Genomic DNA, 286,070 nt, shown 5'->3' on the forward strand with positions numbered 1-286,070 from the left:
GCTTTGCTCAGCGTCTCCCTGGTCTGCAGACCAGGGAGACGCTGAGCAAAGCTGCGGAGGACCCGGGCCGGACCCCGGCACTGATCTGGAAGTGCCGCGGTCCGGCCCGGGTCCTCCGCCGCTTTGCTCCACGTCTCCCTGGTCTGCTGGGGGGGGACGCAGCTAGTGCCCCCCCCCCCCCAGCAGACCAGGGAGACGTGGAGCAAAGCCCGGGGCCTGTGGTAGAGCAGGTGGGGCGCTGCCGGTTGGTCCCGCAGCACCGCTCCTTGGCGCTACTGGACCAACCCGGCAGCACCCCAGCTGCTGTGCGCCAGGCATCCTGATTCAGCCGCTGCTGATCAGTTTCAGCAGTGGCTGAATCAGGACGCCTGGGGCAGAGCAGCTGGGGTGCTGCTGGGTTGGTCCAGTAGCGCCGAGGAGCGGCCACGCTGCTGGACCAACCCAGCAGCACCCGAGCTGCTCTGCCCCAGGCGTGCCCAAGTTAGCCGCTGCTGAAACTGACCAGCGGCTGACTACAGGAAGCCGGAGGCAGAGTTGCTCTGCCCCGGGCTTCCTGGAATCAGCTGCTGATCAGTTTCAGCAGAAGCTGACTTGGGGACGCCTGGGGTTCTTAAGTTGAATCTGTATGTAAGTCAGAACTGGTGTCCAGATTCAGCCGCTGTTGAAACTGATCAGTTTCAGCAGCGGCTGAATCTGGACGCCAGTTCCGACTTACATACAGATTCAACTTAAGAACAAACCTACAGTCCCTATCTTGTACGTAACCCGGGGACTGCCTGTATTCCATGTGCGGAATAATTGTTTTGAGCACTATATGGAAGTGATGTATTGCATAACAAGTCATTCGGCACATGGACTGGGTATGTGTGTGTTGGCACTGAGAGGTTGGGGTGCAGAAAAGGGTTCATGGGCAAAGGATTGGGTGTAAGTTAGCTACCATTTTGGTCACAGATGCCATTTTGGATCATAAAACAACAACTAGGAATCCATCTTGGTGTCTCTTCTGCAAAAGCTTTGCGCAAAAGGACTTTTGCCTGAACGGGAGCCGCATAGTATTTCCGCAAGAAGCACTGATTTCTGACACGAGATCATCAGTGTTCTTGTGGAAATTCAAGCGGCCGGTGTAGACAGCTGGCAAGTTTTCCGCAAAAGCAGCTGCTTTTGTGGAAAAACTTGCCAGTCTAGACACAGCCTTAGAGTAAGCTATGAACAATCCGATGATAGATGCGGGTGTGGGGACTGGCCTGACCATTGAGATTCCTTGCAGCCAAGGTTTCTCGGTGAACAGGGGTGCAGGGAGAGGGCTCTGGGGTGGGATTGGGGATGAGGGGTTCAGGATGCAGGTAGCTCTGTACTGGGGCCAGTAGGGAGATGCATTGCTCTGTGCAGCCATCTTGAGCCCCCGTGTGGGGTTGCTATGCAGCTTAGAGGCGACATAAGTGAATATTCGCACCTCCAACCTGATTCTGCAAGTTCTCTCTCTCACTTCTCCTGTCAGGGAACAGAACATGCCAGCCGCATGTCCAATCAGAGCAAACCGATGTGCTTGAATGCTCGAAGCTTTGCAGCAAAGGAATACTAGGCCAGGAGTCAGTCACGGCAATCGTTTGCACAAATATTTTGAATGGCAAATACTAACACAGAGTGCCTTGAACAAACTCGGTGAAGCAGCGCAGGGACCCGGGGGAGACCAGAGAAAGGGGAGAAATTCTTCCCACCAACCTTCTGCTCTCAGTGGTTCACCAGGCTGTTTTCCCAGGGGACAGCGAGACAGGAGAGTGGCAAAATGGCCACTAGCCTTAGGTTTTACAGGAATTGGTGGATTTGGCGGAGGGTAAAAGCCAGCCCGGTCACTGAAGTCAATGTGCAGTTGTGGTGTAGCCCCTTGGGAGCAGGCTGTGGCTTCTCTTCTCTGCTTGATTCACAGAGGACACGAGTCTATTACAGACCCAGCTGGGATCCTTGGCTCTTCAACTCAACCTCTGGCAGCTGGCGCCTTCACCTCTGGGGGACCCTGGTGTTGAGCAGCGTGGTGGCAACAAGCAGTTTTCTTAAAGAGAATATGAGCCAGGCCAGACATAAGGGCTGACTCCTGTTCCTGTCAAAAGATGCAGTCTGCGGCCCCTATGCAGCCCTGACACAAGCTACTGCAGCAAAGTGCCGGCTGTGCCCCGAGGGTCCTGTGCTTCTCGGCGGTTAGTGTTTGCCTCGAAGCTTGTTGCTACCCTCCACACTTTACTAGAGGCCCAGGCCACAGCCTGCTGAGCCATCCTCATCGTAGGCAAGTCCAAGGATTGGGGTGAAGCCCCTCTGCAGTCCTGGTCTCCCCCCACCTTCTGAGGCAGACTCTGTAGAGGCATGGGGAGGGTTGGGGGAACCCAGGCCTGCTCACTACTCTGGCCAGGGACCCTAAGGCAGTGATAACTGGCCGTGTTTCCTCCACTCACAGTTTTGCAGCCACTTCCCCTAGAACAACACACTTCCCTCCTTGCAGGCCTCAGCTCTCCCGCAGTGCCCCTCTTACTCTCATACCTGGGCTTTTCTCCGCCCCCTGCCTTTCCTGAGGAGAAGCCTTTTAAGTTAGCCCCAGCCGGCCGGCCTTAATGGGCCTGATTAGCCTGCTGCTTCAGGCAAGCTCTTAACTAGCCCCAGGAGCCTGCCTGCCTTGATTACATGGCCAATTCACTCAGGCTATATCTGTACTGGCAGCTTCTTGCGCAAGAACAGCCATTCTTGCGCAAAAACTGTCTACACTGCACGCGCGTTCTTGCGCAAGTAAATTTACAGTATAGCGTGGTAAAACAGGGCTTCTTCCAGAAGAGTTATTCCTCTCCCCATGAGGAATAAGCCCTCTTGCGCAAGAGCTCTTCCAGAAGAGGGCAGTGTAGACAGGCAACATGAATTTCTTGCGCAAGAGGCCCCTATGGTTAAAATGGCCATCAGAGCTTTCTTGCGCAAGAGAGCTTCCACGCTGCCATGGATGCTCTTGCGCAAAAGCACATGCCAGTGTAGACGCGCTCTTGTGGGAGACTTTTTGCGCAAGAACTCCTCCGCAAAACAGTTCTTGCGCAAGAAGCTGCCCGTGTAGACGTAGCCTCAGGGAACAGAAAACGCTTTGCTAAGGTCCCTGTATATTTGCCCTCCACCAAAGTATTGTAGCCAGCTGCCCTAGATCTGTCACACTGCCTGCTGTGAGGGGGCTGCCAAGCCTTAGTCCCGTCCTAGGACTGTAACACAATGTTCCCATTGGCTCAGAGCAGCCCCCCGTGCTGAGGTGCTGATGCCTGTTGAGCAAGAGACTGCCCTGAAAATTCTCTGCCGTCGCCTCCAAGGGAGCTGGGCTGGCGTGGTTGGAGGACGGACAAGAGGCTGCTACCCTCAGTCAGGAGGCAGGCAGCACCACTGGGCAAAGCAAGGCGGGAAGCCGCACTGTGCTGGGAATCTTTCTTCTTGCGGCCAACAGGGAATCTTTATTTTTGGGGGGCAGCGGCTCAGCTGCACTGTGTCACCACCAGCTCCCCCTGGGTGCCTGCATGCTTTGCTTGCTTTGGGGCTGCCCTGGAGCCACACTGCGGTGCAGCCCCAGAGCAAGCTGCCTGCCGTGGCAGCCCCCATCAGCTTTCCCAGGGTTGGAGCTGGCATCAGTGGAAAGAAGGGAGGGGAGGCGGGCCCTGTGGACTAGTGGTGCAGCGCCGCTGAGGGCAAGTGGAACAGAGCCAACTGGCATCCGCTGAGCTTTGGCCCGCTGCGTAAAGGGACAGCCCGGCACAGCATGATGCCCAAGTGATGCGACTGGATTCAAAGCACGTCAGTGAAAGGACCATGTGTTCCTACCAGTGTGGGACCCCAAAACCGGAGAGCATCCTTATTGGGCATGCACTTATGCACACACTTACATCCCTTTTAATCATATGCGAGGGGCTCTCCTATAGTTGTGCAGCACCTTGCAAAATGCTCCAAATTTGGGGGTTTCCCGGATTTTGGACTCGATCACAATATCAATAAATAAAAGAAGTAAAGCATCAGAGGAGTAGCCGTATTAGTCTGGATCTGCAAAAGTGACAAGGAGTCCTGTAGCATCAGATGTATTGGACCATAAGCTTTTGTGGATACATGCATCTGACGAAGTGGGTCTTTGCTCACGAAAGCTTATGGTCCAATACATCTGTTAGTCTATAAGGTGCCGCAGAACTCCTTGTTGCTTTTGTAAAAGGAGTAAATGACTGTACCAGATGAGGACTCCAGATCCAGACGGGTTAGCGGCTCTGTTATTGACTCTTCAGTCCTCAATTAAGCCTCTAACTCTCCTGTAGCAACAGTAGCCCGGAAGCGGCTTCGTCTGGACATTCAGCTTCCCACAGTAGCACCGACAAGGACTCCCTTTGCCCCAGTTTCATTTTCTGCCATGTGTGTTGCTCGAGAGTAGAAACGAGAGCGGGCCAAGAGGAGCAGAGTTGAAGAACAAGCTCTGGGCATTCTCCCACTGCGAGACCCTCACAGGCTTCAGACAAAAGCAAATCAGCACTCTACAGAAGCAACGTGTGCCTGTGTGGGGCTTGGACACTACATTACTTATAAAGCCCAAACAGTGCAAAAGACAGAGGCAACACAGCCTAGTGGGTAGGGTAGCAGCATGGGACTTTGAAGAGCTACCGTCTAGCCCTGCCTCTGCTACTGAGCTGCGGCATGGCCTTAGCCACGTTACTTAACACCCGTTTCCCTTCCCTCCCCTCTGTCAATTTGGATTGTGCACTCTTTGGGGCCGGGACTGTCTCTTGCTATATTAGTGTATATCAGTTAGCACAGTGGAATCCTGGCATTACGTGGGACCCCGAGGTCCTATCGCAGTAGAAAGAATTATAGATGAGTAGCAGCTCTCTTTTGGTGAAGGCCAATTAATAGCAATCAAGGTTCCAGGCCTGAGATCAGTCTAAATAAAACCCACAAGCTCAAGAGTAGGATACACCAGAGCACAGATTGTGGATCAGCAAAATTTGCTGCATGGCTTGTCCCTACTATGGCTGTTGTGCAGGGTTTCGGGAGTTGTCACCTTGATGTGTATGCCTGGGAACAGGGCCCTAACAGAGGAATACTCACATAGGCCCAACGGCCGCTGGAACACAGATCAAAATGTGGTGCTTCAGGAAAAGCTAACTTTTAGGCCGTGAAACTCTTTGGAGCAGGGCCGTTCACCTATGCAGGCTGAGCACCTAGCACAACTGAGCCTGGATCCTCCCTGATGTCTCTAGATACTATCATGATCCAATTAATAAATAAAGGAATAAAGAGTTAAAATCACACACAGCTCAGTGAATTAAAGATAAAATAAATAATAAACGATTATATGGCAGGAAAGGGTTACAGATGTGTGTAGAGAAAGAGAGAGCGAGAGCGGATATTCACTGCAAGCTCATAAAGTTGCCCAAAACAAATCCTTTTGGCTCTATAAAATTGCTTCCTACACTCCCCCATGTAATAAAGTATTAAGCTCTACTGTTCACAAAGCAGTCTTTTCCCAGGACTTTTCTGTTAGGGGTAACTTGGCCCAGAGGGGTAGCTGCTTGGGGCAAATGTTGTTTTTAATGTGGAGGCCTTAGGAAGTTAACTCTACGGGGGTTTTAAACGCTGCTTTGAAAGGCAGGGGCTGCATCCAGATCTCCGCCTCACTGGATTTTATTGTATAAATGCAAAAGAAAAAAAAATCAAGACCTGGATTCTTAGCTGGTATAAACGAGTGCAATATGCACAAAAGTAACAGAAGTAACTGATTGTTTGCTCCCCTCCCGGCGCCTCCCCCGTCTCGATATTCTTGCTACCGTGTGTTCGTGCCCCTCTCAGGCCCGCAGCAGAAGTCATTTGAAAGCTATAGCCACAGCACCCGCAATTATTTTCCAGAGCTATTTGCAAACACGGCTCTTTCCCAGCCCTTCTGCAACCATCTCGCCTGCTGCATCTGAAAACAAACGGGGATTCCTGTAAACAGGAAAACAAGATGTAGGCAAGGGCACAGCGTGGCGGCTGTGTGGTATCTTCTGGGGGCCGTGACTCAGACCTCCTTTCACAGCCTTCGGGATCAAGCGCAGGAAGTTTGTCGAAAGCATTCGCCAAACTCCTGCCACTCTAGGAACAGAGATAGGAAAACACGCACGCTGTTTCTTGAGGGGACTGGCTGAGCATCGGGCTGCAGATAAAGCAGGGCGTCAGAGTCCACAACCCCGTGCTTGAGGCTTAAGAGGTTGGCACTGGATGATGCAACTCTCAGTGCCAGTGTCACACTCATGCTCTTTTTACGGGCACCACTGGCGGATGCTTTCCCTCTCTTCCAGACAGCAATCTTTCTGGGAGCGGCAGTAGGGTTGCCAGGTGTCCGGTACTGACATGGACAGTCTTGTATTTTCGCTTCCTGTCCAGTAAAAAAATCCAGAAAATACCGGACACCTAAAATTTTCTGATTTTTTTTTCCTGGCCAGGAGGCGAAAATACGAGGTGCTTCCCTAGTTCCGCAGGGGAGCTGTCTGGCCCGGAGCAGGAAGACAAGATGGCGGACGGCCGCTGGCAGCTTGTTAGAGCCAAAAAGCCTCATAAGCATTTCTTAAAGGGGCCACACTGGGTTTTTTTTAAATTTTTTACTTTTTTTGCTTAACTCTCGGGGTCTTTTTTTTTTTTTTTTGTTCAACACCTTTGGTCTCCCCCCCCCTTTTTTTTCCTCAACAGAATTTTTTCCCTGTTTTTTTTGGGGGGGGGGGCTGTTCGGTATTTTTGGTTAAACCATCTCCAAAAATGGGGGGAGCATCTCCAAAAAGGGGGGGGAACAAAGTTGTTGAGCAAAAAGGGAAAAAAAACCCCCAAGAACCTGTATCACTGCGAGGGGTTACCAGGCAGTCATTTAAAAAAACCAAACAAACCCAGACATGCTTCATGGCGGGGGAGCGGCTAGTATGAGCGGTGCTGGCTGGGAAGTAGGGTTGCCAGATGGTTGAAACAAAAATACCGAACCTTCCCTCCCCCCCCAATAAAAAACACCAGGAAAAATTCTGTTGAAGGAAAAAAAAGGGGGGAGAGACCAAAGTTGTTGAGAGAAAAAAAAAAAAAAAAAGGACTCCAAGAAATATTAACAAATAAAATAAAATAAAATAAAATAGCATTAAAACAGCATGTCCCCTTTAAGAGTGAGTGCAAGGATAGGAACAGCAGCCTTGCGGAACCAGGTAAGCATAGGGGTTCAGGGGCTGGGGGTTTTGGGGGCTGGGGGTGGATTTGGGGGGGAGAAGGTCGGGCACTGAGTGTTTGTAGGGTTGCCAGGTGCCCGGCATTTTCGCCTCCTGGCCGGGGAAAAAAATCAGAAAATACCGGACATCTTAGGTGTCCTGTATTCTCTGAATTTTTTTAACAGACAGGAGGCGAAAATACTGGACTGTCTGGGTGAATACCAGATATCTGGCAACCCTTTCATTTCTCCCACTTTGCCATAGAGAGTAGCCAGAGAACAAGTTTATCTTGCTGTCCCTTGTCCGAATTCCTGTCGCCTTCTCTCATTGACCCTTCCTCCAGACCAAAGTTGGGCAATTTTTTTTTTCAGATGAAACTTTTTTTTTTTGGCTGAAAAATGCAGCTGGGGATGGGCCAAACCACTCAGCAAAGTCAGGGTGAATTTGCCAAATTGCTTCAGTCTTAATTAAACCAAACACCTCCTCCCCAACAACACGAGGGGAACATTCTGATTTTACAACTTCTAAAAGAGTTTCCACGTTGAATTTCACTGCGCTTTTATTTAATTCAAGTTGTTAAACCAAAAACCCCACAGGTGGGTGAAAACATTTTGTTTCAGTTGAAGGTGAATGTTTTGTTCAACCCCGAAGCATTTTGTTTTTCTATTTTGTGGGGGGATCAGTGAAAAATGTTTCAAGTTCCGGGGTGTCAGCCGGAAACATTTCTTGTTTGCACAGCTCTCATCCTGACCTGCTTCCCTCCTCCCAAAGAGTGCTTCTCTTGATTTCTCACCCATATCCCTCCTGCCCTGCTTCATTATACCTCCCTGTTATCTAAGCTTCCTGTTATGGCACAGTGTCTGTTTGCAATCCTGGGATGGCACACTTGTTAGATGACTATACCCCCTACTGGGACCTGGATCAACGTCAGGAAACACTAAGGCTACGTCTAGACTACATCCCTTTTTCGTAAAAGGGATGTAAATTAGACGTATCGCAATTGCTAATGAAGCGGGGATTTAAATCTCCCCCGCTTCATTAGCATAAAAATGGCTGCTGCTTTTTTTCGGCACGGAGCTTTGCCAGAAAAAAGCGCTAGTCTAGACGCTGCTCTTGCGGAAAATAAAGCCTTTTCCGAAAGATCCGTTATCCCTTATTTCATAGAGGCTATGTCTAGATTGCAAGCTTCTTTCAGAAGAGATCTCCCAAAAAACTTCTTCCGAAAGAGAGTGTCTACACAGCAAAAACACATTGAAAAAGCGATCTGCTTTTTCAAAAGAGAGCGTCCATACTGAATGAATGCTATCTTGCATTTCAGCTGTGATTACTATGGACGGAGTGGCCACCAGGGCACCTGTGCTTTTTCCTCTTTCCTCTTCTTTTGAAAGAACTTTTTCTCCATCCACACGTGCCTTTTTCCGAAAGAGCTCTTTTGGAAAAAGGCTTCTTCCTCGTAGAAAGAGGCTTAGCAATGTCGGAAAAACCCTTCTGTTCTTTTAATTTTTTTTGAAAGAACGCAATTGCAGTGTGGATGTAAGTGAAGTTTTTTCGGAAAAACAGTTGTTTTTCTAAAAAAAAAACTGCAGTGCAGACATACCCTAAGGGCGTGGGCTGGTTTTGGAGCACACACCGAGATGGTCCTTCCAGACCAGGAGTATGGAGTACTCATGGGGGAATCTCATACTGCCACTACCCATGTAGGAACTGTCCCATGGATTACAGAGAGAGTCAATTTTCAGGGCTCTAAAATCTAGTCCTGATTTCACCCCCTTGCCACAAAGCCCTTCTGTGCAAAGGATTAATTTCCTCTCTTTGGCCCCTCCATCCTGAGATCATAACATTTGGTGTCAACTGGGTGACGAATGGGCTGGTTTTATTTAGCAGCTCAGACTGTTTAGCATGAGGATCAAGTAAGGCCAGAAGGGACTAGACTCTGCCTTAGTCATCTGAGACAAAGAGGATTTACCGTTCAGTCTCCATGGCCACCTGTGTGTACTGTGTCACCAAACCCCCACTGGAGCCAGAGCAAGGAAATGGTTTCACAGAACTGGGCACCCTGACCTCCCGAGAAGCAGCCGGGGGCAGGGTGGGTCTGGCGTAAAGCAACGGGAGCTGGATTTCAGAAGGAAGTCAGTGATTGTAACTTTCTGTCCTCCTGTGGCGGACTGTCTGTGGTGCCTCAGTAGCCCTTATCCAGCCCCCCATCTGAGCGCCTCACTGCCTTTCATGGGCTGACCACGCGTGGGCAGAAGGGAAGTGGTGCGGCTGTGGAAAAACTGGAAGGGGTTCAGAAAGAACAACCCGGATGGTTTGAGGTCCTGGCCAACCCATCTGCCAGGGAACAACGAAAGACACTCAGTGTAGGTGAAGCTGAAGAGGTGGCGTGATCGACGCTGGAAGTCCCGGCGTTGGGAGAGGACGGCTGGTAGGCGAGGGCTGTTTGATTTATCAGTCTGAGGCGGAACACAGCCCAGTAGCAGGAAGCCAAGGCAGGACAAATTCAGATTAGAAACCAAGAGCACGTTTTTCAAAGGGTGGGTAATTAGCCACTGGAACGGTGGGTGTCGGGAGAGGGGCAGCGCCAGTCTCTTCCCAGTGCGGATGCTAGAGAGACTATTTGGGGAGCTGTTCCCCCCACCCACCATGAAGCTCCACCCCCTGGATGGGGCTGTGGCTGCTCCTCCGTGCTCTGCCACCCTTCACCTGCCCCCAGCTGATAACAGCTGCCAGGATGGGGGGACCCAGCCCTGGGGCTGGCAGAGCCCTCCGGGAAGAGCAGCTGTTGGCAGAGCATGTCAGTGCAGATGCCTATGGGGAGCCCCAGACTCTTCCCCTGCCTTGGTGCCATGATGGGTGGGAACACAGGCCTGGAGCTGCTCTCGACTCCCCCTCCTCCACCGGCCCAAGATTACTCCTGGGCCCCTGGTGGCAGCAGTGCCGTTGCCTTCAGAGCTGGGCACCGCCCGGCCAGCCCTGCTTTGACTGCTCTACTTTCAGAGCTGGGTGGCCAGAGAGTGGCGGCAATGACAGCAGGGCTAAGACAAATTTTGAATTGACTATAGCCATGTTCTCTGTAAGCTGTGCACTTAGGCAACCATCCAGGGGAGAGTCAAGTACTGCCCAGCTGATTAGCAGAGCGCCCACAGCCGGCAGCGTGCGTTGCTACTAGTGGTGCACATCTGCACATGCCTCGGTGCACATCAAAAAATTTATTCTGCTCGTGGCTGGAAAAAATGAGAGGGACCACTGCCCCACAGAACCTCTCCTGCCTAGGGAGGAAATGGAGTCACTGTCATTTGATGTATCTAAATCAAGGTTGCACAGCTGTCTGAAACTTACGTTCTAGCTGGATGGGACATTGTGGGCTTGATGTGAGGACCACGAGATGAAATACCGTGGCCTGTGTCAGCCAGAGGTCAGACTGTCCCTTCCAGCCATACAATTAGTTACCCCCAATACACACATGGGGAGTTGAGTAGATTCAGTGACATACCTGGAGTCCTACAGAAACCTGTGGTACAGCCGGGAATTGAACCTGGAACACCCCCAGTGCACCATCTTACCCCCTTTCTGGCGTCATTCATCCTAGCAGCCCAGTGTCTACACAGCCGTTAATGAAATGAGCCTCCTAGCATTAATGCAGAGACAGGACTGTTCCATTTTACAGATTTGACAATGGTTAAGAGCAACTTGGCCGAGCTAGGGAGAGAATCCAGACTGCCCGATTCTCATCCCCTGGCAGAACCACTGTCTGCTGCTCCCATCATTATGCAAATAGCCCCGTTAGGGGAAGGCTACTGGCATAGAGGACTTTAAACCAGCAGCCACAGAAGGGAATTGTTCATGGATCTGGCTTTTTCTTGAGTGGATGTTTTATTTATTTTTTCACATTAGGCCGTTTTTGCCCTCTGGTACACTCATGCGCATACAAGTATTACTATATTCAGAGCAATTTTTCTGGATCCCTTCAGGAGAGAGAGTCATCTGATGACAAGGACTTTCCTCTCATTTCCATCCAGCTCTGGTAACCTCAGGCTCTGCAAGCCTTAAGTTCATAATCTCCTTTGAGGTGAATCATTAGTGATCGTACAATAACGCAATCCATCTCCAAGACCGTGAGGGAGCATGCCTTAAAATAGACCCGATGAGCCAGGAAAGAGGCAATATATGAACCTGCATGGAATTTATAGAGAGAAGCCGAGGTGGTGGGAGGGAAGAGTTTAGAGGAGATACCAAGAAGTCAGTCTGAGTACGCATGGCTGGCGTGCTGGTTGCAGTTGAAGCAGCTCTGTAAGTAGGTCTCCTAATAAAGAATCGGTTTAGTTTTACAAGCATGGAGACCTCTTCTGTGATTACTCAGCATGGAGCTTGCTGCTGGTGGTTTTGCTGAGTTCAGGGACAACAAACAAGATCGCCCTATGAATATACCTGACTTGCAGATTTCTCATCCTGATGGACATAACCCAGTGAAGCCCCACACTTTGGCTAACCACTGAGAGAAAAAAGGGTAACTTGTGACATCCTCACGTTGCCTAGTAACACTATAGATTTTAGGCTCTGCTTGGGAACAGTCAGGATACGTCTAGACTGCATCCCTCTGTCGGCAGAGGGATGCAGATTAGGCAGGTTGACATTGCAAATGAAGCGGGGATTTAAATATCCCGTGCCTAATTTGCATAAAAATGGCCGCCGTTTTTGCCGACTCAGCACTTTGTCTGCAAAAAGTGGCAGTCTAGAGGGGGATCTGTCAAAAAAAGCGTTCTTTCTCGACCGATCCCCCTCTAGACTGCCGCTTTTTGCCAACAAAGTGCTGAGTTGGCAAAAACGGTGGCCATTTTTATGCAAATTAGGCACGGGATATTTAAATCCCCGCTTCATTTGCAATGTCGACCTGCCTTATCTGCATCCCTCTGTTGACAGAGGGATGCAGTCTAGACATACCCTCAGAGTGCATCACATGGCAGATTACCTACACAAATCATCATAGAAAGGGCGGCAAGGAGAAGAGACCACTGGGGGAACTGGCCAAGCGGAAAGTGTCACCTTTAACAGTGCCTGAGAGCTAAGCCCTTGGGATGTAGTCTTTGATCTGGCTGTATGATGTTTGGCTAGTCTCCAAAAAAAAATGAAACAAAACACGTTTACTATATATTTTAGAAACTTTGTCTGTGTGTCTGTGCATCTGTAAGTATGTTTGTTCAAGAACTCCTAAACGATAGGAGCTAGGAGCAAATTCGGAATGCAGCTTCCTCTTATAATAATTTAAAACAAGGTCAGGGGTTGGTTGTGCCAGGTCAATGGGTTGTGCCTGGAATGTGATTGTTTCTCACACAATGAAAAGGGAGGGATCTGGAAGGAGGGACAGTTATACCATAGAATGACCACAGGGGGGCAGCAAGCCTTGGGATGTAGGCTTTAATCTGGCTGTATGATGTTTGGTTAGTCTCCCAAAAAACCGAAACAAAACATGTTTACTATATATTTTAGAAACTTTGTCTGTGTCTGTGCATCTGTAAGTATGTTTGTTCAAGAACTCCTAAACGATAGGAGCTATGAGCAAATTTGGTATGCAGCTTCCTCTTATAATAATTTAAAACAAAGTCAGGGTTTGGTTGTGCCAGGTCAATGGGTTGTGCCTGGAATGTGATTGTTTCTCACACAATGAAAAGGGAGGGGTCTGGAAGGAGGGACAGTTATACCATAGAATGACCACAGGGGGCAGCAAGCGGTCAGAGATAGGGACCGGGACAGTTATAACCCCATTGGGCCAGCAGGGAGCGAGGGTGGAGAAAGGGACAGCTATCAACCTTATTTCAGAGTGTTTGTCTGTTTGTGTGTCTGTCTGTCCCCCAGCTTGGGGACAGGCATCCCTCCCTCAGCTGTGCCTGCTGCAGCTGCAGTGGCCATGGATAGGTGTTTCTCACCTGGCCCCAAGTTGCTGGGTTGTCCTCTCTCCCCAGGGCAGCCTGCCTACTGAACCCCTCCTTCCCAGCCCCACCCCAGAGCAATGATTTAAACGAAGAAAAACAAAACTTATTTGAGTTAAGGACCTGAGCAATGCCAGGTCTTCGTGTGTGTGTGTGTGTGTGTGTGTGTGTGTGTGTGTGTACATACATGGATAGGCGCGCACACACACACACACACACACACACACACACACACACACACTTATCAGTGGTGCCAATCCCAAGCATTCACAAATCATGAGTTGGGGCTCCCAGATTATGATCTTGTCTAAAAAATCATGGAGATCATCATTTACCTTCTGGTTTTTGACATGCAAGTCCAAGCCATGTTTTTAAACTTCTCGCCAGTGATGAGGGCTGAAAACTCATTTTTTACAAGTTGAAAATGGTGTCTCCCACATTCACAAGACTTGGGCAGCTGGGGATTTAAGAAAGATTCTCAATCTTGTAGGACTCATGATAAATGGGACAGTTGACCACACTGACTCAGTCATTGTAAATAACTCACAGCTCTTGAAATGTCCTTCCTGTCCAAACCCTAAAGGCTCCTCTCTTTTTACAATTTACTGTAAACCTCTCTGCAAGGGCCTAAGTTGAAACCAGGTTCCTCTCAGGCTGCAAGAGTTGTACCAAAACTTCCTCTGTGTGCTGTCAGTGCAGCTCCTTAATCAGCCCCTGAGGACTGCAGGTAAGCCGTGCACAGTACTCCAGGAGCTGAGTGCACTGTTTGAATCCAGCTCACACCAGCCAGAGGAGAGAGAGACTAGATTTCCCACTTGGCATATAGATCACAAGCAGTGGGCTCTGAGATTGCATAGAATAATCTCCTCTGTTTCATTAGAGGGCTGAATCTGGCCTTTGGGAGTTTTAAATCCATGACAAATCCTTGCTCAGACTTTTGCAGAGACAAAAATCTTTGGCTGTCTCAGAGCAGGCATGCCACAAAGCCCCCTAAAATCAGCACTTTTCCTTTGGAAGGAAGAATGCTCCCTTTGGGACAGGCTGCAGCTTGGGCTGCAAAGGTCAAACCTAGGGTGGGGGAGGCAGAGCAAAATGTGCTGTGGTCAGAAAGGTGCTCATTAGTGAATTCCAAGGTTCATTCTTTTGTTGTTCTTTTGTGGAAACTATTGTGGGAATGGAGGCTAAAAGGGTTTGGAGGACTTAGCCCGGTTTTCTTTCTACTCAACTCCTGATTCAATAGATACAAATCCCAGCTACTTTTACCTGAATAAAGCAGCAAAGAGAGATCTATGAGGCTAATTCACCAGCTGTGAGCCGAAAGGATATTTTGTGCTGGCTCTGCCTGGCTTAGAATCCTACAGGGCCATGTGCCCATGGCCACAGCAACCGCGGGGTACCACGAGGAGCAGCCAGCATCGCTGAATAACAGTCGCTCATGTTTCAGGAGTTGCCATCCCCAGGGGGACCATGTAGAGCTTGACGGACGTGAGTGCAGTGAAACTGCCAAGCAGCCCAGGGTGAAATCAGTGAGGATGCAGACAAAACAGCACAGCTGACTCCTAGGGAGCATGAGCAGGGCTGATCATGATCAAAGCTGACACTTTACAAATGGTGTCAGAAAATCGCTGCATCGGACAGTCGCTTAAAAAGTCGTTTTAAAAATTCAGTGATGTCACCTGAGCAGGCAGCAGAGCTGGGACGATCGGGGGGTTGTTTAATATGTGCCCTGGGCATCCTGGAAAAGCCAGTGCGCCATTTGAAATGTCATTGTGAAAAGGAGGATCACTACGTGGTTATAGGCCCCGGGCACAATGGAGCCCAGAGGCCCACTTCCCCATTGGCTTAAGCCCTCTCTGGGCTGTGGCAGTGGGGTGAAGAGATCATAAAGGCCACAGATCTCCTCTTGCAGGGGTACACCTAAAGTCCAGGGCTCCCAGGGCCCATGAAAGGGCCCAATGCTGGTCCCACTCAAAGCCCCAGATGCACGGGAATGTGCGAGGGGTGGGACTAGCGGGCTGCCCCTTGATTTGTGTCCGAGGAAGAGCGGACAGTGATTTCACAACCAGTTTCACGTGCATTTCTGAGGCTGTCTACCTGCACAGCGCTGTAGCGGCGCAGATGTGCTGCCGCAGCATATCTGGTGGAAACTGTGCTGAGGGGAGAGAGCTCTTCCATCCGCATAATAAAACCATTTCCACGAATGACAGAAGCCTCTTCTGCCGCTATAGCTCTGTGCGCGCGAGTGCTTAGCTTGGGGTAACTTGTCTCGCTTGGGATGGTTTATTCACTTCTCTGAGCAATATACATTATGCTGATCTAAGCTGCAGTGTAGACACGGCCTCACCAGTGTAGCCTCCTGCACCGTCACAAACATGGGCCAGATCACTTAATAATGATTCCTATTAACTGTGTTCTCCTTAGTACTAGGTCTCAGATGGGTTCTCCTTGGTACTACTCATGTACAGCCCAGTCCTACTCCCCCAGGAGTCATTGGCAACCCCCCTATGACTTCGGTAGGGGCTGTGTCAATGCTCCTACATAAGAAATCAATTCAAATTCTCGCCATCAAGGAATCACTATTATGATGCACGTATTAAAATAGCTTCAGGGGGGTAGCCATGTTAGTCTGTAACTGAAAAAAACTTAAAAACCAGCGAGTAGTCCTGCAGCACCTTAGAAACTAAATGTAGATGGTATCATGGGCGTTCGTGCACTTCTTGGGTACGTCCAGACTACAGGCTTCTGTCGACAAAGAGCGACAAAAAGCAAGCCGCTTTGTCAACATCAGAGTGTAGATGCAATAACGCCTTCTGTCGACAGAACTCTGTCAACAAAAGGCGTTATTCCTCGTAGAATGAGGTTTACCGCCATCGACAAAACTGCCAAGTTCTGTCGATGTTATGTTGACAGAACTCGGCGGTAAACACAGGTATAGTTTTTTTTTGACAAAAGTCCACTTTGTCGACAAAACCCTGTGGTCTAGACACACCCCTACATTAGCCTCCCTAGTTCGAACTAGGGGGCTAGTGTAGACATACCCTAAGGTGCTGCAGGAGTACTTGCTGGTTTTTAAGTATTAAAATAGCATTATTAATGACTAAGGGGTGGATATTTCTCTCTGTGCAGGAGGGGCAGCATCCACTGTGTTCCCTGGCATATTTCTGTTTTCCCCTCTGATTAGCGCCTCCTCTTGTGAAGTTTCTTTTCACATCTATGCAGCCTTCCAAGAAGTCCTTCAGGATAGAGCTTCTAGTTGTTCTGTAATGCTGTTCCTTGAGTCACCAGTAGGGGGTGATCCTGAGCACTCCCCAGCATTGTCTGGTTTTGTGCCTGGAACCTGTCCCAGAATGGCAAAAACTCTTTTTTGAAGATCCTATAAACCTCGATTGCTGAGGAATAAGGGATCTTGTGAAAAAGGGTTTTTTTTCTGACAAATGGTCCCGTCTACATGGGGCTTTTTAACCGGCAAAACCTCTTCTGTGAAAAGAATCGGAAGAAGATATGCAAATGAATGCGCCATTTGCATATCCTCTTCCGCGAAAAAACTGCAGTGTAGATACAGCCTCAGTATCACAGACCCATTCTGAGACGGGTTCCAGGCACAAAACCAGACAATGCAGTGCTCAGGATCACCCCCAGCCTCTTGAGCACCGGGGGAGGGAGGAGACGGACCGGTAGGGCAGGCGCTAGGGGTAGCAACACTCTGACCTCTGAATGCCTACAGTAGGCTCTCTGGGGGCAGAGCATGGGCGGAGCTCTGCCTGGTGGTTTGGGAAGGCAATGCTTCCCCCCGCCTTACATACCCAATGCCATGTCTGCGGATATAAAGCAAAATGCCCATGGATTTGCAGGGCTCTAGCTGTACGTGGGAACAGAATCTCACGGATGCACTGTATGTTCCAAATTGGCAAGTACTATCCAGCTCGAAAGAATTGATAAGGGAGCATTGAAAACCTGGTAATTAATTGTTAATGATGTGTAATAGGGAAGCAGTGTACCAAATACCCTGGTAAATCATTCATTGTATAAACAGAGCTAACTTCTTCTAGAAATACTAGAGACCCCCCTCTATGACTGCAGGTCCCTGAGGTACTAACGACAGTAATTGTAGCTAATGGAGGGTGGGATAATGCAGATTTCAGATTAAGCCTCTGACTGGGTTCCCGCTCTATCTCGGAGGCAGTGCGGAGCGTGGTTCAGCTGTGCTCTGCTCACTCTGGGAGCACAGGCCCTTGCTAGCTTGTGAGGAACACTCCTGGTGCGGTGTTACCCCATTCAAGTTTGCCATGTGGGGTCAGGGCGTGCAGTCAGGGTGGGGAAGGAAATGGTCCCTAGGGAGCAGGTGGTGGCCCTGCTGCTGACTCTGGATTTGGGGCCTGATGCTAGAGTTCCATGAACGGGGCAGGTTGGAACTCCTCTTCCTCCCTCAGCCCTGTGGACAAAGCTGGCTCAGGGCAGTTCCTAGCTTGTCTGAGAGCCAGGAAAGTAGCCTTGCTGGGAAACAGAGTCCTGTTGTAGTCCTAGCCTGGGGCAAAGCGTGTTGGAAAGCCAGGGACGTATATAAACCCTGATCTGTGCTAGAAAGGACCTGAAAGGATGTCGCTTATGTGGATGGGGCTTAATTTATACCAGGACTTGCCAGGGCTGAACTACACAGCAGTCGGGACTGGCACGAGCAGGGTCTGCTTGAGTCCCCGCTTGCCCTGGGTTCCCCGCAACACCTTTGCCTTTCAAATGTAGTAAGAGCTGCGGGCAGAGGCAGAGGTGCAGCTGGGATAGTGAGGATAGCGAGTGCCCCCCACTGATTAATTGAGTAGCTAATTAATCAAAATGAAAGGAAATGTAACATCCCTATTGGAAACCTGCCTGGATTCTGGGGGATTTCCTTGAAATTGAGCCATCTGCGTGAAAAAGGCGTCGGCATCGGTGATTTGGCAAATTCTGATGAAACTGTCTCTTGTCAACAAAAATTCTAACCAGGATATTTTATTTTAAAGGAGAACATTTATTGAATACTCATTCATAAAGCGGGTTGCTCCATTGTACGGAGGCCCTGCCGCTCTCCCACCCCCAGGCCAATCAGGCCTCGGGGGTGGGAGGAAGCGTGCAAAGCCTCCTCCCGGCCTGCTCCAGCCCTGCAAGGCCTGGAGGCAGGGGGAGCATGCGAAGTCTCCTCCCACTGCCACGGGCACAAGCACCTAGAGGGTGTTCAGAACAGCTGGTGGTTCTCTCTGGGGGGGGGGGGTGGGCAAAGACTTCACGCACTCCCCCACTCACAGACCAGTCAGGGTCTGTGTGCAGGGAAGCACAGAAGTGTTCTAGGCCCGCCCCTTCTGCCTGAGGCTCCTCCCCTTCTGGAGTGGCATGGGGCCACTTCAAAAATTTCTGAAGTGGCCCCCTGTCAAAAATGATTGCCCACCCCTGAGTTAAAGGGTCCTGCCCTTGCACTGCCTCTCCCCTGGCTGTTCACTAGACTTTGGGTTGGGTCCAGCCAGCAAGGATGCTTTTGGCAGTCGAGTTGTTTAGTTCTGGCTGGCTGGGGGCCGTGATAGAGGCCTGGCCAAGTCCACCCGCACTTTTGATGAGCTTGTGCAGCTGTTAGCAACAGGCACCAACGAACCAACCAAAACAAAGAGAACAGCTTAGTTCTCTTGACACGACAGCAGCAAAACATCAGGCCGGGTTTGCTGGTTTCCCTTTGCCTGGCTAGCTCAGGAGGGCCATTAATGGCTGCATAGTTTCTCCAGCCGTGTGAACATCTGCAATTCCTTTCCATTCCATTCTCCTCCCTGACCTCTCAGGGGCTGTCATGGGAATTTAAATGGTGATTTGAGCATTCGAACTGTGAGTGGGAGCAGGGGGGATGGAGGGGGAAGGGGCTGAGATATCTGCCTTTTCTCTCTGGGAAGGAGAGTTACAAAGCAGAAGAAAACATGATGGGGAGTGGACAAGGAGGGATCAAGCTACAAAATCCCCCTTTGTTTTGTTACCAGCTGTCGGGAGATGTCAGAGAAGCGGCGGAAAGTCTACGCGGGCTGAGAGGGTAGGAGCTCAGCTATGGATAAAACATTCCCTTGTTATGTGGTAAGTGCTTTGCTAACAAAGGACTTCCCTAGAGAGTGCACTGGGAGTGCGGGAAATTCTGGAGAGTTCACTCCTGACATGTTTCCCTCACTCTGCTTCCCCCTAGTCCGGTCGGCCAGGTGAACATTTCAGCCAGTTCCAGTGCAGCTGAAGGTCATGCGGCTGCCTGTTTGGTTCCTAATCAAGGCTTTTGTGTTGTCCCTGTCATCATGTCACGTCCCTGCCTGGGGGGAAGGGGCCTTCCCATCAGACCAAGCGTTAGACTCTTCTGCACCGGCTGTTTGGTTGAGGAACCCCGGGGCTTCGTGACTGAGGTTTTGTGGTTGAAGCAGGGAGCCAGGGGCCACAGAGCATCCTGGCATGTCCCTCAGAGCCTGGCTTTCAAAGATGGTGACTCCCTGCAGCTCCCGTGGATTTCGTGGCCTTTTTGTGAACCAGGATATGGACCTGCTAGTGCTTCAGAGGGGTGACCAGGCAGAATTCGGTGGCCACTGAGAGCCTCGCATGGAAGGTGCGATGAAGGTGCTAAATTGTAGGACAGGAAAATGTAGCTGAGGTGACCAGACTGGACCTAGCCTGCGGACAGAGCCCCCGCCAATGGGCTTTGCCCTACGTTGCCCATCTGGCTACCTGCCTCGTGCTGCCTGCATCTGCCTCTGCCTCCCACAAAAAAACGGGAGCAGGTGGCTGGGTGGGGGAAGCATGCAAACCTGGGGCACTGCAGTCCAGGGGCAGGAGGGAGGATCAGTGAAGCGTCTCTCCCAGGCTCAGGTGCTTCTTGTCTCTACCTCCAGCCTGGCCCATAGCTTCCTATTACAGGGCCAGGGCCATCCCCAGGGGGTATGTGGCCTGAGACAAGCCCCCTCAGGCCACGCCCCCACCCCGCCTCTTCCCGCCCCTGCTCTGTCCTCACGCCTCCATTGTACCCCTCCCCCGAAGCTCCTCCCCCAAACGGCACGGCCTGAATGATTGCTGGGGGCAGCAGGGGTCGGACCCCTCCACACTCATCACAGTGGCGGGAGCCACGGGAAGCAGAGTGACCTAGGAGCCTGCTTCACTCTGCCATCTCCCAGCTGGGTCGTTCCATTTCACTGCGGGGGCGGGGAGAGGAGTGGAGTGACCCCGCCTTTGCCCACTGTGCCCGGCTCCCCGGAGCCCTGCGTGGCTGCCCGCCACCCTGGTGAAGCGGAGCGACCCAACCGGGAGATGGCGGCGGGGGGGGAAAGCAGGCTGCTGTGCCGCTCCACTTCCTGCGGCTCCCGCCGCTGTGGGGAATGCACGGGAAGGGGAGAGCCCTGCTGTCGGCCCCAGTCTGCCCTGGGTCCCGGGAACTCGCCTCAATAAAGAGAACCATCCGGTCCATAGGAGGGTTGGGGCGGCTGCCATGGGGCTCCCCAAAGTGCAGGGCCAGCGGCAGCCACCCTGAACCATCCTATGGCTCTTTATAGGGGTGCCCGTTTTGGTTGAACGTATTCCCGGAGATTTCATCACATGACATAATCGTTAATTAAAGATTAATCTTTAACTCCTGAGACTGCAGGCTAGTCCTGGAGAGTTGGTAACCCTACTTCCTAATTCTGTTCTCCTCCCCTGCCCCAGTCCCCGAGTCCTTTCCCTGTGATTCAGTCCCCTTCCCACTCCCCCATGCATACCTCCAATTCACCCACACTCTCCCTCACCCAGACTGTCCGCTCAACCCCGCCCCGCCAAGCACAGGCTCTGGATGGGGCGGGCACACATCTCCTGAACCAGCACTCATTTCCTGTTTGCCAGCCAGGCTGGCCAAGCCTGAAGGACATTCAGAGGACATGGCTTTCTGCCTTTGTTGCGAGGATTTCTCCTTGCTAACTCCATGCCAGCAAAGGAGGGAATGGGCTACAACCTGCCTCTCCCCTAGTCCTGTTGACTCTCTAGCCTCTGGGGCTTCCTTGGCTCTCATTTCATTCCCCCTCCCACCCTTAATCATAAGGACCCAGGTGCTGGGACTGAAAAATAAACAACGTCCTCTCGTCTGCTCTCGTATCTCTGCTTTGGAAATTACAGGGATGATAATTATACAGTCTGCACAAGCATCACTGCCGCTTGCCAGGGGCATTATCCAACCAGAGGAATTAAAGGACTGACCTGCTGGAGCTCATCCATTGGGATGGATATCTATCCTAGCCTCGCCTCTCTCCAACAGCCTGCCCTATAGCCTGCTGAAGTCATCACGAGTCTCCCGTGACTGTAATAAGCTTTGGATCAGGCCTGTAATTATGATTTGTATTACAGTAGGGTCTAAAGGGCCCTAAGCAAGATCTGGGTCCCTCATTGTGCCAGGCGGTGTACATGTGCATGCACACAACCAGAGACAAGTGCCTACCTGAAGATCTTACTATCTCTAGACTGAAGCAAAATGCAGGACAATGTAGCACTTTAAAGATTACAGGCAGTCCCCGACTTACGCGGATCCGACTTATGTCGGATCCGCACTTATGAACGGGGCTTTCTCACCCCGGAGGTCGAGGTGGCGGATTGCTACCTGCGAGCTCTGGGGCGAGAGAGCCCCGTTCATAAGCTGCTCCGGTGCCCCTGGTCTGCTGGAGACCGTCTCCAGCAGACCAGGGGCACCAGGTGGGTTCCCGCGCTTCTGAGGCTTTGCTCTGGCCGCTGCTGCTGCTGCTGCTGCTGCTTCAGTCCGGGTGCCTGTGGTCTGCTGGGGACCGTCCCCAGCAGACCACAGGCACCGGGACTGAAGCTGCAGCCACGGCGGGGACCCGCGCCTCTGAGACTTTGCCAGAGCAAAGCCTCAGAGGCGCGGCACCCCGCTGCCGCTGCGGCTCTGCTCCCCGTGTCCCTTGTCTGCTGGGGGGAGGGGGAGGCGCAGCTAGTGTGCCCCCCCCAGCAGACCAGGCTTTTGTTTTGGACCCTGGGGCAGAGCAGCTGGGGCGCTGCCAATTGGTCCTGCAGCGCTGCTCTGGGCACTACTGGACCAACCCGGCAGCACCCCAGCTGCTCTGCCCCAGGTCCTGATTCAGCCGCTGCTCGTCAGTTTCAGCAGCAGCTGAATCAGGACGCCTGGGGCAGAGCAGATGGGGTGCTGCTGGGTTGGTGCAGTAGCACCGAGGAGCGGCGCTACTGGAGCAACCCAGCAGCACCCCAGCTGCTCTGCCCCAGGCGTCCCCAAGTCAGCTTCTGAAACTGACCAGCGCTGACTTCAGGAAGCCCGAGGCAGAGTTGCTCTGCCCCGGGCTTCCTGGAATCAGCTGCTGATCAGTTTCAGCAGCAGCTGACTTGGGGACGCCTGGGGTTCTTAAGTTGATTCTGTATGTAAGTCAGAACTGGCGGTCAGTTTCAGCAGCAGCTGAATCTGGACGCCAGTTCCGACTTACATACAGATTCAACTTAAGAACAAACCTACAGTCCCTATCTTGTACGTAACCCGGGGACTGCCTGTATTTTCTTCCACTATTTGATCTGAGGAAGTGGGTCTGGCCCAGAAAGCTCATCATCTAATAAACCATCTTGTTAGTCTTTAAAGTGCTACATGTCCTGCATTTTGCTTCAGCTACCCCAGACTAACACAGCTACATTTCTATCACTATCTCTAGACTGTATGAGCAGGGTGAAATCTTATGCTGTGTAAATACCTCATCATGATTGTGGGGAAACACACGCTTCCATTAGAATAACTGTCTGGAGGAATTAATCAGAAGCTCTCTGTCCCGTCACCACCCTACCTCAAGACAAAAGACGCTTGTGAACCTACCTAGAAATATGGGCTGAGTGGGCAGAGGGCTTCAGTGGTGAGTGTGTGTCTGTGTGTGTGAGAGAGAAAAGGCAGGAACTGAGAGGCAGGAAGAAGCAAAAAGCACGACAGCCAAGCAATAGCTTGTCAGCATCGTGTGACCCTGGAAAAAGCTAGAGACACACCAGTTGAGTTGCTGGCTAATTAGACTTGGGGCTGTAAGCTAGGAAATAGGTCATTTTTGTTCCTGGTTCTGCTTGCAGGCAAAGAAGCAGGACTTTAAACAAGATGGCATCAAAGAAAAAAGTGGACTCCATCAGTCTCTACACACTGCAGGAACATCCCCGGGCCTTGAACTTTGACTAGCCGCCCAAATCCAAAAGCAGCAGTATCATAGAATCATAGAGCTGGAAGAGACCTCAGAAGGTCATCAAGTCCAGCCCCCTGCCCTAGGCAGGACCAACCCCAACTAAATCAACCCATCCAGGGCTTTGTCATGCCAAGATTTAAAAATCTCTAGGAGAATATGGACAAAATAAGAGGGGGATACAGAAGTGAAGTGATTTGCTCAGGTTAGTGGCAGAGCTAGGACTAAATCTCAGTCTCCTGACTTCTAGGACTGTGCCCCACCCACTGGACCACACTTCCTCTCCAGGAATCTGGACTACTGCAGGGATCTCCTCCTATGACATCCTCGCCCCTCTCCTGCTGGTACCAAACACTGAATGCTCCTGTGAACCTTAGGGCTCTGGTTGGTTGGCACAGAACAGCAACGTAATGCTAAGTGTTCTGTCCCCTGCTAGAACTGACTGCCTCACACCTCCAGGGCAGCGCACCCTTGGGCAGTGAGGAAGCAGATGCTGTGAAGCCTCATCGTCCCGCAGTATCCTGATGTCATGTAGATCTACTGACCCGGTCAGCGTGTCCCACTGTAGTGAGAGGTGCCCAAGTGTTTGTGTCTAAGTTGCCCACTAGCGCCCAGAAGTGGCATAAGTCGGGCTGTTTCTACAGCTACTGGAGGATCGTACTGACCCATGCAACAGCATCTCTTCGGAGCAGAAGGTCTCATGGTCTGTCCCTTGTGATGACTGGAACTGGCGGCACGTCATTGTGTTTCTAAACTATTTGTCATCACTTTTGTGTCAGCAATGGCTAATGAGTCTGACATGACAGCACAGGTTGGCATACCCCTGCAGTCAGGTCCCTCATCAGGTAGGGTTTTCTTCGCATAACGCCCACAGTTGAATAGGCCTTAATAATGCCACACGCAACTTCCTTCTGGCTGGCTATGCATGTGGCACTGATTCATAAACTTCCATTTTTCCTCCTGGAAGAGGATTCCTAGCCTTTCTTAGGCTGTTAAGAGCACTGATGCTGCTAGTCCATGTTGTGATGTGTCCTTCGTGGGTTTGGGAGCTTCCTTTCCTACACATTTTCCTAATGCTTTCCTGCTTGTGTGTGGGGACCAGTGGGGAGGGACATATTGGTGGATTTCTACTGAAGCTCAGCCCACCTCCCAAAATTCCACTTACAATTCAGAGTAGTTAAATGTTTCCATTCAAAGAATTCACAGTGAAATAGCTAACACTGTTGACATTCCAATTATCACCATTAGGTTCCAGAGTTAAAGCCCAATTTTGATGTCTATCTACCGCTCTGCGCAGATACAAAATTGGCATCTGCATTCACATCCACAGCGGTATCTGCAAAAATGAGCCACAGATATGTGCATCCGCAGCCACAGATGTGGATACCTGCAGATATAAAGTGGATAGCTGCCAATCTGCAGGGTTTTAGATACAAAATTTGTATCTATGTCTGCATCCATATTTGCAAAAATATTTGCATCCATATCCGTAGATGTAGATAACGCAGATATAAAGCAGATAGCCACTGATTTACAGGGCTCTGTGTACATCTATATATGTGTGTGTGGCTTCAGGCTGTCACTCTGCAGACTCTAGCAGATAGCAACAACGCTATTAACAGGGGTGGCAGGCGTAAGAGGCAGGGGAAGGCATTGCCTTCCCAAATCACCAGGCTGGCCCACACCCGTACTCCACACCTGGAACACCGACAGACGGTGTACTGGGGTGGAGTGTTACTGCCCCCAAGCGCCCACCCTCCCCTGGGTGCTCTGGGGTCAGAGGAGGATTTGGCTCCCATGGGGTGAGGCTGAATGCTTACCTCTCCCAGCCCTACCTTCACTCACCACCCGTGCTCAAATTCAGGCTTCCTTCTTAATCATAGGGGCTAAATTTTTTAAAAGTAAAAGCTTAAATTCTTTAGAAATTGAAGGGGCAGCCAGAGAATTTTAGAATGCATCTGAATCCCACCACATCTGATCTCTGACGAGGATGTGATCACTTCAAAAGCAAAGTTAGTGGGCAGTGCTCCCTGTAAGCAGAGTGCTTGGGTGACTCCCCGGAAGCGATTCAGGTGCTGCCCAGCCAATCAGCAGAGCACCTACAGCTGGCAGCATGTGTTTCTATTGCTGGTGCACATCTGCACATGCCTTGGTGCACATAACAATATTTATTGCGCACATGAGTGGAAAAATGAGAGGGAACATTGGTGGTGGGCTTAGTTCCGGGCATCTGAAGAAGTGGGTTGCACCCACAAAGGCTGATGATACCATCTACATGTTTTGTCAGTCTTTAATGTGCTACTACAGTATTTGTTGTTTTTTAGGTTTTGTCACCAAATCTCATATTTCCAGATGGAACAGTGTATTTGCTGATGCTTCTGATTCCAAAGCGAACACTAAATATCAGCTGTAGGCATTGCCATAAATTAAAGAAAAAGGCAGCTCTTACTGGCATGAGCCTGCTTAATGGACACACACATTCCAGCCGGAAGTACAGGGATGATTTTTAGTTCATATTGCAGATCTGCATACGAACTATTAGTGAGCCTCCTTGCTTCTGTGTTCAGTGTCTTCCGTAACAAATTGCCTTCATTTTGAGGAAGGAACATTACGCAGCCCAGAGGGATGTAGGAACAGCTAGAGGATTCCAAAGTAATGTGTGTGGGGGGAGAGAGTGGGGGCAGGGCAAGACTGCCCTCTGTACCTACGGGCCCTATGGGTATGGAGCATGGAGTCCCTTAGTAGAGGGCAGCTCCAGGAGCCCAGCCCAGCCCCCTCCCCCTTTCTCAGCTGGGCTCTGCACGTATTAGACGATGTGCCGTGTGTGGATTTTCCTCCCATCCATGTGGAGAATAAATGTTATGTGTGCTGAGGCATGTGTGAAAATGCCCCGCCAGGAGAAACACAAATTTAGCAGCGGGCACTCTGCTAATTCACTGGGCAGCATGAGAATCTCTCCTGAGGGGCCGCACAAGCGCTCAGCTTACAGGGAACACTGCCCTGCGCTATTTATAACAGATTCCCCCTCCCCATCCTAAAGACGGAGGTGTTGGGCAGATCTGTGCTGCTCTGTTGAGAGATGGATATGACCCTTCTCTTCTTACTTCTTGGCCCTACCTATTCAAACCACCAGATCAAACCCCAATCCCGCCCCAGAAGGGGCTGAGAGCCAACCACAGCGACTCTGGAAATCAATAAGCGCAGAGAGGGGGGCGCCCCTCACAGCACCAACCCGCTCGTGGTGTGGATGGACGCCAATCAGAACTGGCCCCGTCGCACTAGGTGCCAGGCGTGCACGTTCGGAGGCCACGGTCCCTGTCCTGAGCTGACTTCCACAAAGAGGCGTGAAAGTCCCAGCCTGGCTGGAGACTGTGGGAAGGACGGATCGATCGGCTCCCTCCCGGACACCGGTTGTCACTGCCACATGGCTGGACAGCAGCCTCCCCACAGGGCAGAGTCCAGGGCAGCTCTGCTCAGCTGGAGCCCCACTGAATCCGCCCCGCCAATCCCCTCCAGCCGGCAGAAAGTGGCACAGTACTAAAAAGGTCAGTGATTCACGACTTTAATTTCTAACCCTCCCTGGCCTAGCCTCCTAGAGCCAGTGGCTCTACCCCAGGGGGGAATTAGCTGCACTGCTCAGCTGCTTTAAGCCTGGAGGCTTTGCTAAGCCCTCAGCCTCCCTGGGTCCTCTGGGCCTTGTAGTTCTCTCCTGAGAAGCAGCTGGCAAGTGTGGGTAGCAGGAACTACATTTCCCAGAATGCCCCGGCAGGGTTTAAAGTGATAACCAGGAAGCCAGGCTGGGTGCTTGCTGGGGAGGGCTGCCACAGCTGATCAGGGGTGAGGTTCTATTGACTGCCCCTCACCCCTAGCCTGGGCATGGCCCCTGTCCAGACAGGTTATAAAATGCTTAGGGAGTGGGCAGTTTAGAAGAAAACCTGAGCTTTGAATGCTGGCAGGCGCTGCTTTGCCATCCCACTTGGACTGCTGTGGAGGACTAAGTAATTTGGATTATAGCAAGGTATTGGTTGCACATTTTGCTGTTCATTTGTGCAGTGTCTGTGTGTGTGTGTATGTGGTGTGTGTGTGGGGAGGCAGGAGGTGTATGTCCATTTGCTAGGATTGAAAACTAGAGCTGAGAAAGCAGCCACTCCTGTGCATTAACCAGCTTCCCTGATCTGTAACGTGGATATTCACACACACATAAACACACGCACACTGTGACCCAGGTGTGGGGTGGAGGCAGCTAGCTCATCTGTAGATTTCAATTCGTGCTTCCTGATTTAAGGAGAAACAGGCAAAATCAGGAGCAGCCCTTTCTGGGTTGTAACCCCTCACACCGGAGGCAGCAGGGTTAACCGGGCTGCCTTGCACAACAGATTCTGATCACAGGAAATGGTAGCTGTGACCTGATCCTGACACACAAAAATATCCCCATCCATCAGCATCCTTCTGTTATCAGGGCAGCTCTGCACAGAAATCTGTCCTCCCTCTCCCATTATTCCATTGAAATGAGCAGCGAGTGTTAGGAGGGACAGTGGAGGAGGGAAAGGGCCTTTATCAGCCATTAGCTGCTGCTTTTGGGTTATGTTGACCTCACATAATTTACTTTTGCTATCAGTGCGCTGGCAGGTACAAGTAAGTCATTAATGGCTACGCTATTTATTGTGTCTTTCAGAAGTCTTTCTGGAAAGCTTAATAATAACTTGTATGAAACCACGGGGCGGGGTGGGGTGCGTGGGTTGTAAATGTTGGTGATTTAAAAGAATTGAACATTCGTACGTAGTCTGACCACGTTTTGGCAGGCTATTGTGTTTTGTGTTTACATGGATATTCTTGCAGCTGCTTTGCTCTGTATTGAGACTCAAAGCTGGGAAGTGGTGGGAGGGGAGGCTGTTTTCTCCCCGTTACCGGCCATCCTCCTGATTGTGAGCTGCTAGCACCCCTGAATCCTCCTGCCTTTGGTGGGAGTAATTTGGGGGCTTTGGTGCCTTGCAGGGTGGAACTCTATATTGCTGCAAGTAGAGGCAGGCTCTGACTTGGCTTTTGTTAAGTGTGAGGGAAAATGTGAAAGCTGGAGAGCTGTGTCACACAAACCATGTGTAACGTCGTCAAGCTATGCTGAAAACAAACTAACGTGCCTCTGGTGAATGCTACGCTCTGGATTTTGCCAACTAGTATATGTGTCTATTTTCATATTTAATTGGATTGGGCAAAATCTTCAGGCTATATGTAGACAGCCTCCTCCCCCTGCGTAGACATCTGTGAATAGGGGCGGTATTTTCATTGCCTACAAAGCTAGTGACATATTTTCATCTAAGGATGTTAAATTGCGGTTAATGGACTAGTCGAGTAGTCAATGGAATTTCCATCGACTAGTCGATAGGCACTTCCACATATCAAAGGAGGAATGCGGAACTCTGCCTGCCGTCGGGGCCAGCGGCAAGTCCTGCTGACTCCAGGCTGCTTGGGGGCCAGCTTTTGAAATGTACAAGAGTCCTCAACAGGGGCTCTTGTGCATTTCAAAGCCACGGAGCCCTCATGGAGCCTGGATTCAGAGGGGGACTCAGAGTCCCCTGCTGATACCAGGCTCCATGCTGCGCTAAGCCTGGGATCAGCTGGGGGCCGGGTTCCGCGTGGCATTTCTCCAGAATCCGGGGTCAGCTGGGGACTCCCCTGTTGATCCCAGTTCTGCTGAAATGCTGCACGGAGCCTAAGATCAGTTGTGGAGTCCCCAGCTGACCCCGGGCTCCACGGCGCTGCCCCTTTGAAACACCGAGGTGGCATTTCAAAAGGGGCAGCGCTGTGGAGCCCGGGGTCAGCTGGGGACTCCCCAGCTGATCCTGGGCTACACGATGCTGCCCCTTGACTGCCTCTTTCACCTTACAATGGGGCAGCATGCACAACTGATCCTGGCCTCAGCTGTGGGGCGCTGCTCCTTTGATACGCCACGGTGGTGTTTTAAAGGGGCAGTGCCGCACAGTTGAGCTGGGGATGAGCTGTGCAGTGGCTGCCCCTTTGAAATGCCTTGCTGCGCAGAGCCTGGGGTTAGCTGGGGGCCGGGTTCCGCGTGGCATTTCTCCAGAATCTGGGGTCAGCTGAGGACTCCCCTGTTGATCCCAGTTCTGCTGAAATGCTGCACGGAGCCTACGATCAGTTGAGTCCCCAGCTGACCCCGGGCTCCACGGCGCTGCCCCTTTGAAACACCGAGGTGGCATTTCAAAAGGGGCAGCGCTGTGGAGCCCGGGGTCAGCTGGGGACTCCCCAGCTGATCCTGGGCTACACGATGCTGCCCCTTGACTGCCTCTTTCACCTTACAATGGGGCAGCATGCACAACTGATCCTGGCCTCAGCTGTGGGGCGCTGCTCCTTTGATACGCCACGGTGGTGTTTTAAAGGGGCAGTGCCGCACAGTTGAGCTGGGGATGAGCTGTGCAGTGGCTGCCCCTTTGAAATGCCTTGCTGCGCAGAGCCTCGGGTTAGCTGGGGGCCGGGTTCCGCGTGGCATTTCTCCAGAATCTGGGGTCAGCTGAGGACTCCCTGTTGATCCCAGTTCTGCTGAAATGCCGCACGGAGCCTAGAATCAGCTGGGGAGTCCCCAGCTGACCCCGGGCTCCACAGCAATGCCCTGAAACACTGAGGCAGCATTTGTCCTTATTAAATGAAAGACTAACACGCGTGCAAAAACGTGATCTTTTCCCCCTGTCCTTTGTATGGTGTTTGCTTTTTTAACTTGCAAACTCATCAAGGCAGGGGCCATGTCTTCTTCTGTGGCCGTGCTCCTATGATGGATGGACTGCTGAGTCTATGGACTCTTGTACAGTGCATGGTCAGACGCTGGGTCAGGGCGTAAATCTGTACAGCGCCTAGCACGACAGGACCCTGGTCTTTGGGCAGCACAATAATACAATCTAGGCCCTGATCCAACTTCTCTGTCTCTATTTTTAGAGTGTCCCTTTGCCAGTCCACCAGCGACTGTGATTTTTTGGTGATGTCTTTAGGAAGACAGTAAATGACTTTTTTGCTGAGCTGTATCTTTCTTGTCTTACACACACAGTAACTTAGTGACTGATGTGGCGCTGAGTTGAGAGTGCACTGGGTTATGTTTTAATTTCATAACCGCACAAATTCCTGGGATAGAGACCATCCTTAGGAGTTCCCCATTTGCTTGCAAAAGCACAGTCCAATCGGTTTTGTGCTGGCTGCAGTGAATTTGTTTATTTGCAGGAGGAGAAAAGAAATGGATGTTACTGACAATGGGTCCACAAGCCAGGATGTGGCTTGTCAGGTACTGACTGTGTGCTCAGTGCTGTATAAAACAGCGGAAGTCCCTGTTCCTGTTCCACAGCTTTTAGAATTTAAATGAGGCACAGATCATACAGTCCAGACCTGTCGTGCATTGGATTATTAGAAGACAGCCCACTGGCGAATGCTGAGAATTCTTGTCTTTTAAGGAGACACTTGGCTGAAAGGAGGAGATTGAACAAAGGGGCTGTAAGGGATCAGGGTGTAGCTGGTCTGGGCTAGTGTCTACAAGTCAAGGACCACTATGAGACTGTAGTCAGCAAGCAGGGATCACAGTAATCACTAGAGCCAGCACTGATAGGTGAGGGTCAGGATCCGAGTCAGGGTGGGGTTGGAGACCGGAAGTACAGTCTAACAGCTATCCAGACCACTGTTTGGCTACCCAGACAACTTCCTGCAGCCAGACTTCAGGATTAAATAAAGAGCATGGGCCAATGAGAAGGCCACAGGGTGCTGTCACTCTGGATCCTTTGGGTGGTACTTTCTGAGCTGCCTAACTTCTACAGTGCTCCTCGGATGCGCTCCGGTGCATGGCCTCCGTGAGGGTCTGGCAAAGCCAGCTGTCCCAGGCCCATGGGTCCTTTGTGGGGCAGCAAGGACGGTTGGAGAGGAGTGGGAAATGGCTGTTTGCAGCTTGTTGGTGGGAGTGCGGCGGAAGGAAGTGGTGTTGGCAGGAATGGAGCAGGCCTTTGGCCTGGAATGTGACAAGATATTTGAAGCAGGCGTGAAAGGGGAGGTGTAGCTGGTGGAGGGGGTTGGAATATGTGTGACAAGGGGAAGGAAGATGGGTTTACCTGCAGCATTTTGTACAGACTGGAGAGGTGAAGAGAGAGATGAGATGCATATATAGGGTCCTACCAAATTCATGGCCATGAAGAACACATCCCAGACTGAAAATCTGGGCTTTTGGGTGCTTTTACCCTATACTCTACAGATTTCATGGGGCAGACCAGCATTTCTCAAATTGGGGGGTCCTGACCTGAAAGGGAGTTGCAGAGGGTCAGAAGATTGATTTGCAACCCTTCTGCATGGCCTTCTCAGCTAAGCAGCTGGAGAGCCCCGCTCCGCAGGCGGAGCTGCCACCACCAGCAACACCGAAGTAAAGCTGGCCTGGTATGGTATTGCTCCCCCCACAACTTCTGTGCTGCTGCCTGCAAAGCTGGGCGCTCTGTCAGCAGCCACCACTCTCTGGCCACCCACATTGCAGGTGGCAATGCAGAACTAGGGGTAGCAACACCATATCATGTCATCTTTGCTTTTATGCTGCTGGTGGTGGTGGCTGTGCCTTCAGAGCTGTTTTCCTGGCCAGCAGCCGCTGCTCTCCCACTGACCAGCTTGAAAGCAGCACTGCTGCCAGCAGAAGCATGGAAGTAAGAGTTGCAGTACCACACCCCTCACTATGATAACCTTGTGACCTCCCACCCTCGACTGCTCTTTGGGTCAGGACTCCCACAATTATAACACTGTGAAATTTCAGATTTAAATAGCTGGAATCATGACATTTTACAATTTTTTAAATCCTAAGATAATGAAATTGACTACAATGGCCCATGAATTTGGTAGGGCTCTATGCATAGAAGCGTGACAGGTGGATGGTATGAGCCAAGACACAACAGGAGGGTTGCAATGGGATTGGAGACTAGGGGATGGGTGTTAGGCAGCCAGTATAGGCCTGACCCTCCATTGGGAGGTCTATCTGGGCAAGGGAGGGCAGAATCAGGCCTTGTGTGAGCCAATGTTCCCTCTAATCTTTTTTTATCCATGTGCAGAATAACTTTTATATGCACTGAGGCATGTGCAGGTGTGTACCACTGACCGAAACAAAAAACCTAGCTGTGGGCGCTCTTACTCAGCTGGGTGGCATTTGGATCTCTCCCGAGTGGCCACACAAGTGCACAGTTTACAGGGAAGGCTGGTGGGAAATCATGTTTCTGGTGCAAATAGAGGCTTTCCCACCAGCCAGGCGCCTCCTCCCTGAAATCATGAAGAACCCTGTGCCTTAGGGTGACCAGGTGTCCTGATTTTTATAGGGATAGTCCTAATATTTGGGGCTTTTTCTTGCTATCTGGTCACCCTATTGTAGCACGTTCCAAGCAGGGCAATTTTCAGAAACACTGTGTGTGAGTGAACCCTTGTGACTTCCCCTTGGATTAATAATTCCCCCTTCGTCCGTGATTGAAAGTATTGGGAGAGGCCCCTCACTCGGACGCCCTGTGCTGTAGTGTGTAATTCCAGCTTTAAAGCCAAGTGCACAGAAAGGTTGCTAAAAAGCACAATGCAGGAATGGATTCTGCAGGCTGGAGAGCATTCTGTTCTCTGCAGTGCTTTTGCCTCGCAAAAACGGGGATGAGCTGTAAATAAATTGCATCTGAGCTAATGGCCTGGCTCTTCTTGACTCATGCTGCAATTCCAACTAATTCAGAGGACCCACGAGGAGGTTGAGAATGTGATGAATTCCTTTCTCTGTGTGCGTGCGCTGAAGTTATTTCATGCTTGGTGTGCTGCGTCCCCTTCAGGGAAGGGGCCTCTTTCAGTCATTGCTCTCATTTAAATATTGTCATTACTTGCACGTTGGGATCTGAAATGTCGGCTCTGAGAGTCAGACTCCCGTTGGCGTTCCCATCTCGTTAGCCGTGTAGCTCTCGACGGCTTGAAGCCGTCTTAGCTTCAGAGCTCTTTCAAATGGGCCCATTTGGCAGGGTTTTTATTCTGAGCTGGTTTTTCAAAGTGGTTTGCAGAATTTGCAAGCCCCCCAGTTGAGGTTTTCAGTAAAACGTAGTGGGGGAGTAAATGTGGGAAGCATTTTTACAGAAAATATCAATTCTGTTGATGATTTTCTCTTCCAAAAAAGGCTTCCCACCACTTTATTTTATGAAAAATCTTTTGCTCAAAAGATCTAGCTCCGCTTTACTTGCAAACTTGGTGGAATTTGTCCTCCCAGCACTTAGAGGGGCGGGCAGGCATAATTCCCACTCCGCAGGAGGAAAATCGGAGGGATGGAGGTGGGACAGTGACTGCTGGGTCCCGCAGGAAGTCTGTGGCAGAATGGGGACCTGAACCCAAATCTCAGGAGTCTGTCAAGTCTTAGCCACAAGAGCATGGTAGTGAGCTGAGGCACTGTGAAGTATCATGCCCTTTTGCTTGGCTTGGAAACACATTTGGATTTTCACCACTGCACACACTTGTGGTGCCTACCCGGATTGCACCCCCAGCCCTTTAAACCCATTTAGTTGTGTGTGACTTGCAGGCATGGGTGGTGGGTGAAGCTAAGGCTGGGGGAAGCAAGCCACCCAGTCCTGCCTCTTCCACCCAAGGTCCCTCCCGCTGTGGGAGCCAAGGCCCTCCACCACTAGGGTTGCCAGGTGTCCAGTTTTCGCCCGGACAGTTCGGTATTTTGGCCTTCCGTCTGGTTTAAAAAAAAAAAAAAAGAGAATACCAGACATTTTACATGTCTGGTATTTTCTGTTTTCCTTGGACAGATGGCTGGCATCGTCCGCCAGGGCGGGGCGAGCAAGGAGCATGGTAGTTTAAAGGCGCAGCGGCCTTTTTTTTTTTTTTTTTTTTTTTCTTCTTCCTTGACCAATTTTTCCTTGCCTGTTTGGGATTTTTTTGTGAAGGTATCTGGTAACCCTATCCACCACAGGGGCGGGTCTCCAGCTCTCCTCCCCCCCTACCAGCAATGCTCCCCCCCCCCATTGCAAGGGCAGGTCTCCAGCTTTCTCTTCTCTCCCCCCCCCCCCACGCAAGCGTCCCCAGCCCCAGAGCACGGCTGAAGCCTGGGGGGCATCCTGGAAGCCATCCTTTAGCAGGGGGCAGAATGTGGGTGGGCCCGTGCCTGGCAGTGTGGAAGGCAAGGCCTCCCCTTGCCTCTTACACCCGCGGCCCATGCTCACAGATGAGACTTCTCAGGATGAAAGGGGGTTAGTGCCCTTGACTCAGAGCAGTGGCAACTTTTGCTGGTTTGGCAAGCACTTGTGGCCTGGTTCTCAGCAGCGCTGAGTAATCTGATCAGGGGCAGGAGACTCAGCATTTATCTCCATCTTTAGTATCTCTCATCCTAATACCACAGAGCCAGCCCTTTGCATGTCTTTCCACTGCCCCCTTGGGGGGGGGGCAGCAAAAGGATTGGCCCACCACTGCCATCGAAGCCTGTTCTGGGCTTAAACTTGGCACAGCAGGGCTTTGCCACAGTTTAGGACGGGAGGTGAAGGAGAATGCTGTATCCAGCTGCTGCTTGGGAGGGAATTTGGAATGCAACAGCTGGTTCCGATTTCAGCAGGACACTGGCATTAATGACTCCTATTACCAAAATAAAGAAATCAAGCCCTGGCTTCTTCATGATTTCAACTTTCTCTCCTTTCTGAGCACTTCCAGCAGCACAACATCCCATAGTGTCCCCAGCCCGGAGGTGCCTTCTGTAAGTTTCCTAAATGTCCCGTCTCGCTCCAGCCCTGCTTCGCTTGTGGGAGTTCATTGGACCAAAATGCACAGTGCTAGGACTTACAGACTTGTGTGTGGCATTAGTACACTGCAGGAGATTTACTAGCTGGAGGAAATTGACTTACCCTTCTCCTAGGCCTCTTACTAAACGCTCTGGCTACGTCTACACTGGCCCCTTTTCCGAAAGGGGCATGCTAATTTTAAACTTCAGAATCGGGAAATCCGCGGGGGATTTGAAGTAGGAATAAGAGATCCTCCGGAATAGGGCTTTATTCCGGAGGATCGGGCCAGTCTAGACGCTTTTTTCCGGCTTATCTACAAGTCGGAAAAAAGCGGCGGACATCTTTATTTAATTCCCACGGGGGATATTTAAATCCCCCGCGGATTTCCCTATTCTGAAGTTTAAAATTAGCATGCCCCTTTCGGAAAAGGGGCCAGTGTAGACGTAGCCTCTGTATTCAGCCTTCTAAGAGTTGCAGTCTAGAAGCTAGCTAGGGACAATGCGAGACTACACCCCTGCTAACTTTGTTCCTTCCCTCCAGGTTGATTTGTCCACCATGACACTACTACTTGGCTATGTCAAACTGAGTGACTCCACCTTCGCAGCTGCGGTCCTTTGCATTGCTTTTAACCCTCTTTTCTGGAACGTGGTAAGTGTGCTATCCATTCTCAGGCCAGCAGCTAGTAACTCGGTGGGTCATCTTGGATGCCATCTGAGGCAGGGACTGCATTTGGCCTGATTCCTAAGACTGGTCACTAGGTCTCTATTAATTCCACCTGACAGTTGGTGTCTCTCTCCCCTCCCCACCCCACCCCTACCCCTTCCTTAATAGAAGCTCGGAGGATTTTCAGCTCTTGAATTTCTTTGCCTCCCTTGCAGGTGACTGGTGTGTTTATTGCTCTGGGAACTCAGGAGGGCTGCGGTGGGAGTGGGTATAGCCTGTGATGCAAGCGGAGTGCTTTTTCTCTGAGGCTGTGTCTACACTTGCCAGCTGTCTACACTGGCCGCTTGCTTTTCCAGAAAAGCAATGACGATCTAATGTAAAATCGTCATTGTTTTTCTGGAAAAACTATGCTGCTCCTGTTTGGGCAAAAGTCCTTTTCCGGAAAAACTGTTCCGGAAAAGGGTCAGTGTAGACAGCACAGTAGTCTTTTCCGCAAAAAAGCCCCGATCGCGAAAATGACGATCGGGGCTTTTTTGCAGAAAAGCGCATCTACATTGGCACAGACGCTTTTCCGGAAAAAGTGCTTTTCCAGAAAAGCATCCTGCCAATGTAGACGCGCTTTTTCCGGAAATACTTATAACGGAAAACTGTTCCGTTTTAAGCATTTCCGAAAAAGGGTGCCAGTGCAGACGTAGCCCATGAGTTTGATTCTGCCCACTGCAGGTGTGAAGAATTGTGCCTAGAAACACCTGGTTAATAAAGGGTGAATAAGGCAGATGCAGCTTAGCTTTGCAGTTTAGGAACAGACTGGGCCCGATTCAGGGAAGAGTACACTGCTGCCAGCTTACTCCTGCCTAGGAGCAGCAGGGATAACCCAGGAAGAGGAGGGCTTAACTTGATACCTTATTTTAGCACAATGAGGATCACGTTGAAACCCATGCTGCTTCGGACTCATCCTCTCTTCACCCCCAACCTACCCCCTTGATCTCTATGAATTAGGGAGCATGCCTTGCACCTTGCTACCCGTCAGCCTGGAGGTTGTGGTCCTTACGCATGCCTGAGAGTTGCACTACTCGCACTTGCATTAGAGCCTTCCGTGCCCTATAGCAGGTTGTAGGATCGAGGTCTCGCTGTCCACCCACCTGGCTCTGTTGCGGGCTTCTTAGGCCGTTGTATGCATTTTCTTCCCCTGGGGAGGCCAAACAGAGCAAGAAATGCAGTAACAACTTATCTTTATTTGGTTCTCGTTACTTGAGAAATGCTTCATCTGCTAAGCCTGTCAAAGCTAGATTGTGTCCCTGTTACACTGGTGCGAAACTGGGGAACAACTCTAGCATGGGCACTCAAGATTGAACTAGGACAGGAAGGAACCTCGAGAGGTCATCAAGACTAGAGTCCTGCCCTCATGGCAGGACCAAGCACCAGCTGCATCATTCCCGATAGGTGTCTGTCTAACCTGCTTGTAAGTATTTCCAATGATGGAGATTCCAAAACTTTCAGAGACAATTTATCCCAGTGTTTAACCACCCTGACAGTTGGGAAGTTTTTCCTAATGTCCAACCTAAACCTCCCTTGCAGCAATTTAAGCCCATTGCTTCTTGTCCTGTCATTGGAGGTTAAAGAGAATTTTTCTCCCTCCTCCTTGTGACACCCTTTTTGGCACTTAAAAGCTATTATCATGTCCTCTCTTGGTCTTCTATTTTCTAAACTAAAAAACAAACCCATTTCTTTCAGTCTTCTGTAGTAGGTCATGTTTTCTAGACCTTTAATACTTTGTTGTTCTTCCCTGGACCGTCTCTAATTTGTCCAGATCTTTCCTGAAATGTGGTGCCCAAAACTGGGCACAGTACTCCAATTGAGGCCTAATCAGTGCAGAGTAGAGTAGAAGAATGACTTTTCACATCTTGCTCACAACATTCCTGTTAATGCATTCCAGCTGCATAACAGAAAACAGTATTTGGCCTCTTTGACTAAGTGAAATTAACTTTATTGAATGTCATGGAACTTGGAAGCCCAGGGACCTTGTTGTATTTGCAGCTGCTACGGTACTTTTGGCAATTCCATACAAAAATTATGTGTTTCCTGCAGAATTACTGTGAGAACGGCTGCGTTGGCATGATCCATCTTTAGAAACCGATTAACACCAGTTCCATACCTTGAGATGTAGATGTGCCATAATGCCTCCCAACCCAGAAGCATCTGGCATGTCCTTTTGTCCCTATTTATTATGCACTGGAGCTATACAAAGAAGACATTCCCTGTCTTGGGTTCCTTAAAATCAAAGGGCCAGTTCCTCTTTTCCATAAAACTTATGAATTTACTTCAGTGGGATGGCTCACATTAGTAAGTGCTGCAGGCATAGGTGCCGGAGGTAACTTACAGGCTTTCCAGTTTGATTCAAAGGCTCTCCACACCCTTACTATACAAATTGCTTCAGCACCTCTAGCTGCAGAATTGGATCCTGGATCAGATGCTGACCATATAGTAGAGGTAGGTATAAAACACTGGCTGGAGGATCAGTTGGGAGGTGGTGAAAATCCAGGCTTTTGCTGCAGAGTGTTTTCCTCTGGAGTCTGAATGAAGAGTGGGAAGGCTGCACTAAGTGGAGGAGGGGGAGGCAGAAGGTGTGAAGGATGGAGAGGGGAGGTCAGAATGGGGCTTGGGCGATTCACAGCAGGAGGTGAGCAAGAGGAAATGATAAATATTATTCATTAATTTATACGGCACCTGTTACCATGGCAGCCGGGCACTAATCATTACAAATATTAAAACATAAACTGCATTAGCCACCCAGGATGACTTGTTGGATAAGTCACCCGCTGCTGCTGCCAAAAATATGTTGACAATTAAGTCGTGGGGCATAAAGGAAACAGAAACCAATCAGTGAAAGTCTAAAGCAAGCAAACACACTTTGTCATCTCGTAAAGTCCAGCAGAGAGCAGCTGGTTTCGGCATAGGCCATGACTCAGTGCTCATGGATCCCAGACATGGCTCAACGCACTAAACCAGTTGTAGTTTATGCTCGGTGGTCCCTGCAATGTGATAGGCACCATCCATCCCAGGATCACAAAGCTCTTTATGAGCATTAATGAATTTAAATTGCACACCCCCCTTATCAGACAAGAAGGTATTAATAATAATATCCCTATTTTATAAGGTCATGCAGCAAGTCTGGGCAGATTAGGGTCTAGAACTGATTATTAGTCATGTGCCTGGAATACTCTTTCTCCCTGAGTACATCTAAGGGTAAATCCTCACTAATACAAATTATAGCTCCACTGAAGTCAATGGAGGATGCTTCTCGCTTGGAAGCATTTATGGAAATTAGCCTCAAAGTGAAATTTCAGCCAAGGCTTTCAAAAGTGACTACAGGTTGAACCCCTCTGGTCCAGGACTCTCTGGTCTGGCAATATCTGTGGTCTGGCAGGATCATGGATGTTGCTGGACCAGAGAGTCCCATGACCAGAGATCCCTAGCAGGGAGCAGCTGGCAGCGGAGCCCTGGCTGTCCTGAGTAATGGACTCTGGTGATCTGCTAACAGACCCCAGGAGAGCCCAGAGTCCTTCAGCACAGGGGCTGACCTTCCCTGGTCCAGGTCAGGTCCCGGGGGTGCCAGATCAGGGAGGTCCAACCTGTAGTGATTTCAGATGCTCTGATTTTTTTTGAATGGCCAGCTTGAGATGCCCCAAAGGAGCCTAGGGTTTCTGAAAACTGATTGGAATTCGTTTCAGTTGTAGTTCATGTCACTCATCAGACAGACTATGTAGCATAAACAAGAAAAAAAATCAGACTGTGAGCTGTTTGGAAAACATGAGCTTTAGGGGAAAACTTTGTTTTAAAGAAAGGAGGAAACATTTCTCCATGCTCGTTTTGTTTTTAAATTTGCTACTTAGGATTCCAGAGGGCTCTGGTTCTTGGAATGCTTGGGAGTACCTTGAGGTATCGCTAAAGAACTAACGTCTTGTCGGCTCTTAAAGAAAGAGAGAGGAGATGAACCAACAGAAACGTCCAAGTGCTTTTTCTGGGTCCATTCTGAGAACTGAACCACTTTGTTTTTACCAGTAGGTGGCACTGCAGGGAGGGCTGACCATGGAGCCATAAAAAAGGAACTAGGATTGTTTATTATTGTTTAAAGAGGAATTGGATATTTCTTTGGGTGCCAGGGATTTGAAGGGTATCTTGCTATTTACTGCTTCTGCTGCAGAGCTGCTTTACACTTCTCTGCTTGCTGCGAATGGTGGTCTGGAATATATCATTAGGGACTGCAGGGTTTGAATACAGCTCGGGGGTGGGGGAGTGTTCTCCAGTGGTACCCAGACCATCACTGCTACCCAGCAGCTCTCTGGCACCAGCAGGGAAGGGCTAACGAGGGATGTGAAAGTGTAACCGTGTGCACAGTTAACCGATGAGCCTGGGCTCCCTATGCATACCGATTCCTGGGGAACCTCCTTCCCCCCTGCACTGCTGCTTCAGCGGTTACTTAAATGCAGGAATTTGTCTGAGCATCTGAGTGGACTCTGGATCTGCTGCTGTATTAGCTCTTGGCTCTGGTTTGACCCTGACCCTCTTCCCTGAAAAAACTGAAAACAATGAATAGTTTAGCAGCACCTTGAAGACTAACAAAACATGTAGGCGAAAACTCATGGTCCGAACTACCGTTACTCCTCGTACCGTTACTCCCTAGGAAGCCTAGTCCGAACTACCTAGTCCGTGCCGCGTGTAGCCGCGCGGCACGGAGTCCGCACTAGCGGACATTTAAAAATGGCGGCGCCCGGCTTTATGCAAATGAAGCCCGGGAAATTCAAATCCCGAGCTTCATTTGCAACTCCGGTTGCCTACATTACCACCCTAGTTCGAACTAGGGTGGTAGTATAGACATACCCTCAGCTATCTCTCTGAAACTCTTCCCTGAGTCCCTTTTGACTTATCGCCCTGCTGTCTGACTCTGGCTTGACCATCTGGTTCCTGACTGTGACTTGACTCTCTGGATGGCTGTCTGAGTCCATCCTGACCCTCAGTGTGACTCCTGATGGTGATTCCGACTCAACCTTTGGCATGACTGATGCTTAGCATGAGCCAGACCCTAGCTCAGAGTTGAACCTGATGCTGAACCTGGTTCCTGGCTTTCAACCTGACTCTGTCTGATAGGCCTGAGGGGCCACGCCCCAGTCTCTACATGTACCCATGGACTTTCACCATGAGACTTGGCTTTAATATTGTGCTTATTCTGAGCAGTAATATCCAGTAAGTAGAGCTCCCATGTGTCCTCACAATGTGTTCTGTTTGGGGACGTGACCTGTCTGAGGGTTTTCTATGCACCTTCTGAGATTTTCAGTGGAGGCCTAAGGCATGCAATTCCTGTTGACTTTGGGCCAGTACCTCCATTAGTTTGCTATGGAATCACCCAGCCTTGGATGATGATGCTCAAAAGACTCGCCCAGCAAGTGTGGGAACACTTTGAACTCCATTCAGGCCTGCTGTAAGTGGGAGCAGCGCTGTTGACTTCCGTGGTGTTGCATCTTATGGTACCACTTCTGGGTTCACTTTTAGATTAGAAAGACAAATGGGAAACAGGCTTAGATTTCTTCTTCCATGCTGCTAGTCTCCCTTTCATGCACCAAACCACCTTCCTTTCTTCCTTGTTCCTCCCCGAAGGCCACTCCTGTAAAGCCCGTCAATGATTTCTTTGATTTCTGTACCAGCACCCAATGTACTATTCTGCCTCTGAATTGTTTTGTCTGTGTGTGCACGAGATTGCAAGATCCTTGGTACAAGGCCTGTTTCCTTGGTCAGTGCCAAGCATGCGGTCTGCACTCCATAAACAATAGGGGGTGCATGTTAAAATACCGACTCAGTGGTTAGAAGCTGATATAGTAATTGGGTACACCAATTTATTTTGGGTGACTCATGTTGCCTATCTCAATGAACTTCTTCCGGTGCAGTGTCTTGCAGTGGTTGTCCTGGGTTTTTCATCTGTGCTTTTTAGTGTGTTAGAATAAAGACATTCAGCTGCTGTCCTGGCTCCATGGCTCCATGGCAATCAATGGTAAAACCACCACTGACTGTGGTGGACACAGGATTTCCTCCTTGGTCTTGATCCTTAGTCCTTCAGAATGTGGCCTGCCTGTGTTGTCATGAGAGAAAGCAACCAGACTGCAGCTGGACATCTTCATTCTGTTTATAAAGCCAGTTGTGTTTGTTGTACATTACAAGCCTGTATAAATACAAGGGTTGTTTCTTTAGATTGAGAGCGATATAATTCTTGCTTCATCGTGAGAGAAGGAGGAGAAAAACACGCCTCTAAGAGGGGGTTGCCAAACCGCCAGCATTATCCTGGAGTCTCCAGGAATGAAAGATTAATCTTTCATTCAAAATCATGTCGAGTGATGAAACCTCCAAGAATGTCATAAGAATGGCCATATGTGGTCAGCCCAAAGGTCCATCTAGCTTCTGACAAACAGAGGTTAAGGACACCATCCTGGCTAATAGCCAGGGCTCGACAAATTAGTCAATCTACTTGCCCGGGGTGAGAAGATTTTAAGCCGGCACAGCGCCACAGTACAATCAGCGCATGCACAGCGTGCCAAACCGCGCGGCTGGCGAGCAGGGCTCGCCGCCACTTGTCAAGCCCTGTTAATAGCCATTGATGGATCCATCCTCCATGAAATTATCTAGCTCTTTTTTGGATCTTAGTCTTGGCCTTCACAACATCCTCTGGCAAGGAGTTCCACAGGTTGACTGTGCATTGTGTGAAGAAATACTTCCTTTTGTTTGTTTTAAACCTGCTACCTATTAATTTCATTTGGTGGCCCCTAGTTCCTGTGTTATGGAAAAAAGGAAATAACTCTTTATTTACGTGTTCCACACCAGTCATGAATTTATAGACCTCTATCCTATCCCCCTTTAGTCATCTATTTTCTAAGCTGTCAAGCCCCAATATTAATCTCTTGTCATATGGCAATCATTCCAAACCCTTAATCATTTTTGTTGCCCTTTTCTGAACTTTTTACAATTCAAATATCATATTCAAGATGTGGGCATACCATGGTTTTATATAGAGGAAAAATTGGCAACCCTATTCTAACACTAAGTCTAAAACTCCTAGGGACAAATTTGCTCCTGGTGTATCTCCACTGGATGTCACAGGAGATACACCAAGGATGAATTTGGCCCATATTGTCTATCCTTTAAGCAACTACAGCTACTTCTCCCTGTTCTAGTAGCCAGATGGATGAAAACTTAAAAAGCCAATTAAAAGCCAGCTATGCCCAACCGGTGGCCACAGAGTTATGTTTCTCCTGGACTAATCTTGAACATGTTCTTGCAGTGATTTTTTTTTCTCCCCATGCCATCACCTCCAGTTTACTACCTGTTGCTGACCGTTATGAAATGAGCTGTTATGTGTTGTGATTCTGAGTCCGAGTCCAAGAGAAGAAGAATGGGAGGAAATATGGGACATGCTGGAGCTTCTGCTTCATATATCTGATTTTATTGGAGTGGTCTCCAGAGGTGAGAATGTTGGACTAGATGTGAGGAGATTCCAAGATATTCTGAAGGGACAAGTTATTTTGGGTGCTTGGCTTGGTCAGAGGGATAGTTGCTCCCATGCATGGTGTCCAACATGCTGGCCACTAGCCACACGTGGGTGTTTGGCGGGTTGAGTGTGGCTAGTTCGCTATAACAGCAGCCGCTATAGTGCCACTGCTTCAGAGCTGGGTGGACACCATAGCTTTAATGTGTCTTTAGCTGGGCACCCAGAACCAATAGTTGCTGTGGAAAATTGTGCCCATGGATTCTAGTCCCACCTGTGGCAGTCAATTGAAAGTCTCAGACTGGGATTTTCAAAGGAGCCAAAGGAAATTAGATGCCTAAATTGCCTTGACGTTTGCTAGAACTAAAGTCCCTAAATCCCTTGGACTCCTTTGAAAAATCTCAGCTATGCTTCCTCTGTTTTGTAAAATTGGAGATGATGATCACTCACCTTTTGGAAAGTGCTTTTAGATCCTCTTATGAAAGCTGCTGAGCAGCTGTGATTTTTACGTGTTTGGGCATGGAGAGGTGGTCACATCTAATAAGGGTCTGAAAGGTACATGGCAGATCAGTAGAGCGAGGAGGCATTCTCTATTGGGGGAAATTCGAGCTTGGGATGGACTCTCAAATCAAAGGTAACATCTCTGTTTTTACAGTGTGTCCCAGCGCAAGGTCTGAGATGTAGGCACAACCCATGGCAGGAACAAAAACGTTCAAATAAAAGTTACTGGTGACTTTCTCGGTGTGGATAGTCAAACCAGCGTGGATTGGGTGCACTTTCTCCCTGGGCGAGCAGTGACGGTTCAGACAATGATGCGTAATGCTTGTTGCAAGTCTGTGACACGTATCATCTTGGCTAACTCATAACTCCCCAGGATTTCGATTGTCAGGACTGTAACATTCTTTGTCTATGCCAGCGCACCTATTTAGCAGCTAAATTTAGCGTTTCAGCATCTAAGCGCTGGCTGTGATGCGTACCACGGGCACCAAAAACTGGGTCAGATAACTCATCCTACTGTATTCAGTGACACAGTTGGGAGACTTGTCATCTTGAGGCAAAACAGCACCCATCATCCAATATAATTGGGGGAGGGGGAGAGCATTTCTCTTTCCTGTTGTCATTTCCTTTCCTCTGTTAATTGTCTTAGGGTGGGTGTGTTTTTGTTGCCTTTAAATCCTCTAGGAAACACTTGTTACATGCTTGGAATGACCTAGATTTTGAAGTGCATGAGAGGAAGGATGCTGGAGCGGTCAAAGTGTTAGTTGGAATTTAGCCGGTCAGGGTTCAGTTTTCTGTACTGCCACTCGTGACATCTACCCTGCAGAGGCTGTAGCTACAAAGGCGCTGCTGTAGTGTAGACTCTTGCGACAGCACTGGATGGAGTGAATCCACCCCTTCAAGAACTTGCTTCTATACTGGCCTTAGCTTGACTTAACTATGCTCTTTCACACACATGTAGCAACGTAGTTAGGTCGACCTACATTAGATGTAGACCAGACTACCTGTGTGACCTTAGGCAAGTGGTGTTGCAGTGACCTTGGTCTCAGCATATTAGAAAAAACAGGTGGGTGAAGCAATACCTTTTATAGGCGCAGCTTCTGCTGCTGAGAGAGACACACTTCCGAGCTACAGAGAGCCCTCCTTCGGTCTGAAGAGGCACTCTGGGTAACTCAAAAACATGTCGGTCTCTCCAAAAGAAATTGGTCCAGTAAAAAGAGATTTACCTCCCCCGCCATGTGTCTCTAAGGCCCTTGGGTATGTCAGTTAAAGTATGTCTACACAGCAGCTTGGAATGTGGAACACAGGTAGGTAGACCCATCTGCATGCTAAACATAGCCAGGTGGCCATAGTGGCGGCTCATGGTAGCCACCCATGGGCATAACCAGGAGTATATGGGAGTGCGTGCAGACAGCTAGCCTCTTCAAGCCACCACTGCTGTTTTTAGCATGCTAGTGCCTGTCTGTCCCCTGCTCAGGGAACCATATCCCCATCTGCAATGTTGACATACTGCCAGCATGTAACCCGTGGTTTTTAAAGGGGCAGTGTTCTCCCCCCTTTCTCCCCCCCCCCCCAACTCTGGATGGTGCGGCTCTTTGCATTTTTTCTGCTGCTGTTTTGGCTCTCTGTTGCTGTAAGCACTCGATGAGTGTTTATAGTTGTAATACTGTGTGGTCTTTCACCTTAGAGATGTCTGTAGTATTTGCATGTATGAACGCGTATATCATATAATGAACCTCTATATTATTTATGTTGAAATGAAACTATTCTTGCAACTTGCATATCTTAAAAATTGTAAATAAAATAATTAATAGGTTGGCTACCCCTGCTCTACAGCTTGAGCTATAAAGCCAGCTGGCTCTCAGCTTAGGCTGTAGAGCTCACTTGTTCTTCTCTCTTGCTGTAAGTGGTTCTTATCTCTAAGGGCCACTACATGGGACAGTGAACCACACCCACTAGGTGTGTGGTTTTCTAGGTCTCGGTTTAGCACTCTAACCACTGCCTCATCCCGTCTCTCATTCCAGCGTAAAAATCTGGGCCATTAGAAGCAGTTAATAAAAGAGGCTGCAGGTTTTCTGGAGGCATCTGTATTTTTTTTAGAAAGCACTGAGATAATGAAAGCATGCTCAAAAGAAAGGACATATTGAAAAGGAGAAACCCCTTTCATTTTGCAACTGACGTCTCTGTTGTTTTATGGTCTAGACTCCTGCGGCACCAGACGAAAGTCTGGTTTTGTCCATTTACATATTTAAGATTGATATGCCTGTGGGGGAACATTTAGAAAGCAAGCTGGAGGTTTCAGCTTTCATTGGCACCCTGGGAATAGAAACGCCCTGAACCTTGAGGTGTCTGGGCATAACGTGAGGTTTGAGACATCCTTGTCCTTACTCAAGAGCATATTTAGAGAGCAACAGTCTGTATCATCTCCATGACTGTTAATATTGGTGCGTTTTTAATAGACCCGGTCGTGTCAGAGTTACTTTGGTACAGGATGAAAAATGGCTTGAAGTACAATACGTGCTCTTTCCAGCTGGCTTTTTAGGCTTCGTTTTCCGATTCAAAGATGCCTTGTATTTTGCTAGACGCCTGACTTGCTGCCATTTGCTTAGCAGAAGGTCTGGAATCTGTGGTTGCACGTGGTTAGGAAGCAGGCTGTTTCCTTGCTGGAAGAGAAACGCATGGACCCACACTCCGGTTATGCTCACGTACAGGAGACTCTTGCGATTTGTGGAATCGCTATTCGTGGTTCTGCGTATTCATGGGGGTAATCCTGGCCTGGAGAAGGCAGTGAGGTGTTGGCAGCCGTGGCTCTTAGCCCCTGCGATGAGCTCCCCATGGCTCCCAAACACACTGGAGGGGCTGGGAGCTTTAGGGAACTCGCCACGGCTCCTGGCATCTGCGGGGAACTCACCGGGGGGGTCGGCAGCCGTGGCTATCGGTATTCACAAACGGTGAGGGTTTCCTGCAGTCTGCGTTTGATTTACCGCCTATTCACCCACCTGTCTGATTGACAGAGGCGCTGTGCTGTCGAGCTCCCATTGGAGTCTGACAAATCTGCAGCTCTTCAGAGGTGGCTGACCGCTCCATTACTGCTTTGAATGAGCAGATGGGAGGGAGAGGGGGCAAAAGCGGCCCCCAAGATTACACCATTTGTAGCCTCACAGCTAGAAGTGGGGCAAAAGCTCCGTGTGGCCAGGTCTCCAGCCAGACTATAGTGTTTCTGTGCCTTAATTCTGAGACTCCTGAATGCTTAGGCTCATTGGTTTGAGATACTGGCCACCTGTTAGCCTTTACTCTTGCCTTTTGCTATTTTGATGCAGGCTTATGCTACTGGACCAGATTCAGACTGGGTGGGAGAGGTGGCAGATCTGCTGACATCCAATGTAATTGAACCTGCCTACATCAAGAGGCACAATTTGGCCCATTGTGCTCTTTTTAATAAGTTAGGAGGCAGGTTGGTCCCCTTGGTTAGCATAGGAGACTGACCCCCATTGCCATCCATACAAGCTAATGTTGGTGGCAAAATGGGGCCAGGATTTCACTCTAGGGGGCTTGATTTCCGTTCCTGGTCTGTGCAATTGACCTGCTATGTGACCTAGGGCAACCACAGCCTCTCTGTGCTTTGTGTGAAATGTGGGTTAGAAAGTGCTTTGAAAGCGTTAAGCGCAGGATGCTGTGTAAGTGTGGAGTGTGACGATCGTTTGTTTCGCTGTTAAACGTCGATTGCCAAGGATGAATTACTTTGACAACATGAACACTAGTGAGCCGCTCAATAGTCTTTCTCCTGCTTCCTTTTTGCAGAAGAAATCCACTCACTAATTTTACCTTTTCCCCAATTCGGTCTTTGGTACCAGAAGGAAGAGACTGGCTTTGTTTTTTTGGAGCCAGCCTTTGTCATTTCTGAAATTGGTCAGCAGCGCTGAAGCAAGAAACTCTCCCCCATTCTCCCTCCATTTTGCTCCCATCAGAGGGCCTGGGTAGAAAAATGTCCTATGTACTGAAATTTATCCTCATTGGTGAACCTCCCTGGGGGTATGTCTACACTAGAAAGTTAGTTCGAACTAACGGACGTTAGTTCGAACTAACTTTCCTATGCGCTACACTAGCGCTCCGCTAGTTCGAATTTGAATCGAACTAGCGGAGCGCTTAGTTCGAACTAGGTAAACCTCATTTTACGAGGACTAACGCCTAGTTCGAACTAGCTAGTTCGAACTAAGGGCTGTGTAGCCCTTTAGTTCGAACTAGTGGGAGGCTAGCCCTCCCCAGGTTTCCCTGGTGGCCACTCTGGCCAACACCAGGGAAACTCTATGCCCCCCTCCCGGCCCCGGACCCCTTAAAGGGGCACGGGCTGGCTACGGTGCCCGTGCCAGGTGCAAGCCTGCCAGCACCCAGCTAGCAGACCCTGCACCTGGCACGGCACAGAGCCACCCACCCGATGCCCCCCAGCCCACCCCCTCTTGCCGGGACCAGGCTGGCGGCTCCCGGGAGCTTGCCCTGGACCGCAAGAGGCGGGCACCTTCCTGGGCTAGTGCGGACATCGTGGACCTTGTCCACGATCTCCGCACTAGGCACAGGAAAGTGGCCGTCTAGGGCAGGAGAGCTGCCAGCCTGGCCACCCAGGACCAGGTGTGCATGAAAATCAAGGGGGTCCACTGAGACCCCCGACACTGAGCCCTGAGCTTACAATGGCCGTCCTGGGTCAGACCAAAGGTCCATCTAGCCCAGTAGCCTGTCTGCCCACAGCGGCCAACCCTAGGGACCCTGGAGGGGATGGACCGAAGACAATGACCAAGCCATTTGTCTCGTGCCATCCCTCTCCAGCCTTCCACAAACTTTGGGCAGGGACACCACTCCTACCCTCTGGCTAATAGGACTCCATGGACCCAACCTCCATGACTTGATCTCACTTCCCTTTAAACTCTGTTCTAGTTGTAGCCTTCACAGCCTCCTGCAGCAAGGAGTTCCACAGGTTAACTATTTGCTTTGGGAAGAAGAACAACTTTCTCTTACTAGTTTCAAGCCTGCTACCCATTCCTTTCCTTTGGTGTCCTCTAGTCCTTCTTTATGGGAACTCAGGAAGAACTTTTCTGAATGCACCCTCTCCACCCAACCCCTGCTTTTAGAGACCTCTATCCTGTCCCCCCTCCGTCTCCTCTTTTCTAAGCTGAACAGTCCCAGTCTCTGTAGCCTTTCTTCATCTGGGACCTGTTCCCAACCCCTGATCATGTTAGTTGCCCTCCCCTCTCCCAGCCTTTCTCTTCCCCTCTCCCACCTCCTTTTCCCAGTCTCCCCCAGTTTTTTTCAATAAAGACAGAGTCAATGTTGGAAGAAACGTTATCTTTATTTTGTACATCAAGAAGAAGGGGGGCTAGGGAAGGGCAAGTGGAAGGAGGTGAGGGAGGAATGGGGTACGAGCCCCCGATGGGGAGGACTGGGCTGGCTCTGCGGGCTTCTGGGGGTGGAAGCTCTCCTGCAGCCCCCCAATTACTCCCTCTCCCCAGATGGCAGCCTCGGCAAGTGCAGCCGGGCTGATGCCGAGTGGTGTGATGTGCCCAGTGTGGGCACTCAGGGCACTCCAAGCCAGAACTCTTTGCAAGCGGGGCACCCCTTAGAACTGTGTGTCCGGGGTGGGGGTCGGGACCCTTTAAGCGCAGCCCTCGGCTAGCCTGAGACAGTATCTCCATGCTCTAAGTCCTCCTTTTATGCCCTGCCGGCACTGCTTCCGGCCATCCTTAAGCCCTGTTCAGAGTCCACTCAATGTGGACTTACTAGTTCGAACTAGCAAAACGCTAGTTCGAACTAGTTTTTAGTTCTAGATGCGTTAGTTCGAACTAGCTTAGTTCGAATTAACTAATTCGAACTAAGTTAGTTCGAACTAGCGCTGTAGTGTAGACGTACCCTGTGAGGGGGTCACTCACCACCGTAGCGGGGGTCCGTCGTCTGTCCCCGGAATCAGTCCATTCCGCCCGCACAGGCCTCCGCTCACGTGGCGTTTCCCCTCTGGAATCTTCCGGTCGCGTTGCCCTCTTCGCCACACTGCCCTCCGGCAGTGCCCAAGTCACTCGTTCTGAGCCCCCCTTCCGGGGGTTTGGTGTCTCTCCGGCAGGCCTCGCCGTAGGCCTAGCAGGCTGGCCGGGTGGCTGTCCAAGCGCCCTGGCCCAGCCTGACTCTCTAGCCCTGCCCTAGCTCCAGAGAGCGTCCTGCTCCCTCGGCAGCCAGGCTCACACTGCCTTGGCTGAAGCAGCCCTTCCCTTTTATAGCCCCCAGCTGGGCCTTAATTGGCCAACGCCGCCCAGCTGGGCTGAACTCCCCGGGTCTGCTCCAGGCTGGGGTTTGGCTCTTAAAGGGGCCAGTACAGGACAGCTGCCCTGTTACACACCCTCCCCCTTAAACATCTTCCGGGGGGGGGGGTTCCCCTGCTGCCTGCCCTGTTCCACAAGTCCCAGCCCCCATCCCGCTATGAGGCGGGGCCACAGTTCCAGGCGTGTCCATATCAAGTCCTCCTCCCGGAGTGGACCCGGGACGGCCCCGGGGGAGGTGGGGGGGGGCGCAGGCCCACCCGTCTCACTGCGCCCCGGCCCAGGGACCCTGAATGCAGCTGCGTCGCTGCGATTGGCTCAGTCCGGGCCTTGCTGGCCGTGGCGGCTCTCCCGCCTGAGCGATCCCTGGGCCCCTTCTTCCGCCCCTTCCCGGGTACCTGTAGCCTCTGTGGGCCCGTCGGGCTGTCGAGCTGTCCCCGTCGTTTTAGTAGGATCTGGGCGGCCCGCTCCAGGGTTCAAGGGTTGGGTCCCGGGAGGTCCCGCCGGTGGTTCGGCCACGGCGTTCCAGCACCCACCGGGGATCTAGCTGGTCCAGCACGTCAGGCTCGTCCTCGGGGTCCAGGGATGCTCCTGCGGCTGGTCTGCGCCCGGCCTCCGTACCCCGTTCTGGGAAGTTTCGGCCGGCCTCCAGGAACTCAGCTGGGGGCAGCCCAGCCCGGGCCTCAGCCTCCCCAGGCAGGAGTTCGGGGTCTGCCTCCCGCTCCTCCAGTGGCTGGGCCCTGACTGCCCTCTCCCGCCGTCTTCTTAACCTCCCTGCCCCGCCCTCTGGGTTCCGGTCAGGTGACGGAGTGGGGTCCGCCTCCGCCCACCCGGGCGTCCTGAGGGGTTCCTCCTCCTCTGGTTCCGTGGGCGGCCAGTCCGCCCTGCTACCTGCCCTCCCCCATAAGTCCCGGTCCCCCCCCTCGGGGTTGGATTCTTGTTCCTCATCCAGGCGGGACAATGCGTCCGCATTGGCGTTGGCCTTGCCCGCCCTGTGGTGTATGGAAAACACATAGGGTTGAAGGGCTAAATACCACCTCATAAGGCGGCTATTGGTGTCCCGCATAGTTTGTAGCCACTTTAGCGGGGCATGGTCTGTCAATAGGGTAAACTCACCCCCTAGCAGGTAGTACCTTAGGGCTTCAACCGCCCATTTGATCGCCAGGGCCTCTCTTTCTATTACGGAGTACTGGCGTTCTTGGGGAAACAGCTTACGGCTGATAAAGACCACCGGATGCTCTTCTCCACCGACCTCCTGGGAGAGTACGGCGCCCAGCCCAGTGGCGGAGGCGTCTGTCTGTAGACAAAAAGGTTTATCGAAGTCTGGGCTAAGCAAAACGGGCTCGCTACACAGGGCTTCTTTAAGTTGTTGAAAGGCCGAGTCACACTCTGTGTCCCACCTCACTCTCTGAGGTTTGTCCTTCGTGAGCAGAGAGGTGAGTGGCGCCGCTATGCTAGCAAATTGGGGGACAAATCGGCGGTAATACCCCGCCAGTCCCAGAAATTGTCGGACCTTCCTTTTTGTGGTTGGTGTGGGGTAATTTCGTATGGCCTCTACCTTCCCCACCAGGGGCCGGACTAGCCCGCGCCCCAAACAATAACCCAGATAGGTGGTCTCTTGCGCGCCGATTTTACACTTTTTGGGGTTAGCCGTGAGACCTGCGTCGCGGAGCGTCCGTAACACGGCCGCCACTTGGTTTATGTGGTCCTCCCAGTCGCGACCATAGATGACCACGTCATCCAGGTAAGCTGCGGCATATTCCAGATGAGGGGCGAGCAGGCGATCCATCATCCGCTGAAAGGTGGCGGGTGCCCCATGGAGGCCGAATGGCATGCGCACGAAGTGGAAGAGCCCGGACGGGGTGGTGAAAGCTGTCTTCTCCTGGGACTCCCGATCCAGCGGGATCTGCCAATAGCCCTTGGTCAGGTCGAGGGTTGTTATGAACTTGGCTTTTCCCAGGAGCTCCAGCAGTTCATCCGTCCGGGGCATCGGATAGGCATCAAACTTCGATATCGCGTTCACCTTTCGAAAGTCGATGCAAAACCTAATGCTTCCATCTGGCTTAGGGACCAATACGACTGGGCTCCTCCACTCACTTCTGGATCGCTTGATCACTCCCAGCTCCAACATGGTGTGAACCTCTTGTTCTACAACGTCGCGCATCCGTCGGGGAAGAGGTCGGTTTCCCTCGCGAACGACCTGTCCGGGTGGGGTTCGGATGGTGTGCGTTATCACCGAGGTTCGGCCCGGACGCGAAGTAAAGGTCCTGGTGAACGTTTCGATGAGCACCTGGGCTACACGCCGTTGGTCCTTAAACAGGGTGTCCGCGAGCTGGGGTATCTCCTCCTCCTTGGCGTCAGGGACCCTAGGACCTAACACGGGCTCCGACGGGTAGGGCGCAACCAACAGGCCTTCTCGCCCTCACCAAGGTTTGAGGAGGTTCACATGGTATATCTGTTTTTTTCTTTGCTGGTCCGGCTGATGAATCTCATAGGTGACCGGGCCCACTCGTCGGGAGACCTCATACGGCCCCTGCCAGCGGGCCAGCAACTTTGACTCCTCTGAGGGGAGTAACAGCAACACCCGATCCCCGGGTTCAAACACTCTTTCCTGGGCCCCCCGGTTATACCCTCGCTCCTGCGCTCCCTGGGCCACCTGTATGTTTTCTTGAGCCAAGGCCCCCACCTGCGTGAGTCTCTCCTGAAGCTGGAGTACGTACTGCAGAAGCCCGACCGAGGAGGAGGGGGCCCGTTCCCAGGACTCTCTGACCAGGTCCAGGACGCCACGAGGTCGTCGGCCGTACAGGAGCTCGAAGGGGGAAAATCGCGTGGAGGCCTGTGGCACCTCCCGTATCGCCATCAAGAGCAGAGGGATGAGCTGGTCCCAGTGCTTCATGTCCGCCGGTGGAAATCTTCTCAGCATCCCCTTCAGGGTGCGGTTGAACCGCTCGACCAGCCCGTCGGTTTGGGGGTGGTAGACAGAAGTTTGCAGCTTGTGAATGCCCAGGAGGTCGCAGACCTGACGCAGCAACCGGGAGGTAAAGTTCGTTCCTTGGTCTGTCAGTAGTTCCCGAGGTAGCCCCACCCAGGCAAAAATCCTCACCAACTCATTCGCGATCGTGCGGGCACGGGTGTTTCGAAGGGGGACGGCCTCAGGGAACCGGGTTGCATAGTCCATGATCGTTAAAATATATCGAAATCCAGCCGCGCTCCGCGGAAAGGGGCCCCACTATGTCCAAGGCGATCCTTTCGAAGGGGGTCCCTACCACGGGCAAAGGGATGAGGGGAGCCTTCGGCACCCCGGGGGCTGTGGCGAGCTGGCAGGCTGGACATGACTGGCAATAGTCTTTGACCTCTTTGTACACCCCGGGCCAGAAGAAGCGGGCCAAGACTCGGGCCAGGGTCTTCTCATGCCCGAGGTGCCCGGCGGCCGGAAGGTCGTGCGCCAACCTCAGCACGGTTTGTCGATGGACCCGGGGTACCAACAACTGGGCCTCTTCTTCCTGCGTCTGCGGGTTCCGCCCGACCCGGTAGAGCCGGTCGGCTCGTAGCTCAAACCAGGGCCAGTGTGCCGCCCTCTGTGGATCCACCACCGTCCCATCAACACAAGCAAGCTGGACGTAGGCCTCCCGCAGGGTGGGATCCTCCCGCTGGTCGCGGGGAAAATTCGCGGAGTCCAGTGCAATCGGCACGTCCTCCGTGTCTGAGCGCCCTGGGTCGGCCGGGTCAGATGCGTAGCGCTCGGCGGGGCCCTCCCGGTCGAGCGACCCCTGCGGTCGGTCTGCCTGGAGTTCCTCCCCTAGGAGTTCCACATGGGGCTCGGTCGGCGCTGGTAAGTCTGTAATGAGAGCTGTAAGACCTGGCCAGTCGCGACCCAGCACCATAGGGTATGGCAGGTGCGGCATCACGCCCACTCGCATCATGCGGGTGACTCCCCGCACCCTCAAGGGGAGCCGGACCTGAGGATAGGTCTTCACATCCCCATGGACGCACCGCAGCTGCATCTCCCCCTCGGGCGCCGCGGTGTCAGGCAGTACGTCGGGGCGGATAAGCGTCTGGCTGCATCCTGAGTCGAGGAGGGCAAACACCGCGGGGTCCCCCGCGGGTCCCCGTGTGGTCAGGGATGGGGAGCTAGCCGGTGGAGTTGGGGCGGCCCCCATACCGGCCTGGCCCTGCTCCGCCACCTCCTGAAGAGCCTGGCGGTACTGGGCATCCAGCTGCTGTACCAGCCTCTGCTGTTGTCGGAGCTGCGCCGCCAATCGTTGGGCTCGCAGCTTCACTGGCGGCGGTCGCCCCTTAGTCAGTCCTTTGGGCATTGCCTCTCCCTCCATGGCCCTCCCGCCCGAGCTCGCCGAGAGGGGAGGAGGGAACCCCGCAAACTTCTCTCTCTTTGCGTGAGTTTTTTTTTTTTTTTTTTGTATTAGGGTCCACTGATGCACACGCGGAGCCCTTACGTCAGGGCCGGGGTTGAGTATCTTCAAGTGCCCATATTCTCCACCATCTGTGAGGGGGTCACTCACCACCGTAGCGGGGGTCCGTCGTCTGTCCCCGGAATCAGTCCATTCTGCCCGCACAGGCCTCCGCTCACGTGGCGTTTCCCCTCTGGAATCTTCCGGTCGCGTTGCCCTCTTCGCCACACTGCCCTCCGGCAGTGCCCAAGTCACTCGCTCTGAGCCCCCCTTCCGGGGGTTTGGTGTCTCTCCGGCAGGCCTCGCCGTAGGCCTAGCAGGCTGGCCGGGTGGCTGTCCAAGCGCCCTGGCCCAGCCTGACTCTCTAGCCCTGCCCTAGCTCCAGAGAGCGTCCTGCTCCCTCGGCAGCCAGGCTCACACTGCCTTGGCTGAAGCAGCCCTTCCCTTTTATAGCCCCCAGCTGGGCCTTAATTGGCCAACGCCGCCCAGCTGGGCTGAACTCCCCGGGCCTGCTCCAGGCTGGGGTTTGGCTCTTAAAGGGGCCAGTACAGGACAGCTGCCCTGTTACACTCCCCATACCGATATTTACCATGTTCTTGAGCTTGGGTGGAAGAGATAATAGAATGTACTTGTTTCGACCCATCTCTGTCCCCTTTTTATTTACCATTATGTTTGCTGATGAAGTAAGTAGTTTAAGAGAACACTCAACAAAAGTATAAAGCAGGGGTGGCTAACCTGTGGCTCTGGAGCCACACGCGGCTCTTTGCTCACAGAAGTGTGGCTCTCAGGGTTACAGCTCGTTTGGAGTCCCATGCCTGCTTTGTGCATACACCCCAGTTCCTGGAGAGAGGTGCGTGGCGGTGGCAGCTCCGGTGAGACCCAGGAATTGGGTTAGAATAGGAGGGATCTGGGGGTGCCTGGCTCTGGGGGATGGGGAGGGCGTTGGCATTGGCACTTTCCACTCACCCCCGAATGGAGCACAGCTCCCGTGTGTGTGTGTGTGGGGGGGGGGGGGGGGTGGAGGTTCCCTTTAGTCATCAAGCCTATGATCAGATCCACCATGTACCTCTGCTGACACTGTGCCAGAAAAGCACAGAAGTGCTTTTGGGAACAGGAAAGTCCCTCTGGTCCAAGTATTGCTCCTCTTCCAATGGTCCTTTGGTGTCACCTTCCTGTTCTTTTCCTGCCCTTTTTCAGAACCTGATGTGTGCCTCCACTGAGCTAAAAAAACAATGAATAGTCTAGCAGCACCATAGAGACTAACAAAACATGTAGATAGTATCATGAGCTTTCGTGGGCACAGCCCACTTCTTCATCTGAAGAAGTGGGTTTTGCCCACAAAAGCTCATGATACTGTCTACGTGTTTTGTTAGTCTCTAAGGTGCTGCTAGACTATTCACTGTGTTTTAAGTTTTTTCCAGTTACAGACTAACACAGCTATTCCTCTGAATCCATTGAGCTAAGCCAGGCCCTTTGCTTTGGTCACCTCCCCAGCAACCAAGCAATGAATTCTACATTAAAAGGGTTGGAAAAGATGCCTTGTAGTGAGAGACTCAAGGAACTCGGTCAACTTAGGTTATCAAAGAGAAGGGGTGTGGAGGGGAGGAAGTAACTTGATCAGTCTTAGCACCTGCATGGGGAACGGAAATTTGTTAATTAGCTCTTCAGTCCAGCAGAGCAAGGTGTAACAAGATCCAATGTCTAGAAGCTGAAGTTCCTCAATTTCAGATAGGAAAGCCAGTAGAAATTTTAACAATGCGAATAATTCAGCATTGGACCAATTTACCAAGGGTTGTGGATGAATTCTTTCCGTGTTGTTGCTCTAACAGGGAAACCTTAAGGCCTGTATTAGATAGAAGGACAGACGGGATGATGCAATGATCCCTTCTGGCTTTATAATCTATGAATACGTGGCCCATTTCAGTGTTCCCTCTAACTTTTTTTTCCATCCATGTGTGGAATAAATTTTGTGCCCTCAGGATGTGTGGATGTACACCACCAGTAGAAATGCTTGTTATCAGCAGTGGGCGCTCTGCTGATCCGCTGGGCGTCATTTGACTCTCTCCTGGGTGGCCACCCAAGTGTTCAGCTTACAGGAAACACTGGCCCACTCTGATTTCCGCTGGAGCACTGCACAGACAGAACTTGCCTGCAGTGGCTGTAGCAGTAGGGCGGCTAGCTGGTCCTGTAGAGTTTAACATTGGAAGCTCAGGGATTGGGGGAGCTGCTCTGCCCACAGCAGGAAGAAGCCCTCTATCTGGGAGACTTCCACAGATGCCCAGGAAGTGACTGCTGGTTGGAAGGCGAGGCTTTTGCTTTCATAGGTTAAATTAGGAGATATGTGGGGGAACATCAAAGCAAGCTAAAGTAGCGCCACCTATGTTTGGGTATAAATACACCTAAGATTTGACTTGTTTGTACATTGATTACCCTGTGTTCAAGAGTTCTGCCTGTATTTGCTACTTCCTATGGCCCCATTCTTATCTATGCTGGGGAGGGAAACTGTAGAGACAGGAAACTGAGTTTCTTCCCAGTCACTCTGACCCACTGAAGATTCCTTGTCCTTGGAGAACAAGACCCCCAAGCCAACCCATAAAGTCTCAATGCCTGTGGTGAAGCCTGCCCGGGCTCCTTCTCCCCATCTAGAAGCCACGTGATCATTCAGCCTTCAGCAGTGGACAATAAATCTACAAAATTCAGAACTGGATTTTGAATAGACAAAATCTTGGGGAGGGAAGAAGGGAGGCGGGGAGGGCTGGTGGTTTGTCAGATCTGCAGTTCCTACTATATTAAATTCAGGTCTGGGTTTGGATTTCAAGCAGCTCTAGAGAGGGACTGAGGATTTGGGTTCAGAATCATCACTGATGATAAAGATGCTCTATCTTATTGTCCAACCATTACAGGGAAAAAAATTGCAGCATACTCGGAATCTATCCTCTGTACAGAAATTTACTCTCCTGCCCATTTCCATCCTGAACGTCACAGCTACAATCTGTGTCCCTGAAAGAGGGCAAACTTAGGTTAATTCTTTGGAGCTAACACAGACACTTGTGTTCAAAATGAGTTTACTGCACCTTCCTCAAATTAGATTAACACTTTTAACTGTGTGTTGTTCCTAGAAAATGACCTTTCTAATGTAGTTTTAGTAGATTTTTTTGAATGATTGTATCTCTAGTCCTTTAATTCTCAAAGTTGGTAAACAAAATTGAACTAGCACTGTCCCAAAACTTTCTCTATTGTTTTCCAGCGATGGCATTGCTCAGAAAGTGAAACGAGCAAACTGTGCATGCTACAGCAGGCAGCAGCTTAGACAGGTAGATTGGATGCTGGGATCTCATTAAAGAATCCAGGAAATCCTAATTGTCAGCAAGCAAGGAGTCGGACCATGAATTGCTGACTTGGTAAAGAGTATGTGCTCCAGAATAATGATGCATTGGATGTCTCTTTAATACTCACTGATGCAATAGCCCATAACAACTCCAGAGTGAGGCCTTCAAGACTTATGCCAGGAGCTGGTTGGGAACACTTTGTTTTGCAAAAAGTTGGCTTCTTAATGTGTTTATTTCCCTGTCAATAGCGTGTCTTTTGGAGTTGTGTGGTCTTGTATGTCAGGGTCTAGCTATGTAGGCTGCCCTTTGGGTGGACTCCTGACATACTATTTATTTCTGGTGTTGCTGTAGAAATGCAGTCATGCTGGCCTCTTAGAGAAATATAGTGGCTTTTCATTTGACATCATGGACACGGCTAATGACATTTTCAGTTGTTTCACATTCTGCAATGAGATCTGTTTGGAGGTACATGGACAGTGAAGTGAATGGAGTGAAGGGGTCAGAGTCTTCTCTCATTTACGCAAACATAAATCTATGGACTTCTTGAGGGCTCTGTGAAATCAGTGGTGTTATTCCAATTTTATTCCATTGTAACTGAAAGCAGAACCTGCTTGACTCTTGTCCTCAGAGTTTGACGCTTCCAGCCATGATGGTTTGTTTTCTGTGCATAACAAACTGCCTATATGTTCAGCATTTATTTATAATGTACCCACCCCGTGTTTGTCCAGTGACTCTGCTCTGCTATCGGTTTTGTGTAATGTATTAAATTATGGTGTGAATCCTTCTGAAAATTGTTCCTTGTTTAAAGCTCTCCTACCCATTTGCCAAACGTGCCCCTCAGATAAAAATGTGCAAGACCATATCCCATTTAACACTCTTATACAAGGGATGTATGTACACTTCTGCCATTAGCATGAAACACACATGCTGTAAAATGAAAATAAATTCCTATGGAAGATCATTCTTTCTATGAAATATAGTACTCTAATAATTTTTGATTTTACGAGTATAGTTCTTGCAATGAGCATAAGTGCATGCAGGTTAAAAGTGCTGCCTGCTATAAACATTACAGTAATCAAAATGTCAATTTACTTATGTTGTTAGCCCTTTGGATTTTTTTTTTTTTGCCGTTGTCTACCAAGCAATTCTACTCTCCAGAATCCGTAATGATGCCATTACGATGAACCGTTATGAAAAAAGCAAGGCAAGTCCAATTATTTCTATAGTCCCTTTTGAAAGGGTTTTTTTTTTTTATTCTATTTTTTTTTAAGAACCTTTTCTGAGCTAGTCTCCCGCTTGTCATGTTGTGGAGTTTGAACATCTCATCCCCAAGGACAGAAGAACAGAATGCTGCACTCCCTGTATTAGATAAAGATCAAATTGTCCTTATCTATTGTTGGCCTTTCAGATGACAGCAAAATCATAAACATTCTTGTCCCTCAAAGATCCATGGGAAATGTTCCAAAGTATAAGTGAACATGGAACATGATATTTTGAACTATGGCTGTACACTGAGAATCAGAGGCCCTTTAGCCGAATTTTGTGCTCAGTCGAGTGAAGGCAATGCAGTAAGTACTCTTTTCAAATTAACTCTCACTGCTTTGTGAAAGGGTATTAGATTTCTCTCTGGTTTTGTACTCTGTGTGGTTCTCCCTGCTTTCCCTTTAGCACCCTTTGGGAGAGCTCACGCCAAGTACAAAGTGTCCATAAGGGTGGATTTGTTAGGAGCGCTCATTTGCAATGCAGAGCGATAGTCCGCAGACTGAAACGGACGATTACATCTTTGTCCATTGAATTTGTTTTTAATTGATTATTTTGCCCTATTGAAATGTATGCACAGGATTCTAAGCATCAATTTCCCCTCCCCCTGCGGTTCTTCCTGCTAGAAGTATTCTGCAGATTGAGGCTCTAGTTAGCAAAGGACTGCACTTTCCTAGCTGCGGAGGCGCCTGTGGAGATTCATGCTGATTTGTCTCCTGGCCCCAAGAAGTTGTGATGGCAAGTGTTCCCATCCCCCTGCACTACAGCAGTGTGCCCAATGCATGCTAGGCCACGAGGCGTACAGATAGTTCGAACTAGCAAGCCATTCCGCACTATCTAGCCCGTGCCGCGTGTAGCCGCGCGGCACGGGGTTCGAACAAGCCGGCATTTAAAAATGGCGCCGGCCGGCTTATGCAAATGAAGCCCGGGAAATTCAAATCCCGGGCTTCATTTGCAAGTGCGGTATGCCTACATTACCCGCTAGTTCGAACTAGCGGGGTAGTGTAGACATACCCTTAGGGTGCATCTACATAGCATCCTAAACTCAAAATAAGATACAGCCGCTCCCCGACTTACGACCACCTCCACTTACGACCATCTGCACTTACGACCAAAGCGGTCGTAAATTTTGGTCTGAGTTACGAACGGGGATCCGCGCTTACGAACAGCGCGGTTGCCATGTAACTCTATGGGATCCGAGTTACGGACACTTTGAGTTATGGACCAAGCGTTGGTCCATAACTTGTACGTAACTCGGGGAGCGGCTATACGCAATTTGCGCTATGCAAATTGCAAATCTTATTTTGAATCTCTTTTGAAATAGCTTATTTTGAAATTTGGCGTGTTTACACAGTGCCAAATTTCAAAATGACGTGCTATTTTGAGACCTCCCTTAATCCTCGTGGAACGAGGGTTATCGGGGATGCTGAAAATAGCATGCCCATTATTTCGAAAAATATTTTGAAATAACAGGTGGCTTCTGTAGATGCAGGTTAGCTATTTTGGAATCCCAAAATAGCCATGCAGTGTAGATGTCCCCTTGGAGAATGTGACTCTCAAATAAAAAATAAAGAGATTGCAGAATTAATTACAAGCTTATCTTCAATCATTTCTTCTCACTGCAGGGTTGTCTTTTTTTTGTTTAATTGGTTCCTATTATGAGGCTTTGTGTGTTTTATTTTATATTTCAACTTTTGCCACCACGAGTGTTATAACAGCTCAATGTATATAACACCATTAATTGTTTCCTGTCTAATTAACTGTTGTGTCTAATTACAAACTGCTGCAGGACACTTTCTGCATTGAAAAGAGAGATGCTAATGGAGAACATTAGGTACCATATTACGGGTAAGCTAGGCTCAGGCTTGTTTAGATGTGTACTTGGCATACTAATCATTACTATCCGGGCGGTTTACATTAGGAACTGTGTTGCTATCCCTAATCAGCCACTGGCTAATGATTATAATTTTTACTTGCTGAGGAGATGATGGACTTCATTAAAGGCCACATCAAACACTACCAGGGCTACACTAACGCGCCAGAGAAGAAGAAAACAACCCCTGCCTGCACGGATGTGTGGGTGGTTGGGAGGGTTTTTTTTTTTAAATCTACCGGTAGGTAGCAATAGGAATGATCCGGATTTAGTATGGCATTCAACTGTGTGGCTAATGAGGTGGGCAGAGCTGGAATCTAAGTAGAGCAATTAGGGAAGACAAATTGCAAAGCCTTGCTTAGGTTTGAAAACCAGCATGTCTAGCTGAAGATCCGGCAGGTGTTTTGGTTTGGTTTTTCCTTGTTTGTCATAATGGGATGACTGCACGCTTGTGTGTTTGCGACTTGTGAAACTTATGTTATAGTTTCGCCAGCGCCTCCAGATTGTCCCATCCCTCCTCCCCTGCTGACTAACATAGCAGGTTGGAAGGGTTGTCCTCTTCTTCGGAATCTTCTATAATTGTCTGTTTTGACATCTTGGCTAGTCTATCTCCTCTCCCAAATTTTCAGCTGGATGAAGAGGGAAGTAGTAAATTAACCTGTTTCCTTGCACAGTGAGGTACAACTCAGCATGAGCAAAGGTGGCTGAATTGGACCCTTTTACAACCCTTAATGTCATGATGCATCAGAGGAACCACTGTGGTATGTTGCAATGTCCTTATGGGAGAACAAGAAGCTACTCAAGTTAGCTCTCATGCCTTAAGAGAGCAATAATCAGAGAACTGAATAAATGTCAGATTCCTCGGATCGCTATGTTCCTGTTCCACCTGGAACCACTTGACCTTTCAAAGTTGTTCAGGAGTGATTTCAGGACTAAGTTACTAAAACACAGTGACACCTATAGACGATGTGCCTTATTTACAAGATTGGCAGATTGTGCCTCGTTCGGAGATTTGACCAATCAGATATGTTTGTTAGGTGCACTTGCCAAGGGCTGTTGACCATTTTTAGTATAGCCAAACCCCCTAATTATGTTTGACCGATATTAATTTCAACGGAGGTAGTTTGGCCACAGGTTTGCATTTATTAAGTGCAATAGGTGCCTCACAATATAAAAAGACAGGATAAAGCTGCCAAAAATCTTGGGTCTCATTCCTGCAGTCCAATCCCGCCTAGAACATGCAATTGACTTCAGAAGGTCTCCATCCAGGTGCTAGATTCTGCCCATGTGGCCCAGATGTCAAGATTGGGCTCTGATTTCAGAAATGTCACCATGAAGCAGGAGTACAGAATAGGCAGGAAGGTCTCTAGAAAAGGGGTATCATAAGTAAATGAACATGGTTCTTTGGTGAATACTAATACATTGCATGATGTGGCAAAGAAATGTGGCTTAGTTTACATATAGAATCTGTAAATATCATTCTTGGGTAACTTTTTTTGTAGCTGTCACAGAAGTGGCTCTTCAAAATGGAATCCTAGAACACGAGAACTGGAAGGAACCTTGAGTAGTCATCTAGTCCAGTCCCCTGCCCTCATGGCAGGACAAGCACTGTCTAGACCAGTGTTTCCCAAATGGTGTTCCGAAGTGAAAATAAGGGATCCGAGAGAAAATTCCATTACAATAACATTTTATGATTTAAAAAAAAAATATTTAAGCATTTATGAAGTGTATTGAAAACAATTTTCATTTGGGTTTGCCACCATAAGTGTCCTTGTGTAATGCCAGCTTAGCCAGAGTGGGGATGATGATGTCACTACTCAACACTGCACACGCAGTCCGTCAGTGGTGCGATCGCCTGTTATATGCCACGGTAAATCACTGTACTCACTCAGTGAGTGTGGATCACGTGGGTGACTGAATACGAATATACTAGCGCCACGTCAGACATACTCGTGACCTTGTTTAGCATTTGTTTATTATTATCTTTACTTATTTGTGGTCTGCTTTTTCAGCTCCATATATAAGACTGTTGTTAGGGGTTCTGCAAAATTCTTTCACGTTTAAAAGGGTTCCATGGCCAAATGAAATTGGGAAACACTGATCTACACAATCCCTGACAGGTGTTTGTCTAACCAGCTCTTAAATATCTCCAATAACCCTAATCCATGATTGGAGCTATTTGCTTTGAACCGTGGCTTAAACCAGGAGCGGGATGTGACTTTCTTCACTGGCTCAGAAAGGACGCTCTGTGCAGAGAGGATTGCATGGAAGTAAACACAGTGAAGCTTAAGGAAGTGGTGGTCCAATAAGCTGGTGAGGCTTGACATCTGGTAAAGAGGATGAAGTGGGAGGGCAGCGTGATGCAAGAAGATCTTTGATAATCCGTTGAAGCAAAATGCAGGACAATGTAGCACTTTAAAGACTAACAAGATGGTTTATTAGATGATGAGCTTTCATGGGCCAGACCCACTTCCTCAGATCAAATAGTGGAAGAAAGTAGTCACAACCATATATACCAAAGGATACAATTAAAAAAATGAACAAATATGAAAAGGACAAATCACATTTCAGAACAGGAGGGGGATGCGGGGGGTGGGGGGGGGAGGGGGAGGAAGGAAGGTAAGTAATCTGATAATCCGTGTGAGAGTGCAGAACCCTGTACAGAATCAATGAAAACTCTCTAAGCTAGATTGCATTCACCTACATGCAGGGCTGACCTTACCATGAGGCGAACTAAGGTGGCTGCTTCAGGTGCCAGACTGTGGGGTGGGGTGGGGTGGGGATAGAGGAGGGGGGGTGCCACTAGGACCCAGAGTGTAGAACATTGTGTCTGCTGCTGGAGCATATGTAGGTAGCAGAGTAGTACCGTGAGAGGAGTAGAACAGGAAGAATTGAGACCTTTCAAAGTTTTGACCCAAGCGAGGGGGCGTGGGGTCCCCGCCTCAGGTGCCAAAATGTGGGCTGGCCCTGCCTACGTGAGGAAGGGCATCTGCTGACTTTCATAATGTAGCCCAAAGTCAGGTGCTTTTGGAAGTTTGGGGAAAGATGTTCTGCCCTGATTTCATTGATGTTAATGTTTGTCAGCAGCATAAACATGGAAACACAGATTTTGATTTTTTTTTTCCTCCCAAAAAAGTGTTCTTGGATCCTAAGGCTAGAGGGCACCACTACAATCCTCTAGCCCAGCGTTTCTTAAAGTGTGTTCCGAGGCAGACAGAGGTGTGCCGCGGAGAGAACAGAAACAATTCTGCTCCCTTGCCCCCTGCAGAGCCCGTAGTCCACTCCCCTCATCCTGCAGGATGGCCCCTGTCCCACGGGGCCTCCAGTGCTGTGCAACCTCCTCCTCCTCCACGGCAGCTTTTACAGCGGCCGCTGCTGCTGGGGGGAGGAGGGGTGACCACAGCTGAGGAGCTGTTCCCGGACCTTGGCATTTTAAAACTGCCGCCTGCGGGGAACCCGGCTCAGGCTCTGTCGCTCTCCCCAACTGGGGTGCGCTTGGGCTCTGCTGCCCCCCCATGCGCTGCTGCTCTCTCTCCCCTGCGCCCATCCCCTGCCTGCTGGGGAAGTGGCAGAGTTTAATCTTGCCGGGATGGTCGGGGCTTCTACTCTTCCTCCCCCTCTCTCCCTCCCGCGTCAGCAGGATGCCTAGCTTGGTGCTGCACTGGGTATCCCGCTGCATGGGGGGGGAGGGGGAGAACTGAACTCTCCTTCCCCCTGAATAGGGTTGCCAGGTGTCCGGTATTGATCCGGACAGTCTGGTATGTTCGCTTCCTGTCCAGTTAAAAAAAATTCAGAAAATACCGGACACCTAAAATGTCCAGTATGTTTTTATTTCTTCCCCCACCCCTCCGGACGGGGCGAAAATACCGGACTGTCCACTGGACACCTAGCAACCCTAAGCAACTGGGCCCAGCCCGCCCACTTCCCCCCTTTCACCTGGTTCTGCAGGGGAGCTGTCTGGTCTGGAGCAGGGAGAGAAGGCAGAGAAGATGACTGCCGTAACGTCGCAAACAGCTGCATCTCAATCATACCTAGGGTGTACTGAGCATGTATAGTGCAATTTTTTCCCTGGTGGGTTTTTTTGGGGGGGGAAGGGGAGTTGGGGGGGGAAAGGGGAGTTGGGTATTTTTGGTTAAACCATCTGGCAACCCTACCCCCGAGGAAAAAGAGCATGCTCCCTGGAGGCTTTACCTGGTGCCAAGCCAGGTAAGCGTCCCCCCCTCATGCCCAGACCCTGCGCCCAGACCCCCCTCACTCTCCTCCCCTTGCCAAGACCCCACATTCCCAGCTTGCTCTGGCACCCTGCCCCAAGTCTCCTCCTGCACCGTCCCTCGTGGCCAGACACTTTGCCCCAAGACCCTTCTCTACCCTCCCTCCTGGCCAGACATATGACCTTATTTAGCATTTGTTTATTATTATTCTTACTTTTTTGTGGTCTACGTTTTCAGCTCCATGTACCAGACTGTTATTAGGGCACTCTTCTGGGAAGTTGTGGCCCAGGTCCAGAGGCTGGTTTATTTTCTTTCTTTATTTTTTTTGGCTTGACAAATTTCACTTGACAAAAAAATCGTTGGTGTTCCCCATTCAAAAAACATTATTGTTTGGTGTTCCTCAGTCTTAAAAAGTTTAAGAAACACTGGTCTAGCCTGACCTCTGGTATGACAGAGGGTGTAGGGCTTCCCTGAATTAATTTCTGTTTGAAATGGAGTACATCTTTGCGAGAACCCTCCAATCTTGATTTTAAAAATGGCCAGGGACGGAGAATCCATCCCAAACCTTGGTAAGTTGTTCCAATTCTTTGGAATGTAAACTGGCTTGTTTGCAAGCATATTCAGGTTGAGAGATGAGCACTGTATTCTCAACCACTTGAAAATCTTCCCTGTGTGACCTTTTGTTATGAATTTGAGAACGAGTCTGGTTTGTGAATTTCACGAAGAAAAATGAACCTGTATTTGGGAGTAGAAAAATGGCTTTTGCATGAAAAATGACAGATGACAGGGTTGAGGGAATTCGTATTCAGAAGTAACCATTTAAAGAGAGTTGTAAATGAGATGAAGTTGTTTTGTGCGTAAAGTTTCTGAACTTGAAAGTTTAAAAAAAAGTTAAGTAAAAGTTTCATTAAACAAAAATTTGAGATTTTTCCATCTCAGAAAAAAATGAAATGTGAAACATCCAGTTTGCCTCTGGTACAAACCCCAAATATTTATATATTCCCTGAACCTCTTCCCCTGCTCCATTTAGGCCAAGGGTGGGCAAAGGACCCTTGGTCACTGTGCCACTCTCCCCCCCCAAGTCAGAGGCTGGGGGCGGGGGAGCGCGCAGCAGCTAGAGACACACGCCGGCTGTTGTAAAACAGCCGGCATTTATCTCTAGCTGTCGTGTACGTTTAGTGGGGGCGAGGCAGAGAGGGGACGAAATCTCTCAGGTCCTATCCCTGCCCTACCAGGTGTGCGCAGTGGCTAGAGAGACACGCTGGCTTGTGGGTGGGGGAATGGGAGGCCGTCCGGGGTCTGGATCCACCGGCTTGGCAAGCCAGATCCAGCCCGCAGAGGGCCCTTTGCCCACCCCTGGGCTAGAAAGACATGCCCTCTGATTAAACAGCTGGTGTTTCTCTCTAGCAGGTGGGGTGAGTAGGGAAAGGGAAAGGAAGTCTTCTCACGCTCCCCCACTCCAGGCCAATCAGGTCAGGGGGAAACACAGGAAGGGTACGTCTAGACTACATGCCTCTGTCGCCAGAGGCATGTAGATGAGGCTACCAGACATAGGAAAATGAAGCGGCGATTTAAATAATTGCCGCTTCATTTAAATTTACTTGGCTGCCGCGCTGAGCCGACAAACAGCTGATCAGCTCATCCCAGGAGGCATACCTGGGTGGTCGACAAATACCTTTGATGTCGACACCCGCGCGTCCAGACTATTGCTCTGAGCCGACAAACAGCTGATCAGCTGTTTGTCGGCTCAGCGCGGCAGCCATGTAAATTTAAATGAAGCGGCGATTATTTAAATCGCTGCTTCATTTTCCTATGTCTGGTAGCCTCATCTACATGACTCTGGCGACAGAGGCATGTAGTCTAGATGTACCCGAAGTCTCCTGGCCCCGCCTCTTCCGCTTGAGGCCCCATCCCTTCCGGGTTGGCCTGGGGCCCACTTCAGAAATTTCTCAAGTGGCCCCCTTTTAAAAATTATTGCCCACCCTTGATTTAGGCCCACACCTTTGCTTCCTCTTTTGTTGAGAAAGATAACCATTTTTGCAGATGGCTTTGTTTTGACTCCAAGACTCTGCTTGTGGTTGTAGAAGGAGTGAAGTGGGTATTCTGTGCATTTTAGCCCTGTGGTTTAGTGATTTAAACACAGGACTGGGAGCTTAATATTCCTCCATTATATCCTGTACTCTGCCTCCGTCTCCTAGTATTACCTTGGGCAAGGAACTTTGCTTGTCTGTGCCCATATCTTAAGTGGGGTTCAGAATGGCTTTCCACCTCCCATGGCATGTGGTGGATAAATTAGTATTTTGGAAGCACTTTTTTGGTAACTTCTAAAGTTAGAAGGGACAATTCCAATTAACTAGTCTTATCTTGTGCATGGCAAAGACCAGAGACTTTCACCCAGTAATTCTTCCATTGAGTCCAGCATCATCCAGCTAAAGTATATCTTCTAGAAAGACACTCAGTCTGTATTTAAAGACTCTTCCACATCCATTGGGAAGCTTTCCAACGGTTAATTATCTGCAGTTTTTAAAAAAAATTATACCTTATTTACAACGTGATCCAATGGCTAGAAATTGAAAATAGACAAATTACTGTCCTGTAAACAATGGGCTCTCTGCTCTGAAGAGCAATTGTTCAGATTTTTGTGATGGAAATTGTTAGTGAATGTGAGATTGTATTTCGCATCATTTGTTTTTGCTAATGCGGAAGAGGATTCGACTCATGGAACATTTGCAAACTTACGCTGCTTTAGAGAACACTGGGGATTGTTTTTATTGGAACGGGCTGATGAGATAGGACTTCCATCACCAGAAATCACATAAACACTATTAGAGAAATTAAATTATTATCAGGCTATTTATCATGGGTGGATTTAAGGTAAAAGGTACGTGTGGTAGTAATCTCAAAAGACTATTCTGAGGTAAACTACACTCTAGTCCTTATGAAACCCTCTTCTGTTTACCCGGTGAGCTGTTTTGTTTCCCCAGCTCAAGGCTGTGAAACCGAGGTGACCTATGTCACTTCAGTCCAATTACAGTTGCTGGAGATGGTTTCTTTAGGCTAAACTCGTGCATTGTTTGATTAACCCAACATTCTGTAGTATTGATTTTACCCCTCTTAAATAACCAGAATAGTCTTATTCTGTCCTGGTGTTGTTGTGACACAGGTCCCAAGTGACCTCTCTAGTATCTACTATGCACAGAGCTCTTTGTGGAAGACACACCAGAGAAAACCATTTAATTTCTGCTGCTTAAATTACCATTTTCAGTGCAGGATAATTGTATTAGCAGCTGGTGCATATGTAGTCAGACTAAACCCTTTCAATGTGGAGAGATGTGTTAGTATCTTCAGCTGGGAAAATGAGACAGACAAAACCAATGTTCTTTCTAATCCTTTCCACCCATAGGCGGATGTTTTCCATCCATGTGCAGAGTAAGTTTTTATGTGCAACAAAATGTGTGAATGTACACCACCAATAGAAACACACATCCTAGCTGTGGTCGCTCTGTGAATCAGCTGGGTGGCATTTGAGTCTTTCCTGTGTGGCCGCATAAGCTCACAGCTTACAGGGAACACTAAGATCTCTCCTGTCCTTCCTTGGATTTCTTTCCTTCTGCTTCCTCAGAAATTCCTTAAATCGTGATTTCCCCGCCCTGGTGAAACGGTTTCTTCACTTGCTAGTCAGGGCAAGTAATTCTAGCGGAGACCTGAGTTAGTCGACTGATCATTCAAGTGCCATGTTACCTTTATGCAACCAGGCTAGGAAATGCTACCTCCTGTGTGAAGTGAACAGCCCAAGGCTGTTTCTTTGGGCTGAAAAAAAAATAGTCACAAAACCTTCAGCTCTAATCCGGAGCCAAATAAAGCAAATGGAATGACCTCCCCTGACTTCAGTGGCAATTGGACCAGCACTTTCCACTTCAGGATCTCAAAACTGTTAAAATATTAATGAGTTAAGCCTCTCATCATTCATACAAGAGTAATCTAGAAAACAGAAGGGTTAATTACCTTTTTGTGTGACCTCGGACAGCTCTTCCAGGGTCCAGTCTGAGGGTATAATCACAAGGCCTGCTTCCTAAACAGAATGACCTATATTTTGCATTATTTTTAGGGTCTAAAAGGAAAAACAAATTAAAACAGTACACAGCTTCTGTGATTGTAAACTGATTATTTGGATGGGTTGCTGGATATTGTCATGTGGAAGATAAGAAGGGAAGGTCGTATGTCATATCAAGCTACTGAGAATTAAACTTTACAGTGTGAAATGTGACCACATGGATTTTTGCTATGGTACAGTTTATACCTAATTATTAGCATTGTTGGCATAGCACTGTGCATGGACTTGGTTCTTTACAGCATGTGTTGAGAGACGAACTCTCCAGCCCAGAGATCCTTGCACTCTAAATCAGACCATTCAGATTTTAATCTGCCCCTTTTAACACCTTGGGAAAGGGGAGCTGACAGCCACTCTGGACCCCTGGACAAGGTTGGGGGGGGGGATCCCGGAAGGAGTGGGACCAGGGGAGCCAGCCCTCAGCGCCTCCTGGAGCACAATACACCTCCCTTCTCCGAGCTGCCGGTGGCGATTGAAAGGGTCTCTGGACACCGCTGCAACAGAATCACAATTTGCTATTGTGCCCCCTCCTTTCCTTCCCCACCAGCGGAAATATTTGGGAAATATTTTAATTCGCTCTTTTTTTTTTTTTTTTTTTTTTTTAAGTTGCGTGGATTGGGAGCTGGTGGCCCACTACCTGATCGTGGAAGTTTCTTGACTAAAATTGCTGCACAGGTTTATTATTATTATTATTATTATTTTTTTAAAAAGCACTTTTAGAAATCCATTGCCAGCTCCATTTCTGTCTAGAACTGGACGCCTCGCCGCTACATCAATGACTTGCCGTCAGCGCTGCTGTTTCCCTCTGTGCACAAGGGAAGCAATCCGATCACTCTTGGCATCCGAACCTATTAGTCTGAGCTCAGCGGGTGGTGGCTTCCTCGAGGCTGCTGGAAAACAAGATGGATCATCCTGTGTCAATCAGAAACCCTCTGATACTGGGAGCAGAGAAACACTTGGTCTTCATCACCTCTGGGGTTGGGCATTTCTGGGAATGGCCTGAGCGTGGAAGAACTCCACGCCTCTGCAGGAGTGAAGTCCCAGCTCTCCAGAGTTAGGTGGTCAAAAGGTATTGGAATGAGTACTTGGAATGGCCAATGGCAACAACCTTTCCATGGCTTGCTCAAGAGAGACCCTTGTTTCCGGGAAGCGTATTTTCTAAATTTCTCTTCCTTGTTCCACTTCCCCGGCCCACCCACGCCTAGTACTTCCCAGTCACATCAACTTTGCAGTGTCCTCATAGGGATCACAACTCCCAGGGTTCACCTCATTTGCCGTGTGCGCATTTCCCCGGAATAGGCTCTTCTTTGTGCTAAGGGCCCGCTTCTGATACCTGCCCAGAGTAGTATCTTCCTCCTCACATAGGTTGCAAGAGGGGTAAGCTTCTGCTCAGCAGGGACCTCTGCTCATTCAGTTCACGGCACGGCCGTATTTGGCAGCTAGTAAAACCGACGTTAAGGTCTCCCGCTGTAGCGCTACTCATTTGCAGTAAGACCTGCACTAGCAGGTACCTTACAGGACTGGGGCCAGTGTTGGCCCATTTCCCACATGCTTTACGTGGCTTTTTCACGCAGCAACCAGCGAGGGGGAAAATGGTTGATAACTTTTGTGCCTTGGCAACCACATTTTCTTCGGTATCTGGGGGTAGGGAGACCTGAGGGGCAGTTGCATCATTTGAAAATACTTTTAGTTCTTAATTTTCCAGTGGCATTATTAGCTGATATTTCCGTTGCATTAACAGCCCCAGTCGTGGAGGCGAGTCCCGTTGAGCTAGGCATGGTAGATGCACAGTGAAATGACCGTCTCTGATCGTAGAGTCTAAGCCTGAGTCAAGAGGTGGAGTCAATGAACACACAGGGCCCTTAGGTAACCGTGAGACAACTCGGCTTAGTGCCGTAACCAGCAGCTGCCTGTCAGTCAGTCTCATGCCGGCATTGCGGCAGAGGTGAGCTCTAATAAAACTTGGAGGATGATCATGTAGTGCAGGCCACATGCGGCCCATTTGTTTGCAGCCCACGGTGCAGTTTGGGTTTACGCGGGGCTGAACATGTGGCCCACGGGTGGGATTCTTTGAACGTGGCCTTCACTGGGAACATGCTCCACAACGGCAAGGCATCTCCCAGGCGGGGTGAGCAATGAAAGATGCAAGCAGCCGGGCTGGTTGGAACAGAGGGGTACAGGGTGTTGACGTTTCTAGCTCCTAGGGAGGAGGTGCCAGGAGTGCAGGGGCATTGTGGGAAGTGCTTTGCATTGTCAGTGTATGAGAAGCTATTTGCATGTATATGCAACCACACTTACATTGTGGCCCTCGGCATGTGCTGTGAGTATCATTGTGGTCCCCAGGGCTAAGTTGAGTAGCCCTGGTATAGTGGCTTTGCAGATATTTATGGGGAGCCCCTCCTGTGCATGGGTGAAAGGATGCAGGCGGTGGAATGAGCATTGGACTGCTGAATGTTAAAGACTGACATTTTTGGTGTGGCAGGGCTAGGAGTTAAAGCTCAGCTGTGCACGAGGGTTGATGGGGGCAAGGAAAGAGGGGAAGACCAGTCATCTGTGTCTGATGTGCTAGAAAAGGGGGAAGCTTTCTGGATTTCAAGCTTATGTCCCTTTAGAAAGTCATAGGAACATGAACGCACCCTTTCATTCAGGGCAATCTGGCGCTCACATCCGTTCTTTCAGTGGTGCCAGAGGAGGCAACAGACATACACCTAAAGGGAGCAGTCTTAATCTGAAAGATTAATTCAGAAAACCAGATCTTCAGATGGGCTCTTGATAGTACCCCATTGCGTAATAGGAGAATAGATACCGAGGCGAGATAATGACTAATTGTAACAAGTCCAGTACTGGTTAAGCAGCTCATTAACATCTCCTGATCAGCACTTGGTCTGTTGAAGCGTGCGTGGCATTATCTCATCTGCAGAAACACCTTGATAATTCCTCTGTGATTGGACTGCACGGAGAACATATTTAAAGAAACTCATTAGAGATTTCATACGGAGAGCAGCTATAATTACCAGCTTGTACAAATTAATTTGCGGGCTGTTCTGTTCTTTTTCTCTTGCTGCTGATGCCCGGAGTGTCTGCTGATCACGTTCCTGCTGACAATGGAACATGGGTCCGGATGGCAGCGCAATAAATGCCTGCAAATGAGAACCCCCGGTGTGGTGAGGGGACAGGTGATGTCAAAGGCACAAACGGTGATGAATGTAGATAGAGACTTAGAAGAGCTCCTGCTGTTTGAGTCTCCGGCTGCCCAAAAGGCAGATTGCATCAACTAGGATCAGTGGTTTCCAAACTATGGGTTGCGACCCAGCACTGGGTCGCACAGTGTTTGGCACTGGGTCACTTTGCTGTAGGGGGACCTGGTGATTAGTGGGGTGGTAAGGCAGGCTTCCTGCCTGTCCTGGCACTGCGAATCACACTGCATCCCAGAAGTGACTAGTAGCAACTCTGACTCCTAGGTAAGGGTGCCACGGGCTGCCTCTACCCTGAGCGCTGGTTCCACAATCCCATTGGCCAATTCCCGGCCAATGGGAGTGGAATCTATACCTGCAGGTGAGCAGAGCTGCTTGTGCACCTCCGTCTAGAAGCCAGACCTGCTGCTGGCCACTTCCGGGGCTCAGCATGGTCCGTGGTGCCAGGAGATGCAGGAAGCTTCCTCAGCACACCTTCTGCGTGGCTGACCAGGAGCCGCTGGAGGTAAGCCCATGCCCAAACAACCCTCTGCCCAGGTCCTGAACCCCTCCTGAACCTGATATCTCTTCCTGTACTCCAGACCTTAATTCCTGCCCCACCCCCTGAGCCCGCACTCCAGTCCAAAAGTTATAATTATGTTGAGTTATGAGCATCATCAATTTTCTTCAACTGGGTCGCAAGAAAAAAAGTTTGAAAACAACTGAACTAGATGATATGATATGAAGAGCAGACTTTAGTCCCAAGTTAGTAAAAGTTGGCTACAAGAGCATACCACAATCCTCTCTTTAAATGAAGGAACAACAAGGTCTAATAGCTGGAGAATGAAGCTAGACAAATCCAGCTTTAAAAAAGGCACAATTCCTTTATGCAAGGATAATTAACCATCAGATCAACTGATCTAGGGACATGGCGGATTTTCCGTGACTTAAAGTGATCAAATCAGGACTCAACATTTTTCTAAGAGAGATGTTGCAGGCCAGAAGTTCTGGCTTTCATGCAGGAGCCATGTAGGTTATGTTTACCTAGCAGCTAGACACTGTGGCTGGTCTATGCCAGCCGACTTGGGCTCGCAAGGCTCAGGCTGGGCAGTTGTGTGACTGCTATGTAGACGTCTGGGCTGGGCTCAGCCTGTGACGTCGGAGGTTCCCAGAGCTTGGGCTGATGCCCGGTCCATATATTTACACAGCAATGAAATAGCCCTGCCACCCAAACCCTGCAAGCTTGAGACACCTGGCATGGGCCAGCCACCGGTTTTTCTTTGCTGGATACACGTACCTTCGGTGGAATTTTCTGGCTTGTTGTTGCGGAGGAGATCAGACGAGACTGGTGTCTTCTGGCCATACAATAGATGAACAGGAGTCTATGCAGTCCCCCAAAGAAGTCAAAAGTATCACATTGGAAACACCTGACTTCCAGCTAAAAACACAAGCGTCTATCTCTGGAGGCTTCCTCTTAGCTCCTTGAGGAATGCAGGATTTGGCAGACTAGTGAATGTGTCACGTTTGTAGGCCAGCGTCCGTCATGGTGCAACTCCAGTGGAGTTGCTCCCATTGGCACCAGGGCTATACTTGGCCTATAATGTTTAATTGGAAGGCATGTTCATGTCAACAATTTTTAGCTATATTTGGGTCTATGAATCTCTAGTGTTTAAATAAGACGCTTTTCCTAGGGGCAAACGGCCAGCTTTAAATAACTGGTACAGTTAATCAGAAGCTGTTGTGCCAAATTAAAAAAATGAACCAGTTGGGCCAAATTACAAAAAAATAAAAGCACTTGAGTGTTCTTTAGGACTGTGTCAGGGCAATTGGTAGCCATACTTTATCTAAGGGAAATAGGGAAAATAGCATATGATAGCCACACCTCTCTGGGACCTTGGGCACATACTGGAGTGGCCACTGCCCGAAGTGAGCTTGTGCATCTACACATACTGCAGTCATGCTTTGCAGCTGTGACGTAGGCATACCCTGTGTGTTTGCACAGCACCCAGCACCATCAGGCCAGATCACAGTTCAGGCCTTGAGTCACTCCTGTGATACAGAGAATTACAGAATACTAGACCTGGAAGAGACCCCAAGAGGTCGAGTCCAGTTCCCTGCCCTCATGGCAGGACCAAGCACCATCTAGATCATCCGTGACAGGTGTCTGTCTAACGTGCTCTTAAATATCTCCAGAGATGGAGATTCCACAACCCCCTAGGCAATTTATTTTAGTGTTTAACCACCCTGACAGTTTGGAAGTTTTTCCTAATGTCCAATCTAAACCTCCCTTGCTGCCATTTAAGCCCATTGCTTCTTGTCCTATCCTCAGAAGCCAAGAAGAACAATTTTTCTCCCTCCTCCTTCTAACACCCTTTTAGAGACTTGAAAACCACTCTCATGTCCCCTCTGTCTTCTCTTTTTCTAAACTAAACAAGCCCAATTATTTCAGTCTTTCCTCATAGGTCATGTTTTCTAGTCCTTTCATCATTTTTGTTGCTCTTCTCTGGACCTTCTCCAATTTCTCCACATCTTGAAATGTGGTGCCCAGAACTGGACATAATACTCCAATTGAGGCCTAATCAGTGCAGAGTAGAGCGGCAGAATGACTTCTCATGTCTTGCTCACAACACTCCTGTCAATGCATCCCAGAATCATGTTTGCTTTTTTTGGTAACAATGTCACACTGTTGACTCATGTTTAACTTGTCATCCACTATGACCCCTAAATCCCTTTCTGCAGTACTCCTTCCTAGACAATCACTTCTCATTGTGTATGTGTGAAACGGATTGTTCCTTCCTAAGTGGAGCACTTTGCATTTGTCCTTATTAAACTTCATCCTGTTTACCTCAGACCATTTCTCTAGTTTGTCCAGATCATTTTGAATTGTGACCCTGTCATCCAAAACATTTGCAACCCCTCCCAGTTTGGTATCATCTGCAAACCTAATAATCATACACTCTATGGCTATGTCATCATCTAAATCATTGATGAAGATATTGAACAGAACCAGCCCCAAAACAGACCCTGTCGAACCCCACTTGTTATGCCCTTCCAGCATGATTGTGAACCATTAACTGCTCTCTGAGAATGGTTATCTGGCCAGTTATGCACCCATCTTATAGTAGCTCCATCTAGGTTGTATTTGCCTAGTTTATTGATAGAAGATCTTGTGAGACCGTGTCAAATGCCTTACTAAAGTCTTACCATGTCCACCGCTTCTCCTTTATCCACAATACTTGTTATCCTGTCAAAGAAAGCTATCAGATTGGTTTGACATGATTTGTTCTTTACAAATCCATGCTGGCTGTTACCTATCACCTTATTTTCTTCCAGATGTTTGCAGATGAATTCCTTCATTACTTGCTCCATTATCTTCCCTGGCACAGAAGTTAAACAGACTGGTCTGTAGTTTCCTGGGTTGTTCTTATTTCCCTTTTTATAGATGGGCACTATATTTGCCCTTTTCCAGTCTTCTAGAATCTCTCCCGACTTCCATGATTTTTCAAAGAGAATGGTGTTATAGAAGCTGAATTTCAGCTGATCAGGGCGTGGCTATGGAGTTACACTATGGTGCAGTGTATACTGATGTGTTTCTAAGTACTGTGTGGTTTACCTGTTACAATCTTAAGCTTTGTCTACACTATGGATTTATTGCGAACTTTCCCTCTCTGGTTTAAAAGTCTCAGAAGCATAGCCATGTTAGTCTGTAACTGAAAAAAATTAAAACAATGAATGGTCCTGCAGTACCGTAGAGACTAAAAAAAAATGTAGATGGTATCATGAGCTTTTCATTCATCTGAAGAAGCGGGTTGTGCCCACGAGAGCTCATGTTACTATCTACATGTTTTGTTTGGTCCTGCAGCGACTTAAAGACTAAGTCCCCCCCCCCCCCCCTCTTGTTAGTAACAGTGGCAAAATTCAGCAAAATTTCCCTTGTGCAAGATTTTCTGTATTCTTGTTGGTCTTTGTTTTATTTGCTTTATCATCTCAGTTTTCATTCTATTCTTAACTCATTTTTGCTAAAGGTTTTTGCTTGAGGCGGAGTGAAGTATACTTATGGTTGGACAAAACAAACAAATTAAGACTGTGAATTGTTCTAGGAACTACTAGGCAGGAGGAGAAATAAGGTTTGGTTTTCTTGCGTCAGGTTGCCATGAGAGGCGGGTGTTGACCCGAATTAACTCTCGATCCCTGGCTAGCTTTGTTTGCATGCTCATTCGGAATCATTTGGAGAAATTCCCTCTTGAGAGTTTGAAGATTGCCAGGATAATGCAGGCAAATGTGTTGCTGTCCTTCATGAGCAAATACCCCTCGTTCTTTGGCTTAACGGAATCAAGACTTCTGCTAAAATAGAAATTGTAATGCTCTTGAGCTATTGCTACTATATTAGGATTAGATAATGTTCAGGTTATGAAATTGGGCCAGACTTGTCATATGACAAACCACTGAGCCTTTCACTTCTAGGGCATTGGTGCAAATTGCATCTGGGTCAGTCGTCACAGGATCCTAATCCAAAGTGTACTGAAGTCAATGAGTCCTATCATTGACTTGTATTAGCTTTGGATCTGACTCAGTCATGACCATCCAATGGCTGCATGGTAGCCCATGTGAAATGAATGGCTGGGTTCAGCCCTTTCTTGCATGGTGACCAGATCTCAAAAGCCACTTGTGAAGGTGGCATTAACTGACTCTCTATTGGCTGCGTCAGTAGAAAGGCCAAGAATTAAATAGGTCATGGAGCCTAGTTCATCCAGATTACGATGGGAGGTGGATCAGCAGCATGGTGTGAGGGATACTTATCCTGCTGTCTATGCTATTCCTCTGGGCAGAGAAAGGGTGCATGTTCTAGGGCCATAGCCAGAAGCCAAAACACTGAAGATGAGAGAGCAGAATATTTGTAATTCATTCTTTTTATATAAAAGCCCCAAATACAGGACAGATGGGGAAGGGGACACCCGTGATTACATCAATAGCTGGCATTTCCTTGAACATAGTGTATGAAGAGCAACTTAATTACTTCCTTTTGTTTGGGGGAGCAGTTGAGTGTCGAAGTAAGAAATGCTGCAATTAAAGCAAAGAGTCTATTGGTGTGGACTTGGGAGTGCAGACTGAACAATGTTGTTTTGATATGTAACCCTTCTACTTTCGCAAGGCTCTGGCATTCGAGCCCCAGGCTTAACAAGGTACTTTCAGCTGAGGGTGACCTCCTCCTTTAGGACAGGTTAAGCACAGTTCTGCTTCTGTGAATTCATAGAATAACAAAAACAACACTGAAACAACATTTCGCTAGCTCTGCATTCGATACTAAAATGATTTGTAACCCAGCACCAGGCAAAGTTTATTCACTTTGAGAGCCCTGCTCTGTCTGCTCGATATTTAGGCAGAGAAGGTATGTAAAGACAGTTTACTCTGAAAGCCTCTTCCTCTCCCAGCTTGCAGTCAGGGTTCATTCAGATCTTGCTTACATCATATTCTTGGCCAGCTCTCCTTGAATCTTCCCATCTAGTTTTGTCATTCAGTATTGCAGTAACACCTGCATGCAGGGACCATCTCCATCACTCCACACCCGTTCTTCTCACGCCAACCGTGTGGCCGTTGCCAACCATGTAAGTTCAGCACTGACCATGACAAACTGACTGTGTGGAGTATATTTTTATATTAGGTCAGATTGTATATAAAGAAATCAAGTTGCTTTCTTGATGCTGACTTATATGTACCCAAGGTGTGTCTAATGATTTCTCCAGCCACAAGTCTTGGCTACCGCGTCCTTGAAACAAAGGCTGGGAGTCACACCAGGGGGCTATCTTGCCCCATCACTGGCGGTGCATGCACACAAAAGCACAGCAGCTTTTTCTCTACACGCTGTGCTGAGATACGTTCTGTGGAGCCAGATCATAAAACTTCCATCCCAAAAACACCATGTGCACCTATAGTATTAATTTTCCAGCTTTCCAGACATGTCATTTCAGCATTTACTGAAGCTGAGCTGAATTTTTTTATTTTTAAAGTCCCCTTAATCTTCTCCTTGTGGAGCACCATTGAACAGACGGCAAAATGTCCTCCGGTAAAAAATGTCTTTCCTCTTTTTCCTTGCTAGAGGAAACTCATGATCAGAGCCCATTTAGATTTCACACCATTTCCCTTCTCTTCTCTCTGCAAGGAGACGATTGGTGTGAGGTCTAGTTAAGGTGTTGCTAATGCTTCTGTTCCGTCATGGCTGATAGCTGTCACTTCGACAGCACCCAGGGAGTAGTAATGTCAAGTCCTAGCTGAATATCCATTTCGTTCTCAAGTTCATCTTCTGTTACATGAAAGTGTGCCCGCTGGGCCTTGTCAGTATCTGAACTGACAAGTCAGAGGGGAGAGATTTGGTGTCAGGTCAGTCAATTTGTGGGAGATTTATCACTGCAGTGCCTAGTAACAGCCACCACTGAATATAATCCAAGCAATTGTGGGCATCTGCTTACCACTGTTTGTTGCTGGGTGGTTATAGGTTATTTCCACCCTCCATCTCCTCTCTTAATCCAACAGTCATTTGAGAAAAGCAAGTGCTCGTTCCTTGGATCCTCTAGAGTTAAGGGGAAAATTAATGGTTCAAGGAAATCATCCGGCAGAAATCAATGTTTGTTGTAGAACACATGCAGTTCGGGGGTTCAGAATGGCCAGACACGGACATCCTCTAGGCTATGCTAAAAGCAGAAGCACAGGCAGATGGCTTGAAATGTGACTCTTTTTCCCAGACTTTCACTGAAGTTTTATGCTTGACTTATGATCCCGATGATACCAGATACTCATGAGCTGGAACTTACAGGCAAGCACACTGTGCATTGCTACATAAGAACGGCCATACTGGGTCTGTAGGTGGGGAAGCATGAAAGTGTCCTGGGCTTGCCCCTTCCGCCTGAGGCCTCACCCCTCTCGGGGCCACTTAAAAAATTTCTGACGTGGCCCCTGGTAAAAAATTATTGCCCAGTCCAGCTTTGAGGGAACTGCCAGCTGTTCAGAACAGCTGGCAGTTCTCTCAGGGAGGGATGGGGGTAAAGACTACACATGCTCCCCTACTCCCAGGTCAATAAGAGTTTATGGGCGGGGGAGTACAGAAGTGTCCTGGCCCTGTCTCTTCCATTTAAGACCTCACCCCTTCCGGAGCAGCCCGGGCCACTTCAAAAATTTGTGAAGTAGCCCCACCCCTGCTAAAATTGTCCACCCCTGTTTTATAGTCTTCCATCATATGCTCCCTTAGTTGACTCTTTTCCAAGTTGAAAAGTCCCAGTCTTATTAATCCCTCCTCAGTGGTGTCCATTCCATACTCCTACTCATTTTTGTTGCTCTTTTCTAAACCTTTACCAATTCCAGTACATCTTTTTTGAGATGAGGGGACCACATCTGCTCACAGTATTCAAACATGGGCGTACCATGGATTTGTATAGAGGCAATATGATATTTTCTGATGTCTTCTCTATCCTTTTCTTAATGATTCTCAACATTGTTTGCTTTTTTTGGACTGCCGTGGCACATCGAGAGGATGTTTTCAGAAAACTATCCACAATGACTTCTAGATCTCAGTCTTGCGTGATTATAGCTAATTTAGACCCTGTCACTTTATACGTATAGTTGAGATTATATTTGCCAATGTGCACCACTTTGTATTTTTCAACATTGCATTTCATCTGCCGTTGTTGCCCAGTCACCTAGTTTTGTGAGATCCTTTGTAGCTCTTCACAGTCTACTGTGGACTTGACTATCTTGAATAGTTTTGTATCATCTGCAAATTTTACCCCCTAACTGATAACCCCTTTCTCCAGATGATTTATGAATTTGTTGAGTAGGACTAGTCCCAGAACAGATCTTTGGGGAATGCCACTAGTTATATTTCTCCATTCTGAAAACTGACTATTTATCCTACCCTTTGTTTTGTATCTTTTAACCCGTTGACAACCCATGAGAGGACCTTCCCTCTTATCCCATGGCAGTTGACTTAACAGCCTTTGGTGAGGGACCTTGTCAAAGGCTTTCTGGAAATCTAAGTACATTATATCTACTGGATCCCCCTTGTTCACATGCTTGTTGACCACTCAAAGAATTCCAGTAGATGGATGAGGCACAATTTCCCTTTACAAAAAACATGTTGACTCTTCCTCAACAAATTATGTTCATCTATTCTTTTGGTAGACATGCAAGAATTTTATTAATTTTACAAGGATCAGCTTCGGTCCTTTGCTGCCCTCTACTCTTGTGAGATGTAAATAGCAGGGTCCAGCAGATTGGGTCCATAAAGAGATCCCTTCTAATCATATGGAAGTCAGTACGGACTTAGTCTGCTTTGACCCCACAGCCCAGTTCCATCTGTGATGGGGTGTACCAACCTCACACTGGCGAGGGTTAACCCTGGCCACCTGGCGGAGAAGGCCTTATGCCCAGCAGGGCTGTGGGGGTACTCCAGCTGGAAGCCAGCTGTGAAGCAGCTCATTCTGGGTTGACCGCTGATGAGGAAGGAGGCTCTGCAGGAGAACCTGAAGAGGAAGTACAGGTGCACCCAGATGCTGTCACCTGTCAGCGGGGAACCCAGGGAAGAGTTCTGAAGGAAAGAGACAGAGAAGACCATGCTGGAGAGATGGGTAGGAAATAGCTCAGAGTGGGGAGTTGTACCTTCAGGAGCTTGGCATGTTTCCATAGGATTCCCCACCAAGCTAGTGGTGGATCACGCTGCTGCTGACAAGGCCCTGGGCTGGGACCCCCTACTCCATCCTCACCAACCCCAAGTGGGAATCTACAGACCCTTGATATTGGCTCTGGCTGCTAAGCCACACTGCCCTGCAGAAAGAGGGTGTTACTATTGACTCTGGCTACTAGGCCACACTACTCTGCTGGAAGAGGGCATTGATACTGACTGGCTGCTAGGCCGTGCTGCCCTGCGGTAAGAGGGCGTTACCGTTGGGCTGCACTGCCCTGCAGCAAGAGGCACTGTTATTGACTTGAGGCTACCAGACCTTACGGCCTGGCACGAGTTACGGGTATAAGCAGGAGGGGAGGCACAGCGCCCCCCTCCATCCCAAACTGGTACGTACACAGGGTTGAGCACCATTGGAGGAGCCTCAATGGCGCAACACCCATCCCCGATTGGCATCTGTGAATGGACAGCATGACTTCAGGGATCAGGCTCCCCTGCAACTAGGGGGATCGGAGGCAGTGTGGCTCTGATCCAGGAGTTCAGCAGGACATTGTGTTCCCTGTACATTCCCTACTGGAGAGTGAGAAGGAAACTCTGCAAGCCCAGATACCTGCTGTGTCTCTGCCTCCATTTGGGGCTAACTCACCCAGGGGAGCCACTAGTCCTCAGTAGATCTCGTTCCTTTTTTAACTCCGTCTCACTGACTCCAGCTTAGGACCCTAAGAATTGCCGGAGTCTATTAGGGTATGTCTACACTACCACCCTAGTTCGAACTAGGGTGGTTAATGTAGGCAACCGGAGTTGCAAATGAAGCCCGGGAGTTGAATTTCCCGGGCTTCATTTGCATGTTGCCGGGCGCCGCTATTTTTAAATCCCGGCTAGTTCGGACTCCGTGCCCGCGGCTACACGCGGCACGGACTAGGTAGTTCGGATTAGGCTTCCTAGTCTCCAGCAAATGGTGGCACCAGATGTTTTGAAGGAAGGTGTAAAAACCCTGCAGCATGCAGATGTGGAGCGATCCACCTCCCACAGTGGGTCTCATCATGGTGATTGCGTGTTAGAGGACAGCTTGAGGCATGAAGTGGAACAACCCTTCCCAATCTCTTGTCACAAGGATTATGTTAATGACCCCTCGCACTAGCTATGCTCATTTTACCTGCCTGTATGCTGGATGCCCCCCCACTGCCAGTGTGAAGAGTTCACCATGTCGAAACGCTTCTGGTGCCAGTCACTGATCCAATATACACTAGTTTTAGGGGCAAAGCCGACCTCTTCACTCTGCCTCCCCTAAACTCAAGTAAAGGGGTGGAACGAGTCGTAGACCATCCCAGGAACGCCCACAGATCCCAGCATCCCCTTCCTTACATGTGCCATGGGCCGGAGCATGCCTCTGCAAACGGGAGCAGGTGCTTCCTAAACATCATGGGGGAACACACAAGCCACCCCCTTTGTCCCTTATGGGGTCAGGATAGCCTTGTACCAAAGGCACTGAACATCAGTCTCCCGAGATCTGTTTATTTCCCAGCTCCGACATGTGTCCCTTGTGTGACTTTGTAATTTGGACTTGTCTTCAAGGCACTACAGTCCAGACTGTGGCATGTGCACTGAAGAGCGCTGTACCATGTTGCATTGTGGTTGTCCAGTGTAGACCTTCCTGATGCAAACTAAAAGATGCCGGGTTTGCACTGATGAAGTCCTGTTTCTATGCAAGGGGAATGCTAAGTCTTCCTTGCCCCATAGGGGCATTGTAAAGTGAAATTCAGCTGGTTGTGAGGGGCTCTCAGATGCTATGGGAATGGAGGTCAGATAAGGACCTAGACAGATGGATTAGCATAGAGATGCCAAAGATCTCTCTGGCTCAGTGAAGTCTGGTTTCGTGCTGTTACTCATGGTAAACCAAATATAAAGAAAAAAATCACATCAATTGGAACCAAGCCTCTATTTCAGAGCTGGGGATGAGCAAATTAAAATGTAACGTGTTTAAAAGTCAGCTCGCTTGGATGATGGAATAAAATCCATTTCCCTGGAACAAACACTAAATATTAATGAGACTATGTTGTCAGTGGTGCATGTAAAGCAATAAATAGCATTTCCAGCTGATTAAATGTTTACGCAAATTTGGGAGCTGAAGTTGCTTTCCAAGAGGATGTCACATTTGTAATCTGATTTTTACATATCTGCTCACATAAATGCTATATGTTGTTGTTTTAACCTACAACAGCCTAGGCAATCCAAATCAATTTCTTCTTCATTTCACTGGCAGACATTTGGTGTGTTTTATGTTTTGAGCATTTGTACAAATATCCAGGAAATGGCTCAAATCAAGAATGAATCATGGTTTGTGGAAAAACATTGGATCACTTATAATATCGGCATGCTGTTCTAGTCAATGTAAAAAAAAATTAACAAGAAACGATACAGAGTACATTGGACCCTAGAGCATGCTTTCAGGAGACTTGTACTGAATTTATTTTTATCTTGAGTTATTTGGAAAATATTGCACAAATAACTTATGGTCATCACTAGAATTATTATCTGGTAGTGAAAGAAGGTGGAGAGGCTTGGACTGTCTCCACTAGAAACACTGCAGTTTTGCTGCTGTAAATTTGGATGAGGAATGGCGGAAGTACCCTAAAAGTGGGAGGGTGCAGGTACCCAAGTCATGCCCTGCCTTACCCCCGGAGGCCCCATCCCTGCTGACTCTGAGCCCTGACTTTTGCACTGCTCTTCCTCCAAAACTCCTGGTACTGCATGGCCCCTTCCCTCCAGCATCCTGTATCAAGTGATGTACTGGGGTCACTGCCCTTCCCAGTTTAGTTCCTTTGTTTCTTGACGGGTTTTCAGCAGTTTTCCTTCTTGGTCCTGGAAGCAGTGGAGAAGAGCCCAGATTAACTCGCTCCCCAGTCCTAAATAGGATTTGCATACGGTGGGAATCCTTTGTTTCCCCCTCTACACACACATTCCCTTCTAATGGAAAAGTACCAGTTCCAGATGGCATCCCATGCCATGTGACACAATCACAACTCTGCAATGTCAAAGCAGCCCCCCAGGAAGGAGTGAGATTAGCATCTCCCAAGTCGTCTTACTCTTACTAATGGTGCATCCACGTCCGGCGGGTGTTCTCGAAGTGTAATCCACGTTTTTGTGATTGTTACATGGTCAGTATTTCTATCTTCAGATACAGAAATGATCCATGCATACAAATAGGATAATCATAGTCAGTAAATCATGACCTTTCCAATGATATCTCCTATGACCCATCTTGTCACATTCATATTATAATATTTCTGTGAAGAATATAGGGTGTAGCATCACAACCCACTCTCCACCAATGTTCCCTCTAATCTTTTTGTTCCCTCTAATCTTTTCTATCCATGTGAGAAGTTTTTCCATCCATATGTGGAATCATTTTATGTGCATTGAAGTGGTAAACATTTGCACATACCAGTAGAAACAGCCTAGCTGTGGGTACTCTGCAAATCAGCCGGGGAGCATTGGACTCTCTCCCGAGTGGCTGCACAAGCACACGGCTTATAGAGAACACTACTTCCGACTCACTCCTCTTCCCCCATCACTTGTCCTTCGAGCCGGTAAAAAGTGGGGGAGGGCTTTGGCTCTCTAGCTTCCCCTGTGCTGGCACCTCTGTTTTACACACTTATTATAGTGACAGAAGTGGTTCTTCTATTGCTGTAGTAAATCCACCTGTCAGAGGGAGTAATACTTTTTTCAGCTACCTAGTGCTGGCTATAGTGGGGCTTAGGTTGACTTAACTACATCTCTTGGGGCGGAAGGGGGAGATGTGAATTTCTCACCCCAAGGTGATATAGCTAGCACTACCTAAATTTGAGGAAACCTTGGTTTTACTCCTCTCTCTACAACCAGAGTTTTATTGTGTGAGTTTGGCCCGAGTAGGGTCAGAGTTTCTGCTGTTGTAACTGCAGTTAAGAAAGAAAGGTATGGCAGCAGAGAATTTGTGCAATTAATGCATGTGACAATCCTTCTAGCTCAGGGTTTCCCAACCTATGGGTCGGGACCCAAACACGGGTCGCCATTACATTTCAAAAGGGTCACCAAGGATCTTCCCAGGTGGTTCTGCCCTCCCTCCTCCCTCCGTTTTTAATTGCCTTGGGTCACCCAGTCTTCCTGAATTATCAAAAATGGGTCCCCATCTGGAAAAGGTTAGGAACCGCTGTGCTAGTCTCTTCATACACACGTATTGGGGAACACAAAGAGGTGCAATAAAAGTAATAGTCATCTAAATAGTCATTCATTGTGCTCCAAATAACTTACCATTAATGTTTGTGGTTTGTTTCATTTATTATTGGAGCAGGATAGCACTTAGAGGCCCCCAAGCAGAATTGGGCTAGATTCTGAAGAAACACATAGTACTAGGCAATCTCTTCCTTGAAGATTATCTTTTGCTGTTATATATACCCTGGATTCTGTAATTTCCACTCCAACTCACCTGATGAAATGGGCTTTACCCACAAAAGCTAATAAATTTGTTAGTCTTGAAGGTGGTTCAGGACTGCTCACTGCTTTTAAAGGTACAGACTAACCCATCTACCCCTCTGAGACTTTCTACCTTGAAGGGTTTGAACTCTACCTGTCAGGTGTTCCTTCTCAGCCAAAATTCAGTGATTAAAGGTGCTTTGGGTTTTTTGTTTTGCTTGCCAAAGCCAGAAGGGACCGCCTAGGGTCATCTAGTTTGACCTCCAAAGACTTGTATTTCAGGAGAGACTATTTAAATAGATGCACTCGCTCTGCTCCAGCTGGGGCAGCGGCCAATCTACGTGGGCCAGGAAAAGGGTGAGTTCTGATTTGCATTTGAGCTACTCTGAGTGAAGTACTCTACAGATGTGTTAAAAAACTTGCATAATAAGCCTCAAGTCACAATCCAATTGAGTGCAGCCAAAATAATTCCCATTGAAAGCATCAGTATTAGGAAATTTGCATAAATTACCAGCATATGACTACATGCTCCCATCAGTCAATCACCTGTTGTTGTCCTTTTTTAATTCAAAAGGTGATAACTCATCTTACCTTGTTTCTTTCTGAGACATTAAATAGCAGATCCCTTTTTAGCAGCACCATGACGCACTGTACTTTAAATTCAATTTAAAATACAAACTATTTATACCAGCAACCAAGAGACTATAAATCTGCTTTCTCAGTCATTAGTGGATCTGTAATTCCAGGACAATTGTTGTATAACTAATTGAATCAACTCTTGGCATGCAAAACCGGTGCCCTGCTTATCTGAGCATTGCATCTCTTCGCCTGGGGAAACCTGCCTCACATTCTAGAGGTCGCACTTTGTGCTTTGGACCAGCATTGCCTTCCAAATCGCCTTGTTCCCCCCTCTTTGCTTCTCAGGACTGGTCATTTATCAAATGCATCTATAATATATGCATAGATAGAATTGCAAGACACGGACGAGGTGGGCCATGTTCAGCTTTGATGTCAATAGGTGAAGCTTTATTGAAATCCGTGGTGTGGCATTTACCTTTAACAGGTGTGTTTGGTTCTAAATGTTCCACTGACATCGCTACATCCACTTCCCATGCTGCTGCCAATCCTGAATGTGGGCCTGATCCAAATTCTGTTGAAGTCCCTAGAAAGAAGTCCCATTGCTGATCCAGGCCCTGAATTCAGCCGTGATGAATTCCCAGATGGCTCCGGGGCGATGTTCTTTAGATTGTAAGATCTGTGGGTCAGGGATCCTGCTGTCTGTTTGTCTGTACAGCCTCAGTGGGGCATTGGGCCTGTGTGCGTGTGCATGTGCATGAATAATTACAGAACCATTATGAAACACAACATTGTAGGGCTGTGTAAACGCCCTGGTTCAGTCCTGGAGCTTGGACCTGTGCTCAGGCCAGTAAACACCCCCCCCCCCCCCATGTGTACTCTTTAAACGCAGGCCCTGAGTACAAGGTGGGGCAGGCAAACCAAACACAATACAACAGTATAGGGGCTCCAGCTTGACAGCAGGTTGAACGGCAGATTATAGTGCCACGCCCAGGATCCAGGCGGGGTAACAAACAGCCATCTTAAGCAGTTAAGGGCTCTGGGGGCTCTACAGGTGGAGCTAATCATTTATAAGGCCCAGATCTTGATCAGGGCAGGGTGGCAAGCAAAGAGTTGCAGGTAAGAGCTCAGATGTGGCTGCAGTTTACAAGGCCTAGCCCTTGTTGGGGTGGGGAGGCAACAACCAGTACCAAGAGTTAAACATTTTGCAGCTCAGGCCTGGTGCTGGTGGAGAGCCGACAAGTGCAGAGTTTTTATCCCTACTGGGGGAAACCTGCCACCCAACGGGAGGCGGGGGACGCAGGCTCACCCGCTCCACTGCATCCCAGCCCAGGACCCTAACAGTGGCAGCACAGGCTGCCTCTGGGTCAGCGGGGATCCTGGCCGCAACACGCCGACCAGGTCAGGGGGTCAGTGGGGATCCTGGTCGCAACACGCCGACCAGTTGACCTCTATGTCCTCGGTTGGCCCTAGGTTGGCTATGCCTGGGCTGCTTCCCAGTCTCCCCCCTCTCCCTGGGGGCCTACCTGGCTCCACCTCTGTTCTGCTGTATCTGCCAGGGACGAAGGTTCTGGCAGCGTGTCCGTGGTCTCCGGTCAGGGTCTAGCAGCGGTCTAGGTGGCACAGCCCAATCTCCTGAGCCCGGCAGGGGTCTTGAACGACCTGGCCAGTTGTCTGGTTATGGTGGCCCTGGCTCGTCGTCGGGGGCTGGCAGCCCCCCAATCAAGTGTTTCCTCCTGGGGTGGGGCAGCTGCGTCTTTCTCCTCAGGAGCACGGGGAGAGCATCCGTCTTACTCGCCCACTGGGCTCCAACTGAGTGCGCCACCCCTGCTCTTATAGTCCCAGCCCTGCCTTTCTGCTTCCTGTGGGTGGGGTTGGGGTGCTTGGGCACCGCCCACCAAGGGATGTTAGGGAATGCGTCCCCTTCTGGGTCAGCAAGAGGCCAACCTGACTCACTACAGGCTGGAAGACTGATCTAGGGTCAAGAGGGCTTTTAGTCCATCTCTGTGTTTAGTCAACCCTAAAGGGCCGTCTACATTGAAAACTTAAATTGGCAAAACTTTGTTTTTCAGGGGTGTGAAAACTTTACACCCCTGAGAGGCATCGCAACACCAACCTAATGCCTGCTGTAATCAGTGCCAGGTCAAGGAAGAATTCTTCTGTTGACCTAGCTACTGCCTCCTGCAAGGCAGATTGTGATGGGAGAACCCCTCCTGTTGCCATAGTGAGTGTCTACACTGATGTGCTACAGCAAAGCAGCTGTCCTGCTGTATTATTTTAAGTGTAGACAAATGATAAATATACCTAGAATATCCCTGACAAGTGTTTGTGTAACCCGTTCTTAAAAGTCTCCAATGATGGGGATTCCACAGCCTTCCACATAACCTGTTCCAATGCTTCACTATCCTTTATAGTGAGAGAGTTTTTCCTAATACAGTAAAATTCCGATGATCCGGCATCTGATGGCCCGGAAGTGCAGCCAGACCATTGGAGCTGCTCTGCCCCCAGCTTCCCCGATTCAGCCACTGCTAAAACTGACCAGCGGCTGAATCGGGGAAGCCGAGGACAGAGCAGCTGGGGTGCTGCCGGGTAGGTCCCCTAGCGCTGCCCCTCGGGCTTCCTGGAATCAGCTGCTGATCAGTTTCAGCAGCAGCTGACTTGGGGACACCTAGGGCAGAGCAGCTGGAGTGCTGCCGGGTTGGTCCAGTAGCGCCGACCCTTGGTGCGCCAACCCGGGTCAGACTAACCCGGCAGCACCCCAGCTGCTCTTGGGGACGCCTGGGGCAGAGCAGCTGGGGTGCTGCTGGGTTGGTCCCGCAGCGCTGCTCCTCAGCGCTACTGGACCAACCCAGCAGAACCCCAGCTGCTCTGCCCCAGGTGTCCCCAAGTCAGAGGCTGCTGATACTGATCAGAGGCTGACTCCAGGAAGCCCGAGGCAGAGCTGCTGTGCCCTGGGCTTCCTGGAGTCAGCCACTGGTCAGTTTCAGCAGCGGCTGAATCAGGATGCCTTGGGCAGAGCAGCTGGGGTGCTGCTGGGTTGGTCCAGTAGCGCTGAGGAGCAGCGCTGCAGGACCAACCCAGCAGCACCCCAGCTGCTCTGCCCCAGGCGTCCCCAAGAGCAGCTGAGGCCGGCTGCGGCAGCTGGCACCCCAGGCGGGCGGCGCGATTGGCACCCTCGCCTGCACAGCCGTCAATGGCTATGACGTCATCACTGGGCGCTCTGTGATGTCATCATCGGGTGGCCGGGCCAGCAGCGCTCTAGGCAACTGCCTAGTTCACCTAGGCTCACGGGCTGCCCCTGGTAGTGTAGACATAGCCTATATGCCCAGTTCATTCAACCGTTACCCATATGTCATGTTTTCTACATCTCCTATATGGGATGGTCATAGACAACAATGTATGACGATGACACGAGAGACTAGACGAGACCCAGAGATTAAAACTGGGAATCACTAACAGGCAAAGAACATAAGAACGGCCAGACTGGGTCAGACCAAAGGTTCATCTAACCAGGTATCTTGTCCCCCGACAGTGGCCAATGCCAGGTACTCCAGAGGGAATGAACAGAACAGGCAATTATCAAGTGATCCATCCCCTGTCGCCCATTCCCAGCTTCTGACAAACAGTGGCTAGGGACACCATTCCTGCCAATCCTTGCTAATAGCCATTGATGGACCTAGCCTCCATGAATTCTTCTTTTTTTGAACCCTGTTATAGTCTTGGACTTTACAACATCCTCCTGCAAGGAGTTTCACAGGTTGACTGTATGTTGTGTGAAGAAAAACTTCTTGTTGTTTGTTTAAAACCGGCTGCCTAGTAATATCATTTGGTGATCCCTAGTTCTTGTGTGATGGGAAGGAGGAAATAACTTTTTCCTTATTTACTTTCTTCATACCACTTATGATTTTGAAGACCACTATTCTATCCCTCCTTAGTCGTCTCTTTTCCCAGCTGAAAAGTCCCCGGCTTATTAAGTTCATGGGAAGTGTGTATCTCATCTAAGAAATACATGGGCTCACAAGAGTGGGAGGATAAAATGTAGGTCTGACATCAGATCCCTCGACTCTGTCTTGATTTACCCTGCAGAGGATGGACCTGGAGGAGCAATACCTCAGTAGGATGGGGCCCAATTCAAAGCTTTTGAAGTCAATGGAAAAATTCTCCGTGACTTCAGTGAGCTTCAGAGCAGGGTGTTAATGAGGTGCCAGAACTGGGAAGGAAAACTGTACAACCTGAATTTCCCCTTCTTGGCCCCATGTTTTGCCTTTGCACAGCTCAAGCCAGAGTATGTAAGCACAGGAGTTCACTTCGTGTGACCTAACTCGGTCACTAGCATGGCTTCTCTCCTCTGATGGCAAGAGCTTTCGCTTGTGAGGTCTGGAGTTTGTATCTTTGAATGACTTCAAAAGCCAAAATAAAGCCTCAGGGTAGGCACGGAATTGCAACCAGTTAGGTCAAGGCTTATCTGATCCCAGGCAACAGAAGTGGGAAAGTATGGAAGGGCTGGTGTGAACAAGGAGAATAAATTGAGCAGCATAAAAAGAAAGTACCACCTTAATATGTTCCTTTCTCTACATCTACGCAGTAGCTAGTATATTTAGAGTCTCCATTCCTAGCTTCCCTGTGAACCAGTCATTGAGATTTTAACCTGATGGGAAAATGGATGCGCTACTGAGCTATGTCTACACTGGCGAGTTCTTGTGCAAGAACAGCCGTTCTTCCGCAGAGGGTCCACATTGCCCGCCCACTCTTGCGCAAAAAGATTTACAGCAAAGCGTGGTAAGAGAGGACTTCTTGTGCAAGAGCGACGCTCCTAACAAGTGTAAGCCCTCTTGTGCAGGAGGGCAGTGCGGACGTGCGGCAGGGGTTTCTTGCGCAAGAAAGCCCTATGGCTAAAATGGCCATCAGAGCTTTCTTGTGCAAGAGAGCATCCACACTGCCATGGATGCTCTTGTGCAAAAGCAAATGGCAGTGTGGATGTGTTCTTGCACAAGAGTCCTTGCACAAGGTGTTCTTGCAGAAGAACCCGCCAGTGTAGACATAACCCTGGGGTTTAAGATAGCTTCAGAGAGAGATACAGAGTAGGGATGTTAAATATCGGTCAATTTGTCGATTAACATCATGAATTCTTATTGGTTAGTCGATTATTCTATAGTCCCTGAGGGTGGGGCCAGCAGCCAGTGTGCTCTGGCCCCACTTCCAAGGAGCCTCCTATCTCACCCTGTGCTGCTACCAGAGTAGGGCTCCGGGTGGGAGCCGGTCCATGAGGGGAGGCAGTTTTAAACCAGTTCCCCTCATAGACTGACTGACTGTTGCCCTGTGCTGCCTCTGATACAGAGGCAGTAGCGTGGGGTGGCAACAGCCCCTGTCTGGGGAGATCTGAGCTCCTGGACCTGGCACCAGCCAGAATTGACCTAGGCTGCTAGCCAGCCTGCTAAAGTATTTACTGGGGGTGGCGGGAGGGAATGTGTGTAGTCCATGGGTTCCCAAACTGGGGGGCATGCAGAAATTCCAGGGGGGACATGAGGCAACCCAGCCCCTCCACCCCCCAGGCAATCGCCCCCCCCCCCTTCCCAGTTTTGCTGCTATTTTTGTTTTTTGGCCCCGGTCAGTTCCTTTCCCCCCTCCCCAAACAAATTTTGCTGCTATTTTGGGGTGGGGTGGAGGCATGAGGGTTTCTCAAAAATCATAAAGGGGGTGTAATGTCGACAAGTTTGGGAACCACTGGTGTAGTCTATAGTGTTAACCTATAAGCTTTTGCTTATCGGTTATTTGGTTAATCGACTACACTGTTACATCTCTAATACAGGATTTAGAAAGAGGTGTTCTCTAATGTGTTCTATTTACGCCAAGTCTGTTCAATATCTTCTGCTCCTTTCTCATCCATTATTGAATGATCATGGGGCATCTGGTCCTGTTTAGTTCCTGTAAATAGGCTGTGTCTATTACATTGTCGGCACTAAATTAAATAGCAGCAGCATGTGTCTCGCTGTCTCAAACGCCATTTGTTTTTTGTCCATTTAGGTAGCAAGATGGGAACACAAAACCCGAGTTCTCAGTAGAGCCTGTGGCTCTCCTTCTACTGCCTGTTACTGCCTGGGCGCTGTCATCCTGCTGCTTAACTTTATACGGAGCCATTGGTAAGGAGCCGATTCTATTGCTACAAGTTAAAGTAGGGATCGGGACTAGTGACTAGAAACCATGGAAGCGGGGCTGCCTATTTCATGTCCATCCCTCCCTCCTCCCATATCCCCCGCTTTGAAAAGCCATTTGCCTATTATCACAAAACAGCCACATTTAGGAGCCAAGTCCCATTTTTGCCACAACTAAGGGAAAAATGAAATCAAAGGAAGAGACAAGGTAAGCAGTGAGGTGGTAAAGTTTGCAGATGATACCAAACTGTTTAGGATAGTCAAGACAGAAGCAGACTGTGAGGGACTCCAAGAAGATCTCACCAAACTGAGTGATTGGGCAACAAAATGGCAAATGAAATTTAATGTGGATAAGTGTAAAGTAATGCACATTGGGGAAAAATAACCCCAACTATATGTACAGTATGATGGGGGCTAATTTGGCTACGACAAATCAGGAAAGAGATCTTGGAGTTATCGTGGACAGTTCTCTGAAAATTTCCACGCAGTGTGCGACGGCGGTCAAAAAGGCAAATAGGATGCTAGGAATTATTAAGAAAGGGATAGAAAATAAGACCCGGAATATCTTACTGCCCCTGTATAAAACTATGGTATGCCCACATCTTGAATACTGTGTACAGATGTGGTCTTCTCACCTCAAAAAAGATATTTTGGCCTTGGAAAGGGTTCAGAAAAGGGCAACTAAAATGATTAGGGGTTTGGAATGGGTCCCATATGAGGAGAGGTCAAAGCGACTGGGACTTTTCAGTTTAGAAAAGAGGAGACTGAGGGGGGCTATGATAGAGGTCTATAAAATCATGAGTGGTGTGGAGAGGGCCGATAAAGAAAAGTTATTTATTAGTTCCCATAATAGAAGAACTAGAGGACACCAAATGAAATTAATGGGGAGCAGGTTTAAAACTAATAAAAGAAAGTTCTTCTTCACACAGCGTGTAGTCAACCTGTGGAACTCCTTGCCAGAGGAGGCTGTGAAGGCTAGGACTATAATAGAGTTTAAAGAGAAGCTAGATAATTTCATGGAGGTTAGGTCCATAAAAGGCGATTAGCCAGGGTATAAAATGGTGTCCTTGGCCTCTGTTTGTCAGAGGCTGGAGAGGGATGGCAGGAGACAAATCGCTTGATCATTGTCTTCGGTCCACCCTCTCTGGGGCACCTGGTACTGGCCACTGTCGGCAGCCAGGCTACTGGGCTAGATGGACCTTTGGTCTGACCCAGTACGGCTGTTCTTATGTTATGTTTATTTCTACTTCCTAGGCGGGAAGGGTGAGGAGTAATCTTTCAAGGTGATCTCATTTAGCTGTGGTCAATGAGGGAAGGTCAGGCTTTCCTGCTTGGTATCCCTGCTCTACACAGAGAAAAGATGGCCCAGTGGTTAGGGTGCGAGTCTGGGAACGGCACTTTTGGATCTCATGCCCCTGTTTGCATGGTTGGGCCAACAATCCTGCCCTGTCTGTCAGGGGGCTCGTGAGGGTAAATACGTTCAAGATTGTGTTCAGATGTTACAGAAAGGGGCCTTCAGCCTAACCCTATATAAGATAAATAGAGTTCTTAGGCCTTTCCACAGAGCTGATCCTGATTGGTGACTAGCAGATTTTAAAAAAAAACAACAAAAAATGTTATACAGTTCCTTGTAAGTTTCATTTTCTGGATTATTGTATGTCATGAACTGGATGCTAGCCAAAAGTACTGGTGTCTGGAGAGTTAAGTCGGCCAGGCGCAGAACAGGTGTGGCATTGGCATTGCCTGGTTTTCCCATGCTACCCTAATCCTGACCTGGCAAGACCTTCATTCTCCCTGCTCCAAACAAATCCGCTGAATCCTTCTGCAGAGACTCCCAGCAAAGGTGCTTCTGCCTCTGTGATCTAGATGCCTTTCAGCTAGGCGCGGCTGACTGAGATCACCAACTTATTCCCATGGGTCACCACATAGCCCTTAGGTTGTCTCAACTTTGGGGGGCTAGCAGCATGAGCTAGATTTGAAATGGTGGAATTGGGGATATGACACCGCCTGGGTCCTAGTCTCCCAGAGTGTACATGGGGTAAGGTAGTTTCTCCTCTGCACAGTGCTAGCTCCAAGAGAGCATTGTGGGGAGTCATGGCCCGGGCAAAGCCCAATTTTACCTGCTCCCCTCCCAGTGGAGCAACATAAGAAAGCGATGCAATGGAAATGGGACCCACAAAGTTTACATCAGGGTCTTCGTGGCTCTGTCTGTATTTAAATCTGAAGTTGTTTCTCATAGAACATCTGTTACTGCAGCTGTCTGACTAGACCCAGACACATAGGGTACATGCCAATGCAACACTTCCTCTCCTAGTAGGATTGTGGAGGCGTGTTTAGCTCTCTTTATCGCTCAGCTGCCTCCAATTAAAAGATTTCATCATCTCCTATTGCATGGAGTCTTCATGCTAAAAGATTTTAATAAATTCTGCCTATTTTCAAATGCTTAATTGAAGAAACATGAGGACTTCGGGTGATCTTAGATGCCTAATGGGAAACAACCCACCCGTGCTAGGCGGCAAGGAATCATTTCATACCATATTAGATGCTGTTAATTTGGGATGAGTGTAGGTGGCACAAGCAGTTAGTAGTATGGAGTTCTTTGTCTTTCAGGCACTGCTTGGAATCCAGTCCAAGTTACTAACTCACGTGATTACGTGGTTTTGCAAAGGAGCAGTGTGGATTGGGTGGCAGGAGAACGGTGTTGTCTTCCCTGCCATTGACATGATGTTTAATTCTTCACAAGTTGCTTAACTTTTCATTGCATCCAAGGGTCTGTCTACACTAGCCCCCTAGTTCGAACTAGGGAGGCTAATGAGGGCGACTGAAATTGCAAATAAAGCACGGGATTTAAATATTCCGCGCTTCATTAGCATGTTCCCAAGCGGTTGCCATTTTGGAAATTGACTAGCCCAGAGTAACTGCCCGCGTCTACACACGGCAGTGAAATGGGAGTTCAAAGTAAAGCCCTAACTCGAATTAGCTGTTATTCCTCCTGGAGTGAGGTTTACCAGCTAATTCGAATTAAGGGCTTTATTTCGAACTCCTGTTTCACTGTCGCGCGTAGACATGGGCAGTTATTCCAGGCTAGTCAATTTCCAAAATGGCAACCGCCCGGAAACTTGCTAATGAAGCATGGGATATTTAAATCCCACGCTTCATTTGCAATTTCGGTCGCCCTCATTAGCCTCCCTAGTTTGAACTAGGGGACTAGTGTAGACATACCCTAAATGTGTAAAAACAAAAACAAGAACACCAACATTCCAGGGCATGGGCTTCCTGGATGTTTGAAAAATGTACAGCACGTTTTGCATGTTTCAGCCGTTTAAAGACTTAACGCACCCATGGGTCATTGCCATGTAGGGCATTAAGTGAGTGGATGGGCTCTATGTCTGTGAACAAGAGTCCATGTGGCAAAGATCCCTAATAAAAGGATTTTAAGGCTGAGATGTTTGAAGGAGCCAATGGGAGATCGGTGCCCAAAGCTGCGTCAGCCTTTGTAAATCTTCCCCAGATATCTATTTTTAAGGACTTTCCTAGTATAGAGCACTGCACAGCACCCCTGTGAGGTAGGGCGGTGGTATAGCCCCCCCTTGAACAGATCTGTAGCACTAGAACCCAGGTCAGCTGACATGCCCATGTGGCCACCAAGAGGCCATGTAGAGTCACATCCGAGGAACACTGTGGAGATTGGGTGGCGCTTCCCGCAGCGCACAAAGGAGTCAGAACAGCAGCAGCCTGCAGCCCTCTGGGTGCACAGGCCTGCATAAGAACCAGCTGGGGCCCCTGCACGAATCGTTGGGGGACAGAACTCCTTTAGCCCTGGTTAAATTTCTGCACAGGCCTTGTCTTGGGGGTACGTGTACACTGCTATTAAACACCCATGACTGGCCCGTCAGCTGACTCAGGCTCATGGGGCTTGGGTTATGGGGCTGTTGAAGAGCAGTGTAGATATTCAATATTGGGCTGGGGTCTAAGCTCTGGGACTCTCCCTGCTCATTGGCTCCCAAAGGCCAGGATCCAACTAGGTCAAATTGCTCAAGAGCACAGCAGGTAACTCAACCTGCCTCTCCTAAATTTGTGGCCTGCTCCCTAACCACTAGGCCATCCTTCCCCTTGGGTGGTGTCACCTGAAAAGTCAGATGGTCCCTCGAGGCTAGGACAGAGGTGCCCTGGAAAGGCAGGATGATTAGGAAATGTACACGGCTGTGATCTGTCTTGTCCCTGTTGCATGGCAGGAAGATGTCCGTCTAGCATCTTTCACCAATGAGTATGTTGGTAGTGGAGGTTTAGTTTTGATTCCTGTATTGAAACAAACAGGGAAAAGCAGAATTGTGTTGTGTGTAGTTCCTAGAATCAAATTACCTCTGTGAGCAGCCTTTACGCGTCATGTTTTCTTGTTCTGCTCTCTTAAGGTTATTTACTCTAACTGATTTCATACTGTAACGATTGGAGGGTCTTCTGGTAATCTGTTTGCACAGTACAGTGCATGAACAGCTGCAGCTGTAGGCATTTTTTTAACCTTCAGGAACAGAGGAAATAAATCCTGCGCATACTATTTAAAAGTTACAGTATTTCCTATGCAGAAGAGCAGGGATTACCTGTGCATTTAGCAAGCAGGCAGTTTAAATTGTTATCTGATCATGCCTTTGTTGGCTAATAATATAGAGTGGATGAGGCCCTGTGTGTGTAATGGTAATATGTCCTTAAATGTTAGTTCAGTGAAGGTAACACAAACAAATTCTTGCAGACTTCCCCCTTGCCAGCGTTTTGTCTAGGATTTGATAGGCTAGGGTCACTTTAAATGCTGTGCTCTAAAGATGAGTCTAAACTATATTCCCACATCCAGTTATGCCACGGTCTAAGCTAACGGGTTGTTAGAACTTTGGATCATTTTCATGGTCTAAAAAATCTGTCTGGAATTTGTGCACGGACGCCACAGACTTTGCTGCTTAGAAATGACGCTGCTCCCCACTCTCCTCCATTCCTTGTGGCCACCACACGTTGCTGAAACTCATGGAAGGAAGCTCATGGAAGTGGTCTAAGTAATTCGCTTAGGTGAATTTGAGGCATTACTGAGCTGAGGGATCGGGGGGGGGGGGGAGGCTGCAGCAGAGGATACGTTTTCAAATATGCTTTGGCCTGAGATGGCCTGCGGGCTGTGAGTTTGAGACCCCTGCTGTAGTCACTGCCCTTCTATTCACACACTCAAAATGGCTGGTGGTTTTTTTCTTATGTCCGGTCCCCTCTGTTCAGTGACCCTCTGAACAGCCTCACGAAATGTTCCACGTCTTTCTCCAAGTGATCCATTGTTTAGGTAGCTCTGCCTCTGGAGCTCAGACCTGAAAACCTGGGCCTAGGTGTTGTAGGGTTGCCAGGTGTCTGGTATTCACCCAGACAGTCCGGTATTTTTGGCTCCTGTCCAGTAAAAAAATTCAGAGAATACTGGACATCTAAAATGTCGAGTATTTTCTGAATTTTTCCCTGGCCAGGAGGCGAAAATGCCGGGCACCTGGCAACCCTACAAACACTCAGCGCCCGGCCTCCCTGAGCCATCTCCCAGCTCCCAACACCCCCAGCCCTCATGCTTACCTGGTTCCCCAAGGCAAAATGGCTGCTGGCCAAAAAACCTAGGGGAAGCAATGCTTTCCTCTGGGTCTTTGTGCTCAACTGCTCCCCTGTTTTTTTTTTTTTTTGCTCAACAAGTTTAGTTCCCCCCTTCCCTTTTTTTTCCCCTTCAACAGAATTTTTTTCCTGTTTTTTTGGGGAGGGTGTTTAGTATTTTTGTTTCAACCATCTGGCAACCCTAGGTGGTAGCCATCTTTGTTGCAGAGTGCTCTGATTGAATGGATGATTGTCAAAATTTAATGGCCTGGTATTGCTAGGCCTCTGCTGGGCGCAAGAATTTCTCCTGTTGCCTCTTGTGGACTTTAGCTCAATACGGAGGCAAAGGCCAGCCTTACAATCAAGAGTTTCCAGTCTGACATAGATCCATAAAGAGTTTGCGCTAGAATTCGTAAACTGTACCTACACACACTCCCCAAATCACCACGCAGATCATAGTGAAGACTTGAAAGGAAATACTTGCCTTTTAATCCCTGAATAAAGCCTAACCTTAAGGCAGCTAAGTTACTTAGGGTTATCATATTTGAACTTTCAAAAAAGAAGACACCCTTGAGAGGGAGTGTATCTATATCAATATCTACCAACTCGTATTGTATTAATGTGTTATATAATATTATATACTATTAATACAATGTGAGTTGGTAGAGACTGATACAGATACACTCTCTCGGGGTGTCCTCTTTTTTGAAAGTTCAGATACGATAATCCTAAAGTTACTGGGCATCAATGAACTAACGGATGTGTCTCTCCAGTTATGAAATAACTAGTGCTCTTCATCTAAAGAGCTCTAAGCACTTTACAAAGGCGAGTCATCACTAGTTTGTAGAGGAGGTAAACTGAGGCACATAACGATGTAGTTACTTGGCCAGGGTCACACTGGCAGCAATCCAGTTTCACGACTCTTGGGCTGATCCACTGGATTAAGTCCATTTTAAATGACCTACACTTGCTTTCAATTTGCTTTGCTTCCCAAGATGTCTAAGTTTCTGAGTGTGTATGTCTGTGTCTTTGTGTGTTTTTGATTTCGCTCTCCGCATTTGGTTGATACCAAAGTACTTTCAAGAGGTGCTGTAGTCTAAACATATGTCTCTGCCAGTTATTCCTGCCTGGGGGGAGCTATGGTGTCAGACTGGTGGTGACGTACACAGATGGGTTTTGTTAAAAGTCCTCCCTTCTCTAAAATGAGCCTGTGAAAGGGAGGCATTGCTTGAGTTCCAAGCTTGGCGTGGTTGCAGCTGGAACTTCATGCTTCTGGTATGGCTTTTGGGAACCCTTTGTGAAAATGCTGATCTTCGATTGCTCAAGATTTGAGAAGCTCTGAGGTCCTTCAATCCTCACTCCTGTCCCCTACTCGTCAGCAAGCTCAAAGACTAGAGAGCACGGATAGCAAAAGATCAACAAACGTATAATGTGAACACATAAGCAGTACCCTGTTGCCTAATCTCAGCAGTGGATTATGTCAGAAAAGTGACTGCAGAACACTGTTGCACTGTTTCATGCGCTCTTCCTTTCTTTTCTTCTTCTGAGTCACAGCTGCTTCAGCACAGCAGAGCCAATCTCACTAGCAATGCAAGCTGTGCTTCAGGCATTAAATAAATGACCAGGCAGGCTCCTAGCTCCGAGCATCCTTAAGGATTCTGTAGTTAGTGAAGCAAAAAAGAGATACTCTTGTGGTTTGGGGAAGGAAAGAGGAGGGTTGTTATTTAGATGCCAGGTTGAGACTATAACACTGGCCATTTTAAAAACAAATCCTTCACATGTACTAGGTGAGCAAGAGGCGGGTCTGTGAGCAAGAATGAATTGTGGACTCCACCAGAGGTGCATTTTTTTTTTTCATTTTTTAAATTTGAACTGCAGTTGTAAAAAACCCTCTCAAAGCAAGAGGGGCGGGAACAGCACATCCCTGAAGAGAGCACAAGTGATTAAAGTAAAGCGGTGCAGTGCATTTGCATTCCTCCAGTCTTGGAAGTAATGTTGCTGCCCTGGGCCGAGGGGACAGTGAGAAGCAACAAACAGTCTTGTGTCTCCAGTGTCGCTGGAACGAAATAGCTTGGGTCTAAGTACATTGTGCCCGTTAGACAGTAGGTGCTTCCTATCTGCAACCTTCTTTATCAAACTCCGCCCATTTCTTGGAAATGGCTCCCGGATGGTCTCTGACCAAGGTAACTGTTTAGCGAACTGCGTAAGAGAACCATCGTTAATTGCTTTTGTGCAGTTGTTTCTGCTGTTGGATTACAATTCTCTGTGATCAAAGTTCTTTGTTCTCGCAAGGCCTCTCTTATCTGTAAAAATCTTTTCTGCTCTTCTGTTGTTTGGCTGCCCAGGGTTTACTACATTTATCCAAAGAGTGCCTGACTTGACAAGCCTTTATTCTCCCCTTAATTTATGTCCAAAATTACTCTCCAATGCATTAGCCTAATTGTACAGAGTTCACATAGGGGAAGGAGATCAGCAATCTCCCTCGAGTTTCAGTCACCTGATACCTCTAGTTTCTCTTTTTGCCATGCTTTCTGAATATGTATGTTAGTCATGGTTACTTTCCTGCTTCTCTCTTGGTTTAGATATACTGCCCATCAGTATGGTACCCGAACCGCTCCCATGTTTATGAAGTGAACATGCACACCTAAAGAAAGAGGTTTCTCTGGCTGCCACGGGCTGGATTTTGGTAATTTTTGTTGCGATTTATTGTTGATGGAGTGTTGTGGTGCAAAGAAGCGGGGTTGACATCTTCCTCTGCTGGCACTAAGGTCCCCGGCCATCCTGCTGTCTTCTGGGAATGAGTTCCAGGTCTGTGAGCCAGCTGCTGTGCTCTGTCTGCAGCACACTGCAGTGTCTCACCTACAATTGACAGTTCCAGGAGACCGACGCCATCCTAGTGTGATCTTGCCAACCCCGGCCATGTCCTTCAGGCAGGAGAGCAGGGTTGCATCTCCAATGCTTCAGGGAGATCTAGCAATAAGAGTACAGATGCCCATGGCCAGAGGAGAAATCCTATGGCATTGATGCCAGCTAAGCTCCACGCCTTACCCTGATTGATGGGGAGAAGTCCAGGCTACTGGCCGTGTCTAGATGGAGGTGGAGGAGAGCCTTGACCCATCAGAGTTCTGTGTGTGGTCCGCAAGGCATTTTCTTTACTGTTCCCCATGCACTGGGTTGCCAGATTCTGGTTTCTGTCCACATAATTTTTTTCCTGCCAGTATTACTTATGTGACATGCACGTGAAGCCAGGTGTGTGCTGATTGCATGCAGCATTGACTGACGGAGAGAGCTGCGTGCTCCCTCCGCATCCAATCAAAGCGCTGCTGCCATTCAGTCAGCACACCCTGCAGATTCTAGATACGCAAGCGCAGGCCCGGCCAAAGAGTTTGCGGGGCCCAAGGCAACACGCTGTGATTGGCTGAGACACACGGCCGGGGATGATTCTCCGGGACACGCTGCAACCCAGCCCGGTGGGGACGGAGGGGCCGGAGCGCTGGTGCAAGATGCTTTCCCTAATGGCTATGTCTACACTCGCGGCTTCTTGCATGAGAAATATGCAAATGAGGCTAAGCATGGAATATCGCCAAGCCTCATTTGCATATCTAATGAGCTGCCATTTTTGCATAAGAGGCTCTTGCACCCGAAGGAGCTGTCTACACTGCCCCTTCTTGCGCAAGAAAAATCCTCTTGCATAATGCTGTTACGCCGATTATTTTCAGGAATAACGGCATTGCGCAAGTGCGTTTTTGTTGTGCAAGAAGGGGCAGTGTAGACAGTTCCTTCGGGCGCAAGAGTCTCTTATGCAAAAATAGTGGCTCATTAGGCATGCAAATGAGGCTCGGCGATATTCCATGCTTAGCCTCATTTGCATATTTCTCTTGCAAGAAGCCACCAGTGTAGACATAGTCAATGAGAACAGCACCTACCCCAAGAGTGGGGGGGGTCAGTTAGCCTGGCTGTGCCTGGCCAGCTCAGGGTGTCCCCCTCCCAGCCAGGGTGGGGGGCAGGCAGGGCAGGGGACTCTGAGAGCCCATCACCTTCCACCGTGGGTGGCTGCTGCTCTTCCAGCCTCCTTCCCTCCTGAGCCTGTGCCGGTCACAGTGACTCACTCCAGCGGCGCCTGCTCCCCGCCTGAGCCTCCCTTGCAGCCCCCGGACAGAAAGATGATGTGAGCTAGGCCAACGCAGCAGAGCAAACCCCTTCCCCACTTTAAAATGCAGATGGAAAAACAAACCTGTCTCTGCCAGGCACCTCGCAGTCAGGACAGCGAGTGAGTGGCCGGGAGCTGGGCAGCGCAGGGCCCTGAATGTGGGGAGCCCAAGGCAACCGCCTCACTCGCCTGGCCCAAAGGCCAGGCCTGTGCAAGCTCACTTAGCAAAACTGCCCTATGCCAGGAGACCGTCTTGCTTATGACATTCTTGCAGTCCACTGAGATGGAGGGCCACTGATGTGGGCCACGCACTCACCTAGGTTGTCCATCGCTGGTTTACACTGGGCAAAATGAGTTGCACTGGCTAATAACTTCTTAAGCACAGGTGGGACTGTAGAGGGATGACTTCTCTTCCTCCTCCTCAAAGGGGGCATTGACCGTCTTCGTAGGCAGAGGCTCCATCTGCTCTCTCGTGGCTCAAGAAGGACCTAGAGTAGCAGCCTCTTTTCCTGCCCTGCTTTTAGGACTTCCTGTTGCGAGCGGGCTGAATTCAGAGAGAGACGTTTGCGTTATTGGGCTGGCGTCTCGTACGTGCTTCCTGCTCTCCCGAGAAGCTGTCTCTGAGGCAGGTGATCGCTTTCTGTGAAATAGGTAGATAATTTGTCACCCCCGGAAGAGCTGATGACTCATGATCCACACTGGATGAGACTGAATAACCTGGGGTGGAATCCGATGATCTCAGGGATCTGTGTGTGGCATCTGTTAAAGGGACGCTCTCAGCTTGGATATCTTTTGAAGTGGGCTGATTTTTTGAAAGTGCATGTGCCTTTAGAGAGCATTGAGTGGGATAGTTAGGATTCCTCTTACAGACACGTTGTATAAGGCTTTCTCTGCTCCCTTGCTGCTGTTGCTGGTATGATGCAGGCTTGAAGGGCTTCGGGGAACGGTACTTCTGAGCACTGAAAGCAACTCCCAGAGCAGTGCATGAGTGCCGCAGTTCAAGGCACTGGTATTCCTTCTATGTGGTCCCTCAGAGGCCCCCAGTTTGGGTTTTTAGCTCCCTGCCATCACCTCCAGAGGACCCGACAGCCTCACCCAGGACAAGGTGAGGGGTGGGAGGCTGTCTCCGTGCTCTTGGAAGGAGTGGGGCCAGGCAGCCGGCCCTCAGCACCACTGGGACCAAGGCCACGCCCTCCCCAGCCCATAGCACTTCCTGAGGTGCGCCATGCGGCGCTCTGGTGGCAATTTAAAGAGCTCGGGGCTCCAGGTGCTGCTGTCGGCATGGCAGCTAGGGTTGCCAGGTGTCTGGTATTCACCCAGACTGTCTGATATTTTTGGCTCCTGTCCGGTAAAAAAAATCAGAGAATACCGGACACCTAAAATATCTGGTATTTTCTGAATTTTTCCCCGGCCAGGAGGGGAAAATGCCGGGCACCTGGCAATCTTACGACACACTCAGCGCCCTGCCTCCCCCTCCCCCAAGCTCCCTCCTGGCTCCCAACACCCCGACCCCAGCCCCCATGCTTACCTGGTTTGCCAGCACAAAATGACTGTTCCCCTTTTCCTTGCACTTAAAGGGGACATGCTGTTTCTTTTTTTCTCAACAACTTTGGGTCTCTCTCCATCCCCCCCCCCCCTTTTCCCTTCAACAGAATTTTTTCCTGGTGTTTTTTTGGGGGGTTCGATATTTTTGTTTCAGCCATCTAGCAAACCTAATGTCAGCGGCCGGGAGCCTGGGCCCTTTTGAATCACTGGGCCCCAGGACAACTGATCTCTTTGGCTCCCTCACCCTTCTCCATTGGCAGGACTGATCACCTCTTGGGTGGAAACTCTCATCCCCCTCCTTCCAGACCACGGGGATTTAAGGCTGTACAGCTCCCTGGATTGCACGTCCGAGGGAAAATGGCACCGTGTGCAAACATTCTTTGGTGCCCCTGAAGTCCTGCTCCCCAAGTAGCAGGCAGCCCCTCCAAGGCAGTGCAGCAGCCAGTGGATTTGGCACGGCAGTTGTCAGACTACCAGGAGAGTAGGGGGCCAGGTGGGGACGTGTGCGAGCATCTGACTCCTGCCTCGCAGCCTCTTTAAACCCCTCACCGTGCCTCCCAGGTGTGGTCTTCAAAAGGAAACCTTTCCCGTCCCTGGGTTCTGCTTTCCGTTCTCTCTGATCTATACCCAGGTAAGCACAAATCGCTGTGTCGGGTCCCAAGCAAGTGCCCCCCTCCTCAGCGCCTGCCCTTTCATTACCCGATAGAAAGGGGGGTGCAGTGGAGCAAACAGCACAAGGGGGTTTCCAGGGAGCTGAATTCACTCCGGACCAGAGGCCCCACAGAGCACGGCATTGTAGCCGAAGGCAGAGGTGGCATCATGGGGCAGCAGCAGTCTCCCTGGCCTGCCCCTTCTCTCCTGGGGCCAGGAGGTGAACCCACCCAAATGCCCTTTACACTTGGACACTCGGCTGAACTTGGCCAGTGAACCAGGTGTGGGGTGCGCTGAGGGGAAAGGGGAGGGAGCACCAAAGGGATATTTGGTCTTTGGACTGTCTCACCTTGAGGTGCGAAACCGATGCAAAAATCTGCTACGCAGTACACTGCAGGGTAACAGCAAAGATGCAGAGCAGGGGAGAGACGATGCTGAGGTAACAGTTACATCCTGACCTACATCCTCTGCCAGCAGGTCTTGTTAGAAACGCTAAATCGTTCTCAGCGAGAAGAAGCTGTGAGGGAAAACGATGGGCAAAGGAGGAAGGAACTGTCTGCTGTTGTGACGCTGCTGGTTGTGAATGTTTGGATCGTCTACCATAATCAGCCCCCTGTTATTGAAGGGAGCGCTTGCTGCCAATCCAGCTATTCCTGCATAGTAGGGCGGCTCTGTGCATAGCAGACTCGGTGCTAGCATTGTTACAGCAGCTTCCATATTTGGTGCACCTGAAAACTCTTGCAAAACTCTCTCTGAGCCCCCTCAATAACCTCCCACCACTGCCTAGACTTTCCGTTGATTTAAAAAATCTTGCTTCATCCTGCCAAAACATTCTCTGGCCGGGCTCTCTGCCTTCCTTTCTCCAGTTCTTTCACAACCATTTTTAGTTCTCTGTGTTGAAATTCGTGGGAGGAGTGCTCATTCTTACCGCAGCAACCCTGCCTGCTCCATGGGGTCACACCTCAAGCCCATGGGGAAGATTCAGCTAGTTCAGGTTTCAATGCCCAGCTAGCTGGTGGAGATTCGTGCGGCTGCAAAATTGGTGCCTTGTAAAAATGATCTGCGGATATCAGCATCCATTTACATGGATACCTGTAGATGTAAAGCAGATCCTTGCACATTTGCAGCATTCTAGATACACAATTTTGCATCCACACCTGCCTCCATATCTGCAAAAATGAGCTGTGGTTATCTGCAGTCACATGCATGGATACTATGTAGTTACCCACGGATTTGCGGGGCTCCAGAGAATCACACACCTGGGGCAGCATGTTGCTGTTCTGCTCTGGAGACTGCACTGGCTTCCAGACTGCGCACTCAGTTTGTTTCTGAGAGCCATCCAAGGGGTTGGTGTGATCAACAGTGAATGCTGAGCCCTTTGAAAATCAGCTCTCTGATTTCAGGAGCCTAAATATGGATTTAAGAGCCTAGTTTTAGGCTTTTAGTTCTTGATGATCTTGGTGTGTGTTCCCTCTGTATCTGGCTGGGTTCCCTTCTGCAATCTCTAGGAGACACCTTCCTTTCTCAAGCTTTATTCCTGCTTTTTGGTGTCTTTGGAGCTCTATTTCGGCGTATGTTTGAAAATCATTCCCACCTTTATGGGTTTTAGTCTCTGCAATTTCACACCTTGTTTGTTAGTTTCTTTCTAGTTGATTTGTTTGGCTCATATAGTAACCATCGTGGGCGTAGCAACAGCTGGATCATCTCATCAAGCTTGTCTCTGTTCCAAGGGGCAGCTGGGGTGAACAGGACCTGTTACTTTGGATCCTTAATTTAAAAACACCCATCCATGACAACCTACCGAAATGTGTCGTGCAGCCTTGTTGCGTTGTACTGTATGCAGCCTGCCCAGACGCTTATTGGAAAATGCCTTCAGTTTTATAGACACAGAGACTTTAAAGTCAGAAAGGACCATCCTGATTATGTAGCCTGACCTCCTGTATGTTGCAGCTCCAGAACCTCACCCACCTCCCCTGATATAGACCCCTAATCTCTGGCTGAGTCACTGAAGTCCTCACATCATGGTTTAAAGAGAGGATATAATAGGATAACCATTTACACGGTTAACCGATATGCTTGGGCTTACTGTGAATGGTTATGTGCAGGCTCCTGCCCTGCTTCCGGGTTGCCAGCTGGTACCCTGCGCTGCTGGCTCTGTATCCGAGGCAGCAGCACAGGGCGGTAGCTGGTGCACGCTGGGGGTCCGGTTAAAAGCTGGCTCTGGTGCGCACTGGCTCCCAAGGAGCTGGATGTGTAATGGTATAAACCAGGAGTGGGCAATCATTTTAGAAGGGAGGCCACTTCACACATTTTTGAAGGGGCGGGGCCTCGAGCAGAAGGGGTGGGGCCAAGACACTTCCGTGCTTCCCTTCCCACAGACCCTGATTGGCTAGGGGCGGGGAAATGCGTGAAGTCTTTGTCCCGGCTCTAGAGCAGGGCTACTCAACATGCGGCCTGTTTGTTTGTGGCCTGCGGGGCCATTTGGGTTTATGCGGGGCTCAACATGCAGCCCACGGGCGGCGGGATCCTTTGAACATGGCCTCCACTGGGAACACACTCCACAACAGCGAGGTGTGAGCATTGAAAGACACAAGCAGCCGGGCTGGCTGGAACAGACGGGTACAGGGTGTCAGTGTTTCTAGCCCCCAGGGAGGAGGTGCCGGGAGCACTGGCGCATTGTGGGAAGTGCTTTGTATTCATGCCTGTTGGCGTGAAAAAAGCTATTTGCATATATTTGCATGTATATTTGCGTGTCTATGCAACCACACTTAAAGTTGTGGGCCTCAGCATGTGCAGTGAGTATCATTGTGGCCCCTGGAGCTTCCAGAGTTGAGTAGCCCTGAGAGAACTGCCAGCTGTTCTCAACAGCTGGCGGTTCCCTCTAGATGCTGCAAGCCCCTGATGGCGGGAGGAGACTTCACGTGTGCTCCCCCCTCCCCAACCAATCAGTGTCTGTGGGCAGGGGAGCATGGAATAATACAAATATAAAGTATTTAAGCTTTATACTGCAGAGCCCACAGTGTGTGTAACTGCGAGGTTTTTTAGCGGTTACAGGGTTACATTTTTAAATGACTTTTTATATCCCTATTCCAGAGGACGTAGAGTCATAACAGGAATAGGGAGGAGTGGGTGGGTGGGTGAACATTAAGATGCGGGGGTGCCCCTAATTTTTGAGTGCCCTACACTGTTGCGTATTCTGCATATGGGTAAGGACAGCTCTAAATTTGGTGAGTGGATCTGGGCTTCTATGGATGTATCTTGGGCCCACTGGTTAAGGGGGTCATGCCCAGGGCCCACTTTGTGGTAGTCTGCCCTCTAGCCGCTCCCTGACTGCATGAAACAGGGAAGTGCTCAGGTAATAGGGTTTACAGCAGGAAGGATTAATAGGATTCCTGTTTGCAGTGGATTTCAAACCTATTCGGGCACAGCCTGCAATTAATTGTCTCCTTCTCGTAAAAGATTACACAGGGCTATAGTAGGAAACTGGGCTGGTAGAGTAAAAAATTACGTGTCTGAAACAAATGGTGCAAGGAACATGCCACAGAGGCATATATTAAAAGTGTCATTTGAGCGATACATCTACTACTTTTTTTTCATCCAAATGAAGGACAGTTGGCTGATGCCTTAGCCACACGACACGGGTACCGTACAGTGCGATAAGATTGTCTTTCAGTTGCCAACGTCATGTTATAGATTCAAAAATGATTAGAGTTGCTGAAGACTGTGTCTCGATTGCCATAGTGCAGGTTAATAAATGCTTAAAAGGTTTATTTACTAATTGTGAAAAGTCCTGCAGTCATCATGTATAATGCAAATAGAGAGTCTGTGTAGGAAGATATAAAAACTTTACTACAGGGAAAGACAGTCCATTATCTCAATGCAAACATGTCCCTCTGAGCTGTAAGCCAAACACCAGGGGACCAAGCAGACATGCTGATTACAGGAGCTAATGTTTGCATGAGAATCCAAGCATGAAAAAAAAGGTTGAAATCATTTGGAGATAACCGTAAAGGAGGAGCAGACCCTGCCAAAACAAACCACATCACGTGCTGGCTGTAAAGGTCTGAGGTCTGATTTTCAGTGACTTCATCCCTGTGCATTAAGCTGCCTATGTGCGTCTTGTATTCTGGGGCCTCCGTGTAAGTTAGAGCAGCCTCGGGGTTGCTGTAAAGTGAGCTCTAGAAAGCAGAAAATAGCTTTAGTGCTCTGTGATCTAGCCATGCCTCTGCTACACCCCCAGTGCACCTTTTATGCTAAGCACTGGGAGTAAGACATGCACACCCTTGACACTAGCTCTGCACTGGCCAGAGAGGCCTCCTTACGAAGAGTATCCTCACCCGGGTCTTTCCTGCCCACTTTCTGAGACCCCTTTGCCTGCCAGAGCAGTGTAGACAGGCCCTTCCACAGATGACAGGCAGGCCTTTAATGCTGTGCAAAGACAGTAGCGACCTAATCTGCAAACAGCTGCAAGACTGAAGCGTCTGGACCAGTGGTGGGCACCCTGCAGCCTAGGGGCCACATGAGGACCATCAGGACTCTATGTGTGGCCCATGAGACATCATGTTCACCGTTTCCCACGTGCAGAATGCTGGCTTCCATCGGCATAAGGATTTTCCCTTAACAGTATTGCTAAAGTGACATAAACGTAAAGCCAGGGCACGTGACGTGAGGTGCGGCCTGATTGCACACACTGACTGCGAGAGCCATGCGCTCCCTCGGCAGCCAATCAAAGTGCTGCAACAGTTCAGTCCGCACCCCCTGCAAATTCTAGCTACACAAGCGCCGTTAGCAGAACAACCCTATCCTAGGAGATCGGCTTGCTTACAACAATCTTGCAGCCCAGTGAGATGGAGGGCCACTCGTACGGCCCACTCACTAGCCTAGGTTGCCCATCACTGGTTTGGAATTATCCCAAGAGGGTTGCTTTAATAGGCTACTGTGACAGGGTGGACCAGGCCCCAAAATCCCCTGCTGAAGGCTTGTGGCCTTGACACACCCCGCCCAACAAACCATAGAGTAGTCCTCCAGGAAAGATAGAGTGGTGCAAAGGATGTGACCAATCAGGGCCCAGCAAGTCAGTTAAAAGGAAGCTGTTGAGTCAGGATGAGGCAGTTTGTCTTTGGAGCTCAAGAGGCTCAGACATGGTTGGAGAGCTGGGTTGCAGGAGGCTGCCATAGCAAAGCGCGTAGGAACAGGCACTCAGCCAAAGGAGGACCGCTCATGTGCGGTGAGTGACGTCCCTATTACAGCCATCTATCGCTTAAGTAAAAGTGATTTGATTTTTGCGGGGAGTGACGTCTGAGGGAGCTCTTTGCTATGGATAGTGTCCCTTTCTTGCTGTCCCTTAAGGTTTGTGCAGATCATTGGGGGGGGGGGGGGGGGGGACTGACCACACCCAACCTACCCCAGCCTCCTCTGATCCTACTGCCTCAGGGGCCTTGCCCGGTCTGCTCAGCCATACGCTGCTGTTGTTGAAGTCAATGGCCATTTTTGCCATGGACTTTGGTAGGAGCAGGAGGACTTGGATCTATGCCCACAATTATTCCATCAGTCTGTAAGTGTAAAGAGGTCCTAGCTCTAACGCCTTCTGGCGGGCCTATTCTCTTTGTCTGCCATGGGCAAAATATGGCATCTGGCAGATGACAAACCTGGTTCGGACATTATGTAATCTGCTTTTCCTTCCCCTGGGTGTGAGTAGCCAGCTTTTCAGATCATTGCAACCGTAGCGGAGAGCTTTGGCGTGACCCTGAGCTGTGCGGAACGGCAGGAAGGGGAGAAAAGCAGCGGGAGAGAGAAGATGCAGTTTATGAAGCTACAAGGATTAGGTGTAATGTTAGAAGATGTCACGTGAGCATTTTGTGTGTTACATCTGCAGCAGCGTGCCTGATTCTTGAGCATTGGAGAGACTATCTCTGAATACTGGTTCAGGGCACTTTCAATCAGAGCATGGTAGTAAATGGGCACCTTGCATCCCTCTTTATAGTGAGGCGGTCACATCCTGCAACATGGGGAGTCTGTCTGACCTGGTTCTGAACTTAGTTCCTCACTTCTGAAGCAGCCACTTCCCGGCGGGACTAGGAAGTCAATGGGATTGGTTCCTGTAGGCACAGCGGCACCCCAGCACCATTAGCAGAAGCCTGACAGGGCCTGTGTCGATGAGAAAGTTGCATCAGATTAACTTCAGGAGTGGTTTTGAATTGATGTGCTTGAGCTGGTGCAAACAGCTGTGTGGACGCTCCTGTTTCAGTTTAAGAGTCTTATATCATCTCAGTTTAAACTAGCAATTATGACTCAATTTGCTACACCAAAATAACCCTGGTTTAAGCGAAAAGGGCAGTGTCTCTCCACACAACCTTTTGCATGGACTAATTTAAATCCGTTTTAAAACTTATTTACATTAAACTGGTGCAGCTTCTGTGTGTAGACACGGCCTCATGCTTCTTTACCAAATGGGGGAAAGAGGGACAAAAATAGCTTGGAGCAGAAGTCAGAGGGTCCGGAAGGGACACTCTCTGAGGCTGGTCTACTTGCCTCTTCTGCACAGTTGCAATCGAAGTGAAACTCTGCATTGTGCAGGCTGAATTATGGTGTGCATGAACCTAAGTGTCTTTGAGGGCAGCACCTGGGCTGAGCAGACTCACCATGGCTCACGCAGCTAAGGGTGCACACCCAAGAGTGGTAACTCTTGACCTTTCAAAATGGCGTGATGAACGCGTCATCTCCTAGTTGTGGGATTGCCCTGGTGACCCTTGTGCAAGCTGGTTTATTTGGCCCCAGAAAGGGGATGCTTAGGAAAGTTAAGAGTGAGGAATGTTTGTCGGCAGGTAATCGATAGATGTTGTTCCGTCTTGGGTTCTGTACCTTTAACGCAGAGGATTCCCCTCAGCCTGCTGCAGTCTCAGCTGCCAATTGGCACAGCAGAATGTACTAGTCCGACATTGTACGGTTGCCATCTCATGAAGACTTTATCTTTGTTCATTCTTAGTTGGTGGTTTTCCTTAGTCTGAAATAAATACATGAAGGCAGAAGAGTGCACAGTTTGCTCTTTGTGCAAAGGAAAAGCAGAGCCTTAGTTAATTGACATGGTACTGCCAAACGCAAGAGTTCATCATCCGGCTCAAAAGTATTACACTCAATCATATATCGTTAGAGGATTGGACCCTAAGGTTATGTCTACGCTGCAGAGGGTTTTTTGGAAAAATGACCATTTTTCCAAAAAAACCTTCACTTACATCTACACTGCAATTGCATTCTTTCGAAAGAACAGAGGGGTTTTTCCGACATTGGTAAACCTCTTTCTACGAGGAAGAAGCCTTTTTCCGAACGAACTCTTTCAGAAAAAGGGGTGTGGACGGGGAAGAGGACGTTTTTTTTGAAAGAGGAAAAAGCACATACCACTCAGCCCCTAGTAATCACAGCTTAAATGTGAGAGAACATCCATTCAGTGTGGATGCTATCTTTCAAAAAGAGCAGATCGCTTTTTCAGTGTGCTTTGGCAGTGTGGATGCTCTCTTTTGGAAGGAGTTTTTTCAGAAGATCTCTTCTGGAAAAGCTTCTTCAGAAAGAAGTGTGCAATCTAGACATAGCCTAACTGTCAGCATGCAATTGTAAACCTGTTTGCCTGAAGTTATTTTAGACTACATGTATCCAGTATATTCTGGGAAGAGTCTTTTCACCAGACTGGACCCACCCTTCTTTTTAATTTCTAATCTTCCAGCTGTGACTCATTCCTGAGCACATGGCTAACTGCAAAATGTTTTGTTGAGGGAGTACAGGGGAGGATGCACAAGATTAATCCTGCATATCTTTCCCAGCTCTTGATTCTTGTGAAAGTCCTGCCTTCCTGTCAGGTTTTACAGCCCGAAGCAATGATTGTGGACCAGGTTGGTGATTTTTTTCCTCCTTCCCAGAAGCTCACGTGTGGGGTTGAAATGGATTTAAGCCCACAAATATTTTTAGCCCTGCGTTGGGTTCTAAATAAAAATGACTGCGTCAATTACGGCTGGTGCTGCCCGCAAACCTCTGTCACTTGGCTTTTCATAGAAAATCATCAGAATGTCTGACGTGCTGAATTGCGAGCTTAGCTCTAGAGAGCAAAATAAAGTGTCACTCTGCCAAATTTCTTTTTCATGTTCTATTCCCCACAGGAAAGCTGTTAAAAGAGATGCTGCAACTAATGGCCTCTCCCCTCCCCCCTTTTTCTTTTCCCTGCAGTTTCATGGAAGCCCTGAGGAGCCAGCCAAAGCTGGAAGGTCTGGATTGCCTTTCTGTCTACTACGCAGGCTTGGCTGTTCTGGGAATAGGGTTCCTGTTCGTCATCTCCAGTTTTTTAGCACTGGGCTTCATCGGGACGTTTTTGGGTAAGGCTGCCATTGGGCACTCATGGGGCAGTGCTACGCTACTGCGGCCGTGCTGCTACTGATACTCATGTTAGCTCTCATGGAACTTCTGTGGGTCTGGGAATGGAAAATCACATCCCTACATTGTGGTGGGGATGTAGCCACAGAAAGTGGTTCTTTCGTGGCATCTTGCCTATATTTTTCAAAGGTGAGTAGGTACGTTAGGTGGCTCCATTTTCTTTTTGGCTGTCCAGCTTGAGATGCCGTGGAAGGACGGGTACGCCACCGATTCTGAAATTCGGGCCTCTTTCAGGTACCTCAAGCTGGACAATGAAGAAGTGAGCCACCCAAAACTGCTGTCTAGACTACCTGACCCTGGGAGAGCAGACAGGAGAGACCAGCTTTTGAAAATTTTACCGCGATATTAAAAGTGCAGAAAGACACATGAGTCCCATTGGCTTTCAAGGAGACTTCTGTTGCTAAGTGTGTTGGGCACTTCTGGGGGGGAAATAAAGGAGGCAGGCTCTTAAATGACTTAGTCATTTTGGAAAACTTTAACCCTCCACTGCAGGGAGGGAGGAAGTGATTATGTCCACTCGGCAGAGGGAGAAACTGGGGCCCAGAGAAATTTCCCAACATTTTGCAATCAGGAATAGAACCCAAGGTTCCACAATCCATGGTCTGAGCACTAATCTCTGCTTCCTAAATCCTTAATAGATTATCCTCCATGGTTCTGGTTCATCTTTCACCCACTGTGCACTGACTTCCATGTTCCTTTAAGGTGGGTGCTTGTGCAGCCGCTCAGCTGACATTGGAATCTCTTCTAAGTGCTGACAGCCAGGTTTGTGTTTCTACTGGTGGTGCACTTTCGCACTTCCCTTGGTGCGCATGCACAATTTATTCTGCACATGGATAGAAAAATCCACATGTAGATGGAAAAGATGAAAGATGAAAGGGAAAGTTGACTGGCTTCTTATCCACATTTGTCGAATAGCTGTCTTGTGAATAGCTCCACCACCACAATTTCCTTTTCCAGTTGGAGGGACCCTGATTGGTTGCAAGGTTCCAAATATCGGGAGTCAAAGAGCCAGAGTCCTGGGAACCTTGATTCCCCTCCAGAGGCCCTGGAGGTTTTTCGCCTTCCTCTGTAGCATGGGGTACAGATCACAGCTGGAGGATTCTCTGCATCTTGGGGTCTTCAAAGTATTTGAAGGCTTCAATATCTGAGATCTAGGTGAGAGGATTATTCTGGGAGGGGTGGGTGAGATTCTATGGCCTGCACTGTGCAGGGGGTCGGACTAGATGATCATAATGGTCCTTTCTGACCTTAAAGTCTATGAGTCTGAGTCCTTCCTGCATCTGGGCAATGTGTACATAAGGTTATCTAGTCTGGAAGTAGAGTCCATTAATAGTTTGCATTGTTGTTGTAGCCTTGTGTCTCAGGATACTGGAGAGATTTGATGGTGAGATAATATCTTTTATTGGACCAACTTCTTTTGGTGAGAGCCAAGCTTTTGAACTTGCCTGGAGTTCTTCAGGTCCCTAGATAAGTAGGCCTCTATAAAAGAAATATTATTACCTCCCCCATCTTGTCTCTCTAAAACCTATAATACTAAGCCAGCATATGTTACTCTAGAATGAAAATGGGTTTAACACTCCCAACATTTAGCTAGCTCTTAACTTAGTTCCATCAAACCTGAGTCTTAGCTGACTAGATGGATCCTTTGATCTTGAATTACCACTGAAAAACAAACAAGTCTGATTCAGTGGAAAGGCAGAGTGACTCTGTTGCGCTCGGCTCTCCAAAGAGTCTTCTCTCTGCATGGCTTCAGTTTTCCCCTTAGACCACTTCACCTGTGTATAAATGGGTAGGGAAGAAGGAAGACCTTGGAATTATTAATAAAATATTAGTGGCCAGCCGAGATCAGATATTGCATATTCGCCTCTATCCTTAGAAGCGCCTCTGCCATGAAATTGGATTATATCTGGGATTCCATGGAGGTGATCACAACTCAGCAGGGAAAAAACCCACTCCCCTGACTCTGCAGAGTAAGATTTCTATGTTTGGTATAACATCCCTCTTGACTTGGTGAGGCCATAAGCCCTTTTGTCCAGCCATGACTATGGCGGGAATAGCTTCAGGGGGTAGCCAAGTTAGCCTGTAATTGGAAAAACTTAAAAAACAACAAATAGTCTTGAAGCACCTTAGAGACTAAAAAAACATGTAGATGATAGATGTAGTTTTTGTGGGCACAGCCCACTTTTCAGATGGATGGAGTTATTAAAGATCTAGTTTCTAAGTAAGTAGGGGATGTGGGGGAGGAGAGAAGGAAAAAGAAGAGGGGAAATAAAAGAGGAAAGAGTCAATTAGTGTCCATGCTACATGAAGCTGATAAAGTACTAATTGTTTGGTTGGTTTTTTATGTCCTTAGGATGTGGAATGTAGTGGGCCATCCAACCAATGTCTTTATTCATACCTCTGTGATAGGAATCAAACTTGTAAATGAAGTTACGTTCTAAGGCTTCCCTGTGGAATTGGCTTGTGGAATTGGCCTGAAACAATATGGTGACTTTGAGATCCATTAGTGAGTGCCCGGGCAAGTTAAACTATTCCCCAACAGGTTTCTGTGTTGCCTTTTCAGATATCTGATTTGTGTCCATTAATTCTTTCCTGTAGAGACTGAACAGTTTGGCCAATATACATGGCAGAGGGATATTGCTGGCATTTGATGGCATAGATCACATTAGTGGATGTTCAGTTAAGTGAGCCTCTGATGTGGTGGTTTATGTGGTTAGGTCCTGTGATGAAATCGCTTGTGTAGATGTGTGGAAAGAGTTGGCATCGGGGTTGATTGCAGGGGTGGGGTCCTGGATGAGTACGATGGTGGTGTGTTGTGTGGTTACTGGGAAGAATTAGTTTGAGGATAGGGGATTATCTGAAGGCGAGGATTGGCCTGTCCCCCAAGGCTTGTGAGAGTGAGGGATCATTTTCCAGGATAGGTTGTAGATTGTTGATGATGTGCTCGAAGGGTTTAATTTGTGGGCTGTAGGTGATGACTAGTGGCGTCCTGGTATTTTCTGGGCCTGTCTTGAAGTAGCTGATGTCCGGGGACTCTTCTGGCTGTCAATCTGTTTTTTCACTTCTCCGGGTGGGTATTTCAGTTTTAAGAATGCTCTATATAGATCCTGAAGGTGTTTGTTGCTGTCTGTGGTATTGGAGCAAATCTGGTTGTATCTTAGGGTGTGGCTGTAAACAATAGATTGAGAAATGCATCTTGGATGGACACTAGAGGCATGAAGGTAAGTGTAACGAACGTTAAGTTTCTGGTATAAGGTGGTGGAAATGTGTCTGTCATGTAATTGTATTGTAGGGTCAAGAAAGTGGATCTCTTGTGTGGACTGATCCAGGCTGAGGTTGATAGTGGGGTGGAAGTTGTTGAAATCCTGTGAAATTCTTCAAGTGACAATGGAATGTCACTTGTGCTGGTATCCGCAAGTGGACATAGCTGAGCAATGCAAGGAGAAGAATCACGGGATTGGAAGGGACCTCAAGAAGTCATCTAATCCAGTCCCCTGCCCTCATGGCAGGACTAAGCATTATTTAGACCATCCCTGACAGGTGTTTGACTAACCTGCTCTTAAAAAACCTCCAATGATGGAGATTCCACAACCTCCCTCAGCAATTTATTCTAGTGTTTAACTACCCTGACAAGCAGGAATTTTTTCCTAATGCCCAACCTCAACCTCTCTTGCTGTAGTTTAAGCCCATTGCTTCTTGACCCATTATCAGAGGTTAAGGAGAATAATTTTTTCCCCTCCTTCTTGTAACAACTTTTTTAGGTACTTGAAAACTGCTATCATGTCCCCTTTCAGTCTTCCCTTTTCCAGATTTAACAAACCCATTTTTAAAAAAATCTTGCCTCGAATGCTATGTGTTCTAGACCTTTAATCATTTGTGTTGCTCTTCTCTGGACTTTCTCCAATTTGTCCACATCTTTCCTGAAATGTGGTGCCCAGAACTAGACACAGTACTCCAGCTGAGGCTTAATCAATGCAGAATAGAGTGGAATAATTTCTTCTTGTGTCTTGCTCACAACTTTTCCTTCCAGTCTTATGATTCTGCTTGTTCCTTGAAATGATGGACCTCTTTATCTTTGAGGAAGAAGCAGGGCGAGTTCTCTAGCACTGGGGGAATATAAATTTTGTTTGGGTAAGGAAAGTTGTGTTTGATTAAAAACAAGGGCATTGTATTATCCAATGTTTGCTCATAGCTCGCATCTGAAGGAGAGGAAAGTTCTGGTATAATCTGAGATACCCAATGGCCTCAGAAGTTTTATTGGAGTAGGAGTCAACCCTTCAGCCACATCAAGTACTCTTTTGTCTTCTACTACAATGCTGGGGCCATATAAGTAGGTAGATCAGAAAGACCACTTCTGAACTGGCTAATAGCTGCCTCTTTAAATAATACATTTTAAATTGCCTAGAAATTGCGAAGCATTTTGCCTTTTAAATCTAGGCTAAACTGTTGGCGCCTACAGAGGACAATGAGTCACTCTTCCTTAACGAGTTTTTCTGTGCCTCCCAATTTTCTGCCCAGCAGTGTTGGTTCAAGGCTCTATTTTGCTACCGTTGAGCTTGTTCCTTTCCGTTCCTGCAGCTTCATTTTCTTTCTCGTGCACAAAATAATTCTCAGCAGTCACAGGGGCCAGCTCACCAGCATTTCCTTTCCTCATTGTGGCTTCACAATTGGAGCAATTTGCAGAGCTATAAACACTCGCTGGAATTCTCATTTACTGCCTGCTGCCAATACCATTTGCCCTATTTTCTGACATGCGTAGTGGTGGATAGTTGTCTTAAAAGAGGCAATAGGGTTTTTGCATGAGGAAAGGAGTATATTTTTCTATCCGTCTGTCTCCCAGCTGTGTATTATTCCTTGCAGCAAGGAAGGCATTGACTGATATCAAATAAGCCCAACTTGACCAAACACTGTCAGTTGGGTTGCATTGAAACTTATTCGTATCTGCAGAGAAGCAGCGGTGGTGGGGCTCTACACGAGCTAAAGCAGAGGAGGTTGTAGAAAGCCTTATGTCTAAACACCAAACTGTTCTTCAACCAAAGATCCAAAATAACCATAGTGTGGCAGCACCCCCACCTCACCCCTAGAGAACAGGCACTTTGAGTTGTTTCCTGTAAACATGGGAACTGGAAGCCCCAACCAAGACACCAGATCCCAACCTCCCACTTCCTGAAAGAGGCTGTTTCCTATTTTGGAGGGTTCATCAGGACTCAAGTGGTGCCCAGGGCTTTTGCAGACTTTCAGCACAGGAGTAAATTTCATCCTCAAAGAAAGAGACGCCACAGTAGACAGCCCACAGGAGGTTTCAGGGTTTGGAGAGAGGCAGTGTTGCCTACTGGTTAGAGAACTGGCCTGGGACTCGGGAGACTGACCTGGGTTCTAGTCTGTTTGGCCACTGGCCTGCTGGGCAGTGTTCCCTATGAGCTATGCACTTGGGTTGGCCACTTTGGAGAGATTCAAATGCTGTACAGCTGATTAGCAGAGCACCCATAACTGGCAGCATGTGTATCTATTAGTGGTGCACATCTTCACATGCCTCAGTGCATGTAATGACATTTATTCCACAGATAGATGGAAAAAATTAGAGGGAACATTGATGGGTGAGCTTGGACAAGTCACTTCTTCCTATACCTTAGTTTCCCCATCTGTAACATTGTGCGTATCTCCTTCATAATGTGCTTTGAGCTCTCTTGAAGAAAAGAGCTAGGGTTATTTATTGTTACGTAAAGTTTCTCCACTCCCCTTCCCCCCCCAACAGAAATCTTACCAGATCTGTCCCTGATATTGGCAATATTGTCTGGAATGCTGCAAAAACTGCCCCCATCTGGGGTTTTTGCTTCCACTTTTGGCTTAAACCAGGAACTGCAGAAACATCAAAATGTAAAAATCCCAGTTATGAAAAAAACAAACCAAACTTGTTTTGAATCTCAGAACACTCAGGCTGAGATTGGGCAAAGGTTTGGTTGAGTTCTTCATTGTTCCAAATTGGTGCCTGCAAGCCTCAGAATGTCTACTATGCTCGTGTTCATTAAAGGGAGAAACCTGGTGCGGAACAGAGATACAATTATAGAATACTAGGACTGGAAGGGACCTCGAGAGGTCATCGAGTCCAGTCCCCTGCCCTCATGGCAGGACCAAATACTGACTAGACCATCCCTGATAGACATTTATCTAACCTACTCTTAAATATCTCCAGAGATGGAGACTCCACAACCTCCCTGGGCAATTTATTCCAGTGTTTGACTACCCTGACAGTTAGGAACTTTTTCCTAATGTCCAACCTAAACCTCTCTTGCTGCAGTTTAAGCCCATTGCTTCTTGTTTTATCCTCAGAGGCCAAGATGAACATGTTTTCTCCCTCCTCCTTATGACACCCTTTTAGAGATCAGAAAACTGCTATCATGTCCCCCCTCAATGTTCTCTTTTCTAAACTAAACAAACCCAATTCCTTCAGCCTTCCCTCACAGGTCATGTTCTCTAGACCTTTAATCATTCTTGTTGCTCTTCTCTGGACCCTCTCCAATTTCTCCACATCTTTCTTGAAATGCAGTGCCCAGAACTGAACACAATACTCCAATTGAGGCCTAACCAGCGCATAGTAGAGCGGAAGAATGACTTCTCGTGTCTTGCTCACAACACACCTGTTAATGCATCCCAGAATCATGTTTGCTTTCTTTGCAACAGCATCACACTGCTGACTCATTCAGCTTGTGGTCCACTATGACCCCTAGATACCTTTCTGCCGTACTCCTTCCCAGACAGTCGCTTCCCATTCTGTATGTATGAAACTGACTGTTCCTTCTTAAGTGGAGTACTTTGCATTTTGTCTTTATTAAACTTCATCCTATTTACCTCAGACCATTTCTCCAATTTGTCCAGCTCATTTTGAATTATAACCCTATCCTCCAGATTAGTCGCAACCCCTCCCAGCTTGGTATCATCTGCAAACTTAATAAGCGTTCTTTCTATACCAATATCTAAATTGTTGATGAAGATATTGAACAGAGACTGTCCCAAAACAGACCCCTGCGGAACCCCACTTGTTATGCCTTTCCAGCAGGTTTGTGAACCATTAATAACTACTCTCTGAATACGGTTATCCAGCCAGTTATGCACCCACCTTATAGTAGCCCCATCTAAGTTGTATTTGCCTAGTTTATTGATAAGAATATCATGCGAGACCGTATCAAACACCTAAGTATACCACATCCACTGCTTCTCCCTTATCCACAAGACTCATTATCTTAAAGAAAGCTATCAGATTGGTGTGACATGATTTGTTCTTTACAAATCCATTCTGGCTGTTCCCTATCACCTTGCCACTTTCCAAGTGTTTACAGATGATTTCCTTAATTACCTGCTCCATTATCTTCCCTGGCCCAGAAGTTAAACTAACTGGTCTGTAGTTTCCTGGATTGTTCTTATTTCCCTTTTCATAGATGGGCACTATATTTGCCCTTTTCCAGTCCTCTGGAATCTCTCCTGTCTCCCATGATTTTCCAAAGATGATAGCTAGAGGCTCAGATACCTCCTCTATCAGCTCCTTGAGTATTCTATGATTCATTTCATCAGGCCCTGGTGACTTACAGGCATCTAACTTTTCTAGGTGATTTGTAACTTGTTCTTTTTTTATTTTACCTTCTAAAACTACCCCCTTCCCACTAGCATTCACTATGTTAGGCATTCCTACAGACTTCTCGGTGAAGACCGAAACAAAGAAGTCATTGAGCATCTCTGCCATTTCCAAGTTTCCTGTTACTGTTTCTCCCTCCTCACTGACCAGTGGGGCTGCCCTCTCCTTGGTTTTCCTCTTGCTTCTAATGTATTTATAAAAAGTCTTCTTGTTTCACTTTATTCCCGTAGCTAGTTTGAGCTCATTCTGTGCTTTTGCCTTTCTAATCTTGCCCCTGCATTTCTGTGCTGTTTGCCTATATTCATCCTTTGTAATTTGTCCTACTTTCCATTTTTTATATGACTCCTTTTTTATTTTTAGATCATGCAAGATCTCGTGGTTAAGCCAATGTGGTCTTTTGCCATATTTTCTATCTTTCCGACACATTGGAATAACTTGTTTTTTGGGCCCTTAACAATAACCCTTTGAAAAACTGTCAACTCTCCTCAGTTGTTTTTCCCCTCAGTCTCGATTCCCATGGGACCTTACCTATCAGCTCTCTGAGCTTACCAAAATCCGCCTTCCTGAAATCCATTGTCTCTGTTTTGCTGTTCTCCCTTCTACCCTTCCTTAGAATTGTGAACTCTATGATTTCATGATCACTTTCACCCAAGCTGCCTTCCACTTTCAAATTCTCAACCAGTTCCTCCCTATTTGTTAGGATCAAATCTAGAACAGCTTCCCCCCGGTAGTTTTTTCAACCTTCTGAAATAAAAAGTTGTCTCCAATGCAGTCCAAGAACTGATTGGATAGTCTGTGCCCCGCAGTGTTATTTTCCCAACATACGTCTGGATAGTTGAAGTCCCCCATCACCACCAAATCTTGGGCTTTGGATGATTTTGTTAGTTGTTTAAAAAAAGCCTCATCCACTTCTACCACCTGGGTAGGTGGCCTGTAGTAGACTCCTAGCATGACATCACCCTTGTTTTTACTCCCTTTTAGCCTAACCCAGAGACTCTCAACGCTTCCGTCTCCTATGTCCATCTCCACCTCACTCCAAGTGTGTTCATTTTTAATGTATAAGGCAACACCCCCTCCCTTCTTTCCCTGTCTATCCTTCCTGAGTAAGCTGTACCCTTCTATACAAACATTCCAATCGTGTATGATGCCAACAATGTCATAATTATACTTATTCATTAGCACTTCCACTTCTTCCTGTTTAGTTCCCATACTCCTCGCATTTGTATATAGGCATCTAAGATCCTGATTTGACCTTGCCTCCCAGTTTTGCCCTGACCCCCTTTTCTCTCTGCTATTGTAGCCCACGCTCCCTCCCATTTCCGACCCATCTCCCAGGTTTCCATGTTCTCCACTTACCTGTGGGCTTTGCTCACCTGTCCCCGTCGAACCTAGTTTAAAGCCCTCCTCACTAGGTTAGCCAATCTGTGTCCAAATAGGGTCTTCCCCATCCTCGAAAGGTGGACATCATCTCTGTCCAGCAGTCCTTCCTGGAATAGCATACCATGGTTGAGGAAGCCAACGCCCTCCTGGCGCCACCATCTTCGCAGCCAGGCATTCACCTCCAGGATGCACCTGTCTCTCCCCGGGCCCTTACCTTCAACAGTACATGGGGTAGTAGTCAGAAGGCCAGACAATCCTCGACAATGCCTCCGTAACATCTCAGATACAGGTCCCCGGCAGACAACACCTCCCGAGATGAAATGTCAGGGCGACAGATGGGTGCCTCCATCCCCCTCAGAAGAGAGTCTCCGACCACCACTACCCTACATTTCCTATTTGCAGTGGTGGCAGCAGACCTCCCAGCCTTGGGGGTATGGGACTTCTCCTCCTCCGGTGTAGGGGGTGATTGCTTATCTCCTGTATAAAGAAGAGCATAACGGTTTCCTAGTACCACGGCGGGAGGGTTCGGAGCAGAGGTGGAGCAGTGCCTACTGCCAGAAGTAACCAGCTGCCACTGTCCACCCTGAGCCGTCTCCTCCTCCACCAGTGGTGTATCCACAGTCCTGTGTACCAGGACAGCTACCCCAGCTGTCTCCTCATGAACACGGTCCAGGAATTTCTCATGGATGCGGGTGCTCCTCAACCTAGCCACCTCCTCCTGTAGCTCTGCCACCTGCTGCCTGAGAGATTCCACCAGCAGGCACCTTTTGCACTGTATGATCTCCCCAGCCTGGATATCAATAAGTGGGAATTGCAATCCACAGTCCCTGCAAAACCACACCAGAATCTGGGTAGAGGCATCCTTGCTCAGGTGCTTTGTCTGGCTCTAGAAAACATGAACTATGAAGAAAGACTGAAAGAATTGGGTTTATTTAGTTTGGAAAAGAGAAGACCTAGAGGGGACATGATAGCAGTTCTCAAGTACCTAAAAGGCTGTTTCAAGGAGGAGGGAGAAAAATTGTTCTTCTTGATCTCTGACAATAGGACAAGAAGCAGTCGGTTTAAATTGCATCAAGGGAGATTTAGGTTGGATAGTAGGAAAAACTTCCTAACTGCCCAGGTGGTGAAACAGTGGAATAAATTGCCTAGGGAGGTTGTGGAATCTCTACCACTGGAGATATTTAAGAGCAGGATAGATAGACATCTATCAAGGATGATGTAGATCAGTGGTTGTCAAACTTTTTGGCATCATGCCCCCTTTTCGATTTTTGAAAAACCCTCATTTCCCTTCCCCCACCCCCAAAAATTGCAGCAAAACCTGTTGAGGGGAAAAAAAAAGGAACTGACTGGGGCAGCAAAACTTGATGGGGGGGGGGAAGGCTGGATTGCCTTGCGTGCCCCCCCCCCGGAATTTCTTCAGGCCCCCCCAGTTTGGGAACCCATGTTGTAGATGGTGCTTGGTCCTCCAATGAGGGCAGGAGACTGGACTTGATGACCTCTCAAGGTCCCTTCCAGTTCTAGTGTTCTGTGTGGTTGCCTGCATTAATAGAAGCCCAAATGTTCTTTGAAAGGCAACAGTAAACAAACCCATTGCAGGCGCAAATAGATGTGAGTGCGGGTGTAGATCTGGAGAGGTATTACTACCTGATTCAAGGTTAACATAACTAGGCTGTCTAGTTCTTCTTTGTATGCCTGGTATTTGCAGGTATGTTATTACCTGTGTCACCATAGTGCCCAAAGGTCCCATCTGTAATCAGTACCCCAGGGTGCTGAGTGCTCTACATAAATAGCAAGATGGCCCTTGTTGTCTTGCCAGACCAAAGGTGGATATAATTTTTAAGGCCCCAAAAGGAGGCAGCTTTAGAAAAGAGATGACTAAGGGGGGATATGGTAGAGTTCTATACCATCATAAATGCTATGGAGAAAGTGAATAAGGGAGCGTTATTTACCTTCTTCACATAACACAAGAACCAAGGGTCACCTGATGAAATTAATAGGTAGCAGGTTTAAACCAAACAAAAGGAAGTATTTCTTCACACAATGCTCGGTCAACCAGGGGAACTCCTTGCCAGGGGATGCTGCAATGGTCAAAAGTATAACTGGGTCCAAAAAAGAATGGGATAAGTTCATGGAGGATAGAGCCACCAATGGCTATTATCCAGGTTGGTCAGGGACACAAACCCATGCTCTGGATGCCCTAAACCTCCAGTGTCCAGATCCTGGGACTGGATGACCAGGGATGGATCATTTGATAAGTGCCTATTCTTTTGAAGCCTCTGGCATTGGCTTCTGTCAAAGGCAGGATACTGAGCCAGATAGACTAGTGGTCTGACCCTGGATAGCCATTCTTACGTTCCTGTCTTTTAAAAGCCACACCTGCGGTATTTTTGGCTGCAGGATTTCATTAGTCAGGCTGACCAAAGCAAATGCCAGGTTGTTTTTCCCTAGGGCTTGGCTTGCTTTTGAAGGAAGGTATTCAAGGTATTGTTCCTTTCTGTCTTAATTGTGATAACTTAGGTCAGAGAGCTCACTGAGAAGTGGTGCGGGCCTGAGGAATGTTAATAACTGGCTCTTCAAACTCATGGGGCTGCACGTGTGTTTGTGTGTTTTACTTGGAACAAGGATTTGCAAATTATGCAGAATGCCTCCTTGGAGATCCGTGCACTGCAACCCCCATGAAGCATAACTCCACTGATAAGCCAGTGCCAACAAGATAGGTGCATATTTTTGCCATTGAGCCTTGGAGGAGCAAGCATTGTGCAATGAATGGAAGCATCGACAGCTAAAGATAGGAAAGAAACAGAAGTATTTGGCACATGGACATGCCCAAAGAAAGCGCAGGAATTGGCCGTGAGACTGTCTGTGACAACTATGTAGCAGGGCATACAGTATCGGTGGCACATAGGGTGAACCCCAGAGCATTTCAGCTCAGTGTATAAAACTGACTTAGAAGATTGCCAAGCAACTAAGAGAACAGCTCAAATGTATAACATTTGTCCCAGGCAATTATCACACGGAGTGGCATATAGCCAAAGCCAGCAAGCCTGCTCTAATTGGGCAGGAGCGGTTGAATCTTGGAAGCAAATGTTTTTGCACTGTGTGAGGCCAAGAAAAGTGCAACACGGTTCAGGTAATAATAATAAAAATAATAATAATTAATCATCATAATACATGTTGATGGCATGCCCTCCCATAGTGCTTTTGTCTGAGGATCTCTAAGCATTTTGCAAATGTACGTTAATCCCACTGTCCTCTTGGGATGTATGGAAGTATTATTGTTATTACTCATCTGGCAAGCCACTTAATCTCTCTGGGCTTTAAAGTTCTTGGAGCGAGTTGGTGACAGTGCTGGGAGTAGAACACACGAATCTTGACTCCCAGGTCTAATCACGCTCCTGCCTTTTTTATTCCAATTAATGATGTTACTTCTCTGCCCTCACGGCCAGCCACAGAAACTTAATTGCTCCTTAATATGCGTATTTGTTTTGCCAATTAAAGCCTTGTAGGAGTGAAATATCTTACTGGATTGGGGTCCTGAATGAGGAGAGAGGTATTAGAACCAACAGGTCCTTGTTCCCGAATTAGATTGATTCCTGCAATACAGACTCCGGGGTGTGCCCGAGGTCAGCTTGTGATCAGACAGTCTACCATGTACTATCCAGCCCTCTCAGGCCTGGTCTGGGAAATTGACCCAAATAGCTCCCCGCCTGGAATTTTGTCAGTGTGCTAATTATTCTGGAATAAAGTAGTTTTTATTCTGGAATAGGATCCACATGGGAAGCTATCCTGCCATAGCTATTCCAGTCAGTTTCCCTGGAACAGACAAGCCCTTTACCCTGAAATCATTCTTTCATTTAGTCCTTCATTCACTCCAAGCAGAGAGCTTGCTGTAGAGCAGGGGTTCCCAACCTGGGGTACACATACCCCCAGGGGGTATGAGAATCTTGTCAAGAGGGTACAGGGTAAATAACTAGATTATCCTAATTGAAATATTCCAAAAGTAGTAGTGTTAGTGAAAAAAATTGTGGATTCTAGAGTCTAGAATTTATTTCCTTTCCTATTGAATAGGGGGTATGGGAAGGTTTACTAAAAGCCAAGGAGGTACGAGGACTGAAAAAGGCTGGGAACCCCTGCTGTAGAGTAACCCATGTGGCAGTCTGCATTTGCCACAAGTTCAGACTTGGATTCTACGTCACTCTTAGTGGAGTACCACTTGGTGGAGGCCAGTAACACTGGATTTCTTTCTAGGATTTTATGTGCTTGAGAGCGTCTATACACAGGCAGTCCCCAACTTATGAACAGGTTGAATTCCAAAAGTTCATTTGTAAATTGGTTGTTTGGAACTTGGCACGCATTTTCCCATAGAAACAATATTCTAAATGGTAGTTAAGTTCCCAGCCTAGTCCACAAAAGACTATTTCACCCATAATGTAGCTGAAATATCGTATATTTGCAATGAAAAATATTAGAAATAGTTTTTTATTTAGCTTGAGTGCTGGTGTTTGAGGAAAGGCAAGTTTAATTAGAGGACATTGAGAAGGCAGGTGGAAATTCTGAAGGGGATTTCAGGTTATCCCCTGGCTACCGCTGACTCCCCTACACTGGCTCCAGTAGTCAACCCATTGTCCCCTCTCCCCCAGCAGGCTCTGTGTTAGCTCTGACAGTGCTCGCTGCTGGTTGCATCTGATAGCTCTGAAAGACGATCGTCACAGTGACAATCACGTGTAACCATAATAAAATCCCCCTAAGCTACTGTGGGGTAGGGAAACCAGTTGTATTTGAAACCGAGGCATTATCTGAGCTTAGAGATCAGCGTGACACAGTGGGAGAGCGGTGCATGATAGTTATCCCGACCATTAGAGCACCTTGAGATGCTCCTCCAAGAACGATTTTCCAGTTAAGAATTTCTGCTTTCATAGATTCCCTTTCCCATTCAGCTGCTTCAGAACGTGCAGCTTTAAAATCAGTGGGCAGTGATGCCTAGACAATTTCTATAACGGGGGGGGGCTGCGAGCCATTGAACCAAGCTGTAAACCCAGTGGATGGTGCAAACATTTCCCTCTGTATCAGTGGGCCAGAATCCTAGCTGGGTCAGACTTGCATTGGGAGGTGCTGCCCGTTCGGGTGTGAGGTGCTTTCGTGGAGTTGCAGCCAGCGTGGTTTTGGCCCCACGCATCCATTGTGCCGTGGCATGGAACAGTCTGTGGCATATGCTTGAAAGGAAAGCCCTAAGAATGCTGTATTACAGCTCTGATGAAGGACAAAATGGAACCCAGCGTGTTGGGTTTTCTTTGGGAGCATCATGAATAGTAGTGGCTTATGAAAGCGAAAGCTTGCTAAGCCCTAATGAGAGGCTGGTGCCATACAGGCTTCCCTGCACTCATGGATAGAATAATAGAATCATAGAATAATAGGACTGGAAGGGACCTCAAGAGGTCATCGAGTCCAGCCCCCCGCCCTCAAGGCAGGACCACGCTCCGTCTACACCATCCCTGACAGATGTCTATCTAACCTGTTCTTAAATATCTCCGGAGAGGGAGATTCCACCACCTCCCTTGGCAATTTATTCCAATATTTGACCACCCTGACAGTTAGGAATTTTTTCCTAATGTCCAATCTAAACCTCCCCTGCTGCACTTTAAGCCCATTACTCCTTGTCCTGTCCTCAGAAACCAAGAGGAACAAATTTTCTCCTTCCTCCTTGTGACACCCTTTTAGATATTTGAAAACCGCTATCATGTCCCCCCTTAATCTTCTTTTTTCCAAACTAAACAAGCCCAGTTCTTGAAGCCTGGCTTCATAGGTCATGTTCTCTAAACCTTTAATCATTCTTGTCGCTCTTCTCTGTACCCTTTCCAATTTCTCCACATCTTCCTTGAAATGTGGCGCCCAGAGCTGGACACAGTACTCCAGCTGAGGCCTAACTAGTGCAGAGTAGAGCGGCAGAATGACTTCACGAGTTTTGCTTACAACACACCTGTTGATACAAGCTAGAATCATATTTGCTTTTTTTGCAACAGCATCACACTGTTGACTCATATTCAACTTGTGGTCCACTTTGACCCCTAGATCCCTTTCCGCCATGCTCCTTCCTAGACAGTTGCTTCCCATCTTGTATGTATGGAACTGATTGTTCCTTCCTAAGTGGAGCACTTTGCATTTCTCTTTATTAAACCTCATCCTGTTTACCTCTGACCATTTCTCTAACTTGCTAAGGTCATTTTGAATTATGTCCCTATCCTCCAAAGAAGTTGCAACCCCACCCAGTTTGGTATCATCTGCAAACTTAATAAGCGTACTCTCTATCCCAATATCTAAGTCATTGATGAAGATATTGAACAGTACGGGTCCCAAAACAGACCCTTGCGGAACTCCACTTGTTATCCCTTTCCAGCAGGATTTAGAACCGTTAACAACAACTCTCTGACTACGGTTATCCAGCCAATTATGCACCCACCTTATCGTGGCCCTATCTAAGTTAGTGGCACATCAATACACATCAGGGATTACAGTGATGGGTGGCAATACAGAACCCAAGAGGGAGCCTGAGCTGCAGAAACATCTTGTGTCCTGACCCCGACCACAGTCCTTCCAGTTCCGGTGACTCTCCCGGGCAAATGTAGTCAGCCACGTCTGGTTGTGTGGGGACATTGTGGTGTGGCGAAATATCCAGGCAGTTCTCGTCTGAGACCATTTGTAACCAAGTGCTCAGAGGAGAACAGTCAGTCTGTTAATTTTCTGGCATATAAACTGGCAGAAAATAAAATACATTGCAGAGGGTTCTTAATGCATTTTCATACTTATTAGTTACAGCGACTAATTCTAGATGTGTTAAAGAGATGAAGTTGAGTGATATAAAAATCACAGACATTTCCGTAACAGAACAGCTCAGTGATCTATCTGGACTTGTTCTTTCTGTCTGTCTATCCATCACACTTCTAAGGTATTTTATCATCACGGTGTCTACGCATGAACGGTGTCTCTGGCAGTGACTAATGCCACCTCCTGCATGGAACTGAAAATTCTCCTAAATTACACGTAATTCTGCACTAGTGGGTCAAGGGGGTCAAGTTCTTCTTGACCTGCAGCTGGTGATCCCTCTGCTGCCTGAAGATTAATTGCTCTTGCAGTTTTCAGCCCATTTAGTGTTACAGCAGATGCTATTCTTAATCCTATAAATGTTGGGTATAATATCAACCTAGAGGTTTTGGTGCTAGCTGCATCCAACTCTCTGTGGCCTCACAAGAGCATGGAAAAGGGATCACAGAGGAAACCACAGCGTCGTCTTCTCCCAAGAACATACCCGCGCAGCAAATAGGGACGAGATTGGCTCTGTCTAGAGTGGAAAATGAAAAACTGGGCAGTGAGCATGCTGGGATAGGGCGGTACAGAATGCAGAGAAGGGGTGTGACAGCAAAGGCTGGGAGCAATTCCAAGGAACTTAGACAAGTGAATAATTCCAAGTAACTTAGACAACTAGAGCCCTGCGTGGATACAAAATTTGAGCCGTGGATATCCACATCCATGCCCACGGATGCAGATATAAGTAGATATCTGTGGATTTGCAGGGCCCTAGTAATGACACCGACTCCCTTGGCCCACTGTTGCCTCACTGTGTCTCTGCATTGTGCTTGATCGGTGTTTAATGAAACTCTCTCTATTGTTCACAGGCGACTACTTTGGCATCCTGAAGGAGGAGAAGGTGACAAGTTTCCCATTTAATGTAATGGACAATCCCATGTACTGGGGCAGCACTGCCTGCTATCTAGGCTGGTCCATCATGTGAGTACAGCTCTGGGCAGGCCTGGGCCACATATGCTGGTCACTCATTGTTCCCTAGAGTCAATGGCCATGTTCGCGGTGTCTGAGGGCCGATCTGGTGACATGCTGGCCGGGTGAGCTGGGAAGGGCATTTGCCCCTTTGTGGGATCTGGCCCATAAGTGCCACTAGGTGGCTATATGCTGCTTGGAGTGTAGGTGAAATTCTGCCTTGCCACTGATACTGGGGAAGGATGGGAGGACTGGAGCCTCTGTCACCCTGGCCAGAAGCAGGGAAGGGCTGGGAAGTCCACTGCATCAATGCCCCACACGTTACATCCTTGGAGTTCCAAGCTGTCAAACCTAGATGATGTAGGAGGCAGCAAGCAGTAGCGAGGCCTGCAGCATGGTCCTCTGAAAAACCATGAGGAGACTTGCCTGGAGCCCCCCTGGCTTGCACTGTGGAACGGACAGCAGCGTTTCTACCAGGCGTACCACTGGACTATCTCAGGAGACGGAAAACTCCTATAGGGTGGGGCTGTCCTGTAGGCAGCTCTAGGCATTGTGGCCCACCCCTAGGGGGAGACATGAGCACTCAGGTGAGGCGGGTGCATTGCATATGCAAGTAGTGGAACTAATTACTGATCCGGTTTTGTGGAGAGATGTGGAGGTGCCTCATTAATGTTACTCCCAACATCTTGTAGAGGTGGCAACGGTAAAAACTTACAATGGAAGTTATCTAAATGGTCTGAACTTGGGGGTGATCTGGCAGTGAAAGGAAAGTGCCATGCACCCTAGCTACGTTCACAAAAATCACTCCCAGCCCTCGGGTATATTTAGCTCCACATTCCAGAAAGACGAAACCTTGGCATCTGATCTTCTGCAGCGCGGAGTCCTTTGGCAGATGCTGCAGCATGGAAAAAAAATCAACATTTAGGGCCAAATTTATTCCTGGTGTAGCTTCACAATCGCCAAGCGATGGACAGAGAATCCGTCTGGTCCAATAATTATTTGCCTTCAGAAAAAGACTGGAGGACTGTGGGAACCTTGCAAGAACAGATTCCTTGAGGGCATATCAAAGTTTTAATAGACTGATCAGGAGGAAAAAAGGAAGAATTTGTATTCTGGCAATTCATGAGCAATATGCTCTAGGTTGGAAGTGGTTTTCATGTGATATCGTGTTTAATTTTAAAAACGAGTTGTCTTTTTTGGCACCTTAGAGACTAAAAAAAATATATAGTGGGCAAAACCCACTTCATTAGATGAGCTGGAGTGGAAAATTTAGTTGCCCAGTAACACACAACAAGATTACATTGGGAACTTGGATCCATACAACATTACAAGGTATTTTCTTGTTTGTTACTGTACTCACCACACAGGAGTACTACACAACAGAAACTGGGGTGATATTATGATTATATGAAGCCCTGTTTCTTCATTTTCTGCCTTTAATGTATATTGCACTGGCGTCACTGAGACACAAGTCTTCTCCCCTCTCTACAGTGTGCTCCTTATTGTACGTTCTACACTTAGACTGCCCGTTGATGTCAGGGAGAACTCTGCCCAGATGGGCTGATCCCACTCCTGTTGAAATGGATGGGAGCTGGTTTGGGCTTCTAGAGTGAAGATGGTCAGTGGGGTCTCCCTCCGCAGGTGATGCTGTGGGAATGTGGCTGAGAGCTCCGTATACGGCAGGGGTGTCCAAACTTTTTTCAAAGAGGGCCAGATTTGATGAAGTGAACATGCGTGAGAGTCGACCATTTTGCCTAACATTCTTTGAACCATTAAAATTAAATGCAAATTAACTATTTTATGCAAAGTTTATTGCAAACGGCATACTTTTCATTTCGTCACATGGATGACAAATCTAAACAGGTGTTAAATCACTTTGCCTTTCATATCTGAAGGCCAGATGAAAAAAAAATCCAGGAAGCTGAAATATTTGTCAGGAACATTGTAAAGTACATTACATATTATTGGTAATAAAGGTTGTCTGTCAACTTTTAAGTTCAAAAAATATGAACAGGAACATAACACCAAGTATACATGTTGTGTCCAAATATATTTATAACTGATTTAGACCAAATGACATTAACTGAGATTTTACAATGTATTCATCTCAATACATATGGATTCGTTGGGGGCCATAAAAGATAGATATTGCCAAATTACCTGTGGGGCCGTATTAAACCGGAACACGGGCCGCAATTGGCCCGCGGGCCGGACTTTGGACATGCCTGGTATACGGGATCAGCACACATAATGCAGTGGAAATGATGTTGGCAAGAGCTCACAGTGGGGACCGGTGCAGGAGGTGTCACCCTGGTAGGTGCTCCTATAGCAGGAGACAATCCAGGAGGCCACTGATGGGGGCAGCACATGCAAAGGATGGAAGGGAGAGCCATGTGGCTGAGTCGGGAGGAGAACTCAGCTCTATGAGTTGTAAAGAGTCTTTTTTTAAATCACCTGCAACATTTCCTAGTCTCTTCGGAAATGAATCCGGCTTTGCAGAACGACTGCAGCCCCAGCACCATCTCCAGGGTCCCCTGTCAGAAGCAGAGAGCAGTCTCGTGTTTTCTGTATGTTGCTTAGCTTGTGTCTCGACACTATAGACCCCAATTCTCTAGTTACGTAAATGCTTCAGTTAGGCAGCATGAGCAGTCCCCTGCTAAGTGAAATGGTCTGAAGTAAACAGGATGAAGTTTAATGAAGACAAATGCAAAGTGCTCTACTTGGGAAGGAACGATCAGTTTCACACATACAGAATGGGAAGCGACTGTCTGGGAAGGAGTACGGCAGAAAGGGATCTAGGGGATATAGTGGACCAAAAGCTGAATATGAGTCAGCAGTGTGATGCTATTGCAAAAAAAGCAAACATGATTCTGGGATGCATTAACAGGAGTGTTGTGAGCAAGACATGAGAAGTCATTATTCCGCTCTACTCTGCGCTGATTAGGCCTCAGTTGGAGGAGGTGAAATAAAGAGGTGAAGAAATTGGAGAAGGTCCAGAGAAGAGCAACAAGAACGATTAAAGGTCTAGAGAACAACCTATGGAGGAATACTGAAAGAACTGGGCTTGTTTAGTTTGGAAAAGAGAAGATTGAGAGGGGACATAATAGCGGTTTTCAGGTATTTAAAAGGGTGTCACAAGGAGGAGGGAGAAAACTTATTCTTCCTGGCCTCTGAGGATAGAACAAGAAGCAATGGGCTTAAACTGCAGCAAGGGAGGTTTAGTTGGATATTAGGAAAAAGTTCCTAACTGTCAGGGTAGTCAAACACTGGAATAAATTGCCCAGGGAGGTTGTGGAATCCCCATCTCTGGAGATATTTAAGAGTAAGTTAGATAAATGTCTATCAGGAATGGTTTAGACAGTATTTGGTCCTGCCATGAGAGCAGGGGACTGGACACAATGACCTCTCGAGATCTCTTCCAGTCCTAGTATTCTATGATTCTAAGTGATAGCCGCAGTTTGTGAGAGGGCTGTGTGAAAAAGCTGCCGCTATACAGGCAGTCCCCGACTTACGCGGATCCGACTTATGTCGGATCCGCACTTACGAACGGGGTTTTCTCGCCCCGGAGGTCGGGGCGAGAAAGCCCCGTTCGTAAGCTGCTCCGGTGCCCCTGGTCTGCTGGAGACCGTCTCCAGCAGACCAGGGGCACCGGGCGGGTTCCCGCGCTTCTGAGGCTTTGCCAGAGCAAAGCCTCAGAAACGCGGGGAACCGCCGCTGCTGCCACTTCAGTCTGGGTGCCTGTGGTCTGCTAGGGACCGTCCCCAGCAGACCACAGGCACCCGGACTGAAGCTGCAGCCGGGTCCCGCGCCTCTGAGGCTTTGCCAGAGCAAAACCTCAGAGGCGCGGCACCCCGCTGCCGCTGCGGCTCTGCTCCCCGTGTCCCTGGTCTGCTGGGGGGGGGGGGGGCGCAGCTAGTGTGCTCTCCCCCCCCCCCCCCAGCAGACCAGGATTTTGTTTTGGACTCTGGAGCAGAGCAGCTGGGCCGCTGCCGATTGGTCCTGCAGCGCCGCTCTGGGCACTACTGGACCAACCCGGCAGCACCCCAGCTGCTCTGCCCCAGGACCTGATTCAGCCGCTGCTGGTCAGTTTCAGCAGCGGCTGAATCAGGACGCCTGGGGCAGAGCAGATGGGGTGCTGCTGGGTTGGTCCAGTAGCACCGAGCGCAACCCAGTAGCGCCCCAGCTGTTCTGCCCCAGGCGTCCCAAGTCAGCTTCTGCTGAAACTGACCAGCGCTGACTACAGGAAGCCCCAGGCAGAGTTGCTCTGCCCCGGGCTTCCTGGAATCAGCTGCTGATCAGTTTCAGCAGCAGCTGACTTGGGGACGCCTGGGGTTCTTAAGTTGATTCTGTATGTAAGTCAGAACTGGCGGTCAGTTTCAGCAGTGTCTGAATCTGGACGCCAGTTCCGACTTACATACAGATTCAACTTAAGAACAAACCTACAGTCCCTATCTTGTACGTAACCCGGGGACTGCCTGTATATGATGTATTTGGGGAGGAAGGAATGAAAATAATTGCTTTTTGTGTGTGTCAGGCCTTCAGAATCTGAGTGTTATTAAGGGCAGAGGGAGACCCCCTAAAAATATTCTGTAGTGGTTAATTATCCCATTGTATGTTCTTGAAAAGGTAGCCCAGCAGATCCTGAAGGCTAAGGGCTGGATCGTACATGCAGAGTGCGTCACGTAGGACAGACTGTTTATGAGTGCCAGAGTTGTGTCTGGTTTTACGAGGTGTGTAGTGAGTGAAGGTCCATGCCTCTTCCAGTCCTTAATTCTTCTTCAATTCCTTAATTCCGAGAAAGCGACAGTACCCGGTCGTATGACGCATCCTCTCCTCCCACTTGCCTTCTCAGTTACAATTTCTGCTCTTTTAATTAGCCGCTAAATGGGAATGATGAGCTCCTGATGCTTTGCAATGCTTCTCCAGAAAATAAAGATGGATAAGGCACCAGAGCTAGGAAGTGTATCCTAGCCGAGTAAATGGAAGCAGGCACAGGACAGAGTGCTGTGGGTGGAGGCTTTTAAAGCTGGCACCTGGAATCTCTCTGAAGGCTAGGAAAATGGCAGACGAGATCCGCATAGATCCAAAGAGGAGCCTAGCAAGGTGGCAGCAGTTACTAGGCCTGTTAGTGGGGCGCGTGCTAAATTATGTCTCCCAATCAAATGGAAACCATTTCAGAGGAACGTGGAGGCGTGAGCCGTCAGTTAACCCAATGGACTCCTCGGGGCATTTGAAGTCCAAATAGAATTAACACTCCAAAGAGGCAGGATGACAGGCCCCGTGTCCCTTTCTGTGCTTGTTGAGGATTTAGTGGATGATTTCAAAGCAGCTTCAGATCTGTAGTGCTCTGTGTAAGCAAAATGCACATGCCTGCCAGGTAGGGTGCCCAGACAGTGTGAAAAATGAAGGGATGCAGGATAATAGACATGTATATAAGACAAAGCCCCGAATATTTGGACTCTCTCTCTAAAATCAGGACATCTGGTCAAGTTAGAATCCTAGGGTTAGACGAGACCTCAGGATTGAGTCCAACCCCCTGCCCAAAGCAGGACCGACCCCAACTCAATCATCCCAGCCAGGGCTTTGTCAAGCCGGGGCTTAAAAACCTATAGGGATGGAGATTCCACCCCCTCCCTAGAGAACCCAACCCAGCGCTTCCCCACCATCCTAGGGAAATCGTTTTTCCTAATAGCCAACCTCGACCTCCCCCTCTGCAGCTTGAGCCCATTGCTCCTCGTTCTGTCATCACTGAGAACAGCCTCTCCCCATCCTCTTTGGAACCTCCCTTCAGGAAGTTGAAGGCTGCCATCAAATTACCATCAGGCTGTTTGAAATGCAGCCATCTGATGTGCACATGCATGTGAAAGACTTTGCACGTACAAATGGGTACACATGAATAACTTGCTTGCAGAAGTGGAGCAGCTGGGGAGATTTGGCCCTTTGAGTACCAATGAAACAAAACTTTGCAGAAAACTGAAGGATGAGGGCAAAACGCACTGTACAAGCATCACCTCTGTTTTGTGCTGGTTATGGTGTCTCTGAAAACGTACAAACCCACTGCATGAAATACAGCTGACTTCAACATAGGAAGGGTTAGGGTTATCCTCTGTCTTTTTTTACGTATGCAGACTAGGCCATCTTTGAATTGTTCTCCTTTATGACCTCCGTTCAAGGTGTTGAGGTATCAGGTTGCTATGCAAGAGGAGCAGTGCTTAGAGGCCAAATGAAGAGCAGGGCTCCATTGTATGAGGGACTGTACTGAGTCAGACCAAGGCCTGATCCCCAAAAGCTTTCAATCTAAATTAACACAACCTGCAAAGAGTGGGAGGTGGAAACAGGCAAAGAGAAGACCGGTGATTCCCCAAGATCCTGCCGCAGAGCTGAAAAGAGAGACCTCCCCTCTCCGCCCCCCAAATCTTCCGAATCCCGGTCAGAGCCCCAGTCGCTGTACTATACTGCCTCTCTGAGCTCGCTCTTCAATTGCAGTGCAAACTGACTTTCCCTGGGGTGTGGGAATTGGGCTCTGTGACATGGAGCCGGGCAGGAGCTGATTTCCCCTCCTGCAAATGAATTTGTTATTTCTAAACTTTTTCCTCTTCCACGTTGGGGCAAAACTGAGGCATCCGGACATTTTCCATGGAGAGAGACACCCTAGAACCCGCTGTTTATTCGGTCACTCACCTGAATGATGGGACACCTGCTCTTGAACCTGGAGCTCCCCTGTACCAAATAAGTGCCCTAACACTGGGCTATTGGCTGATCTGGGGTTTGGACTAGAAATACCATTTTGGACTCCCAAAAACTCATACAGTCCTGCACCAAGGTTTGGTTTGGACAAACTGGCCTTTTCCAGCACCCGTTTTGTCAAAAAAAAAAATCTCACCAGCTCTACTTAGACTCCTCAGCCGGCCTGCTGAGATGGGTAATTGTTGGCATTTCGTTCCCTTTCTCTCAGGCAGAGGTTTGGGTTGAGAGTAGTTACCGGCCTCATTTTTCTAAACACATTCTCTTGCCAGCCAGGCTATAGGCACTACAGTAAAACACCATTCCCCCTCTTCCTCCCCCCAGCTTGGGGCAATGTAGGTTATTATGGGCACTGTCAGCATGGGCAGAAGGACCAGACAAGATTAGTTGATCTGTCCAATCTTGCGTTGTTCTAGCAGAGTTCAGCGATACAAGAGGTAGAGGCTGATTTTCCCTGGATCCCTAAGCAGACATGACCGGCATGTGGCTGAACCGGGCTGTTTTCACATGAACATAGACTGCAGTGCCTGGAGGTAGAACTCTCACTTCAGTCCCAGTTACAAAAGATTGGAGGCCAGCCAGCAGTTGCTTTCCCTCTCTACAAAACTAGTTAAAGAAAACTAGCAGCAGCCAGCCAGTTCTCCATAAGAGGGGGCTCTGTGGCCTTTCTTTGGGGAGAATAGAATGCACAGTGCACAGGGTCTGTCCGGGGTTGTACATGGTATCGGAGTGCCACGGCTGTTCTGTTTGCATACCGTCTGGATAGCCTCCACGTATGGCTAATACATACAGGCCACTGTTAACCCTACAGAACTGCAGGGAAGTCTCTGTTCCTGCACGGTGTTGCAGCTATCACAAACTTTACTGCCCTCTGGACCGCTCCGCCCAGCCTTCCTCCTGGAATAATGGGTCTCGTTCGGGAGGCAGCTGAAACTCAGCATGAGGAAAGGGGTCAGCATCTGGCCCAGACTTTCTGAATTCAGCCACTGGGGCAACAGGTGTTTAGTTTTCCCCGAAAGAGCAGTAGGACGGGGAGGAAGCCAGTCGGGATTGCATGGGGAAGCTTGTTCTCTGATTTGCCACGCATTCACAGAGCTGAGTGTGAGGCTGTTCAGTGTCTTTTTGCCTAAATGAGGGGTAGGGAACCTCTAGGCCCACAAACAAGTGAGAAACAAAAACAAAACAACCTCTCCCCTCCTCCCCCCCATGGCCTGGCCTCTTGGACTCCAGCTGTGGGGAAGAGAGGGGCGCTGAATCTCAGGGCTTCCCCCCCTCCCCCGACTAGATTAACTCCTTTGGGGACTTGGGGCTAGTAGATGTTGTGGGGCACCTCTAGACTGTGGGGGGGGGGAGGTTGAGGGGTTTGTGTAGGGTCTGGGCAGGAGGTAGGGTGCAGGAGTGGTCTGGGTCTGAGGACGCAGGGGCTGGGTAGGAGGCTGGGAGCAGGAGGGAGGCAGGCGATTGGGGTGCTTAATTGGCGCAGCTCCCGAGGGCACAGGTGGCACCTCACTGCTCTCTGCTTGCAGGCACCGCCCCCCAACACTCCCATGGGTCGCAATTCTTGGCCAGTGGGAGCGACAGTGTTGGAGCCTGCAAGCAAGCACAAGGGCAGAACTTCCCTCCGCTGCCATTCCCCCAGCTGGCGGGGAGGGGGAACAGCATCGCCACCTCCTCCCAACGGCTGCTCGTGGGAGTGGGGGGGAACCGAGCCTCACTTGCCAGATCAAGACAAGCCGTGGGTCAGATCTGGCCTGTGGACCATCCCTGGCCTAAGCCCTCTGGTTTACAGGGGGATCAGTGTCTCTCAGTCTGTTACTACAGCTTTGGGCACTGCTATTACCGCTGGGAAGGATACTCAGAGGATATTCGTTACTAGTGTTCCTACTTCCAGAGGCCACTGTTCCCCTGGAAAAAGAAAGCCTGGGATTATCTCGATTTGCTGAGAGCGCGAAGCCATGCCACGTGGCGGGCAGGCATGAACCATTAATTGCTCAGAAGTAGCAAGAAGCAGTCCGAGAAAAGCTGCTTTTCCACTAGAAACAGAAACGTGTTGCTCCACTGATTGGCTTCTTTCCCAAACCAGCTCTTTTCCCCCGTTAGCTCAGCAAGATCAAAATTAGGTCCAGCCCATGAGAAATAGCAAGTTTGAATTTCAAACTCTGATTTTTTGCTCCTTTAATGTTCATGCTATCTGCTTGGAGCTTGCTTATACCTTCCTGTCAGCTGCTAATGTGTCTTGCTCATTAGATAGCAGGCTGGAGTTCTCTGTATCTATGCGCTGAGGTAGGGGTGCGAATCCCCTAACCAAGTATAAATAGCAGCGTAGCACAGTAGCACGAAGAACAGACGTGGAGGCATGTCTGAGCTGGGCTGAGTTCTTACCCACTGGCTTCTGATAAGTTATTATTTCTATTACACACCTAACAGCCCAGCAGACTGAAATCCTTATCACAGGCACAATAGGCTAGGGGAAGCCATGTTAGACTGTATCTGCAAAAACAACAACGAGTCCAATGGCATCTTAAACATTCACAGATTTATTTGGGCATAAGTGGGTGTGTTGTGAGCAAGACACAAGAAGTCATTCTTCCACCCTATGCTGCACTGATTAGCCCTTAATTAGAGTATTGTGTCCAGTTGTGGGTGCCACATTTCAAGAAAGAGGTGGAGAAATTGGAGAAAGTCCAGAGGAGAGCAACAAGAATGATTAAAGGTCTAGAGAACAACCTATGAAGAAAGACTGAAAGAACTGGGCTTGTTTAGTTTGGAAAAGAGAAGATTGAGAGGGGACATAATAGCGGTTTTCAGGTATCTAAAAGGGTGTCACAAGGAGGAGGGAGAAAACTTGTTCTTCCTGGCCTCTGAGGATAGAGCAAGAAGCAATGGGGCTTAACCTGCAGCAAGGGAGGTTTAGTTGGATATTAGGAAAAAGTTTCTAACTGTCAGGGTGGTTAAACACTGGAATAAATTACCTAGGGAGGTTGTGGAATCCCCATCTCTGGAGATATTTAAGATTAGGTTAGATAAATGTCTATCAGAGATGGTCTAGACCAAGGGTTCTTCACCTTTTTACCTTCACACCTCCCCCTGAAAGTGAACTTCATGTTCTCACCCCCCTGGGAGCCATTTTGTGCACAGCCTAGCCCCGCCCCGTCACCTGACAGGAAGCTAAGGGGCGTGGCTAGGACTATAAGAACTCTGCCAGGGAGCTCAGTCAGGGCCTAGCCTCTGAGGGAGACAGAGGTCTGTCCAGAGCTCCTGGCCGATGAGGCTGAGATCTGGACATGAGCTATGTCATGTATTATGAGCTTTTTACTTTGAACCTTTTCCTAACAAATTTACTTAATATTTGAAGATGAAAGTCAGCAATGCTTGCGTACTGTTATTGTAGTGTATCGTCACATAGGCCTGATTGATTCACACTGCTATTGTAGTGTGCCGATCTCTAGAAGTTAATAAGAAATTAATGTTTATCATTTTAATTCATACTATTAATTATAAAGAAATCTAAACTTTAGAATTTTATCCAGTGAAAAGGCAATTGCGATAAATTTTCTGGGAGGCACCTCTCACTTCCCCTGTATCCCCTTCACACCTCCCCTGGGGAGGCGCACCTCACTGGTTAAAAACCTCTGGTCTAGACAGTACTGGGTCCTGCCATGAGGGCAGGGGACTGGACTCGATGACCTCTCGAGATCCCTTCCAGTCCTAGTATTCTATGATTCTATGAAATGACTGATTGAACAGCTTGCTGGCTGCTCAAAAAAAAAAAAATCAAAGGGGAAAAATGATTTTAGAAAATGATTTTAGATTGACCTCCCACCAGCAAAAATTATCAATTTTTCTCTGCAAACTGTGTGTGGTGGAAGAAGGAGGGAATCAGTGTCAAACAGATCGTTTTTTCCAACCCAAAATGAAACATTTTATTTTCAAATTTAACTGTTTTTTGAAGCAAAAGGATATTTCAAATACAAAAATTGAAACATTTGGTTCACAAATGTCAGAATGAAAAGTTGCTTAGATGTTGAAGGATTTTTGCTTGTTTGGTTAATTAGGGCTGGGGTGAGGGGTTATTGAAACAATTTGTCAAATTCGACACACATTTGCAAAATCTTTCAGTAGACCCGAATCTGCATTTTTCAGGTGATTGGGGGGAGGGGAGTGTAATCTGACAAGTTTTGCCTCCTCTGCAATAGATTGACTAGCAGCATCTGCTTGATTTAATTGTTCTTTTAAGCATTGGGTCAGTTAGCTTTCTTTCTAAAGTTGCTCAAAGAATCGAGTCTAGCTATTGCTGATAAACAGTAACTCAAGTACATTGGGTTGGCACAGCCTAGCCTAGGGACTCAATGCAAGTGACAACCCCCCATTACAAAAGCCATGGTTATGCTAAAGCCAAAATGCTTCATTAATGCTAATTCATGCTCGTACCTATATTTGTAGCATCTTACCCTTTTACCACATACGTCTGTGAAGTTTTCAGTAGGAACTGTGTAACTTCCCCTCTGTAACTTGAAGCTATTTAGGGAATGCTCTGTGTATCCTTTGAATGAAAATGATTTAACACATAGTAACAAGCTGCATAAATCAGTGCTAGCACTGCACCTGAATGATCCAATTAGAGCTCTCCCTGTCAACGCATGATCATGCAAATTTGTTCTCTCTGATATGAATCAATAAAGGAATCTGAGCAAGCATGTATTAATATGGGGTTAAGGCATAGAGAAGCTGCTACATAATCCTAATGGGGGGAATATCACAATAGTATATGGGATAAGACTGTTGACCTGTGGAAATCAATCGGTAACTCTAGCAGTCAGGAGAGGGCTAGACCTGAGTGAGACTTGATCATAGCCCAGTGCATTACAAGGGTTTGTAGTCAAAATCTCCAGATCCTCTTGGAAGGAGGCAATTCTGGGGACAGGGCTAGGAACAGAGAGCTTGTCTACAGGAACATGTAGGTTGCAGCAAGACGGGGTGTGAATCAGCTATCCATGTGGACCCTGCTAACGTGCATTAAGGGTTTGCCAATGTGCTTTGATTTCGTCTTCTTTGAAACGGGACTAGATCACCGCACGTTAAGGAACGTGGAATGCGCATCAGCAGCGTGCCCATGGACAGTATGGCTGGGCAGAGCAAGATAGTCACACTCCAGCTTGCATTGAGCAAAATGTTCCTGTAGACAAACCCCGATCCTCCTGGCAGGTCCTGCTGGCCAATCTGGAAGTGGCATTGACTGTTAAATACCAAAAGGGTGTCTGTCCAACCTGCCCTCCCACTAGAATTTAAGGTCATCGTTATCAATTTAGTCCTGAATCTGTGTGACTGCTGGAGCTGCAGCCATGTTCCCAGCCAGGGAGTCAGATGCCATGGTGAGGGGCATGGTATGAAAGCCCATATAGTCAGGTACTGAGGTCTTGGGAAGCCCCATATTTTGGGTGGGTGTCAGCTTTCTGCACTTAACTCTGCCCTGTTCCTCCTTGCCCTGTTCCTTCTAGCCTCACTCTTCCCAGTCACCTCCTTAACTGGCTGCGGTCTTCACCTCCATCAGGGGGCTGCAACTGTCTCCCCTCCTCAGAGGCCAAAAGCCCTCCTTCCCCTCCCCATACCACCACTGTCTGTGGTGAGGTTTGTCTCTGTCCCAGTTCAATGAATGAACCTGCGGTTTTGCTACAGCAGAGACTGGTGCTTTTCATAGATTTTAAGGCCAGAAGGAATCATTGTGCTGTGTCTACACTCGGAGCACTTGACCTGTAGAGGAGCACCACCGGACTGGCCTGGCAAAGCCCTCCTAGGGTGGACACAGTCCCCCCCACCCACAAATGAAACAAGCTAAGCTGGCAAATGACTGACCCCATCCATGGGACTTTTTCCAACACAGATATGTCAGTCCGAGATCACGGCTCTTCACGCCTCGGCTGACCTAGCTAGACTGTCATCTCAACATAGCCTACATCTGACCTCTTGCATAACACAGACCTTCCTGGACAGGCAGACTTATTTCTGGGCATGATAAAAGAAGTGTGCACACCCTAGCTCACTGGTGAGTCAGTGTGTGTCACCAGCATCCCTTGTACCTGATTGGCAGCGGATACAAATCTGTGAAACATGGCCTCTTAAACTCAAGCTATATAGCAACTTAGGCTTTTAGCTGTGGATGTCCCTGTGTAGTGAGTCAGTAGGACCGCCTGCTGACCCAGAAGGGGAAGTCCTCAATAAGAACCCTTGGTGGGTGGTACCTGAGACACCCAGCCCCTCCCACAGGAAGCGGAAGGGTGGGGCTGGGACTATAAGAACAGAGCTGAAAAGCTCAGTTGGAGCTCAGCGGGTGAACAGGCCAGACACCCTCCCCAGAAGAAAGGGCCAATGGTCAGCCCCCCACAGGGACGACTGGATAGGACCTCCGGGACTGCTGCCTGACCCTGGGGATGGACCACAGCCTCACCAAATTCCCTCGAGCACTGAGGCACGGCCGAGCGGACCAAAGCAAACACCCGGCTTGGGGGCCACGACTGCATTGCCAGAACCTCATTAGGACCTAGTGCTGGCCCATGGACACCCTGCCAGCACTGGAGGACCCTAAGACACCACCGGCCAGCCAGGTAGGACCCAAGGGGGAATTAGGGAGTGGCCCAGGGAAAGCTGACATCCCGTCGGCTGATGAGATGGAGGTCGGGTAGGCAGCGCTTTGCGGCTGGGACTCCCGCTGACCCATCGACTCAGCGGATTGTGGCTTGGATCCCCGCCGACTGAGTGGCCACCTGTGCTGCCACTACTAGGGCCCTGGGCTGGGACATGGTGGAGTAGGGAGGGCCCACATCCCCCCCCCCCCCCCCCGCTACCCGATCACTTGGGAGAAACTCCCTGCGCTTGTTGGTTCTCCACTGAGCTAGGAGAGCCGACTCTCAACTCGGCCCGCAACCAGGCCTGAGCAATCAGACTATTAGAAACTTTGTATATATTTGCCGCCTTGCCCTGACCCAGGGCCATGGCCGGTCAGACTACTATAGACTTTGTGTAGGTTTGCAGCCCTCCCTGACCACAGGCCGGGGCCACCCTGACTGTCTCAGACTCTAGGAGTGGCTGCCAGTAGTGAGTCAGTAGGGCCGCCTGCTGACCTGGACGGGTACACCCTGGTTCAATCCCTGATCTGTTGGCCAAGAGAACAGCTGTCATGTTGACGTCCCTGCCTGGCTACCCCTGTGTCTTGCACCAAAATCTCCGTGTGATCCTGGATGGCCCCTCCGTCTCTGTCAGCCTCTGGGAGCACAGTCTTTCTGCAGATTGTGTGCACGAGCGCCTGCCAGGCAAACTGCTTTCGTGACTTTTTTCTTTAATTAACAAGAAAAGAGCGATTGCCACTTGTCTGCACACTCAACAGAGAGGAAAATAGATTCAAGGCTAGAAATGACTAAACTACACTTGTAACACCTGATTTCTTCAGCCTTGAATGGCAGGCAGGGGACAGAGGCTGCTTGATTGTCCATAATGCCGGTTTTAGAGGCTGCTGTGGGTCACAGTTGTCATTCCCATTCGACAGTGTCTAATGTGAGATGGAAAAGCAGGGGGAGGGGAGGAATATTCAGAGTTCTTCTCCACTTAGATTTTGAGTCATCTTCTGCCTGAACACTAGAGGATTCTCTGATTCAAAAATAGTACCATGCCCCGTGTGGTGTCTTTCTCCGGGGAGAAGAGATGGGACCCAACTCTCACAACCACAAAGAAGTTTTTTGATGGATGCAACAGATCTTTTATTCCCAGACTGGACACCAAGCCTGTGATTTTTTTTTTTCAAAATGTGGGGAGGGCCTGAAGTTAGCCCGCTAAATCCACATTTCAGCACCTGAATTAGTGGTTTGATCATTAATAGGGCCGTGCACCCAGCTGTTGCTCCTGTAAGTGATTTAGGTGCCTCATTAGAGTCTTGGGAGCCTAACATTAGTCACCCTAGTTTGAAAATCTTGGCCAGCCTACGCTGCCGAGTGTTACCATGCTGAGGATGTGTCGACACTGCCGTCAGAAGCGTGACCACAGCACGTGTAGGGTGAGCCTTGTGCATCCGTGAATATCTGCTTTATGTCCGCAGGTATCTGCATTGGCGGATGTCAGTGCAGATATCTGTGGCTTGTTTTTGCAGATATAGATGCGGATACACGTTTTGTATCTGCACAGGGCTCTACATGTAGGCGGCATCCCCAAGATAGTTTTGATCTAGCTAGCTGTGAAGTTGTGGCAGTGTGGGATGTACAAGCCCACCCAGGACCCTGGATTTATACACAAGTCGCTTAGCCCATGTTCGCACCTGTGATCTTGCAGCTGCATGTCTGCCGCTATTCAAGCGTGCTAGATCTCAGTTAGATTGGACAGATCTGCACGTGCTGCAGTGTAGATATATCTGTAGGGTGAAATCCCGCCTCCCCGGAAGTCGTCAGTAAACTCCCATGGATTTCAAAAGGCCTGGCACTTCATCCATTGTTTCCGTAAGACCTGGGTTCAAGTCAGAAACAGTCCCAGGCTGGATTGCTGCAGTTCTCTGCATGCAGTGAAATCTTTTCTGGATCAGGAGGCTAATGGACTATTTCAGTGCGTGCACTCTTGCCTCTGTCACTGAACCCAATATAAAAACAAATCTCCTCCCCGCCCCAATCACAGGCTGGGTGTCTGATGTTCCCAGCTTTGCTCATTTGAATTGCATGTGACCATGTGCATCTCTACAATCTGATATTACTCACTGGATAGTAGCAGGTGCGACTATGTACGTCATTCATTCATTTCTCTCTGCACGGTGACCTATTTCTGAAGGACAAAGCTCGGCTTGGGCTGGAAGGGGGAAATTGACTGTGTTCTCCTTTTAATTCAGACATTTCTGAACACCTGTAAGCACACACACAGTCATTGCTCAGTCCCCATTCACTAAATATATCTCACGACAAGAAACCAAAGCTGGCAACAGCCATGAACGGCAATCGTGTTGGTTCTAGAAGGAGCAGCATGCCCAGTAGGAGCGGAGCTTTCTAGAGCAGGCAACCCCCATAAAATTAATGTGAACTAAAAGTTCAGAACATTGGCATTGGTGCTGGGCGATCACCTGACTTGAGACATTTATTTTTGGAAGAGCTTGTGGAAGACTCAGGTTAAGCTTTGGAGCAGACCTCAGCTCCCATAAAGCATCGTCGCTGGGTTGATCATCGGCGATGCTGTCACTAGCTTACACCAGCTGATTATCTGGCCTTTTCAATGTCTGCCGCCCTCCTTTCCAGCCTTCCTGGCTGTTAGTCACCGCTTTTGGATCCCTGATGGGACTGCAGGGTATCTTATTTGATTTTCACGTGGTCACAAAAGCATGCTAGGCGCTTCACGGACAAGTCAGAAGTCGAGGTCCCTGCCGTGAAGAGCTTGCAATCTGCCAGGGTCAACTCTCTCAACCTGTAAGGATTCTCATGCAGTTTATATGGGTGGTGACGCTGTGTCTCTAAGCTCTCCTCTGTCCTCCCGATTTACGTGATTTAACAGCTAGAAAGCTCATGATTCACTGCTGCCTCTCCGGTAAAATATATCAACCTGTATTTGATTTAATGGATTTAACAGGTTGAAACTCTTGGCTTGGAAACTCATCTGGCTGTAGTTGTGCCTATATGATGCATTTGGAGGGGCATAAGAAAGAAGTGGTGGTCAGTGGATATAGCAAAGCTAACTGGTCCCCTTGTAAAGCCTGCTTTAACTTGAAGAAGCAATGGAACAACGCTGGTTGACTGATCTGTCTCCATTGAAATAGATTTTGAAGTAGCCTGTTTACAACTCCCTGCCCCATTGGCACCCCAGCTGTTATCAAACTAAGATTGCCAGTTGCTAGGAGGTGGGGTGATTCATGATGCAGTGGTTGTAATGAAAGAAGAGCTGAATCCCACACCATGATGTTGGATCCCAGAAGAATATGATGGCCCATTTTGGCAGGGCAGATAGGAGCAGCTCGAATCTTAACCGTACTGGGCTTTCTTTCATCGGGGGTTTTGGGGTATGCTGCCTGTTTGAAAATCCTCAGAACCACAGCATCTTTAAGCACTCCCCCACATCTGCACGCAGACAAGATGTGACAATAGACCCCCGATGTGACTGACTAAGGATTGAGCTTATAAAAATAAAAAAGGTCACGAAATGTAACATCTCCGAATTAGAACGGCTGGCTCTAGTGTGATTGCAGTGCTGTATGAGTGGTGAATAGCTTTTCAAGAGCAGAGGATAAAATCCTTTTTAGAGACTGTATGAGTGCGAGAGAGAGGTTTTTCAAATTGCTCCACCATGGGATTACAGAGGTGATGCTATGCACCACATCTTCCTTTGTGTCCTTCTTACCACTGCAAAGCGATTTCCTGTAGGGCATCAGAAGGTGAAGAGATATCGACTTGTTCATCATCTCTCTCACTTTCCTTATGCGGTTTCTTCCCCCACCCTCCAAATCAGGAAAAATGCCCCGTACAATTGGTCATTTGTAAGACTGGTGTTCATAAAATCAAGATTCCACTCTCTTGTATTTATGAGCATTGGCAGTGGCACCTAGACTGAGATCAGAGCTGTTTCGTGTTGGGGGCTGTACAGACACGTAATGAGAGACAGTCCCTGTCCTGAAAAGTGTACAATCTAAATGGGCAAGGCTGAGGCACAGAGCGTTGATGGACAGGAATTTCAAAGGTGCCCAAGTGATTTAGGAACACCACTCCCTTTGTTTCTTTCAGTGAGACTTGCGCTCCAGTGTTACATAGGCGCGTTGGGAAACCTTTTCTAAGTGATTGAGTAGGATTCTTCCTACCGTCACAACAGTTTATTGAACAGAGCTGCACAAGCATTTTTAGGAAGGCCCTGGGTGTCCTGTCTCACACCTGTGTTCTAGAAACCATCCAGTTCGGTATTCCAGTCCCATCACAGCCCTTGGAAGCAAATATCCTTAGGTTTGTCTGGCCGGTGTTCCCATGTGTACAGTGGTGATATTTCATTATCACTGCTTCCCACATGGGCCTCAGACGTTTCCTTAATGATGCCAGGAGTTCGGGGAGGTGGAGCCAATCTTACAGAACCGTGTTTTCAGCTCTTAAACGGCCTTATACTCTCAGGACTGATCTTCAAACCAGCAGGGCTATTAACGTAGATCTCATTCGCTTGCCTGAAAGAAGCTGGTCAAGAAATAACCTTTGCCAAGGGACAGCTGTCTAAGTTTGCATTCAATACAAAATAGTAACTCTTGCCCTTTGTTTATTTATACAGGCAGCTCTCAGGGAGTATATTCTCCCATTTCACGTACTAAATTGCATTACGTAAGCCCATTGACTTACCTGATCTTTCGCTTCTCTCTTTGGAAAACAGGCATGTGAGCCCAGCGGGTATTTTGCTAACAGCTGTTGTGGCGGTTTCCTATATGATCGCAATACTGTATGAAGGGTGAGTAGCTTTTCAAGAGCACAGAATAAAATAATTAGAGACCAAGCCAGAGTCCCACTGGTGAGATTTTTCCAATTAGCCCTCCGAGGGAAAAATGTGTATTTGTTTTTAAATCACCTTCAATCAAACAGACTGAGGTTTTAAGATGGCTCCTATGGGGAGAGGAGATTGGGTATTTTTGATCTCTCTCTCTCTCTCAATTCTACATGGCAACAACTGTAAGGAAGTCCATAGGCAGAGTGTGGGAATCGGACAGTGCCCTGCAAAAAATAGTTTGCATTCTGCTGTTCCTTTTTACACATTCCTCTGATCTTTGCCCTGCATGCTAGGTGCATGCTGAATGTGGCTGCCTGGAATATCCATCAGAGGTGTCAGTTGTACTTCCCCAGTGACAGAGTTCAGATGCCCTGAAAGGTGATCTGCAAAGGGTGAAAATGGGAGTTTGGGCTCTTGCTCTAGATCAGGGGTCTCCAAACTTTTCAGCCCGAGGGCCGCATTAACTATCAAACAGCAGTTCGGGGGCCGCTTTCACGACGGGGAATTTCAGTTGCCTATTGCGCCCTCTGTCGCAGCGCGGCCGGTACTCTGACCATGCACTCCCTCCAGTGCTGAAGGGGAGGGAAAGGGGGGCCCGGGCCCACCCTCACTCATGGGCCCCAGCCCAGGGCCCTAAGGACACGGAACCAGCTGGCTCCGGTCCGGCTGACGGGGCTCCTGCCGTAACTCATCAGCCCGCCAACTCTAACGAGTTCTGCCCTGGGCTGCTTCCTTTCCCTCCTCGTGTGACCCTCTACCTCCCCCCACCATGGGGCGGTCACCTTTGATTCGTCCGTCAGGCTGACGGTCGTATATCCAGATGCCCACCCCTCCCGCCGGGGCTGGTCCTGCCGTCTGGGTGGCCGCCGGGTCTGGACTCCTGAGAAGGGGGGGGGCTTTTCCCCCTGCTCTCCCCTTCCTCTGCACGCTGTCCTCCCCTCCTGCTTGCCACCGCTCACTCCTTCCCCCCCCCGGGCGGAAGGGGTCACCTTTTTAAAGTTCCCGCCGGGGTTCACGTTCCCCCGCACGTCGCCGGGCGGGCGTTACCACCACCGCCCATCCTGCCCCCTGATTGGCCGGCTGCCCTGTCAGTCTGGGCGGGGGAACGCCGCCCGTGCTAACCCCCGCCCCCTGCGCCGTTTGCCGCCGCGCAGCCGCTTGTCAGCAGAGCGGCCCGCTTCTCCTGCCCCGGCGCGGCGTGAGTACATGCCGCACACCCCTGACAGGGCCCCCCCCCCCCCCCCGCGGCAAGAAGGGCCCGTTCGGCGGCGCCCCAGGAACGGGCGGGGGTCAAGGGCAGGGGTCGCCTCGTCACACCGGCACGCGGAAGAAGGCGGGGCCAGACAAAAAGGTCTCCACGGGCCGGATGAGAGGGCCTCGCGGGCCGCATCCGGCCCGCGGGCCGTAGTTTGGAGACCCCTGCTCTAGATGAATAAAAGAGAACTGGAAATGCAAGGGGCTTAGTGTGCTGAAGCTTGTTCCCCACTTGGCTGTTTTATTTGTTACGTTTTTGTCTCAAAGGTGAGTGAGAAGAGACGTAAGTCGGATCCTCACCTCCGGCCATACCGCCAGAGCCAAAGTGTGTGCACACAAAGGGGGTGGAGAGCACACCTTTCTGCTGCTATAGCTCCACACCAGGTTAGAGCAGCGTGGAGGACTGCTCTCCCTTACATCAGCAGCTAGTGCTCCAAAGAGGCTGAAAAGCCCAGGGCATGCACAGCGTCTGGTAGTATTTCAGCCACACCCCGCTTCCCCTGCTATGTTCACAATCAGGAGGGGGTTTGCGTTGGAGCCCTTCTGCCCAGTGGATCACCATTCGCCTGGAGCTGTCCTTCTGGGAATGGCCACCCGGCTTTGGGGCAAAAACATGCGTGAGGTGCAATGCTGTGGCTGTGCCCCTGAGAACTTAGTCCAAGCTCTGCGCTTGGAAGAGGCCCAACAAGAGTGAGCCTCTTGCCACCCCAGCGTCAGGATTCTGGATATTTCCCAGGGGTGAGTGGTCCTAGGAGTGTCATTGAAGCTGGATGGATTTATGGCCAAGTCTGGTCACTAGCAGGCATTATCCAGTCCCCCTTTGCACACGTCAGCGGTACCTGCGTCGAGACACTGAGCCTGCTGCGGAGGGAGCTGGCAGCTTCCCCTGAGACCAGACCAGCATTCTGTGACTCTTCACCCAGGGGCTACACAACTTGCCTCCTTCCACCTCCCTCCCTGGAGCTAGTGAGGGGTGCCTTTACAAAGCCTCTACCGGAGGTGTGGGGGGTATCGTTGTGTACACCCTGGGCCTTGTTTTGTCACAGATTTGAATGCTGCAGGCACAGTCACTAGATGAATCACACACTCAGACGGGGAGAAGGGGCTGGAACCTTGCTCCTAAAACAAAGGGTAAAGGAGAACTTTGTTAGCTGATGCTAGTGGCAGGTCCCATACCCTCTAGGCCAGGGCTATTCAACATGTGGCCCACGGCCCCTTTGTTTGCAGCCCATGCTGCAGTTTGGGTTTATGAAAGGGCTCAACACTGTCCCGCGGGTGGGAGCCAAAACACAAAAGTCGTCAATCGAATGGTCTTCTGTTGAGATGCGTTTGAGTAGTTAAATTCCTGGACTGTCGTTGCTCATTGAAAGATCTGTCACAGAGGTGGAAATCGGGTGACTGTTGCATTTTATTAATATCAGCAGAACTGACTTAAATGGGGCCTAGTGTGTTGTGTAGTCTTGCCTAGGGTTGCCAGGTGTCCGGTATTTTACCGGACAGTCGGGTATTTGCACGCTCTGTCCGGTTTAAAAAAATCAGAAAATACCGGACATGTGCAATGTCCAGTATTTTCTGATTTTTCCAGCTGCGCACCGGACGGAAGCCTGGAGTGGGCGGGGGAGCGGCTGGGAGTCCCAGCTGGCAGGCGGGGCCGCGAGTGCTGCTGGGAGCCCTCTGTTGGTTGAGTGTGAGGAGGAGGGGAAGCCGCCTCGTCGCTTGTGCGTCGCCGGGAACCTGTGCGGGACAGGCAGCAAGTGCCCAGGACAGTCCCGCACCTTGCCGGCCAATTTGTTCGCCCCCCCCTTCCCGGCTGGCAGTTGTCCCCCACTTCCCCTCCTGATCTTCCCTGGCCAACCCCCCTGTATCCCCCCAGCTCTGCTTCCCGGTTCCCCCTTCCTCCCAGCCAGCACTGCTGCACCCTGTCCCCCCCCAGCTGTGCTTCCTGCCCCCCTTCTTCCCAGCCCCCTCGCAGCCCCCAATCCCCCTATCTGTGCTTCCCACCCCCCCCCCCCTTACTCCTGGCCAGCCCTGCCTCCTCCCGGCCGATGCCCCCTCCCTCGATATCCCACAGCCAGTCCCGTTCTGCCTGATCTTCTCTTCTCCCTCCCCTCCCCCCACGACCAGCCCTGCTTCCCGTTGGCCCCCCCATCTCCCCCGGCCAGCCCCATTGCCCCCCTCTTAGCTTTTTCCAGCCCCCCTTCCCAGCCAGCACCGCTCCTTTTTTAAATTTATTTATTTATTTTCCTCAACAACTTTGGTCCCCCCCCCCCTTTTTTTTTTCCTTTCAACAAAACTTTTTCCCGGTGGCTTTTTTGGGGGAGGGGTTGGTATTTTTTTCATCCATCTGTCAACCCTAGTCTTGCCTTAGTTTTTGTATTCATGCCCATCAGTGTGAGAGAAGCTATTTGCGTGTCTATGCAACCACACGTAAGTTGTGGCCCTCAGCATGTGCTGTGAGTTTCATTGTGACCCTGGGGCTTCTAAAGTTGAGGAGCTCTGCTCTAGGCCTTGCCACACAGGGTTAGTAGTACATACACCTACAAAAGCCAGTGCATTACAGAGGACCACACCGTGTGCTGCATTCTAGACGACAAGTGTGGGAATTCCCAGGACTGCGGTATTCTTTCTTGTTCCAAAACAGAGTCTCCCCGATCTCTAGGTGTTAGGAGGGGACAGGAGCAGAGATTGTGGTTTTGGTTTAATGGCAGGTATTTCTCTCTCTTTTTTTTTTTTTTTTTTCTTTCCTACTTTTCCCCGTCCCCAACAGACCTTTCACGGAAGAAATCTATCAGCAGAAACAGAAGGCAACAAAGAACAAATAACTGCAGGTGTGTTTGCAGAGTACTGAAAGCACAAGAGCGCAGTGATTTCAGTGAAGGGAGTCGTCTGCTGGGCCAGCCACCTGCGCAAGATAATTTGACGGGATAAGAGAACTCAGCCTGACTTCTAATTATGCCCTTCTCCAGCTTTGCATTTGCTGCCTCTTTCTAATCCCTCTCTCTAGTTCTCAAGTGATTTTGAAGTTCAAGCTCCCACAAAACCCATCTAAAAAGGCTTCTTCACAATGAATTTTGTTCCCACTTGGTTCCTAAACAGCCACGGCTGAAGTGTTTTGATTATAGACTTGAGCCTGAAAGAAAGGCAGAAATCGGCAGGGAACCTTGAAGTTACACATTTAAACTCTATAAATCTGCAAGAAAACCCCAGCGACTGTATGCGGCTCAAATGGGACCGGCGTGATTATGCAGAAGTGCACGCACTCTCTTGTGAGCCTGCTTTGTGGACACGCGCAGCAGATAAAGCCATGCCTGTCGGCTTCATTGCAAGTAGAGAGTGGGTCCTTCCAGACACACACGTGCCCTTGCTTGTGTGAGGGAAAACTCAGCCCCAGCGGCCTGGTTTTTAGATTTGTTTTTAGACCCGAGCAAAAAAGAACTGTGCAAGTAGCTGGCTCGTCTGCCCACACATTTACTGCCATTGTACCTTTTCCCTGTCTTACATCCACCAACGTTTGGTCGAGATTTTCAAAAGTGATTTGTGACATTGGAGGCTCCAGTTTTCGAATGCACAGAGGGAGACATCGGGCCCCATCACGTTGCCTAAAGTTGGGCAAAAATCACTAGTCCCTTTGGCCACCGTTGGCCAAAGCTCACTTAAGCTTCTAGTCTACGCTGTAGCATCAGTGCCTATCAGATTAGATTTGCCACTGGTCCTACGAAGCATGCCTCCTCACATCCAAAGGAAACTGTGCAATAAACGGATCTCCAGAGCATGCAGAAAGCAGAGATTCCCAGGATCCTGCTCGTTGGTGATCGATGGATGGTGATGGTGTAACGGTCTTTATTTTTCTCTTTCTTTGTGAGACAGGTTTTTTCAGCTTCTGTACACGTGGTGTGGTTTGCTGGGCCCCTGGATGTGTCATTCGCCCATTAGCCAAACAATCCCCTTCTTGCCAACTAATTATACTACAGCGGTTGCAACAATCAGAGAAACAGCCAGAATCAGAGAGTTAAGCGAATTCCTGGGGACCCAGGAGTTCTGCGTAGCTCAGTCTGTTCCTTATGTCTCCTCCTTTTGCCCAGGCTCACCAAAGCTGCAGCAGATACACAAAGGAAGTAGCTGAGAAGAAGATTATCTCAGAGAAATATCATGCAGCACCTTTCAACCTTTCTCCCATCCATCCTGGCAGAAAACAAAACTAGTTTTTAGTGGCTAGAAAAACAAAACAATCCCTCCCCCCCCCCTCCCCAGCAAAACACAACCCAGCTGTATTTTCTAAGGAAAGGCCAGTGAAATCTTAAATAGGGCCCTGGGGAGATGTTTGTAAATAGTTTCTCAGGACAGGAGCTGCCTCTCTCAGCCAATCTTTCATGCAGATGTCACTGGAAGGAGACTGTTAAGTGGAGTGACTTTCAAAAGGCTGTACAGGATTGATGTCCAAGGTATTTAGCTGGCACTCTGCACTTTTAATACGGTGCATTTAATCTAGCCATGAGCTGTAATTGCACCGTTGGCTTGAAAAGTTGACACCTCTGAGTTGGCAGGCATCCCAGCTTCTCTCAGTCCTGTGGTGACTTTGCAAATAGCCCCTATTGTGGAGGAGCGCGAAACACAGAATGGCTCTGCCAGTCCGCTGAGGCAGAAGTTGAACTCTGGCGGATAAGCCGATGTCCCCCAGAAGGTGGCGCTCTGCTGCGTTTGAACCCACTTACCCAGCAATGGAGACGGAAGGGGAGGCATCTGCCAAGGCACTGGGAGAGGCGTGAGAGTAAGCACCATGCGATGAGTGGATTTCACCAGGGGAAATCATGCAGGCATCTCCAAAAAGGGAAGATGACGGTGTTGTCTGGGGATTAGGGCTGTCAGTCAGGGCACTGAAGTCTGCCACTCGCTCAGTGGAAGTAAGACACCGAAATACCTTTGAAGGTCTGGGCTGTAGGGCTCAGTTAGAACCAATGAATCCTGGAAACCCAGTTGAAGTCTAGAGGAGCTGTAGCTTCCTGATCAGTCGTGGCCTGTGGCTCCCACCTGTTATGCTGACCCAACCCTCACAAGGCTTTTGTGAGGCTTACTTAAATTGACATGTATAAAATGTTTTGAGGTGCGGGGCTGAAAGATGCCATAGAAAGATGCTGGGAGAAAGGTTCCATGCAAAGAATAGCATCCCAGTTTGTTGTAGTCTGTACTGAGCTGCCTTTGGGCGGTTTCATGGACCCTGTCTTTTTGTTCCTTTAACTGACTTGCTGCATCTTTATTGAGCAGTGTGATTGCTGGCAGTACAGGAACAGTGTCTACTTGTTGGATGCTTGATCAAAGGGCAGGCAGGGTTCACTATGCAGGGTGGACACACACACACAATCCTTTTTGCAGAGAGGCTGCACTGATGCTAATGGTCTTTTCATCTCTGTCCCGCTGGAGGATGGGGGGTTGTTTGTCTTTCTTCTCTCTCTTTTTTTTTTTTTTTGTTTGCATTAACACTGAGCCATCCCCTGCACACCAGGAATTGAAATCCTAGCCCTTGTGTCTAGCTCTTCAAAAGATCCTGAGGCTTGAACTCATTCTGAATAGGAAGGGCCAAGGGTTAACGCTCCAGGCCTGAGTGAATGATGGTTTTGGGCTCCTGAGATGGTTAGAGGCACTTTGAGAAGAAAGCCTTGTGAAGAGTCAGGTTTAAAATGTAGGAAGAGAAATGAAAGCTGCACGAAGAGGGGAGGGGCTTGCCTTGTTATCGAGAGGAACTGGGGTTAAAACTGGAAACTTGGAGTTAGGACTCCTGGTTCTATTCCTAGTCCCACGACTGTCCCCACTACATGATCTCAGGAAAGACACTCTCTCTCCATACCACTCCCCTCCCCCCCCTTTGTGCATCAGAAGTAATAATCTGATCTCTGGTCCAGCATTGTTCCGGGTATTAATGTTTGTAAAGCACTGAGATCACTGACAGGAAAGCACTACAGCAGACCTTAGCTTTCTGAAGAACTTCAACACTTGGCATTACTGAGCATGATAATGTCCTTAGTAAATCCCAATAGTCCTTTTACTCCCTTTATTGTCTGTCATTGTGATTCTGCTGCTATCCTTGGTTCCTTGTGGATTTCTTCTCTGAGGCCACGTCTACGCTCCAGGGAAGATCTGTGTTGTTGCGATTGATCTTCCGGAGTTCAGTTTAGCGGGTCTAGTTAAGACTCGTTAAATTGAACTCAGAGGGTGCCCCCATCAGCAGCCAGTATTCCTGCTCCAGCTGTGAGTAAGGGAAGCCAACAGGAGCATTTGCTCCCATCAGTCTTGCTCTGCGGGAATGGCAGGGAAACTCAAATCTAGGTACGTCAACTCTAGCTACATAATTAACACAGCTAGAGTTGCGTATCTTGATTCGACCTTCCCTTTAATGTAAACCAGGCCTCAGTCACATCTAAACCTTCCTAAGCGATTGCTCTGATTCCTTCCATACAGTCTAACCTTCATCTGTTGATTTCCTCTGTACATTTCACTTCAAGTCTCTGCAAACTTTTACTTTCTGAACTGGCTCCAGCACCCAGAAACTTTACATGGGTGCCAGGAAGGAGGGGGAATAGTGCTATGGCACAAATGTTACTTTTTTTCTGCAAATAAAAATGAACCCCCTCCCCAACCTGTGCCAGACGACGTGTCAGCTGTTTCCTCCTCTTGAGTCCACCCCTTAATATAGTGGAATATCCTGTAGCTTTTGCATGATTGTGATTTGCTCAGTTCTCTTTGTAAGTCACTGCCCTGATGTTACCAAAAGAGAATTAAATCGATTTTTTTTAATCAAAAGGTTGTTCGCATCCAATCTGTCTCGTGGACGCTGCATTTCTGTTTCAGAGTTTCAACACCGCCAAGTCGGAGGGATTATTCTTTGTCAACAACCTTATTTATAAAGACTTTTGCATAGTATTTTATTTTTAGACAAGTTTCCACATCCCCTTCATGGCTAATGTTTACAGTCAGAGGTTTAAAGTGGCCCTGTATCCATAGCAACCAATGAGGAGAAGATACATTATATTATGCCGACAATTTGTCAGAGCTGCTCACCGAGGCTTAAAGTAACTGATATAAATAATCCAACGTTTGCGGTTTGGTTGGTTTGTTAGTATTTTCAGAGGAAAAGATTCTTTCCTAAGAAGTAAACATTAGCTAGAATACAGATAGGGCCTAGTTATTATTTATTTGTTTTACTGTAGGCCTAGCTCCTCAGAGATTATCTATCAGAGAGGTAGCTCTGTTAGTCTGAATCTGCAAAAGCGGCGAGGAGTCCTGTGGCACCTTATAGACTAACCGAAGTGTTGGAACATAAGCTTTCGTGGGCAAAGATCCACTTCGTCAGATGACATGCATCTGACAAAGTGTGCCTTTGCCCACGAAAGCTTATGCTCCAACACTTCGGTTAGTCTATAAGGTGCCACAGGACTCCTCGCCGCTTTTGCAGATTCAGACTAACACGGCTACCCCTCTGATACTTGACACCATGCAAGGCACTGTATTTAGCGGTATGGAGTGGAAATCTATCAATCTCATGAAGAAACTTGCATAAGTACAAACAGATATCATCTTTCTCTCCAAATGCATAAAGATTATCTAGTCATCTATTCAAACCAGTGGAGTTAGGAGCTGTGACAAAACTCTTCACCATTTCGAAGGAATGGTTTAATGCCTTTTTCATTACCTAGCACAGTCTTTCTAAGAATTTGAAAGTAACTGCTTTGACATCTGTGTCTGGCAGCCTAGTTCTTACCATGCATGCCACTCAGTAGGAGTCAATAGTTGTTTTTTCCTTTTCCCCCATATCAGGGGGAAACCTACTTGGAACTAGGTTGAATAAAGTCCTAGAAAGCCAAACAGGAAGGGAGCGATCCTGCAATAACTTGGGGATGGGCTAGATGACCTAAGAGATTGGGTAGATGTTGAGGCACCTTGTCTACACACTTGCATGATCCAGACTGGAGCATTTCACCCCATAATTTCTGCCAAGTGTCCAACAATTTATGGTTGAACTTCAGCATCTCTGTTAGAAAGCATTTCATCTTCATTTGGAAGCCTAAAGGGATGGAGATCCCTTCCTGCCCCTCCCCCCCCCCCCAGGTAATTCATTCTAGTTTTTAACAGTCCTCATTGTTAACAGTTATTGCCAGTTTAGGCCACGTCTTCACTTCTGAGATCGATCTTTCGGAGTTCGATTTAACAGGTCTAGTAAAGACCCACTAAATCAAATTCAGAGGGCATCCCCATCAGCAGCTGGTATGCCTGTTCCTGCGAAGAGTAAGGGAAGCTGACAGGAACATTTGCTCCCATTGGCCTCTCATTATGAGGACAGTGGGGAAACTCGAATTGAGGTACGTTGATTCCAGCTACATTATTAACATATCTGGAGTTGCATATCAATCTGGCCTTCCCTTTCTATGTAGACCTGGCCTCAGTGTTGCTGGCCAGCTCCTGAGTCTTGCTCTGCTTTATCTGCTAGATGAAAGAACCATTTAGAAGCAGGTGTCTCCTCCCTGTGTAGGCAATAGGTCTCTTCCATCACTGACTTCCAAGAGCCTCTTTTACCGCTGAACCTGAGCCAGCATGGTTGGACAGTAAGTGGTAATTGACATGTGAATCTGTCTATTTATTAATCACCCTCACATGGCACAGCTCTGTATCAGCCAACATCTGGACGGCACATCCGTTACGCTTTGCTTGTTCTAAGCATCAGTGCGTGACATCAACCCCACAGTACCATGTGAATGAGGAACTCCCAGGAATCATGCACACCTTTGCTGCTCCCGGGCCCCACTCCACCCAGTCGCAACTCTGTTGAAATGCATGATGCCTAGGGAGGAGCCTTACAGAGACCAGCGGGGCATTGGCACTGTTTATGGACACAGTGAGGTGAGCTCAGTTGGAGGGGGCCGGTCCTGGGTTCAGCCTTGTCTTTGGAGCACTGGATGTGGGTAGATTTGTGTCATCCCAGGGGTAGATTGCCCCATGCCAGGAGGGAGAACCTCATGAGTCCCATGGTCATTAGTGAAACTCCTGCGTGCCCCTCCCAAGATTCCCACTTATCTCAATAAGTCATGGACTTCATTAGGGGAACATAACCCATTTCCAAAGGACTGCAGGAGGCAGGGGGGTTGTACAAAAGGTGCTTGCATAGACGGGTTCTGCTTTACTGTTGGTACATGTAACCATTCCTGCCGCATGGGACGCAGCTTGCATGGATACCCACGGGCCTATTGTCCGGGGGGGGGGGGGGAGCACTTTGGCGAAATGGAAATGTCAGGCCAGGATATGTCTGATATTTCCAAGACAATACACCGGAAGAGCCCCCCAGGCCTCTTCGTTACCCTGCAACAATAGAAAAATCTGGAGGATTTAGGCATGTGGCACAGGTTTGCAAGTGCAGCGCTGATGTGCCTCGACGCTGGGTGCGCAGTGTAACGGGTAAGAGTCGTCCATGTGGCTGCCAGCCCCGTTCTGTTCCTGCACAGGAGAATTGTTCCAAATCAGCTGCTTCTAACAATCAGGGTTTGTTTGCTCCGGCTACGACGGGCTGGATTCAGCCCTACTCTTACTCCCTGGAAGTGCCATTCAGCTAGAGGCAGCATCTGCACGCTCATGGTAAACAGAGGGGAGCGCTGGGGTAAAATAGCTGAGAGAACAAAACTTCGGAATTGCAAAACCAGGGCTCTTGCACGATTGAAGGTCCCGGCCTGTTTGCTCACACAGTAAGACGCCTCTTCCCAATTCTTTGATCCCACTCGGAACTTCCACTTTATTTGTTTAGATGGGCGCAAGCCAAGCAGCTGACCTGAGCACTCCGAGGTGCGTCTCGTGTGGGCTCAGCAGTCTCTTCCATGGCGCCAAAGGCCAGGCCAGGACGGAGGGAGATGCTGAGGGGTTGATCCTTCGCCACACAGGAGGTGTTTGTTTAGTAAGTCTTGGAGAACACCCAGAGCCGGGTTGTGTCCAGCAACCTCAATGCAACCTTCCCTGTTAGATTTAGTGCAGCTGAGTCTCCTGTCTCTCTCCTCCAACAAACATCAACCCAGAGGTGAGGTGAGCAGGAATATTTCATTCCTGGATGAACGCCCCTGCATTCAGGAGGATTGAGTTGACGTGAGCTCAGGCCCATTTATTCCGGGATTGGGAGCAGCTGGTGCCCGCAAAGGCATCAGCCTGCCGATCTTTCACCCCAGATGGCTGCAGCACAGGCAGGGCGCCGCATGCCGCTCTGGAAACCAAAGACAAACCTCCACGCTCTTCCTAACCGCTCCGGCTCACGTGTGATCAGTTACGAATGTGAGTTCCCTCTCCTGCTGCCACCCTCCCGCCCCTCCTCGTGCTGGATTTCTTAGGCTGAGATGGCTCTGGGAGGAAGAGCTGTCAGGCATTTACCGTCTTAAACAAACAGCATGCGCCAGCGCAGACCCGTGAAGAGTAAGCGTAGGCTGCAAGATAAATAATGGCACGAGGCGAAAATGGATTCAAAAGAACCAACATTTACTCTGCAGCGCTGTCCCACAGCATCGCTATCCTGGCCGGGCATATAATGGAGGGGCCAAAAGGAAATGAATGTAGCTCCAAGGCTCTTTATATCTCCCCGAGGAGTCTGTTTGTGCAGGATCCTGGGGAAAGTGAGGCACGGCAAACTGACAGGCCTTGCTGGAGGTCAGACAATGTGTCATTGGCAGATTAGAAATCAAAGGTCCCTGCTAGTGACTTATGCTCTAGTTGACTAGACTATGCTGCTTCCCAGGGGAGGGAGATCAGTCACAGGTTTATTAAGAGAGAAATTCTCCTGGGAGGGCAGAGGCATTGGATTGTTTTCTGTGCTGGGAGGGTTAAGTTTCCCTACATGGCAGGGGGTGACAATGCACTCAGCTAAGGAAACACAAGATAAAGTCATTGTCAGAGATGGGCCCAAATCCTTGCAGCTAGCTCAGCTCTGAGTCTGCTGCGTGGGGAAGCCAGGGCGGTTCGGATTGGGCTCTGGTTTTTGAATCTGCAAGTCACAGAGGGCAGGGAGCTGGGATTCTGGTTCTGCTCCTCATGGAGCGATTCAGAACCTGGGTCCGGAATTAGGGCCCCTCACTGACCGTTCCATTGTCAAAGCGATTTTCATTGGCTCTCCTAAGCCGGCCAATGCCATTTAGCTGCTTTATACATTAACCTTTGCCTGGGCCCCAGGACAGCTACCGGGAAAGCTGCTTACACAAACACCGACAAAGCAACATGGATGAAGGAAAGATGCTTTTGTGTAAACACGCCTGACCACACTGTGTGTCCTTCTGCTACTTTTAAGTGTTTCGCAGGAAGCGGTTTGTGGCTCGGAGCATTCCCACGCAGGAATCCCCAGCTTGTTTGCTTGCGGGAACTTTCAGAGCCTCCTAATCAAACCCCTGGGTTAACCAGCACATCCTAATCCAGGCCGGCGAACGCCATTTTCATAAATCTCCCTCATCTGATTTCAGGCAGGGTTGCCCTGCTATTCACTGTGCCTTGATTTCCATCCCTTCTTCCCAGCCCATCAAATCTTCTTGCAAGAACTAAGAATTTTTCAAAACTATTGAAAAAGAGCAACACCAGGCCAGGGGCTCCAGGAGCCCTTTTCCCTGTTGTTCACAAGTGTTGTGGTTAATGTGGGCTGATTAGCCACATGAGCTGGTGTCAAGGGTGAGTTTATATTTGAATCCTTATTAAGAAATTAATGCACAGCAGCAAATTGCTGGGTGGCGATGGGATTTCACCTATAGGATAAACCAGTGATTTTCAACCTATTTACCATTGTGAGCTGCACACGCTGCTCTCCGTGTGCTGTGTTATGCGGGAGGGACACACATACACATGCGCTCTGTGCAGGGGCTCAGGCAGGGAGAAATGCCTCTTCCCCAACCTTGGACCTGCCGGAGAAGTGCCCCTCCCCTGTCCCCAACACTACTCAGCCCCAGACCTGCCAGGCCTAGGGCAGAGGCTTCAACCCCACAGCCCCAGCCTTGGGGTTGCTGGAGGGAGTTCTCTCTTTCCACTGTAGCCCCAGGCCAGCCTGCACCCACTTTCGGCCCCCCTCCAGAGCCTGCATTCCCAGCTAGAGCCCTCACCCCCTCCTGTACCTCAACCCTCTGCCCCTGCCCTGAATCTCTCATCCTGGCCCCACCCCAGAGCCCGCACTCCCAACTGGAGCCTATACCCCCCCCACACCCCTCCCCTCTTCCCCTGCTTTGAGCCTCCTCCCACACGCCAAACCCCTCGGCCTCGCCCCCGCTGCATGAATTTTGTGATGTGCACCAATAGAGAGGCCAAGTGTCACACATCACAAAATTCATTCTGCAGATGCGGGGGAACGCTGGTCATGCGGGCCACCACTGTCTGCTGATTGGGCCACCAGCGGCCCATGGGCAGAGAACCATGGGGATTATCTGTAATGGAGCAGTCAAGCGTGCATGTCTAGCCCTCCTCTCTGCTGGCCAGGCTGCGCATTGCTCCGGCATGCGCCACCAACGTTCTTTTGCTCTCAAATGATTGCGGATCCCGCTTTGGCCAGCGCTCCGGGTGTGACTCCCCAGCAGCTGAGTCACTGATGTGCCCCCAGCTGTGAGTTACGGGCAGATCCTGGGTCCTGGCTGGTTCCTGGTGGCAGCGCCGTGACCCGCCGCACTCCGCCAGAGACTTTCAGGAACGTGCCTGCTGTTCTGAGCTCTCCAAGCACAGTGTGTTCGTTAGAGGCGGCAGACACTTCAGCTCTGTGCTGGAGATTAGAGTCCACTCAGGGTCTCTGACTGAGAGACTCTTCAGCCATCCCCCCCAGCTGAGCACAGCCAGTATCTTCCCAGGCAAAGAATCCAAGTGACAGGTTGAGCTCCAGCCCTTTTGCTTCCTATGAGCTTGCCGAGTCCCCTGTCGAGAACAGGCCCTGGTGTAAATCAGTGCAGGAAACACTGCGAGGGGAAGGAAATTCACCTTCAGCCTCATATCCATTGGCACAGCATCAGCCTGTCAAGACAGAGCAGGTGGAAAAAATGCTTGGTGCCGATGAATCTCTCTGGGGCCAGAAGGCAGGTAGCAACCCAGAGGCTCAGTTAACTCCTCCAGGGATATTGTTTTGGGAGTTTAAGTAACTAGCAAAAGATGGCAGCCTGCGCGGCTTTGCAGGGAAGCCTGGTTTCTTTCGTACACAAAGAAATGTGGATGAAGGAACGAGAATCCCATGACACCAAGATTGTCTGCAAAACACCGCGCCGCGGACGGCAGCCACATCAAGAATGAGAGAGGTTTCCTTGAATTAGTCCTCATTATTCAGCACAGGCGTTTGGCTTGTGGGAGTCTAAGGGCCGTTACCTGGCCCCAGCCTACCTTGATGTCACAAAGGACCTCCAAAAAAAAAAAATTTTTCAGGAAGAAAATTGCCCCTCCACATTTGCTCCTTGATGGCAGTCCATTGGATTTGCATTGGAGCCAAGTGGCCAGGGCGGCAGCTGGGGTATCCCAAAAGGATGCTCTCTTGTGGGAATCTGGGTGAAGACAATGCAGGGAGTCACCAAAGCCGGCACAGGCCATGGAAATGCAGCCACCTTCCCCGCTCCCAAAGAACGTGTCCTGTTATCCTATCACAGTTGGGTGGCCTAGGTGGAGCACGACTGGCTCAGTCTGACGGCAGCCCAAGAGTGGGAAGGACCAGATTGTTCCCCTCCAATCTCCTGTTCTTCCTCCCTGTACCCGCATCGACCCTGAGAACGAGCCGTTTGCCTGGAAGGCAGCTCACAAGTCTCAGAATCACCCTAGCTGCTGCAGAAAGTTCCGTTTGAGTAACTACATCCCCCGTTTGCTCACCAGCCAAGCTAAGGAAGGACAGGCTAGGTTAGTACTTGGATGGGACATCTATGGGTTTACAGCAGGAGGACTCGGGGCTGGGTATTCGTTTGTCAGCCTTTAAACGGTGGGTGTCACAATAGCTGAAATGAATGAAACTCTCTGGGGCAGAAGGCAGTGTCTGACCACATGTTCTTCTTGGCTCTCTCTCCATCATGGTCCACAAGTTATTGGTATGAATGTGTAGGCCCCATAAACCAGTTTCACATTTCCCAAGGGAAGTTCCCTTCTCCAACCCCCAGCCCTGCCATGTGGTGTTAAAGGCCTGTGCATTTTAGACCATGTCTACACGAGACTTGGAAGGTTGGGTTACGGTGTTCAACTCCAGCTACCTAAAATATGTAGCTGGAGTCGGCTTCATAGAGGGAGGCCGACTGGAACAAATGCTCCCATCATCTTCTCTATCTCCTTACAACTGCCAGGAGTACCGGCACTTACCAAAGCTGTCCTCAACATTCAATTTAGCGGGTCTTAACTAGACCTGCTAAATCAAACACCAGAAGATTCTGGCGGAGCAAGTGAAGATGTGGCCTTAGTTGCCGCATCTTCCTCCCCAGCTAGTTCGTTGTGTCCTTTGTTCCTGGGACACATCTTCCTAATTTGGTCCTTGCTCTCCTTCCTTACACACTGCGATGAGCAGCAAAATGGTTCGCAGTGCTGATGTTCAAAGTATCATTGAATTGGCAATTGGCATCTGAGTCAACACCCATTGAGTTAAATGGAGCACTTCCTATCTGTTGTTTCAGGCTCTCTGCAAACTCAAGCAAACATCACTGCCTCCCATCCCTTACATTTTCATTTTGCGAAGTGACTCTAGAACAACTGAGATTCTAGCCACACACCCACAGCCCTGTAAGAGGAATACGCTCACACTTTGGGAAACATTGCATCCGTGGGATGTGTCAGACAACCCAAGCGCTGGTCCCCCGCTTCCCCCGCCACACACACAGTGCCCTGTAAAATTGACATGACACCTGCTCAGTTTCCTGCCAGGCCAAATCAAACCATACACTGATTTATCTCTCCGCCTTCTTAGACATGCAAGGGAGAGTATTGAGATCAGATGGTTGTTCAGCTTGTACACGAGGACAGGATTTTAGATCAGGCTGGAGGGTTTTGCGTTTCATACTTTATCCGACGCTGTTAGTGTTGAAATGCTGGGTTTTTTTCTTTGCCTAGGAGGTTTGTTTAGTTATATGGGCCATTTTCTGTTTCATCAAGTTGGCTCAGTGAGCTCGGAACTTGTTTGCTCTTTCAAATAGCTGGCCACCGAGCTATTGGAGGAGTAGGCTGCTGATGCTATGTTGCAAGTCCCTCTCCAGTCTCTGCCCGGCTGGTGCTGTATTCCTCCTCCTACAAGGCCTTGAGCTCTGAACCATGGAAGGGAGACAGGGTCCCATGAAACTAGCCTACCCAGCACTGGGGGGAGTGGGTTATTTTCTCTCTCTCTGCCTGTGGATGGTGCACTATAAATGTACCTTGGGGCAGACCCCAAGAACGTAAATCAGACCCACTTTATAAAGCCTAATGCTTTGAGTAGGCTGGTAGATGAGCATGGAAGAGACACGGAGGAAGTGAATACCTGTGGCTCTTTCCATACCTGTGACTTTGAGAAGGGAAATAAAAGAGAATGGGACCCCTCATCCCTTTCTTGCTAGGACTTCCCTCCCACAAACTACAGCCCCTCCACCTCGAGAAGAAAGTGTGGGAATAAACCCGGCCTGTTGCTGGGCTGCTCTGAGCTGGGAGGCTCCATTACAAAGACCGGGAGAAGGAGGCGTGGGATGGCAGGCAGGATATCTATACATCCTTTGCAATGTTCCCTCCAATTTTTTCCATCCATGGGTGGAATACATTTTATCCTGTGCACCAAGGCATGTGAAGATGTGCACCACTATTAGAAACACATGGTGCTGGCTGTGGGCGCTGTGCTAATCAGCTGGGCGGCACCCACAGCTGGGCGGCGGCCCAAGCGCTCAGCTGACTGGGAACCCTGATCCTTTGGGGCTCAAATCTTGCCAGAACTTCTGGTGAGATTTGGATTCTTGACCTCTACTCAAAGCCCAACCTCTTGCCCTGATCCGAGCTCAGACCCCCCAGGCCTGCCCCTGAGTTGACGTTGAACTGAAATCCCCAACCCAAACATCAACCTAAGCTCAGCTTACACCTACATTCTGTCTTGGCTCCAAACGTTTGCTCCTCCTTTATCTCTAGGCAGCGGGGGCCGAAGCGAAGGACACGGGGCAGACAAGTGACATATCTCAGTCTGTAATACAGAGAGCCTGGCCCACGCTGCCCTTGGCTCTGTCTCATAAGGGGCAGGTTGAGGCATCCTAGTACGTAATATCTGTCCTGAGAAGGGCTTTGTTTCCGAGATGTTCCATTGGTAGCAGCTGATATTTCTGCAGGAACGTGCTTGAAATCCTGCAGCCACTTGGCAGCTGGCTCCCTGCTCTCCATGCCCTATATTTCAGGGAGGGCTGCGCTTTGCTCCAGCCGTCTCCGGTTACAGGTGACATTTGCTCCCTAATCCCAAAGAGGCAGCCATGCTTTTAAAGTAAACAGAAGGTACGTTTCTGGGTACAGCTCCAGGACATGTTAATGCCTCCCGCCCCGCTGGCAGACGGACACTGAGCCGTTCTTCTAATCACTGCAGCACAATAGCCGATGCTGTTTCTAAATGTTCTGTCCTGCATAACCACTGTCCCAGCAGTCAAACGAGGGCATCGCTTATAACCGGGTAGCTATTAAGCCGCTGGCTATGGGAGGCAGAAGCAATCAAGGTCTATTGCTTGGCATCTGCCACCCATGTGCCATGTAAAGAGCTGTGGTGTTGATTCTCGGTGACGTTCATCCCAGCACGTGGCCCTGGTCAGGGAGCTCTCCTGCAAATGAGAAGCCGGTTTCTATCCCTGCAGTTCCATGGGAAAGCACCCTCTACGATAAATAAGGCCGTGCACAAGCCAATTTCGAGGGCAGGGTCATGTAACAGCAGGGCTGGATTACCCAATAGGCAGACTAAGCACATGCTTAGGGCACCAGCAAAGCAGGGGCACCAAAAAAAAAAAGATTTTTTTTTGGAAAATAATTGATATTTCAAAAAAAAAAAAAGCATCGAAGTCGTCATCATGGGACAAATCAGAACTCCGCAGAACGCTCTTTTTCTCAGCTGAAAAGAATAAAAAAAACTCAGAGAACAACGGGTCAGGACAGACTTGATTCACTTTCCCTATTGTGTAGGGAAGCGGGTATGCTTTGTTGAGTTAGCTTCGATGAACTTCTCCAGAATTTTGCAATCAGAAAATCTAGAAAGACGCTATTTTAATTTCAGCAGACGTGTCAGTTTTGTGTCATTTCGAAAAATACAATTGTATTTTAAAGTATAGTATTGTTTTTATTTTGAATTACATATGGGGGGGTACCATAATCTTTTCAGTGCTTAGGGACTCTAAGGCTGTGTCTAGACTACATGCCTCTGTCGGCAGAGGCATGTAGATTAGACACATAGGCAAAGGCAAATGAAGCCGCGATTTAAATGATCGCGGCTTCATTTACATTTACATGGCTGCCGCGCTGAGCTGACAAACAGCTGATCAGCTGTTTGTCGGCTCGCACGCTAGTCTGGACGTTCCCCCTGTCGACATCAAAGCCCTTTGTCGGCAGCCCCGTTATTCCTCGTGGAATGAGGTTTACCGGGGCTGCCGACAAAGGGCTTTGATGTCGACAGGGGGAACGTCCAGACTAGCGCGTGAGCCGACAAACAGCTGATCAGCTCTTTGTCGGCTCAGCGCGGCAGCCATGTAAATGTAAATGAAGCCGCGATCATTTAAATCGCGGCTTCATTTGCCTTTGCTGAACAAACAAATCTACATGCCTCTGCCGACAGAGGCATGTAGTTTAGACGTACCCTAAAGGTCTTAATCCGGCCCTCCGTAACAGGGAAAGTGCCAAGTGCGTCTCAGCCTTGTCTACACTAGAGCTCCCAGCAGCTGGGCTGCCCTTTTTTGGGGTCCTAGGTCCAAGAGGATCAGAGAATTTAAAAGGTTCATGGCAAATGTCCATCAATAGCTCTCGTCAAAATAGTCAAACGATGTGACACCATGCTCAGGGGGATCCTGAATCTCTGACTGCCAGCAGTCGAGAGGGGGAAACCAGAGTGGTTCTTTCCCCCTACAGCTCTAGTAGTCTCAGAGAGAAGATACTGGGCCAGATGGACCTCGGGGCTGACCCAGTACAGCTGTTCTTCTGTTCTGATATTGCACATGAAAGCTCCTGATGCTGAGATATGTTACCGTAACCAGCACCTGCTCCCCCCCCCCCGCCATTGTATTACCTTCCTTCACTATCCCAGCGTCATGCATGCACCATCACTAGTACACCAGCAATGCTGAGTCACACAGAGAGTGTCTCATTTGCTCCAATCTCCTCAGCCTTCCCCCAAAAAACCCTCTTTGGTCAAGCGAACTCACGACAAATGGGCTATGTGTTTCCTCTCAATACAAACAGTTGGGAAGCAGCACTGATAAACAGGGCTGGAGAGCAATGTTCCCTCTCATCTTTTACATCCATGTGCGGAATAATGTTTTATGTGCACCAAAGCAGGTGTGAATGTGCACTACCAGTAGAAATAAAAATGTAGCTGTAGGCGCTCTGCTAATCAGTGGGGTGGCATTTGAGTCTTTTCAGGGCAGCTGCACAAGCACTCAGCTTAGCGGGAACACTGCTGGAAGGAAGGATACTAGACAGTGGCTTAAGTTATCAGCTGTCCCTTTTCAGCTAGAAAGTTGATTGGGCTGAAGAAAACCCACCTCCTTATACTGAGGCTGTCAAGCCTTTTCCCCCATGCCCCACATGCTAAGCAGCCACGTGGGCTCCTCCAACTTGCCCGTATTTCCTGCAGGACTGATGATTAGAGACAGCAAATAATTGATTTTTCAGTCTGGCGGCTAATTGGGGTAAGCAAATCATTTCATTTTGAACCAAAATTGATTCCCCTCCCCCTGACACACACACACACTTTTTCTAGCCAAAACAACAACAAAAATAATTTGGATCCAACACAACGTTCCTTGTGTTGATTCAAATCAACAGCGCCAGTGACTGACATTTTATGGCTCCGAGCATGTGCAGAGTGAAATTCGATGCACTTTTTTTTCATTGTTAACAAACAGATTAAAAACACCGCAGACAGACTTAACAGCGGCGTATAAATGTTGGTGCATAAGGAAGTCACGTTTGCTGCGATCAAGAGCTCAGTGCTTTTAATTTCTTGAAACAAAATACAGGACTATGTAGCACTTTAAAGACTAACAAGATGGTTTATTAGATGATGAGCTTTCGTGGGCCAGACCCACTTCCTCAGATCAAATAGTGGAAAAAAATAGTCACAACCATATATACCAAAGGATACAATTTAAAAAAATGAACACATATGAAAAGGACAAATCACATTTCAGAACAGAAGGGCGATGCAGGGGCGGGGGGGAAAGGAAGGTGAATGCCAGTGAGTTAATGATATTAGAGGTGGGGAAGGGTAGATGTCTGTGAGTTAATAGTATTAGAGGTGATAATTGGGGAAGCTATCTTTGTAATGGCTAAGATAGTTGGAGTCTTTGTTAAGTCCCCTGCGGAGAGTGTCGAATTTTAGCATGAATGCCAGTTCAGAGGATTCCCTTTCAAGTGCAGATTTGAATGTCTTCTGAAGTAGGATGCAGGTTAGCAGGTCATTGAGACAGTGTCCTTTCTGGTTGAAATGACAAGCAACTGTTTAATTTCTTGAACTGGGTAGATAAACCCCTGTCTATTAACAAAGCTCACAATGAGAGCCACCGCTTCCAAGGGGCCATGTGGCATGGAACTGAATAGCCTCCACACAAGTATGGCAAATTTCTCATGGCGTTATTAGATTTGGGTGCTGTCAGCTGCAGAGGTTGGTTGGGGAAGGTAGCAAAGCCCCAACAACTAGGGTGACCAGATGCCTGCATCGTCTGGCCATTGCTCTCCACCCCAGAGATGGCTGCATTTCAATGGTGGTGGCGATATAGTTTGCAAAAGGGAATTAGGCAAGGTTGCTGGAAACTTTGTAGAAGTGGGGAGGGGGAGCAAGGCCAACGTTCCTCCTCTCTCTCCATGCCTGGCTCCTCTGGCAGTAAGCCAACTGTTTTCTAGCACCATCGCAGTGCCTGGTGGGTGAGAGGTATAACTGCAGCATCTCCCCAGCAGAATTGATTACAACCGGTCCCCGAGTTGCGAACGGTCGACTTACGACCATTCGCAGTTACGACCAAAGCTGTCGTAAATGGCAGACCCCGAGTTACGAACGCGATCCGGGCTTACGAATAGCGCGGTCGCGTGTAGCTCTATGGGGTCCGACTTATGAACCGGTTACGGACCAAGCAATTGGTCGTAACTCGGTTCATTCGTAAGTCGAGAAAAGGCTGTATTCTGCGAGGGGGGCAGAGAATCTGCAGGAGTCCAGGGGGCATGAATTCTATGCTTACATTTCTTTTGTTAAAAGGGGGAGCTTGGCCCATTAGCCTCCTCCCCTGGCTCCAGCACTGGTGCCATTAGGGTAAAAGGCACTCAAGAATGATAGAATTTATATTGTGGTAGTTACTACAGGCGAATGAGGTTGGAGCCCCATTGTGCAAGGTGCTGTACATACCTATAGTTAGTAACAGACCCAACTCTGAAGAGTTTACAGTCTAAATATGTAAGCTCTTATTAAATTACATCCAATGGGACACGCTCCTGGGTGGATGTCTTTACAACTCAAAGCGGCCTTTTGCCTGGAAGCATGCTGAGTTACTCTCTCCTTCATTTAATAAAATCACAAAATAGTACAACTGGAAGGGACCTCAAGAGTCTCAAGTCCAGCCCCCTGCCCTCATTGCAAGACCAAGGACTATCTAGATCATCCCTGACAGGTGTCTGTCTAACCTGCTCTTAAATATCTCTAATGATGGAGATTCCACGACCTCCCTAGGCAATTTATTTAGGAAATTTTTCCTAATGTCCAACCTAACCCTCCCTTGCTGTAATTTAAGCCCGTTGCTTCTGGTCCTACCATCAGACATGAAAGAGAATGATTTTTCTCCCTCCTCCTTGTAACGCCTTTTTAGATACTTGAAAGCTGTTACCATGTCCCCTCTCAGTCTTCTCTTTTCCAAACTAAGCAAACCCAGTTCTTTCAGTCTTCCCTCATAGGTCATGTTTTCTAGACCTTTAATAATGTTTGTTGCTCTTCCCTGAAAGCTCTTCAATTTCCCAACATCTTTCCTGAAATGTAGTGCCCAGAACTGGACTCACACTGAGGCCTAATCAGTGCGGAGTAGAGCAGAAGAATGACTTCTCCTGTTTTGCTCACAACACTCCTGTTAATACATCCCAGAATCATGTTTGCTTTTTTTGCAACAGTGTCACACTGTTGACTCACATTTATTGGCTCCCAGCTGGGGAGTGAGGCTTAGGGCTGGGAGTGAACAGTGCTCGTACCTAAGCCTCCGTAGGTCAGAATAAACTAATGGCAATCTTCAATTCAGTGCCAATACCCTAGTGCTTCTTCAAACTGCCAGCTTGGAAAGCCATAAGACAACAATTGCCAATTCAGACAAGTCATAAGGCATGCCTAGCAGGGCACAGCTGTCAGTTTGAAACTCATATGCTCAGTGGATGATTTGTTGTTTCCCAGATGCCCACGTCTGTACTAGGAGCATGTGATCTCCCCAGGCAGACAAGCCATTGCACATAGTCTGATCATTGACGCAGCAGGGAGTGCTGAAGAGAGCTAATTCTTTTCTGGGAGGAAATACAATGGACCCAGACTTCATGGAACCTAGAGGGAAGGGCGTAAGTGGCAGTAGGGAAGAGTTTGGAGGAGACATCAGGAAGTCAGGCTGTGTACACATGGCTGGAATGTTAAGCAGCAGCTGGAACTCAACAAGTTGCCAATGAAGAGCCTAGCCAATTCTTAACCCTGCAAAATAGAACTTTCCACGCATGGGTGAACATCACCCAATATCTGCACCGTTCCAGTCCACCTTGAACATGATCCTGGGAATACATTAAAAGGAAGCAGCTGAGCTCAGACCCAAGTAGCTCCAGTTACTCCAAACATAGTTCTGAAGTCTAGTTCCTCCATTCCAGGCTGCCTCTCTGTTTATGGCTGTGTAATGCCAGTTCCCCACAACTAGGCTCCACTCAGACTGTCTCAAGCCCCTTCTGTGGTAGAGGTGCCATCGTGAAAGTCGCTGTCTCGGTATTGCCAACCTCAAGCATCCAAAAATCAAGTCAGGCCCCCAGAAAATCAACAGATTGCCTTAGAGTCATTAGAGTTTTAAGCCGTGGGTTGTTTTACTTACTTCCTGAGCTTTGCACCTTTGGATTGCACCAAGGTCTTGTTTTTAACATTTTCTCCCTAATCGTCAGAGCTAGACGCTCTTTTCTGAAAATGAAAGCCAAGAGTCTCTAATTCTCACGTGACTCGAGTAGCTAGAGCTTTAAGACATATGCCATGTCATGCGAATTGGCAGCCAGTAAGGAACCAGTGCCCAATTTGAGACACCGTGTCTAGAACGCACCAAAGCAGAGAACTAGCCTCGTTTACTGCTTTTATCTGCAGTGGTCCTGGAATCTCCCTCCACCCTCAATCCCAGCAAAACGACAATCTCTTGGGAATACAGTGTAGAGTGTATGGAGACAATATCATGCCACGGGGTGATCTCAAAGCCCATTGAAAGAGTCACGTTGACTTCAGCTGGCACTGGATCAAGACCTGTATTCAATCTGATTGGTGATTTCCCTGCTTTGAATTAGGGAATTCAAAATGGCTCAGGCTTTCTAAGGGGGTTTGTACCAAATCCCATGTACTGGAAGAAATCGAGATGCACAGAAAATCCTTGCCAGAGAAACGGACCAAAAAAACCGCCCACCCACCCTCTACAATCCATTGATTAAATACTTAAGGGTCCTGAATTGCATGCCAGCTGACAGAAATTATATGCTGCAAACTACATGCAGCTGTTGAAAAATCTTAGCTGAGGCAGGCAAATAATATATGGCACTAATAGAACAAATGGATGTTGCATCTTGATTTAACCAGGTGCTTTCTCCTGAAGGATCTAGCTGTAGCATGACAGCCAGGGTCCCCTTCCCTAACGAGCGTCTCTCCTCTTCGATTTAAACCTCTCTCATTCTCCTAGCCACAGGTCATCCTACGGCGCTGATTTCAGGCTAAATGCTCACCTCGAGGATGGGAAGCCAGAAGGAGCTGCATGTCTCCGAAGGAAGAATGTTGAGCTTACGTCTGCACTCCGGGAAATTCATAGGGCTTGTGTCTGAATTAGGGAAGCCAGATCTAACCCTATTAGCTTTCCCACCGTGATATTTCTGGGAAAGCGGAGGCGCATGCATAGGGATGGGGAATGAAAGAGACAGCGGCCCCTTCCATGGATTCACGCAGCCCAGCCAGTGGTCAGCTTTTTATAGAGACCAACAGGGTACGTGTAGCTGCTTCAGCAGATTCAACAGAGCATGCTCAGTCTATGTGAGCATGCACAGTACAAGCCAACCAGTAAATTGGGAGGGGGGCACATGAGCCCATATCCCCTCCCCATGCATTGCTGCTGTCTTTTGATGACATAAGAACACAAGCACAGCCATACTGAGTCAAACCAAAGGTCCATCTAGCCCAGTGTCCTGTTGTCCCACAGTGGCCAATGCAGGTGCACCAGAGGGAATGAACAGAACAGGGAATCATCAAGTAATCTATCCCCTGTGGCCCATTCCCAGCCCAATCAAACAGAGGCTAAGGGCACCATCTCTGCCTATCCTGGCTAATAGCCATTGATGGACCTAACCTCCATGAATTTATCTAGTTCATTTTTTAACCCTGTTAAAGTCTGGGTCTTCACAACATCCTCTGGCAAGGAGTTCCACAGGTTGACTGCCCTGCATGAAGAAAAGCTTCCTTTTGTTTGTTTCAAACTTGCTGCCGATTCATTTCATTGGGTGACGTCTAGTTCTCGGGTTATGGGGAGGAGTAAATAACTCTTCTTTATTCTCTTTTCCCGTACTAGTCTTGATTTTATAGACCTCTATCACATTCCCCTTTAGTCGTCTCTTTTCCAAGCTGAAAAGTCCCAGTCTTTTTAATCGCTCCTCCTACCGCAGCTGTTTCATACCCCTCATCATTTCTAAGGCCCTTTTCTGCACTTTTTCCGATGCCCAGATCTCTGTTCTGAGAGGAGGTGACCAGTTACTGCTCCTAGGGAAGAACTTTGTGTCGTTTATTCATTGTTGTTATTATTTAGTATTCATATTGCCATAGTGGGTAGGGTCTCAATCGCAAAGCAGGTGCCCCACAAACACAGAACAAAAAGACAGGCCTGCCCTGTAGAATCCCCTAACACTCCCCCCACTGCAAAAAGACAGATAGCATAGACATCACCCTCTGTGCCAGCCCAGAGAAAGGAAGGGCAGAAAGTTGTGCCCGATTCTGGAAGCAGCGAGCAGAGGCGCTGGGGAGAAAAGCAGGGGCGAGCAAGCGAAAGCTTCTCCTGTTGAGACAGCCCTGTGGAGCCATAGGTCCTCACTGGCTCCCTGCTGACATCAAACCAACAGTGTACGTGTAGCTGCCTGGAGAGGAAAAGCCCAGTGTCTATTTACCGACTGCTTCCGAACCCTCCTCTGTCCCAGCAGGGAGAGAGGTGATCACGGTGCTTCGCATGGAGCATAACAGAAGGCCCTTAATCAAGAGAGATGAAAAAGCCTATGACACACAGTGCATTTTGGGCTCTGTATTGAGCTAAGTGACGAGGGATAATAGAATCAGTGCGCGCTTCTCTAAAAGGTGCTCCTTTCGTCAGAGAGCCGCGGTGAGTCAGCAGCACAGCCTCAGTGGGGAGAGAAGCCTTGTGACATCAGGAATGAAGTCCCTCCTGTTTAATGTTGTCATAGGGGCTAGGGGACTGGGACCCCGGATTTCAGGGTTCTGTTCCCAGCTCTGGGAGGAAGTGCAGCAGCATGGTTAGACTGGGAACCAGCATTCCACTCCCAACTCCACGAGGGGAGTTTGATCTAGTGGTTAGATCAAAGCGGGACTCCTGGGTTCTCCACGGGTTCTGGTTCTCCCCGGTGACTGAAAGCAAACTGCATCAGCCTCCTTCTGCCTCACCCCATCCGCTCATCTGTAGAATGTGCTAAAGACACGATGCTAGCCTCACCGGGCACGATCCAACGCAGAGCCAAAATGGGTAGCTGTGTAATAAACACCGTTACCCTCAGCGGGGTTAATAGCTGCCAGCAAGGGGAGAGCCAAAGACAATCACCAACCTTGTTAGACCCAATGGCTCTACCACATGCTTGCTGTCTGACTCAGCATATATTCACAAGCCGGGTGTGCTTGAAGGGACTCAGCGAACTCCCCGCGGGCGAGTGTTGCTTTGAACACCGACATTATATTTTGATATGCATCCGTTCGTGTTTTCTGGTTCATTTTGCAAATGTCTTCCGGCATTTTGTGTTGAGTAATGTCACAATCTGATTTATACTTGCACAGTTCATCCACGTGAACTGGGAGGTTTGTGGGGCTTCTGTGGGTTTTACGTGCCCAGACACTCTTGTCAGCCACCATCGACTGAATATTTTCTGGTGACTAGAAATCTGAGATTGTTACCAAGGTGGCACGAGGTAGAAATATGGTCCTGTGCCAACAATCAGCCCCGGAAAGGATCAGTATCAGAAGAGTGCCAGAGTTTGTATTTGAGATCAGAAGCAAAGACAGTCTTACTAGCATCTCCCACACTCAAGCGATATTTAACATCCCTAATTCAAACCGGTACCGTGGGATATCTTAACTGAATGGTTGATTAACCTCAGGAATTCTTATTGGTTACTCGACTATTCTATAGTCCCCGGGGGCGGGGCCGGCAGCCAGTGTGCTCCGGCCCCGCTCCCGAGGAGCCCCCTGCCACGCCATGCAGCAGCGCAGGGTGCCAGATGGGAGCTGATCCGCAAGGGGAGCCAGTTTTAAACCAGCTCCCCCCACAGACCGGCTGCCATTCACCCTGCGCTGCTGCCTCTGAAACAGAAGCAGCCATGCGGGGTGACAGCAGCCCCTGTCCAGAGGGGGTGGAGGGAAGGGACTGAGTTCCCGGATCTGGCACGAACCGGAACAAAGCCGGGCTGCCTGCCCGCCTGGTTCCTAATACACTTTAAATGCAGAGCCGCAGAGGGCGTAGGTCCCATCTCTGGCACGAGCCAGGACTGAGCCAGACTGCTGGCCACCCTGTTAAAAAATTTACTTGCAAAAGCAGGTGGAGGAAATGCATGTAGTCGATAGCACTAAATGATAAGGTTTTGCTTATCGGTTAATCGGCTACACTATCACATCCCTAGTTTGAAAGAGGCAAGGATTAACCCTGAATGGCAAAATCCCATTGATTTTGGGAGGAGAGGGCCATTTAGACAAGCTCAGTCATTATGCCTGAGAGGAACACAGCCCTGGATTTTAGGAACAAATGCAGAGTAGAAATGAGGCACAGATTTTTAAGGAGAAGGGTAATTAACTACTGGAGCCACTTACCTTGCAAGGTGGTGGATTCCCCCATCATAACGCCTTTAAATCAAGAATGGATGGCTTTTTACAAGGGCCACTCTAGCTCAAAGAGATGTTATGGGCTAGATCCAAAAATTATTGGTTGGGAGTCTCTGGCCTGTGCTACACAGATCAGATGAGCTGATCATCATGGTCCCTTTTGGCATTAAAATCTAGGAAATACAAGAAATATGGGACTGACGTGATCGGAAAGTCATTTGCAGGGCTTCTGCCCTGGAATGAATTTCACCCTCATGCAACACCCTGCTCACTGTTTATACTGCATGAACTCCCACCAGTTTGTTTACACACACACACACAACCCTCCCAGGCAGAAATCTCACAAAATCATCTCTCCTCCCACACGTGCTGCTAGCCTGGGCCCCGTCAGGACAGCTGCTCCCCCCTTTTGGGGGTGGTGCCAATCCCAGGTGTGGAAACAGGTGGCTGGAAAAGCCTGGGAACTGGAAAACTGGGAGCCTGGGAACCATACCCTGAAATATAACACGGTTGGATTTGCTTCACCAGTGGGTGAGAGGGCCCTGAACTGAGAGCTCCCTGGCCCTGGCTGATCCCACCTGAGCATGGTTAGCAGAAGTTATCCAGGGTGTGCTCAGCCTTTTCAGCCAGACAACATGGCTTCCCAACCAGCTGCACATTCCTGGAGGCCTCAAGAGGTGGTCTGGTCCGTTCTCCTGCACTGAGCTGGGATTAAATATCATGAGACCATCCCTGACAGGTGTTTGTCCAGTTCGTTCTTAAAACTTTCCAGTGATGAGGCTTCCACAACCTGCCTTGCTCACCTGCTTCAGAACTTAGCTCCCTCTTGACCAAGAAAAAGGCATCCTACTAACCCTGAACTGTAAACCCCGCCCCAGCCAAGAACTGCTCCAGAAATGGCCTGCCCCATAGTGGCAAAACACCCATAATGTGCCAGTTCAACAAGGAGTAATACATCCCCACAGGGGTCCTGAAACTATGGGGTACTTAAGCAAGCAAGTAGGTTCTATCCCTTTCTCGTCTGTTTAGATTCTAAATGCTTTCTAGACAGACCTATCTATTTCCCTGGCTGTGTCTACACTGGGCCACTTATTCCGGAAAATCAGCTGCTTTTCCGGAATAAGCTGCGAGCTGTCTACACTGGCCCTTGAATTTCCGGAAAAGCAACAATGCTCTACTGTACAAAATCAGCCGCTATTCCGGAAAAACTATTCTGCTCCTGCTCGGGCATAAGTCCTTATTCCGGAACACTGTTCCGGAAAAGGGCCAGTGTAGACAGCCCAGTAGTCTTTTCCGGAAAAAAGCCCCGATCGCAAAAATGGCGATCGGGGCTCTTTACCAGAAAAGCGCGTCTACATTGGCCACAGACGCTTTTCCGGAAAAAGGGCTTTTCCGGAAAAGCAGCCTGCCAATGTAGACGCTCCTTTTCCGGAAAAACTGAAAACGGAATAGTATTCCATTTTAAGCATTTCCGGAAATTCATGCCAGTGTAGACACAGCCCCTGTGTTTGTACAGCCCCTAGCATGCTGGACCCCGAACTTGCTTGGCACCACTGGAATCAACTTTGTTAACTGGAGAACTTCAATGTATGAGTCTGAAGCAGCTGACTTCAGTGGCACCGCTCCTGTTCATATACGTGTTGTGTGTACATTTTCAAAAAGAGCTTAGTAACTCAAAGGCCACATAAGCCCTGCAAATGCAGCAATGTGGCCCAGGGGCACCAACCGGCTGGAGAACTGCCCTAAAAGCCCTGACTGCAAACTTGCCGATTCATCAGGAGCTCCCTTGTGCTCGCTCCCCCAACCCCTTTAACACTTTAAAATCTCCCCACCCTTTCACATGCCAATGAATGGAGTTCAAGTTTTTTTTGTGGCTTGTGGTTCTGGCTTGGCTTGGGGCAATTTTGTTTCACATACTTTTTAATTTCTTGCTAACTTTGTCTTTTGGCAACTGATGATTCTTTCTCATCGCCTGCGTGGATGACTGCGTTTGAGGGGTTCCATAGGCTCACCTAACATCTCTTGACTTAGGTGTTTTTTGACCTATGCCCTCTTAATACACTTACATTGTTCCCAGGAAAAAGGAGGCACAAAGCGCCCTCTGCCACCCTCTAGTGGAGACACGCCCGCATTACAAGTCACATTCTGATCTCAGCATCTTTCTTCTTTTAAAAGCTTCCAAGGGTTAGCCGAGTTAGTCTGTAACAGGAGCAACTGAAAGAACAACAAATAGTCTTTAAGGTGCTACTAGTCTAACAAATCATGTAGATGGTATCATGAACTTTCATGGGTGCAACCCACTTCTTCAGATGACTGGAGTGTTAGAAGTCCAGATCCAAAAATAAATAAGGAAGGGGGAGGAAGAGAAAAAAGGAGGGGGAAAGAAGAAGCAGGGGAGGGGGGAGAGAGAGAGAGAGAGAGAGAGAGAGTGAGTAGATGGTTCAAATAGTTACAAGAGGCTGATAAGAACAAATAACCAACCAACCCAACAATGGAGGTGCTAAGTCATTGAGATGTGGAAGGTAGTGTGCAAGCCAGCAGATGTCTCTGTTCACACTATTTGCATAAGAATTAAACTTGTAAATGAAGTTAAGTTCCAATCCTTCCCTGTGTATTTGGCTTGTGGAATTAGTTTAATTCTTTTTTCTCTTTTTTTCCTCCCTCCTCCCCTTCCCCTATTTATTCTTGGATCTGGATTTCTAACATTCCAGTCATCTGAAGAAGTGGGTTGCGCCCACGGAAGCTCATGATACCATCTACATGCTTTGTTAGTCTTTAAAGGTGCTACTAGTCTATTTGTTATTTACGTTTTTTCTTCTTTTAGTTGTTTGTCCCTGTTTTGCGAAGCATCGTTTGTCTTAACATTTAAATACATGCAAATATGCAAAGCGGTTGGAACCACAGAGCTGCAGCAGCCGCACAGTAATAACACTGCACACAGCATAACGAGAGAGATGATCTTGCTTGCTTGTTGAAGATTACTTTATTTGCACTGCTCTCCCGCGGCGAGTGGCTTTTAGATAACAAAAAAGGAGCTAGGCTGCAATATGCATCGCAAACGTTTCCAACAAGCACAGTCAGGAGGACTGGAAAGTGTAATAGCTAGTAGGAAACAGTTTGCAGGGAAGAGAGGGTTCATAAAACATTGACCAGGTTTTTGCTGGACTGTTTTATTTCCAGAGCGAGAGGAAAATATACCGTAAAGGAAAGCACAACGGAAAAACAAACTTAATTCCCCATCTACCCATCCATGGGATCCGGGTAGAAATATGGATCTAAATTAAAATGGGGAAATCAGGGAGCAATTGTTATTGGAATAGGGTCCATAGGCGACACTGCGTTTGGAGGCTGAGTAGCTACACAGGGGGAGAGAAAGGCGCTTCAGGAGGTAGCCGAGTTAGGAGAGAGAACATCTGTGAGGGTAAATAAGTTATTCCTGTAGTTACTGTGAGTGACTAAGGGTGAAACTGACATGTATAAATTCAACTGGTCCCGCTCCCCTTTGAAATAATGTTAACGGCAAGTAACACCGAGTCCTCCTGTCTCTTGTGCTTGCAAAGCCTAATGATGCTCATTTGCATGTCATTTGCAAACAATAGCAATCGCTTCTTCCCCAGTCCGTGCTGCACTTTTCCCCGGCCAACTGCTTGGAAACTCTGCGCTGCCCACCTGCTCCAGCGCTGTAGCACGATGGTCCCCCCTCCTCCCCCAGCGCAAGCCGCCCCCCCCCCCCTCCGCCTCTGGAGCAGCCGGCCAATCAGCAGCCTCCCCGGGCTCTGACACTGCCGAGGGGCGGGCGCGCCCAGCTGTATATAAACCCAGCGGCGGCCGTGCCGGCTCACAGCGGACTCGCAGCTTGCATAGCGGACGGGCGCGCGTCCAGTGGCCGGCAGTTCCCCAGTCCCCACTTTGCCGCAGCCGCCTTCCATGAGACCCGCCGCCATGATCAAGAAGTTGTGCCAGAGCGAGAGCGAGCTGAACATCCCGGCCAAGAACTGCTACCGCATGGTGGTGCTGGGCTCCTCCAAGGTGGGCAAGACGGCCATCGTCTCCCGCTTCCTGAGCGGCCGCTTCGAGGAGCAGTACACGCCCACCATCGAGGACTTCCACCGCAAGTTCTACAGCATCCGCGGCGAGGTCTACCAGCTGGACATCCTGGACACGTCGGGCAACCACCCCTTCCCCGCCATGCGCCGCCTCTCCATCCTCACAGGTACGGGCCGCTTCGGGCCGGGGCAAGTTCGCCCTGTGCCCCTCCCCTACTGCCCGCTGAGATCCTGGGGGGGAGAGACAGCCCTGGGAATTCGCCCTGTGCCCCTCCCCTGCTGCCCGCTGAGATCCTGGAGGGAGAGAGACAGCCCTGGGAATTCGCCCTGTGCCCCTCCCCTACTGCCCGCTGAGATCCTGGGGGGGAGAGACAGCCCTGGGAATTCGCCCTGTGCCCCTCCCCTACTGCCCGCTGAGATCCTGGAGGGAGAGAGAGCCCTGGGAATTCACCCTGTGCCCTTTCCCTGCTGCCCTCTGAGATCCTGCGGGGGAAGGACACCCCTGGGAATTCGCCCTGTGCCCCTTCCCTGCTGCCCGCTGAGATCCTGGGGGGGAGAGACAGCCCTGGGAATTCACCCTGTGCCCCTCCCCTACTGCCCGCTGAGATCCTGGGGGGAGAGACAGCCCTGGGAATTCGCCCTGTGCCCCTTCCCTGCTGCCCGCTGAGATCCTGGGGGGGAGAGACAGCCCTGGGAATTCACCCTGTGCCCCTCCCCTACTGCCCGCTGAGATCCTGGGGGGGAGAGACAGCCCTGGGAATTCACCCTGTGCCCCTCCCCTACTGCCCGCTGAGATCCTGGGGGGGAGAGACAGCCCTGGGAATTCGCCCTGTGCCCCTCCCCTACTGCCCGCTGAGATCCTGGGGGGAGTCCCTGCTAGGAAATCTCTCTGGGCTACTTCTCCCCCTTGTAGAGGGATCGGGAGGGTGATTCCCCCCCCCCAAGGTGTTAGGAAAGCGGCCAAAGTCAGGATGGGTTTGGGGGGTGTTTACCCAACACCCAAGCAGAGGGGCTGGTGGAGAGCCCTGGAACCAAACTGTTAAGCCCTGTATGTGATGGAAACTCTCAAGCCAGGCGGTGTGGCTGCACCTCCCACCCATGCAGCTTGTGAGCCGCTCATGTCTCTCCCTCCCCCCCCCCCCCCCACTGCAATGTAAATCTAAAAGCCCAGCTGGGCTGCTGCTCTCCCCAACAGAACCCCTCCCAGTCCCTCCACCCAGGCCGGAATTCGCATGCAAACCCAGCAAGCAGCCAAGTTTGCAAACTTTGCTCCCAGGTTTGCTTAGGAAATAAAGGGGGAAATGCAAAGCGCCCAGTCGGGTGCCAGGGTTAATTAGGGTCCGTGTATAAATTACCTAGCCTGGATTTTGGTGGGGTTTTTTTTCGAGACCCTCTGCTCCCTTTGGAATCCTGAAACCACCCTCTAGGGCAGTAGGTAGTGTATGGACAGCACTTAGAAAAAGGGCTGAAGTTGGGGGGCTGACTGGGAACTGGGCTCTGCCTCCATCCAGAATCAGGTTCTAACGTGGCCTCCCTCTGTGCCCCCTCTCTTCTGCAGGCGACGTCTTTATCCTGGTGTTCAGCTTGGATAACCGGGACTCCTTCGAGGAGGTGCAGCGGCTGAAGCAGCAGATCCTAGAGACCAAGTCGTGCCTGAAGAACAAGACCAAGGAGAACATGGAGGTGCCCCTGGTCATCTGTGGCAACAAGGGCGATCGAGACTTCTACCGGGAAGTTGAGGCCCGGGAGATAGAGCAATTGGTCGGGCCAGACCCGAAAAAATGTGCCTACTTTGAGATCTCGGCCAAGAAGAACAGCAGCCTGGACCAGATGTTCCAAGCCCTCTTTGCCATGGCCAAGCTGCCCAGCGAGATGAGTCCGGACTTGCACCGCAAGGTCTCGGTGCAGTACTGCGACATGCTGCACAAGAACGCGCTCAAGAGCAAGAAGCTGCTGAAGGAAGGGGCTGAGGGCAGTGGAGGGGAAGCCTATGGCATCGTGGCCCCCTTTGCCCGCCGGCCCAGCGTGCACAGCGACCTCATGTACATCCGGGAGAAGGCCATCGGCAGCAGGCAAGCCAAAGACAAGGAGCGCTGTGTGATCAGCTAGGAGCCTCCTGCTGCCCCCTCCCTTGCCTTTTCAGAAGGGAGAGAGCCGGGGAGGGAGGGAAGCTTGTTTCATAACAAACTCTGGCTGCCCAGGAGTGACATCTGCCCTGGGGGCAGGTTACCTTCTGCCCGGGGGGGGATGACTTGCATTGGCTGTCCTCAAATAGACCCACTTTTGGGGAGCAATGGGAGGGCTGCTGCTGGGGATGCCCTCCCCCTGGAAGGGTGAGAGACGGAGGACTTTGAGCACAAATGTTGAGCCTGGGAGTGGAAAGACATTGACTTTGCCTTCGCCACCGAGGGCCAGCGCATTGCCTTATGGAAGAGACTTGGGGTGGGACAAGATGGTTTGGACTTGAGAAATCAGCCAACGTTGAGCTCTAGCAAGGGGCTTTGGCGTGTGTGTTTGCGTGCATTTCTATGAGCCAGGATTGCTGCAGGCGGACACTTTGGGCTGTTGCAAACTTCTGGCAGGCCCCTCCACTGGCCTCTCTTATGGAAGCAGACGTGGATGGGTGGGGGTCAAAAACTGACTTTTGTTTACATTTGTCTTGTCTGATTTTGGAGAGAGAAGCATTTAAAATAGGCACTTTATGTAGGGTAGTCTGTGTCCTGGACATGAACAAAACTGTATCCAAGTGTTTTCTACACTGTGTTAAGTTTACTATTTTTCTACAAAATAAAACTTTTTAAAAAAGTATCTGGTTCTGGGTTTGTCCTTAGTTCGTTGTCTCAGCATTATCAAAACACCTGGAGTCAAGCCAGACAACTGTGCTTACTTGCAATACGCCTGCAAATCAAAATCTTTACTCTACACCCTTCCTTTCCCTTCATTCCTAGGGCAAAGGTTCATATTACTGAAATGGCTTGACAAGCTTTAAGTTCAACATAACGAAAGTAACAAGCAGGAGGCGGTCAAATGAATCCTGCTGCTGAAACAGATGGCTGATTAGAAAAAGTTTTAGCCCAATTAAGTGGCATTGAACAATAGAGTGACATCTAGAGGGCAAATTAAAGAAGTGAAATAATATAGTTGCCCTACTAGTATTTATGATCACATGCAGAAGCAAAATGCAGGACAATGTAGCACTTTAAAGACTAACAAGATGGTTTATTAGATGATGAGCTTTCGTGGGCCAGACCCACTTCCTCAGACCCATTTCTATCACTGATCACATGCAGACATTTGTCATAGGATAGTGGGTAAAATGAGATGACACACCTTCATAATAAACTAAATTGCTCATTCATGACAAGGGCTCCTAGGACCAGACACTACAGTGATAAAGTTTTGAAATGTACATGCAAGTCAATAATTTATAGAAACTTGCACCGAGAGAACTTGTTTCCTTTGCAACACCCCAAAAGGAAATATTCCACTTTTTTAAAAAAAACACACCCCACCCTACACTTGCATGTGAAAGACTTACTGCTAAAAGTAACAGCCAAGACTGCCCAAACAGAGAGGCTGCGTCTAGATTGGCATGATTTTCCACAAATGCTTTTAATGGAAAAGTTTTTCCGTTAAAAGCATTTGCGGAAAAGAGCGTCTAGATTGGCACGGACGCTTTTCCACAAAAGCACTTTTTGCGGAAAAGCATCCGTGCCAAACTAGACGCGGTTTTGCGCAAGAAAGCCCCGATCGCCATTTTCGCCATTGGGGCTTTTTTCTGCAAATGCTTTTGCACAAGAGGGCTAGTGTAGACAACGCGGTATTGTTTTGCACAAGAAGGCTTTTGCCCGAACGGGAGCAGCATAGCATTTCCGCAAGAACACTGACAATCTTACATGAGATCGTCAGTGTTCTTGCAGAAATTCAAGCGGCCAGTGTAGACAGCTGGCAAGTCTTTACACAAAAGCACCTGCTTTTGCAGAAAAACTTGCCAGTCTAGATGCAGCCAAAGGAAATAGGAAAGGACTAACTCACCCCGGCTAGTTTGCAGCCCTGGAAAATCAGCCCTACAGTGGCTTTGACTAAACCCCATGTTTTCTGCTGATTGAGATCTGCAGAGGCTAGTGGTACTTTGCTTACTTGGCATTTTCAGTTTCCCTGTTACGGCCCTTGCCTGCCTCCTCAGAAGTAGGGGGTGAGAAATATTTTTAAGGAAAATGTGCTTATGAAATCACAAACAGGCAAGAAGATAGCACCTGAAACAGCTTTTAATACATTTAAAAAAACCCTGGAGTTTAAGTGGAAGACATCACTTTCACCTGCGAGTCCTCATTTCTTCAGACGATTCTTCTGTCTCTTCAGCATGTGCACTTCTCACCGGAACATATATTGAAAACCAAATGGATTATTTCTCCATTTGAAATAGATGCCAAGTGTGCTGATCTTAGATAATGGTGGGTAGGGCATGTTCTGGTTCGCTGAAATGAGACAGGTTTATCCCTGTGCCACATTTCTGTCTTCCCAAAGAAAAGAGCTTAGTGCTATTTTAAAATGGGGGTACATGGAACAGCTTTTATACTAACCAAGCTCCTGGGAATTTGACTCTACTACGGGCAGGGCCACTGTTCTGAGGCAGGCCACTTTCCTGCTGGCTGGTAAAAGGAAAGCCATGTTAAAACAAATCTTGTTGCTGTTCTTAGATAAAGCTCATTTGTATAATGTCCCAGGGACTCTACTGGCTTCTCTGTGTCCTTGTGTTTATAGGCAAATAACCCTCATTGTAGTGACTGGCACAAGGTTTGAACATAATTTATAAGGGTACTTCATAAGAAAGGCTGGGATCCAGCCAATGCTGGGCACACACACTTGCAACTGCACACAACATTTTTATTACCCAGTGAGATCCAGTGCTACTTGAGCTAGCCCCTCATAAATTGTGTTTACCTCCATATTCCATGGACGGGGCAGGTAGACAGCAGGAAATTCTGACCCAGGACTCAGCAAACTGCCCCTTGCTCTCTTAACATGATCCAATGCTCAGCAATTTGCAGGCACTGTCACGGGAGTTGTGTTCTGTTACTTCCACAGGAACCCACTGGGACGGGTGTTACTGCCCTGAAGCCACCGTGTTTGCCTCAGGGATGAATCAGACCCCACACACTGTGCTATTTTAAGTGGGTACCACTAGGTTCTCACACCCCCTGCCTACACTGACGCTGTAGCCAACGGCCCAGTCCACCACTCCTCATAGCCCTGCTCCAAGTGTAAGCCACACACCTGCTGGGTGTGATGTACTGTCCCATCTAGCGGCACCAAGACCACCTTACAGAGAGAATAATGAGTCTGCTCTACAGCCTTTTGACTCTGATTAGGGGGGAGTGTTCATGTAACACCGACAAGCAAAAGTCTCTGGCCTTTGGAATGTTGCTGGGGGAAGAGGAATTTGCTTCTCCGGAAAGCAAAGTAAACACAGGCCTGGCTAATGCTCTAATCCGCAGGCATTGTGCAGGCTTCCTCTCCCCCCAGCCAATACACCTCAGTCTTGGTCAAGTCCCAGGTGCCCCTGGAGCAGAGACCAGCTGTGGTGCAGGAGGGTGTGATAGCCACCGTGGCCATGGGGTGAAGGAAATAAACCCACAATTGTTTTTATACTGGCATCTAAGGTAGGGATGTAATAGTACAGTCGATTAATCGATAAACAAAAGCGTATCGGTTAATGCTATCGACTACATGCATTCCCCCCACCCCCAGTAAATGTTTTAGCAGGTGGGTCAGTCCTGGCTTGCACCAGCTCTGGGACCTACCCCTTCTGCAGCTGTGCAGGAAGCCCGGCGGCTAGGAGTGTATCAGAGGCAGCAGGGCGGAGCAGGAGTGCACTGGCTCCCCACCCTTGGGGACTACAGAATAGTCGAGTAACCGATAAGAATTCATGAGGTTAATCGACAATTCAATTAACCGACATTTAACATCCCTCGTCTAAGGCAAACTTCACTCCCATGGCAGGACCCTGCCTTTAAAGAGGAGTCACGGCCGGGTCTCAAGAAATGAAAGGAGAGAGGCCTTAATCCAATTCCCAGCCTATCTATGGGCCAAATTCTTCCCTGGTGCAGCTCTGAGACTTGCATGGCCCCATTGCTGCTAGTGGGCTATAGGGCTAATCTCCTTGGGGCCAGTTTGCTAAATATTTGCCGGGGTCCACGTATCCTGCACAGGATCTGCGCCAAGCGTGTCACCTCCACCTGCAGCTGGTGGGTTTAAACATAGCAGAGGGCAAGTGCCCCAAATGCAGGAAGAGGTCCGTGGAGGCAGGCAGCAGCTCCTGCCCTGGATTAAAGCAGTCTGGGTATGCAGCTGACCAGCCAGGCTGGAGCCAGAGTCTGCTCTCAGCTTGGCTGGTGGAAAGTGCAACAACCGCTAAAGCCAACAGCATTCACCAGACTGATCCTAGGGCAGCCGGGAGTGACACTGTCTAGATGACGTTCTTTTTCCGGAAAATGGAACGCCGATTGCAAACCGCCATGTGTGTTCCTTCTTAGAGGCTTTTCCGACATTTGGCCCATCCCTTCTTCCTCGTGAAACGAGGTGTACAGGGATGCTGAAAAAAGGTGTCTGTTCTTCCCAAAAAAATTTGGACCTGGCAGTTTTTCCGGGAGACTTCTGGAATCCCAGAAGAACTCTGGAGTCTAGATGTAGCCTCTGTGAGTTGGGGATCTAGGCACGCCCCCCCATTAGCTTCTCATCAGAACTAAGCACTAATCACCCCTCTAACATTTCCAGCCTCCTTCTGCTAAGCTGCTCCGCCCCCACCCTGCTTTTCGAAAACCAGTGGAAGGATAAAACACCCAGACCAGCCCCTGTGCTTCTGGAATCATCTCCCAGTTAGGGATGTAATAGTGTCGTCCATTAACCGATAAGCAAATGCTTATAGGTTAATGCTATAGATTACACGCATTCTTCCCCTCCACCCCAGCAGTAAATTTTTTAGCAGGCTGGCCAGCAGCCCAGATCAGTCCTGGGTTTGGGACCTACTCCTGCTGCAGCTCTGTATTTAAAGTGTATTAGGAGCCAGGCAGGCAGGCAGCCTAGCTCAGTTCTGGCTCCAGGAGCTTAGCCCACCCTGGACAGGGGCTGCTATCACCCAGTGCTGCTGCCTCTGTATCAGAGGCAGCAGTGCGGAGAGACAGGCAGCCAGTTCACGAGGGGAGCTGTTTTTTAAAGTGGAACCCCCCGGCACCCTGCGCTGCTGCCTCCGATACAGAGGCAGCAGCGTGGAGTGACAGGGGGCTCCTAAGAAGTGGGGCTGGAGCACACTGGCTGCTGGCCCCGCCCCCACCCCTACCCCTGGGGACTATCGAATAGACAAGTAACCGATAAGAATTCATGAGGTTAATCGACGATTCAATTAACCGATATTTAATATCCCTACTCGCAGGCTCAGTACAGACACAAGAAAGGCCTCACAAGGTTTCCAAATTTTTACTTGGATCATCTCAGATACAGCATCACTTATTCTCCCCTCCCCCACAAAAAAGGGGGAGGGTGTAAATACAAAAGCAGTTGAAACCAATCCTCTCTCCCCAGACACATGCTCTGGAGGGGGGAGCTATGTCCACTGTTTCTTGGGAGCAGGCCAGCAAGTTCCCTTCTGCTCTCGTCGGTCCCTTTACCACTCTGCCCAGAGCCAATTTGCACAAAAGGGAAGAAAACGCCCCCTCTTTCTGGCTGCCGGCAGTAATGCAACCACCAGATAATTTACTCCTGAGAGCGAGGGGGAAATGCAATCGCTCCTGCTCACTTGCATTAAAAAAAAAAAAAAAAGAGAGAGACACACTCCAGACCAGCTCTGTATAAATACACGCAGTCTCAGCAGATCAAAGCGAACGTACCACTGCAATCATCATGCGTCAGGTACACAATGTTCTCTCGGGTTAATGTCACATGGCTGCGATCTACACAGCAGCAAGGTGGTAGGAAGAGACAGAAAAGAAGGGGAGGAGGGCATCTCCCTTTCCCCTGGAGCCTCAGACCCCTGCAGCAGAGTCTTGTCCCATCCCGTCCCTGCTACTCCTTGGGGATTTCAAACATGCAAAGACTCTTGTATTTCTGCAGCAGTTCGTTCTTGGTCCGGACTTGCTCCCTCAGGCTGTGCAGCTGCTGCTGCTGCTGCTCGGGGCTCACACCAATGCCGGGCATGGCGCTGATCATCTTCCGCATCTCCTGGAATTTGGTCTTGAGTTCATTCAGCACCTGGTGGACGTCCTGGCTGTCCTTGTCCATGCTGCAGAGAGGCAGAGAGCAGAGATGGCGATTCACACCGAGCATGGGACAGGTTCACGGGGCGGCAGCCGCATCCACCTGCTGGAATCCGTCGGGAGCGAGTTCGCCCCGCCGCCCTGCCCACACCAGGAATAGTGAGTGACACATGCCCGCTTGACATGCCCCGCCCACACATGCGCACCAGGAATAGTGAGTGACACATGCCCGCCTCTGACATGCCCCGCCCACACATGCGCACCGGGAATAGTGAGTGACACGTGCCTGCCTCTGACATGCCCCGCCCACACATGCGCACTGGGAACAGTGAGTGACACATGCCCGCCTGACATGCCCCGCCCACACATGCACACCGGGAATAGTGAGTGACACGTGCCCGCCTCTGACATGCCCCGCCCACACATGCACACCGGGAACAGTGAGTGACACGTGCCCGCCTCTGACATGCCCCGCCCACATGTGCCATGTGTGGCACACATGCCCCCGCCACACGTGACATGCTCCGCCTCTGACACGCCTGCCGACAGCCCCGTTAAGTGATGCTTCCCCTCCCCCTCCAGCCACACGACTGCTCTCGTTCACTGTCTTGCTGCACTGTGTGCACACCCAGGGAGACACACATGGGTCAGGAGGAGATGGCTTGAGGCGCTAATGACACCATGAATCAGAGCAACTTTTTCCCGTTACACTCCTCCCTCCCCCTACAGAAGTCCTGTATCCCCACCATGTTGCTCTGGCTAGAAAGACCACGTGTGGACCCCCTCAATGGCATCTGTGGGCCAGTCAGAGCGTGTCACCACAACATGGTGCTCACTGCCCCCGCCCCTGTGGTGCCGGCCCCACCCGTCCTCACTCCCCCTCCCCACGTGCATGTCTCTCTTCCCGGCTCAGAGGGCGAGTCTGCACCGTGCCCCCACTGCCCTGGCAGCCAAGCAGAGACGCCGCCGGGCTACAGGCCTAGATGGCCTCTTCCAGACCCAGCTTCTGGGACTGGCGCTGGCGGGCCCCGCCTCCTGTGGCGTGTTCCACATCAGCATGCAGGAGAGAGACTGGGGGGAGAGGCAGGGACCAAGAGAGCTGACACTAGCCAGGCTCAGGCCAGGGAAGCTGTGCGGGCGCTTTTTTCCCCTAGAAAGCTCTGCTAATGCCCCTCATTCCCGACCCGCAGCCCAACACGCCCTGGTGCCCCTTACACTGCTCCACCAATGCGACGCTGCAGCTGCTCCCTCTATCGCTACGCCCAGCTCTGCACAGCATGGGATAAAGTCGGGTGTGAGGCAGCACTGTCCAGCAATCAGGGACTCGGAAGATCCAGCCTGCCAATGACCTGCTAAGGGATGCTGGGCAAGTCACCCATCTGTGCCTCAGTTTCCCCTCCCCACCCTTTGCCTGTCTTCTTTGCTTAGACTGTGGGCTCTTCGGCACAGGGTGCAGTCTCCTCGTACGTGTATGTACAGGGTCTCGCACGATGGGGCTCTTCGGGGGCTGTAATAAAAATAATTAATACACAACAGCATCCCTGGTAGCGGACAGGAATCCAGTGTGCTCTGCCACTCCAGCTAAGAACAAGTTCCTGGAACTAAAAAATAAGCCACGCCAGAGAAAACGGCACTCCGCAGACTCCACAGGCCTCGCACTGCAAGGGGACATTAACACACCCACCAAGGTGAAGCAAAGGCCTCTTTTAACAACACCACGCTGCTTCCCTCAGCTTGTGCCATTTTTTTAAACAGCCGCCTCGCTTCACGCCGGGACAGCTTGTTCATTAGTGTCTGCGTTGCCATTGTTAAGGCTTAGCAAAGTCTCACCTGGCTATGGGGAGCAGGCGAGAATTTGCTTCTCTGCTTTGTGAAACAACTGCTAATGGGTACAGGGGGGTTGGAAAGGCCTTTGAAAACCAGAAGCCAGGACTAAAAATAAAACCGGCTTGGCATGGCAGGGGCAGAGGGGGACGCAGTGTTAACTTTGAGGAACAATGACATGGCCCAGAGGGAAACATTTAAGCAGCTGGTGCCTGCTGGTTTGAATATTCATTCTTTCCAAGCTTATTCAGGTAGGGCGTTTTACCAGCAAACTATTCATCACTCCCTTGTACGTAAACCGGCAGCTGGATGCTGTGAACGAGCTGTCAGCGAGCAGGCCTCTAAAGCAGAGTCAGCCCTGGAGAAACGTCGGGTAGAACGGAACGACTGCAGGGCGGTCCCTTCAGAGGGAACCAAGTTCATCGAATCATTGGCTGGCCCCATCCTGCTCTCACGCTGGTGTCACTCAGCTACCTGAGAGAAATAAGGCCCTACATGTCCGCACCAGTCTGTGGAAAGACTCCCACTCAACGAAATTCGGATTGAGCCCCGAGAGTGGTGGAGCTGGCAGACCTGTTCCGACTGAAATCCCCGGGATTGGGACAATCGGAATGGGAGCCGGTCCTTGAATGTCGGTTAGTTTACAACCCCCATCCCCAGCGACACTGGAGACGGGAGACGCCCTAGCTGTCGTGCAAGTCCTGACTTTGTGGTGCGCAGTTGTTTGAAGGAGGACTCAGTTGCAACCTGCCTGGGTTATGAAGGCCTTCTCCATTGCACAGGCTCCTCGGCTGTCACTCGGATGAAGCCTAACTCTCCAATGAACACAAGAACAGCCCTACGAGTCAGACCAAAGGTCCATCCAGTCCAGGGTCCTGTCGGCCAACACTGGCCAACGCCAGGTGCCCCAGAGGGAGTGAATAGAACAGGGAACCCTCACAGGATCCTTCCGCTGTCACCCATTTCCAGCCTCTGACACACAGAGGCTAGGGACGCCCTTCCCGTCCATTACGGATGTTAAAATGGTGATTATCTGGCGAATTATGTAGTTGACAAAATTTGTATCGACTACACAATTAGTCAATAAGGGGGCCCTCCGCAGAGCGGCTGCGGGAGCCAGCTGGAGATGGGACTTGCACCAGCTCTGAATGGCTGTAGCTCTGCATCTTAAGAGATGCTGGGCGCAGCGTCCCTGACCGGTGCAAGCCAGGACTGATCAAGCCAGATCCAGCAGCCCCTGCCCGCAGCCAGCCAGGGGCTCCGTGAATAGGGGCTGCTTGGGGGCAGCACCCTCTGTCCACAGGAGGCCCCAGCTTCCCACTGGGACCTCCCGTGAACAGGGGCTGCTGCTGGAGCAATCTCCGCTCGCAGCAAGCCTCGGCCTGCTGTGGGCTGAGGCTGCTTTGCAGCAGCCTCCCCTATCCCCCCACCCCTGTTGCCTCTGATAAAGGCAAGGGAGGGGCAGGTGGCACTGCAGAGACGGTGCTGGGGGGGAACTAGCTTTTAAGGTAATTGCCCCCCCTCCCAGCACCAGCTCGTTTCCACCCCCACCTTGCTGCCTCTCATACAGAGGCAGCAAGGGGGGGCAGGAGGCAAGTGAGCAGTCGAGAACTCCATTTGACTACCCAATAAGCATAAGCTTATCGGGTAGTCGAATAGTTAACTATTCGCTTACATCCTACTGCCCATCTTGGATAATAAGTATTGATGGACCTAACCTCCATGAATTTATCTAGTTCTCTTTTGAACTGTGTTAAAGTCCTAGTCTTCACAACATCCTCTGGCAAGGAGTTCCACAGGTTGACTGTGCGTTGCGTGAAGAAAAACTTCCTTTGCTTTGAGAGCGGTCAGAGAGAGGCTGGCTGCTAAAATCATGCTGGATTTGACATTGGTGAGTGGATGGTCATCGGAGAGACTGCAATGAGACACCTGGGGCCTTTCATCTCTTGGTCACAAGGTGGAACAAGTCTCAGCCCAGTTTCCAGCACAGAAAAACACACCACTAAGTCGTTCCAACACTTGTTGACTCCACTGGAGGGAGGCGGGAGATACAAAGAGGACACCTTGTTTTCTTCCCCCCTCCTCTTCTCTGTGCTCTCTACTGTGATGCCCCATGTACCGAACTTCCACAGCCTGCTCATCCCACCCTGCATGGCCGCCAATGAGATCTTCCCTGGAACTCCCCCCTCCCACAACACCCACCCACCGTGGCTTCAAAGCAACCACGTCAGTGATTCCCTCTCCTGTGTTACCCGGCGTGTCCTGCTTTCCCTGTGCCTGCCCATCAAGTTACAAAGCCTCTGCGCACACCTACCCTGCAATTAGACACCCACGGCTGGCCCATGTCCCGTGGCTTGGGCTCAGGCTAAGAGGCTGTTGAAACTGCAGTGTAGACATTCGCCCTGGGGCCCACCCCCCTTTACTAGTCCCCGCAAAACAGGGTTAAGGCACAAGGAAGGGGCAGGAGTTGGCACTGCCACCCTCTGCGCTGACCCTGTTCTGTGCAGACCGAGTGGTGTTCAGTGTTCACAGCCGTTAAAGCAGCCCTGATTTCACACCAACAAAACATGTGAAAAGGTGTGAAAAGGGGCCGAAAATAGTCAGCATGTCAGGGCTGGAAATACTCAGGTGGGCCCAGATCTGCTCAGGGTTAGGGATGTAAAATTTCAATTAACTGGCTAATCGAATAGTCGATGCAGTTTAAATTGCAGGGCTGTTGCTACACTTCAAAGGTGAAAGCGCTGTGGGGGGGAGGGGAGACTCAAGCAGTGCCCCCCTGACCCCATGCTCCCCGCAGCATTTCAAAGTGGCGGCGCCGCATGGAGCCCGGGATCAGCTGGGAAGTCCCCAGCTGACCCCGGGCTGCATGCGGCATTTCAAAGTGGCAGCACCATGTGAAGCCCATAGTCTGGCCCCGGGCTCCACACAGCGCTGTCGCTCTGAAGCGCCCCCTTGTCTTTCCCTGCCCCTCGCTGCCTCTCTCTCATTGAGGGAGCAAGGGGGAGGGAGCGAATAGTCAACTAGCGTGTCGACTAGCGTGTCCGATATGCATTTGCTCATCAGATACTTGACTAGTTGTTCCCATCCCTGCTCAAAGTCATTATACATCCTGAATCAGGAGGAGGAAATCCCGATCACTGCCATTAGACCAGGGGCCTCAAACTCCCGGCCTGCGGGCCAGTCCCAGTGGGAGCGATGCTCGATCTGGTTGGGATAGATGGGGAAGCTGTCCATCACATGGCACCCATCCCTAGAGCACACAGCTTTGGGGTTCATGAGGGGTGGGGACTGGCACCCCCCAAACTCTCTATGGTGGCTCCAGCCCGGTGATGCCCAAAGCTGAGTGCGTGGGAGACGGGGTGCCAAGGGAGGAGAGGGACGGGCGATGGCAGAAAGGGGCGGGGCTCACGGGCAGTAGTGACAGCCCTCCCGCCCCTAGACATCCCTAGCTGAACTGCACAATCACTCCAGCCCGGACTGGCGGGAATTTGAGACCCCTGCATTAGATGATCCACCCCTTCTCTTCTTACAAAGCTAGACCAAGGCGCTGACCAGACCTCTGAAGTGAGGAATGTGCATTTGTCCGGCACAATGAGATGAAACTCAGATCCTAAGCAGACACTGATTTTTAGATATTGGGTATACATGCAAGCATGGCACAGCTACTGAATGCGACTGAATCCGGATGGAAAAACGCCCCCAATTTAAAAACTTATTTCTGGGTGGGAGTCAGATGAGGCTCCTTTGAACACAGTTGTAGGGATGTGAATGGTTAACCAGTTACGGGGGATGGAGCAGCCCCCTCCCCTCATTTAATCAGTTAAGCATTATGTTTAACCAGTTAACTAATTAAACAGGATTTTAAAATTCCTATGCAGAAGACCTGACAACTTGAGACAAACCCTCCCGGAAACTATGGGCCTGCTTGTCAGCAGGTGTAAATTCCACAGTGGCAACCCTGATTTACCCCAGTGGAGACTCTGGCCCACAGCATCAACTCCAGCAAGGTACAACTGGATCTAGATGCACCAAAAAGGATAACAACTTAAAACTAATTCAGTGTGGCGTTAAGTGGCTGCATGAAATCAAAGCAGCGGGTAGAACCAAAGGCCTTGCGGAAGGAATTCCATCACCCCCGTTGCAGGAGCGTTCTGTACGGCCATGCACAGGAACTCCCATCACCTTCCTTGTTCCAAGTGACTTATGGTACCCGCCAGGGATGCCTGACCCCAGATGGCCATGCTGCTAGGCTCCAGGTAACATGTTAGACTAGGATGCCCTTCCCTGCTGACAAGGAGGTGGGCCCAAGACCTGGCCTTGAATGGCGCCTCAAGCAGAGCTTTGGCTGTCCTGTGTAGTGCGGTTGATGCCTGGGGTGATCAGGGGACCCAGGATGGAGAGGCTCCCCATCCTCTAATTCCCTGCTTGTGCCATGAGGTACAGGAGAGACAGCCAATGAAAGCTGGGAGGGGCGGGGGGACCCCTAGTGATCTCTGCACTTTGGAGAGAAAAAGATCCCCAGCTTGTTAAAGGGCAAGGGAAACCCCAGCGAGATCTCTGCCTCAGTCCCATAGGATACCCAGAGATCCCGCCCCCTCCCTCCCCCGGAGCGGGGTGCTGGAGGGGGCCCCCCAGGAGGAATCTCTCCCTCCCCTGGAGCGGGCGCCCGGGATCTCTCCCCCCAGGGAACGGGGCGCTAGGGGGGCCCCCCAGGGGAATCTCCCCCTCCCCTGGAGCAGGGCGCTGGGGGGGGGGGCGCCAGGGGGAATCTCTCCCCCCCGGAGCGGGGAGCTAGGGGGAGTGGGGCGCTGGGGGGGGCTCCCGGGGGAATCTCTCTCCCCCCCGGAGCCGGGTGCTGGAGGGCCCCCCCCCCGCGGGAATCTCTCCCCCCCCCCCGGAGCCGGGTGCTGGGGGGGCAGGCACGTTACCATTTGATGATATCATGGACTAGCGGCAGGAAGGAGAAATCCTCCTGGCCCGGCTGCTGGGGCGGCGGCGGCTGCTGGGGCTGCGGCTGCAGCGGCGGCTTCTGCTCCCCCGCCGGCTCCGGGGGCTGCGGCGCTTGGGCCGGGGGCGGCTGCTGCTGCGGCGGCGGCGCCTGCTCCTCCGCCGGCCGCACCCCGGCGCCGGCCCCGCCCGTGGCCATGCTCCCTGCCCGGGCCCTGCCGCCCGTCGCGGCCAATGCGCGTCCCAGGCCCGGCCCCGCCGGCTCCGCTCTTGCGCGTCAGACGCGAGAGGAGGGACAGCCTGGGGGAGGCTGTTCCCAGGGTTCAGAGCCAGGCCCCCTCCCCGCCTTCTCCTGGGGCCCAGCGCCTTTGTCAGCCCCCCTGGGCCGTGCAGGGGACAAGCAGTGGGGTCTGGGGCAGGGTGCAGTCTGCTCAGCTGTCTGCACATTGCCCAAAAGCTTGGCCTCTTGTCACCCCCGCCTGGAGAGGGGGTGGGTGGCACCCTCCCTGAGCAATTCTTGGCAGGTTGAACCGCTCTACTCTGGGTATTCTCCCCGCTGGCAAACCCGGGGTCTGACGTGAATTTAGTTGCCGGATGTCCACATAGCACCGTGGTGGCAAAGTTTCCCGCGGTCCCATAAAGTTTGTTCGCAGCCACCCGTCCTGGCCTTCCGTGTTCTGTGCTGTTGTTTAGCTCTAATTTAACCCTAACCGTCTTCTAAGAGCCCAGTAAGCAGGGGAAGTGTTGGTCATGCTGCTAGACAATATTGACCTCCTGTGGGCCAGCAAATTCTCTGGTTCCGCACCAGAATCAGGGTCCCGGACTAGAGAGATTCCCGGCCTAGACAGAATCAGGGTCCTGGATTAGAGAGATTCAATCTAGCGTGGTTTTTGTGCAGTCTGACATCTTCGCCTCCTCAAACTCTTCCTCGTTTGAGGTTAATTTTCAGTCGTTTTAAAAGGCCTGCCCTTGAGGGAGGATTTTTGCCATGCGTAGGAATCAATTTTAAAGCCCCCATGTTTTCTGCGTTATTTTTGTGTGGCGCCCACAAAAAATGAAAGGGAGCTAGTTCTGCAGCAGCGTTAGCCAGCCCGATAGCTGGGGGAGCGTCAGCCTCAAAGCCTAGTGTGTCACCCCTGGTTTGTGCATTAGCGAGTTGGGCTCAACAGTGCTGAAGATTGTACACAGAGAGCTATTTATAAACAGTTCTGTTAGGAGCCCACAATTAAATGCACCGATATGAAATAGAGATGAACAGGTGGGGCACTGGTACCACAGAGAAGGACCTGGGACCTATAGTGGATTATATACTGAATATAAATCAGCCGCATCATGGTGTTGCGGAAAAGGCAACTAGTGTGCGGCGATGTATTAACAGGAGGGTGATGCGTAAGGCATGGGAGGCTATCATTTTGTCTGTGCGGCACTGCTGAGACATCAGCTGGAGTATGGTCTCCCGTTTTGGGGGCCGCATAAAGATGTGGACCAATTGGAGAGAGTCCAGAGGAGAGCAGCAGAAATGATAAATAGTTTAGAAAATGTGATTTGTGACTAGGGATGTGAATGGTGATGCTTACCAGCTATGGTTAAACGGTGGGGGGCCTGTTGCGAGTGGGGGTGCTCCAGCCCAGCCGTAGCATCCTCAGCCTGTGGCAGATCCCAGCTGGTGTGCCACAGGCAGGGGCGCATCAGCCTCGCCAGAGCAGCCCTCACTCATGGCAGGCCCAGCTTGCCCGGAACACCCCATCCCCATTTTAATCGGCCAGGCTGAGTAGCCAGGCTTGCCGACAGGGAGACAAAGGAAGCAGTCGTCCCGGGCCTGGCTACTGCAGCAGCCGTGGTGGCCGGAGCCCCAGACTTTTTAAATTGCGACTGGAGTGCTGCACAGTATGCTCTGCATGGCTCTGAGGGATGGCTGCCCGAGCCCCGCCCCTTCCAAGATCCTGCCGCTTCCTTCCAAGGCCCCACCCCTTCTGGGGATAGGGAGCCAGCCTCCTCTCCCTTGCCTGGGGGCCTGCAGAAGCTGCCAGCCTCCCTGTGGATGGCATTTGAATCTCTCATGAGCAGCTGCATAAGTGCACAGCTTACAGGGAACACCGTTACTCGTTTTCCTTTGGTGGGACTCTGACTTAGCCTGGGATAACCAGTTTAGATAGTCTGTAACGGTGCTGAGATGTGGTGCACAAAGTGCCTCAGAGATAGGAATTTTTATTTTATCATGGAAGGTGATTGTAGTTAAATTAGTTCAGGGGAAGAAAACAACGATAACAATTTAGCACCTTACCTGGAAGCCTTTACAAACCCACAGCTCCAATCAATAGCTATTTTGTCTTTGATAACAAAGGCCGCAGCTGCACTGGGCAAAACTGCAAACTCTTTCCATCCTGTTCCACTGAACCGGGGTTATAACAGATGGGAAGGGTACCATAGACACAACACCAGCTGCAGGCTTGGGACTGTAATGAAGGGGTACGGGAAAAGTAAAGGTCTCAAGTGAGTGCAATATAAATAGAAAGGAAAAAAAGACTTTCACTTTCAAGTCTTGGACTATGTCTAGACTGCATTGTTTTTTTGGGATACCTCCAAGGAACGCATCCACCTTTTTGGAAAATTTTTTGAAAAAGCAGAAGTGCTCTTTCACCATCCTTGTAAACCTCGTTCTATGAGAAATAAGAAACGGCTCGAAAGAGTACTTTTTTCTGAAATTTTTACGCTGTATAGACGCACCAAATTTCGGAAGAGCCTGGGTGACAGTGGAGGGATCATGTGAGGACGCTGCGTACCACAAATTGCATATCTTTTTCTGATTTAACACTGCAGTCTAGACGTAGCTTTGATATGATCCAAAGCTCAGTGAAGTCAATAGAAGGCCTCCCTTTAAATGGAACTTGGATTAGGTCCTAAGAAAAACTATTCCTTTCTCATTTGGTATAATAACACTAACAATCATGGGTTGGGGTTTTTTCCCCCTTTCTGGAGTGATTTATAGAAAACATACAACTTAATCTCCATCAGATATTTGCATTTGATAATTGTCACAGGATGAGTAAGGGCAGGAAAGCCATTTTCTTTATTTAAACTCCTTTATGTATATAAATAAATCTGAATAAACATGTTAATTATATATCAGTTGAAACTCTGTTAAGCAGAGACACTCTGGCATATTGTCCATTTGCTCTAAAAATAACAAATGCAAGCCAGGACTGAATTCCTAATGTTAGAAATAAACACCAGCTCTGGCTCAGATTCAGAAAATCTCTTGCTTAAGTGCTGTACTGAATTGGGCCCTCAAGCCAGGTTATTCAAAGGTGCCAATGGGATTTAGGTACCTACGGCCCTTCAGTCAAATTCCAGTCATCAGGATTGGCGCATCTCATGGTCCTGCAGATCAGAATAGTTTGGCGCTGATAGAAAAAGTGTTATACAGGCAGTCCCCGACTTATGAACGGTTACTTTCCGAACACATGGTCATAACTTGATTTGGTCGTAAGTCAAAAATACCCTTAAACGCGCTGCACGCGCAGTCCGAAAAACTTGACATACATGGTTCTCAACTCAAAAATACATATAATAGGAGGTTGGTCGTAAATACGGAGGGTTGTAAGTCGGTGTATTCATAAGTCGGGGAGTGGTTGTAGCTACATTCATCCTCTTCTGCTAGAGCAGTGACGGGCAACATAGGCTAGCGAGTGGGCCACAAGTGGCCGTCCTTCATCTCAGGGGGCCGCAAGATTGTTGTAACCAAGACAGTCTCTTGGGATGGGGAGTTTTGCTCATTGCGCTTCCCTACCTAGAATTTGCAGAGGGCCGACTGAACCGTAGCAACGCTTTGATTAGATGCAGAGGGAGTGCACGGCTCTCACGTCTATGTAATCACCATGCACCTGACTTGGCATGCAGTTGCTTTACGTGCATGTCACTTTAGTAATACCAGTAGGAAAAAAATCGACACGGACGGAAACTAGCAGAATCTGGCAACCCTGCATATGGGCAATGGGAAACAAAATGTCTCGCAGGCCACACTGATGGGCTGCACGTGTCAGATTGCCTACCACTGTGCTAGATAAATAGGCAAATATATTTATTTTTATGTTCTATGGGCTGTTTTGAAAAAGTCCATTGAATTTAAAAGAATGTGGGGGTTTTTTTTCATCTTTTGTATTGCAATAATTACCTTAAACGTGTGTTTTCTTGAGCATCGTGTCAAATTGCTGAGTTGCTTTATTAATTTATTTGGTGATTTGAATCCGATCAACAGGCAGGTTAGTTTATCGTATGTGGCTGTGTACACACATGTGGGGCTGAGCGCTGATTAAAGAGCCATAGACTCACATTTCTCTCTGGTTTCTGTTCTCATTTCTCTTATGCAGTTCATACTAGGGATGTCAAATTGTGTTTAATCAGCTAATCGAGTAGCCGATAAAGGGGGAAACTGCAGAGTCGCAGTGGGGTTCACTCCCTGCCCCAGAAGTTCACTCCGTTGTGGCTCTGCCTTTTAAATGGGTTAAGCACCACCCGGCTCATACTCCATTTAAAAGGCAGAGGTGCAGCATCTGGGGCCAGGCACAAGCCGGGAATCAGTTAATTTCCAGCTTGCACCCCACTGTGCCTCTTCCCCCCTACCCCTCCACGGAGATGGTGCTGGGGGGAACTAGCTTTTAAGCAAAATTCCCACCGGAACCAGCACCTGCTCCTGTTCCCCCCCTTGCTGCCTCTGGTAGAGGCAACAAGCAGGGAGCAGAAGTGTCTAGTCAAGTAGTGACTCGACTAGTCCCTTACATCCCTAGTTCATACCGTCTTGGTCACCTGGTAGCCTGGTTTATTTTTGCACTTTCTCACGATGTGGCCCATCCAAACACAGTCACTGCAGGAGAGAGATCACTCATCTCTCCTGAACCGTGGCTTTCTGCTCTGGGGGATCTCTCTAAGCCCAGTTGCCAAGGGATGGGCAGAGAAGGTTAAGTTGGGTCCACTAGCTGTTCTCCAGTGAGAGCATTGTACTGCAGCCTTGAGGTGTAGGACCTTTATGAATTGGGCTTAATGGGAATTACACAGCTGCTTATCCCCTTGTCCTAGAGGATGCTTAGACACGTGCTGATCTCTTTTCCATTCCGTGCCTATCTGCTGTGTTTTCTGCACTCATTCCATGGATGGGTCATCTGTTGAAGGCCACAGATATTGTACCTGGCTAGAATGTGCCATATGGGGAAGACTGCATATCTCAGGGGATTGATGAATGGGGTATGCTGGTTTTCAGCTTTAAAAGGCATGTTCATAGCTATTCCCTGAGATGGTGACCCGCGTTGTTTCCGTAAGATTGCTATTAGGTGAAATGAGTTTCCCCCTCTTAGTCCCGTTCCCAATACACAGGTGTCCACGTCACAAAAAGCACCTGCAGGCCTGGTGTTAATTGGCACTTATGAGAGCTCTTACTTACAAGTACCCTACGTTGGTCTCTTCAGGTCGGGGTTGGATCCGCATGGCCAGACTCGCCCTGCCCACCCCAGTCAGTCTAAACATGGGACCTCTACCTCCATAGTCATCAGTCTGTTCGTCATCAGCCCAAAGGGATGTCTGGCGAGTTGCAAAAGCTCGTTACTGAAGGCTTTCAGACAAAGACAGGCATATGGACTAGTGTGGATCAAAGGTGCTTATTAGCCTGAATAGGGGAGGATAATTTCACCCTTGATTTGATAATACAACTGACCAGCAGATGAGTAGATCCAATTTTTTCTATATAGTTTAGATTAGCATTTTTAATGTAATTCAGTTGGCTGGCACTCAATTCCTGGTACCTTTAAGTGTCTCAGAATTGCCTGACCCCTTATGTCTTTAAAAGCCATCTTGTAAACTAATTCCTCATTCAAATAGTTACTTAACCTATTTTCCTGGAGACCAGCTGAATAAATGAAGCTTTATCTTTTGACCTCCTCCATTAATGCCCTTTTATGTCTCTTAGCAATATTAATACAACTTCCCTTTCTGTCATCCCATTATAAATCGCTTCCCTGCCTCAGTCTAGTTTCAGAGGTTGTTTTCTTTGGATTTATCATCAGTCACTTTTTGCAACATCATCCTGTTCCTTTTGCAGCTCCCCTCTGGTAGATTTTATTTGTTAACAGCCTCCTATTTCAACGGGTTCCCCTTCTCTTTGTGGTGCCATCATGGTTGTGACATGGTGATCGGTATCAATACCGTTATCATTTTTGCTCAGTCTCCTTTATCACATGCAGCTTTATCGCTGCCCACTGCAGTAGACTCTTACGTTTGACCTTCTGGAAATCTCACGGGGTGTTTTATTGGAAGCTTGCAAGTTCCAAAGATACTTCAGAGGCTGTGTTCATTGAAGTAACCACAATGCCTTCAGATGGTCACCTCATTCGGGTCTCATACCATTCCATGTTAAAACTCCTACTGGCTTTGACAAGTCCTGAATTCAGCTTCTTTGTGGGATTCTACCCCTCAGCTTGCAATGCCGCTGAAACATGAGATTTCTACTACTCTCCGCTTCTAATAGGTCCAGAATTACACTGAGTAGTAACATTGTGGCTTCCAGATCCAAGGACCGCAACTGTGGAACATCAGGGATAACAGGGGAATAAAAGCTTTCTTTCATGGAACCAGAAAATTCACCTTAAATTTTAGTGTAGCTCCATCTTCAGGAGCAGAGCAGCATGAAGCACATTTGCCAGAACAGTGTGCCATCTGAAAATGCAGCTGAATTGAAATCGAAACATTTCTCAGGCCACGTCTCCGTTTACCGGAGGATCTACCCTCTGGTGATTGATCTTCTGGGATTCGATTTAGCGGGTCTAGTAAAGACCCACTAAATCGAATGCTGAGGGCACCCCTGTTGGCACCGATACTCCTCGCTGTTGCAAGGAATAAGGGAAGTCGATGGGAGCATTTCTCTTGTCAACCATCCACTGTGGAATCAGCGCCAAGCTCGGTTTAAGTACGTCAACTCCAGTTACATTATTTACCAAGCTGGCGTTGTGCACCTTAAGCCAACCTTCTCCCCGCAGTGAAGATCTGACCTCAGAGCATGCATCTTGCAACACAAATGTACCCGGGAGAATATTGAAATGAATCTGTCCTTGGAGCAGGTCATCCCCAAGCCACCATGACAGGCCTTACTAAGGAGAACCAACCAACCCAGATCCACCCGTGAGTAGTTAAATTGCTAAGGTGGTTGGATGGCAATTAGCGAAGGAACGCCTGGGCCTTTAAAAGGGTTCTGAGGTCTCAGAAAGGGTGCCCAGAACATATAGCGCAGTAGTCCCCAACCTTTTGAGGTTGTCGGGCGCCAGGGGGCGTGGCCGTTTGCCCGCCGGGCGCCAGGGGGCGGGGACACTTGTGCGCCCGGGGGCGGTGCCCCCCATAGCCATGCGCCCGGGGCCAGTGCCCCCTCCAAGGGCTGTGCGCCCGGGGCCGGCGCTCCCCCCGCAAGCGCCGTGCGCCCGGGGCCGGTACTTCCCCGCCCCCCCCGCAAGTGCCGCGCGCCCGGGGCCGGCGCTCACCGTGCGCCATGTGCCCAGGGCCAGGCCAGCCCCGAGCACCTGGCGGGTGCATGCAAATGCCCCCGCGGGCGCCATGGTGCCCGTGGGCACCGTGTTGTGGACCACGGATATAGAGGAAAGGGATTTCTCATGGGAGCTGTTGAGAGCTTGACAGAAAAGGGGACCTGGGAACAGTGATCCTAGGTGAAGCTGGATCCAAAAGGGCAAAGTCATGAGGGAGACGGGGTCCAAAGGACTTTAACCAAGAGGTCCAGATTGTTGACAAAGTACGGGCCACTCCAGAGAAGAGGTGCAGCCATGTGGACTCCGAAGGGGCTTTAGAGCCAGGTTTCCTACCCTCACCAGAGAAAGGGATCCTTCTGCTTTTAGAGTCAGGAGTAGGGTGGAGGAGGAGGGATCTAGAGAGAGGCAGGAACCAGGAGCCAGGGTAAGGACAATAGGAACAAGTAGCTAGTGAGTTTCAAAGAAAAATAGCAGCAGATCTGAAAAAGCTGCCCAGTGCGGCCCGGAACAGCAGGGCATGAAGTGTGTCTCGCGGTGTCCTCCCTCGGGTTGGGGTTGGCATCTCTACATCATCACACTGGGTGTGGGGAGGGGCATGGTCCAAGAAAAACAAAAGCCCACAGGAAAAGCCGCCCCTGAGATAAAGTGAAAAGCCCCGTGGGCCACAGCTAAGTACCAAACACCACCCAGCCTTTAAGAGAGAAGCCCCAAAGTGGCATCCAGCCAGTGGGAGGGCAGGGCTCAGGAGACAGGTGAGCTGGCCATGTGGGACGATTTTTAACCCCCCATTCCCGCTATTACAGCCCCAGACCCGCTGCATGACTCTGTGCTAGTCCCATGAAGGGTTCTAGTCCAAAGTAGCACCAGTCAGCAGGGGTCTGGCCTCTCTGACTAGCCCAGAGCAGGTGCCCTTGCTACTGATGGTCAACAGAGAGAGTATGATGCTTCCCATCCCATGCTTGGTTGTTTGCATGTCTGTGATTTTCTCCATCCCATTGAGAGAAATTGGGGGAAGAAAGAGTGACGGGACCAAAGCAGATAAGCCACCAAGCCAGGAGTCTGAGGAGAAATGGAGGGTATAGGCCATGTCAGCAAAAGGAAGTGAATATCCCTTATCAGAGTCCCCGGGCGAAGGATCACACAGGTGTATCTACCTGGCACTTCCCCTTTCACAATGACAAATGAGCTCTGTAAACTGTACAGACCTGACAGCACAACCCTTCAAAGGGTGGCATTTGTCCAGATAGATGAACGCTATGCAAATGTTGGCCCCGGGGATCCCCTTTCTCTAAAGTGTTGGGCACCTGGACAAGATAGGCAGCTTGGGATACATATATACAATCGGTATATATATGGTCATGCCAATTTTCTTCCACAATTTGATCTGAGGAAGTGGGGCTGGCCCACGAAAGCTCATCACCTAATAAACCATCCTGTTAGTCTTTAAAGTGCTGCATAGTCCTGTATTTTGTTTCAGCAAGACTAGACTAACACGGCTACATCTCTATTACTATTCTACATGATGAAATTGTTACTTACAGGGCTGTTCCCCAGGTGTGCTGGAAATGTTTGTGATGGAGGCAGGTAGCAGCTGCCAGCCGCATGGGGTCAGAACCCCAAGCTGCTGATTCTGACTCCTGTTGCCTTGACCAAGTCACTTACCTTATCTGCCTCAGTTTCTCTACCTGGAGGATAGGGTTAGGAATACCTGCCTAGCTCCTGGGCATGAGGCAGTTATTAGGGTCAGTGTTTGGGAAGCACCTGGAAGAGGAAAAGCATCATTCTTACAGTCTTCTGGAAGCATCATTCTTACAGTCATTTCTGATTGTTATCACTGGTCACCAGCACAGCCTGTCCTGGGGATATGGCCCATGGACCCTCTTCTGTGATCTGCTACTGAATGGGCTAGTGCTGGCTTTCCATTGATGCCTAGCAGAGTGTTTCCAATCTCAGACCACCTCAAGTGACAATATCTGTGATTTCACTGCCCTGGTAGCTGGGAGAAGCAAGTCACTTTCCTTCCTATGCCTCAGTTTACTCATTGGTAAAATGGGGTTTACGAAATTTACCACCTGGGCAGGTGAGTTGCAAGATGTAGTTAATTCACATTTGTGAACTTGGAAGTCTTAGGTACGTCAACCCTGCAACACTATTTCGAAATCACTAGCACTCTTCTGAAATAACTTAGTCCACGTCTACACAGCAGGCAGTTATTTCGAAATAGTGTCGAAATACTTCCAAGCTGGAGGGCCTCTTACTGCGACTCCTGTAACCCTCATTGTACAAGGAGTAAGAGAAGTCAAAGGAAGAGTGCTCAGTTTCGAAACCAGTGCTGTGTAGACGCTTCCTATTTCGAAATAAACTATTTCAACATAAGCTACGCAATGGGTGTAGCTCAATTTGCATCGCTTATTTTGAGTTAAGCCCTGCAGTGTAGACGCACCCTTAGAAGAAACCTTCTCTAGCCGTGCAAATTAGCACTGTTACGGGGGCAAATTCATCCTGATGTGATTGCCAGCAGCTCACTCCAGGAATGGATTCGGCCCACTATTCTTAGCCGGCAAAATCAGTCTTTAATGAAGAGCTAATGGATGGAAGGATGTGTAAACCTTGCCACAGTGAAATCGCAGCCCTTAGGTGACTGTGCAGGTTGGACCTCCCTAGTCCGGGGATTCTCCGAGTCCCTCCCCTCATGGTCTGTGCTGAATGCTGCCCCCCGACTAGGGCTCCAGCCCAGCCCCACTGCTGCCTGGTTGGCCGTGGCTCCCTAGGCCGAAGCTCCATGCCCTCTGCTGGCTCTCTGCTACTGCCCAGCTACTGGAGCCAGAACTCCACACTGCACTACCCACCCCCTCCCCCCGACATGGGGCTCCCGGCTGAGTTGCCGGCCCCCTCGCCATGCTTCTGCCCTGCAGCCAGACCGCCCTGTCCCTGGGCTTTGTGGTCCAGGAACACCTGTGATCCTGTTGGACTATGGCTGTTGCCGGACCAGAGCGTCCCGGATAACTTGGGAGGTACATCCTGTAATAGAGAACTCCGTGTAATCCGTGGGGGCGTGTGCGCACTGTCTGCTACCGGATGGGCACATAACAACTCATCTGTGTTTCACAGGCCATGGCACACCTAGCAGGACATTTCTCTTCAGCTGCAGTGGTGGCAGCCTGGGCTTTTGGAGTGACACCACCTGACACACTGCACAGTGCCGTCTTGGAGTGGCTTGAGGCTCTCGGGTTTGTTTCAGTGTTTCTATGATTCTCCCATAGGATGTGGCTTCTCTGCCCTCCATCAGTCAGGCAGGTGCCCTGCCAGCCCACCCTTCACCGGCCTTTGCCCAGGGCTCCTCTTGCTCTGACCATCCTCCCATAAGATCCATCACTGCAGAGGCGCGGGGGTGGCCCTAGCCCAGGTGTATGTCAGGTACTGAGTCCATCCGCTCTCTGGGGGCCCTGTCATTCTCCCTGGTGGCTGCCGAGTGAGGGGAAACGCTGGAGGCAGTCCCTTCGCTGGGTGAAAGGGAATGGAAGGGCAGGGACTGGGAGTGGCCAGGCTGGGCAGAACTGGAACTGTGCAAAATCAACTCTGTCCTGGACACTGGCCTCCTTATTATTTATGGCCCTTGCTCAAGGCCTCTGTCTGCAGGTGCCCCCCCGGATGTGTCACCCAGCAGGGGCGTGGCGGGCCAGGGCTCCTGTGACCAGCCAGGGCGGTGTTTTGCTGCATGTCCCAGCAGAGGTGATGTCAGGGTCGAGCTGGGATTTGCAGGGGTGTGCTCTGCTTATCCCCGTCTCCTCTAGAATCTCCCTCCTCTCTCCATAACCAGCCCGGATGTTCCTCCCTGGGATCCGCGGGGCTCATTGCAGTTATGTTGGAAAAGCCTTGGGGATGTCCTGCTAAATGGGAGGAGATGGAGCAAATGAACGGGCCAGTGTTGGCTTCCCATTGCCACCTAGCAGTGTGTTTCCAGTCTCAGTGGGCATCAGTGTTTCCTGTAAGCTGAGTGTTTGGGCAACCACCCGAGAGAGATTCAAGTGCTGCCCAGCTGATAAGCTGAGCACCCATGGCAGCATGTGTTTCCATGGGTGGTGCACATTTATCCAGGCCTTGGTGCATATAATAAAATTTATTCCACACCAAGATGGAAAAATTAGAGGGAACATTGCCAGCCACTGCTATTTGTGTAAACAAGCCTGGCTCAGCCAATCAATGAAGCCCAGTCTAATGCCTCTGCTCTGGAGAGGAGATTGCTCTCCCAGGCTTCATGTGCTCAGGTTTGGAGCTTTCAAGCCAAGGCTGGTTGTGACACAGAAGCGGAACAGAGACGGCTGGAAGGTGCCTTGCATTGCAACATTGAGGCCTGAATCAGCTGCAAACCAGATTTGTGACGTAGGCATTCCTGGCTCCCAGGAACACATTTGCACCCCTAGACCACATAGCTTCTCCGTAACCCACAGGGTATGTCTAGACTACATGGCTCCGTCATTTCACGAGGCATACTGGAGCGCTCGACAAAGGCTTCCCTTGTCGACCGCGGCGCATCCAGACTGCCCCGCTGGGCTGCCAAACAGCTGATCGGCACAGCGCCGCGGCCATTTTGATGTAAATGAAGCAGCAATTATTTAAATCGCCGCTTCATTTTCCTATGTCTAGTAAACTCATCTACATGGCTGCGTCGACGGAGCCACGTAGTCTAGACATACCCACAGTGTAAAGCAAACCGGTGTAGTCCCGGCATCCTGGCCGTGAAACCAGCTGGGCAGTGAAGTCAGCTTTATGATGCCACTTAAACAACTTCCTCGGTGTAAGTTCCTTCCACTTTCACACCTAGGCTTTTTTTTTTCTTTTTTTCCCCCCAGGCAACTGCACTGTACAAAGACATGTTTTTGTCTAGATCTCCACAGCAGGGACTTGATAACAGGGCTCTTTTATTTTCCAGGGTGCTGCTGAAATCCCATTTGTTTCCTGCTTCTGTCCTTATTTTGCCAAACTGGGTCAGGCTGAGTGGATATCTTGGTTTTCTGTCAAGTCCCGCAGGCAAAATAATCTCAGAAATCCTTTTTAACGATGTGAACCCTTGGCATTCCTGCCCCATAAGTGGGGTGGGGAGAGGGGGGGGATGTTTTTACCCTTTTCTTGGCCATTGTTGAAATGGGGCCAGTCAATATTTTAGCTGGAACAAGGCGCTTTGATTGCAGATATTGTGCTTCTATAATTGGCCTAATTACTGAACATAGATGAATATAATGTACTCTTTGTAGGATGAATCAGGCACCTTTGGAGAATATGTTTTATATGCCAGGGCATGGGGTTTCTAGGACAGCGAGGCATCTGATAACGGACCTAGGCAAAGCCACCTCTCTGCATTGTGTCTTATGCAAAGACGTCTCTCATTTTTCACCCACTTTTCTCTCCATCCCATGTAAGCCTGGTGTCCTTGTGGTTCTGCTGGTGCAGATTATGTACAGCCGAGATGCCGAATGGTCGCACTGGAGTTAAACTTGAGATGGAGTCTAGAAGTTTCCCACTTCCCGAGAGAGCTTATTTAACCTCTTGTGAAATGGAGGCGCTAACTCACCACTGGGCCCTTCATGACTCCGAACCCAGCTGTAATGGACTGAAACGGGTCCATGGGGAGGGATTCCCTGCTCTGTCAAGGCCATACCTGTGCCTGTTACCCCCTCCACCGTGATGTGATGGGGAGGGAAGGGGCACTCCAGGACAGGGAATATGGTGGAGCAGAAGCAGGGCTGAGATACAGCTGGCTCCCTGCAGCTGTCCTCTCCCCTCGGTCCAAACCCACAATATCTTGAATGGGCTTGTGTGATGTAGTGTTGGTACCTTGCTGGTTGCTAGGCTGGGGCTGTGGGTGACCCCCACTGGCTGCTGTCTGTAGCATGGCCCAGCAGAGTAGCTGATGGGACAGGGAGGTAACCTGTTCGACCGGTTACCTCCCAGGGAGAGGAACAAAGGAAGGAGGGGAGGCCAGCCCTGGCTGGGGGGCAGGGCTGGAAGGGACGTTTTTTAGTTTCTGTCTGGTATCATGGAGGAAGCAGCCTAGGAAAGGGTCTGGGATTTAGGGGCCCAGTCTCCCCCATTTTAAGGGGGGCTCAGGCATCCTAGGCCTGCCCTGTAACCAGATTACATCTGTGCTGTGCTGTATCCTGGGGAAGCAATAAACTCCCTCTAGTCTACTGGCTGGTGGAGTCTGTTCGTGCCACTACGGGGGTGCAGGAGGTGGAGGAACTCCGACGCGCCGCTACAGCTTGCTCGTGGGGAAGCTGTCATTGCAGTGCTGCTTAGAGGACTGCCTTCTGCATCCGCATCAGGGTGTTAGATGCGTCTGCCTTGGGAGCTTTTGAGTTTTTGAGCCCCTCAGCCGACCAGAAATGGGGGTACCCCAGATCAGCAGCTGCTTTCCAAAGGCCTCCTTGTGTTTGGTATGTGTTTGGTAACGCGAGCGTCTGGCTTCGGATGAGCTCTCGGGGCACTGCTGCCTGCTGGATTTGCCGGTGAAATGGGCTTGGTGAAGGTTTCTCTCTCCAACACGCTTTGCCAGCTTTTCCCGTCTCCCCCGCCAGCAGCCCTGCTCCCCCGTTGCCTCTGACATTCCTTGGGTGATGTTTGCGACTGGTCCCTGCCCTCTGGAAGCAGCTTTCACGTGGCTCTGAACTGAAAGGTGACTTTGAGCCAGCCGTAATCTCTCTCCACAACGGGGCGTCCGTCCACCCATTACAAACCCTCGCCTTGGAACAGGATTTATTTTTAATTAAGCTTGGGGGAGAGCAAGCAGGGCAGAGGGGGAAAGGCTGCGCTCTGTCCCACGAGTGTAACTCAGGAGGGACTCCACCCGCCGCACCAGAGTGACTCTGGATTGATGCTGCTGTCCCTCCGATCAGAGTCTGCCCCTCTGTGTTGCTGGGCAACATGACAGTTCAAAGTAGGGATGTTAAATTGCGAGTAATTGACTAATTGAATCGCCGATGCATTTTGCATTGACTATTTGATTAGTCAATAGGGCGTCTCCACCTTCGAAGTGTAGAAACAGCCCACAAGAACTCTGTCGACAAAAGGCATTATTCCTCATAGAATGAGGTTTACCACCGTCGACAAAATGGCGGTAGTGTAGACGCAGGTATAGTTTTGTCAACAAAAGTCCACTTTTGTCGACAAAACCCTGTTGTCTAGACACGTCCCTAGTGAGACCTAAGGGCCATGGGGACTTCCTTAAAAGAAACTATCAAAGCTTATAATAAACCAGTGACTGATTATCTGTCTGTCTGTCTGTCTGTCTGTCTGTCTACCACCTCAGCCTTGACATACACACAATTAGGGTTGCCAGAGGGTTTCAACAAAAATACCGGACACACGTGACATTACATCACAGTCTACATTGCATCTTATTTAGAAAATACCGGACATGTATATTTTCTCATTTCTATTTTCTCAATTTGTTTCCCGAACAGAAAGCTCAATTACTGGACTGTCCGGTTCAAACCCAGCCACCTGGCAACCTTACACACAATATGCAAAGTCAGGCTGAAACAGGAGGCACAGGGCGGGGGTGCACTCAGTACGGTCCAGGCCTGCAGCAGGGAAGGGATAGGTCATGAGGAGAAGTGGGGAGTGTTGTTTTCCTGAGAAGCCTGATGCAGGAAGGGCTTGGCCGGGTTGGGCGTTTGTCTGTAAAGCCAAGAGTCAGGCTAAGTTCACTGAATGTGTTGTGGAGATTTGCAAATCTTTTGGTGAGCTTGGGGGCCGGGGAAGGATCAACCCTGGGGGTTTGGGTCTGGTTTTGGAGCGAGCCCTAGGCCTGAGGGGGTCTGGGTTTGGGGCCAGGCCAAAGGTCAGTAGAGGTGCAAGCTGGGGCTGAGATAAGAGTAACCCTGCTAGGCCCCATGCAGGTGCGAGCCAGGAGGCTGGATCCAATCTACGGGCTGTATCCCTGTGCACTGGGCTATCAATGCCATTTTATCGCATTAGCCCCACAGGTGACTGCCGGGAGGGGCCCCTCCCAGCAGGAGAAATGCACCCGGGGCCCTGCCTGACATTCAGTGAACTCAGGGGACCTAAATCTGAGCGTGAACCTGGTGCATGGAGCTGAACTCAGTGCCGGGATTAAAGACCGGAATGCGTCGGATCCCTGGCAGAGCTGGTGACATCTGGGCTGCCTCCCTCGCCATGGAGCCAGCAGGAGCCACATCTCCCTCTCCACGGCGTACCTGGCTCCGCCAGCCCCCAAAGCCGACGGTGCCAAGATCGTTTCCCGCCCCTGGCTCTCAGCTGGGCAGTGTGACCCCGTTGCCGTGGCCCTGGCCTACTTCTCTTTTGTGCCATGGGGTCACTGAGTTCTGTTTGCACGGGGATTAATAATTAGCTGCCCATAAATAAATTACATTGGAGACTCCTGGGTAAGCACTCGCTGACTTGGTAACAAAACTTTCCATCGAAGTTTCCCGACTCTCATGGGGTGAATAGCTCCGGAGTACTCCAGCATGGCTGCCTAACACAAACACTTGCTGATCAAGTGGAAATATTCCATATTGCCCCACAGCTCCAGAGGTCTCCAGAACATCAGTCTCTTTAGCTATGAGGAATGGCATTTCTCAAGGCCAAGGACATCTCACATTTCTCCTCCTGCCCCAATACTTCGGAGTGGTGGCAAATTTACCGCCTCCCCCCACTTCACCCAATTAGAGCAAGCTTCACCTCTCCATGCATGACAGTAGAAATCTGCTGTACTCATTATTACAGCCCCAAAGCAAGTGGTTAGAACAGGAGGTTTCGGTCCTATCCCTGACTCTGCCACTATCTGGCTCTGTGCCCTTGTGCAAGTTAATTAGCCGTGGTCTCCCCACCTGTAAATGGGGATAGAACTACTTACCTATCTTCGAAAAGAAGTTGGAAAACCTTGGATAGGTTCTCTAGTGGATAAAACTGGAACTGCTCTGTTGTGTGTCATAGACTCTGTACTACCCGCTGCTAATGAAGATTCTCTTTTGGCTCAGGAAGTAGGGGAGCTAGGACTCTGAAGCACCCGGCACCGCCGTGAAGTTCCACATGACCTGTGTGCGGCAGTGTGACAGTCGTGAGCAGATGTAGCTGTATTATAATACTCAGTCCTATAACATTCCTACAGTACACATAAGGCTGAATCCAGGTTGGCTTGGTCACAGCACCGCTGGTGAAGTTAATGGAAAGAGAGGTTGGTGTGTTAAGCAAAGCAGGTTTTTGGCCCATAACATAATTTTCCAGATCTCCAGCAGAGCTTTCGGTCACACAGATCTGCTTTGCTAACTCCATTGCCAGCAATTAATAGGAAGAAATGCTTGCTTGGAACTTTTTTAGATATAATTTGACATGTTCCTGGCTCTGGAGAAAGAGTCGCTAGAAAGAGAGTTGAGTTTCAAAATTAAAATAAACTTTTCCCTGCTACCCCAATCTCTGCCCACCTGCCACACACACATCATCCAGCATTACAGGAAAAGATCATGGCATGTTACATTTTTTAATGGTAAACAACAAGCTCCTAGCAAATCCAGGGAACATTTGCTACTTAGAATTATACATGCAAGCTGGCTGCTGCCTGGCCCATTCTGGCTTCTCCCAGGAACTGTGAAGGTAATTGATGTGAGTCTAATTGTTCCTGCCAGATAATGAGCATTTTGCATAGTCATCACCGGCTGACCGGAGCATGGTTCCAGTTGCTATTTTAGGGCGTGGGATGCAGTGGCTTTGGGCTAGAAAAATGTGCACAAAACCAGCCTCTCCCATTATAAGAAAAAGCTTTCACTGTACTGAAAATGTAACCCACCAACCTGGAATTTGCCAGGGCAGGAGGAGGAAAGGCACTCTCTTGCCCTCTTGACCCAAGAGGTGAAGAATGGGCCAGATTCTCTTCTGGTATAAATCAATGGAGCTTCATAGAAATCAGCGGCACTGCATCTGTTTATACGCCCTGAAAATTTGGCCCAGCTGCTCATTGGTAACCTGACAGCATGATCTGGATCTTTTTTGTTCAGGGCCAGCTGATGTGAAATGTAAGGGAAGTTGGCTGTGGCGAGATCACACAATTCTTCCGGAAAAAGATATGCAAATTGTGTACTGCAATTTGCGTCGCTTTTTCCGCTTCTTTTTTCGGAAGAGGCTTTTCCGACATGCACCCCATCTACACTGGGCCAAATGTGGGAAAAAAACCCACTTTTTCAAAACATCCCTTCTTCCTCGTAAAGCGAGGTTTACAGGGATGCCGAAAAAATGTGTCTGATCTTCCGCAAAAAATTTCGGAAGAGCAGACCTGTGTTCCTTGGATGAGGCAGAGCTTTTCCGGGATACCTCCAGTATCCCGGAAAAACTCTGCAGTCTAGACGTATCCACAATGGGGTGAGTGAGTCCCATAGAAGTGCTGGTGAGTAAGGAAAAGTAAAGACCGGGATTTTGGAAAGATCTCGTGGGAGCTGGGAGACAAAGCGGCTAGAGGGCAGCTTCCCTGTGGCAATGGTCTGTTAGAATCCTTAATTATTATTCTTAACCTCCCTCCTGCCCCAGGGAATGGGCAATTGTCCCCATTTTGCGGAAGAGCAAACCTTTCTGCTCAGGACCCATTCTCATGGGGGGGAGGGAGGGGAATCCCAGACTCAGAAATGTCAGGTGTTTCAAGAGCTCATCCCCTGACACTGAAGCAAGATCTTGGCTTTCCAGGAACAGGTTTGTGCAGCTTGTTCTAAAAACTTCCTGTAATGGGGAGGCGGCAGCATCCGTTGCCTTATGCCTCATCCCCGCGCCTCCCCCCCATTGGCATCATGGATTGTCCCAAACTGCAGCATCCGAAGGGAACAGGTGCATCAGCTGTTGCTAATAATGCCCCCCAGCTCCGGAGTCCTTTGAATAATGATTGAGATGAACCAGCCCTGTTGACCTGAGTTTCAAAGCAGCTGGCAATGGCTCTGGTTCCCCAAGCTTTCCGGTCAGTCCAGTGGAGCACGCCGAGCTATGAATACACAGCCTGGGAGCTGTTCTTTAGTGGTATTTGGCTTAGCAAAACAGACAGCATTGGCTCCAACCCAGCAGAGAGTGTGTGTGCGGGGGGGGAGGGGGGGGAGCGGATGCTGTGCGCACTTCCTTTCCCCAGCGCCGGCCTTAGGGAAAATAAGTCCCTGTCCAGAACTTGTGTTTTGGTGCCCCTGACTCCTGTGGGCAGCGCGCCACCCATTTCCCCTGGCACCCATAGGCTCCCCAGCTCCTGCACCCCCATCACCACTGACCCTGCATTGTGGCCCCTTATCTCTGCACAGTGCCCCCTTCATCCCAACCGCTGCACCCACCTGTGCCTCCAGCCCCAGGCCCTGCACTTCCAGCATGCCCTGCCATGCTACCCCCCTGCCCAGTACCCTCCACCCCCTTTGCCTAGCAACATCCATGCCCAGTTGCCCCTCACCGGTTTGCCCAGCCCCAAGTCTGGCCCTGCCTCCACCACAACAGTGGGGGGGCTGCCCAGGAGTACACGTGACTATCCCAGTCCTAGAACCCCACGCTGTCCTGCTAATGCCTCTCCGGGCCAACTTGCAGCACCCGTTCCAGCCTGGGAGGCCGCACAGCCCTGCTAATGCAGCTCAGTCCCTACCTGCTCTGATCTCCCGCGGTTGGCAAGACCCTGAGATGCCACCTCTTCAGCCACACAGGCCTGAAGGGTCAAAAGTGACTCGTGATGTGAGTGTGAACGAAGGGGCCTGGTTTCCAGAGGGCAGCTGCCCTGCACTTTCTGACAATCCGGCCTCTTTAAGGTGTCTCAGGTTGGGTTCCCAGAATTCTTCATCACTCCTGGAAATGCCTGACAGTTCCCTACAGCAGCTTGAGGGCCCTTTAGCCTCCCCGGCATCCTCCAGTCCTAACTGCGCCAGGTATAAATCCTCCAGCTGTGAAGTGTCACTGGCACCCAGTACCCCCTTGATGTGAGGCACAGCCTCACTGTCCGATCAAGGCCTCTGCGAGGGTTTCCCAACCCTTAAATTGACACTGTTAGGGTGGGAACCACGGGGTGGCACTATCCCATGTAACCCTTCAAGATTTGAGCAGCGGGCAGCCTTTGAAGAAATGCTGGGTGATTGGGTCGTTCTGTGATCAAGTTTCTTTCCGGGGGAGGCTGTGACAAGGAGCAAGAGTTTAATCCCTGCCTGAGGCTCTCTAGATAAGAGTCAAGTCTGTGAGTTGCTTCCTGGGAACCATACACTGGCTTGGGGCTGAGCTTTCTGGGTTTGCCTGCATGATGTTTGTGACCACCTCTGCCGCAGGACAGGTATAAACAAACTGCATTAACGAACACACCTTGACGCCATGCCATTGATTTCTCTTTCAACTGCATAGAATCATAGAATACTAGGACTGGAAGGGACCTCGAGAGGTCATCGAGTCCAGTCCCCTGCCCTCATGGCAGGACCAAATACTGTCTAGACCATCCCTGATAGACATTTATCTAACCTGCTCTTGAATATCTCTGGAGATGGAGATTCCACAACCTCCCTGGGCAATTTATTCTGGTGTTTAACCACCCTGACAGTTAGGAACTTTTTCCTAATGTCCAACCTAAACCTCCCTTGCTGCAGTTTAAGCCCATTGCTTCTTGTTTTATCCTCAGAGGCCAAGATGAACAAGTTTTCTCCCTCTTCCTTGTGACACCCTTTTAGATACCTGAAAACTGCTATTACGTCCTCCCTCAGTCTTCTCTTTTCTAAACTAAACAAACCTAATTCTTTCAGCCTTCCTTCATAGGTCCTGTTCTCTAGACCTTTAATCATTCTTGTTGCTCTTCTCTGGACCCTCTCCAATTTCTCCACATCTTTCTTGAAATGTGATGCCCAGAACTGGACACAATACTCCAGCTGAGGCACCAATAATCAGGAGACATTTTGCTATTGTATCCCTTGCTGCAGTGTGACTGGGGCCAACGTTGCACAGGGCCACAGGGGAGCGTTGGGGAAGTGTTGGCCGTGTCCCAGCTGGAATGGGCCGCTGCCTTGCAAAAACTCAGATGCCCTTCTGGCCCATTGTTTCATGGCTACCTGCTCTGTGCCCGTAGCCCCACGTGGACACTGGTAATTGCTCTGTAGCTCAGCAGGATGTCCTTGTTAACCAGCAGTGGGGTTCCCCTCTCGGCCGCTCCCACTTTGGGACAGGAAATAAGCAGGGTTCTGACGCCACTGGCTGGCTCCGTTGCTCTGCTGCGCTGCGGGTTCCTTTGATCCCTCTGTTCGCTTTTGTTTTGTTTTAATGCCACAAATCAGGAGTCTGCAGTTGGGTGTCAAGAGCAAACCTTGCTGTGTCGGCCGTTCACCCAAGGTTAACCCTTTGGCCCTGTGTGGGCAGGCTCACCTGTCTGCTTTCAGGCAAGGCCTGGGCTCGCTCTGAAGGCCAGCAATGGGGGAAAGACTCCAAAAACCCATCCCTGCACCCATCTCTGAGGCAGCTGGGCCACTGGAGCAAGACACAGGAGACCTGGAAGAAGGGTGATCCAGTGACTGTGGGAGCCCTGGGTCCAGATCTCAGCTCTGCCCCAGACTCCCTGGATGACTTTGGGCAAGTCACTTGGTCTTTCTGGGCCTCCGTTTCTGATGGAATAGTAGCTCTGCCTCAAGGGGTGTTGGGAGGATAGCTGCATCCAGGGCACACCGTTGGGGGACCCCAATCCAGCTGAGGGGAAAGGAGAACTCTGTGGGGCCTGTTACAGCTCCTTCGTTTTCGGAGGGGGAGGTCAACACAGATACAGGCCATGGGCCCTACAGTGAAGGTGAAATAGCAACGCCCCATGCATGAGGGGCAAGAGGGCAGGGGAAGGGAAGGAGCCAAGTGGATTCCACCAACACCTGAAAACAGGCCAGTCCTCCCCTATCCCCCCCGCCCCAGCCGGAAGCAAATCCTTTCCAGCAGCCACACCTCAGACACACTCACCCAGGAACCTACCCCTGCCACAAACCCCATTGCCCACTGGTCCAGGACGATCCGGTCCCACCAGTCGGAGCTGGTGTCCCGACCCCAGAAGCGGCAGGGCACGGTGTGCAGGGGAGGGGGGGAGGGGCTGTGCTGCACGTGCAGTGGGGTGAGGAGGTGCCCCAGAGGGACCTGCCGGTCCTGGTGCCGCAGTGCCACGTGGGCAGCCTGCGGTAACTGCGGCAGGAGGTGTAAGAGCCAACGGGGGCTTTGCAGCAGGCCCGGCGCCATGGCTGGTGGCATCAGCAAGGGCAACTGGAGCAGGCAGTAGGACGACTTTGCTGTCCCTCAAGGAGGTAGGCCAAGATGAAGAGCCTGAGACAGGACTGGACAGGGGAGACCCTTAAAGCACGCGCCTCAGATAGACAGCAGCTCCAGGAAGTGACTCCTGTCTCGCGGCTTGGCCCAGAGTGCTTCCGCGGGGGCTTTACATGCGATTCAGGCTGCAGTCAGTGTGGACGCGCTATTTCGATACGGCGCTGCGCCATTTCGATGGGGATGTGTAGCGTGGACGCGCTATTTCGAAATCGCTATTTCGGGAGTTATTATTCCGAGACGGTTTATTTCAAAATAAATGCGTTGTGTCAACATACCCCTAGTGTGTATACATTGCAGCCCATTGCCAGGCAATTTGTGTGTGTGGGGGGGGGGAGAAGCTTGCTAATGACACTGCCCCTCATCAAGTGTCTCCTTTAGCTGAGGTCCTGGGGGGGGGTATGTATTAGGAACAGCCAGGAGGTCCTGAGTTTGAGCCCTCCTAACCCTCACAAGACCCTCAGAGCCGGGTTTTGCTGGGAAGCAGAGTGACTTACACTCCAGCCCCACCTTTTGGAAATCCTGGGGATGCTTTTGGGTGTTACCGAGCTGAAGAAGCCTCAGAAGAAGGAGCTGAAAAACCCCAGGGGCTGAAGAAACCAGGCCTGGACGCGGTTTGGGCTGCAGAGACAAAGCAAGAGGCTGCAGGGAACCGAGAGGAGACAGACCAGGCGAGTGGCTGCGCTCTCGTCAGAGGAAGGGAGCGCGGAGCCGTCAGGAGCGTGAGGCATCTGGAAAGCAGTTGGCAGACGAATGCAATAAACCCCAGTCTGTTAACTGTGCGGCCGCTGAGCTATGTGGCTGAGGGTGCTTTGAGGGCCTGACAGAGGGGGCGGAATGAACCAACTGCCCCACCTGGCTTGAGGGGAGGAGCAGGTGGGCTGGGGACATGACGCACTCGTCTCCGGCCGGCCAAGTTGCTTCTTTGAAGATGCCTGGAGACTTCTCCGGCTGTTGCACTTCCTCTGCAGATGGGCGGGGGAAGAGGCAGGCCCTGTCTGGGTAGGGTGATGGATGGATTCGCCCGGAGGCCAAGCTGGGGTGTTCCTTTGCTGGGGTCCCCTGGGGACTCCAGGAATGTGCAGAGAAGGCCTGCGACGTCAGTACCGCCTCCCAGGGCAGCATGCCAGCACTGGCCTGGCAAACAGGCCTTTCGGTGGGAGGCCGAGGGAGCCCAGTCGCACAGGTTGTGCTGATATCTCGCTGGAGCCTCTGCAGCCAGGCCGGATCTCTGGGGGAAAGAGAGAAACCAGAGGAAAAAAGAAGCCAAAGAGCTGGGGGTTACTGTACCGCAGGCTGGCGAAAGCGGAGATCTGGGATACCGGGATGGGTGGCGAGGCCAGCGTGGCGGCTTGAGCATAGCGGTGCTGCTTTCTGTGTGAAGCTGCTGGTGCCTGCCCCAGTGCCAGCTGCAGCCGTTCCCATCCAGGTGGCCGGGGGCAGGTTTTCGCTGCTGTTTTTTGGACAGAGGGAACTCGGGGGGCTGATTCAAGTCGTGGCTTGTCGCTTCCCTTTCAGACTTCGAAAGGGTTTGCAGTGCTCAGCAAGGGAGATTCCTACAGGGAGATGTGCCTTTGGGGTCATCACGTCCAGAGAGGCCCTGTAGCGCCAGGCAGGAACCCAGCCGCCCGTAAATCTAGTTGCCAGGTGGAGTCACTTGGTTATTTTCACGTGGAAGCTGAGGAAGGAGGGATCAGAGTCTCCTCTGTGGGACTCTGCTGAGGGCGTGAGTTGGTCCAGCAGAGCCCGTGTGGCAAAAGGGCAGCACAGACAGTGTGTCTAGTACTAATGTGCTACCTCTCAGGGTATGTCTACACTACAGCGTTATTTCGAAATAACTTAATTCGAATTAGTTAATTGGAATTAAGCTAATTCGAAATAACGCATCTAGACACAAAAACTAATTCGAAATAGCGTTTTTCTAATTCAAAATAGCACGTCCACATTGAGTGGACCCTGAATCGAAGGCAAGGCTGGCTGGAACCAGTGCCAGCAGGGTATCAGGGTCAGACTTAGTGTGTGGGGCTGCTGCCTCAGGCTAGCCGAGGTCTGTGCTTAAAGGGACCCAACCCCCCATCTCGTACAGACAGTTCTCAGGTTTCTCTGCTTGCTGGTCTACCTCGCTGAGGGACAGCAAAGCATTTGTGTCTCGGCGTGCTCTGCTTGCCCTCACTCGGGACACCACGGCTCTCTGCAACATGGAACCAGACCTGCCCCCGGGGATTCTGCTGCGTCTCGTGGACACGTTGCCAGTATCCTGGCTGCACTCTCTGCAGGCTGCCATCCGGGACGACCATCGAGGGGCTGTCAGGATCCAGGGGGCCCTGCGGGAGAGCTTCCACCCTGAGGAGTGCTAACAGTCTCCCTGGTCTGCCCCACCTGGGGCTCGTGCCCCATTCCTCCCTCTCATCCTTCTACTTACCCTTCCCTAGCCCCCCCTTCCTGATGTCAAATAAAAGACACGTATTTTCAAATATAACAACTCTCTTTATTGAACACAACTGGGTAGGGGGAATGAAACTGGGGAGACGGGGGAAAGGAGGCGGGAGAGGGCAGGACAGAGGCTGGGAGAGGGGAGGGGGAAAACTGGGAGGAGGGAGCTGGAAGGGGGAAGCAAGGGGAAGAAGGGGGAAGGGAAGCTCAGGGATCAGGGTGGGGGTCTCGCCGGGCCAACTGCCTCCCAGCACGGCGAGGGAGGGGGCCTCGGCATCTCCGGGGGGATGGGGAGGAGGGTGCGGAGGTTGAGGTGGGGGGTGTGGACATTGAGGGGGAGGGTGTGGAGGTTGACGAGGAAGAGGTGGGAGGGGGTCAGGAGTGGGAGGAGGGACAGTTGTTGGGGGGGCAGCAGGTGCAGGACGGGCACAGGGCACCATGCTCTGCAGCAGGGCCTGCAGGGTAGCATTCCTGGCTCGCTCCTCAGCCAAGTGCTCCTGGCGGAGCTGCAGGTCTACCCGCATCCAGGCCTCCACAGTGCGGTTCAGGGCTCGCAGGGACCCCAGGTGCTGGTCCCAGTACTCCTGCCGCGTGGTGGTGGTCCGGAGCAGGCCGCGGGTGCGGGAGCATGTCCCGGGCGGGGTGGAGCGCCCTGCACGAGCAGCTGGTGCAGCTGTAGAGAAAGAAGAGAAGTGGTCAGTTCTCCCTGGGGACACAGTGGATGATGCCCAGCCCCCCTGACGACATGAGGGCGACCGTGCCCTGCACCGTCAGAGCTGCTGTGCTTGCACCTGACATGGTCAGGACGTCTGCCTCTCCCCGGGACTGGGAGCTGCCCCAAGACTGCACCCAGGCCTCTGTGTCATGTATAATGTGGCCGGGACGGGGGGGAGATGTCCCCTGCCTCTGTGTAGAAGGGGCGTGTGAAGGGAGGGTTCCGGGGTTGGGAGCGTGTCAGGTCTCTTCGCACACGCATGTGCCTATTGGGCCATGGCCCCTGGGTGTCACGCAGCTGGAGCCACCTGCCCAAGGGTGGCATGGCACATGCTCGCACGTGCACGGGTGGCTGCGTGATCCGTGGGAGGCATGGCCCACGTGCGCGGTCCCTGGTCTCCCTCCCCGCCTCCCCCCCGGGCAGGGGACAGTGCTGGCACTTACCCGGTATGGCCTCTCTGGACGACCCTGCCAACTCCAGTGCCAGAACAGCTGGCGGTGGCCCCTCCGGTGCGCCTGGGTCAGAACCCTCCGGTTCCGGCTCGCTGCCTCCCGGGCTGGCGCGGACTGCCCCGCCCCCCAGGAGTTGGTCGAGGGCGGGGAAGTAGGGGCAGGTAGCAGCCCCTGCTGCGGAGCCGCCCCTGGTGGCCCTGGTGTACGCCTGCCGCAGCTCTTTGACTTTCAGGCGCACCTGCTCCTGGGTGCGCCTGTGTCCCTTTCGGGCCATGGCCGTAGACAGCCGCATACCTCCTCCTAGTGCGGAGATCATGGACGTTGGGGGCCTGCCCCCAAACCTCAATGAGGTCCATGACCTCCGCACTAGTCCAGGAGGGCGCGCGCCGTCTACGGCCCCTGGCTGGCCCCTTGGTGCTGGGGGACTGGGCGGGGGACGGCTGACTGTCACTGGATGCCTGGCTCATCCTGGGGCCGCTGGGTCAGAGGCAGAGACTGCTGGCAGGCCTGGCTCTGGCAAGTGCCATCTGGCCAGAGTCTACCCCTTTAAGGGCCCCGGGGCTGGGGGAGAGGAGAGGAGTTTTCCTGGTTTGGCCCAGAGTGGCCACCAGGGGGAACTGGGAAGGGCTGGAGGCCCCCTAATTCGAAATAAGCATCTACACAGCACTTATTTCGAATTAGCTATTTCGAATGAGGCGTTATTCCTCGCAGAATGAGGTTTACCAAGTTCGAATTAAGCGCTCGAATTACATTCGAAATAGCGGTGTGTATGTAGAGACGCTATTAAAGTTAATTCGAACGGCTGTTAGTTCGAATTAACTTTGTAGTGTAGACATACCCTAAGGTGAGAGAAGCACGTGGAACGTGGAACAAGGTGTACCGGTAGTTCGGAATAGGAATCCTAGTCCGAACTACCTAGTTCGAGCCCCGTGTAGCTGCGCTGCACGGGGTTCGAACCAGCGGGGTTTTAAAAATGGCGGCTCCCCGCTTATGCAAATGAAGCCCGGGAAATTCAAATCCCGGGCTTCATTTGCAAGTGCGGTATGCCTACATTACCCCGCTAGTTCGAACTAGCGGGGTAGTGTAGACATACCCCAAGGGAGTTTGTGGCATCGCTGTTACAGGGGGTTTTAAAAACAGGCCGGACAAACCCCTGTCAGGGATAGTCGGCGTGAGGGATGGAGGGAGCAGATGACTTCTCCAGGTCCCTTCCTGCCCGACATTGCTTTACATCTCGAATTCTTTGCTTTCCCCATCTTTTCACCAATGAGCTCTCCAGCATCCCTGCTCCATTGACTGTCTCAGATCAGCTTTGTGCCTCCCTGGTTCTGCTAGGGTTGCCAGGTGTCTGGTATTGACCCAGACAGCTCCCCTGCAGAACCAGGTAAGCACCCAGGATTTTCACCTCCTGGCTGGGAAAAAATCAGAAAATACCGGACATTTTAGGTGTCCGGTATTTTCTGAATTTTTTGCCGGACAGGAGGCAAAAATACCGGACACCTAAAATGTCCGGTATTTTCTGATTTTTTCCCGGCCAGGAGGTGAAAATCCTGGGTGCTTACCTGGTTCTGCAGGGGAGCTGTCTGGCCACGAGAAGGGAGACAAGATGGCCTCAAAGGCATTTCTTAAAGGGGCTATGCTGGGTTTTTTTAATTTTTTTTTTTTTTTTTGCTTAATAACTCTGGGTATGTCTACACTACCCCGCTAGTTCGAACTAGCGGGGTAATGTAGGCATACCGAACGTGCTAATGAAGCCCGGGATTTGAATTTCCCGGGCTTCATTAGCATAAAGCCGGCTCCGCCATTTTTAAAAGCCGGCTAGTGCGAACCCCGTGCCGCGCGGCTACACGCGGCACGGGCTAGATAGTTTGAACTACGTAGGCGTACAGATAGTTCGGAACAACTACGTAGTTCGAACTATCTAGCCCGTGCCGCGTGTAGCCGCGCGGCACGGGGTTCGCACTAGCCGGCTTTTAAAAATGGCGGAGCCGGCTTTATGCTAATGAAGCCCGGGAAATTCAAATCCCGGGCTTCATTAGCACGTTCGGTATGCATACATTACCCCGCTAGTTCGAACTAGCGGGGTAGTGTAGACATACCCTCTCAGGGTCCTTTTCTTTTGCTCAACAACATTGGTCTCCCCCTTATTTTTTCTCAGCAGAATTTTTTCCCCAGTGTTTTTTTTGGGGGGGCAAGGTTGGGGGGACAGTGCATCCATGAGGTGACTGGCGTCTCTCGCACGTGAGTCCTTGCCACAGGCATGCCAGGGGGCTGTTGCATGGCCGATGCTGCGCACCGAGGAGCCTCATGCGGCGCAGTGCTGCCCGGTGTAACGACAAGCAGACTGGCAGGGACCGGGTGCGAGGGCTTGGGGAATCTCGCAAGCCATCCTGGTGAGGGAACGTGGGCAGGGATGGGCACCTCATGGAAAAGGGGAGGGTAGAGCTCCGGAGGCAACTTTCCTAGCCAGGGGACAGAGGGGCTCAGGGAGGAGACATCCGGAGAGGTAACAACATAGGGAAGGAGAGAAGGAGGCTTCAGCGCACACAGATTAGAGCAACGGGAGGGAGATGAGTCACCACAAGCAGAAGAGGAAACGGAGAATTGTCACAGTGGGACACTGAGCCAGGGAAGTAAGAAAATAGGCCAACTGTGCGCTAGAGTGCAGGGCTCAGTGCACTGTCCTAGTGCCTGGGGGCAGGCATGCAGGGGTCTATCGCGGAGCCGGGGGGCGGGAGTACAGGGGTCTATCGCGGAGCCGGGGGGCGGGAGTGCAGGGGTCTATCGCGGAGCCGGGGGGCGGGAGTGCAGGGGTCTATTGCGGAGCCGGGGGGCGGGAGTGCAGGGGTCTATTGCGGAGCCGGGGGGCGGGAGTGCAGGGATGTATTGTGGAGCCGGGGGGCGGGAGTGCAGGGGTCTATCGCAGAACTGGGGGGTGGGAGTGCAGGGATGTATTGTGGAGCCGGGGGGCTGGAGTGCAGGGGTCTATCGCAGAACTGGGGGGTGGGAGTGCAGGGATGTATTGCGGAGCCGGGGGGCGGGAGTGCAGGGGTCTATCGCGGAACCAGGGGGCTGGAGAGAGGGATCTGCCCAGTGCCCAGACAGCAGTGTGTGCCAGCAGGACTGAATGTTTGCGGAGGCAAAGCAGCGTGGATGCGGGGCAGCCGTGTTGGTGTGTGGAGCCAGGCAGCCAGGCCCCATGTCATCCCGTGTCGCTGCACTGACGCCAGTGGGTTTGCATCAGGGAGGGGTCCCTAGGCTGGACCGCAGCGGTTGCAGTGAGATGGGCTTATGGAGCCGTGTGACAGTCCTCCCATTCGACTGCCACTTGGGATGTCACTGCCCAGAGCTGATGGGATCCGGCCACTTCTGCCATCCCCCTCCCCCGCTTCTCTTCCTTCCCCTTCAGGGGAGACTCCCTCCTCCTGGGGGCTTTGCAGGGTGTGTGTGTGTGTGTGAAACCTGCCCTTGAACAGCCTGCCTGGATCTTAACTAGTCACCGACTGACCAGCCCCCTGCATTCCTTCCTGCCCATCCAGGCTTAGGGATTGGAGATGGGACACAGGAACCCACTGCTCTAGGAGGAGCAGTGGTTCCCAAACTTTTTGGCATCACGCCCCCCTTTTTGATTTTTGAAAAACCCTCCCACACTCCCCCCAAATAGCAGCCAAACTTGTTGAGCAAAAAAGAAAACAAGGAAAAAAGGAACTGGACAGGGCAGCAAAACTTGATGGGGAGGGGGAGGCTGGGTCGCCTCGCGCCTCCCCTGGAAGTTCTTCATGCCCCTCCCAGTCCTAGAGGGATGTGACCAGTCTCCATGTGCCCCAGATGTTCCCACACAAAGGGCAGAAAGGCCCTAAGTCCTGGCCAAGCACCCTCACAGCCTACACAAAAGTCCCGTTCCTCTTCAGCCCTGGGCAGGAGAGCTGCGCCTGGCCGGCTGTTACATTCAGCCTAGCGGACCATCAGAAATGAAGTCTGCTGCCCAGGTGGAGGCAAGGAACAGAAAGGTGAGACAGGGCACGCAATGTTCTTCATCTCCGAGGAACAAGTGCGGGGGGGGGGGGTGAAGGAAAGAGCAGGGCATCCGAGAGCAGGGAAGTGTCCTTGGTCGGCAGAGGAGGATGCAGCCGCTGCTAGAAAATGCAGATGAATGATTTGCCTTGGCGGCTGTGAGAATGGAGGCGATACGGGGCGGCGTGGGCCAGAAATGGACAGGAAATCCCCAGGGGAAGAAAGCCATGAGGAGGCCACAGGAAACGGGCCACAGGCCAGAAGCAGTGGAGGAATCTAATGGCCGAGCAGGCTCTGGAGGCTTGGCCCCCTCACAAGGACAGGTCCGTGATCTTTTCCCACCAGGCCCCAGAGGGGAGGACCCAGGGGACTCTCGGCGAGCTGTGACGCCTACCCAAGAAATGCTATCGCGCTTGCTATCGCAGCCTGTGGGATTCGCTGTCCCAGAGAGGTGGATTTCGGAGGGCTGACGAACTGTACAACCGCCGGTCGCACTGCTAGCTCTGCAGTGGGGCTGGCCTGCGGTGGGCCCTAGGCAAGAGATCATGTTCTCTCCCCCCCATGAGCGGCTCCCCCCCGCCTCCGTGTCCCCAGCATGTTCCCCTCCGCCCGGTTATGACACTGCTTTGGCTGGCTCTGCGGAAAGAGCGTGGGGAGGCCAGGAAGTGGGGCTGAATAGCACAGTTGCCTCCAGGGGAACCGGGGAGCGTAGAGCGATGTTAGGAAATCGTCTCCTGGCTGCAGCCTACTGCCGTCAGATAGGAGCACGGCTAGTGAATGAGGGAGACTGCTGTGGCTGGCACATTGGGTTTGGACGGGAGTATGCAGGCCCATATGCTGGGGGGTGGGGAGAGTGCGAGCCATGGGAAGGACTGGTGGCTGCCCTGCCCCCGTGGCCCAGCCTCGCTCCTGGAGGAAGTGGGAAATCAGCCCCAGCCTTCCCTCAGCCTGCTGGAGTATGGGGGAGGGAGGCTGGGACAATGCACCAATCCAGCCTCACGCTTACTTGGATGACCATGGGGGGGGGGGGGGTTGCATTTGCATCCTTTGCACACACCCCTGCGTACAGGCCTGGCATGGGGGCTTACAGAACTGCTTGGCTACGTCTAGACTGGCAGGATTTTCCGCAAGCATTTGTTTTTCCGTTAAAAGCATTTGAGGAAAAGAGCGTCTAGATTGGCACAGACGCTTTTCCGCAAAAGCACTTTTTGCAGAAAAGCGTCCGTGCCAATCTAGACGCGGTTTTGCGCAAGAAAGCCCCGATCGTCATTTTCGCCATCGGGGCTTTTTTGCGCAAAATAGTTTTTAGCTGTCTGCACTGGCCCTCTTGTGCAAAAACATTTCCGGAAAAGGGCTTTTGCCCGAACGGGAACATCAAAGTATTTGCGCAAGAAGCACTGATTTCGGACAGTAGAACGTCAGTGCTTTTGTGCAAAATCAAGTGGTCAGTGTAGACAGCTGGCAAGCTTTTGCACAAAAGCAGCCGCTTTTGCGGAAAAACTTGCCAGTCTAGACGCAGTCCTTAGGTTTTCTAGGCATAAGATTCCCACTGCTAGGGAAGGGTAATTAAATCACATGCTTCAGGTCATCAGTGGATCAACACCAGGTCAGGAAGTAATTTCCTCTCTTCCCAGTGTGTACAGACAGCTACTCCCATGTGGTAGTGTGGCAGGGGAGATGCTTGGGGGAAGTCACTGCAGAACGGGAAGGCTGGGAGAAGGAAGGATGCATCGCTGATTATTTAGAGAGACTATCATCAGAAGCAGCTATGTGAGTTATTCATTGCACTATGCAAAAATTAAAGGCTAAGGACTGTAATGGACAAAACAAAAGCACTGAGTGGGAGAAGGATCAATACTGGATAGCCCTTGAACTTCCATAGCAAGGCAAATGGGGCGTCACTGCTCTTATATAAAGGACCGAGAGAGGTCTGCCCTCCATTCGGTGCGCCTTACGTAGTTCTGTTATATAATAAATGGGCCAGGAGCACAGCTACTCAGTCTGCGCGCTCCGAAAGTGGAACACTGGCCTTTTCAGTCTGTGACAAGCATCCGAAATAATAGCTGTGCCCTGAATATGACTGGGAACACCTGACTGGCTGGAAACGCCTGCCTCCAGACCAGCAGTCCTGCAAGCCCTTGGCAGTTTTCTTTCACTAAGTTGCAGGGGGAGACAGAACCAGGGTCCCAAATGAGGCACACCCCTCATAAGCAGATCCCGGTCGTGAGGTCTGGGTGGGCGGGAATGTTACAAGCATCCGGAGACGGAGCCATGGAAGAATATGTCACTGAGCGAGTGACTCGATGGAGAGCTCTAAGAAGGTGGACATGGCAGGCGGGAGGGGACCTCAGGAGGTGAACAAGTCCAGACCCCTGTGTTGAGGCAAGACCAGATACATTCCGACCATCCCTGCCAGATGTCTCTCCTCCCTGTGCTTAAAATCTCCATTGCTGGGGATTTCACAACCTGGCTTGGAAGACGACTGCACAGCTTATCTACCTTTACAGGTAGAACGTTTTCCCTAATACCTAATTGCCCAGATTACCCCACCTACTTCTCGATGTACTGCAACATCGCTTGTGCACCATCACCCTCTGCTGGATGGAATCAGAACGGCTCAATTGTGCATCATCAACTCTATAGGGCCAACAGCTAACGGAGCTTCTCCTTTCACACAAGTGGTTGAGGTTTGTGTTTCGGCAGCAGGCCCTCTTCTTGTCACAAGGGAATTCCTGCTGACCACAGAGGGCGGTGTGATGACAACAGTGATTATTATTTATTATTCATTATTTATTATTATTATTATCTCTGTAAAGGAAAGCAGGGGCATGACTCTGTCGGTTGTTATGCCAAGCATCAGCAGGTGAGGTACAGTTACACAGACGTAGTCTTCCAAGGTCTTATTCTGATCGTGAGAGCAAGTTTTGACACTTGGGAGATATACTGTGCTGCTGAGTTGGGGTGATACAAGGCTTGGGTGTAGAGGCAGCTTTGAGGGAGCAGGAGCTGTGCAAGCAGCACGGTAGTTTGCTTTCTGCATTGGTCTCGGAGTGGAGTCAATTCTTAGAGCTCCGTGTTTTTTGTACATGCAAAATAACATGAAACGAAACGAAACACGACGTCTAAATCAAAATAAAAGGAAAAACTCGCCCCGCAGGATAGGAGCTGCAGAGGCTAAGGCCTGGCTCTCCACTCTGGCAAATGGGGTCACAGCACCACTCAGGTTTGGACCAGCCCCCCTCCATCATGATGCGGGAGAAGGGGTGGCTAGCCCAAATGTGGGTGAGTGGCGCTGCAACCCGGCACATGGGGTAGCCTAGTCGCTTGGCTGATATCATGATTTCCTCTCCATTGCAAAACCCTGGACATCTGCTAGTGCTTGGCAGGGGGCAACACTGGTGTCAGGAGAAAAGGTGGATCTGTCTGTCTAGTCTATCTATCCCCCCACATCTATCTATCTATCTATCTATCCAGAAAACACTTTGCTTCCAGCAAGTACTTCCGCATAAGTTTCCATGTGCTCGGGTGTGTGTGTCCTTACTCGGGAGAGAAAGAGGCTTGTTAAGTCCCATTAAACAGCGATTAACTCACGGTCACACAGCGACTGCGATGAATGCCCTTTGGGGGTTTAAACCTGTCTGCCTTCAGTATCAGAGCTTTCTCTCCATCTGATCTGGGGGGTGGGATGGACTCTTTGTACTGGAACAACCGCTGCTGCCGCTGCCAAGAAGCTGTTTTAGAAGAAGGGACAGGAGAGAAGGAGCCGTCCCCCAGCAGCTGGTGGAGCGCTCGGTGGTTGATTTGGGTATATTGCCTCCTAATTGCAGTTCTTGATGTTCTCTCAAAACAAACTATGTAATTAGCCAGAGGACAGGAAACACATGGAGCTGGGACCAACGTAACAGCAGCGAGTCACATGCAGGGCTGGATCTGAGAGGGTGGCTTGCAAAACCAAGGCCTGGAGGAGCTACTGCAGGAGAAAGATGTTTTTCTACATTTCTCTGTGACTTTTAAGGGACTAATAGTAGTGCCACTGGCTTGACCTAGCCAAGGCTGGTGTTGTGCAAGCTTTCTCCAGCCAGCTGTACCCCAACCCTGCTTCCCAGCCCTCTGCTATTCCAGTCCTGGGCTCTCCCGTCCACCTCGCACTGCTGATGCACCTCAAACTTCCCCGGTACCCTGGTCTTCTAGGCTCCCCAAATACCACTCTGCCAATGCACTTCAGTCACAGCCCTCTCTCCTTCCACTTGGGGCACCCCGTACACAGCTCTGCAGCTGCCGCATCTCCGTCTGGGTCTGCAGCACCACCTGGCCAGTCCTGGATCTGTCCATGAGCCGCTGTGTCGTCCGGGGACCCTGTGAATCTGGTTTTAACAGCCAAGCAGGCGCTATGGGAACAGAGTACAGTACACGTCAGGAAGCAGTACGAGACGCGGTGGCCTTTCCAGTTAGCCCGTAAGAAAGTGTGTCTTGTGCAGAAGCCGCCTCGTGCAGCAGTGAAGCGTGTGGGGCGCAGAGACTCTGTAAGGGCTCTGTGGTACGTCCGCGAGGCGCGGGAAACAACTCTCGTCTTTTACATTAAGAGGATGTGTAGTGTGGGAATACACCCCCTGTTTGCACCAGCTCCCCCCTCTCCAAAGCCTGTGCAGAATTTGTAGGGGGGTGCAATCCCAGGCTACGTCTAGACTGGCATGATTTTCCGGAAATGCTTTTAACAGAAAAGTATTCCGTTAAAAGCATTTTCAGAACAGAGCGTCTAGATTGGCACGGACGCTTTTCTGCACGAGCACTTTTTGCGGAAAAGCGTCCGTGCCAATCTAGACGCGCTTTTCCGGAAAAAAGCCCCGATCGCCATTTTCGCAATCAGGGCTTTTTTGCGGAAAACAAATCTGAGCTGTCTACACTGGCCCTTTTGCGCAAAAGTTTTGCGCAAAAGGACTTTTGCCCGAACGGGAGCAGCATAGTATTTCCGCAAGAAGTACTGATTTCAGACAGTAGGAAGTCAGTGTTCTTGCAGAAATTCAAGTGGCCAGTGTAGACAGCTGGCAAGTTTTTCCGGAAAAGCAGCTGATTTTCCGGAAGAAGTTACCAGTCTAGACACAGCCCCAGTGTAACCGGTCGGTGTCCAATGCAGTGGCACGTAGACCACAGCAACAGATAAGACCAAGAGACCTCTACAGGATGGGCTGAGAGTCAGCTGGCTTTTAGCTCAAAGGGTAGAGGCTCCTATACTCAACTCCAGAGAGCTCAGGTTCAAATCCACCTCATGAACATTGGTAGGTGAGCATTGGTAAGCATTGGAGGATGGTACAGGCAATGCAAAAGCAGGAGCATCCAACAGTGCCCACCCACCTCAATGATATAAGTTGGCTCTAGCTAAGCCCGGTAGCCTCATCAGTCTCACTTGGAGCTGGAGTGGACATGTGCATAGGAAAGCCACAAATGTGGTGCCTGCAGCAAGATGCTGTTGGGTGGCAGCTCAGACCTCCAGCAGGTCACAGAATGAGTATTTGGGTAGTTATCACCTAGCTTTACCATGCAACGGGGAATGTTTTTCACTGAGTCCAGCAGCTTGGTTTTTTTTTCCCAACTGTCTCCCTCTCCTCCCCCTGGTTTGCTTTCTGTTCTACTCTCTTTCCACACCGTGTTTGTCCAGGGAAAGCTGATGCGACAATATGATGGCTTGTGTGTTTGAGCCCACTCCTCCCCCCACGGATACACTCTTCCTTTGCAAGAGCCACCTTGCAGACACGGTAGATACAGGGTAATCCGCCCGCCCCCGGACCTTCGGAGCTGTACTGGGCTCTCCAGGACAGAACGTCCTTTGCGAGTCCAAAGGTCAGAATGCCTGTCAGCGCTGGGGCGTTAGGCCTGTGTCGGCAATAAATTCAAAGCCTCTTCAGCGCTGGGCGCCGGCTTTGAGAGCACCGGCCTGTCGCGTCGCGGGGAAAGGAGCAGCCACATGAGGCCTGGGGAAATGGAAGTGGAGAGGAGTTGTGCTCACATTCCTGGCATACAGTCAGGTGGGGGAATCCTCCACGACTGCTGGCCTGTATGGCAGAGTGGAGCTTACCTGTAGCTATACCAGGGCGGGCCAAATACAGCCCGTGGGCTGAATCCAGCCCACCCACCCGCCACATACAGCCTGTAACCCAGCTGGAGCCTCAGCCAGGCTCCCTGCCTGCCCTGTGCCCGCACGGCGCTCACAGCAGCCAGCTGCAGGGCCCATGGGTGTTTCTGTGAGTGCTGCCAGCCCGGCGGCGGGGGGGGGGGGGGGGGTTTGCACACTGCCCCTCCCCCCCAGCACAATCTCACGTCTCGCACGGGCCTGCAGCGTGTGAAGTAGCCCTCCGAGAAGCACGCGTGGTCCCTGCAGTCTGCTGCTCTGAGCGGCCTGTGGGGACGGGGCAGGCAGGGAGCTGCCCAGGTAATACCTCTTGGCCAGAGCCTGCCTCTCACACCCCAGCCCCAGCCTCCCCCAAACCTCTGCCCCCCTCCTGTACCCCACATATCCCAAACCCTCTGCACCCCCGCTCCTGCACCCATCCCCCCCCACACCCTGCACCCCAGTCTAGAGGTCACAACTCCCTCCTTTCCCCGAACTTCCTCCCAGATCCCACACCGCCTCCTACCCCCAGGCCACCACCCCGAGCTCCCTTCTGCGCCCAACCTCCATCCCAGACCTCGCATCTCCTCCACTCGCCACTCACCAAATTCTCAGAGCACCCCACCGCCCCCCATCAAAACCGATGGCCCGCCCCTGAGCCATACTCTAGTACCTCCTGCCAAATACCTCTGTGTAAAGGCAACGGGCCTGCATCTGATTCACCAAGCACTGCTGTGGGTCGGGGTGACCTCTCCGTGGCAAATGGCGCCGCACCGCAGAGGAGGTGAAACCAGAGCCAGGCCCGTGACTAGAATGGCTGAGGTCAGGTAATACAGAAATCCCTCCCTTCCCACTGTCTCCAAGGCTGCCTCACCTCCGCGCCCACCACAGGCACATTGCGGCGTAGCGATGCTCTGCCCCGGCCCCAGGGTGAGGGATCTGGTGTCCTGCCCCATACAGCAGCACCCCCCAAGAATAAGACATTTAACCGTCTTCTGTTTTCGGACCGGGAGAACGTAGCTTGGCCTGCTGAAATATAGGACAGTGCTAGAGAATGAGAGCATCCGGTCAACCACCTCAGAATGTGGTCAGACGCCACCATGCTGGGCAAGGCACAAGCACCTCGCTAGGCAGGCGTCTGCTGAGTGGTGGCTCCGTCTGTCCAGAAGACGATACATCCAGGAGCCAGGGGACAGGCCAGAGACAGCGATAGCTGGGTATAAATATTGGGAAAGAAGCAGCACACAGAGGGGTATAAACTGTTGACCCCAGTTTTCCGGAATCTCAACCAACTAAAGGCTGTGAGTGGGGGACACACTAAATGGTGGACAAATATGTAACATAAACGTGGCCCTTTTCAGACGAGTAGGGACATTAATCCCAATATCCTAGCCATGCTCTGGTAATTAAACCCTGCGGCTACGTCTAGACTGGCATGATTTTCCGGAAATGCTTTTAACGGTAAAGTTTTCCATTAAAAGCATTTTCGGAACAGAGTGTCTAGATTGGCAAGGACGCTTTTCTGCAAAAGCACTTTTTGCGGAAAAGCATCCGTGCCAATCTTGACGCGCTTTTCCGCCAAAAAGCCCCGATCGCCATTTTTGCGATCGGGGCTTTTTTGCAGAAAACAAAACTGAGCTGTCTACACTGGCCCTTTTGCGCAAAAGTTTTGTGCAAAAGGACTTTTGCCTGAACGGAAGCAGCATCGTATTTCCGCAAGAATACTGACAATCTTACATGAGATCGTCAGTGCTTTTGCGGAAATTCAATCGGCCAGTGTAGACAGCTGGCAAGTTTCTCCGGAAAAGCAGCTGATTTTCCGGAAAAATTGGTCAGTCTAGACACAGCCTGCCTGTCTAAGTTCTCCCCACATTGTAGACGGACTACAGTCCCCTTCTTGACTGCCTGCCCTAAATCAGCACGCTATGTTATTTTGCGCAGTTAAACCGTTGCCACATTTCATCTCAGAGGTGGCTGCGCGTCAGTGGTGGGTGAATCGTCCTTCCCCTACAGGAGCTGACTGCAGAATGGGGAAGACTGTGAATTCGTTAACATTTGCAAGGTGCTTTGAGAGCCTGAGGTGAAAGGGTTGCTGGAGTGTTTATTTACCTGCTCCTAAGGACACACGTGCTCTTTCCTCCTCCCAACAGGAGGGAGCTGCGAGAAGGAACAAAGTGAGTCAGCACCGGGACATTCCCAACAGTGGATGAGGCAACTGTTGGGCAAGTGGCACTGGCAGGTCCCGCACTGGATTGGCAGGGTTGTCACGGCCCTGAGCACAGGCTGTTTGAGTACAGAATGAGATTGAGATGGACTTTTGTTTTCAGTTCAGCAGCCGGAGCGACAGATTGACTTTCTTGCCATGGTGCCACGTCCGGGCCATTCATGCTGCCTTACAGCGGCCCCTTGTGCCGGAGAAGAGCTAGCCCCAGGGCAGGGCCGGTCCGTATTTGGCTTTTTCCATCAGCTTTTCATATGTAAACAGATGCAGATGCTGATCCCGATTCCAAACACCATGAACTTCAGAGGGGTCCACAGATGGAGTCTTGGTTGGGCCCACTGCAGAGGTGGGGACTGTTTTCAAGATTTGGATCCTGATTTGAGTTTGCATTTTTGGACCTCTTCTCCTCTCACCCCAGAGATCCACAGGTTGGGGAGGATGGACATGGGGGTTAAGGCACACTCCTCTCTAATATGAACACTGGTTCCTCATGGAAGCAGGATGGATGAGCTGTCCATTCTAGGAGTTCAGGTGTAATGAGGAGGATTAGATGCCTAGTTTCAACGGGCATTAGAGGCTTAGTTCTTTTAGGGTCTTTAAAAGATCCCAGCTTGGATCGGCAGACAAAAGGGGAATCGAGGCCTTCCTGATCTGGTGAAGGAGGCCGTAAGCAAGAGGGGTAGCGTCTGTTCCCCTGGTCCTTACAGAACTCCATAGAGCTTCCAGATCCCAAATGAGCTGCGCTGCTGAGATCCCCATGCTTCACAGCCTGCCCTAGATGAGTGTGGCCGTCATTGTTGCAGAAAGTAAACCAAAAAAAATCAGGAGTACATCTCCCCGCACCTGAAAGCCAAAATCATGAGCTTTTTATTGAGGTTTTTCTTTTAAAACTCATTTTCTAATCTTCCAAGTGTACTGGGCTACATCTACATGACAAGTTTTTTGGGGAGAAAATATGGAATTACATGGCCATGGGATAAGAGGGAAGGTCCTTTCTTGGATTGAGAACTGGTTAAAAGACAGGAAACAAAGGGTGGGAATAAAAGGTACATTTTCAGAATGGAGAGGGGTAACTAGTGGTGTCCCCCAAGGGTCAGTCCTAGGACCAATCCTGTTCAACTTATTCATAAATGATCTGGAGAAAGGGGTAAGCAGTGAGGTGGTAAAGTTTGCAGATGATACCAAACTGTTTAGGATAGTCAAGACAGAAGCAGACTGTGAGGGACTCCAAAAAGATCTCACCAAACTGAGTGATTGGGCAACAAAATGGCAAATGAAATTTAATGTGGATAAGTGTAAAATAATGCACATTGGGAAAAATAACCCCAACTATACGTACAGTATGATGGGGGCTAATTTGGCTACGACAAATCAGGAAAGATCTTGGAGTTATCGTGGATAGTTCTCTGAAAACTTCCACGCAGTGTGCAGCGATGGTCAAAAAGGCAAATAGGATGCTAGGAATTATTAAGAAAGGGATAGAAAATAAGACCCAGAATATCTTACTGCCCCTGTATAAAACTATGGTACGCCCACATCTTGAATACTGTGTACAGATGTGGTCTCCTCACCTCAAAAAAGATATTTTGGCCTTGGAAAGGGTTCAGAAAAGGGCAACTAAAATGATTAGGGGTTTGGAACGGGTCCCATATGAGGAGAGGTTAAAGCGACTGGGACTTTTCAGTTTAGAAAAGAGGAGACTGAGGGGGGATATGATAGAGGTCTATAAAATCATAAGTGGTGTGGAGAGGGCCGATAAGGAAAAGTTATTTATTAGTTCCCTAAATAGAAGAACTAGAGGACACGAAATGAAATTAATGGATAGCAGGTTTAAAACTAATAAAAGAAAGTTCTTCTTCACGCAGCGTGTAGTCAACCTGTGGAACTCCTTGCCAGAGGAGGCTGTGAAGGCTAGGAGTATAATAGAGTTTAAAGAGAAGCTAGATAATTTCATGGAGGTTAGGTCCATAAAAGGCTATTAGCCAGGGGATAAAATGGTGTCCTTGGCCTCTGTTTGTCAGAGGCTGGAGAGGGATGTCAGGAGACAAATCGCTTGATCATTGTCTTCGGTCACCCTCTCTGGAGCACCTGGTGCTGGCCACTGTCGGCAGACAGGCTACTGGGCTAGATGGACCTTTGGTCTGACCCAGTACGGCCGTTCTTATATTCTTATGTTATGTTCTTATGCTAATGAGGGACTCATTAACATGAGTTGTGACATCATTAGCATATTTTCTGCCATTTCTTTTTGCGCAAGGGGTTTTTGCGCAAAAAGAAGCAGTGTGGACGGGTTTTTTTTGCGCCAAAAACCCCTGTTTTGCGCAAGATACTTATGCCTGTTCTGGAGAGGCATAAGGATCTTACACAAAACGGGTTTTTTTTGTGCAAAAAGGAAACATCCACACTGCTTCTTTTTACGCAAAAAGAAATGGCAGAAAATATGCTAATGATGTCACGACTCATGCTAATGAGTCCTTCGTTAGCATATTTTCTGCCAGAAAAACTCATAGGCTGTATCTACACTGGCACCCTTTTCCGTAAAAGGGATGCTAATGAGACACTTCGGAATTGCAAATTCCGCGGGGGATTTAAATATCCCCCGCAACATTTGCATGAATATGGCTGCCACTTTTTTCCAGCTCGGGGTTTTGCCGGAGAAAAGCGCCAGTCTAAAAGTGATCTTGCGGAAAATAAGCCCTTTTCCGCAAGATCCCTTATTCCTTGGAATAAGGGTGCCAGTGTAGACACAGCCATAGTGTAGACATAGCTCTGGAGTCACATTTTTATGCTTTTCTTTGTCATCACCAGGGCTATCACCTCTTTTGAAGTAAAAGCAAAGATATCACATGCCTCTAGAAACTGGGGCTTTAGGGAAAACATCCAGTGCCACAAGGCTCACAATAAAACCTGGAGCGTTGGCAATACTAAACTTGAACTATGAGGGCAGAGGACGCTGGATTAGGTGTTTTGGTCAAGGTATTAACTTGAGAGTTCGGGAGAGCTGTAGAGTTCTGCACAGATACAAAATTAGTATCTGCATCTGCATCTGTAAAAATGACCTTTGGATATCTGCAACTGTATCCACAGATGTGGCTACCCATGGATATAAAGCAGATAGCCACAAATTTGCAGGATTCTAGATAAAAAATTTGCATCCGCATCTGTATCTGTAAAATGAGCCATGGAAAACTGCATCCATATCTGTGGATGTAGATACCTGTGGACATAAAGCAGATATGTGCAAATATGCAGGGTTCTAGATTAAAAGAAATTGTATCTGCATCTGAATCTGCAAAAATGAGCCATGGCGATCCACGTCCATAGATGCAGATATCCATGGATATAAAGCGGATGCCAATGGATTTTCAGGGTTCTAGAATCACCATAAAAGGAGATTTTTCATTAGACTTCTAAATCCCATTGGCAGTCAATGGTAATTGGGTGCCCAACTATTTCCTGTGCCTTTGAACCTATCCCAGAGGGAATAATAAACTCAGTCATGTGGCTTTCACTTTCACACATTCATTCCTTCTTATCAATTTCCCGGCTATGCAAATAGAGAAAAGAGCTCAATTGTTCCTGTACTGGCGATTGCAGAACCTTAATTGATGAGAGGTTACATGAACACGGCCAAGGCCATGCCGAAAGGAAATCACCATTTCACTAGAACCGAGGGTGGAGTTTTGTTGTTAAACACGTCTGGTAAATACGTACAGTACTGCTGGTTCAGTGATAACCTAGCACTGGCCTCTGGATTTATCCAGGTTTTGTAATGTCTGTTGGTTTCCTGTACTGTACAATAGCCTAAGGACACTTAATCTTGTTCATTGACAAATCCATCTTACCCTAAAGCCTGGGAGAGGGAGGAGTTATGTGACGCTGGCAAGCCAGGTGCTGGCTTGTGCCAAGGACTCTGTGTCTCAACTGAACACTGATAAATGCATGGTGGGAATTAGGATGTTTCACTGCTGGGTTAGCATTGTTACAACAGATGCTACGTTTAGTGTAGACGTTATGAAACCCTTGAAGGATGCTGTATGTATTAATCTTATGTATAGCAGCTGGACCACATGTAATGAAATGCTATGCACTGTAATCCTCTGTAATCGAGTTAAGTCATCAAACCAAAAAGAAACATTAATTCATGTAAAATGCTGGCTTCTTGCAGAAGGTGTTCGGTCCTGCCCCCACAAGAAGGCCCACTGAAGAAGTGGGTTGTGCCCACAGAAGCTCATGATCCTATCTACCTTTTTCGTTAGTCTCTACAGTGCTGCAGAACCATTCATTGAAACCAGATTAGCCACTGGGAAACATCAAAGAAAAAAGACTTTGTTAATTGCCTTCCTCTGTACTGCCCCGTCTCCAGCTGACCCAGTGTAAAGGAGACGTGTGAATGAACTCATCCCATCAGTTTGAATTCTGAGGGGGGAGGGCATTAAAATCCCTAACAAGAAGAAACTGTATCTCCATGCTGCTTGGATTTTGAGAGGGCAAGATTTCTAAGCATTGTCAAGAGAACCCCAGGGCTATGTCTAGACTGCAGGCTTCTTTCGAAAGAGGCTCTTTCGAAAGCATTTTTTGAAAGAGCCTCTTTCGAAAGATCGCGTCTAGACTGCAGGCGGATCTTTCGAAAGAGAAATCCGCTTTTTCGAAAGAGAGCACCCAGCGAGTCTGGATGCTCTCTTTCGAAGACGGCCTCTTTACATTGAAGAACGCCTTCTTTCGAAAGAGGAACTTTCGAAAGAAGGCGTTCTTCCTCGTAAATTGAGGTTTACCGCCATCGAAAGAAAAGCCGCGTTCTTTCGAAATAATTTCGAAAGAACGCGGCTTGAGTCTGGACGCAGGGGAAGTTTTTTCGGGAAAAGGCTACTTTTCCCGAAAAAACCCCTGAGTCTGGACACGGCCCAGCTGTTTAGCAAGGGTTAGCCCAAAAGGACACGTAATATTTGCACGTTACAGCAGCTTCTATTGTCTTTTAGAACCTATACACTTATTTGTGTGTGTATATTTGCTTGCTTTAACCTTGAAAATAACTATTTCTTTTTCTTAGTTAATAAATGTTTAGGTAGTTTTTATAGGAAGGGCAACAAGCCTTGTCTTTGGTGAGATGTAAAGTGAAACTGACTGAGGTGTAAGTGACCAATTCTTTGGGGCTGGGCGTAACCTGAATATTGTTGTGATATTTGGTGTTAATGACCATCTACTACAAAGGCAAGATTGCCTATGCAGTAAAACAAAATGAAGTACCTTTGGGGATTGACTGGGAGGCCATAATAAGGCTGTTGTAGTGCCGAAGGGGTTTCCACTTGATCCTTGCTTAGCAAAATCCCAGTGTGGAATGCACAACCAGTTTGGGGTGTGTGCCCTGCTTCTTAACAATCTGCCCTGATAGTCGTTCTCATACTTTTGCACCAGATAGGCTTCAGGAAGAACCAAACTCACTAAACAGGGCCCCGTATTGCCACCTCTTACATTTCGAAAGGAAGGGTCTGTCTCCAAAATTCATATGCTTTTTTAATAACACCTTGTGGGTTCTTTTTCTTTGCCTGCTTGTTTCTGAGTCTGTAGGTCACACACCTTTCATTGTTTTCAAGCTGTTCTCTGCAACTACGAGAGCCAGAAACTTGATTTCATTTCAAAACTAAAAACTACAGTTGTCATGCAGTCATTGGAACCCGGGAGCTGGGACTTTCAAAATTACACTCAGAGTAAAATCATGAGAGTTGGCCCCAGTTTTTGCTACTCTGCCAAATCTGTCCCACATACACTAGGAAAGAGTCACAAAATTTAGGTGGGCTTCGGTCATTCTTAGGCCAGGTCTACACTGAGGGTATATCTAGACTACATGCCTCTGTTGCCAGAAGCATGTAAATTAGACATCCCGACATAGTCAATGAAGCGGGGATTTAAATACCCCCCACTTCATTAGAATAAAAATGGCCACCGCATTGTGCTGGCTCAGCTGTTTGTTGGCACGAACAGGCAGTCAAGACGGGGTTTGGTCAGCAAGGAAAGCCTTTGCCGAATGATCCCTCGTGCAACGAGGTTTATAGGATCGGTCGGCAAAGGCTTTCCTTGCTGACTGATGCCCGTCTTGACTGCCGGTTCGTGCCGACAAACAGCTGAGCTGGCACAACGCGGTGGCCATTTTTATTCTAACGAAGCGGGGGGTATTTAAATCCCTGCTTCATTGACTATGCCGGTATGTCTAATTTACATGCCTCTGTCGCCAGAGGCGTGTAGTCGAGACATACCCCAAAGGGGAAGGTCAAATTAAGATATGCAACTCCAACTACGTTAATTAATTACGTAGCTGCAGTCGACATACTTTCATTCAAGTTTTCTTGCCATCCCTTCAGTGGGAGGTCAACGGGAGCAAACTCTCCCGTTGGCTTCCCTTTCTCCTTGCAGGAGCTGGAATTCCAGTGCTGATAGGGGTGCCCTATGAGTTTGATTTAGTGGGTCTTTATTAGACCTGCTAAATCAAACTCGAGAAGATCAATCACAGCAGCTTCAAACTTCCCTGGAGTGAAGAGACTTGTTTAGCCTTAAAGCCTCTCTGGGAGTTAAGCAAAGGAATGAAATGCAAATAGGTCCCAGATCTGGCAAAGCGCTTGTTTCAAGAACATTAAGTGATGCAGCAGCAGGCACACCCTGTTGCAAGACATGGAGCCGCATTAAACATGCAGAAAGCCCATGGTTACAGTCTGAGGCTCTGCCGTTAATTTAACAATGGCCAAGCCCTTGGTCTTGCAAATATGAACGTCTGGTCCCACCAATCTGGCTTTCCCCCAAAACACCCTCTGTCTCAGTCCAGCTACTGAGCAAGACTGCTGGATGGCATGGACCAAGCTGAGACTGTGCCACTACCACTGGGTTTTCCTCTGGAGGGATGTTTGGCAGAGACAGCAGGCACTGCCCCATGGAGATTGCACACATCAGCTGTCCCACCACTAACCTTAAAGATCAAGAGAAAAGGCCCCAGATGAAGAAAGGCTGATTAACGAACAGGAGCGTGGCCCCTGGTCTAATGAACCACCGCCCTTCCTGCTGCCACACCCAGGGAACAGCGATCAGTGTGATCCACTCCAGCAGGTCTGGGCCTCTGATGTCATTATCGACAGAACGGCGGGCGTAACATCATTCCAGTTCCATGTAGCATCCGGCCCAGTCCCTGTCTAGCTCCTTCTCTCAGGACGAGCGCGAGCAGCTGTTACGTGAGCTGAAAACGGGCCGTGAGACAACAGACAAAGGGTTGTACAAAACAGCAAGGCTTGGACTTGGGGGAGGGGGAGGCTTCTGGGGACATCTGAGCACATTCTAGAGGCAATTCTTTGCACCATACCCTGCCTGCCTGGCCAATAGCTGGGTCATTACCTTACCCAGATACAAGCGTGATGTGAAATCCTAGCTCTCGATAGCATCTTCACGCCCTGATAGGGTTGGGGTTGCCTTGGTCTTTGGGAGGCTGCGTCTGGGTCTACCCCTAGCATATTCAGCTGATCCTGCAGGTCTCACCTGCGACGGGCACTCGGTTCAAACCCAGGGGGCAGGCTCAGAGGGAGGCTGTGACGTTCACAGTCTGGCCAGCCTCCAAAATTCAAAAATCATAAGTCAGGCTTCTTCTCCTATCCCTCTCCTCTCCCCAAATCATGAGATTTTAACAATAATAAGTGTCGGGGTTGGGTGGGTGTTGTGTTTGCCATCTGGGTTCTGAGTCCTTAGGGGACCACGTTTTCCAGCTTTTTCTCTAGAAACTTACTGGGGAGGAGGGCGGGGGGAAGAAAAAGCAAGCTAGCCAAGACTGCCATGTGACTCCCACAGCTGGAGCCTTGAGAAAAACAAAAGCAAAGCTTGCGATAAAGCCCCAGCGAGGCTGCATTTCCTAGCACCGGTGCCATAGGCTGCCGTGTAAGACCCCGCTCTGTCCAGAAGAGGTTTCCTAGGAAGTGTAGGATGAAAGGACTCTGGCTGCAACCTAATAAACCACCTTGCACTGACTCCTCTTACTCGTTAGCTCTGCAGCCCCAGGCTGGGGTGGAAGGATGGGAGCTTGGCAGAATATCCTCAGTGTCTGCAATGGCATCTAGGCACTTCAGGGACCGGCACTGTGGGACTAAGCATAATACAATCATCCCCAGCAATACAAAAGGGAGTAAACAGCATGATGAGGAAGCTTGCAGCTGATGCTCTATTCAGTGGTGCTGAGAATACCAGTGAGCTCAGAGAAGTGAGGCAGAGCGATCTCGAGAGATTAGAAAGTAAAGCAGAAAGTTACACAATGGGATTCGGCTTGGGACAATTCGGGGGTGGGCGATGCGTGGGGGAGGGGGAAATAACCTGAAACAAACATACTTCTTTATCCCTTCACATAACATAGGAACTAGGATGGAAATGAACAGGCAGCAGCTTTGAAACAAACGAAAGGAAGTATTTCTTCATAGAACGCACAGTTGATCTGTGGAACTCATTGCTGTAGGATGTTGTGAAGGGCCAAAGTATAACTGGGGTTTTAAAAAGCATTAGGTGAATTCATGGAGGATAGATCCATCAACAGTTATTAGCCAGGACGGTCAGGGATGCAACCCACTACTCCAGGTGCCCTTACATCGCCAACTCTCAGAAATTGGGACAGGACAACAGGGGTGGATCACTCAAAATACTCTGTTCTGTTCATCCCATCTGAAGACTCTGGCACTGACATATGTCAGAAGAGAGGATCCTGGGCCCGATGGACTTCTCCCACCGCAGCAGCTTGGGGCTAGGTGAGAAGCACTTCTCCATGGCCCCTAACCCAGTATGACCATTCTTATGTGAATAGCAAATTTGACATGAGTTTGCCACATGATTTGGCAGAAAAATATACGGCCAGTACAGCTCTGAGCTGCGTGTCACAGGGCAGGGAAGATCTAGGCATATCAACAGAAATATATTTACAAACTGGGGGGATGAGGGAATCAAGAGGAGAGCAGTAGAACAGAGCAGAGGGCTGGAATATCATCTTGTGATGAAGGATAGAAGAATTAATCATATACAGCATGGAGAAGAGTTTACTATGGATATGATCTACACCTATTTGAAGAGTGTAAAGGCTGAGGTGGGAGAGAAAAGACCTAGTGGGGAGGATAATTATTAGGGATAATGGAATGGAGTGAAGAAAAGGAGGTGAGGAAATATGGACTGAATGCCAGGGAAAACTTCCCAGCCATGAGATCTATTCTGTTGTGGGACCATCTGAACTACAGGCCAGGGGCTACGGGCTGATGGATTTGTACATCTAAAGGCTTGGTGGAGGGAGAGTGCAGGTTTTTTGTCTCCTTAGTTGGGCAGGGTGCAAGGCAGAAGCTGTTTCCCAGGTTTGTACACAGGGGTTGTCTGAAGGAAAATTTGGAAGGTTGTGTTAGGTGAGGGAGTTGTTCTTCTGTTTGCGGTGTTCGACACTGGTTAGGTTGACATGTCAAATGGTTGTTTTGTTGTTAGGTGGGCTCGGAGGTCAGTGAGAAGAAACAGGCCTGCACTGACCCCTCTCCCGGAACTCAGTCAAAGGCTCTTTCCAGTATTTCCCCTTTCTGAGTCAAACTCAAGTAGCTTTTGAGGGGTTCTTTTCCCTTCCAACAAGAGCAAAAAAAAAAAATCCCTCAAAATTCCAGTGTCCACTTCCCGTTGGCCCTTGGTCTGCCAGTCATGTGATTTTCCTGCCTGCCAGTTTCCTTCTTATCACAGAATTTCACAGCCCTGCAAACACACCGAACACCGTGAAAGTCCCCAGGGTAGAGATTGTGGAATCCACGGTGGGCAGAAAAGTACAGGACACGGGGTTAGCAACGTGCAGGCTTGAGAAATCATAGATTACACACGAGCACATTTCAAAAGCCCAGGGTAAATTTCCCTGGTACTCTGGGTAATTACTGGCATTCACAGCTCCTACCTTCAGTGCCTCCAGCCAGCTTTTGCTTTTCTTTTCTCCTCTCCCTCCCTTCTCTGTGTGATATACACCAGCGCGTTGCCTGGATTATTAATGCATGGATATCACCCTCGGGCCCTTTCATTACTCTGCACAAAGACTAAGAACACTCTGGTTCCAGAGCAGGTGACGCGACAAACCCAGCCCACTGTGGATCTGGTCCAGATGATGGAGATCCAGCTATGCTGACTTTCTGAGGTTGCTGTTTCGGGACTGGTGGCAAGGAGAGGGGGTTGCATCCCATACAAACCCCACAGCATTGACTCATTTACAATGCCACCAACAGATAACCTTGCAGCTGCCTCAGTGAGGGCATCCAGAGGAGATGCGTCTCCGGCACTTCAGCTTGAAGAGTTGTTCCCCTCTCTAGAGTAGGACCCAGTTCCAGCGAGAGGGGAACCTCACATACAGAGGAGGGCTGCAACCCTTGCAAGGCATGGTGATGTTGGGGTACAGTGTGTGTGTATTGGGGGGCCCAGGGGTCACAGAGTTGGGGGTCACTGCCTTCTGTGAAACAGGGTATGTGCTGCTGATACCGCAGCAGCACTGAGATCAGACAGCGGTTTCTGGATATTACAGAAATAGGTGCCTTAGAGCTGCATGGAGAGAGGCAGGGGCAGCGTTCCTAGGTGGCTGGGGAGGGGAGTATATCCCCCTCCATACCAGTGAGGTGCCTCCTCTCCCGAGCCTAGTATTAGCTCTGGTGAGTAGGATTTGGCCTTAAATGCAAAGTAGGAGAAGTACCCACTGACCAGCTCCATGCTGATGCATTGGGGAGATATTACAGGGTTGCTGAGGGCTCTGTCTGCCTCTCCCACTCTTTGGTTTGTTGCACCGTAGGCTGGAATAGATTAAGTTCACTTATCCTGCACCAAGGTCAGTAAGATGTCTTCTAAGCCATGTCTTCACTAGATGGAAGGTCAAGGCTACCATGATTAATCTTCCGGAGTTTGATTTAGGGAGTCTTAACTAGACTCACTAAATCGAACTCCAGAAGATGGATTGAGGCGGACTCGCTAAATTGAAGTCAGAGGGTACCCCACATTGGCTGCCGGTACTCCTGCTTTTTCAAGGAGTAAGGAAAGCAGACAGAAGCGTTTATTCCCCTTGCTTTCTGGATGTGAGGTTGGCGGGGAAACACAAAACAAGGCACGTCAACTCCAGCTATGTAATTAATGTAGCTGGAGTTGCATCTCTTGATTTGACATTCCCTTTGAGTGTAGACCTGGCCCGAGGATGCACATGTAGGAATTAGCTTAAGCCACCACCTAGCCATACAGGTAAACTCCCTGCAGGTCCTGGCTTGCCTTTAATTGATACCTGGACTCTAGCCAAGACTGGCTGTCCCAGAGACGGGAGCACAGTGGCCTTTCACATCCCTTCCCATGCGGCGAGCACAGGAGGCGTATGGAGCCTGTAGGCACTGGCATGGTTCAGACGCTCAGGCAGGTGATTTCTGGAGTTTCACCCAGGGACGGTGCGAATTTCTCCATGGAACACACATGCCCCCACATGCGCAAACACTTACCCAAGCCCAGAGGGAAGAATCAGTACCGATCCCTGGTTATGCTAGAGCCTTTGTAGCTTGAATTTGGACAGGACTGCAGGGGGTTTTCCAGCCACATAACATCTCCTCCAAACCCACCAGGGGCCTGGTTCTCTGTTCACTCACTTGGCTTTCTCTCCAGTGCAACATCACTGCCTTCCCTGGAGTTCTTCCTGATTTACACCAGCCTGAGGGAGGGCAAAATCAGCCCCCAATACAGCCTGGACGTGACCCAGTGGGGCAGGGTCCCTGGTCACATTGTTTGCCACGTTGGTGCTGGTAGGGTGAGGTTACCACCACAGGTTGCATTATGGGTCTGATTCTGTATCCCTGACTCGTCCTTTGAATTCAGTCTGACTAATATGGATGAGGCCAGCAGGATAGGGGCCAAAGCCAACATGCTGGAGGAGGGTGGAGACACGACCCCAATGAGCACTTTGTCTGAGAGCCCTGCAAACCTTCCTATTGTCTGGGCTTGGCAGGCTGGGAGCAAGTCCCCATGCTGGGCAGATGTGGAGCTGGGGTGAATCTTCCCGGATGATCTGGGCATGATCTGGCTTTGGTCCTGAGAGGCTATGCAACACCAGGGCCGTTCATCGACAGGGGTGTGGCTGCCTGGCATGGCCGTTAAATCCACCCCAGCTACCTGGGCCCAGCTGGGGTTTGCTTCTTGCTCTATACTGTGCATTCGTAATTAGCTGGGGAAATTGAACCTCTCCCTTTCTTTGTATGGCGAAATCAAAAGCAAGCAGCTTGTGGGTGCTCTGAAGCAATTAACTCCCTGCAAGCTGGATCCGGTCCAGGGGAGCAGAATACCTGCCTGTTGGGATGAGATTCTGTTATCAGAGAGCACAGTTCACTCCTCTAAAGCCATAAATCTGCCCTTTGGTCTGTCTTTACCTTGTGTAACTGCCTCTGCATGGGGCCCCCATCACTGCATTTCCTCCCCCTCTCCCCGCTTCCCTATGCCTTCCTTGCTTTGGCATCACTGCTCGCTTCCCCCAACAGCCCATGCCACAGCAGCCTCACAGATATTAATCACACTGCTTTGCGACCTGGATTTCCAAAAGGTGACCTGAGACCTTGGAAGGATTCGCTTCCCCTCACTTTATTTTGGGTCCCTACCGATCCCGAATACAGGGGCACCGTGCCTGGTAACCAGATCACCTGGCTTCTACTTCTTCCCTGGCCTGATCTGCAAGAGTCAGCTGCTTTCTGCTATGGCCTGGGGACCACAGACAACAAACCCAGGGATTCTGGCCTTTGCTGGCACAACACAAAAAAGTAGGCACTCACACACACACACACACACACACACACACACACACAGGTGTATCATAGATAAGAACAAACCTGAGTCCCATGCATTCTGGTGTCATGTTCCTGGAAATGGAAATACATTCCACTAGCAACTAACCCACTGTATTATTACATTCTATGAAATCCTCCCCAGCCTTCATTACTGATAACAGGCTGCGTTCATCCAGCAACTTTCATCCTGACTATCACCCTCTGTTGCAAACATGAATGATTGAAGCCACACAGCACCCTAAGAGAGAGCTGCGTATCAGGAAACTGAGGCACAAAGAGACAAGTCACTTGCTTAAGGATACTCAGCAAATGGCTGGGAATAGAACCCAGCTGGCCTGACTCCCAGTCCTCCGCTTTCAACACCGCCCCATACTCTGCTAGTTGTTGAGAGTATGAGTGGTTTCACTAAGAAAACACGGTACAAAGTTTGGCTTCCAAAGGTCAGTTCATCCACTACAAAGAGGCTCCGATGGAAGAAGTGGAGAATCTTACAGCATGTGTCAGGCAACCTGGAGGTTTGTTTAGAGAACACTGGGTACTTATGATTAGTCTGCTCATGTGACTCAGTCTCTACCAAGACAGTTACACACTCCATTTAATCTAGGGGCAGGAGTCAGGCTCATTCAAGCCCTGCAGAGATCGTCTATTGCATGCGTTCCGCAGCTGTGCTTCTGCGTCCATTCCCTTTGGTCCAAACTGTCTCGGTGAAGAAAGCACAACGCCCCCATGGGAGTCAGGGCACGTGCTCCCAACTTTTGGCTCTGACTTGTTCTGTTAAACTCCGGAGTGGAAGGCTCAAGAAAATTCTAAGTCAAGAGTCTCAAATTCACAGCCCGTGGGCCCTCTACAGCCCAAGCAGTTCCACAAACCGGCCCGCACACAGCTGTCGGGACACGAGTCGCCACAGCCTGAGGGTGTGTGTCCATATCCTTCCCCCAAGCCCAGCCCCTGCTGTGCCCATGCCTTGCCCTTTCCTGCCCTTGCTCCACCCTGTCCCCCCATTGCATCTTTTCCTCAAGTCCCCTCCCATGAGGGACAAGGCCTGGGAGCGGAGTGTTCCACTTCCACACAGCTTCTGTTGCCATGGTGAGTGAGTGGGGGGCAGACCTGTGCTGCTGGCCCCGGCCTGCCCAGTTCCCAGTGAGCTAACCTGAATATGGGAGACTGCTCCATCCATAGGAAAGTTGGAACGGCTGCCCCAAACTGCCCTATGGACGGGACAGCTCTGCACACGACTCCCCTGGGCCACAGGGGTGTGCCAGTAGCGGCACGGAGCTAGCCGCTAGAAGCCGTGCTAGCCCCACTGTGCTGCCGATGGTGGGAGGAGTGGTGGTGGTTTAAATTATTTGGGGGGCAGCAGATAGGGTCAAGAGATGCGTGGCAGAGAAGGGTGCAGAGACCTCTGCCCTCCCCCTAGGACCTTGCCAGAGAGGGGAGCCCCCTGGCCCGCTAGGTGGATTTGAGGACTGGCACTGGCCCTACAGTAAATTGAGTTTGAGACCCTTGTTCTAAGCCCTGGTTTTTTTCATGGGGGCTGCCCCTCATTTGCAAGTCAGTAGAGTTGTGTGGATTTACCAGGACCAAAAATCTGGACCCGTGAGTTTCAACTCAGAGAGTTTCTGTTTCCCTATATAGGCATAAGCCAGTATGTTTTTGTCAGATCAGGAGTGAGATTTGACTTGGGATTCCTGTCTGGAGGTTGAACCAGATTCAGACAAACTCCGTGAAGACATTGGGGCTACCCCAGATCTATGCCCATGTAAGCACTGGCCATTGGTCCTTTCACAGACGTGGCATTCAGTTCAGAGCAGTCTCTAATTCAGCCATCTACCCCTTGATTTTGCTCTACTTCTAATGCTGAGCTGTCTGTTTCCAAACTGAAACATGAGTAGTTATAATGCAACCCAATCTGTTACCCAAAGGTGCCAGGTGGAGATATTTATAGAAGGCCCACTTAGCAAAGTCATATTTAGGGGTTAATTGGTTGAAGGGTTTCAAGTCAGAGCCTTGGAAACACTAGTGTAAGTAAAGAAGTATATTGGATTCCTAACTCGTTCAATATGTGTATGTGAATCACTGGTGTATAATCTGAGGTGTCAAAAATATGTGCTGATCTGCACAATGAAGTGCTGATTGGTTGTTTTCCACTTGTTTCCAGATAAGTAGGAGGTGAGGGGGATTAAAATCCCAGGGCTGTAATGATGTTTACAGGATGATCAATGCAGAGTCTAGCACTGCATAATACTAGACCTGATTTTTATCCCACTCACAGAAAATGATATGCTGCCCTTCTGAACTAGCCGTGATATTGTGGGCCAGTAGTTAGGGGCTTGAACTGGCAATCCAGAGATCTGCATTCTACGCCTGGCTCTGCGTCTGAATGCTGCTTGAACTGGGGCTCATCATGCCTCTTTTGTGCCTTGGTTTCCCCATTATTTAAAATAGAGAATGAGAATGATACTTGCCTTGCTGGACAGCTAGGAGAGCAGAGAGCTTGGTTTTTGCATAGCATCTTCTAGTCAATGCTTGCTGCACATGTTAATGGCAGCTAAAATAGCAAATAGAAAAGCTGCATTAGGACCTAGCGTTTTCTATCTAACTCCCTGTGGGAGAGGGAAATATGTTCTTCATTGCATAAAGGACAAAACAGAAGTGTAACCCCACTCCGGGTGGTTCCTTGTCCCATGTAGTGACGCTTAGACCGCTTACAGAGAGAGAGAATGAGTTTCCTCCACAACCTTAGCAGAGCGGAAGCTGGCTTTTAGCTCAAGCTGTAGAGGCTCAGGTACTGAGGTCCCCTGTTCAGTTCCACCCGTTGGCATTACAGAAGCACAGAGGGTGCATCTACACAGCCATGTTATCATATATATAGTAGCCCAGTGTCTGAGAGTCTGTAACACCGAAATGCTGGCTGTTCCCCCCGGGGGGGGGGGGGGGGACACGCTGTTGCCTGAAATGCTGGCTGTTCCCTCTGAGCGGCCCGTGCTGCATGGGGAGTGCGGGGCCAAAATGGCTGCTTGTTCCCCCGTGGCGGCCCGGCTGAGCGGCGCAGAAGTCAGCTGAGCACCACGGCGGGAAGGGAAGGAGGGCGGGGTGGTCACGTGCAGCATGACAGCAGCTCCAGGCCCTGCCCCCTGGCCATGAATGTCACTGCCTTGCCCCCCTTCGCCTCCCACTGTGGCACTCGGCTGACTTCTGTGCCGCTCAACCAGGCCGCCATGTGGGAGCAAGTGGCGCAAGCGGCCGTTTGGGCTCCATGCTCTCCATGCAGCACGTGGAGTGTGGAGCCCAAAAGGCCATTTGGGCTCCACGGCCCCCCGCGTGACAGGCAGGAGGGGGAGGAGGAGCGAAAGAGAGAGAGAGGGAGACAGTAGGAGAAGAAGAGAGAGGCAGTAGGAGGAGATGAGAGAGAGAGAGAGAGAGACACGCAGTGAGAGACCGGTGGCTCAGGAAAGACGACTGACATGGAGGAGAGACCTGAAAATCCCATCTTATGATGGGCTAATTGGCTAGTCGTATATATAGTAGCCCAGTGTCTGTGAGTCTGTAACGCCGAAATGCTGGCTGTTCCCTCTGGGGGACGCTGTTGCCTGAAATGCTGGCTGTTCCCTTTGGGGGACGCTGTTGCCTGAAATGCTGGCTGTTCCCTCTGGGGGACTCTGTTGCTGAAATGCTGGCTGTTCCCTCTGGGGGATGCTGTTTCCTGAAATGCTGGCTGTTCCCTCTGGGGGACGCTGTTTCCTGAAATGCTGGCTGTTCCCTCTGGGCGGCGCTGTTGCCTGAAATGCTGGTTGTTCCCGCTGGAGGGGAAGGAGGGCGGGGTGGTGACATGTGGCACGACATCGGCTCCAGGCCCTGCCCCCTGGTCGTGAACGTCACCGCCCCGCCCCCCCTTTCTCCTCTTGCCATGGAGCTTGGCTGACTTCTGCACCACTCAGCCAGGCCGTCACGTGGGAGCAAGTGACACAAGCGACCGTTTGGGCTCCGCGCTCCCCATACAGCACCAAACGGCTGAGTGAGAGGCAGGATGGGATAGGAGAAGAGAAAGAGAGACAGAGAGAGAGGCAGGAGGCGGAGGAGAGCTGAGAGAGAGAGAGGAAGGTAGGAGGAGGAGGAGAGAGAGAGAGAGAGAGAGTGAGCGAGACGGAGCGAGAGACCGGAGGCTCAGGAGAGAAAACCGACGTGGAAGAGAGACCTGAAAATCCCGTCTTATAACGGGCTAATTGGCTAGTTTCAGAATAACAGCCGTCATTCTGAAATAACAATGTGAGCGTCTACACGGCCATTCTGTTATTTCAGAATAACGGACGGCTTATTCCAACGTCTGTAAACCTCATTCCACGACGAATAACACGTGTTCCGAAATAGCTATTTCAGAATAGCAGTAGTGTGGACGCTCCACTGCTGCCTCCCCAGGACCATTCAAAGTAATTATTCCCCAGCGCTTCCTGGGGCTCTAAATCGAGGTAGTGTAACCCACACACCTAGGCTATGTCTACACTCGTGGCTTCTTGCACAAGTAATATGCAAATGAGGCTAAGCGTGGAATATCGCCGAGCCTCATTTGCATACCTAATGAGCCACCATTTTTTTCAGAAGAGGCTCTTGCGCAAGAAGGAGCGTCTACACTGCCCCTTCTTGCACAAGAAAAACCCTCTTGCGTAATGCCGTTCTTCCTGAAAAGTAATAGGTGTAACGGCGTTGCGCAAGAGGGTTTTTCTTGCGCAAGAAGGGGCAGTGTAGAGGCTCCTTCTTGGGCAAGAGCCTCTTCTGAAAAAAATGGTGGCTCATTAGGTATGCAAATGAGGTTCGGCGATATTCCACGCTTAGCCTCATTTGCATATTACTTGTGCAAGAAGCTGCGAGTGTAGACATAGCCTCTAGTGTGGTTACTGAACAATACAAATGGTACTTAGACCACAGCAACAGCTAAGACCAAGAGACCTCTACAGCATAGGTTGGGAGCCAGCTAGCTTTTGGCTCAGAGGGTAGAGGCTCCTATACTCAGCTCTAGAGATCCAAGGTTCAAATCCACCTAGTGGTGATTACAGTAGCACATCCACATTAGAGAAGCCTGCCTCAGACTAATTTTGAGGCTTCCCTGTAGTGTAGAGGGTGTGTCTACACAGCAAAGTTGTTTCGGAATAATGGCTGTTATGGCTTAGTCTGACTTCTGTAAACCTCATTCTACGAAGAATAACACCCATGCTGAAATAGTTATTTTGAAATAAGCCATGTGTAGACGCTCCACTGCTGCTGTTTTGAAAGGAAGCCTGCGGAAGAGCCAGGAGTTAACCCAAATGGTCTGGAACTCTAACCACTAGATATTTCTTCCCATATCACTACATAGTGATAAGAGCGATTCTAGTCCTGGAACAGTTTATTCTGCTCCTCTCACCAACTCAAATGCACCTAGAGGAACTCCCTTGAGAGTCACAAGAGTAAACACTGGAATAGAAATAAATAGCATGGTAACAATAATAATCATTAGAACAGCACTCGGCACTTACCTAGCAGTTTACAGATCAGAGAGCTTTACACATGTTAATTAGTTCCGGCCGAATGTTCAACATGATCATTCCTGTTCTGGCAACTAGGGAAAGGAGCAGAAATGACCAGTTGCTTAAATCCTCTTTGGTTTAACCCTCGGGCCTTTGCAAAATGCCTCTTCCAAGATCCACTGTGCTAGCCATACCCTGGCTCTTTAAATCTCCTGGCTCTTGCAACTCTGATGGGTGCACAAGTTCAGGAGTCACCGATATAAGCAGGATCCTGAACAGAACGTAACCGAACTGAGGTGCATCAGACCCATTCATGCCTTTGTAGCATTGGGGCAGCAGATCTGGATTCACGAAAGCCTGGTGGCATTTGGAACATGGTTAAAGACACATGGTATTGTTAAACCGCTTGTAGTTTAAACCACAGATTCTCAAACTGGGGGTTATGACCTCTCAGGGGGGTGCAAGGTGATTGGGGGTAAGGGGGGTCCTGAGTTATCAGCCTCCACTCCTAAACACTGTTTACCTCCTAAAGTGCCGCCTATACCCATATGTAGAATATGTAGCTGCGTAGGGCACCCTGAACATTTGGGGCACCACTGGGTCTTAATGTCCACCCGCTTGCCTCTTCCTGTGCCTGTTCTGAGGCTCTGCTTCCTCCAGAGAAGTCCTAGTTAGCTTACAAGTGAACAAGCCTGCCGGTAGGGTTGCCAGGTGTCCGGTATTGAACCAGACAGCCCGATATTTGTGTTTCTGTTCAGGAATTAAAGGGGCTACAGCTGCATTTTTTTTTCTCAACAGAATTTTTCCTGGTGGTTTTTTTGGGGGTGGGGGAAGGGGAGGTTGGTATATTTTGTGAAACCATCTGGCAACCCTACCTGCCAGATCTATAGCAGAACCCCGAACCTGTGAAAGAGCCAGTCAAGTGGGAATCAAGCCATGTATCAGGCATCTGCCAACCCCAGCTCTAGACTGTCAGTTTCTGAATTTACTGAGTTCGTCAACAGAGCCTGAGTTTAAAACATGCTTAAGAGCTATTTCATCAGAGTGTTGCTGAAGATTATAAAATCACACTCCTACAAAATTGTCATTCCCCTCCTTGGGTTGCCATCAGGCAGCAGTTTAAGAGTACTGCTTAGCAGGGCCAGATTAAGAGGGGGGGTAGCCAGGCAGCTGCCCAGGGCGCCAACCTATGGGGGGCACCTGATGGCAGCTGTAAGGGGCGCCATGCGCTCGGCCGCATGGCACTCCTTAGAGCTGCCATCAGGTGCTGCACGCCCGAGGCCGGGGGCCGAGCAGCGCCTGATGGCAGCTCTAAGGGATGCTGTGTGGTCCCCGGCCCTGGGCGCATGGTGACTGATGGCAGCTGTAAGTTGCGCAGCACGCCGGGGGGCGGGGCTGCACATGCGCCATGCGCCCAGGGTCGAAGCCGCGCATGCGTCGTGCGCCCAATGCCCGGGGCGCAGGAATGTCTCGAGCTAGCCCTGCTCCCTAGGGCCCCATCAATCCTAAGGATGACCCTACGCTTGAGCATTTATAATAACGTTAAATATTTTCCAATGTAAGTTTGTTATTAATAAGTGGGGGTCGCCCTCCAAGGCTTGCCGTTTGAAAGGGATCACCGAGAGAAAAGTTTGAGACCCACAGATTTTCTTCACTGATTGATGGATATGTTTAATAATGTTGCAATAGCGTGGCTAAAAAGTTTCATACGGAAAAGAAGTGACAGTTCCCTGAATGGTGTCACTGACATTATATATTTCTTTGGACTAAAATCCTCTTTGCTCATCAGCTGGTGCCTTAAGGTGAAAAAAAAAATCCTCCCAAACTCCCTTTTCACAAACCTTGAATTTTGTTTCTGATCAGCTCTACTCAAGAGGCATCTAATCAAGGAACAAAATTTGTCCAGGGTGAAAGTAGGATTAGTGTTACTCTGTCTGGAGTAGCTCATGATCCTGAGTGCCTACCAGTTTGGGGACAGGAAAAGGGCTAAATTATTCTGATATATTGGTTGCAAACAGCTTAATACTCCTGCTAAAATCCTGTCTACCGTCACGGAAAGCAGAAAAAATGTTTATCAGCCTGTCATCCAGTGTTTAAACCTGCCGCCCCTTGCAGAATACCACATTGAAATCTCCCAATGAATAAAGAATCTGGAGATGGAAAAGTCTGATCAAGTCATAGGGCACCTCCATGCCAGTTCGGGATTGATTCCTCATGTCGATGTATTAGTTCCTTTTTCAATCTTTTAAATTTGCTAAGCAATGGGACTTTTGCTCTCCCCTGGGAACCTCATTCTACTTGCCTGAGGAGGTTGTGAGGATCAGGACTATAACAGGGTTTAAAAGAAAAAACAGAACTATGCAGCACTTTAAAGACTAATTAGATGGTTTATTAGGTGATGAGCTTTCGTGGGCACCTAATAAACCATCTTGCTAGTCTTTAAAGTGCTGCATAGTCCTGTCTTTTGTTTCCGCAAGACCAGACTAACATGGCTACATCTCTATTACTAGGGTTTAAAAGAGAACTAGATAAATTCATGGAGGTTAAGTCCATAAATGGCTGTTAGCCAGGATGGGTAAGGAATGGTGTCCCCAGCCTCTGTGTGTCAGAGGGTGGAGATGGATGGCAGGAGAGAGATGGCTTGGTCATTACCTGTTTGGTTCACACCTCTGGGACACCTGGCATTGGCCACTGTCGGCAGACAGGATACTGGGCTGGATGGACCTTTGGTCTGACCCAGTACGGCCATTCTTATGTTCTGATGTTCTCATTGAGGCCTGTGTGCTACTACCTGTAAGGTGATGAGTCATCTCTGAGCTAGACCCTGATTATGCCACATTCCTGTGCTAGGCTCCAGCCAATCCACAATCACAGTCTGGTCTGGTGACTCTCAGGGCAGAGATATAAGCCTCACAGGAGGAACAGCAGGTAAGTCCGCTCCATGTTGCTCCAGTGTTTGGAATCCCCCCCTGCCTGACAATGTTCCCTCCAATTTTTTCCATCTATGTGCAGAATAAATTTTGTGGTGCGCACCAAGGCATGCGCAGATGTGCACCACCAATAGAAACACATGCTGGCAGGGTGGACGGAGAAAGCAACTGACGAGTTTCATGAGTTACATGGGACCAGAATGCTCCATAACCCGTCTAGACGTAAATAGAGAAGGTGCCAGTAGATCTCACCAACCGGTCATTGACCCTGGTTCCTGGCCACAGGGCAGTGCAGGGTGGACAGAGAAAGCAACTGACGAGTTTCATGAGTTACATGGGACCAGAATGCTCCATAACCCATCTAGACGTAAATAGAGAAGGTGCCAGTAGATCACACTAAGGAACGTGCAGCACAGTCCCTGGGCTTTCTATGACCAAGAAAAGTTGTTGTGCACTGCAAAGAGCAGCTCTGTACATCAGTTCTTTATACCAGGTTATTTCATTAAGTGTCTGATTTGAATTTCTCTCCATCGGGGTTTTGAGCCTAAGCAATTACACAATAGGGAGCCATTCATCCATAAGAAGTGCACAAATCCAGGTTTAATTGTCCTGACAATTAAATCCAACCCTCTCTGGTTTTGCCCAGTTTGAGCTATTGTCTCTTCCTCTGTGCGTTATCTGCAGAGCTCTCAAGTCTTGTTAATTAACAAGGCAATTTCACGGTGAGGGCTCCCCCCCCAACACACACACAAAAAGACTAGAAAAAAATCAAGAATAAGCCAGTTTGTGCTGAAGCAACAAACTCCCGCAGGAATGATCTGGTCTAGACAAGCTCTTGTTAGAGTGTGTAGTGCTGTTGCTGTTCTCCGCAGCTTCGGGGAAGATAGAAGCTCAATGCCAAAGACCAGGTGCTGCTCTGTAGCAGCAGATCCACAGGCTCAATGTTACCCACTTGGTAAACATAAGTTAGATACTTCGCTGATCCCTTGTGCGGGAAATGGCTGAATCCCAGGATCTAGCCAGGCTTGTGGGACCATACAGAGAACTCCCCTTGCTGGCCTTTTAGCCACAAGGTTCAGTGTTAGGGGGACTTGTGCTCCTAAAGGCCTTGGGTGCCTTTGAAAACCTCCCTTCATATCCCATGGGTGGGTGTCTCGAATTAATATGATAAACAGAAGATGCTAGATTAATGGATTTGCTGGGATGTGGGTGAGATGGGAATTCTCTGTCTCTTAGGGTACATCTACTCTAGCTCATTAGTTCGAGCTAGGTAGGCTAATTAGGGCAAGCGGCGTTGCAAATGAAGCCCGGGATTTAAATATCCCGGGCTTCATTTGCATGTTCCCGGGTGCCGCCATTTTTAAATCCCCCTTAGTCCGAACTCCATGCCCGCGGCTACACGCGGCACGGAGTAGGTAGTTCGAATTAAAGATCCTAATTCGAACTACCATTACTTCTCATGGAGGGGACATGCTAACAGTTTTCAAGTACCTAAAAGGGTGTTACAAGGAGGAGGGCAAAAAGCTATTCTTCTTAATGTCAGATGATAGGACCAAAAGCTTAAATTGCAGCAAGGGAGGTTTAGGTTGGAGAATAGGAAAAACTTCCAAACTGTCAGGGTGGTTAAGCACTGGAATAAATTGCCCAAGGAGATTGTGGAGATGTTTAAGCACAAGTTAGATAAACATCTATCAGGAATGACCAAGAATAGATGATGCTTGGTCCTGCCATGAGGGCAGGAGACTGGACTTGATGGCCTCTCAAGAGCCATTCCAGTTCTAGGATTCTAAGATATAAAGCCCTTTTCCTCCTTTCAAAGTTTCTGTAAGTTAATTTGACTGTCCTAATCATCTCCAAGGTTTAGGCTCTTTAATTTGTTTGCTGTCTTGTTTTATCTCTGCATGGCTTTAATGGAAGCCATTGGCAAACAGGAATAATATAAATCTTACTCTGCAGCAAGATGTGTTGTTGCTAATGGCAGTTGCCTGATTGAGGTGTCAAGCTGTCTCCATTGTAATTACCTTGTGGAGGAAAGGAACTGTTCCTTTCTCCTTGAGAACAAAGTGTAGAATTTAAACCTTGGTACACACACCCAGGCATGGGTGCTAGAACTATGGGAATAGGGGAGTGGGAGCACTGCCACACCCCTCTAGATTGATTTCCTGGGTTTACATCTTGGTTCAATGACTTTCAACACCCCCACTATACAAATTGTTCCAGCGCCCTACACCAGGATACCTTGTGACCTAGCTCTTTGGCAGCCTAAAGGGATTAGTGAATGATGCAACCGAGGTGAATCAGCGTGGATTGCTCTCACTGGGGAGGATTAGGCACATCCTGTGTAGAAAGGCGCTTGTCCTTTCGTTTGGTCGCTTGTCCCCATTTTAAAAATTAGGCCTGGGTTATGCTTACTTCCTGGGAAGTGGTATATTGACAGCATCTGCAGAGCACAGACCGGGTCTGCCTGGAAAATGTGTGTGCCCAGATGCATGGGGGTATCCTTTGTGGCCCTGTGTTGATCTGTGCATCTCTGTGCCAGTTATGTGTTTGTGGGTGGCTTTTCAATAGGTGTGTGGGGATGGTGGGATATACATGTGTACCTATTGCATCCGGTAGTTGTTTTAGGGGGGCAGGCAGTTTTCAACTCTTTGTTATAGGGTGACTGTCCCCTTTAAGAGAAGTCAGGACCCAGTCTGCCCCATGGTTTTTTTTAACAAAATGAGCCCATCTCAACCCATCTGTGAGCAATTAACTGCTTAGGGGCTGGTTTGCAACTAATTAACTAGCAAGCACCGGGGCTGGATAATATAAGGCTTTCACTAAGCAACGAAGGTTGTATGGAAGGGGAGAGGGGTAGCTCTGGAAAAGCTAATAGGCATTAGCTGCTGGCCTGTCTTTCTCTCTAAGCTGACAGGTGAAAGGTAGATGTTAAAACATGTGCAGAGAAGAAGGGATGTATGGCTGGAGCGATAGCTCACCTGAATCTTGACCCAGGTTTGGGGTGCCTGAACCTGGAAGAAGATGCTTTCAGATACAAGCCCAGCAGAAGGTTAGATGGGAGGTGCTAATGAGATTTCTGCCTCCTCTGTGGGGGAGTTAATAGATGAGACCTCACAGAGGACGTCTCATGGTCTTGAGAGCTGGGTCTGAGTAAATGTTTGCACATACCACCAGGGAATTGAGGGCTGTGTTGTATCTGTACAATATGTGTGCTGGGGGGTGCTGCCCTACTACCCTACTGTAATGGGTGGCTGGCAATTTGAGGGTCTTAATTTTTGAGCGAGGCACTCTCAAGTGTTTCCATTAAAGAAAAAGAACCTGCAGCACAATGAGGCAATGGAGTGTCTTCCTAGCTCCAGGTAACTCGTATGCCTGAGCTCTCCTCAGTATAAACACAGTTAAGGCCAAGCCCTTCAGGTCTACTGTGAGGTAAACTAGGCTATTCCCCTGCCTGGGTTTGACTTAAGTAAACCTGAGGTAAAAACCACACCTCTTTCAGCAGTGTGACAAGACCTTGATACATCCTCCATCTCCAATGCAGATGTTGATGGCCTCCTTCTGTCTGTCTCCTGCACATACCACACAGCACCATCCAGTGAGGGCAGTGCCCATATGGAACTGCCCATCATAAAAGAGTCTAGGCCAGTGGTCCGCAACGTGGTGCCCGCGGGTGCCATAGCACCCGCCGGGGCATTTATGTGCGCCTGCCTAGTGACCAGGGCTGGCCCGAGCCATTCTTGCGCCCTGGACCCCAGGCACCTGGCACATACACAGCCCCTGCCCCAGGCACGTGGCAGCCCCAAAAGGTTGGGGTCTAGGCCATGAGACCTGTATGATGGGCCATGCTGCTCCGCTCAGCTGAATCCTTGCGAAGATTTCAAGGAATGGGGAGGCCTATGAAGAAGATTGAAACCCAGCATGGAAGCTGCGTGGTCTAGTGGCTGGAGCACAGATCTGGGAGGCAGGAACTCACCCAGTTTGTGTCCTGCCAGCATGACAGACTCCCTGTGTCAATATGGATGTGTCTTTCCCCCCCGTGCCTCCATCTGTAAAATGGGGATAGGATTGCTCTGCCTCTACGTGCATGAGGCTAAATTAGATTATGTCTATGTAAAGCTTTCAGTATGTGGCACACTAGTTGACTATGGTTCTTAGATGCTACAGAAACTGAAATTCCTTGAATGGGAGTCCTATGAAGAAAGTAGCTCTAGATTTGGGCCCTCTGTATACATATTTGTGGCTACAGCAGCCACGTTGACATTACACACCGAAGCTGAGTTGTATCACTCTTTGAAGATGCTGGCAGCCAGTTTGGGTTCCCTTCTGAGTGGATCATTACAAAAGACACCCATCCACTGTGCTCTCTCCTGGATTCTATACGCCTGGGCTACGTCTAGACTGGCATGATTTTCCGCAAATACTTTTAACGGAAAAGTTTTCCGTTAAAAGCATTTGTGGAAAAGAGCGTCTAGATTGGCACGGACGCTTTTCCACAAAAGCACTTTTTGCGGAAAAGCGTCCGTGCCAATCTAGACGCGCTTTTGCGCAAAAAAGCCCCCATCGCCATTTCCGCCATCGGGGCTTTTTTGCGGAAAACAAATCTCAGCTGTCTACACTGGCCCTTTTGCGCAAAAGTTTTGTGCAAAAGGACTTTTGCCTGAATGGGAGCAGCACAGTATTTCTGCAAGAAGCACTGATTTCTGACAGTAGGAAGTCAGTGCTTTTGCGGAAATTCAAGCGGCCAGTGTAGACAGCTGGCAAGTTTTTCCAGAAAAGCGGCTGATTTTCCGGAAAAACTGGCCAGTCTAGACACAGCCCTGCTGTTCTCTCCATCTCAAATAAAAACCTTTTAGATGCAAAGAATTTCTGGGCTCTCTTCATGTGAAGAGACCCATGTATTTAAGAATCACTTAGCTGTCAATAAAGGGCAGCTAGCTCTTGGGTGGAATATGGCAGCCATTTATAGTCACAGCAGCACTACATAACAGTATGTGAGGAAGGGGTTTTGGTTGGTTGGTTTGGGTTTTTTGTTCTTTGTTTTGTTTAGGAGTGGGAAATAAAGAACAGTGTCGTGAAAGAAAGCTGCTGGGGGAATTTCAGAGACAAATATATAAGGATCCCTGCTGGAATTTGGCCAGAACATAATTTCCAGATGCAAATACTGTGAATTGTTTTATTCAGATGATTAGTTTTCACCCCCCACCAGGCTGAGATCTCTCTCATGATGGGTGCTGCACAGACATTTAGTGAATGACAGTCCCTGCCCCAAATAGCTTTCTTCTAAAAGAAAAGACATAACAGGAGGAAGAGATAAGCGGAAGATTGAGGGGGGAGGGGAAATAACAGCATATTAGGATATTTAGTCATCCAGGAGTAGCGAGCAGTACTCGCTCTCTCATGAGGAAGTGTGGTGCAGTGGTTAGGGTACTACATGGGACTCAGAGCCAAGTTTCTTTGCCACAGACTACCCATGTGACCTTGGGTAAGTCACATAGTCCCAGGACCTCAAAGGTACTTAGGTATCTCCCTCCCTTTGATGCAGCACCTCAGTGCCTTATCTGTACAATGGGGATAATCCCTGCTGCAGAGGGGTGTTTCAAAGGGGCAGTATGTTAGATTGTGAGGTGCTCAGACACTAAGGCAATGGGGGGGTATAACTTGCCTGATGCACTCAGGACAGGGAGCTGAGGCCCCTCCCTCCCGACTGGCCCCTGCTATTGTACCGATCACCAATCTGTCCTACATTCTGTCCCCAAGGCGCTGATGATACCCAATTAAGGAATGATCAATGGGCCTGTATAGTTCTCCTGCCCTGTCCCCAAAAGACGTGTCAGTTTATTGCACATGATGAGCTAGTTCTCAAGTTAGGCTGACATCAGAGGCCTCAGATCATTAAGACGGCCAGTGCAGGTCTCTTCGTCACCCAGCGTTCGCTCCGCAAATCAGATTTTCCATTACTGCATCGATCACACTGTCACCGTGAGTGAGCGCAGGTTGCTTTTCCTGGCTTAATTGGAAGCTGAGGAGGTTTTTAAAGGACTCCGTACAGCACTTCCCCTAAATAGCGTGCATTGCACCTGCCCAGGAACTCAGAGGGGGACTTTTTCACAAGCGATAGGGGGCAGGAGGAATTGGGGTGGGTTTAAATTGAATCGTGTTTCGCTGCTCTATTTTGCAAGCAATAAAGCCACATCACTAGTGCAGCGTCATAGAACTGTCCGTCATGCCACAGCACCGGGGGGGGGGGACATGTCTCTGATTACATACCACTGGGATGGGCAGGGGCTTGGAAATCAAAAATCCTGGGTTCTTTTCTTGGTTTTGCTGCTGGCTTGTGGTGTGCTGAGCATGGAGGATAATTCCTGGGTGTTTGAAACTCGGATATTTGTACTGGCCCCCAGCTGCAAGGTGGGATGTTCTCAGCACAGTGCATTTACCCAGTGCTATCGGACGCATCACTCCTCCTGTGTTTGGTGACCTAGCAAGACCTCCTTGGGCTTTCCCTCTAGTGCGCCCTGGTTGTGAGGGGACTAGCAGGTATGGGAATGTCCATCAGAGGGTGGATTTTCCTCCCCCCCCCTCCACATTTTCCTGTTCTATGGCTCTCTGACTTTGTACATTCCCTGCTCTTTCTACTACTGTGGGCAGCTATGGGGATCCCCTGATCCTGAAGCTTCCAGAGCTTCCAGTGTGTCTCTCCAGCTGAAGCTCTCCATTCCATGGGTCTCCTGTCCTGCCTCTTCACAGGCCAGTCCCTATGCATCTTCAGCAGAGAACATTTCTCGGGGGCTGCATCTAGACTGGCAAGTTTTTCCACAAAAGCAGCTGCTTTTGCGGAAAAACTTGCCAGCTGTCTACACTGGCCGCTTGAATTTGCGCAAAAGCACTGACGTTCTACTGTCCGAAATTAGCTTCTTGCACAAATGCTTTGACGTTCCCATTCGGGCAAAAGCGCTTTTCCAGAAATGTTTTTGCACAAAAGGGCCAGTGTAGACAGCTCAGGACTGTTTTGCGCAAAAAAGCCCTGATCGCAAAAATGACGATTGGGGCTTTCTTGTGCAAAACTGTGTCTAGATTGACATGGACGCTTTTCCACAAAAAGTGCGTTTGCGCAAAAGTGTCCGTGCCAATCTAGATGCTCTTTTCCGCAAATGTTTTTAACAGAAAAACTTTTCTGTTAAAAGCATTTGCGGGAAATCATGCCAGTCTAGATATAGCCTAGCTGTCCAGAGCACGGAAGAAAGGGGAAGGAGGGATGGTGCAGGGCCCCCTCCCGTTTCCTGGGCCCCACCTCTCACTGTCAGGAGTTTGCTCACTCGGGACAGTTTCTCGGTTATCGGGAAGGATGGGAAAGCCTATGTTGGCAGGTTTTTGCAGTCTTGAAACATTCCTCTTTTCCTGGAGTAAAAGAGGCCCTGCCCTGCCCTGCCAGAAAAGCGAGGATTCACAGCTCCAGGCCTTGCCTTTCAGGGGACTGGCATCTCTAGAAAATTAGCTAGTGCTTGTATGTATCTGGACCAGTGGCAGTAAACCAGGGGGGTTAGGGGATCATGTCTTGTCCTACTGTTTTGCAGGCCATTCCAGTGGGAAAGAAAGGCGCTTCTCTGCAGCTCGATTTCCAGTCGTTCGTTATATAATGCTCTGCTCCTTGTCATGCCTCTCCTAATCACATCCCAGACCTGTTGCTCTGAATTAACCTCTCCTCTACTGAGCTGGCAGGTGGCTACTGAAAACTACTCTCCTGGTGTTTATGAAATGGAAGAGCACGTCTGACACCAATAGCTGTACTTGCTGATTCTTCCTCCTCCTTCAGAAGTTTCTCTTTCTAATATATATTGGGACTCGCCCAATGTTGACTTCATCCCCCTCCCTCCTCTTCTCCCTCTCCACCATCATAAGGGCCCCTGGAAAGTACGCAAATGGTGGACTTGACTCACATTGCTGTGTCCACCTCTGCATTTTCCCTTTGCTCCATTAGCCTTTGGCACCTAGTCTGTAATTCTGCCTCCAACCTCTCCCACTTGCCCCTCTGCTTCACCAAGGGCCAGCTCCCACTGAAATCCATGAGAAGGTTGCTGTGGACTTCTAAGGGAGCTTGAGAGAAGACGATCTCCTGGCAGAGCGTGACTCTATCCTAACCCACTGACGGTGCTGATGAAGTTATCTCTCAGGCATGAAGGTGGGAGCAATGGAGGGAAATAATTATAGGCTGGTGCAGCAGGCGGGTGAGAAATCCGGCCTTCTGAGCAGGTAATAATCCTCTTCCCAGCCCGTCCACCAGACCCAGCCTTGTGTATCTACCCGCACCCACTTAATTGACTTTGGATCCCACCGATGGCTGTCTCTCCCTGAGGGACCCTAGCTGGAATTATCTCCTGCGGCGGCCATGTTGGATCTGCCAGCGAGCCCTGGTTGGGAGCCCAAATCCAGTGCTCCGGATGCAGAGTTATCATTCTCCGCTTATCAGGCTGTGTGCATTTCACAATGGCGATGCAACCGGTCGAGCTCGGCATACTCTATGCGTCAACGTTCCCTGTCACGCCAGGGCCTGTGTACGCCTAACACTTGGCAGCCCTCAAGGGCCTGCGCCATTGACAATCATGGGGAAAATCCTGGCCTGATTGGAACCAGCGATAAAACTCCCCTTACCGTCAGTGGGGTCAGAATTTCATCCCATGCCTTCTGCTCAGGAAGGGAAGGAAAGGCTAGTGCTCTAAGCGGGGTGAGGGGAGTCGAAGACTTGTGGGAGGGGATAAAGTTTTGGCTAGTACTGTCTAGACCATCCCAGATAGACATTTATCTAATCTACTCTTAAATATCTCCAGAGATGCGGATTCCACAACCTCCCTGGACAATTTATTCCAGTGATTGACCACCCTGACAGTTAGGAACTTTTTCCTAATGTCCAACCTAAACCTCCCTTGCTGCAGTTTAAGCCCATTGCTTCTTGTTCTATCCTCAGAGGCCAAGATGAACAAGTTTTCTCCCTCCTCCTCATGACACCCTTTTAGATACCTGAAAACTGCTATGAGGAGTAACAGTTAATTCAAGGGAAGGATTTTGGATCGTACGACCGCGTCTACATGCAGCGAGTTAATTCGGACTACCGGCATTTTAAAATGGCGACCGGCCACGAATATGCTAACCAAGCGCGGGATATTTAAATCCCGTGCTTCATTAGCCACTTCGGTATGCTTCATTTGCCTCACTAGTCCGAACTAGGGGGCAAGTGTAGACATACCCTAAGTGTAGACATACCCTTATTGCCTCTACATAAATCCATGGTATGCCCACATCTTGAATATTGTGTGCAGAGAGACCTTTTCTCAAAAAAGATATCTTGGCATTGGAAAAAGTTCAGAAAAGGGCAACAAAAATGACTAGGGGTATGGCATGGCTGTCATATGAGGAAAGATTAATAAGACTGGGGTTTTTCAGTTTGGAAAAAAGGCAACTAAGGAGAGATTTGATAGAGGTCTATAAAATCATGACTGGTATGGAGAAAGTAAATAAGTGAACATTATTTACTTGTTCCCATAACACAAGAACTGGAAGTCAGCAAATGAAATAAATAGGCAGCAGATTTAAAATAAACAAAAAGAAGAATTTCTTCACACAACACACAGTCAACCTGTGGAACTCCTTGCCAGAGGATGTTGTGAAGGCCAGGACTTTAGCAGGGTTCAAAAAAGAGCTAGATAAATTAAGGCAGGGATGGTGTCCCTAGCTTCTGTTTGTCAGAAGGTGGGAATGGGTGACTGAAGACGGATCACTTAATGATTCTCTGTTGTGTTCATTCCCTTTGGGGCACCCGGCATTGGCCACTGTCAGAAGACAGGATACTGGACTAGAACCAGTATGACCATTCTTATGTTGTGTCTTGCTAGACTCCGTTGTTTTTATTTCCATTGCTGATGTCCCTGCATCTCCTCGTTCTCTGACGAATGCTCTACCACGGGACGGTGTTGTGGGAATGAAGTCACAGCATCTCACACGCCGACAGCTGCTTGTGTTGCGAAATCCTGTTCCCAGATGCTCTTATTTCCAGGGAAAATATCTAAAGTTTTTGTATTGACACACATTCAGCTGTTTAACTTCGAATGGCCTTGAGGGTCTAGCAGGCGGCTAACTGCGGGGTTCTGGGGCAGCGTAGGTTGGATGGGTGCTTTACTTTCCTCTGCGCCAGCCTCGACAGAGCCCCACTGAGTTTCACAGTCCTCGCCGCCCAGAGCTGCTTGCTCCAGGGAGAAATCTCCTTCTGACCGCTTACCAGCCCTCATCTGGTGGCTTCCTGGATGGTGTATTGCCTTTCTTCAAATAGCCGTCCACAGGAAACCTGATTGCTTATAACTTTCCCCCAGTTTAAACACAGTAATTCTCTAGATTACTCTTGGAGCAGTAAATAGTCACTCTGAGGCTCCGTGTCTGTGCAGACAACATCTGTCAAGTGATTCTTTTATCAGTTCCGTCTGGTGATTCTTTTTAATCCTTGTTCCTCCCAGAGACTTGCAGGCACAAACAAACCTGGGGGAAGAACACACCAGCTCTGGTATGGACATCTCTGTGTCCCTGTAGAGAGGGGGTAGGCCTGGCACCCATGAGCATTTCCCATGGGAAACAAGCAGGAGCTTGGTTGCTCTTCACCATACTGAAGAACCCAAATGCAGCCCTCAGAAGTCAGGGGGGTTTGCACCGGTACAAAGGCCTGACCCTGAACCGCTTGAGGTCAATAGCAACCCCCACTAGGGTTGCCAGATGGTTTAACAAAAAATACCGACCCCCGACCCCCAACTCCCCAAAAAAAACACCAGGAAAAAATTCTGTTGAGAGAAAAAAAAAGGGGGAGACCAAAGTTGTTGAGAAAAAAAAAAGAGCGGCCCCTTTAAAAAATGCTTTGCTTTTGAAGGCTTTTTGGCCCCTAACAGGCTGCCAGTGGCCGCTCACCATCTTGCCTCCCTGTGTGCCGTCCACAGCTCCCCTGCAGAACCCGGTAAGCACCCAGGATTTTCACCTCCTGGATGGGAAAAAAATCAGAAAATACTGGTCATTTTAGGTATCCGGTATTTCCTGAATTTTTTTACCCGACAGGAGGTGAAAATACCAGACTGTCCAGTTCAATACCAGACACCTGGCAACCCTAACTCCCGCCCCCATTGTCTTCAGTGGCAGCAGGAATAGGTTCTAAGCAAGAAAAGGACTTGGCTGCAGGCGGGCGAGGGGGCTGTGGTCTGCTTAGTTCTCGGTCTCCCTAATTTTCATACTAAACCGGATTTCCTAACATTTCGACAACACCTCTGATTGTGGGGGATCCCAAAGCACTGTCTAGTGAAAAGCCAGTGCATAAGGAGCATCTACAGAGGGGGCTCAATTCACCCTGGGGATAGGCAGAGCTAACACGATAAACAGGATCCCAGCTGACCTAGGCTGGCCCGCGGGAGCCAAGTCACCGTAACAAAGTCCTAGGTGCTTCTCGGAATCCTCTTGCCATTGATTAACTTTCTCCTGCTTCAGAACATGGGAGCGTTGCAAAGCAAGGCTGGGCCAGGCCAGTGGCTCCCCATGTCTGGTATTCAACCTCCCGCAGGGGCCTAGCTGTTCTTCCAAAGCAAAAGGCAAGAAAAACAATGCCACCTGCATGCTCGTTCCACTCGGTGCATGGGGGAAAGGTTGCTTTCCTGACCTCCGCAGCACTCAGCTGACGCTCGGGGGCCAGGAACTCAGATACCTTTCAGCTTTGCAGAAATAGTTGCAAATATTATTCCACCAACTGCCGCAGTTACTAAAACAATCCCGAAACCGAGCAACATCTGACGGCTTAGAAAGCAAGGCAGGGGGAGGACGAGCAGCCCAAGCCTTATGCAGCCTCACTATTGTGTAACCCAAGCCTCTCTCCAGCTGTGGGCCTAGCAGTGAAGACATACAGGATCTCAACGCCACACAGTAAAACTGACCCTGAAAATATCCAGTCCCGTCCTCTAGCCATCTCAGGACCTGAGACCTCTGCCATGTCCCAGAGCAGCAGCTCTGCACGGAGGAAGCTCTGGAAGGGGGCTAAGTCTGTTCTGCAAAGGGTTGTGAATAGTTTTTTGTGTCTAGGGTTTCCTCTTACTGCAAGGGCTGTTGGTAAGAGGCTGTCTCCCCTAAATTCCCTAATGCTCTTAGGAGCCTGGCTTTGGCCAGACAGATCGCCCTGGGGCCGTATTCATAGAGCCCTGCCAGTCCCCCGATATCCGCTTTATGTTCACGGGTATCCGCAGCTCAGGTTTGCAGATATGGATGCAAATGCAGATACAAATTTTGTATCTGCGCAGGGCTCTGTGCATCCAACTTCCCCAAAGGAAATGTCCCTTTTTAAATTTGGCTTTTCATGATTCCGAGTGGAGAAGGGGAGCAGTGCATGATGGGGGAAGGGTTTAGCCAACTCACTGACTTGATTGCTTGATTTGGGCAAGGGGGGAGGCAGAGGGAACCAAGTCACCCCAAAACCAAGGTGGCGTCTTTAAAAAAGACCAGTTGTGAGTTTCTAAAGTTCATCAAGCATGGGTGAAACTTGCACTTGGGGAAGAGCTACAGCAAGAGCACGCCACAGCCTGGGCCAGGAGGAGCAACGCATGCTGGAACAATTCAAGCAGCTCAGTTGGGAGTGCATTGGACGGAAGATTTAAAGATTCCCTAGTTCAATCCCAGGTTTTGGTATGTTTCTATGTGTAGCACAGTCTTCTCTGCTCCCTTTGAGATGTTTGTGCATCCCTAGGAGGGCGGGGAAGCACTGGGATGGGGTGGAATCATCATCCCTAGAGGTTTTTAAGACCCAGCTTGACAAAGCCCTGGCTGGGTTGATTTAGTTGGGGTTGGTCCTGCGTTTAGCAGGGGGTTGGACTTGATCTCCTGCAGTCTCTTCCAATGCTGTGGTTCTAAGAACAGACTCTGCCTTGCCTGCTGGCTGAAGGCACAGCACTGGAGATCTGAGGGAAGCACAGGGCATCCTGCGGGGAGAAGGTGGTGATGGAGGACTCTGATGAGGAACAGGGCTCTGGCATGCAGCGGGAGGGAACAGCCAAACAAACACAGCTCAGCCACGAAATCTCATTTAACTGCACATCCACTAATGTGATCCATGCCAGCAATGCCCCACTGCCATGTATATCAGCCAAACTGGACTGTCTCTATGGGAAAGAATTAATGGACACAAATCAGATAGCCGAAAAGGCAATACACAAAAACCTGTTGGAGAACGCTTTAATCTTCCTGGACACTCCAAGTCGCTGTTTTTGTTTCAGACCAATTCCACAAGCCAAATACACAGAGAAGCACTGGAGCTTCGCTTCATTCACAAGTTTAATTCTTATACTAATGGTTTGAATTCGGATGCTCGCACATTAACAACCAACCAACCAATGAAGATGCTAATGGTTCTTGATGTCTGTGTAGAATCTTGATAGAGATGTAGGTGTGTTATTCTGGTCTTGCTGAAACAAAAGACAGGACTATGCAGCACTTTAAAGACTAGCAAGACGGTTTATTAGGGGATGAGCTTTCCTGGGCCAGACCCACTTGATCTGAGGAAGTGGGTCTGGCCCACGAAAGCTCATCACCTAATAAACCTTCTTGTTAGTCTTTAAAGTGCTGCATAGTCCTGTCTTTTGTTTGTGGAGAATCTGGTATTGGTCATCTTCATTTCCAAGTGCTACCTAATGGTTCTTATCAGCCTCTTTTAACTAGTAGTCTTTGAGATGCTACTAGACTAATTGTTTTTTAAGTTTTTCCTGTTACAGACTCACTCAGCTATCCCTCTGAAGCTTATCTTCTACTCACTGTCTTTTTTTCTTCCTCCCCTTCAATTTTTTTCCTTCTCTCCCCACTCCCTCCTTCCCTTATTTATTTTTGGATCTGGACTTCCAACACTCCAGTCATCTGAAGAAGTGGGCTGTGCCCACAAAAGCTCATGACACCATCTACATGTTTTGTTAGTCTTTAAAGTGCTGCTAGACTATTTGTGGTTTTTTTAAACAACTCCTAGGCTATTTCTACACTGCAGGCTTCTTGCGCAAGAACTGTTTTGCGCAAGAGTTCTTGTGCAAAAGGTCTTGCGCAAGAGCGCGTCCACACTGCCATGTGCTTTTCCGCAAGAGATGTGCTTTTGCGCAAGAGCGTCCATGGCAGTGTGGAAGCGCTCTTGCGCAAGAAAGCTCTGATGGCCATTTTAGCCATAAGAGTTTCTTGCACAAGAAACCCCTGTTCCTATCCATACTTTTTGCACAAGAGCTCTTGAGCAAAAAGGCTTATTTCTCATGGGGAGAGGAATAACTCTTGTGTGAAAACCCCTCTCTTCTGACGATCTACTGTAAACTTTCTTGCGCAAGAACATGCTTGTAGTGTGGATGCTCCGCACGTTTTTGTGCAAGGACGGCTGTTCTTGAGCCAGAAGCCTGCAGTATAGACATAGCCCTAGTGTTTGACAGAGATAGTGGGTCGGCCTGTGTTTGCACAATTCCTGAGAGCCCTGCCACTTGGAAAGAAAGAAAGAAAGAAAGAAAGAAAGAAAGAAAGAAAGAAAGAAAGAAAGAAAGAAAGAAAGAAAGAAAGAAAGAAAGAAAGAAAGAAAGACAGCCCAGGTCTTTTCTCTCCCCAGCTGCCAGGAGCCTTTTCTGTCCCTCACCACTGCAGTCCCCTTCATCTCCCCCAGGACCACAAGGGACATTTTCTCTCCCCACAGCCCACCCCCAGTGGTCTTTTCTCTCTCCCCAGCTCTAAGAAATCTCAGATTTAAAGACCTGAAATCATGAAATTTGTGATTTTTACAATCCCATGACAGTGCAATTGACCAACATGGACAGTGAGTTTGGTAGGGCCCTAAGTATATGTCAGGCCTCAGCAGGAGTGCAAGAGGTAGGAAGAGCGAGAGACCCTCTCCTGCAGCCTCAAAGCGGGTCTCAGTACCTGTCCTCTCATGGTAGCACCGCCATCTGCCAGCTCCTGAGCTGGAAGCGGAGGAGGAAGTGAGCTGACTGCAGCAGGCAGCTGGGAAGGGAGATTGCTGTTAATGAGCCATTGCTGGCTAAGCCAGTCCAGCTCGGGCAGGTACGGAAAGGCTAATCCTCAGACACACAAACACGCACACACACTCTCATACACAGGCTCGTCCTGGCAATGTGGAGTGCACCTTGGATGACCAGCCACCTGCAGGGAGTTGTCACCCATGCTTGACTCCACGGGCCAGGCCCATTATGACGCTCACCCAGATGGGAGAACACTGTGGCCTGGAATGCAGATGCACAAATTGCACCCAGGCCCGGGCTGGGGGCTGAGCCTATGCGGGTGCACCCAGAATCCTGTAGTTTGCTCTGTGCAGAGAATCACTGAAACCTTCCCTCTGGAGCTTAGCATCCCGGAGACAAATCCTACCTTCTGCAGGGGAAACTCCAGCTGTAGCCGGAGTAAACGCAGTCAGAGCCTCAGGGTTTAGTCCACAGCCCTTGGGAAGGAACAAGGCCTAAACCCAGCCAGTGTCTCACGTCCATAGGCAGAGGAACTCGAGGTGGAGGGGTTACCCACCTCTGCCTGGCACTGCTGCTAGCCTGGCATCCAGGGTCCTGGCTGCCAGCCCGGGGATTTTCCTACACCCCCTCTATGGGGGTGTATACCCCCCTGAATTTCCCCCCAAAATCGGGGGAAAAGTGCACATTGTGAACTATGGTGCCATACAGCCCACCTTCACCCTCATGGTCTCACCCTTCATCAGCACTGACACCCCCCCTTGTAAATTCAAACACCCCCCCTAATTTCAATTCCTGGGGAGGCTATGTGCCAGCCCATACCTGGGATTGTAGCTGCTTACTCCCAGAGGCCCAAAGGCCTCCCCCCACAACTCGTAGTCCCAGCTGCCGGCCCAGCACCTGGGATCCCAGCTGCTCACCCAGGGTCCTGGTTGCCTCCCCCTCCATGGTCCCAGCTACTGGCACCCTGGTTCCTCCACCTCCAGAGTCCCAGCTGCCTGAGGTTCCGCTCCTGGATCTGTGCCGTGCCCCAGCTTGAGGGGGGCAGACGGGGTCGGCTCTCGGCACCCCGGCTAGTAAAAGTGTTCCGCTGCCCCTGGCGTGGCCCAGCACAACCTGCAATGAGAGATGGTCTGCAAGAGAAAAAAGCCTCTATTTGCATATGCATTGTGTCCAGCCACTGAGTTACCTCGCACTGTGCGTCCATCATGAGCTGAGACCCAGGTGGGTCAAGTCTTGGATGGGGGGGGTCTCCGTAGAGCCCCTGACTCCGGCAGGAAGGGGTGGTGCAGCCGCTCCCCACGGAGCCAATGCCCCGGCGCGATGTTAGGGACACAATGAGATGGAAAGCCCGTGGTGCCCATCATGAGATAGTAACCTGGAGGTCCCACAATTCCAGCCTGCTTACAGCGTGCCTCCGTACAATGCCAGCTTCCCTTGTGTGCCCCATTACGGTTCCCCTCCTGTGCCTTCCTGCGTGTTCCAGCCTAGATCAGAGGGATCTGACCCACAGTTAGAGACTCGGGCATTAAGGCCAGAAGGGACCATCATCATTATCTCTTCTGACTACAGAACCCCACCCAGCCACACCTGTAATAGACCCCAGACCTTTGGCTCATTTACTGACGCTCTCTAAAGTTCTTAAAGACTTCAGGTTGCGGCACCTCCATCATTTGCGCTACTCTAAACTGGCAGTGGCCCCGTGCTGCAGAGGAAAGTGAAACCCCCTCAGAGTCTTGGACAATCTGTCCCAGGGGAAAATTCCTTCCTGACCCCGAATCCGGTGATCAGCCAGGCCCTGAGCATGTGGGTGAGACCCACCAGCCAGACCCCTGGGGAAGAATTCTCTATAGGAACTTTGAGCCCTCCCCAGCTAATGTCCCATCACCGGCTACTGGAGATCTCTGATGCATCCTGAATCTGCGTCACCAGCGTGTTGGGGAGGCTCCATACGTCACCGGACGTAAAGGAACTTTGAGATCCTCCGATGATCAGGGGCTATTTAAATCCAAGCAATTATTGTTGCATTAGGGTTTCTGCAGCCGCAGGGTCAGAATAGCTGCTGGGAAATGCTGTTGGGCTTCCTTAGCATTCTGTGCTTTAAACGGATGAGTCATATTGCAGCTGTGCCCTTCCGCCAGGCTTATTTGGTCTCCTCATAACTCTACCCTGTACCTCCTAGTAGCCGGCCAGGTTCTAGCTCAGGGGCAGGGGACCCAACAGAAGCTCTGGAGCACACGTAATTTGCAAAAAGGAGAAGAACCCGGATCAGAACCTGCAGTGCGAGGGCTGCATGTGACCCACTGGGGGTCAGTGTGTGGCCGGCATGACACCACGAAAGCTCATGATACTATCCACATGTTTTGTTAGTCTTTAAGGGGCTGCAGGACTACCGTAAATCTCGAGTATAATGTGCACTTTTTTCCCAATTTTGGGGGGGTCAAAGTCAGGGTGCGCGTTATATATAGGAGTTATTTTTTTTAATTTTAAGTAGCCCCGGGCCGGGAACTCCCCCTCTCCTCCGCACGGAAACTTTCGCACTGCAGCGCAGTGCGGGGGCCGCCGCCCTACTAGGATCACAGGCAAGGCAAGGACAAGGCTGCAGCACCCTGACTCTCTGCCTTCCCGGTGCTCCTTCAGGCTGTGGCAGGCGCGAGCTCGGCAGGACGTGCGGGCAGCTGTCCGGGGGGGCAGGGAGCCGGCTCCAGGAAGCAGGCGAGGCTGGGCTTGGTGCTGGCGGGTCGGCTCCTGGCTGCGGGCTGTGCACAAGCTATATAGGAGTATAGATATATAGGTGCAGTGTAGGTGCGCATTATATATAGGAGTTCAGAATATCTCATTATGCTAAGATTCAAAAGTCAGGGTGCGCATTATATATCAGCACATTATACTTGAGATTTTATGTGTATTCGCTGTATTTTAATTTTTCCAGTTACAGACTCACTCGGCTACCCCTCTGAAGCTTTTGCTTACTGTTGCCCATGCGCAGGGCTGCCAGACTCCCATGGTTTCTATCCATGTTGCTTTTTTCCGACTGGTATGACTAAAGTGACACATATGTAAAGCCAGGGCACGTGACATAAGGTGCGGGCTGATTGCAAGAGCCGTGCACCCCCTCTGCAGCCAATCACAGAGCTGCTACGGTTTGATCGAACTCGCCTCCCCCCGCAATTCTAGGTACACAAGCGCCGTGAGCAAAACTCCCCTATCCCAGGAGGCCGTCTTGGTGAGCCTAGGTTGCCCATCACTGACTTGATGTCTACACAGCAACATTATTTTGAAATAACTTAGTCCACGTCTACACAGCAGGCAGTTATTTCTAAATAATGTCGAAATACTGTCAAGCTGGAGGACTTCTTACTCCGACTCCTGTAACCCTCACTGTACAAGGAGTAAGGGAAGTCAGAGGATGAGGGCTCTATTTCGAAATAAGTGCTGTGTAGAAGCTTCCAATTTCGAAATAAGCTATTTTGAAATAAGCTACACAATTGGCGTAGCTCAATTTGTGTAGCTTATTTCGAGTTAAGCCCGGCAGTGTAGATGCACCCCCTAGATTGACCCATATGGCCAGCTGTACAGAAGGATTAGGGCTTTGGTGAATGTTCCCTGTATGTCACCTACAGCAGGGGTGCGCAAAAGGGCCTCCAAGGGCCGGATTCGGCCCGCCAAGCGGGTGAATCCAGCCTGCGGCGGCCCTGCTGCTTCCCCACCCCTAGACCAATCATGGTCTGGAGGTGGGGTAGCCCCACCCCTTCCTGTTTAGGCCACGCCCCTTCTGGGGTTTAAAAAAAAATTAAGTGGCCCCCAGGCAAAAATGATTGCCCACCGCGATCTACAGTGTGATTTGTATCTAACACTGCTGGCAGATATGCAACCCCTTTCACAGCCAATGTACCTAGTAATTTCAGTGTCTATGTGGCCCTTAGGCTGTCAAACAGGTGCCCCAAGCTCAGCCGATCACCCCTAGTAGGCACATGCTGCCTGCATTGCTGATGGTAGCCAATGCCTTTAGCTGCCAGCTACCCCGTGTCACCCAGCATGCCTGGCACATGAGTGGGTGATTTCTGGGCTGCCTGATATTCACAATGGCAGCAAACACCGCCCCAGAACCAGCTCTCGGCAAATCCAGCATCATTCCAGCAGTTCGCATGGGCGCACGGACAGGGGACAGCTGCAGGAGGAGAAGCAGGAAGCTGGATGCTCGAACCGGCAGCATCAGCACCCCAGAGACTTGGTGCTCGGCAAGCTGGATGGTGAATCACTGGCCCAGACAATGGCGTCAGCGAACACAGCTGCCTGGAAACGAATGGGGAGGCTGTGTCAGGATCCTCCAGGGCTGAGCTGGGTCCTGCACAGCGGGAGCAGCCAGGCAGTCTGCAAGGACCTGCCTCTCCCAACAGGTCTCCTGGAAGCCCGTCCCATGCCTGGCTCCTTCCCGCTAATGTCGCGCAGCAGGAGAATGCAGCTGGTTTTGTGATGTGGAGGCCTTGACCCCTAGAGAGCGCTGCACGCCGGTGCAGGATGTGGGATGGACAAGAGGGCTGGAGGATTCAGTAATCCGCTGGAGTCCCTGAGCTCCTTGGGGTTTGCGTTGCTCTCTGGCAGGGGAGCAAAGTGCGTTTGCAGGGAGTTGTATTTTCTTAGTACAGAGAGAGCACTAGGCTGGTTTCTCTGTATCAGCCTCTCAGTTTGCTGCTGCTCAGCTTTACTCACATAGGGTTGCCAGATACTTTCACAAAAAATATTGAACATGGCGGGGAAAAAATTGGTTGAGCAAAAAAAAAAAAAGAACCAACCACACAAAAAAAGTCACTGCGCCTTTAAATCGGCACGCTACCCCCACCCCCGCCAGACGGAGCAGGGGAAGAAAGTCCCAAACAGCCTTCCGTCCGAGAAATGTCCAGTATTTTCTGGGTTTTTTGCTGGACAGAGGCACAAATACCAGACTGTCCGGGCCAATAGTGGACACCTGGCACCCCTACTCAACTATATCTTGGTAGGCCAGAGGCTAAGCTGGCATCAGGGCCCTGGGGCAGGGTACCTGACACACTTGGGGTGGAGCATTAGGTTAGATGGAGCCATCCACACGTATCTTCCCCAGAAGTTTCTGCAGAAGTTTGGAACCAGGCAGGAAGGAATTAAGGTAAAAATGGCGACTAAGTTGGGAGGGGATTGTCTGTTTGAAGGAACTCAACCCAAGACCCTTCTTCATAAAGGCCACACCCCCGCTCGACAGGCTGATGGCCATGGGGGCTTCAAATGAGCAGCGCTTTCTGCAGATCAGGTCCCAGGTGGGCTGCTCAACGCACAGGCCCGCAGCCCCGCTGACCACCGACACAAACGGTGGCCTGGTTGGCTGTGGAGTGAGGGCAGAGGGGGTTTGCTAACCTAGCCGGCCTGGCTGGCGTACTGGAGAGGCAGAGGAAGAGGGTAGGAATTGACAGAATTCGGGGTGGCAGTGCTCAGATCCCAGTTCAAAGGTTTGTCATTCCAGGACCTGCTTGGCCAGGGAGGAACCAACATCTCTCTGAGTGGGCTGCTTGCGCCACGGCAGAAGGGCGTCCGTCCTAGTCTGTGATTCCTTCAGACAGCCCAGTGCTTCCCGAGCTGCAGCCAACCCCCCTGACCTTCTCCTGAGAAGCATCAGCATGAGAAGATGTGCCGTCAGATAAGAGCGACCTAGCTCTCCGAGCGGCACCCGCTCTGCCAAGGGCGGCAGACGGCCGGGTGTGGAAAGAAATGCGACGTGGGCAGGTTTGTTTCTAAATAAATCCTGTTCCGCGAGCATCAGCAGCTCTTCCCGAAGGCAGCCGCAGAGACGCACCCCGGGGACCTTTGCCAGGCAGATGAACTCAATATGCATCAGGGCCTGGAGATGACGAGAAACCTGAGCCAGCCCTATCTGTGTGTGACCTGAGCCCTTTCTACGTGCTGTGTTCCAGTCAGCAGCATCCTTTTTCCCACTGGTCCCTTCAATGCTAAAAACACACAGTAAATCTCCAGAGAGAGGAGTCCACAGCTGAACAAGCAGAGAAGGGGTTTAGGAAGTGTCCAGAATCCATCCTGCCTCCCCCATTGCACCCCCAAAGTAGCGTGTGCATGGAGGCAGGGAGTCGGAGATTGAGGGGGTGTATGAATGAATTAGTTGGTTTTCCAGAGATCGTATTTGTCAATAATAAGCCATGAGGAGCAGGATCTGCTCAGGAGGCCACGGCGGGGGGGGGCCGCATGTCAGGATTGAGATGCAATGGCCCAGCTATGCAGAGGGGCCCCGTGGCGGGACCAGCAGAGGCTGCTGCCGGTTGGGAGGGACGTGCGTTGGCGGGCCCGCGTGGGGAATGTGGCACGGCAGATGCCTGCGCTGTCCGCTTTGCTGGATGCTTCCAGCAAATGTTTTAAAGCGACGAAGGTCAGCAACCGCGAAACTGCCCTCCCAGCCCTTGCAGGGGTTCCAGCCCCCCGGCACGGTGCCAGTTGCACCAGTCCCCCTGTTGCATGTCCCCCTGTTGTGCCTGGCATGTGGCAGCTGCATGCATGCCAGTTAATCTCAGTTCCTCAGTGCTGCGAGTGAGTGGCATGTTACGAGAACGCCCTTAGGAGCCCGCCCTACCTAGCCAGGCATCTTACTTGTTTTCTAAAAGCGGAGGCAAGGAGAGCAAGAGACAAATGGCTGGTGTAAGGGTGCTGGGAAGTTACAGCTAAGAAGTCCCACAGATATTCCCGTCGGCAGCTGAGCTACTCTGCCACCTGGCCAAAAATGTAGAGAGAGAGCCCAGGACTTGTGATTAACCAGTTCCTCCCGGAACCCTTTGGAAGCACGCAGTAAGCTGCCTTCTGGAATTAACATCCCAGCTGGAGAAAATTCCTGGAATCAGTTATGAATGACTAGGGCCCCGGCTCACGGAGTCTCCTCCCCCCTGCCATTCTTCCATTACTGGAGGTGCTAAATGCTAATCCAGTCGCCCCAGGGGAAAATGAAAGCCGTGGACAGATTTTGTTCTTTCTCATTCTGCTGTTAACTGAAAAAGATTCAAGTCTGTTTCTTAAGGAGAATGGCATGTGTGTAACCATCACCAGGTGGATTTGAACCTGGGACTTTTGGAGCTAGGAGGGCTACTCAACTTTGGAAGTCCCAGGGGTTATGCCTGGGTGGGTATCATAATGGCCCCATTTAAATCAGTTCTGCTGATAGTAATAAAATGCAATAGTTACCCCATTTCCACCCGTACAACAGCCCTTTTAATGAGCAATGACTGTCCAGGAATTTAACTACTAACATGCATATCAACAGAAGTCCATTACATTGTCTACTTTTTTGTTTTGGCTCCCATCCACAGGCTATGTGCTGAGCCCCACATAAATCCAAACCGCACCGCAGGCTGCAAACAAATGGGCGGTAGCCACATGCAGCCCACGGGCCATGTGTTGAGTAGCCCTGCCCTACAGGTTAAGCTATAAAGCCCGCTGGCTCCCTTGTTCTCATCTCTGGCTGTACGTGGGCTAAGTGCCACGACATGGGACAGTGAACCACCCTAGGTTTGGGGGTTACACTTGGATCCAGTGATCTCAAAGCCCTGGCTAGCTCTGTTGGCTGTCGAAGGGACGCCTCTTTCTAGCCCGTTGTTTCCACTGGGCAAGGAAAGGCACCCAGCGCTGCCCCGGAGTGACCAGGCCTACCCCTGACACGCATTCCCATGGACACTGCCGTACCTATCCACCCTGCATCCCCGACCCATTCTCAGGCTCGCGGAGCAGTAAATGCTGTGACACGCTGTACTCCAAGGCTGCCCTCCGCACTGGTCCCTTGCACTGCCAGACGCAGCTAGACTTGGCAGCCGGGGGATGTCCTTGGGCCATCAGGACCATGGACGCTAGGTGGGACTGAGCATCTTGGGAGTGGTACCGGGGCTGCTTCTAATACATAGGGGCAGCTCTCAAACCTGGACGGAGTTGCTCACCCCCAAAAGCCACTGCTGCCTGAGGAGAGCGGGTCGCTGCCTTCCCCCATCTCTGGCCTCTCCGCATAACCTCACCTACCCTCGCTGTACTTCTGCCCTGACCAGGTTCGCTCCCTCCAGTGTCACAGAACTGCCTCTCTCCTGACTTTAGCACTACTGGGAGGTGGCCAAATCACGACTCCTAAGCTGCCTCTCCATTCCCCCCCCCCCCCCCCACCTCCCTCCTTTGTCCATACAGGCAGGGACAGCTTGGATTCCTCCTCCTCCACATCCAGACCAGGCCCAAGTCTTGCTGCTTCTTCCTCCACAACTCTTCAAGAACCCGCCCTCTTCTCTCTGTGCCCCACTAAAAATCTTCCCTGACCCCTTTCCTCTCCCACCCTGAGCACCGTAAGCTCTGCCAGGACACCCCCCTCGCCCTCCTCCCACCTGATTCAAACCCAGCCGCTGAGAGCCTCTTCTCTGCCCGTTGCCCCGACCCTGCCCCGGTCTTTCAGAGCCCCTCCAGCTCCACCGGCTCCTTCCTCGTGGAAAGCCTGGGCAGAACTCCCCCCTCAGAGCCCCTTCTCCTCCAGGCCCAATCCTGTGACCTTTCGGGAGGGTCTACACTGCAGTCGGAGATGTGACTCCAGCATGTGCCGACCCCAGGGGTGGTCAAAGAGGACAACTGCACGGGGGCCTGGCGTTTGAAAGGGGCCCTGCTGGCCGGAGCCCTGGACCACTTCGAATTTCCATGGCTCTATGGGGCTGCGAGAGCTCCGGCGGCACTAAGGGCTGACTGCCCTTGGCCCCGCCCCTTCAACCTGAGGCTCCACCCCTTCTGCAAGCACGGAGCTCAGCCCCTGCACACCTTGCTCCCGAGCCCTCGGTGGCTGTCGGCCCTGCTGGCCACCAGACCCCGTCTACACTGCACAAGGCTAGTTTGAGTAACAACCACAGGGAATCTGGGGCAGTGGGTTGAGTATGCACCCAGGGCCACATGCTGCTGCCCACAGAACAGGGACTTCATGGCTATTGGATCACACTCTCGCTTTGAGCTAGCCGGTTGCTGTGTAGACCTCCCCTAATCAGGAGCTAGCCTGCAGGCCGTAGTCTGGGTCACAGGGTTGACACTTGTAGAACATGTAGCTAGTCTGTCTTATCTCACGCCCCGCTCCTGCGCTGGCCTTCTCTGGTTACAAGAGCTTCAAAGCATGTGTGGAAAGCACCTGCTGGAATAGGAACCCCAAACTACCCCAATCAATACTCTGGGTGCATATGTAGCAACACTGACTTACTAAGCTCCTTTACCAGTATCTTCTGCACCGTTCTCCCCATGTCACTTTCAGTGTGGACCTTAGAAACACACCAGTGGCTCCCAGCATGACCTCCAAGGGGCTAACCCAACAGGCTTGCATGTGGACTGTAATCAGCCCCCAGTGACCCTTACCTGTCTGCCCTGGCACGATGCTCCCAACCCCCCTCATCCCAGAGCCAAGCTTCTCTTCCCGTCTCGGAGGGGGTGTTTACCTCCTTTTCATTCGGCTGAACTCCCTGACCCAGGCGTTCTCGGTGAAGTCACCGCCTCTGAAATCCGCTTTTCTTGGTGGTACGCCAGGCAGCCTTCAGGGTAGCGACAAGGCTCATTAATTTTTGCTTAGTGGTTGCCTGCGTGCTTTTGTTTTGGCTTGTGCCTGTGTCTCTCCTAGCAGGTCAGTAGCAACTGCTGCAGATGACAAACAGCGAGTGTTTACATCTGTCCTTGTGAGGAGTCCATAAACCATCACGCAGCTGTGTCCGTGGTGGCCCTACCAATGCTCCCTTTGCCCTCGTAGCGAAGGCTGCATGGAGGTACCCTGAAGTTACCTCTTTTGGACTGAAAACTGCATGCAGCCCTCAAAGAGAGCAAGCTGTCCCCTTGGCCATGGTGCAAAAACCTGGATCCCTCTTGGGCAATAACCTCCCTTCTCCTGCTCCAGAGTATGTGTCATAGGGGTGGCAAAACTCGCCTGCCTGAACAGTCTCAAGCCAGACTCCTTGCTGGTCCAAAACTGGAATCTTTAGAGGTGGCACGAACATGCCATTGTCACTACTGGATGGTCCCTGTGTCATTTGCCGACCTATCTGCTGCCAGTTAGCTCAGTAGTGTTTGCAAAAAGCTCTGAGGCCCTTGGATGGAAGGTGCAATAGGACGGCAACGCATTAAGTCGTCACCATTATTTCTGTCATTGTCTTGCTCTCCATTGAAGGAGAAGGGATCTTGGGGTGGCAGCGTATGTTGCTGGGACCCGTGGAAAGGTGCCATCGTGCCGCGGCTAAAGGACAGCAGCTTCTCTTTTTCTGTAGTTGACCGATGCTCTGATACCCAGTGGAGGCCTACAAGGGTGCGTCTACACAGCAGTGCTAACCTCGAAATAAGTGATGCAACGTGAGCTAATTGTGTAGTGTAAATCGAAATAGCTTATTCCAAATTTGGGCACAGTTACACAGCACTCATTTCAAAATCGAGTCCTCTTCCTCCGACTTCCCTTACTCTTCATACAGTAAGGGTTGCAGGAGTTGGAGTAAGCAGTCCTCCAGCTCAACGTTATTTCGACATCGTGTTGAAAGAACTGCTTGTGTGTCGACACAGACTCTGTTATTTCAGAATAACATCGTTTATTCCGAAATAACGCTGCTGTGTAGACAGAGCCTCAGTGCCCAGAAGAAACATCTTGCCCCTACGGGTGACAAATTATAAGGCTGGAATACAAGAGTCGGGACGGGACGCGATGGGACAGCCAAAAGCTGGGCGGCCCCGGGGCAGGAGGTTTTCTTTTTCCTAACCCCCACTCCTGCTAATTACCAAAGGATCCCATCAAATGTGTGATGGGAACAGAGAGAGTGTTGGAAGAAACTACAGCCAGTCCCTGACTTACAAATGCGTCAACTTACAACCGTTCATAGTTACGACCAACCTCCCATTAAGCGCATTACAGCTGGTCCCCGACTTACGAACGCGCAATCCGCATTTATGAACAGCGCAGCCGCATTTAAATGAATGAGGTCTGACTTACGAACACCTCGAGTTACGACCAGCTGTTTGGAATGTAACCCATTCGTAAGTCGGGGACCGGCGGTATCCACTTTTCTCCTGGAGTGTGTGCAACCGGCGTCTATGCTACAGGAACCAGCAGCTCCCAGATCGTTATGTTTAATCAGACAGCCTCCCCTAGTGGACACTTCCAGTGACATCAGATGATTAAGCTGTCAGTTTAACAGCCCATAGGCACAGCAAGCGTTGGCTCTGCTCTAAAGGACTGTCCCTTCCTGGAGGGTCACATTTGACTCAGGACCGCAATGCAAGAACATGGTCCCACGTGGCTCACACAGAGTTTTGGTGGCAGGAAGCAGCCCGGAGAGGGACTCGCGAGGATTTTCTGTTTGTTGGAGGGCTCAGGATTTGGACAGAACTTTACCCCTCTGGTTCCAATCTGAGGGGCCGAGTGAGCTGTGCTGAACCTTATCTCCAGGGTTTGGGATTGGGAATAAGAACGGGTTGGGCCCGTGTGCCCGTGCGCTCCAGGACAGTATAAATTAGGGATGTTAAACATCGGTTAATTTCATAGTCGGGAAACCTCACACATTCTTATCGGTTAGTCGACTATTCTATTGTCGCCGGGGGCGGGGCTGGGAGCCAGTGTACTCTGGCCCCACTCCGGAGGAGCCCTCTGCTACTTTGCGCTGCTGCCTCTGTATAAGAGGCAACAGGCCGGGGTGCCAGGCGGGAGCTGATCCACGAGGGGAGCCAGTTTAAAGACTAGCTCCTCTTGTGGGACCCGGCGTGAGCTGGAACTGAGCTGAGCTGCCTGCCTGCCCAGCTTCTAATACACTTTAAATGCAGATCTGCAGCAGGGTCCCACGATCTGCAGCAGGGTCCCCAGACCTGGCTTGAGCCAGGACCAAGCCAGGCTGCCTGCCCGCCTGGCTCCTAATACACTTTAAATGCAGAGACACAGCAGGGGTAGGTCCCAGACCCGGTGCAAGCCAGGACTGAGCCAGGCTGTTGGCCAGCCTGCTAAAAAATGTACTAGCAAGGGGGAGGAAGGAAATGCATGTAGTCTATAGCATTAACCTACAAGCTTTTGCTAATCGGTTAATCGACTTCACTATTACATCCCCAGTATAAATGCCCAAGGGGGAGTAGAGCTCTTTGGGGATTTGCCGCTTGTTTTGATCCTTGCTGCTTTCCTAGTGACACATTCTCTGTCTTTCACTTTCCCCACTGATGTTTCAGTACCACGGGGCACCAGTACTAGCTGCTGTGGACACTGCGCTCTGTGTTCAGGAGTCTGTCGTTGAAGAGAAGACTCGCTGCCTGCAGGCTGCCCAATCATTGCTTAGGCGCAACCTCTAGGCACATCTTCTTCCTTCCTCCTGCACTCCCTTTCTGCTGACCCGGGAATTTCTGACTTCCTCCAGCGAAAGGCAGGACTTGGAGCTATTCGATGGTTGTTCTGTTAAATGCAGAAAAATTCCAAGTGAGTCCACTAGCTCACTGTGGCTCAGAGGGAGATGCCACATTAGCGCTTGCAAGACGTGGGTGGGAGACCTGCATGGAACACATAGGCGCCCGAGGAAGCAACGCGGGTGATTTCAGCAGAGGGCGCGTCCCTCTCTGAGCTGGGACTGGCATCAACCTCCCAGAGTATGCCTCCAGTAGCCAGTATCTTGTAGAACTGAGGACAAAGCGAGGATCCCTTTAACTTCTCTAACGAGTTTAGGGTGTTAATCCTGATGCCCCGGCCAACATCATGCCTTGGATTGCTGTGGTGTTTCAACTGAATATCTTGTCCGCCCCTCCTCCACCCTCCATCCTGAACAGTTTAGTGCTGTTGCTGTGCCCCACCCCAGAAGTGGCTGCATTTCAGTAGCGAAGGAGGTGATCCCGATCTCAGAGGTACTGTGAAGTGTAGCTCGCTTTATACAGGGCTTGCAGCTCTTCTGTTACCAGGGCCTACGGAAGGGCAGGAGATTTGCCTCTGTTCCTGCGACCCTGCATGGGAGTTGATTTCTCTCTAAACATCAGTGAGCTACATTGGAGTGTCAATATATCTCAGCGGGGTCAGGGATGGTGCATCCTGTCCCTGCCTTCATCTCATGGTAGCAACTCTCAATGAAACATTGAAGCGTCCACACTGAACACCCTCCACACAGTGTTGTCTTTGCTGCTGTCATTGCGGAGGGGGAGGATCTGGCACGGGGAGATGAGGGTGGGGGTGAGAGAAAAAGAACTGCCCCTGCTAAGGGCATCTTGTTATCCGGCATGCCGTCGCTTCCTTCCAAGAGGACTGGATCCTCCCACCTAATCAAACAGCTGTAAACCTGACTTCCCAGCCATCTGGGGGTGCTGCTCAGTTCACCTGATCTTCTTGACCCCCATCTTCTCTTGACATTCCCCGCTTGACCCAGAGGGCTGCAGGTTGCGGACCAACAGCCGCTTTTCAAAAGCCGTGCAGCACAGTCCAGGGAGACAAGCTCACTCCCCAAGTCGCAAGTGCCCTATAAATGTAGTCTTGCTCACAGCGCTAGTAGGGTGATCAAGATGTAGCCGTGTTACAATTTGATCTCAGGAAGTGGGTCTGGACCACGAAAGCTCATCCCCTAATAAACCATCCTGTTAGTCTTTAAAGTGCTGCATAGTCCTGTCTTTTGTTTCAGCACTAGTATGGGGCTGTGTTAAATGTCTAGTTTGGTATTGTAGCACCACCTGCCGGCAAAAGGTCTCTCTTCGGCCCTCCCCTGCAGGGTGCAAAAATGCAGCTTTTCACAGGCTTGCCCCAGTGTAGTCACCTGCCCCCAGGCTAAACAGCTGTAAAATGCTGATCAGACTTTACACCTGTGCAGTATAAGTAACGACACACCTGGTGGCAAGGTGCAGGCCAGTGTTTGATGGTTACTTCGTTAAAAGAAGAAAAATGACTACAGGTTGGACCTCCCTGGTGCGGCACCCTCGGGACCTGACCAGTCCCGAATCAGGAAGTTTGCTGGACCAGGGAAGGTCAATGGAGGCCACTTTGCTGCTGGTCTTTGGGCTCTCCCTCAGCTGCTGGGCTCCCATGCTGCTGGCCTGGCTGCACAGCTGGTGCAGGGCTTCTGGTTGCCTGCCCGCCCCCTGCTGCCAGCCAAGCTGGGCTCCCAGCCTCAGCATGGCTCCCAGCTACTGGCGCATCTGCCATCCAACTCCCAGCCACCGGAGCTCTCTGGTCCAGGAACATCTGTGGTCCTCCCGGATTAGAGAGGTCCAAATTGGAGTGAGTCAGCTAGCTCAATAGGGCTCAGAGTGGGATTGTGCTGGACTGCGTTCACCTTAGAGCTCGCAAGATGGGCTTGGCCGGGAGACCGGTATGGAACACACAGGCACCCTGGGAAGCGGAGAATCAGCTGGTCCTGCCACAGGCTGGACAGATGAGCTGAGATCTGGAAGCCACTTTAAAACAGAGCAGGAGCATCAGTGGAGCAAAGTAGCTGGGAGCAGCCAAGATCACTGCGGCGAGCACAGGTACTTGTGTACTACAGGGGCCATGTGTAAAGCTTCCCCCCCTCACTGCCTACCCACAAAGCGAATTCCTGGATCCTGGTAATATTTGTATTACCATAGCTGTACGGTGCCACCCCCGGGCAACAGGTCCCCACCCAGCAAGTGCTGCGCAACCAGAAAATACAAAAGATGGTCCCTGCTCCTAAAGAGCTTCCAATTTCAGTCCCACACATGAGGCGACACATAGACACAGAAAATGCGGGAGCATACAAGGAAACACTGAGACAATACTGTTCAGCATGATGTGGCGGGGGGGGGTCAAGAGGCAACCATGGGCCAAATCTGGACCGTGCCATTTGAGTGGACACTGACATCCTTTAATTTACTTATTAGCGTTATTGTTGGAGTTTGTTCCTTATTTTCTCTGGAGCTTGGACCTCGATCAAGAAATAGGAACCTTGACCAAAATTAAATTGGCTGCTCCTGGGATGTGGATTTCAGCCCCTGAGCTGCTTGGTCCTGGTGGAGGCAGCACCCAAAACGAGGGTAGATAATGAAGTACATTTTGCAGAGGTTCACAGCGAGCTCCTCCCCACCAAGAAGGGCAGCAGGGGGGAAACATGAAGGTGCCCGTTTGAAAATACAGCCCCTCGAGGCTGGCAACATGGCGGGAGCAGATTCCACACCTCGGCTGTGAATGAGAGAAGGGAGGGAGGAAGGGAGGGAGGGAAAGGGCCTTGAAAGTTGAGGCAAGCGGCTAATGTTTGAGGTAGACAGACGGGGGAAGTAGTGGAGGGCTGCAGAGAGGGGTGAGCAGGTCAAAGCGGCAGGCTGAGGTCAGAGAAAAGGGTGCTGCAGGGATTGAGATGGGGTTTTTTTGGCTGCCTGGCTGGATAGAAGAGACCACCTCTTAAAGCAGCAGTTTTCAAACTTCATTTCTCGTGACCGAGTTGAAGAAAATTGTCGATGCCGCAACCCAACATAATTTGACTAGAGTGCAGGCTCCGGGTGGGGCTGAGGATGGGAGCTTTGGAGTGCAGGAGGGGGAATCCAGCTTTGGTGGGGGGAGGGTCAGGGCTGAGGCCCTGCAGCTTCCTTTGCCCTCGGGTGGCCTTTGTCAGTGCTCGGCCCTCCAGCCAACCCGGCCCTGGCTGCCCTGTTGCAGCACTTGTGAGAAGCTAGAGAAGGGCAGCCCAGGAGTCGGCACGCTGGGGGCATGAGTCACGAGGAAGAGGCCGGAGAACACACCCTGCCCATGGAACTGGTCTTTAAAGGTGGGAGGAAGGTGGGGATTTCATAGCTATAAGGGTGACCGTGCCAAGGAGGGAAAAGGAGTTTTTCAAAGCCAGAAGGGACGGTTATGATCCAAGCCCATCCTTCTGCATAGAATCCTAGAGCACTAGAACTGGAAGGGACCTCGAGAGTTCATCAAGTCCAGTCCCCTGCCCTCATGGCAGGACCCAACACCATCTAGATCATCTCCGATAGTTGTCTAGCCAACCTGCTGGAGTCTTGCTCCATGACTCTCCCTGCCTCCCTCCCATGCACTACCGAGGATTTGGCCCACAGAAGGGACGGGGTTGAGCCTTCTCTGCTCCTTGGGAAGGGTTGGACTTGGGCACCCTAGAGGCATAGCACCGGCCACAGATCTTCCCTGAATTAATTCCTATTGGACCCAGAGCATCTCTTTGGGGAACTATCTAGTCTTGATGTTTAAAAAGAGTTGCAAGTCACCTAAGCAGCAGCGGGCTCCGGGCTAGGAAGGGCACTTTGACCTTGGCTGCATTGGCGACGGGTATAAGAGGCAGGGGAAGGCATTCCTTTTCCAAACCGCCAGGCGTGGCCTCACCCACGCTCTGCTCCTTGTTTCGGGAGGCCTCCCGGGCTGCCCCCAGGGTCCAGCCATGCTCTGGGGCCGGGAAGGCTGGGATAGCACACTGCCTGCCTTCTCCATGCTCCAGGGCCAGGGAGGCTCATAGGCCTGCAGACCTGCCCCTGCAGTGGATTGTGGTTTGCAGGGGGGAAAGTGGGGGGAGCTGGAGATCCACCCCTGCAATGGAGGGGATTGGCTCCAGCAGGGGGAGGGGCCTCAGGTGGAAGAGGCGGGGCTGGGGGTTGCCCCCTCCCAGACGTAGGTTCACCTCTTGCTCATGCTTGGCTGGCAGAAGTTGGGGCCGATCGGATAGCACAGAGCTCTGAGCAGACGGGATTCCAGCAAAAGCAAGCACAAAGGACCGTGGATGCTGCATCTCCCGAAGCCATGGGCCATGTTGCCCCAAGTTTCATGTCTGACAAGAGGGGCGCCAGGACTCTCCCCCCCTCTCGCCCATGCACTAAAAAGGATTTGGCCCACAGAAGGGATGGGGTTGAGTCTTTCCTGCTCCTTGGGAAGGGTAGGACTTAGGCACCCTAGAGGCACCTTTGAATCCTGTGGCTTAGATCTCGTAGTGCTGGGCAGTGGATACACGATACAGATCCAGGTTTGTCTAGCGGCTGTTTATTGGGTACAGCTGTCTGCCACGCAGCCATAGGCACATGCATCCCAATGGAAGCGCCTTCCATACAACTGCATTCCCACCCCTTCTCTCTCATTTCTACAGCCCCAAGACAGGAAACCAACCCATCTCTTTGGGCGATCCTGCAGAACCAGAACAAGGCACCCACAGACGCCCGGGGGCCTGACAGTGAAGTCTCACAGCTAGGTTAGCTGGCTGTGACCTGAGACATATGGGGCCCGATTCTGATCTCAACTCCTGAAGTGCCACTCCATGTACTCCCGTGACCCACATCAGAGCATGGAAGCTAAGAATCAGAAATAGGGGAATCCTGGCTAGCAGCCCTGTGCAGCGGCATGGCAGAGCTGGAGCAGCCTGGCAGGCCACGGGGAACTGAACCAGTTAACTGTTCACATCTCTAATCAGGACCATGGAGCCTGATGCTGACCCCTCACTCGTTTTACACCCCTGAAGCATTGCTGACCACAGCAGCTACTCCTTACCTTGGGGTACGGGGGAGCAGAATCTGGCCACGGAGCCCGTCACTGGAGCTAGCTGGTTATAGCGAGTGCTGGTAATGCCCAGACACAGAGTTCAGAGCTAAACCCGGTTAATGGGCAAGTTCAGCCCTTGGCTACCTCCCCTCTCTGCTCTCCAGCAAACTGATTCACCTCCTTTTGCTCTTGTGATTGGTTCTATTTAATTAG

At 50.0% G+C, this 286,070-nt stretch overlaps 3 protein-coding genes across 9 annotated transcripts; 2 read left to right on the forward strand and 1 right to left on the reverse strand.

Moving 5' to 3' along the window:
* The first annotated feature begins 18,961 nt into the window (after positions 1–18,961).
* PEMT (phosphatidylethanolamine N-methyltransferase) lies at positions 18,962–155,672 on the forward strand. 7 transcript variants are annotated; one of them, XM_075899750.2, is made up of 8 exons: positions 18,962–18,979; positions 19,129–19,219; positions 35,598–35,705; positions 92,138–92,253; positions 112,427–112,572; positions 129,311–129,422; positions 147,513–147,587; positions 151,645–155,672. In XM_075899750.2, exons 2-8 carry the CDS (start codon positions 19,193–19,195, stop codon positions 151,697–151,699), a joined length of 639 nt encoding a protein of 212 aa, XP_075755865.1. In that variant the 5' UTR covers positions 18,962–18,979; positions 19,129–19,192; the 3' UTR covers positions 151,700–155,672. The 7 variants fall into 7 exon arrangements, with proteins under 7 accessions (XP_075755865.1, XP_075755867.1, XP_075755866.1 ...); XM_075899752.2 differs by lacking the exons at positions 18,962–18,979; positions 19,129–19,219 and adding an exon at positions 26,589–26,858; XM_075899748.2 differs by lacking the exons at positions 18,962–18,979; positions 19,129–19,219 and adding an exon at positions 27,088–27,331.
* A 23,480-nt stretch (positions 155,673–179,152) lies between these two features.
* RASD1 (ras related dexamethasone induced 1) lies at positions 179,153–182,192 on the forward strand. The gene is made up of 2 exons (XM_006126595.4): positions 179,153–179,551; positions 180,943–182,192. Exons 1-2 carry the CDS (start codon positions 179,266–179,268, stop codon positions 181,491–181,493), a joined length of 837 nt encoding a protein of 278 aa, XP_006126657.2. The 5' UTR covers positions 179,153–179,265; the 3' UTR covers positions 181,494–182,192.
* Positions 182,193–186,844: 4,652 nt separating this feature from the next.
* MED9 (mediator complex subunit 9) lies at positions 186,845–194,790 on the reverse strand. The gene is made up of 2 exons (XM_075899756.2): positions 194,389–194,790; positions 186,845–187,662 (listed from the first exon to the last, which is right to left on the reverse strand). Exons 1-2 carry the CDS (start codon positions 194,604–194,606, stop codon positions 187,446–187,448), a joined length of 435 nt encoding a protein of 144 aa, XP_075755871.2. The 5' UTR covers positions 194,607–194,790; the 3' UTR covers positions 186,845–187,445.
* Positions 194,791–286,070: the final 91,280 nt, after the last annotated feature.

The sequence above is a fragment of the Pelodiscus sinensis genome, chromosome 15 (genome assembly GCF_052426305.1).
Source record: "Pelodiscus sinensis isolate ZL-2025 chromosome 15, ASM5242630v1, whole genome shotgun sequence".
NCBI classification, from domain to species: Eukaryota; Metazoa; Chordata; order Testudines; family Trionychidae; genus Pelodiscus; species Pelodiscus sinensis.

Excerpts from the sequence above, each read along its gene's own strand:
- PEMT (XM_075899748.2), top strand. The coding sequence starts at position 27,260 with ATGCTGGCAGGCGCTGCTTTGCCATCCCACTTGGACTGCTGTGGAGGA. Across the intron at positions 112,573-129,310 it reads CTTCATCGGGACGTTTTTGG|GCGACTACTTTGGCATCCTG; the intron begins GTAAGGCTGCCA and ends TATTGTTCACAG. Across the intron at positions 129,423-147,512 it reads TATCTAGGCTGGTCCATCAT|GCATGTGAGCCCAGCGGGTA; the intron begins GTGAGTACAGCT and ends TTTGGAAAACAG.
- MED9 (XM_075899756.2), bottom strand. The coding sequence starts at position 194,606 with ATGGCCACGGGCGGGGCCGGCGCCGGGGTGCGGCCGGCGGAGGAGCAG. Across the intron at positions 187,663-194,388 it reads GTCCATGATATCATCAAATG|CATGGACAAGGACAGCCAGG; the intron begins GTAACGTGCCTG and ends GCCTCTCTGCAG.
- RASD1 (XM_006126595.4), top strand. The coding sequence starts at position 179,266 with ATGAGACCCGCCGCCATGATCAAGAAGTTGTGCCAGAGCGAGAGCGAG. Across the intron at positions 179,552-180,942 it reads CCGCCTCTCCATCCTCACAG|GCGACGTCTTTATCCTGGTG; the intron begins GTACGGGCCGCT and ends TCTCTTCTGCAG.